Below are 288,358 nucleotides of genomic sequence, written 5' to 3' on the forward strand. Positions count from 1 at the left end.
CAGTGAGTATCTGTAGCCCTATATACAGCACAGTGAGCATCTGTAGCCCTATATACAGCACAGTGAGCATCTGTAGCCCTATATACAGGCACAGTGAGTATCTGTAGCCCTATATACAGGCACAGTGAGTATCTGTAGCCTTATATACAGCACAGTGAGTATCTGTAGCCCTATATACAGCACAGTGAGTATCTGTAGCCCTATATACAGGCACAGTGAGTATCTGTAGCCCTATATACAGCACAGTGAGCATCTGTAGCCCTATATACAGGCACAGTGAGTATCAGTAGTCCTATATACAGGCACAGTGAGTATCTGTAGCCCTATATACAGCACAGTGAGTATCAGTAGTCCTATATACAGGCACAGTGAGTATCTGTAGCTCTATATACAGCACAGTGAGTATCAGTAGTCCTATATACAGGCACAGTGAGTATCTGTAGCTCTATATACAGCACAGTGAGTATCAGTAGTCCTATATACAGGCACAGTGAGTATCTGTAGCTCTATATACAGCACAGTGAGTATCAGTAGCTCTATATACAGGCACAGTGAGTATCTGTAGCCCTATATACAGCACAGTGAGTATCTGTAGCCCTATATACAGCACAGTGAGTATCTGTAGTCCTATATACAGCACAGTGAGTATCTGTAGTCCTATATACAGCACAGTGAGTATCTGTAGTCCTATATACAGGCACAGTGAGTATCTGTAGTCCTATATACAGCACAGTGAGTATCTGTAGTCCTATATACAGCACAGTGAGTATCAGTAGTCCTATATACAGGCACAGTGAGTATCTGTAGCTCTATATACAGCACAGTGAGTATCAGTAGCTCTATATACAGGCACAGTGAGTATCTGTAGCCCTATATACAGCACAGTGAGTATCTGTAGCCCTATATACAGCACAGTGAGTATCTGTAGTCCTATATACAGCACAGTGAGTATCTGTAGTCCTATATACAGCACAGTGAGTATCTGTAGTCCTATATACAGCACAGTGAGTATCTGTAGTCCTATATACAGCACAGTGAGTATCTGTAGTCCTATATACAGGCACAGTGAGTATCTGTAGCTCTATATACAGGCACAGTGAGTATCTGTAGTCCTATATACAGCACAGTGAGTATCTGTAGTCCTATATACAGGCACAGTGAGTATCTGTAGCCCTATATACAGGCACAGTGAGTATCTGTAGCTCTATATACAGCACAGTGAGTATCTGTAGCTCTATATACAGGCACAGTGAATATCTGTAGCCCTATATACAGCACAGTGAGTATCTGTGGCCCTATATACAGGCACAGTGAGTATCTGTAGCTCTATATACAGGCACAGTGAGTATCTGTAGCTCTATATACAGGCACAGTGAGTATCTGTAGCCCTATATACAGGCACAGTGAGTATCTGTAGCTCTATATACAGCACAGTGAGTATCTGTAGCCCTATATACAGCACAGTGAGTATCTGTAGCTCTATATACAGCACAGTGAGTATCTGTAGCTCTATATACAGCACAGTGAGTATCTGTAGCTCTTTATACAGCACAGTGAGTATCTGTAGCTCTATATACAGGCACAGTGAGTATCTGTAGTCCTATATACAGGCACAGTGAGTATCTGTAGCTCTATATACAGGCACAGTGAGTATCTGTAGCTCTATATACAGCACAGTGAGTATCTGTAGCTCTATATACAGCACAGTGAGTATCTGTAGCCCTATATACAGCACAGTGAGTATCTGTAGCTCTATATACAGCACAGTGAGTATCTGTAGCCCTATATACAGCACAGTGAGTATCTGTAGTCCTATATACAGACACAGTGAGTATCTGTAGCCCTATATACAGGCACAGTGAGTATCTGTAGCCCTATATACAGCACAGTGAGTATCTGTAGCCCTATATACAGGCACAGTGAGTATCTGTAGCCCTATATACAGGCACAGTGAGTATCTGTAGCCCTATATACAGCACAGTGAGTATCTGTAGCTCTATATACAGCACAGTGAGTATCTGTAGCCCTATATACAGCACAGTGAGTATCTGTAGCCCTATATACAGCACAGTGAGTATCTATAGCCCTATATACAGCACAGTGAGTATCTGTAGCCCTATATACAGCACAGTGAGTATCTGTAGCCCTATATACAGCACAGTGAGTATCTGTAGCTCTATATACAGCACAGTGAGTATCTGTAGCTCTATATACAGCACAGTGAGTATCTGTAGCCCTATATACAGCACAGTGAGTATCTGTAGCCCTATATACAGCACAGTGAGTATCTGTAGCCCTATATACAGGCACAGTGAGTAGCTGTAGTCCTATATACAGCACAGTGAGTATCTGTAGTCCTATATACAGCACAGTGAGTATCTGTAGCCCTATATACAGCACAGTGAGTATCTGTAGCTCTATATACAGGCACAGTGAGTATCTGTAGCTCTATATACAGCACAGTGAGTATCTGTAGCCCTATATACAGCACAGTGAGTATCTGTAGCCCTATATACAGGCACAGTGAGTAGCTGTAGTCCTATATACAGCACAGTGAGTATCTGTAGTGCTATATACAGCACAGTGAGTATCTGTAGCCCTATATACAGGCACAGTGAGTATCTGTAGCCCTATATACAGGCACAGTGAGTATCTGTAGCCCTATATACAGCACAGTGAGCATCTGTAGCCCTATATACAGCACAGTGAGCATCTGTAGCCCTATATACAGGCACAGTGAGTATCTGTAGCCCTATATACAGCACAGTGAGCATCTGTAGCCCTATATACAGGCACAGTGAGTATCTGTAGCCCTATATACAGCACAGTGAGTATCTGTAGCCTTATATACAGCACAGTGAGTATCTGTAACCCTATATACAGGCACAGTGAGTATCTGTAGCCTTATATACAGCACAGTGAGTATCTGTAGCCCTATATACAGCACAGTGAGTATCTGTAGCCCTATATACAGCACAGTGAGCATCTGTAGCCCTATATACAGGCACAGTGAGTATCTGTAGCCCTATATACAGCACAGTGAGCATCTGTAGCCCTATATACAGGCACAGTGAGTATCTGTAGCCCTATATACAGCACAGTGAGTATCTGTAGCCTTATATACAGCACAGTGAGTATCTGTAACCCTATATACAGGCACAGTGAGTATCTGTAGCCTTATATACAGCACAGTGAGTATCTGTAGCCCTATATACAGCACAGTGAGTATCTGTAGTCCTATATACAGGCACAGTGAGTATCTGTAGTCCTATATACAGGCACAGTGAGTATCTGTAGCCTTATATACAGCACAGTGAGTATCTGTAGCCTTATATACAGCACAGTGAGTATCTGTAGCCCTATATACAGCACAGTGAGTATCTGTAGCCCTATATACAGCACAGTGAGCATCTGTAGCCCTATATACAGGCACAGTGAGTATCTGTAGCCCTATATACAGCACAGTGAGTATCTGTAGCCCTATATACAGCACAGTGAGTATCTGTAGCCCTATATACAGGCACAGTGAGTATCTGTAGCTCTATATACAGCACATTGAGTATCTTTAGCTCTATATACAGCACAGTGAGTATCTGTAGCCCTATATACAGGCACAGTGAGTATCTGTAGCTCTATATACAGCACAGTGAGTATCTGTAGCCCTATATACAGCACAGTGAGTATCTGTAGCCCTATATACAGCACAGTGAGTATCTGTAGCTCTATATACAGCACAGTGAGTATCTGTAGCCCTATATACAGCACAGTGAGTATCTGTAGCCCTATATACAGGCACAGTGAGTATCTGTAGCTCTATATACAGCACAGTGAGTATCTGTAGCTCTATATACAGCACAGTGAGTATCTGTAGCTCTATATACAGGCACAGTGAGTATCTGTAGCTCTATATACAGCACAGTGAGTATCTGTAGCTCTATATACAAGAACAGTGAGTATCTGTAGTCCTATATACAGCACAGTGAGTATCTGTAGCTCTATATACAGCACAGTGAGTATCTGTAGCTCTATATACAGGCACAGTGAGTATCTGTAGCCCTATATACAAGAACAGTGAGTATCTGTAGCTCTATATACAGCTCAGTGAGTATCTGTAGCCCTATATACAGCACAGTGAGTATCTGTAGCTCTATATACAGGCACAGTGAGTATCTGTAGCCCTATATACAGGCACAGTGAGTATCTGTAGCCCTATATACAGGCACAGTGAGTATCTGTAGCTCTATATACAGCACAGTGAGTATCTGTAGCCCTATATACAGGCACAGTGAGTATCTGTAGCTCTATATACAGCACATTGAGTATCTGTAGCCCTATATACAACACAGTGAGTATCTGTAGCCCTATATACAGCACAGTGAGTATCTGTAGCCCTATATACAGGCACAGTGAGTATCTGTAGCTCTATATGCAGCACAGTGAGTATCTGTAGCTCTATATACAGGCACAGTGAGTATCTGTAGCTCTATATACAGGCACAGTGAGTATCTGTAGCTCTATATACAGGCACAGTGAGTATCTGTAGCTCTATATACAGCACAGTGAGTATCTGTAGCCCTATATACAGCACAGTGAGTATCTGTAGCTCTATATACAGCACAGTGAGTATCTGTAGCTCTATATACAAGAACAGTGAGTATCTGTAGTCCTATATACAGCACAGTGAGTATCTGTAGCTCTATATACAGCACAGTGAGTATCTGTAGCTCTATATACAAGAACAGTGAGTATCTGTAGTCCTATATACAGCACAGTGAGTATCTGTAGCTCTATATACAGCGCAGTGAGTATCTGTAGCTCTATATACAGCGCAGTGAGTATCTGTAGCTCTATATACAGGCACAGTGAGTATCTGTAGCCCTATATACAAGAACAGTGAGTATCTGTAGCTCTATATACAGCTCAGTGAGTATCTGTAGCCCTATATACAGCACAGTGAGTATCTGTAGCTCTATATACAGGCACAGTGAGTATCTGTAGCCCTATATACAGGCACAGTGAGTATCTGTAGCCCTATATACAGGCACAGTGAGTATCTGTAGCTCTATATACAGCACAGTGAGTATCTGTAGCCCTATATACAGCACAGTGAGTATCTGTAGCCCTATATACAGGCACAGTGAGTATCTGTAGCTCTATATACAGCACATTGAGTATCTGTAGCCCTATATACAACACAGTGAGTATCTGTAGCCCTATATACAGGCACAGTGAGTATCTGTAGCTCTATATACAGCACAGTGAGTATCTGTAGCTCTATATACAGCACAGTGAGTATCTGTAGCTCTATATACAGCACAGTGAGTATCTGTAGCTCTATATACAGCACAGTGAGTATCTGTAGCCCTATATACAGGCACAGTGAGTATCTGTAGCTCTATATACAGCACAGTGAGTATCTGTAGCTCTATATACAGGCACAGTGAGTATCTGTAGCTCTATATACAGACACAGTGAGTATCTGTAGCTCTATATACAGGCACAGTGAGTATCTGTAGCTCTATATACAGCACAGTGAGTATCTGTAGCTCTATATACAAGAACAGTGAGTATCTGTAGTCCTATATACAGCACAGTGAGTATCTCTAGCTCTATATACAGCACAGTGAGTATCTGTAGCTCTATATACAGCACAGTGAATATCTGTAGCTCTATATACAGGCACAGTGAGTATCTGTAGCTCTATATACAGCTCAGTGAGTATCTGTAGCCCTATATACAGCACAGTGAGTATCTGTAGCTCTATATACAGCACAGTGAGTATCTGTAGCTCTATATACAGCACAGTGAGTATCTGTAGCCCTATATACAGGCACAGTGAGTATCTGTAGCCCTATATACAGGCACAGTGAGTATCTGTAGCCCTATATACAGGCACAGTGAGTATCTGTAGCCCTATATACAGCACAGTGAGTATCTGTAGCTCTATATACAGGCACAGTGAGTATCTGTAGCTCTATATACAGGCACAGTGAGTATCTGTAGCCCTATATACAGCACAGTGAGTATCTGTAGCTCTATATACAGGCACAGTGAGTATCTGTAGACCTATATACAGGCACAGTGAGTATCTGTAACCCTATATACAGGCACAGTGAGTATCTGTAGCTCTATATACAGGCACAGTGAGTATCTGTAGCCCTATATACAGCACAGTGAGTATCTGTAGCCCTATATACAGCACAGTGAGTATCTGTAGCTCTATATACAGGCACAGTGAGTATCTGTAGCCCTATATACAGGCACAGTGAGTATCTGTAGCTCTATATACAGGCACAGTGAGTATCTGTAGCCCTATATACAGCACAGTGAGTATCTGTAGCTCTATATACAGGCACAGTGAGTATTTGTAGCCCTATATACAGGCACAGTGAGTATCTGTAGCCCTATATACAGCACAGTGAGTATCTGTAGCTCTATATACAGGCACAGTGAGTATCTGTAGCCCTATATACAGGCACAGTGAGTATCTGTAGCTCTATATACAGGCACAGTGAGTATCTGTAGCCCTATATACAGGCACAGTGAGTATCTGTAACCCTATATACAGGCACAGTGAGTATCTGTAGCTCTATATACAGGCACAGTGAGTATTTGTAGCCCTATATACAGGCACAGTGAGTATCTGTAGCCCTATATACAGCACAGTGAGTATCTGTAGCTCTATATACAGGCACAGTGAGTATCTGTAGCCCTATATACAGGCACAGTGAGTATCTGTAGCTCTATATACAGGCACAGTGAGTATCTGTAGCCCTATATACAGCACAGTGAGTATCTGTAGCTCTATATACAGCACAGTGAGTATCTGTAGCCCTATATACAGCACAGTGAGTATCTGTAGCTCTATATACAGGCACAGTGAGTATCTGTAGCCCTATATACAGGCACAGTGAGTATCTGTAGTCCTATATACAGCACAGTGAGTATCTGTAGCTCTATATACAGGCACAGTGAGTATCTGTAGCCCTATATACAGGCACAGTGAGTATCTGTAGTCCTATATACAGCACAGTGAGTATCTGTAGCTCTATATACAGCACAGTGAGTATCTGTAGCTCTATATACAGCACAGTGAGTATCTGTAGCTCTATATACAGCACAGTGAGTATCTGTAGCTCTATATACAGGCACAGTGAGTATCTGTAGCCCTATATACAGGCACAGTGAGTATCTGTAGCCCTATATACAGCACAGTGAGTATCTGTAGCCCTATATACAGCACAGTGAGTATCTGTAGCTCTATATACAGGCACAGTGAGTATCTGTAGTCCTATATACAGGCACAGTGAGTATCTGTAGCTCTATATACAGCACAGTGAGTATCTGTAGCCCTATATACAGGCACAGTGAGTATCTGTAGCTCTATATACAGCACAGTGAGTATCTGTAGCTCTATATACAGGCACAGTGAGTATCTGTAGCCCTATATACAGCACAGTGAGTATCTGTAGCTCTATATACAGCACAGTGAGTATCTGTAGCCCTATATACAGCACAGTGAGTATCTGTAGCCCTATATACAGCACAGTGAGTATCTGTAGCCCTATATACAGCACAGTGAGTATCTGTAGCTCTATATACAGCACAGTGAGTATCTGTAGCTCTATATACAGCACAGTGAGTATCTGTAGCCCTATATACAGGCACAGTGAGTATCTGTAGCTCTATATACAGCACAGTGAGTATCTGTAGCCCTATATACAGCACAGTGATTATCTGTAGCCCTATATACAGCACAGTGAGTATCTGTAGCCCTATATACAGCACAGTGAGTATCTGTAGCTCTATATACAGCACAGTGAGTATCTGTAGCTCTATATACAGCACAGTGATTATCTGTAGCCCTATATACAGCACAGTGAGTATCTGTAGCCCTATATACAGCACAGTGAGTATCTGTAGCCCTATATACAGCACAGTGAGTATCTGTAGCTCTATATACAGCACAGTGAGTATCTGTAGCTCTATATACAGCACAGTGAGTATCTGTAGCTCTATATACAGCACAGTGAGTATCTGTAGCCCTATATACAGGCACAGTGAGTATCTGTAGCTCTATATACAGCACAGTGATTATCTGTAGCCCTATATACAGCACAGTGAGTATCTCTAGCTCTATATACAGGCACAGTGAGTATCTGTAGCTCTATATACAGCACAGTGAGTATCTGTAGCTCTATATACAGCACAGTGAGTATCTGTAGCTCTATATACAGCACAGTGAGTATCTGTAGCTCTATATACAGCACAGTGATTATCTGTAGCCCTATATACAGCACAGTGAGTATCTGTAGCTCTATATACAGCACAGTGAGTATCTGTAGCTCTATATACAGCACAGTGAGTATCTGTAGCTCTATATACAGGCACAGTGAGTATCTGTAGCTCTATATACAGGCACAGTGAGTATCTGTAGTCCTATATACAGGCACAGTGAGTATCTGTAGCTCTATATACAGCACAGTGAGTATCTGTAGCTCTATATACAGCACAGTGAGTATCTGTAGCCCTATATACAGGCACAGTGGGTATCTGTAGCTCTATATACAGCACAGTGAGTATCTGTAGTCCTATATACAGGCACAGTGAGTATCTGTAGCTCTATATACAGGCACAGTGAGTATCTGTAGCTCTATATACAGCACAGTGAGTATCTGTAGCCCTATATACAGCACAGTGAGTATCTGTAGCCCTATATACAGGCACAGTGAGTATCTGTAGCTCTATATACAGCACAGTGAGTATCTGTAGCTCTATATACAGGCACAGTGAGTATCTGTAGCTCTATATACAGGCACAGTGAGTATCTGTAGCTCTATATACAGGCACAGTGAGTATCTGTAGCTCTATATACAGGCACAGTGAGTATCTGTAGCTCTATATACAGGCACAGTGAGTATCTGTAGCTCTATATACAGGCACAGTGAGTATCTGTAGCTCTATATACAGGCACAGTGATTATCTGTAGCTCTATATACAGCACAGTGATTATCTGTAGCTCTATATACAGCACAGTGAGTATCTGTAGCCCTATATACAGGCACAGTGAGTATCTGTAGCTCTATATACAGCATAGTGAGTATCTGTAGCTCTATATACAGCACAGTGATTATCTGTAGCTCTATATACAGCACAGTGAGTATCTGTAGCCCTATATACAGGCACAGTGAGTATCTGTAGCTCTATATACAGCACAGTGAGTATCTGTAGCTCTATATACAGCACAGTGAGTATCTGTAGCTCTATATACAGGCACAGTGAGTATCTGTAGCTCTATATACAGCACAGTGAGTATCTGTAGCCCTATATACAGCACAGTGAGTATCTGTAGCTCTATATACAGGCACAGTGAGTATCTGTAGCTCTATATACAGCACAGTGAGTATCTGTAGCTCTATATACAGGCACAGTGAGTATCTGTAGCTCTATATACAGGCACAGTGAGTATCTGTAGCCCTATATACAGGCACAGTGAGTATCTGTAGCTCTATATACAGCACAGTGATTATCTGTAGCTCTATATACAGCACAGTGACTATCTGTAGCCCTATATACAGCACAGTGAGTATCTGTAGCTCTATATACAGGCACAGTGAGTATCTGTAGCTCTATATACAGGCACAGTGAGTATCTGTAGCCCTATATACAGGCACAGTGAGTATCTGTAGTCCTGTATACAGCACAGTGAGTATCTGTAGCCCTATATACAGCACAGTGAGTATCTGTAGCCCTATATACAGCACAGTGAGTATCTGTAGCTCTATATACAGGCACAGTGAGTATCTGTAGCTCTATATACAGGCACAGTGAGTATCTGTAGCTCTATATACAGCACAGTGAGTATCTGTAGCTCTATATACAGGCACAGTGAGTATCTGTAGCTCTATATACAGCACAGTGAGTATCTGTAGCTCTATATACAGCACAGTGAGTATCTGTAGCTCTATATACAGCACAGTGAGTATCTGTAGCTCTATATACAGGCACAGTGAGTATCTGTAGCTCTATATACAGGCACAGTGAGTATCTGTAGCCCTATATACAGGCACAGTGAGTATCTGTAGTCCTATATACAGCACAGTGAGTATCTGTAGCCCTATATACAGCACAGTGAGTATCTGTAGCCCTATATACAGCACAGTGAGTATCTGTAGCTCTATATACAGCACAGTGAGTATCTGTAGCTCTATATACAGCACAGTGAGTATCTGTAGCCCTATATACAGGCACAGTGAGTATATGTAGCCCTATATACAGCACAGTGAGTATCTGTAGCTCTATATACAGCACAGTGAGTATCTGTAGCTCTATATACAGCACAGTGAGTATCTGTAGCCCTATATACAGGCACAGTGAGTATCTGTAGCTCTATATACAGCACAGTGAGTATCTGTAGCTCTATATACAGGCACAGTGAGTATCTGTAGCTCTATATACAGCACAGTGAGTATCTGTAGTCCTATATACAGGCACAGTGAGTATCTGTAGCCCTATATACAGCACAGTGAGTATCTGTAGCCCTATATACAGCACAGTGAGTATCTGTAGCCCTATATACAGCACAGTGAGTATCTGTAGCTCTATATACAGCACAGTGAGTATCTGTAGCTCTATATACAGCACAGTGAGTATCTGTAGCTCTATATACAGCACAGTGAGTATCTGTAGCCCTATATACAGCACAGTGAGTATCTGTAGCCCTATATACAGCACAGTGAGTATCTGTAGCCCTATATACAGCACAGTGAGTATCTGTAGCTCTATATACAGGCACAGTGAGTATCTGTAGCCCTATATACAGCACAGTGAGTATCTGTAGCTCTATATACAGGCACAGTGAGTATCTGTAGTCCTATATACAGCACAGTGAGTATCTGTAGCCCTATATACAGCACAGTGAGTATCTGTAGCCCTATATACAGCACAGTGAGTATCTGTAGCCCTATATACAGCACAGTGAGTATCTGTAGTCCTATATACAGGCACAGTGAGTATCTATAGTCCTATATACAGCACAGTGAGTATCTATAGTCCTATATACAGCACAGTGAGTATCTGTAGCTCTATATACAGCACAGTGAGTATCTGTAGCTCTATATACAGCACAGTGAGTATCTGTAGCTCTATATACAGCACAGTGAGTATCTGTAGCTCTATATACAGCACAGTCTGTAGCTCTATATACAGGCACAGTGAGTATCTGTAGCTCTATATACAGCACAGTGAGTATCTGTAGCTCTATATACAGCACAGTGAGTATCTGTAGCCCTATATACAGCACAGTGAGTATCTGTAGCCCTATATACAGGCACAGTGAGTATCTGTAGCCCTATATACAGGCACAGTGAGTATCTGTAGCCCTATATACAGGCACAGTGAGTATCTGTAGCCCTATATACAGCACAGTGAGTATCTGTAGCCCTATATACAGCACAGTGAGTATCTGTAGCTCTATATACAGGCCACTGACTGATTACAAGATTGTAGACACCTGTGATGATAATTAGTGGGCACAACTTGATTTAACATGTCCCTTTTGTCACATTATTTTCAGGGGTCCCATCATTTCTGTCCAGGCCGATTTCATGAGATTAATTTTTTTTAATTCTTTGGAAGCAGAAAAGCAATTTCTGACTTTCTTTTGTTCATTTTCATAGATTTATTATTACTTTTGTCAGATTCAACTTATTTCTGTGACCATTGTGGGTTTTTCTTTCATTAAACGAGGGGTACCAACAATTTTTAACCACGTGTGTACAATGACACACATAGATACATGGATACACACACCTACTTACTGTAGTGTTATATAGGGGGGCCTCGTAGCAGTGATGCCTTGTATGACCCTCACAGTGCCATTAATAAATTGGGTATATTCATTTCTGCACCGTCGGGCCCCTGGGGTGTTGGGCCCCACAACCAATAGAGATGTGCAGTTCAAGCGATAAGTGACTGATTAGTGGGGCTAAAACACTTGGACCCCAGACCATTACAACAACGGGGATCGTGAATCCCCCAATCAGATGGCACTGTGATTGTGCGTGTGTGGTGCCTCTCCACTCCAGTCTAGGGCATTGATGGATCTGGCTGACGTATCTCTATCAGTCCCATAGAGTATGAATAGAGAGGTAATATACAGAAGTAAGAACTGAGATTTATTGCAAAAAAATTGCAAAAAATTATTATTATTTTTTCTTTAGTACTGGAAATGTTCTGTTTTATTCAATTCTACGTATAAAATTTTTTTGCAATTTTTTTTTTATCCAAAAATGGCTGGATATCCCTATCTTTCTCAGAATGCTTCATTCCTGCCTTCAGAAAAAAAAACAACAAACAAACAGATTGCTGCCCCTTTAAGAAGAGCCGCATTCATTGTGTCTGATTATCATACAGGGGAATTCACATGACCTACATTTTAAAATATGGCTCAGGACTAACGACCCTGCTCATGGAGTAATTCCTTCCTCTGGGTGATGGGGTATCATGGATTGAGGGCACAGTAGATGACTCTCACCGATATAGCTCATTACCATTTTTTTTTACTTTTTTTTTCTCTTTTTTGCTTTTTATCACATTTCTCCAACATTAGATGGCAAAAATGGAAGCCTGAGCCTCAACGTGGAGGAGAAATTCTCTGAATCAGCTGCTGGAGTCCTTCATTCTCTTCTTCAGACTGGTATGTTAGATGTGCAGTCGGCTGCTCGGAGACTAAGATCTGGTGGAGAAAACTCATTCATAGACCTTAAATCCTCGAGAGAATCCAAAAAATCCCCAAAAAAGCCACCAGCTCCATCAAGTCAGAAGACTTCAGAGGGTCCTGCTGGCCAAGTCAAGGAGGTCTCCTCTACAGCAGGTCCGTTGGCTCACCGATCTGCTGAAGTGCAGGAGCAGAACGAGTCGCTGATTCATGAAGAAACCTTCAATGAGAAACCTCCGTCCCGGTCATTACTGTCTGAGGGTGACCTTGACAATGTGGAGCCGGTGACCAGCCTGGTGTGGCCTCTGGGACAAGCAACCATTGACTTGGACTTTAGAAAAAGTTTGGTCAAAGGACATCGACCATCTGCGACCGAAAGCCAAGAAGATTCTGGAAGTGGTCAAGTCACACGTTCTGGATCTGACTTCATGGACTTGGAAACTTCCACTTCGTCCCAGACATCAACGACCGGCAACATCACCCCCCTCGTCCTGTCTACGGAAAAAGCCATCAGCCCGGACTCTGCTGAGATTGATCATCTCCTTCAAGTCTCCAAAGAGATGGCCATTCAACCTCCATCTTTTTCAGGTTCTGATCCTCGTAGCCCCAACATGTCCAGTAAAGAGGTCACTTTCGAGGCTGGGAGATCTCAAGGATCTGGGACATCCAGGCAGTCATCCTCCCAGGGAGCCCAAGGTGGCACAGATAAGACTCTGCTCAATGAAAAATCGCAAGAAGAGTTTTCTCCTACTAGCATCCCCCATAATGAACATTTGAGACCCTCCGAGACCCCGTCTGACCAACTAGACATAGATTATAATGAACGCTCTGACATAGAGGACCACTGGCGACTTCCTCATTTTCCTGGCTCGCCCGCTGCTGGAGGTGACTCTACCAAGTCCAACCATGATAAACTTTCTCCATGGCACAAAGCGGTCCATTACGATGACTTCCCGCCTTTTGATGAGACATTCTTTTACCCCACGCCTTCCTTTTATGCAGATGGGTATGAAGAAGTGGGCATCGAGGATGACGATGAAGATGAAGATCTAGAGGAAGTGGATGACGACGATGAGATCACCGCGAGGGGAGTTGGGGACATCTCTAAGGTTGCAACCTTAACTCCAAAGATACAGACTCCGGTGGTCGATACAAAGCTGACTGGGAGACAAGATGTTTTCTACCACGGAGAGCTGTCACCCAAGTCCAGTCCTGACAGTAACCGACACCAAACCCAAGAAAACAGTACGGAGTGCCGGAGCGGCTACGTGAGACGCAACAACTCGTGCAAGTCCGTGTGTGACATCTACCCGACCTACTGCTACAATGGCGGCCAGTGCTACATCGTGGAGAACACCGGCGCCTTCTGCAGGTAACACGCTATTACTAATGTACTGTAATGTCAGCTGTAACTGTAATAAGACGTGACTGATATCAGCCGCTCCTCAGGTACGACTGCTGTGTGGTACTGTGCAGTGTATATATACAGGACAGGAGGAGTGGTACTGTGCAGTGTATATATACAGGACAGGAGGAGTGGTACTGTGCCGTGTATATATACAGGACAGGAGGAGTGGTACTGAGCAGTGTATATATACAGGACAGGAGGAGTGGTACTGTGCAGTGTATATATACAGCACAGGAGGAGTGGTACTGTGCAGTGTATATATACAGGACAGGAGGAGTGGTACTGTGCAGTGTATATATACAGGACAGGAGGAGTGGTACTGTGCAGTGTATATATACAGCACAGGAGGAGTGGTACTGAGCAGTGTATATATACAGGACAGGAGGAGTGGTACTGAGCAGTGTATATATACAGGACAGGAGGAGTGGTACTGTGCAGTGTATATATATAGGACAGGAGGAGTGGTACTGTGCAGTGTATATATACAGGACAGGAGGAGAGGTACTGTGCAGTGTATATATACAGGAGGAGTGGTGCTGTGCAGTGTATATATACAGGACAAGAGGAGTGGTACTGTGCAGTGTATATATACAGGACAGGAGGAGTGGTACTGTGCAGTGTATATATACAGGACAGGAGGAGTGGTACTGTGCAGTGTATATATACAGGACAGGAGGAGTGGTACTGTGCAGTGTATATATACAGGACAGGAGGAGTGGTACTGTGCAGTGTATATATACAGGACAGGAGGAGTGGTACTGTGCAGTGTATATATACAGGACAGGAGGAGTGGTACTGTGCAATGTATATATACAGGATAGGAGGAGTGGTACTGTGCAGTGTATATATACAGGACAGGAGGAGTGGTACTGTGCAGTGTATATATACAGGACAGGAGGAGTGGTACTGTGCAGTGTATATATACAGGACAGGAGGAGTGGTACTGTGCAGTGTATATATACAGGACAGGAGGAGTGGTGCTGTGCAGTGTATATATACAGGACAGGAGGAGTGGTGCTGTGCAGTATATATATACAGGACAGGAGGAGTGGTACTGTGCAGTATATATATACAGGACAGGAGGAGTGGTACTGTGCAGTATATGTATACAGGACAGGAGGAGAGGTACTGTGCAGTGTATATATACAGGACAGGAGGAGTGGTACTGTGCAGTGTATATATACAGGACAGGAGGAGTGGTACTGAGCAGTGTATATATACAGGACAGGAGGAGTGGTACTGTGCAGTGTATATATACAGGACAGGAGAAGTGGTACTGTGCAGTATATATACAGGACAGGAGGAGTGGTACTGTGCAGTATATATACAGGACAGGAGGAGTGGTACTGTACAGTGTATATATACAGGACAGGAGGAGTGGTACTGTGCAGTGTATATATACAGGACAGGAGGAGTGGTACTGTGCAGTGTATATATACAGGACTGGAGGAGTGGTACTGTGCAGTGTATATATACAGGACAGGAGGAGTGGTACTGTGCAGTGTATATATACAGGACAGGAGGAGTGGTACTGTGCAGTGTATATATACAGGACTGGAGGAGTGGTACTGTGCAGTGTATATATACAGGACAGGAGGAGTGGTACTGTGCAGTGTATATATACAGGACTGGAGGAGTGATACTGTGCAGTGTATATATACAGGACAGGAGGAGTGGTACTGTGCAGTGTATATATACAGGACAGGAGGAGTGGTACTGTGCAGTGTATATATACAGGACTGGAGGAGAGGTACTGTGCAGTGTATATATACAGGACAGGAGGAGTGGTACTGTGCAGTGTATATATACAGGACAGGAGGAGTGGTACTGTGCAGTATATATACAGGACAGGAGGAGTGGCACTGTACAGTGTATATATACAGGACAGGAGGAGTGGTACTGTGCAGTGTATATATACAGGACAGGAGGAGTGGTACTGTGCAGTGTATATATACAGGACAGGAGGAGTGGTACTGTGCAGTGTATATATACAGGACTGGAGGAGTGGTACTGTGCAGTGTATATATACAGGACAGGAGGAGTGGTACTGTGCAGTGTATATATACAGGACAGGAGGAGTGGTACTGTGCAGTGTATATATACAGGACTGGAGGAGTGGTACTGTGCAGTGTATATATACAGGAGAAGAGGAGTGGTACTGTGCAGTGTATATATACAGGACAGGAGGAGTGGTACTGTGCAGTGTATATATACAGGACAGGAGGAGTGGTACTGTGCAGTGTATATATACAGGAGAGGAGGAGTGGTACTGTGCAGTGTATATATACAGGACAGGAGGAGTGGTACTGTGCAGTGTATATATACAGGACATATATACACAGTATATCACAAAGGTGAGTACACCCCTGACATTTTCTTCTATCTTGTCATGGGACAGCACAGAAGATCAGACACATTGATACAATGTACAGTAGTCAGTGTGCAGCTTGTATAACAGTGTCAATTTATTGCCTTCTAAATAACTCACTGCCATTAATGTCTAAACTGCTGGCTACAAAAGTGAGTACACCCCTAAGTGGAAATGATCAAATTGTGTCTAATTAACCAGTTTCCCTCCCTGGTGTCATGTGACTCATTAGTGTTACAGGGTCTCAGGTGTGAATGGGGGGCAGGGTGTTATTTTCGGTGTTATATCTGGTGTTATGACTCTCACAGTCTCTAAGGCTGTGTGCCCACTATGCGTTTTTCAAGCGTTTTTGCCGCGGAATTTCCGTAGCGAAAACGCTTAAAAAGCGCTTGGTAATACGTGCCCCATGGTCCCCAATGATAATCCGCTTCTGCTGTGCACATGCTGCGGATTATCATTGCGGAAAAATATGCAGCACTACCAATTATTTTACAGACACGCAGCGTAATTGCCGCCATTGACTTGCATTGAAACGCTTAATATCCGCATAACTGCATCTGCACATGCGGATATCACACGGTTCAATGTGCGGATGGTACCCGGGTCTGGAGAAGGGGAGACTCTCATCAGGACCCGGGTACCATGGTATCTGTTAAAAAAAGAATTGAAAATAAAAAATAAAGATTATACTCCCCTTCCGATGTCCTCCCGGTGTTTTCTCCGCTCCGTCTGGTCTGCTGTATGGTTCGCGCTGAAAAAAAGACTTGCTGCTCCACATAAAGATGGCCGAGGCTATAAGAAGATCGCTGACACCCAGACACTGATCTGCAGCACGGAGCCAAGACCAGACCTCGGCGTAACGAGACTGGGTCCGCTCAGCGCAGGCCTCGCCATGGCCGACCACAGAAGGGAGTGCCCGTGCTCCGCGTCATATCCAGAGCGATGGACAAGGGGCGCGCTCAGCAAATTTGTGGGTGCTGGCTGGACTGGAAAATTCCAAAAAAGAAACTGAGGGTAATGGTGCTGGACCGGCCAAGAGCGTCTCCAGACATAAACCCTATGGAGCGTCTATGGGGTCTCCTCAAACAGAAGGAGAAACAGCCCCGTGATGTCGTCATGGAGGAGGGAAGAGGATTCCAGGGGACACCGGTGACGCTCTGGTGACCTCCATGCCCAAGTAAGGCAGAAAACAACCACAGAAAATATTCAATCTTTGGTTATTCTCACTTAGGGGTGTACTCACTTTTGTAGCCAGCAGTTTAGACATTAATGGCTGTGAGTTATTTAGAAGGCAATAAATTGACACTGTTATACAAGCTGCACACCGACTACTGTACATTGTATCAATGTGTCTGATCTTCTGTGCTGTCCCATGACAAGATAGAAGAAAATATTTACAAGAGTAAGGGGTGTACTCACTTGTGTAGCGGTGTATATATGCTATGATGTAATAGGAATAGTCAGGATATTAATTTCTCACATTCGCCAGATCTGATACATATTTGATTTGGTCAATAAAAGCCTAACAGTTTAACCAATCCACTCCTGACATACTCTGTGCTGCTGCTGAATCTGGATGTCTCTTTGTCGGTTGCATTGTGTAGAAGAACTTGCGGAGCCAAATACGTTTCCATCTTTCTCTGCTGAATTCCCTGCGGGAGATTTCTCTACTTCACATGGAAAGAATTTCTTCTGCTCTGACATCTCCTGGCAGCGGACGCCGGCTTTACACTCATGAACCTGACGATCGAAGGAAAACGGGAACATCTGGAGTGGAACTTACTACAAAGAGACACATACGATGGATAGGCGGCATTCTCAATGATGTCACCGCTGATCTCTAGTGATGGATAGGAGGCATTCTCAGTGATGTCACCGCTGATCTCTAGTGATGGATAGGAGGCATTCTCAGTGATGTCACCGCTGATCTCTGGTGATGGATAGGAGGCATTCTCAATGATGTCACCGCTGATCTCTAGTGATGGATAGGAGGCATTCTCAGTGATGTCACCGCTGATCTCTAGTGATGGATAGGAGGAATTCTCAGTGATGTCACCGCTGATCTCTAGTGATGGATAGGCGGCATTCTCAGTGATGTCACCGCTGATCTCTAGTGATGGATAGGAGGCATTCTCAGTGATGTCACCGCTGATCTCTAGTGATGGATAGGAGGCATTCTCAGTGATGTCACCGCTGATCTCTGGTGATGGATAGGCGGCATTCTCAGTGATGTCACCGCTGATCTCTGGTGATGGATAGGCGGCATTCTCAGTGATGTCACCACTGATCTCTGGTGATGGATAGGCGGCATTCTCAGTGATGTCACCGCTGATCTCTAGTGATGGATAGGAGGCATTCTCAGTGATGTCACCGCTGATCTCTGGTGATGGATAGGAGGCATTCTCAGTGATGTCACCGCTGATCTCTAGTGATGGATAGGCGGCATTCTCAGTGATGTCACCACTGATCTCTGGTGATGGATAGGCGGCATTCTCAGTGATGTCACCGCTGATCTCTAGTGATGGATAGGAGGCATTCTCAGTGATGTCACCGCTGATCTCTGGTGATGGATAGGCTGCATTCTCAGTGATGTCACCGCTGATCTCTGGTGATGGATAGGAGGCATTCTCAGTGATGTCACCGCTGATCTCTAGTGATGGATAGGAGGCATTCTCAGTGATGTCACCGCTGATCTCTGGTGATGGATAGGCGGCATTCTCAGTGATGTCACCGCTGATCTCTAGTGATGGATAGGCGGCATTCTCAGTGATGTCACCGCTGATCTCTGGTGATGGATAGGAGGCATTCTCAGTGATGTCACTGCTGATCTCTAGTGATGGATAGGAGGCATTCTCAGTGATGTCACCGCTGATCTCTGGTGATGGATAGGAGGCATTCTCAGTGATGTCACCGCTGATCTCTAGTGATGGATAGGCGGCATTCTCAGTGATGTCACCGCTGATCTCTAGTGATGGATAGGCGGCATTCTCAGTGATGTCACCGCTGATCTCTGGTGATGGATAGGCGGCATTCTCAGTGATGTCACCGCTGATCTCTGGTGATGGATAGGAGGCATTCTCAGTGATGTCACTGCTGATCTCTAGTGATGGATAGGAGGCATTCTCAGTGATGTCACCGCTGATCTCTGGTGATGGATAGACGGCATTCTCAGTGATGTCACCGCTGATCTCTAGTGATGGATAGGCGGCATTCTCAGTGATGTCACCGCTGATCTCTAGTGATGGATAGGCGGCATTCTCAGTGATGTCACCGCTGATCTCTGGTGATGGATAGGAGGCATTCTCAGTGATGTCACCGCTGATCTCTAGTGATGGATAGGAGGCATTCTCAGTGACGTCACCGCTGATCTCTGGTGATGGATAGGCGGCATTCTCAGTGACGTCACCGCTGATCTCTGGTGATGGATAGGAGGCATTCTCAGTGATGTCACCGCTGATCTCTGGTGATGGATAGGCGGCATTCTCAGTGATGTCACCTCTGATCTCTAGTGATGGATAGGAGGCATTCTCAGTGATGTCACCGCTGATCTCTGGTGATGGATAGGAGGCATTCTCAGTGATGTCACCTCTGATCTCTAGTGATGGATAGGAGGCATTCTCAGTGATGTCACCGCTGATCTCTGGTGATGGATAGGAGGCATTCTCAGTGATGTCACCGCTGATCTCTGGTGATGGATAGGAGGCATTCTCAGTGATGTCACCTCTGATCTCTGGTGATGGATAGGAGGCATTCTCAGTGATGTCACCTCTGATCTCTAGTGATGGATAGGTGGCATTCTCAGTGATGTCACCTCTGATCTCTGGTGATGGATAGGAGGCATTCTCAGTGATGTCACCGCTGATCTCTAGTGATGGATAGGAGGCATTCTCAGTGATGTCACCGCTGATCTCTGGTGATGGATAGGAGGCATTCTCAGTGATGTCACCGCTGATCTCTAGTGATGGATAGGCAGCAGTCTCAGTGATGTCACCGCTGATCTCTAGTGATGGATAGGAGGCATTCTCAGTGATGTCACCGCTGATCTCTGGTGATGGATAGGAGGCATTCTCAGTGATGTCACCTCTGATCTCTGGTGATGGATAGGAGGCATTCTCAGTGATGTCACCGCTGATCTCTGGTGATGGATAGGAGGCATTCTCAGTGATGTCACCTCTGATCTCTGGTGATGGATAGGAGGCATTCTCAGTGATGTCACCTCTGATCTCTAGTGATGGATAGGAGGCATTCTCAGTGATGTCACCGCTGATCTCTGGTGATGGATAGGCGGCATTCTCAGTGATGTCACCTCTGATCTCTGGTGATGGATAGGCGGCATTCTCAGTGATGTCACCTCTGATCTCTGGTGATGGATAGGCGGCATTCTCAGTGATGTCACCTCTGATCTCTGGTGATGGATAGGAGGCATTCTCAGTGATGTCACCGCTGATCTCTGGTAATGGATAGGCGGCATTCTCAGTGATGTCACCTCTGATCTCTGGTGATGGATAGGCGGCATTCTCAGTGATGTCACCTCTGATCTCTGGTGATGGATAGGAGGCATTCTCAGTGATGTCACCGCTGATCTCTGGTGATGGATAGGCGGCATTCTCAGTGATGTCACCGCTGATCTCTGGTGATGGATAGGAGGCATTCTCAGTGATGTCACCGCTGATCTCTAGTGATGGATAGGAGGCATTCTCAGTGATGTCACCGCTGATCTCTGGTAATGGATAGGCGGCATTCTCAGTGATGTCACCTCTGATCTCTGGTGATGGATAGGCGGCATTCTCAGTGATGTCACCTCTGATCTCTGGTGATGGATAGGAGGCATTCTCAGTGATGTCACCGCTGATCTCTGGTGATGGATAGGCGGCATTCTCAGTGATGTCACCGCTGATCTCTGGTGATGGATAGGAGGCATTCTCAGTGATGTCACCGCTGATCTCTGGTGATGGATAGGCGGCATTCTCAGTGATGTCACCGCTGATCTCTGGTGATGGATAGGAGGCATTCTCAGTGATGTCACCGCTGATCTCTGGTGATGGATAGGCGGCATTCTCAGTGATGTCACCGCTGATCTCTGGTGATGGATAGGCGGCATTCTCAGTGATGTCACTGCTGATCTCTGGTGATGGATAGGAGGCATTCTCAGTGATGTCACCGCTGATCTCTGGTGATGGATAGGCGGCATTCTCAGTGATGTCACCGCTGATCTCTGGTGATGGATAGGAGGCATTCTCAGTGATGTCACCGCTGATCTCTGGTGATGGATAGGCGGCATTCTCAGTGATGTCACCGCTGATCTCTGGTGATGGATAGGCGGCATTCTCAGTGATGTCACTGCTGATCTCTGGTGATGGATAGGAGGCATTCTCAGTGATGTCACCGCTGATCTCTGGTGATGGATAGGCGGCATTCTCAGTGATGTCACTGCTGATCTCTGGTGATGGATAGGCGGCATTCTCAGTGATGTCACCGCTGATCTCTGGTGATGGATAGGAGGCATTCTCAGTGATGTCACCGCTGATCTCTGGTGATGGATAGGCGGCATTCTCAGTGATGTCACCGCTGATCTCTGGTGATGGATAGGCGGCATTCTCAGTGATGTCACCGCTGATCTCTAGTGATGGATAGGCGGCATTCTCAGTGATATCACCGCTGATCTCTAGTGATGGATAGGCGGCATTCTCAGTGATGTCACCGCTGATCTCTAGTGATGGATAGGCGGCATTCTCAGTGATGTCACTGCTGATCTCTGGTGATGGATAGGAGGCATTTTCAGTGATGTCACCGCTGATCTCTGGTGATGGATAGGCGGCATTCTCAGTGATGTCACCGCTGATCTCTAGTGATGGATAGGAGGCATTCTCAGTGATGTCACCGCTGATCTCTGGTGATGGATAGGAGGCATTCTCAGTGATGTCACTGCTGATCTCTGGTGATGGATAGGCGGCATTCTCAGTGATGTCACCGCTGATCTCTGGTGATGGATAGGAGGCATTCTCAGTGATGTCACCTCTGATCTCTGGTGATGGATAGGCGGCATTCTCAGTGATGTCACCGCTGATCTCTGGTGATGGATAGGCGGCATTCTCAGTGATGTCACCGCTGATCTCTGGTGATGGATAGGCGGCATTATCAGTGATGTCTCCGCTGATCTCTGGTGATGGATAGGCGGCATTCTCAGTGATGTCACCGCTGATCTCTGGTGATGGATAGGCGGCATTCTCAGTGATGTCACCGCTGATCTCTAGTGATGGATAGGCGGCATTCTCAGTGATGTCACCGCTGATCTCTAGTGATGGATAGGCGGCATTCTCAGTGATGTCACCGCTGATCTCTGGTGATGGATAGGCGGCATTCTCAGTGACGTCACCGCTGATCTCTGGTGATGGATAGGAGGCATTCTCAGTGATGTCACCGCTGATCTCTAGTGGTGGATAGGCGGCATTCTCAGTGATGTCACCGCTGATCTCTGGTGATGGATAGGCGGCATTCTCAGTGATGTCACCGCTGATCTCTGGTGATGGGTGTCATTCTCTCAATCACTGTATATATTGGGGTCTGGCTCGGGCACAGATGACCCCGTGTATCTGCTGCTCTGTCGTCATGTGTTATATATTATATCTCCCGGATGTGCAGTCGGCGGAGACTTTCCGTGGTCACATTTGTTTTCTGGCTGCACGTTTTATCCTCCGTCCTCTGTCAGCGATTAGAAGCAGATTTCCTTCCGCCTCTCCTGTCACTTCTGAGCCGCGCAGTTTCTAAGATGTCAGATTGTGTCTCTCCACCAGCGCCAGGACCTCCTGGAGGTCCGCAGCTGCCCAACCGGCCAGCAGCCCCTTAGTCACAGCCCTACTGTCCTTACATACTCCACAGTCCCTACTGTCGTTACAGACCCCACAGTCCCTACTGTCCTTACAGACCCCACAGTCCCTACTGTCCTTACAGACCCCACAGTCCCTACTGTCCTTACAGACCCCACAGTCTCTACTGTCCTTACAGACCCCACAGTCTCTACTGTCCTTACAGACCCCACAGTCCCTACTGTCCTTACAGACCCCACAGTCTCTACTGTCCTTACAGACCCCACAGTCTCTACTGTCCTTACAGACCCCACAGTCTCTACTGTCCCTACGGACCCCACAGTCTCTACTGTCCCTACGGACCCCACAGTCCCTACTGTCCCTACGGACCCCACAGTCCCTACTGTCCCTACGGACCCCACAGTCCCTACTGTCCTTACGGACCCCACAGTCCCTACTGCCCTTACGGACCCCACAGTCCCTACTGCCCTTACGGACCCCACAGCCCCTACTGTCCTTACAGACCCCACAGTCTCTACTGTCCTTACAGACCCCACAGTCCCTACTGTCCTTACAGACCCCAAAGTCCCTACTGTCCTTACAGACCCCACAGTCCCTACTGTCCTTACAGACCCCACAGTCCCTACTGTCCTTACAGACCCCACAGTCCCTACTGTCCTTACAGACCCCACAGTCCCTACTGTCCTTACAGACCCCACAGCCCCTACAGTCCTTACTGTCCCTGTGCTGTGTTTTAATCCAGGTCATAAATTTCTATCAATTGACCCATCCAGTGCCCAGAGCAGTGACGCCGTACAATGGCCAGAACCACGGTGCCATGTAGTGCCCAGCGGAAAAGTGTTACACAGTGCTGAGACCGTTGTATGATACAGTGCCAAAATAGCGCCATACAATGGTCAGTACAATACTGCCATATAGCACCCAGATCAGTACAGTGCGAGCACACGGCCTCCCCCGCTGTACAGTGCAAGAGAAACTGCTGTGTTCACCTATCACTGAGTGCACTAGATGGAGAAGGTGTAGAGCACCGTGCCCCATAATAGTGCCATCCACAGTGCCCGTAATAGTGCCATCCACAGTGCCCATAATAGTGCCATCCACAGTGCCCATAATAGTGCCATCCACAGTGCCCATAATAGTGCCATCCACACTGCCCCATAATAGTGCCATCCATAGTGCCCATAATAGTGCCATCCACAGTGCCCCATAACAGTGCCATCCACAGTGCCCATAATAGTGCCATCCACAGTGCCCATAATAGTGTCATCCACAGTGCCCCATAACAGTGCCATCCATAGTGCCCATAATAGTGCCATCCACAGTGCCCATAATAGTGCCATCCACAGTGCCCATAAGTGTCATCCACACTGCCCCATAATAGTGCCATCCACAGTGCCCATAATAGTGCCATCCACAGTGCCCATAATAGTGCCATCCACAGTGCCCCATAACAGTGCCATCCACAGTGCCCCATAACAGTGCCATCCACAGTGCCCATAATAGTGCCATCCACAGTGCCCCATAATAGTGCCATCCACAGTGCCCATAATAGTGCCATCCACAGTGCCCCATAACAGTGCCATCCACAGTGCCCATAATAGTGTCATCCACAGTGCCCCATAACAGTGCCATCCACAGTGCCCATAATAGTGCCATCCACAGTGCCCATAATAGTGCCATCCACAGTGCCCCATAATAGTGCCATCCACAGTGCCCCATAATAGTGCCATCCACAGTGCCCAAAATAGTGCCATCCACAGTGCCCATAATAGTGTCATCCACAGTGCCCCATAGCAGTGCCATCCACAGTGCCCATAATAGTGTCATCCACACTGCCCCATAATACTGCCATCCATAGTGCCCATAATAGTGCCATCCACAGTGCCCATAATAGTGTCATCCACAGTGCCCATAATAGTGCCATCCACAGTGTCCCATAATAGTACCATCTACAGTGCCCATAATAGTGCCATCCACAGTGCCCATACTAGTGTCATCCACAGTGCCCCATAATAGTGTTATCCACAGTGCCCCATAATAGTGCCATCCACAGTGCCCCATAGTCGTGCCAGTCTCAGACCCTATAACCAGTACCAGACACAATGTTCTCCCCTGCGGTGCTTGACATTTTGAGCGGCATATACCCCATAAGTGTCAATGATAAATGTCTCCATCACCAGCCCAGGGCGTTTGAGGTCGGCCCCGCAGCCGGTGAGTCCTGGGGCCACTGACTCCTGTAGGACAGCCGGGCAGTGCGTATTCAGTGCCGCATCTCATCTCTGCCCGGTATAAGTACATGACTCCTCCTCATCCTCCTCTCATCCGGTCACTTCTCCGGTTATTTTTCATCCCCTGATTTTTGGTTGAAGCCTTTTCTCCCCGGTGATGACTCGGGGGTCGCTGTGGATGTTCTGACTACACGGGGGCCGCGCAATGAAAGGGGTCTCAGCGGCATTGTACCGAGACAGAGCGGCATTGTGGGGGTGACGCCTCGGAGGCAGCTAATCACCGCAGATTTCAGCTGACCCCCGAGCGCTCACCATCACCGCTGCCAACATACTAATCGCATTTGGCAGGATCCCGCCGCGCCAGCTCAGCCCTCCCCATGTAACAGGAGCGGCCACGAAACAGAGGGGGCAACCGAGCTCCGACTACAAGGGGCTTTGTGATGGAAACCACCACCCCTCCCCCATTATAGAAGAGTCACATCTGAATCACGGAAAAACAGGAAAGTTCCTGGAATAGAAAGCTGCATAGCGGCAATGGTGCAGGATGGTGGGAGGAATGAGGAATTCAACGTGTGGGAACTACTAATCCCAGCATGGACAGCACCATGAATATTAAAGGAGTTTTCCACGAACAAAAGTTAATTTGAATCAATAGATCTTGGAATGATAATAATTTCCACAATTGGATGTGTTTAAATAAAATGTTCCTGTGCTGAGATAATCTTATACATGCGCCCCTGCTGTGTACTGTGTAATGGCCGTGTCTGACCGTACAGGAACATGGTCTGATCATACCACATCTCCTGGACGGGGGAGGACACAGAAGAGCATACAGACAGGACAGCAGGGGAGGACGCAGGAGAGTATACAGACAGGACAGCAGGGAAGGACGCAGGAGAGTATACAGACAGGACAGCAGGGGAGGACGCAGGAGAGTATACAGACAGGACAGCAGGGGAGGACGCAGGAGAGTATACAGACAGGACAGCAGGGGAGGAGGCAGGAGAGTATACAGTCGGGACAGCAGGGGAGGAGGCAGGAGAGAATACAGACAGGACAGCAGGGGAGGAGGCAGGAGAGTATACAGACAGGACAGCAGGGGAGGAGGCAGGAGAGTATACAGACAGGACAGCAGGGGAGGAGGCAGGAGAGTATACAGACAGGACAGCAGGGGAGGAGGCAGGAGAGTATACAGACAGGACAGCAGGGGAGGAGGCAGGAGAGTATACAGACAGGACAGCAGGGGAGGAGGCAGGAGAGTATACAGACAGGACAGCAGGGGAGGAGGCAGGAGAGTATACAGACAGGACAGCAGGGGAGGACGCAGAAGAGTATACAGACAGGACAGCAGGGGAGGACGCAGGAGAGTATACAGACAGGACAGCAGGGGAGGACGCAGAAGAGTATACAGACAGGACAGCAGGGGAGGACGCAGGAGAGTATACAGACAGGACAGCAGGGGAGGACGCAGGAGAGTCTACAGACAGGACAGCAGGGGAGGACGCAGGAGAGTCTACAGACAGGACAGCAGGGGAGGACACAGAAGAGTATACAGACAGGACAGCAGGGGAGGACACAGAAGAGTATACAGACAGGACAGCAGGGGAGGACGCAGGACAGTATACAGACAGGACAGCAGGGGAGGACACAGAAGAGTATACAGACAGGACAGCAGGGGAGGACGCAGGAGAGTATACAGACAGGACAGCCGGGGAGGAAGCAGGAGAGTATACAGACAGGACAGCAGAGGAGGACGCAGGAGAGTATACAGACAGGACAGCAGGGGAGGACGCAGGAGAGTATACCAACAGGACAGCAGGGGAGGACGCAGGAGAGTATACAGACAGGACAGCAGGGGAGGACGCAGGAAAGTATACAGACAGGACAGCCGGGGAGGACGCAGGAAAGTATACAGACAGGACAGCCGGGGAGGACGTAGGAGAGTATACAGACAGGACAGCCGCGGAGGACGCAGGAGAGTATACAGACAGGACAGCAGGGGAGGACGTAGGAGAGTATACAGACAGGACAGCAGGGGAGGACGCAGGAGAGTATACAGACAGGACAGCAGGGGAGGACGCAGGAGAGTATACAGACAGGACAGCCGGGGAGGACGCAGGAGAGTATACAGACAGGACAGCAGGGGAGGACGTAGAAGAGTATACAGACAGGACAGCAGGGGAGGACGTAGAAGAGTATACAGACAGGACAGCAGGGGAGGATGCAGGAGAGTATACAGACAGGATAGCAGGGGAGGACGCAGGAGAGTATACAGACAGGACGGCCGGGGAGGACGCAGGAGAGTCTACAGACAGGACAGCAGGGGAGGACGCAGGAGAGTATACAGACAGGACAGCAGGGGAGGACGCAGGAGAGTATACCGACAGGACAGCAGGGGAGGACGCAGGAGAGTATACCGACAGGACAGCAGGGGAGGACGCAGGAGAGTATACAGACAGGACAGCAGGGGAGGACGCAGGAGAGTATACCAACAGGACAGCAGGGGAGGACGCAGGAGAGTATACAGACAGGACAGCAGGGGAGGACGCAGGAGAGTATACAGACAGGACAGCAGGGGAGGACGCAGGAGAGTATACAGACAGGACAGAAGGGGAGGACGCAGGAGAGTATACTGACAGGACGGCAGGGGAGGACGCAGGAGAGTATACAGACAGGACGGCAGGGGAGGACGCAGGAGAGTATACAGACAGGACAGCCGGGGAGGACGCAGGAGAGTATACAGACAGGACAGCAGGGGAGGACGCAGGAGAGTATACAGACAGGACAGCAGGGGAGGACGCAGGAGAGTATACCGACAGGACAGCAGGGGAGGACGCAGGAGAGTATACCGACAGGACAGCAGGGGATCACAGATGATTCTTTTTGTGAGCTAAAACATTGTTTAAAAACAGGAGGTGAAATGTTTTACCTCACAGAAAGAATCAGCTGTGACCCCCTGCTGTCCTGTCTGTATACTCTCCTGCGTCCTCCCCTGCTGTCCTGTCTGTATACTCTCCTGCGTCCTCCCCTGCTGTCCTGTCTGTATACTCTCCTGCGTCCTCCCCTGCTGTCCTGTCTGTATACTCTCCTGCGTCCTCCCCTGCTGTCCTGTCTGTATACTCTCCTGTGTCCTCCCCTGCTGTCCTGTCTGTATGCTCTTCTGTGTCCTCCCCCGTCCAGGAGCTGTGGTATGATCAGACCATGTTCCTGTACGGTCAGACACGGCCATTACACAGTACACAGCAGGGGAACATGTATAAGATTATCTCAGCACAGGAACATTTTATTTAAACACATCCAATTGTGGAAATTATTATTATTCCAAAATGTTTTAATTAAAATGTATAGAATAAACTTTTGTTTCTGGGAAAACCCTTTTTAAGGAGACAAAAGTGCTGTCACTATTAGTACTAACTGTAATGCACACGCCCGGGCTGAGCGGCGTGTGATTGTAGTGATTCCACTGGACCGTGCCGGAGAGTGAATGCCTGGAGGGGCGTAACTAGGTATTCACCCGATCCGACCAGGGTGCACGACGGCATACGACGCCAGTGCACCAAGGAGGAACCGAGCAGAGGGACCAGGTGCTACTCCAGGACAGACCCCGGACACGGCTGTTGACCCACACAGGGGAATACAGGAACAGGCTGGTAGGCTGGCACACAGACTGGTGGGTATAGGCAGGCACGACTGGTATGCAGGCGGGTATGCAGGCAGGGGGGTACAGGCAAGCACAGCTAGAGTGCAGACAGGGAGGCACTAGCAGGTAGGAACACAGGCGGGATAGGACCCAGTACACAATGGGACTCAGGAACAATACAGGCAGAGGGGTACAGGCAAGCACAGCTAGAGTGCAGACAGGGAGGCACTAGCAGGTAGGGACACTGGCGGGATAGAACCCAGTACACACTGGGACTCAGGAACAGAACCACAGATGTGGCGGACAAACACAGCAGAGTGAGGCCGCCCAGAGAGGTGAGCGAGAACAGGGCAGGACAAGGCCGCCTGGAGCGGTGAGCAAGAGTAGAGCAGGACAAGGCCGCCAGGAGCGGTGAACAAAGGATCAGAGCTGAGCGAGACTGCCGGAGCAGTGAGCAAGAGTAAAGCAGGACGAGGCCGCCTGGAGCGGTGAGCAAGAGTGGAGCGAGACTGCCGGAGCAGCGAGCAAAGGAGTCAGAGCGGAGCAAGGCTGCCGGAGCAGCGAGCAAAGGAGTCAGAGCGGAGCAAGGCTGCCGGAGCAGCGAGCAAAGGAGTCAGAGCAGGCTAGAACCGCCGGAGCGGTAAGCAAAGGAGTCAGAGCAGACTAGAACCGCCGGAGCGGTGAGCAAAGGAGTCAGAGCAGGCTAGAACCGCCGGAGCGGTGAGCAAAGGAGTCAGAGCAGGCAAGGCTGAGTAGGGGGGACAGGGCTCTGTTCACACGGAACAGACAGGAAGGGAAAGGCAGAGCCAGACACCCACAGGGTACTTGCAGTGAAGTAGCGAGTGGACCACAAACTCACAAACGGGAGTACAGAGACAACAAACAGGAGTTAGGTACAAGTTCAGACTCTGCAGAAAAAGGAAAGGAACGGACATAGAGAAAAGACAGATGAAAGATAGGAGAGAGTACAGACTGGAACTGAGTGTACGGACGAGACCGACACTGCAGCGGGACACAGGAGCGGGTCTGGGAATACGGCCCCCAGAGAGGCGGGACGAACAGGCAAGGAGCGTGTTCAGACAGGACAGACAAGATACAGGAGCAGGTCTGGGTAATCGGCCCCCAGAGAGGCGGGACGAACAGGCAAGGAGCGTGCTCAGACAGGACAGACAAGATACAGGAACGGATCTAGGTAATCGGCCCCTAGAAGGCGGGAGGAACAGGCTAGGAGCGTGTCCAGACAGGCCTGGAAATACAGCCTCCAGGAAAGGCAGCAGGCAAGAGTACACAGACAGGACTCAGTTCAGACACGGGAACTGATACCGCAAGGCAGGAGACAAAGACAGGACTCAGCTCAGACACGGGAACTGATACCGCAAGGCAGGAGACAAAGACAGGACTCAGCTCAGACACGGGAACTGATACCGCAAGGCAGGAGACAAAGACAGGACTCAGCTCAGACACGGGAACTGATACCGCAAGGCAGGAGACATAGACAGGACTCAGTTCAGACACGGGAACTGATACCGCAAGACAGGAGACAAAGAACGGGACCTGGCACCTTCAGAGTGAAAGCAGACACTGAATGAAACACTATGCTCAGGCAGGGATAGATGGGAGCAGCTGAGCTATATACCAGGTGACAGACAGCAATAGGCTGAGGACGCACAAGGGGTGTGACCCACAGCAGGTACAAAAAGCAGGAAGTGATCGGGCGCCGCCCTTAAGCAGCAGAAACAGACACAAACAGACAGCATGGAGGGAAGCCAGAGAGACACCCTGGACTGGAGATCAAGTGCGCGCTCTTGCACAGTGGGAGATGGACCACCATGCAAGGACGCCGCCAGCTATGTTACACTAACATGCATGTCACAGACACAGGGATGCGGAGATACTGCCCCCTATGTAGAAGAATATAACTACTATAATACTGCCCCTATGTACAAGAATATAACTACTATAATACTGCTCCTATGTACAAGAATATAACTACTATAATACTGCTCCTATGTACAAGAATATAACTACTATAATACTGCTCCTATGTACAAGAATATATCTACTATAATACTGCCCCTATGTAGAAGAATATAACTACTATAATACTGCCCCCTATGTACAAGAATATAACTACTATAATACTGCTCCCTATGTACAAGAATATAACTACTATAATACTGCTCCCTATGTAAAAGAATATAACTACTATAATACTGCTCCCTATGTAAAAGAATATAACTACTATATTACTGCTCCTATGTACAATAATATAACTACTATAATACTGCTCCCTATGTACAAGAATATAACTACTATAATACTGCCTCCCTATGTACAAGAATATAACTACTATAATACTGCTCCCTGTGTACAAGAATATAACTACTATAATACTGCCCCTATGTACAAGAATATAACTACTATAATACTGCCCCCTATGTACAATAATATACAGTTATATGAAAAAGTTTGGGCACCCCTATTAATCTTAAGCTTAATGTTTTATAAAAATTGGTGTTTTTGCAACAGCTATTTCAGTTTGATATATGTAATAACTGTTGGACACAGTAATGTTTCTGCCTTGAAATGAGGTTTATTGTACTAACAGAAAATGTGCAATCTGCATTCAAACAAAATTTGACAGGTGCATAAGTATGGGCAGCCTTATCATTTTCTTGTTTTAAATACTCATACCTACTTTTTACTGACTTACTAAAGCACTTTTTTTTGTTTTGTAACCTCATTGAGCTTTGAACTTCATAGCCCGGTGTATGCAATCATGAGAAAAGCTACTTAAAGTGACCACTTGCAAGTTGTTCTCCTGTTTGAATCTCCTCTGAAGAGTGGCATCATGGGCTCCTCAAAACAACTGTCAAATGATCTGAAAACAAAGATTATTCAACATAGTTGTTCAGGGGAAGGATACAAAAAGCTGTCTCAGAGATTTAACCTGTCAGTTTCCACTGTGAGGAACATAGTAAGGAAATGGAAGAACACAGGGACAGTTCTTGTTAAGGCCAGAAGTGGCAGGCCAAGAAAAACATCAGAAAGGCAGAGAAGAAGAATGGTGAGATCAGTCAAGGACAATCCTCAGACCACCTCCAGAGAGCTGCAGCATCAACTTGCTGCAGATGGTGTCACTGTGCATCGGTCAACTATACAACGCACTTTGCACAAGGAGAAGCTGTATGGGAGAGTGATGCGAGAGAAGCCGTTTCTGCAAGCACGCCACAAACAGAGTCGGCTGAGGTATGCAAAAGCACATTTGGAGAAGCCAATTTCTTTGTGGAAGAAGGTCCTGTGGACTGATGAAACCAAGATTGAGTTGTTTGGTCATACAAAAAGACGTTATGCATGGCGGCAAAAAAACACACCATTCCAAGAAAAACACTTGCTACCCACAGTAAAATTTGGTGGAGGTTCCATCATGCTTTGGGGCTGTGTGGCCAATGCCAGCACCGGGAATCTTGTTAAAGTTGAGGGACGCATGGATTCCACTCAGTATCAGCAGATTCTTGACAATAATATTCAAGAATCAGTGATAAAGTTGATGTTACGCAGGGGATGGATCTTTCAGCAATACAATGATCCAAAACACTGCTCCAAATCTACTCAGGCATTCATGCAGAGGAACAACTACAATGTTCTGGAATGGCCATCCCATCCCCAGACCTGAAGATCATTGAACATCTGTGGGATCATTTGAAGAGGGCTGTCCATGCTCGGCGACCATCAAACTTAACTGAACTGGAATTGTTTTGTAAAGAGGAATGGTCAAAAATACCTTCATCCAGGATCCAGGAACTCATTAAAAGCTACAGGAAGCGACTAGAGGCAAAAGGAGGATCTACTAAATATTAATGTCACTTTTCTGGTGAGGTGCCCATACTTATGCACCTGTCACATTTTGTTTGAATGCAGATTGCACATTTTCTGTTAGTACAATAAACCTCATTTCAAGGCAGAAACATTACTGTGTCCAACAGTTATTACATATATCAAACTGAAAGAGCTGCTGCAAAAACACCAATTTTTATAAAACATTAAGCTTAAGATTAATAGGGGTGCCCAAACTTTTTCATATAACTGTAACTACTATAATACTGCTCCCTATGTACAAGAATATAACTACTATAATACTGCCCCTATGTACAAGAATATAACTACTATAATACTGCCCCCTATGTACAAGAATATAACTACTATAATACTGCCCCCAATGTTCAAGAATATAACTACTATAATACTGCTCCTATGTACAAGAATATAACTACTATAATACTGCTCCTATGTACAAGAATATAACTACTATAATACTGCCCCCCTATGTACAAGAATATAACTACTATAATACTGCCCCCTTTGTACAAGAATATAACTACTATAATACTGCCCCCTATGTACAAGAATATAACTACTCTAATACTGCCCCCTATATACAAGAATATAACTACTATAATACTGCCCCTATGTACAAGAATATAACTACTATAATACTGCTCCTATGTACAAGAATATAACTATTATAATACTGCTCCTATGTACTAGAATATAACTACTATAATACTGCTCCCTATGTACAAGAATATAACTACTATAATACTGCCCCCTATATACAAGAATATAACTACTATAATACTGCCCCTATGTACAAGAATATAACTATTATAATACTGCTCCTATGTACAAGAATATAACTACTATAATGCTTCCCCTATATACAAGAATATAACTACTATAATACTGCCCCTATGTACAAGAATATAACTATTATAATACTGACCCCTATGTACAAGAATATAACTACTATAATACTGCACCCTATGTACAAGAATATAACTACTATAATACTGCTCCCTATGTACGAGAATATAACTACTATAATACTGCTCCTATGTACAAGAATATAACTACTATAATACTGCTCCTATGTACAAGAATATAACTACTATAATACTGCCCCTTATATACAAGAATATAACTACTATAATACTGCTTTCTATGTGCAAGAATATAACTACTATAATACTGCTCCTATGTGCAAGAATATAACTACTATAATACTGCCCCTATGTACAAAAATATAACTACTATAATACTGCTCCTATATACAAGAATATAACTACTATAATACTGCTCCTATGTACAAGAATATAACTATTATAATACTGACCCCTATGTACAAGAATATAACTACTATAATACTGATCCTATGTACAAGAATATAACTACTATAATACTGCTCCCTATGTACAAGAATATAACTACTATAATACTGCCCCCTATATACAAGAATATAACTATTATAATACTGCTCCTATGTACAAGAATATAACTACTATAATGCCTCCCCTATATACAAGAATATAACTACTATAATACTGCCCCTATGTACAAGAATATAACTATTATAATACTGACCCCTATGTACAAGAATATAACTACTATAATACTGCCCCCTATGTACAAGAATATAACTACTATAATACTGCTCCCTATGTACGAGAATATAACTACGATAATACTGCTCTTTATGTACGAGAATATAACTACTATAATACTGCTCCCTATGTACAAGAATATAACTACTATAATACTGCCCCCTATATACAAGAATATAACAACTATAATACTGCCCCTATGTACAAGAATATAACTATTATAATACTGCTCCTATGTACAAGAATATAACTACTATAATACTGCTCCTTTGTACAAGAATATAACTACAATATAACTACTATAATACTGCCCCTTATATACAAGAATATAACTGCTATAATACTGCTCTCTATGTACAAGAATATAACTACTATAATACTGCTCCTATGTACAAAAATATAACTACTATAATACTGCTACTATGTACAAGAATATAACTACTATAATACTGCTGCTATGTACAAGAATATAACTATTATAATACTGACCCCTATGTACAAGAATATAACTACTATAATACTGCCCCTATGTACAAGAATATAACTACTATAATACTGCCCTTATGTACGTGAATATAACTACTATAATACTACCCCTATGTACAAGAATATAACTACTATAATACTGCCCCCCTATGTACAAGAATATAACTACTATAATACTGCCCCCTATGTACAAGAATATAACTACTATAATACTGCTCCTATGTACAAGAATATAACTATTATAATACTGCTCCTATGTACTAGAATATAACTACTATAATACTGCCTCCTATGTACAAGAATATAACTACTATAATACTGCTCCTATGTACAAGAATATAACTACTATAATACTGCTCCTATGTACAAGAATATAACTACTATAATACTGCTCCCTATGTACAAGAATATAACTACTATAATACTGCCCCCTATATACAAGAATATAACAACTATAATACTGCCCCTATGTACAAGAATATAACTATTATAATACTGCTCCTATGTACAAGAATATAACTACTATAATGCTTCCCCTATATACAAGAATATAACTACTATAATACTGCTCCTATGTACAAGAATATAACTACTATAATACTGCCCCCTATATACAAGAATATAACTATTATAATACTGCTCCTATGTACAAGAATATAACTACTATAATACTGTTCCCTATGTACGAGAATATAACTACTATAATACTGCTCCTATGTACAAGAATATAACTACTATAATACTGCTCCTATGTACAAGAATATAACTACTATAATACTGCCCCTTATATACAAGAATATAACTACTATAATACTGCTTTCTATGTGCAAGAATATAACTACTATAATACTGCTCCTATGTGCAAGAATATAACTACTATAATACTGCCCCTATGTACAAAAATATAACTACTATAATACTGCTCCTATATACAAGAATATAACTACTATAATACTGCTCCTATGTACAAGAATATAACTACTCTAATACTGCTCCTATGTACAAGAATATAACTATTATAATACTGACCCCTATGTACAAGAATATAACTACTATAATACTGCTCCTATGTACAAGAATATAACTACTATAATACTGCTCCCTATGTACAAGAATATAACTACTATAATACTGCCCCCTATATACAACAATATAACTACTATAATTCTGCCCCTATGTACAAGAATATAACTATTATAATACTGCTCCTATGTACAAGAATATAACTACTATAATGCTTCCCCTATATACAAGAATATAACTACTATAATACTGCTTTCTATGTGCAAGAATATAACTACTATAATACTGCGCCTATGTGCAAGAATATAACTACTATAATACTGCCCCTATGTACAAAAATATAACTACTATAATACTGCTCCTATATACAAGAATATAACTACTATAATACTGCTCCTATGTACAAGAATATAACTACTATAATACTGCTCCTTTGTACAAGAATATAACTATTATAATACTGACCCCTATGTACAAGAATATAACTACTATAATACTGCTCCTATGTACAAGAATATAACTACTATAATACTGCTCCCTATGTACGAGAATATAACTACTATAATACTGCCCCTATATACAAGAATATAACTACTATAATACTGCCTCTATGTACAAGAATATAACTATTATAATACTGCTCCTATGTACAAGAATATAACTACTATAATGCTTCCCCTATATACAAGAATATAACTACTATAATACTGCCCCTATGTACAAGAATATAACTATTATAATACTGACCCCTATGTACAAGAATCTAACTACTATAATACTGCCCCCTATGTACAAGAATATAACTACTATAATACTGCTCCCTATGTACGAGAATATAATTACTATACTACTGCTCTTTATGTACGAGAATATAACTACTATAATACTGCTCCTATGTACAAGAATATAACTACTATAATACTGCTCCTTTGTACAAGAATATAACTACAATATAACTACTATAATACTGCCCCTTATATACAAGAATATAACTACTATAATACTGCTCTCTATGTACAAGAATATAACTACTATAATACTGCTCCTATGTACAAGAATATAACTACTATAATACTGCCCCTATGTACAAAAATATAACTACTATAATACTGCTCCTATATACAAGAATATAACTACTATAATACTGCTCCTATGTACAAGAATATAACTACTATAATACTGCTGCTATGTACAAGAATATAACTATTATAATACTGCCCTTATGTACAAGAATATAACTACTATAATACTGCCCTTATGTACGTGAATATAACTACTATAATACTGACCCCTATGTACAAGAATATAACTACTATAATGCTGCCCCTATGTACAAGAATATAACTGCTATAATACTGCTCATATGTACAAGAATATAACTACTATAATACTGCCCCTATGTACAAGAATATAACTACTATAATACTGCTCCTATGTACAAGAATATAACTACTATAATACTGCCCCTTATATACAAGAATATAACTAGTATAATAATGCCCCTTATATACAAGAATATAACTACTATAATACTGCCCCTTATATACAAGAATATAACTACTATAATACTGCCCCTATGTACAAGAATATAACTACTATAATACTGCTCCTATGTACAAGAATATAACTACTATAATACTGCTCCTATGTACAAGAATATAACTACTATAATACTGCCCCTTATATACAAGAATATAACTACTATAATACTGCCCCTATGTACAAGAATATAACTACTATAATACTGCCCCCTATGTACAAGAATATAACTACTATAATACTGCTCCTATGTACAAGAATATAACTACTATAATACTGCTCCTATGTACAAGAATGTAACTACTATAATACTGCCCCCTATGTACAAGAATATAACTACTATAATACTGCCCCTATGTACAAGAATATTACTACTATAATACTGCCCCCTATGTACAAGAATATAACTACTATAATACTGCCCCTATGTACAACAATATAACTAATATAATTCTGCCCCTATGTACAAGAATATAACTACTATAATACTGCCCCCTATGTACAAGAATATAACTACTATAATACTGCCCCTATGTACAAGAATATAACTACTATAATACTGCCCCCTATGTACAAGAATATAACTACTATAATACTGCTCCTATGTACAAGAATATAAGTACTATAATACTGCCCCCTATGTACAAGAATATAACTACTATAATACTGCCCCTATGTACAAGAATATAACTACTATAATACTGCTCATATGTACAAGAATATAACTACTATAATACTGCCTCTATGTACAAGAATGTAAGTACTATAATACTGCTCCTATGTACAAGAATATAACTACTATAATACTGCCCCTCATATACCAGAATATAACTGCTATAATACTGCTCTCTATGTACAAGAATATAACTACTATAATACTGCCCCTATGTACAAGAATATAAGTACTATAATACTGCTCCTATGTACAAGAATATAAGTTCTATAATACTGCCCCTTATATACAAGAATATAACTACTATAATACTGCTCCTATGTACAAGAATGTAACTACTATAATACTGCCCCTATGTACAAGAATATAAGTACTATAATACTGCTCCTATGTACAAGAATATAAGTTCTATAATACTGCCCCTTATATACAAGAATATAACTACTATAATACTGCTCCTATGTACAAGAATGTAACTACTATAATACTGCCCCTATGTACAAGAATATAACTACTATAATACTGCTCCTATGTACAAGAATATAACTACTATAATACTGCCCCTATGTACAAGAATATAACTACTATAATACTGCTCATATGTACAACAATATAACTACTATAATACTGCCCCTTTGTACAAGAATATAACTACTATAATGCTGCTCCTATGTACAAGAATATAACTACTATAATACTGCCCCTTATATACAAGAATATAACTACTATAATACTGCTCATATGTACAAGAATATAACTACTATAATACTGCCCATATGTACAAGAATATAAGTACTATAATACTGCTCCTATGTACAAGAATATAACTACTATAATACTGCCCCTATGTACAAGAATATAACTACTATAATACTGCTCCTATGTACAAGAATATAACTATTATAATACTGACCCCTATGTACAAGAATATAACTACTATAATACTGCACCTATGTACAAGAATATAACTACTATAATACTGCCCCTTATATACAAGAATATAACTACTATAATACTGCCCCCTATGTACAATAATATAACTACTATAATACTGCCCCCTATGTACAAGAATATAAGTACTATAATACTGCTCCTATGTACAAGAATATAACTACTATAATACTGCCTCTATGTACAAGAATATAACTACTATAATGCTGCCCCTATGTACAAGAATATAACTACTATAATACTGCCGCTATGTACAAGAATATAACTACTATAATACTGCTTCCTATGTACAAGAAAATAACTACTATAATACTGCCCCCTATGTACAAGAATATAACTACTATAATACTGCCCCCTATGTACAAGAATGTAACTACTATAATACTGCTCCTATGTACAAGAATATAACTACTATAATACTGCCCCCTATGTACAAGAATATAACTACTATAATACTGCCCCATATGTACAAGAATATAACTACTATAATACTGCTCCTATGTACAAGAATGTAACTACTATAATACTGCCCCTATGTACAAGAATATAAGTACAATAATACTGCCCCCTATGTACAAGAATATAACTACTATAATACTGCTCCTATGTACAAGAATATAACTACTACAGTACTGCCCCTATATACAAGAATATAACTACTATAATACTGCTCCTATGTACAAGAATATAACTACTATAATACTTCCCCTATATACAAGAATATAACTACTATAATAATGCCCCTATATACAAGAATATAACTACTATAATACTGCCCCTGTGTACAAGAATATAACTACTATAATACTGCCTCCTATGTACAAGAATATAACTACTACAATACTGCCCCTATATACAATAATATAACTACTATAATACTGCTCCTATGTACAAGAATATAACTGCTGCAATACTGCCCCTATATACAAGAATATAACTACTATAATACTGCTCCTATGTACAAGAATATAACTACTATAATACTTCCCCTATGTACAAGAATATAATTACTATAATACTGTTCCTATGTACAAGAATATAACTACTATAATACTGCTCCTATGTACAAGAATATAACTACTATAATACTTCCCCTATGTACAAGAATATAACTACTATAATAATGCCCCTATATACAAGAATATAACTACTATAATACTGCCCCTGTGTACAAGAATATAACTACTATAATACTGCCTCCTATGTACAAGAATATAACTACTACAATACTGCCCCTATATACAAGAATATATCTTCTATAATACTTCCCTTATGTACAAGAATATAACTACTATAATACTGCTCCTATGTACAAGAATATAACTACTACAATACTGCCCCTATATACAATAATATAACTACTATAATACTGCTCCTATGTACAAGAATATAACTGCTGCAATACTGCCCCTATATACAAGAATATAACTACTATAATACTGCTCCTATGTACAAGAATATAACTACTATAATACTTCCCCTATGTACAAGAATATAATTACTATAATACTGTTCCTATGTACAAGAATATAACTACTATAATACTGCTCCTATGTACAAGAATATAACTACTATAATACTTCCCCTATGTACAAGAATATATCTACTATAATACTGCCCCCTATGTACAAGAATATAACTACTATAATACTGCCCGCTATATACAAGAATATAACTACTATAATACTGCCCCCTATGTACAGGAATATAACTACTATAATACTGCCCCCTATGTACAAGAATATAACTACTATAATACTGCTCCTATGTACAAGAATGTAACTACTATAATACTGCCCCTATGTACAAGAATATAAGTACTATAATACTGCTCCTATGTACAAGAATATAACTACTATAATACTGCCCCTATGTACAAGAATATAACTACTATAATACTGCTCATATGTACAAGAATATAACTACTATAATGCTGCTCCTATGTACAAGAATATAACTACTATAATGCTGCCCCTTATATACAAGAATATAACTACTATAATACTGCTCCTATGTACAATAATATAACTACTATAATACTGCCCCCTATGTACAAGAATATAAGTACTATAATACTGCTCCTATGTACAAGAATATAACTACTATAATACTGCCTCTATGTACAAGAATATAACTACTATAATGCTGCCCCTATGTACAAGAATATAACTACTATAATACTGCCGCTATGTACAAGAATATAACTACTATAATACTGCTTCCTATGTACAAGAAAATAACTACTATAATACTGCCCCCTATGTACAAGAATATAACTACTATAATACTGCCCCCTATGTACAAGAATGTAACTACTATAATACTGCTCCTATGTACAAGAATATAACTACTATAATACTGCCCCCTATGTACAAGAATATAACTACTATAATACTGCCCCATATGTACAAGAATATAACTACTATAATACTGCTCCTATGTACAAGAATGTAACTACTATAATACTGCCCCTATGTACAAGAATATAAGTACAATAATACTGCCCCCTATGTACAAGAATATAACTACTATAATACTGCTCCTATGTACAAGAATATAACTACTACAGTACTGCCCCTATATACAAGAATATAACTACTATAATACTGCTCCTATGTACAAGAATATAACTACTATAATACTTCCCCTATGTACAAGAATATAACTACTATAATAATGCCCCTATATACAAGAATATAACTACTATAATACTGCCCCTGTGTACAAGAATATAACTACTATAATACTGCCTCCTATGTACAAGAATATAACTACTACAATACTGCCCCTATATACAAGAATATATCTTCTATAATACTTCCCTTATGTACAAGAATATAACTACTATAATACTGCTCCTATGTACAAGAATATAACTACTACAATACTGCCCCTATATACAATAATATAACTACTATAATACTGCTCCTATGTACAAGAATATAACTGCTGCAATACTGCCCCTATATACAAGAATATAACTACTATAATACTGCTCCTATGTACAAGAATATAACTACTATAATACTTCCCCTATGTACAAGAATATAATTACTATAATACTGCTCCTATGTACAAGAATATAACTACTATAATACTGCTCCTATGTACAAGAATATAACTACTATAATACTTCCCCTATGTACAAGAATATATCTACTATAATACTGCCCCCTATGTACAAGAATATAACTACTATAATACTGCCCGCTATATACAAGAATATAACTACTATAATACTGCCCCCTATGTACAGGAATATAACTACTATAATACTGCGCCCTATGTACAAGAATATAACTACTATAATACTGCTCCTATGTACAAGAATGTAACTACTATAATACTGCCCCTATGTACAAGAATATAAGTACTATAATACTGCTCCTATGTACAAGAATATAACTACTATAATACTGCCCCTATGTACAAGAATATAACTACTATAATACTGCTCATATGTACAAGAATATAACTACTATAATGCTGCTCCTATGTAAAAGAATATAACTACTATAATGCTGCCCCTTATATACAAGAATATAACTACTATAATACTGCTCCTATGTACAAGAATATAACTACTATAATACTGCCCCTATGTACAAGAATATAACTACTATAATACTGCTCCTATGTACAAGAATATAACTACTATAATACTGCCCCTATGTACAAGAATATAACTACTATAATACTGCCCCTATGTACAAGAATATAACTACTATAATACTGCCCCTATGTACAAGAATATAACTATTATAATACTGCTCTCTATGTACAAGAATGTAACTACTATAATACTGCACCTATGTAAAAGAATATAACTACTATAATACTGCCCCTTATATACAAGAATATAACTACTATAATACTGCCCCCTATGTACAATAATATAACTACTATAATACTGCCCCCTATGTACAAGAATATAAGTACTATAATACTGCTCCTACGTACAAGAATATAACTACTATAATACTGCCCCTATGTACAAGAATATAACTACTATAATACTGCTCATATGTACAAGAATATAACTACTATAATGCTGCCCCTATGTACAAGAATATAACTACTATAATACTGCCCCTATGTACAAGAATATAACTACTATAATACTGCTTCCTATGTACAAGAATATAACTACTATAATACTGCCCCCTATGTACAAGAATGTAACTACTATAATACTGCCCCCTATGTACAAGAATATAACTACTATAATACTGCTCCTATGTACAAGAATATAACTACTATAATACTGCCCCCTATGTACAAGAATATAACTACTATAATACTGCCCCCTATGTACAAGAATATAAGTACTATAATACTGCTCCTACGTACAAGAATATAACTACTATAATACTGCTCCTATGTACAAGAATGTAACTACTATAATACTGCCCCTATGTATAAGAATATAAGTACAATAATACTGCCCCCTATGTACAAGAATATAACTACTATAATACTGCTCCTATGTACAAGAATATAACTACTACAATACTGCCCCTATATACAAGAATATAACTACTATAATACTGCTCCTATGTACAAGAATATAACTACTATAATACTTCCCCTATGTACAAGAATATAACTACTATAATACTGCCCCTATATACAAGAATATAACTACTATAATACTGCCCCTGTGTACAAGAATATAACTACTATAATACTGCCTCCTATATACAAGAATATAACTACTACAATACTGCCCCTATATACAAGAATATATCTTCTATAATACTTCCCTTATGTACAAGAATATAACTACTATAATACTGCTCCTATGTACAAGAATATAACTACTACAATACTGCCCCTATATACAAGAATATAACTACTATAATACTGCTCCTATGTACAAGAATATAACTACTACAATACTGCCCCTATATACAAGAATATAACTACTATAATACTGCTCCTATGTACAAGAATATAACTACTATAATACTTCCCCTATGTACAAGAATATAATTACTATAATACTGCTCCTATGTACAAGAATATAACTACTATAATACTGCTCCTATGTACAAGAATATAACTACTATAATACTTCCCCTATGTACAAGAATATATCTACTATAATACTGCCCCCTATGTACAAGAATATAACTACTATAATACTGCCCCCTATATACAAGAATATAACTACTATAATACTGCCCCCTATGTACAGGAATATAACTACTATAATACTGCCCCCTATGTACAAGAATATAACTACTATAATACTGCTCCTATGTACAAGAATATAACTACTATAATAATTTTCCCTATGTACAAGAATATAACTACTATAATACTGCTCCTATGTACAAGAATATAACTACTATAATACTGCCCCCTATGTACAAGAATATAACTACTATAATACTTCCCCTATGTACAAGAATATATCTACTATAATACTGCCCCCTATGTACAAGAATATAACTACTATAATACTGCTCCTATGTACAAGAATATAACTACTATAATACTGCCCCTATGTACAAGAATATAACTACTATAATACTGCTCCTATGTACAAGAATATAACTACTGTAATACTGCTCCTATGTACAAGAATATAGCTACTATAATACTGCCCCTATGTACAAGAATATAACTACTATAATACTGCTCCTATGTACAAGAATATAACTACTATAATACTGCTCCTATGTACTAGAATATAACTACTATAATACTGCTCCTATGTACTAGAATATAACTACTATAATACTGCCCCTATGTACAAGAATATAACTACTATAATACTGCTCCCTATGTACAAGAATATAACTACTATAATACTGCCCCCTATGTACAAGAATATAACTACTATAATACTGCTCCCTATGTACAAGAATATAACTACTATAATACTGCCCCCTATGTACAAGAATATAACTACTATAATACTGCTCCTATGTACAAGAATATAACTACTATAATACTGCTCCTATGTACAAGAATATAACTACTATAATACTGCTCCCTATGTACAAGAATATAACTACTATAATACTGCCCCTATGTACAAGAATATAACTACTATAATGCTACTCCTATGTACAAGAATATAACTACTATAATACTGCTCCTATGTACAAGAATATAACTACTATAATACTGCTCCCTATGTACAAGAATATAACTACTATAATACTGCCCCTATGTACAAGAATATAACTACTATAATACTGCTCCCTATGTACAAGAATATAACTACTATAATTCTGCTCCTATGTACAAGAATATAACTACTATAATACTGCTCCTATGTACAAGAATATAACTACTATAATACTGCTTCTATGTACAAGAATATAACTACTATAATACTGCTCCTATGTACAAGAATATAACTACTATAATACTGCTCCCTATGTACAAGAATATAACTACTATAATACTACCCCTATGTACAAGAATATACTATAATACTGCCCCTATGTACAAGAATATAACTATTATAATACTGCTCTCTATGTACAAGAATGTAACTACTATAATACTGCACCTATGTACAAGAATATAACTACTATAATACTGCCCCTTATATACAAGAATATAACTACTATAATACTGCCCCCTATATATAATAATATAACTACTATAATACTGCCCCCTATGTACAAGAATATAAGTACTATAATACTACTCCTATGTACAAGAATATAACTACTATAATACTGCTGATATGTACAAGAATATAACTACTATAATACTGCCCCTATGTACAAGAATATAACTACTATAATACTGCCCCTATGTACAAGAATATAACTACTATAATACTGCTTCCTATGTACAAGAATATAACTACTATAATACTGCCCCTTATATACAAGAATATAACTACTATAATACTGCCCCCTATATATAATAATATAACTACTATAATACTGCCCCCTATGTACAAGAATATAAGTACTATAATACTGCTCCTATGTACAAGAATATAACTACTATAATACTGCCCCCTATGTACAAGAATGTAACTACTATAATACTGCTCCTATGTACAAGAATATAACTACTATAATACTGCCCCCTATGTACAAGAATATAACTACTATAATACTGCCCCATATGTACAAGAATATAACTACTATAATACTGCCCCCTATGTACAAGAATGTAACTACTATAATACTGCCCCTATGTACAAGAATATAAGTACTATAATACTGCCCCCTATGTACAAGAATATAACTACTATAATACTGCTCCTATGTACAAGAATATAACTACTATAATACTGCCCCTATATACAAGAATATAACTACTATAATACTGCTCCTATGTACAAGAATATAACTACTATAATACTTCCCCTATGTACAAGAATATAACTACTATAATACTGCCCCTGTGTACAAGAATATAACTACTATAATACTGCCTCCTATATACAAGAATATAACTATTACAATACTGCCCCTATATACAAGAATATATCTACTATAATACTTCCCCTATGTACAAGAATATAACTACTATAATACTGCTCCTATGTACAAGAATATAACTACTATAATACTGCTCCTATGTACAAGAATATAACTACTATAATACTTCCCCTATGTACAATAATATAACTACTATAATACTGCTCCTATGTACAAGAATATAACTACTATAATACTGCTCCTATGTACAAGAATATAACTACTATAATACTTCCCCTATGTACAAGAATATATCTACTATAATACTGCCCCCTATGTACAAGAATATAACTACTATAATGCTGCCCCCTATATACGAGAATATAACTACTATAATACTGCCCCCTATGTACAGGAATATAACTACTATAATACTGCCCCCTATGTACAAGAATATAACTACTATAATACTGCTCCTATGTACAAGAATATAACTACTATAATACTGCCCCCTATGTACAAGAATATAACTACTATAATACTTCCCCTATGTACAAGAATATATCTACTATAATACTGCCCCCTATGTACAAGAATATAACTACTATAATACTGCTCCTATGTACAGGAATATAACTACTATAATACTGCTCCTATGTACAGGAATATAACTACTATAATACTGCTCCTATGTACAAGAATATAACTACTATAATACTGCTCCTATGTACAAGAATATAACTACTATAATACTGCTCCTATGTACAAGAATATAGCTACTATAATACTGCCCCTATGTACAAGAATATAACTACTATAATACTGCTCCTATGTACAAGAATATAACTACTATAATACTGCCTCCTATGTACAAGAATATAACTACTATAATACTGCTCCTATGTACAAGAATATAACTACTATATTACTGCTCCTATGTACAAGAATATAACTACTATAATACTGCTCTTATGTACAAGAATATAACTACTATAATACTGCCCCCTATGTACAAGAATACAACTACTATAATACTGCCCCCTATGTACAAGAATATAACTACTATAATACTGCTCCCTATGTACAAGAATATAACTACTATAATACTGCTCCCTATGTACAAGAATATAACTACTATAATACTGCTCCTATGTACAAGAATATAACTACTATAATACTGCCCCCTATGTACAAGAATATAACTACTATAATACTGCCCCTATGTACAAGAATACAACTACTATAATACTGCTCCTATGTACAAGAATACAACTACTATAATACTGCCCCCTATGTACAAGAATATAACTACTATAATACTGCTCCTATGTACAAGAATATAACTACTATAATACTGTCCCCTATGTACAAGAATATAACTACTATAATACTGCCCCTATGTACAAGAATATAACTACTATAATACTGCTCCTATGTACAAGAATATAACTACTATAGTACTACTCCTATGTACAAGAATATAACTACTATAATACTGCTCCTATGTACAAGAATATAACTACTATAATACTGCCCCCTATGTACAAGAATATAACTACTATAATACTGCCCCTATGTACAAGAATATAACTACTATAATGCTGCCCCCTATATACGAGAATATAACTACTATAATACTGCCCCCTATGTACAGGAATATAACTACTATAATGCTGCCCCCTATATACGAGAATATAACTACTATAATACTGCCCCCTATGTACAAGAATATAACTACTATAATACTACCCCCTATGTACAAGAATATAACTACTATAATACTGCTCCTATGTACAAGAATATAACTACTATAATACTGCCCCCTATGTACAAGAATATAACTACTATAATGCTGCCCCCTATATACGAGAATATAACTACTATAATACTGCCCCCTATGTACAGGAATATAACTACTATAATACTGCCCCCTATGTACAAGAATATAACTACTATAATACTGCTCCTATGTACAAGAATATAACTACTATAATACTGCCCCCTATGTACAAGAATATAACTACTATAATACTTCCCCTATGTACAAGAATATATCTACTATAATACTGCCCCCTATGTACAAGAATATAACTACTATAATACTGCTCCTATGTACAGGAATATAACTACTATAATACTGCTCCTATGTACAAGAATATAACTACTATAATACTGCTCCTATGTACAAGAATATAACTACTATAATACTGCTCCTATGTACAAGAATATAGCTACTATAATACTGCCCCTATGTACAAGAATATAACTACTATAATACTGCTCCTATGTACAAGAATATAACTACTATATTACTGCTCCTATGTACAAGAATATAACTACTATAATACTGCTCTTATGTACAAGAATATAACTACTATAATACTGCCCCCTATGTACAAGAATACAACTACTATAATACTGCCCCCTATGTACAAGAATATAACTACTATAATACTGCTCCCTATGTACAAGAATATAACTACTATAATACTGCTCCCTATGTACAAGAATATAACTACTATAATACTGCTCCTATGTACAAGAATATAACTACTATAATACTGCCCCCTATGTACAAGAATATAACTACTATAATACTGCCCCTATGTACAAGAATATAACTACTATAATACTGCTCCTATGTACAAGAATACAACTACTATAATACTGCCCCCTATGTACAAGAATATAACTACTATAATACTGCTCCTATGTACAAGAATATAACTACTATAATACTGTCCCCTATGTACAAGAATATAACTACTATAATACTGCCCCTATGTACAAGAATATAACTACTATAATACTGCTCCTATGTACAAGAATATAACTACTATAGTACTACTCCTATGTACAAGAATATAACTACTATAATACTGCTCCTATGTACAAGAATATAACTACTATAATACTGCCCCCTATGTACAAGAATATAACTACTATAATACTGCTCCCTATGTACAAGAATATAACTACTATAATACTGCTCCTATGTACAAGAATATAACTACTATAATACTGCCCCCTATGTACAAGAATATAACTACTATAATACTGCCCCTATGTACAAGAATATAACTACTATAATACTGCTCCTATGTACAAGAATATAACTACTATAGTACTACTCCTATGTACAAGAATATAACTACTATAATACTGCTCCTATGTACAAGAATATAACTACTATAATACTGTCCCCTATGTACAAGAATATAACTACTATAATACTGCCCCTATGTACAAGAATATAACTACTATAATACTGCTCCTATGTACAAGAATATAACTACTATAGTACTGCTCCTATGTACAAGAATATAACTACTATAATACTGCTCCTATGTACAAGAATATAACTACTATAATACTGCCCCCTATGTACAAGAATATAACTACTATAATACTGCCCCCTATGTACAAGAATATAACTACTACAATAGTGCCCATATATACAAGAATATAACTACTATAATACTGCTCCTATGTACAAGAATATAACTACTATAATACTTCCCCTATGTACAAGAATATAACTACTATAATACTGCTCCTATGTACAAGAATATAACTACTATAATACTGCTCCTATGTACAAGAATATAACTACTATAATACTGCTCCTATGTACAAGAATATAACTACTATAATACTGCCCCCTATGTACAAGAATATAACTACTATAATACTGCCCCCTATATACAAGAATATAACTACTATAATACTGCCCCCTATGTACAGGAATATAACTACTATAATACTGCTCCTATGTACAAGAATATAACTACTATAATACTGCTCCTATGTACAAGAATATAACTACTATAATACTGCTCCTATGTACAAGAATATAGCTACTATAATACTGCCCCTATGTACAAGAATATAACTACTATAATACTGCTCCTATGTACAAGAATATAACTACTATAATACTGCCTCCTATGTACAAGAATATAACTACTATAATACTGCTCCTATGTACAAGAATATAACTACTATATTACTGCTCCTATGTACAAGAATATAACTACTATAATACTGCTCTTATGTACAAGAATATAACTACTATAATACTGCCCCCTATGTACAAGAATACAACTACTATAATACTGCCCCCTATGTACAAGAATATAACTACTATAATACTACCCCATATGTACAAGAATATAACTACTATAATACTGCTCCCTATGTGCAAGAATATAACTACTATAATACTGCTCCTATGTACAAGAATATAACTACTATAATACTGCCCCCTATGTACAAGAATATAACTACTATAATACTGCCCCTATGTACAAGAATATAACTACTATAATACTGCTCCTATGTACAAGAATATAACTACTATAATACTGCCCCTATGTACAAGAATATAACTACTATAATACTGCCCCTATGTACAAGAATATAACTACTATAATACTGCTCCTATGTACAAGAATATAACTACTATAATACTGCCCCTATGTACAAGAATATAACTACTATAATACTGCCCCTATGTACAAGAATATAACTACTATAATACTGCCCCTATGTACAAGAATATAACTATTATAATACTGCTCTCTATGTACAAGAATGTAACTACTATAATACTGCACCTATGTACAAGAATATAACTACTATAATACTGCCCCTTATATACAAGCATATAACTACTATAATACTGCCCCCTATGTACAATAATATAACTACTATAATACTGCCCCCTATGTACAAGAATATAAGTACTATAATACTGCTCCTATGTACAAGAATATAACTACTATAATACTGCCCCTATGTACAAGAATATAACTACTATAATACTGCTCATATGTACAAGAATATAACTACTATAATGCTGCCCCTATGTACAAGAATATAACTACTATAATACTGCCCCTATGTACAAGAATATAACTACTATAATACTGCTTCCTATGTACAAGAATATAACTACTATAATACTGCCCCCTATGTACAAGAATATAACTACTATAATACTGCCCCCTATGTACAAGAATGTAACTACTATAATACTGCCCCTATGTACAAGAATATAAGTACTATAATACTGCCCCCTATGTACAAGAATATAACTACTATAATACTGCTCCTATGTACAAGAATATAACTACTACAATACTGCCCCTATATACAAGAATATAACTACTATAATACTGCTCCTATGTACAAGAATATAACTACTATAATACTTCCCCTATGTACAAGAATATAACTACTATAATACTGCCCCTGTGTACAAGAATATAACTACTATAATACTGCCTCCTATATACAAGAATATAACTATTACAATACTGCCCCTATATACAAGAATATATCTACTATAATACTTCCCCTATGTACAAGAATATAACTACTATAATACTGCTCCTATGTACAAGAATATAACTACTATAATACTGCTCCTATGTACAAGAATATAACTACTATAATACTTCCCCTATGTACAAGAATATAACTACTATAATACTGCTCCTATGTACAAGAATATAACTACTATAATACTGCTCCTATGTACAAGAATATAACTACTATAATACTTCCCCTATGTACAAGAATATATCTACTATAATACTGCCCCCTATGTACAAGAATATAACTACTATAATGCTGCCCCCTATATACGAGAATATAACTACTATAATACTGCCCCCTATGTACAGGAATATAACTACTATAATACTGCCCCCTATGTACAAGAATATAACTACTATAATACTGCTCCTATGTACAAGAATATAACTACTATAATACTGCCCCCTATGTACAAGAATATAACTACTATAATACTTCCCCTATGTACAAGAATATATCTACTATAATACTGCCCCCTATGTACAAGAATATAACTACTATAATACTGCTCCTATGTACAGGAATATAACTACTATAATACTGCTCCTATGTACAAGAATATAACTACTATAATACTGCTCCTATGTACAAGAATATAACTACTATAATACTGCTCCTATGTACAAGAATATAGCTACTATAATACTGCCCCTATGTACAAGAATATAACTACTATAATACTGCTCCTATGTACAAGAATATAACTACTATAATACTGCCTCCTATGTACAAGAATATAACTACTATAATACTGCTCCTATGTACAAGAATATAACTACTATATTACTGCTCCTATGTACAAGAATATAACTACTATAATACTGCTCTTATGTACAAGAATATAACTACTATAATACTGCCCCCTATGTACAAGAATACAACTACTATAATACTGCCCCCTATGTACAAGAATATAACTACTATAATACTGCTCCCTATGTACAAGAATATAACTACTATAATACTGCTCCCTATGTACAAGAATATAACTACTATAATACTGCTCCTATGTACAAGAATATAACTACTATAATACTGCCCCCTATGTACAAGAATATAACTACTATAATACTGCCCCTATGTACAAGAATACAACTACTATAATACTGCTCCTATGTACAAGAATACAACTACTATAATACTGCCCCCTATGTACAAGAATATAACTACTATAATACTGCTCCTATGTACAAGAATATAACTACTATAATACTGTCCCCTATGTACAAGAATATAACTACTATAATACTGCCCCTATGTACAAGAATATAACTACTATAATACTGCTCCTATGTACAAGAATATAACTACTATAGTACTACTCCTATGTACAAGAATATAACTACTATAATACTGCTCCTATGTACAAGAATATAACTACTATAATACTGCCCCCTATGTACAAGAATATAACTACTATAATACTGCCCCTATGTACAAGAATATAACTACTATAATGCTGCCCCCTATATACGAGAATATAACTACTATAATACTGCCCCCTATGTACAGGAATATAACTACTATAATGCTGCCCCCTATATACGAGAATATAACTACTATAATACTGCCCCCTATGTACAAGAATATAACTACTATAATACTACCCCCTATGTACAAGAATATAACTACTATAATACTGCTCCTATGTACAAGAATATAACTACTATAATACTGCCCCCTATGTACAAGAATATAACTACTATAATGCTGCCCCCTATATACGAGAATATAACTACTATAATACTGCCCCCTATGTACAGGAATATAACTACTATAATACTGCCCCCTATGTACAAGAATATAACTACTATAATACTGCTCCTATGTACAAGAATATAACTACTATAATACTGCCCCCTATGTACAAGAATATAACTACTATAATACTTCCCCTATGTACAAGAATATATCTACTATAATACTGCCCCCTATGTACAAGAATATAACTACTATAATACTGCTCCTATGTACAGGAATATAACTACTATAATACTGCTCCTATGTACAAGAATATAACTACTATAATACTGCTCCTATGTACAAGAATATAACTACTATAATACTGCTCCTATGTACAAGAATATAGCTACTATAATACTGCCCCTATGTACAAGAATATAACTACTATAATACTGCTCCTATGTACAAGAATATAACTACTATATTACTGCTCCTATGTACAAGAATATAACTACTATAATACTGCTCTTATGTACAAGAATATAACTACTATAATACTGCCCCCTATGTACAAGAATACAACTACTATAATACTGCTCCCTATGTACAAGAATATAACTACTATAATACTGCTCCCTATGTACAAGAATATAACTACTATAATACTGCTCCTATGTACAAGAATATAACTACTATAATACTGCCCCCTATGTACAAGAATATAACTACTATAATACTGCCCCTATGTACAAGAATATAACTACTATAATACTGCTCCTATGTACAAGAATACAACTACTATAATACTGCCCCCTATGTACAAGAATATAACTACTATAATACTGCTCCTATGTACAAGAATATAACTACTATAATACTGTCCCCTATGTACAAGAATATAACTACTATAATACTGCCCCTATGTACAAGAATATAACTACTATAATACTGCTCCTATGTACAAGAATATAACTACTATAGTACTACTCCTATGTACAAGAATATAACTACTATAATACTGCTCCTATGTACAAGAATATAACTACTATAATACTGCCCCCTATGTACAAGAATATAACTACTATAATACTGCTCCCTATGTACAAGAATATAACTACTATAATACTGCTCCTATGTACAAGAATATAACTACTATAATACTGCCCCCTATGTACAAGAATATAACTACTATAATACTGCCCCTATGTACAAGAATATAACTACTATAATACTGCTCCTATGTACAAGAATATAACTACTATAGTACTACTCCTATGTACAAGAATATAACTACTATAATACTGCTCCTATGTACAAGAATATAACTACTATAATACTGTCCCCTATGTACAAGAATATAACTACTATAATACTGCCCCTATGTACAAGAATATAACTACTATAATACTGCTCCTATGTACAAGAATATAACTACTATAGTACTGCTCCTATGTACAAGAATATAACTACTATAATACTGCTCCTATGTACAAGAATATAACTACTATAATACTGCTCCTATGTACAAGAATATAACTACTATAATACTGCCCCCTATGTACAAGAATATAACTACTATAATACTGCCCCCTATGTACAAGAATATAACTACTACAATAGTGCCCATATATACAAGAATATAACTACTATAATACTGCTCCTATGTACAAGAATATAACTACTATAATACTTCCCCTATGTACAAGAATATAACTACTATAATACTGCTCCTATGTACAAGAATATAACTACTATAATACTGCTCCTATGTACAAGAATATAACTACTATAATACTGCTCCTATGTACAAGAATATAACTACTATAATACTGCCCCCTATGTACAAGAATATAACTACTATAATACTGCCCCCTATATACAAGAATATAACTACTATAATACTGCCCCCTATGTACAGGAATATAACTACTATAATACTGCTCCTATGTACAAGAATATAACTACTATAATACTGCTCCTATGTACAAGAATATAACTACTATAATACTGCTCCTATGTACAAGAATATAGCTACTATAATACTGCCCCTATGTACAAGAATATAACTACTATAATACTGCTCCTATGTACAAGAATATAACTACTATAATACTGCCTCCTATGTACAAGAATATAACTACTATAATACTGCTCCTATGTACAAGAATATAACTACTATATTACTGCTCCTATGTACAAGAATATAACTACTATAATACTGCTCTTATGTACAAGAATATAACTACTATAATACTGCCCCCTATGTACAAGAATACAACTACTATAATACTGCCCCCTATGTACAAGAATATAACTACTATAATACTACCCCATATGTACAAGAATATAACTACTATAATACTGCTCCCTATGTGCAAGAATATAACTACTATAATACTGCTCCTATGTACAAGAATATAACTACTATAATACTGCCCCCTATGTACAAGAATATAACTACTATAATACTGCCCCTATGTACAAGAATATAACTACTATAATACTGCTCCTATGTACAAGAATATAACTACTATAATACTGCCCCTATGTACAAGAATATAACTACTATAATACTGCCCCTATGTACAAGAATATAACTACTATAATACTGCTCCTATGTACAAGAATATAACTACTATAATACTGCCCCTATGTACAAGAATATAACTACTATAATACTGCCCCTATGTACAAGAATATAACTACTATAATACTGCCCCTATGTACAAGAATATAACTATTATAATACTGCTCTCTATGTACAAGAATGTAACTACTATAATACTGCACCTATGTACAAGAATATAACTACTATAATACTGCCCCTTATATACAAGAATATAACTACTATAATACTGCCCCCTATGTACAATAATATAACTACTATAATACTGCCCCCTATGTACAAGAATATAAGTACTATAATACTGCTCCTATGTACAAGAATATAACTACTATAATACTGCCCCTATGTACAAGAATATAACTACTATAATACTGCTCATATGTACAAGAATATAACTACTATAATGCTGCCCCTATGTACAAGAATATAACTACTATAATACTGCCCCTATGTACAAGAATATAACTACTATAATACTGCTTCCTATGTACAAGAATATAACTACTATAATACTGCCCCCTATGTACAAGAATATAACTACTATAATACTCCCCCCTATGTACAAGAATGTAACTACTATAATACTGCTCCTATGTACAAGAATATAACTACTATAATACTGCCCCCTATGTACAAGAATATAACTACTATAATACTGCCCCATATGTACAAGAATATAACTACTATAATACTGCTCCTATGTACAAGAATGTAACTACTATAATACTGCCCCTATGTACAAGAATATAAGTACAATAATACTGCCCCCTATGTACAAGAATATAACTACTATAATACTGCTCCTATGTACAAGAATATAACTACTACAATACTGCCCCTATATACAAGAATATAACTACTATAATACTGCTCCTATGTACAAGAATATAACTACTATAATACTTCCCCTATGTACAAGAATATAACTACTATAATACTGCCCCTATATACAAGAATATAACTACTATAATACTGCCCCTGTGTACAAGAATATAACTACTATAATACTGCCTCCTATATACAAGAATATAACTACTACAATACTGCCCCTATATACAAGAATATATCTTCTATAATACTTCCCTTATGTACAAGAATATAACTACTATAATACTGCTCCTATGTACAAGAATATAACTACTACAATACTGCCCCTATATACAAGAATATAACTACTATAATACTGCTCCTATGTACAAGAATATAACTACTACAATACTGCCCCTATATACAAGAATATAACTACTATAATACTGCTCCTATGTACAAGAATATAACTACTATAATACTTCCCCTATGTACAAGAATATAATTACTATAATACTGCTCCTATGTACAAGAATATAACTACTATAATACTGCTCCTATGTACAAGAATATAACTACTATAATACTTCCCCTATGTACAAGAATATATCTACTATAATACTGCCCCCTATGTACAAGAATATAACTACTATAATACTGCCCCCTATATACAAGAATATAACTACTATAATACTGCCCCCTATGTACAGGAATATAACTACTATAATACTGCCCCCTATGTACAAGAATATAACTACTATAATACTGCCCCTATGTACAAGAATATAACTACTATAATACTGCTCCTATGTACAAGAATATAACTACTATAATACTGCCCCTATGTACAAGAATATAACTACTATAATACTGCTCCTATGTACAAGAATATAACTACTATAATACTGCCCCTATGTACAAGAATATAACTACTATAATACTGCCCCTATGTACAAGAATATAACTACTATAATACTGCCCCTATGTACAAGAATATAACTATTATAATACTGCTCTCTATGTACAAGAATGTAACTACTATAATACTGCACCTATGTACAAGAATATAACTACTATAATACTGCCCCTTATATACAAGAATATAACTACTATAATACTGCCCCCTATGTACAATAATATAACTACTATAATACTGCCCCCTATGTACAAGAATATAAGTACTATAATACTGCTCCTATGTACAAGAATATAACTACTATAATACTGCCCCTATGTACAAGAATATAACTACTATAATGCTGCCCCTATGTACAAGAATATAACTACTATAATACTGCCCCTATGTACAAGAATATAACTACTATAATACTGCTTCCTATGTACAAGAATATAACTACTATAATACTGCCCCCTATGTACAAGAATATAACTACTATAATACTCCCCCCTATGTACAAGAATGTAACTACTATAATACTGCTCCTATGTACAAGAATATAACTACTATAATACTGCCCCCTATGTACAAGAATATAACTACTATAATACTGCCCCATATGTACAAGAATATAACTACTATAATACTGCTCCTATGTACAAGAATGTAACTACTATAATACTGCCCCTATGTACAAGAATATAAGTACAATAATACTGCCCCCTATGTACAAGAATATAACTACTATAATACTGCTCCTATGTACAAGAATATAACTACTACAATACTGCCCCTATATACAAGAATATAACTACTATAATACTGCTCCTATGTACAAGAATATAACTACTATAATACTTCCCCTATGTACAAGAATATAACTACTATAATACTGCCCCTATATACAAGAATATAACTACTATAATACTGCCCCTGTGTACAAGAATATAACTACTATAATACTGCCTCCTATATACAAGAATATAACTACTACAATACTGCCCCTATATACAAGAATATATCTTCTATAATACTTCCCTTATGTACAAGAATATAACTACTATAATACTGCTCCTATGTACAAGAATATAACTACTACAATACTGCCCCTATATACAAGAATATAACTACTATAATACTGCTCCTATGTACAAGAATATAACTACTACAATACTGCCCCTATATACAAGAATATAACTACTATAATACTGCTCCTATGTACAAGAATATAACTACTATAATACTTCCCCTATGTACAAGAATATAATTACTATAATACTGCTCCTATGTACAAGAATATAACTACTATAATACTGCTCCTATGTACAAGAATATAACTACTATAATACTTCCCCTATGTACAAGAATATATCTACTATAATACTGCCCCCTATGTACAAGAATATAACTACTATAATACTGCCCCCTATATACAAGAATATAACTACTATAATACTGCCCCCTATGTACAGGAATATAACTACTATAATACTGCCCCCTATGTACAAGAATATAACTACTATAATACTGCCCCTATGTACAAGAATATAACTACTATAATACTGCTCCTATGTACAAGAATATAACTACTATAATACTGCCCCTATGTACAAGAATATAACTACTATAATACTGCTCCTATGTACAAGAATATAACTACTATAATACTGCCCCTATGTACAAGAATATAACTACTATAATACTGCCCCTATGTACAAGAATATAACTACTATAATACTGCCCCTATGTACAAGAATATAACTATTATAATACTGCTCTCTATGTACAAGAATGTAACTACTATAATACTGCACCTATGTACAAGAATATAACTACTATAATACTGCCCCTTATATACAAGAATATAACTACTATAATACTGCCCCCTATGTACAATAATATAACTACTATAATACTGCCCCCTATGTACAAGAATATAAGTACTATAATACTGCTCCTATGTACAAGAATATAACTACTATAATACTGCCCCTATGTACAAGAATATAACTACTATAATACTGCTCATATGTACAAGAATATAACTACTATAATGCTGCCCCTATGTACAAGAATATAACTACTATAATACTGCCCCTATGTACAAGAATATAACTACTATAATACTGCTTCCTATGTACAAGAATATAACTACTATAATACTGCCCCCTGTGTACAAGAATATAACTACTATAATACTGCCCCCTATGTACAAGAATGTAACTACTATAATACTGCTCCTATGTACAAGAATATAACTACTATAATACTGCCCCCTATGTACAAGAATATAACTACTATAATACTGCCCCATATGTACAAGAATATAACTACTATAATACTGCTCCTATGTACAAGAATGTAACTACTATAATACTGCCCCTATGTACAAGAATATAAGTACAATAATACTGCCCCCTATGTACAAGAATATAACTACTATAATACTGCTCCTATGTACAAGAATATAACTACTACAATACTGCCCCTATATACAAGAATATAACTACTATAATACTGCTCCTATGTACAAGAATATAACTACTATAATACTTCCCCTATGTACAAGAATATAACTACTATAATACTGCCCCTATATACAAGAATATAACTACTATAATACTGCCCCTGTGTACAAGAATATAACTACTATAATACTGCCTCCTATATACAAGAATATAACTACTACAATACTGCCCCTATATACAACAATATATCTTCTATAATACTTCCCTTATGTACAAGAATATAACTACTATAATACTGCTCCTATGTACAAGAATATAACTACTACAATACTGCCCCTATATACAAGAATATAACTACTATAATACTGCTCCTATGTACAAGAATATAACTACTACAATACTGCCCCTATATACAAGAATATAACTACTATAATACTGCTCCTATGTACAAGAATATAACTACTATAATACTTCCCCTATGTACAAGAATATAATTACTATAATACTGCTCCTATGTACAAGAATATAACTACTATAATACTGCTCCTATGTACAAGAATATAACTACTATAATACTTCCCCTATGTACAAGAATATATCTACTATAATACTGCCCCCTATGTACAAGAATATAACTACTATAATACTGCCCCCTATATACAAGAATATAACTACTATAATACTGCCCCCTATGTACAGGAATATAACTACTATAATACTGCCCCCTATGTACAAGAATATAACTACTATAATACTGCTCCTATGTACAAGAATATAACTACTATAATAATTTTCCCTATGTACAAGAATATAACTACTATAATACTGCTCCTATGTACAAGAATATAACTACTATAATACTGCCCCCTATGTACAAGAATATAACTACTATAATACTTCCCCTATGTACAAGAATATATCTACTATAATACTGCCCCCTATGTACAAGAATATAACTACTATAATACTGCTCCTATGTACAAGAATATAACTACTATAATACTGCCCCTATGTACAAGAATATAACTACTATAATACTGCTCCTATGTACAAGAATATAACTACTGTAATACTGCTCCTATGTACAAGAATATAGCTACTATAATACTGCCCCTATGTACAAGAATATAACTACTATAATACTGCTCCTATGTACAAGAATATAACTACTATAATACTGCTCCTATGTACTAGAATATAACTACTATAATACTGCTCCTATGTACAAGAATATAACTACTATAATACTGCCCCTATGTACAAGAATATAACTACTATAATACTGCTCCTATGTACAAGAATATAACTACTATAATACTGCCCCTATATACAAGAATATAACTACTATAATACTTCCCCTATGTACAAGAATACATCTACTATAATACTGCCCCTGTGTACAAGAATATAACTACTATAATACTGCCCGCTATGTACAAGAATATAACTACTATAATACTGCTCCCTATGTACAAGAATATAACTACTATAATACTGCCCCCTATGTACAAGAATATAACTACTATAATACTGCTCCCTATGTACAAGAATATAACTACTATAATACTGCCCCCTATGTACAAGAATATAACTACTATAATACTGCTCCTATGTACAAGAATATAACTACTATAATACTGCTCCTATGTACAAGAATATAACTACTATAATACTGCTCCCTATGTACAAGAATATAACTACTATAATACTGCCCCTATGTACAAGAATATAACTACTATAATGCTACTCCTATGTACAAGAATATAACTACTATTATACTGCTCCTATGTACAAGAATATAACTACTATAATACTGCTCCCTATGTACAAGAATATAACTACTATAATACTGCCCCTATGTACAAGAATATAACTACTATAATACTGCTCCCTATGTACAAGAATATAACTACTATAATTCTGCTCCTATGTACAAGAATATAACTACTATAATACTGCTCCTATGTACAAGAATATAACTACTATAATACTGCTCCTATGTACAAGAATATAACTACTATAATACTACCCCTATGTACAAGAATATAACTACTATAATACTGCCCCTATGTACAAGAATATAACTATTATAATACTGCTCTCTATGTACAAGAATGTAACTACTATAATACTGCACCTATGTACAAGAATATAACTACTATAATACTGCCCCTTATATACAAGAATATAACTACTATAATACTGCCCCCTATATATAATAATATAACTACTATAATACTGCCCCCTATGTACAAGAATATAAGTACTATAATACTGCTCCTATGTACAAGAATATAACTACTATAATACTGCTGATATGTACAAGAATATAACTACTATAATACTGCCCCTATGTACAAGAATATAACTACTATAATACTGCCCCTATGTACAAGAATATAACTACTATAATACTGCTTCCTATGTACAAGAATATAACTACTATAATACTGCCCCTTATATACAAGAATATAACTACTATAATACTGCCCCCTATATATAATAATATAACTACTATAATACTGCCCCCTATGTACAAGAAAATAAGTACTATAATACTGCTCCTATGTACAAGAATATAACTACTATAATACTGCCCCCTATGTACAAGAATGTAACTACTATAATACTGCTCCTATGTACAAGAATATAACTACTATAATACTGCCCCCTATGTACAAGAATGTAACTACTATAATACTGCTCCTATGTACAAGAATATAACTACTATAATACTGCCCCCTATGTACAAGAATATAACTACTATAATACTGCCCCATATGTACAAGAATATAACTACTATAATACTGCCCCCTATGTACAAGAATGTAACTACTATAATACTGCCCCTATGTACAAGAATATAAGTACTATAATACTGCCCCCTATGTACAAGAATATAACTACTATAATACTGCTCCTATGTACAAGAATATAACTACTACAATACTGCCCCTATATACAAGAATATAACTACTATAATACTGCTCCTATGTACAAGAATATAACTACTATAATACTTCCCCTATGTACAAGAATATAACTACTATAATACTGCCCCTGTGTACAAGAATATAACTACTATAATACTGCCTCCTATATACAAGAATATAACTACTACAATACTGCCCCTATATACAAGAATATATCTACTATAATACTTCCCCTATGTACAAGAATATAACTACTATAATACTGCTCCTATGTACAAGAATATAACTACTATAATACTGCTCCTATGTACAAGAATATAACTACTATAATACTTCCCCTATGTACAAGAATATAACTACTATAATACTGCTCCTATGTACAAGAATATAACTACTGTTATGTTCTGCTACCAAAGCTAAGGAAAGAGAGGAGATCTGTCCCTACTATAAGACTCAGCTGAATCCCTACGATGTAACAGGGAACCTGATCCTGCGATCAGACCTGCTAAAGTCCTAATCTAGTCTGTACGGAGACCTATAGATTTGGGGAGGGAATCCCTACAAGTACTAAGGACTGGGAGGAATATGGGACACCTCCTAACAGAAATAGTAGCAGACAGACGAACAAACAAAATAGATAGAACATAGAGGTCCGTAGACCAAGCAAACTAACAGAGTTAGATACAGAGCACAGGCTAGCTAGAAAGTAGATATACAATGAAGTCCAGCAAAGCCAGAAGGGCGGAGCAGGATTAAATAGGCCAACAAGGTCATGTGACCAGCAAAGGAAAAAAAACCTAACAGCAAGGTTCTAACAGTACCCCCCCTTCTAAGAGGATCCTCCGGATCCCCTAGGACCAGGCTTATCAGGAAATCTCCTGTGAAACGCTCTGATAAGTCTGGACGCGGAAACATCATCCGACCTCACCCAAGAGTTATCCTCGGGTCCGAAACCTTTCCAGGCCACAAGATACTGCAAACTACCTCTATACCGTCTAGAGTCAAGGATGCGAGAAATTTCATATTCCCCGTCCTCCACCACCGGAGGAACAGAGGCAGAGGCGTCACCATCCGACACAACAGCTTTTTTTAACAGAGAGACATGAAAGACCGGATTAATTCTCCAGGAGGTAGGAACCTCCAACCTAACAGCAGATTGGTTGACAACCTGAAGCACCTTAAAGGGCCCTACAAACTTGGGACCCAATTTCTTAGAAGGAATCCTCAACCGCAGATTCCTAGAGGACAACCAAACCATGTCACCAACAGCGAACAAAACCTCCTGTCGTTTCCTATCAAAGTAGTCTTTAGATTTTCTGTTGGCCTCCTGAAGATTACCACGCACATCCGTCCAAACTCTTTCCAAATCACCGGAAAAATTCTCCTCCTCAGGCACGGCAGATCCCAACTTGGAGAACGACCCAAACGACGGATGTCTCCCAGAACAACAAAAAAAAGGCGAACAACCAGCAGAAGAAGATGTATGATTGTTCAGAGCAAATTCGGCAAGTGGCAGAAACTCAGACCACCCCTCTTGATTGTCTGTCACAAAACAACGCAAGAACTGCTCAACATCCTGGTTTTTCCTTTCTGTCTGGCCATTAGATTCAGGATGATATCCGGACGAAAACGACAAATGAATTCCCAACCTGTCACAAAAGGCACGCCAAAAACGAGCCACGAACTGAGGACCCCTATCAGAAACAATGTCAGTAGGAACGCCATGAAGTCTGACAATTTCCTTGACAAAGGCCTTAGCGAGAGTTTTAGCGCAGGGCAGTTTGACGAAGGGAACCAAGTGACACATCTTGCTAAAACGGTCCACGACCACCCAGATGACAGTAAAACCCTCAGAGGGGGGAAGGTCAGTTATAAAGTCCATAGCCAAATGTGTCCAAGGAGCACTGGGGACCTCCAAAGGACAAAGCAACCCCGCAGCAGGAGTATGTGAGGACTTAGATCTAGCACATATAGTACATTGGCGCACCCACTTAATGACTTCCTTCTGCCATCCAGGCCACCAAAAACTGCGACCCACCAGTCTCTTGGTCTCAGAGATTCCGGGATGACCTGCCAACCGAGATTCGTGACACTCAACAAACAAATCTCTCCTAAAGGTCCCAGGCACAAACAACCTCCCATGAGGAGTGTTAGATGGGGCATTCTCCTGTGCTTTAAGAATCTCATCTTCCAAAACGGAGTCTAAAGCAGCTATCACAACACCTTCTTGTAAAATGTTTTCCTCTTTCTCAGCACCGACTATGGGAGAAAAACTGCGAGACAAGGCATCCGCCTTAACATTCTTAGTACCAGGGATGTAAGTAACGGAGAAATTAAACCGCGAGAAAAACAGTGCCCACCTAGCCTGACGGGCATTCAGGCGCTTGGCAGCGTCAAGATATATCAGATTTTTATGATCCGTAAGAACCTGAACGGGAAATTCCGCACCTTCCAAGAAGTGGCGCCAGTGTTCAAATGCGAGTTTAATAGCCAATAATTCCCGATTACCAATATCGTAATTCAATTCAGTCTCCGAAAATTTTTTTGAAAAAAATGCACAGGGATGTAATCCATCCCCGTTATCCTGAGACAATACTGCGCCAACCCCCACAGAGGAAGCATCAACATCAACCAAAAACGGCCTAGTAACATCAGGCTGCATAAGGATGGGAGCAGAGGTGAACCTCTCCTTGAGATACACAAAAGCTTCAATGGCCTCAGAAGACCACTGAACCGCATCAGCACCTTTCCTGGTGAGATCAGTCAGAGGTTTGACAATACTAGAAAAATTTTTTATGAATTTTCTATAGTAATTGGCGAAACCCAAAAACCTCTGTATCGATTTCAAACCAATAGGCCTAGGCCATTCCTGCACAGCCTGAACCTTAACCGGATCCATCTCAAAACCTTTGCTGGAGATAATGTAGCCCAAAAAACTAATTCTCTGTACAGCGAACTCACATTTCTCCAGCTTAGCAAAAAGCGAATTGTCCATTAATAACTGTAATACCTCACGCACGCTCCGCCAATGAGACTCCAGATCTGGCGAATAAATCAAAATGTCATCCAAATACACAACCACATTTTTACCGATCAAAGGTCTAAGGATGTCATTAATCAGATTCTGAAAAAATGCAGGAGCATTAGTAAGACCAAAAGGCATAACCAGATTCTCAAAATGACCCACAGGAGTGTTAAAAGCAGTCTTCCATTCATCACCCTCCTTCATGCGCAACAGATTGTATGCCCCCTTAAGGTCAATTTTAGAGAACCACTTGGCCCCCAATAACTGGTTAAACAGATCAGGAATCAATGGCAGTGGGTAAGGATTGCGTACCGTAATTTTGTTAATCTCACGAAAATCCAGACAAGGACGTAAACCGCCGTCCTTTTTTTTTACAAAAAAAAATCCAACCGCCACAGGAGACTTAGAGGGCCTAATGTGACCGGCGGCCAAACTTGTCTGTATGTATTCCTCCAAAGCCTTCCTCTCAGGAATAGTAAGGTTAAATAAACGACTTTTAGGAAGAGTCGCTCCAGGGACAAATTCAATAGAACAATCATAGTCTCTATGGGGAGGCAAAACCTGCGATTCTTTCTCAGAAAAAACTCTCCAAAAATCCTGAATAGGAACAGGCTATTCTCCCCTATCCAAAGCTGCAATACGCCCGTTACAACACTTGTCATAACATTTATGGCTCCAGGATTTAATTTCACTGGTAGACCAATCCAGTACAGGATTGTGAAATTTTAACCAGGGCAAACCCAATATTACTGGAGAAGGCAAGTTATTCAAAACTACCAAATCCAATTTCTCATGGTGAACACCATTAATAGTGAGAGGAAATTCACAGACCTTGAGAGTAATATCTTTCAAAGGGGAGCCATCCACAGAAACCACAGCAATGGGGAATGATAAAGGTTCAGGTTTTAAATTGAGTTTTTCCACGAATCCCCCATCAATAACATTCAGTGTAGACCCGCAATCAACAAACACCCGAAATTCCATTAATTTTTCCTGAGCAATCGTGGAAGCAGCTAAAAATATACCCTTGGAATTTAAACAGGCAATACGGGCGTGACTGACCATTTTTTTTTTCTTTCTTCATACGAAGCTCACAGCCTTTAATCAAATGACCAGATTTCCCGCAATAGAAACACAAGCCTTCTGAAAAACGACGGTGTTTTTCTTGAGAGCGAGGTGCCACCGATCCAATCTCCATCGGTTCACCACTGTTAGTACACACATTATCATAACCAGAAACTGACATAGCAGAGGATTTGCTCTCATTAACCCTTGCACGCAGTCTTCTATCCACCCGTATAGCTAATTGCATAGCCTGTTGCAAATCCTCAGGTGTAGGATAAGCAATTAGCAGGTCTTTAACCTTTTCACTGAGCCCAGCAAGAAATAGACTTTTCAGAGCAGAATCGTTCCACCCTGTTTGAGTGGACCAACGACGAAAATGTGTACAATATTTTTCCATATTACCTGATCCTTGTTTTAAACGTCTCAACTCAGTCTCAGCTGATGCCACACGGTCAGGATCATCATATAATAGTCCTAAAGCAGAAAAAAAACTATCCACTGATCTGAAGCATGTATCACTAGGTTGCAAAGAAAAGGCCCACTCCTGAGGCTCTTTGCGCAAAAGTGACATAATGAACCCTACGCGCTGGGATTCATCCCCAGAGGACTTGGGTCTCAAACGAAAATACAATAAGCAAGCATTTTTAAATGAAAAAAATTCTCGATGTTCACCAAAAAATAAATCCGGCAAACATACCTTAGGCTCCAAGAAATATGCTCCAGGACAGTTACTCACGTGCTGACGGAGCTCGGCCACTTCCAGAGAGAGTCCCTGCAGGTGTTTAGCCAAATCCTGAACCGACACCATGATGGAACAAAAAAAAAAAAAAATCTTTCCTTAGAGAATTTACAGGCTGGACTTACTGTTATGTTCTGCTACCAAAGCTAAGGAAAGAGAGGAGATCTGTCCCTACTATAAGACTCAGCTGAATCCCTACGATGTAACAGGGAACCTGATCCTGCGATCAGACCTGCTAAAGTCCTAATCTAGTCTGTACGGAGACCTATAGATTTGGGGAGGGAATCCCTACAAGTACTAAGGACTGGGAGGAATATGGGACACCTCCTAACAGAAATAGTAGCAGACAGACGAACAAACAAAATAGATAGAACATAGAGGTCCGTAGACCAAGCAAACTAACAGAGTTAGATACAGAGCACAGGCTAGCTAGAAAGTAGATATACAATGAAGTCCAGCAAAGCCAGAAGGGCGGAGCAGGATTAAATAGGCCAACAAGGTCATGTGACCAGCAAAGGAAAAAAAACCTAACAGCAAGGTTCTAACAACTACTATAATACTGCTCCTATGTACAAGAATATAACTACTATAATACTTCCCCTATGTACAAGAATATATCTACTATAATACTGCCCCCTATGTACAAGAATATAACTACTATAATGCTGCCCCCTATATACGAGAATATAACTACTATAATACTGCCCCCTATGTACAGGAATATAACTACTATAATACTGCCCCCTATGTACAAGAATATAACTACTATAATACTGCTCCTATGTACAAGAATATAACTACTATAATACTGCCCCCTATGTACAAGAATATAACTACTATAATACTGCTCCTATGTACAAGAATATAACTACTATAATACTGCTCCTATGTACAAGAATATAACTACTATAATACTGCTCCTATGTACAAGAATATAACTACTATAATACTGCCCCCTATGTACAAGAATATAACTACTATAATACTGCTCCTATGTACAGGAATATAACTACTATAATACTGCTCCTATGTACAGGAATATAACTACTATAATACTGCTCCTATGTACAAGAATATAACTACTATAATACTGCTCCTATGTACAGGAATATAACTACTATAATACTGCTCCTATGTACAAGAATATAACTACTATAATACTGCTCCCTATGTACAAGAATATAACTACTATAATACTGCTCCTATGTACAAGAATATAACTACTATAATACTGCCCCCTATGTACAAGAATATAACTACTATAATACTGCCCCTATGTACAAGAATATAACTACTATAATACTGCCCCTATGTACAAGAATATAACTACTATAATACTGCTCCTATGTACAAGAATACAACTACTATAATACTGCCCCCTATGTACAAGAATATAACTACTATAATACTGCTCCTATGTACAAGAATATAACTACTATAATACTGTCCCCTATGTACAAGAATATAACTACTATAATACTGCCCCTATGTACAAGAATATAACTACTATAATACTGCTCCTATGTACAAGAATATAACTACTATAGTACTACTCCTATGTACAAGAATATAACTACTATAATACTGCTCCTATGTACAAGAATATAACTACTATAATACTGCCCCCTATGTACAAGAATATAACTACTATAATACTGCTCCCTATGTACAAGAATATAACTACTATAATACTGCTCCTATGTACAAGAATATAACTACTATAATACTGCCCCCTATGTACAAGAATATAACTACTATAATACTGCCCCTATGTACAAGAATATAACTACTATAATACTGCTCCTATGTACAAGAATATAACTACTATAGTACTACTCCTATGTACAAGAATATAACTACTATAATACTGCTCCTATGTACAAGAATATAACTACTATAATACTGTCCCCTATGTACAAGAATATAACTACTATAATACTGCCCCTATGTACAAGAATATAACTACTATAATACTGCTCCTATGTACAAGAATATAACTACTATAGTACTGCTCCTATGTACAAGAATATAACTACTATAATACTGCTCCTATGTACAAGAATATAACTACTATAATACTGCCCCCTATGTACAAGAATATAACTACTATAATACTGCCCCCTATGTACAAGAATATAACTACTACAATAGTGCCCATATATACAAGAATATAACTACTATAATACTGCTCCTATGTACAAGAATATAACTACTATAATACTTCCCCTATGTACAAGAATATAACTACTATAATACTGCTCCTATGTACAAGAATATAACTACTATAATACTGCTCCTATGTACAAGAATATAACTACTATAATACTGCTCCTATGTACAAGAATATAACTACTATAATACTGCCCCCTATGTACAAGAATATAACTACTATAATACTGCCCCCTATATACAAGAATATAACTACTATAATACTGCCCCCTATGTACAGGAATATAACTGCTATAATAATGCCCCCTATGTACTAGAATATAACTACTATAATACTGCGCCTATGTACAAGAATATAACTACTATAATACTTCCCCTATGTACAAGAATATAACTACTATAATACTGCTCCTATGTACAAGAATATAACTACTATAATACTGCTCCTATGTACAAGAATATAACTACTATAATACTGCTCCTATGTACAAGAATATAACTACTATAATACTTCCTCTATGTACAAGAATATATCTACTATAATACTGCCCCCTATGTACAAGAATATAACTACTATAATACTTCCCCTATGTACAAGAATATATCTACTATAATACTGCTCCTATGTACAAGAATATATCTACTATAATACTGCCCCTATGTACAAGAATATAACTGCTATAATACTGCCCCTATGTACAAGAATATAACTACTATAATACTGCTCCTATGTACAAGAATATAACTACTATAATACTGCTTCTATGTACAAAAATATAACTACTATAATACTGCTCCTATGTACAAGAATATAACTACTATAATACTGCCCCTATGTACAAGAATATAACTACTATAATACTGCTCCTATGTACAAGAATATAACTACTATAATACTGCCTCCTATGTAGAAGAATATAACTACTATAATACTGCTCCTATGTACAAGAATATAACTACTATATTACTGCTCCTATGTACAAGAATATAATTACTATAATACTGCTCCTATGTACAAGAATATAACTACTATAATACTGCTCCCTATGTACAAGAATACAACTACTATAATACTGCCCCTAATTGCAAGAATATAACTACTATAATACTGCTTCCTATGTACAAGAATATAACTACTATAATACTGCCCCCTATGTACAAGAATATAACTACTATAATACTGCCCCCTATGTACAAGAATGTAACTACTATAATACTGCTCCTATGTACAAGAATATAACTACTATAATACTGCTCCTATGTACAAGAATATAACTACTACAATACTGCCCCTATATACAAGAATATAACTACTATAATACTGCTCCTATGTACAAGAAAATAACTACTATAATACTTCCCCTATGTACAAGAATATATCTACTATAATACTGCCCCCTATGTACAAGAATATAACTACTATAATACTGCCACCTATATACAAGAATATAACTACTATAATACTGCCCCCTATGTACAGGAATATAACTACTATAATAATGTTCCCTATGTACAAGAATATAACTACTATAATACTGCTCCTATGTACAAGAATATAACTACTATAATACTGCCCCCTATGTACAAGAATATAACTACTATAATACTGCCCCTTATGTACAAGAATATAACTACTATAATACTTCCCCTATGTACAAGAATATAACTACTATAATACTGCTCCTATGTACAAGAATATAACTACTATATTACTGCTCCTATGTACAAGAATATAACTACTATAATACTGCTCCTATGTACAAGAATATAACTACTATAATACTGCTCCTATGTACAAGAATATAACTACTATAATACTGCCCCTATGTACAAGAATATAACTACTATAATACTGCTCCTATGTACAAGAATATAACTACTATAATACTGCTCCATGTACAATAATATAACTACTATAATACTGCTCCTATGTACAAGAATATAACTACCATAATGCTGCCCCCTTTGTTCAAGAATATAACTACTACAATACTGCTCCTATGTACAACAATATAACTACAATAATACTGCCCCCTATGTACAAGAATATAACTACTATAATACTGCCCCTTATGTACAAGAATATAACTACTATAATACTGCTCCTATGTACAAGAATATAACTACTATAATACTACCCCTATGTACAAGAATATAACTACTATAATACTGCCCTCTATGTACAAGAATATAACTACTATAATACTGCCCCCTATATACAAGAATATAACTACTATAATACTGCCCCTTATGTACAAGAATATAACTACTATAATACTGCTCCCTATGTACAAGAATATAACTACCATAATACTGCTCCTATGTACAAGAATATAACTACTATATTACTGCTCCTATGTACAAGAATATAACTACTATAATACTGCTCCTATGTACAAGAATATAACTACTATAATACTGCCCCCTATGTACAAGAATACAACTACTATATTACTGCCCCTATGTACAAGAATATAACTACTATAATACTGCTTCCTATGTACAAGAATATAACTATTATAATACTGCCACCCTATGTACAAGAATATAACTACTATAATACTGCTCCTATGTACAAGAATATAACTACTATAATACTGTCCCCTATGTACAAGAATATAACTAGTATAATACTGCCCCTACGTAGAAGAATATAACTACTATAATACTGCTCCTATGTACAAGAATATAACTACTATAATACTGCTCCTATGTACATGAATATAACTACTATAATACTGCTCCTATGTACAAGAATATAACTACTATAATACTGCCCCCTATGTACAAGAATATAACTACTATAATACTGCTCCTATGTACAGGAATAAAACGAGTATAATACTGCCCCCTATGTACAAGAATATTACTACTATAATACTGCCCCTATGTACAAGAATATAACTACTATAATACTGCCCGCTATGTACAATAAGATTACTACTATAATACTGCTCCAATGTACAGGAATAAAACGACTATAATACTGCCCCCTATGTACAAGAATATTGCTACTATAATACTGCCCCTATGTACAAGAATATAACTACTATAATATTGCCCCCTATGTACAAGAATATTACTACTATAATACTGCTCCTATGTACAGGAATAAAACGACTATAATACTGCCCCCTATGTACAAGAATATAACTACTATAATACTTTCCCCTATGTAGTAGAATATAACTAGTATAATACTGCCCCTATGTACAAGAATATAACTACTTTAATACTGCCCCCTATGTACAAGAATATAACTACTATAATACTGCCCCCTATGTAGTAGAATATAACTAGTATAATACTGCCCCCTATGTAGTAGAATATAACTAGTATAATACTGCCCCTATGTACAAGAATATAACTACTATAATACTGCTCCTATGTACAAGAATATAACTACTATAATACTGCCCCCTATGTACAAGAATATAACTACTATAATACTGCTCCTATGTACAAGAATATAACTACTATAATACTGCTCCTATGTACAAGAATATAACTACTATAATACTGCTCCTATGTACAAGAATATAACTACTATAATACTGCCCCCTATGTACAAGAATATAACTACTATAATACTGCTCCTATGCACAAGAATATAACTACTATAATACTGCTCATACATACAAGAATATAACTACTATAATACTTCCCCACTATGTAGTAGAATATAACTAATATAATACTGCCCCTATGTACAAGAATATAACTACTATAATACTGCCCCCTATGTACAAGAATATAACTACTATAATACTGCCCCCTATGTACAAGAATATAACTACTATAATACTGCTCCTATGTAGAAGAATATAACTACTATAATACTGCTCCTATGTACAAGAATATAACTACTATAATACTGCCCCCTATGTAGAAGAATATAACTACTATAATACTGCCCCCTATGTAGAAAAATATAACTACTATAATACTGCCCCTATGTACAAGAATATAACTACTATAATACTGCCCCCTATGTACAAGAATATAACTACTATAATACTGCCCCCTATGTACAAGAATATAACTACTATAATACTGCTCCTATGTACAAGAATATAACTACTATAATACTGCCCCCTATGTAGTAGAATATAACTACTATAATACTGCCCCTATGTACAAGAATATAACTACTATAATACTGCCCCTATGTACAAGAATATAACTACTATAATACTGCCCCTATGTACAAGAATATAACTACTATAATACTGCCCCCTATGTACAAGAATATAACTACTATAATACTGCCCCCTATGTACAAGAATATAACTACTATAATACTGCCCCCTATGTACAAGAATATAACTACTATAATACTGCTCCTATGTACAAGAATATAACTACTATAATACTGCTCCCTATGTACAAGAATATAACTACTATAATACTGCCCCTATGTACAAGAATATAACTACTATAATGCTACTCCTATGTACAAGAATATAACTACTATAATACTGCTCCTATGTACAAGAATATAACTACTATAATACTGCTCCCTATGTACCAAGAATATAACTACTATAATACTGCCCCTATGTACAAGAATATAACTACTATAATACTGCTCCCTATGTACAAGAATATAACTACTATAATTCTGCTCCTATGTACAAGAATATAACTACTATAATACTGCTCCTATGTACAAGAATATAACTACTATAATACTGCTTCTATGTACAAGAATATAACTACTATAATACTGCTCCTATGTACAAGAATATAACTACTATAATACTGCTCCCTATGTACAAGAATATAACTACTATAATACTACCCCTATGTACAAGAATATAACTACTATAATACTGCCCCTATGTACAAGAATATAACTATTATAATACTGCTCTCTATGTACAAGAATGTAACAACTATAGTACTGCACCTATGTACAAGAATATAACTACTATAATACTGCCCCCTATGTACAAGAATATAACTACTATAATACTGCTCCTATGTACAAGAATATAACTACTGTAATACTGCTCCCTATGTACAAGAATATAACTACTATAATACTGCCCCTATGTACAAGAATATAACTACTATAATGCTACTCCTATGTACAAGAATATAACTACTATAATACTGCTCCTATGTACAAGAATATAACTACTATAATACTGCTCCCTATGTACAAGAATATAACTACTATAATACTGTCCCCTATGTACAAGAATATAACTAGTATAATACTGCCCCTACGTAGAAGAATATAACTACTATAATACTGCTCCTATGTACAAGAATATAACTACTATAATACTGCTCCTATGTACATGAATATAACTACTATAATACTGCTCCTATGTACAAGAATATAACTACTATAATACTGCCCCCTATGTACAAGAATATAACTACTATAATACTGCTCCTATGTACAGGAATAAAACGAGTATAATACTGCCCCCTATGTACAAGAATATTACTACTATAATACTGCCCCTATGTACAAGAATATAACTACTATAATACTGCCCGCTATGTACAATAAGATTACTACTATAATACTGCTCCTATGTGCAGGAATAAAACGACTATAATACTGCCCCCTATGTACAAGAATATTGCTACTATAATACTGCCCCTATGTACAAGAATATAACTACTATAATATTGCCCCCTATGTACAAGAATATTACTACTATAATACTGCTCCTATGTACAGGAATAAAACGACTATAATACTGCCCCCTATGTACAAGAATATAACTACTATAATACTGCCCCCTATGTAGTAGAATATAACTAGTATAATACTGCCCCTATGTACAAGAATATAACTACTTTAATACTGCCCCCTATGTACAAGAATATAACTACTATAATACTGCCCCCTATGTAGTAGAATATAACTAGTATAATACTGCCCCCTATGTAGTAGAATATAACTAGTATAATACTGCCCCTATGTACAAGAATATAACTACTATAATACTGCTCCTATGTACAAGAATATAACTACTATAATACTGCCCCCTATGTACAAGAATATAACTACTATAATACTGCTCCTATGTACAAGAATATAACTACTATAATACTGCTCCTATGTACAAGAATATAACTACTATAATACTGCTCCTATGTACAAGAATATAACTACTATAATACTGCCCCCTATGTACAAGAATATAACTACTATAATACTGCTCCTATGTACAAGAATATAACTACTATAATACTGCTCATACATACAAGAATATAACTACTATAATACTGCCCCCTATGTAGTAGAATATAACTACTATAATACTGCCCCTATGTACAAGAATATAACTACTATAATACTGCCCCCTATGTACAAGAATATAACTACTATAATACTGCCCCCTATGTACAAGAATATAACTACTATAATACTGCTCCTATGTACAAGAATATAACTACTATAATACTGCTACTATGTACAAGAATATAACTACTATAATACTGCCCCCTATGTAGAAGAATATAACTACTATAATACTGCCCCCTATGTAGAAAAATATATCTACTATAATACTGCCCCCTATGTACAAGAATATAACTACTATAATACTGCCCCCTATGTACAAGAATATAACTACTATAATACTGCCCCCTATGTACAAGAATATAACTACTATAATACTGCTCCTATGTACAAGAATATAACTACTATAATACTGCTCCTATATACAAGAATATAACTACTATAATACTGCCCCCTATGTAGTAGAATATAACTACTATAATACTGCCCCTATGTACAAGAATATAACTACTATAATACTGCCCCTATGTACAAGAATATAACTACTATAATACTGCCCCTATGTACAAGAATATAACTACTATAATACTGCCCCCTATGTACAAGAATATAACTACTATAATACTGCCCCCTATGTACAAGAATATAACTACTATAATACTGCCCCCTATGTACAAGAATATAACTACTATAATACTGCTCCTATGTACAAGAATATAACTACTATAATACTGCTCCCTATGTACAAGAATATAACTACTATAATACTGCCCCTATGTACAAGAATATAACTACTATAATGCTACTCCTATGTACAAGAATATAACTACTATAATACTGCTCCTATGTACAAGAATATAACTACTATAATACTGCTCCCTATGTACAAGAATATAACTACTATAATACTGCCCCTATGTACAAGAATATAACTACTATAATACTGCTCCCTATGTACAAGAATATAACTACTATAATTCTGCTCCTATGTACAAGAATATAACTACTATAATACTGCTCCTATGTACAAGAATATAACTACTATAATACTGCTTCTATGTACAAAAATATAACTACTATAATACTGCTCCTATGTACAAGAATATAACTACTATAATACTGCTCCCTATGTACAAGAATATAACTACTATAATACTACCCCTATGTACAAGAATATAACTACTATAATACTGCCCCTATGTACAAGAATATAACTATTATAATACTGCTCTCTATGTACAAGAATGTAACAGCTATAATACTGCACCTATGTACAAGAATATAACTACTATAATACTGCCCCCTATGTACAAGAATATAACTACTATAATACTGCTCCTATGTACAAGAATATAACTACTATAATACTGCTCCCTATGTACAAGAATATAACTACTATAATACTGCCCCTATGTACAAGAATATAACTACTATAATGCTACTCCTATGTACAAGAATATAACTACTATAATACTGCTCCTATGTACAAGAATATAACTACTATAATACTGCTCCCTATGTACAAGAATATAACTACTATAATACTGCCCCTATGTACAAGAATATAACTACTATAATACTGCTCCCTATGTACAAGAATATAACTACTATAATTCTGCTCCTATGTACAAGAATATAACTACTATAATACTGCTCCTATGTACAAGAATATAACTACTATAATACTGCTTCTATGTACAAGAATATAACTACTATAATACTGCTCCTATGTACAAGAATATAACTACTATAATACTGCTCCCTATGTACAAGAATATAACTACTATAATACTACCCCTATGTACAAGAATATAACTACTATAATACTGCCCCTATGTACAAGAATATAACTATTATAATACTGCTCTCTATGTACAAGAATGTAACTACTATAATACTGCACCTATGTACAAGAATATAACTACTATAATACTGCCCCTTATATACAAGAATATAACTACTATAATACTGCCCCCTATGTATAATAATATAACTACTATAATACTGCACCCTATGTATAAGAATATAAGTACTATAATACTGCTCCTATGTACAAGAATATAACTACTATAATACTGCTGATATGTACAATAATATAACTGCTATAATACTGCTGATATGTACAAGAATATAACTACTATAATACTGCCCCTATGTACAAGAATATAACTACTATAATAGTGCCCCTATGTACAAGAATATAACTACTATAATACTGCTTCCTATGTACAAGAATATAACTACTATAATACTGCCCCCTATGTACAAGAATATAACTACTATAATACTGCCCCCTATGTACAAGAATGTAACTACTATAATACTGCTCCTATGTACAAGAATATAACTACTATAATACTGCCCCCTATGTACAAGAATATAACTACTATAATACTGCCCCATATGTACAAGAATATAACTACTATAATACTGCCCCCTATGTACAAGAATATAACTACTATAATACTGCTCCCTATGTACAAGAATATAACTACTATAATACTGCCCCTATGTACAAGAATATAACTACTATAATACTGCTCCCTATGTACAAGAATATAACTACTATAATTCTGCTCCTATGTACAAGAATATAACTACTATAATACTGCTCCTATGTACAAGAATATAACTACTATAATACTGCTTCTATGTACAAGAATATAACTACTATAATACTGCTCCTATGTACAAGAATATAACTACTATAATACTGCTCCCTATGTACAAGAATATAACTACTATAATACTACCCCTATGTACAAGAATATAACTACTATAATACTGCCCCTATGTACAAGAATATAACTATTATAATACTGCTCTCTATGTACAAGAATGTAACAACTATAATACTGCACCTATGTACAAGAATATAACTACTATAATACTGCCCCCTATGTACAAGAATATAACTACTATAATACTGCTCCTATGTACAAGAATATAACTACTATAATACTGCTCCCTATGTACAAGAATATAACTACTATAATACTGCCCCTATGTACAAGAATATAACTACTATAATGCTACTCCTATGTACAAGAATATAACTACTATAATACTGCTCCTATGTACAAGAATATAACTACTATAATACTGCTCCCTATGTACAAGAATATAACTACTATAATACTGTCCCCTATGTACAAGAATATAACTAGTATAATACTGCCCCTACGTAGAAGAATATAACTACTATAATACTGCTCCTATGTACAAGAATATAACTACTATAATACTGCTCCTATGTACATGAATATAACTACTATAATACTGCTCCTATGTACAAGAATATAACTACTATAATACTGCCCCCTATGTACAAGAATATAACTACTATAATACTGCTCCTATGTACAGGAATAAAACGAGTATAATACTGCCCCCTATGTACAAGAATATTACTACTATAATACTGCCCCTATGTACAAGAATATAACTACTATAATACTGCTCCTATGTACAAGAATATAACTACTATAATACTGCCCCCTATGTACAAGAATATAACTACTATAATACTGCTCCTATGTACAAGAATATAACTACTATAATACTGCTCCTATGTACAAGAATATAACTACTATAATACTGCTCCTATGTACAAGAATATAACTACTATAATACTGCCCCCTATGTACAAGAATATAACTACTATAATACTGCTCCTATGTACAAGAATATAACTACTATAATACTGCTCATACATACAAGAATATAACTACTATAATACTGCCCCCTATGTAGTAGAATATAACTACTATAATACTGCCCCTATGTACAAGAATATAACTACTATAATACTGCCCCCTATGTACAAGAATATAACTACTATAATACTGCCCCCTATGTACAAGAATATAACTACTATAATACTGCTCCTATGTACAAGAATATAACTACTATAATACTGCTACTATGTACAAGAATATAACTACTATAATACTGCCCCCTATGTAGAAGAATATAACTACTATAATACTGCCCCCTATGTAGAAAAATATAACTACTATAATACTGCCCCCTATGTACAAGAATATAACTACTATAATACTGCCCCCTATGTACAAGAATATAACTACTATAATACTGCCCCCTATGTACAAGAATATAACTACTATAATACTGCTCCTATGTACAAGAATATAACTACTATAATACTGCTCCTATATACAAGAATATAACTACTATAATACTGCCCCCTATGTAGTAGAATATAACTACTATAATACTGCCCCTATGTACAAGAATATAACTACTATAATACTGCCCCTATGTACAAGAATATAACTACTATAATACTGCCCCTATGTACAAGAATATAACTACTATAATACTGCCCCCTATGTACAAGAATATAACTACTATAATACTGCCCCCTATGTACAAGAATATAACTACTATAATACTGCCCCCTATGTACAAGAATATAACTACTATAATACTGCTCCTATGTACAAGAATATAACTACTATAATACTGCTCCCTATGTACAAGAATATAACTACTATAATACTGCCCCTATGTACAAGAATATAACTACTATAATGCTACTCCTATGTACAAGAATATAACTACTATAATACTGCTCCTATGTGCAAGAATATAACTACTATAATACTGCTCCCTATGTACAAGAATATAACTACTATAATACTGCCCCTATGTACAAGAATATAACTACTATAATACTGCTCCCTATGTACAAGAATATAACTACTATAATTCTGCTCCTATGTACAAGAATATAACTACTATAATACTGCTCCTATGTACAAGAATATAACTACTATAATACTGCTTCTATGTACAAGAATATAGCTACTATAATACTGCTCCTATGTACAAGAATATAACTACTATAATACTGCTCCCTATGTACAAGAATATAACTACTATAATACTACCCCTATGTACAAGAATATAACTACTATAATACTGCCCCTATGTACAAGAATATAACTATTATAATACTGCTCTCTATGTACAAGAATGTAACAACTATAATACTGCACCTATGTACAAGAATATAACTACTATAATACTGCCCCCTATGTACAAGAATATAACTACTATAATACTGCTCCTATGTACAAGAATATAACTACTATAATACTGCTCCCTATGTACAAGAATATAACTACTATAATACTGCCCCTATGTACAAGAATATAACTACTATAATGCTACTCCTATGTACAAGAATATAACTACTATAATACTGCTCCTATGTACAAGAATATAACTACTATAATACTGCTCCCTATGTACAAGAATATAACTACTATAATACTGCCCCTATGTACAAGAATATAACTACTATAATACTGCTCCCTATGTACAAGAATATAACTACTATAATTCTGCTCCTATGTACAAGAATATAACTACTATAATACTGCTCCTATGTACAAGAATATAACTACTATAATACTGCTTCTATGTACAAGAATATAACTACTATAATACTGCTCCTATGTACAAGAATATAACTACTATAATACTGCTCCCTATGTACAAGAATATAACTACTATAATACTACCCCTATGTACAAGAATATAACTACTATAATACTGCCCCTATGTACAAGAATATAACTATTATAATACTGCTCTCTATGTACAAGAATGTAACTACTATAATACTGCACCTATGTACAAGAATATAACTACTATAATACTGCCCCTTATATACAAGAATATAACTACTATAATACTGCCCCCTATGTATAATAATATAACTACTATAATACTGCCCCCTATGTACAAGAATATAAGTACTATAATACTGCTCCTATGTACAAGAATATAACTACTATAATACTGCTGATATGTACAAGAATATAACTGCTATAATACTGCTGATATGTACAAGAATATAACTACTATAATACTGCCCCTATGTACAAGAATATAACTACTATAATACTGCCCCTATGTACAAGAATATAACTACTATAATACTGCTTCCTATGTACAAGAATATAACTACTATAATACTGCCCCCTATGTACAAGAATATAACTACTATAATACTGCCCCCTATGTACAAGAATGTAACTACTATAATACTGCTCCTATGTACAAGAATATAACTACTATAATACTGCCCCCTATGTACAAGAATATAACTACTATAATACTGCCCCATATGTACAAGAATATAACTACTATAATACTGCCCCCTATGTACAAGAATGTAACTACTATAATACTGCCCCTATGTACAAGAATATAAGTACTATAATACTGCCCCCTATGTACAAGAATATAACTACTATAATACTGCTCCTATGTACAAGAATATAACTACTACAATACTGCCCCTATATACAAGAATATAACTACTATAATACTGCTCCTATGTACAAGAATATAACTACTATAATACTGCTCCTATGTACAAGAATATAACTACTATAATACTTCCCCTATGTACAAGAATATATCTACTATAATACTGCCCCCTATGTACAAGAATATAACTACTATAATACTGCTCCTATGTACAAGAATATAACTACTATAATACTGCTCCTATGTACAAGAATATAACTACTATAATACTGCTCCTATGTACAAGAATATAGCTACTATAATACTGCCCCTATGTACAAGATTATAACTACTATAATACTGCTCCTATGTACAAGAATATAACTACTATAATACTGCCTCCTATGTACAAGAATATAACTACTATAATACTGCTCCTATGTACAAGAATATAACTACTATATTACTGCTCCTATGTACAAGAATATAACTACTATAATACTGCTCTTATGTACAAGAATATAACTACTATAATACTGCCCCCTATGTACAAGAATACAACTACAATAATACTGCCCGCTATGTACAAGAATATAACTACTATAATACTGCTCCTATGTACAAGAATATAACTACTATAATACTGTCCCCTATGTACAAGAATATAACTACTATAATACTGCCCCTATGTACTAGAATATAACTACTATAATACTGCTCCTATGTACAAGAATATAACTACTATAGTACTACTCCAATGAACAAGAATATAACTACTATAATACTGCTCCTATGTACAAGAATATAACTACTATAATACTTCCCCTATGTACAAGAATATAACTACTATAATACTGCTCCTATGTACAAGAATATAACTACTATAATACTGCTCCTATGTACAAGAATATAACTACTATAATACTGCTCCTATGTACAAGAATATAACTACTATAATACTTCCCCTATGTACAAGAATATATCTACTATAATACTGCCCCCTATGTACAAGAATATAACTACTATAATACTGCCCCTATGTACAAGAATATATCTACTATAATACTGCTCCTATGTACAAGAATATATCTACTATAATACTGCCCCTATGTACAAGAATATAACTACTATAATACTGCCCCTATGTATAAGAATATAACTACTATAATACTGCTCCTATGTACAAGAATATAACTACTATAATACTGCTTCTATGTACAAAAATATAACTACTATAATACTGCTCCTATGTACAAGAATATAACTACTATAATACTGCCCCTATGTACAAGAATATAACTACTATAATACTGCTCCTATGTACAAGAATATAACTACTATAATACTGCCTCCTATGTAGAAGAATATAACTACTATAATACTGCTCCTATGTACAAGAATATAACTACTATATTACTGCTCCTATGTACAAGAATATAACTACTATAATACTGCTCCTATGTACAAGAATATAACTACTATAATACTGCCCCCTATGTACAAGAATACAACTACTATAATACTGCCCCTAATTGCAAGAATATAACTACTATAATACTGCTTCCTATGTACAAGAATATAACTACTATAATACTGCCCCCTATGTACAAGAATATAACTACTATAATACTGCCCCCTATGTACAAGAATGTAACTACTATAATACTGCTCCTATGTACAAGAATATAACTACTATAATACTGCTCCTATGTACAAGAATATAACTACTACAATACTGCCCCTATATACAAGAATATAACTACTATAATACTGCTCCTATGTACAAGAAAATAACTACTATAATACTTCCCCTATGTACAAGAATATATCTACTATAATACTGCCCCCTATGTACAAGAATATAACTACTATAATACTGCCACCTATATACAAGAATATAACTACTATAATACTGCCCCCTATGTACAGGAATATAACTACTATAATAATGTTCCCTATGTACAAGAATATAACTACTATAATAATGCTCCTATGTACAAGAATATAACTACTATAATACTGCCCCCTATGTACAAGAATATAACTACTATAATACTGCCCCTTATGTACAAGAATATAACTACTATAATACTTCCCCTATGTACAAGAATATAACTACTATAATACTGCTCCTATGTACAAGAATATAACTACTATATTACTGCTCCTATGTACAAGAATATAACTACTATAATACTGCTCCTATGTACAAAAATATAACTACTATAATACTGCTCCTATGTACAAGAATATAACTACTATAATACTGCCCCTATGTACAAGAATATAACTACTATAATACTGCTCCATGTACAATAATATAACTACTATAAAACTTCCCCTATGTACAAGAATATAACTACTATAATACTGCCCCTGTGTACAAGAATATAACTACTATAATACTGCCTCCTATATATAAGAATATAACTACTACAATACTGCCCCTATATACAAGAATATATCTACTATAATACTTCCCCTATGTACAAGAATATAACTACTATAATACTGCTCCTATGTACAAGAATATAACTACTATAATACTGCTCCTATGTACAAGAATATAACTACTATAATACTTCCCCTATGTACAAGAATATAACTACTATAATACTGCTCCTATGTACAAGAATATAACTACTATAATACTGCTCCTATGTACAAGAATATAACTACTATAATACTTCCCCTATGTACAAGAATATATCTACTATAATACTGCCCCCTATGTACAAGAATATAACTACTATAATACTGCTCCTATGTACAAGAATATAACTACTATAATACTGCTCCTATGTACAAGAATATAACTACTATAATACTGCTCCTATGTACAAGAATATAGCTACTATAATACTGCCCCTATGTACAAGATTATAACTACTATAATACTGCTCCTATGTACAAGAATATAACTACTATAATACTGCCTCCTATGTACAAGAATATAACTACTATAATACTGCTCCTATGTACAAGAATATAACTACTATATTACTGCTCCTATGTACAAGAATATAACTACTATAATACTGCTCTTATGTACAAGAATATAACTACTATAATACTGCCCCCTATGTACAAGAATACAACTACAATAATACTGCCCCCTATGTACAAGAATATAACTACTATAATACTGCTCCTATGTACAAGAATATAACTACTATAATACTGTCCCCTATGTACAAGAATATAACTACTATAATACTGCCCCTATGTACTAGAATATAACTACTATAATACTGCTCCTATGTACAAGAATATAACTACTATAGTACTACTCCAATGAACAAGAATATAACTACTATAATACTGCTCCTATGTACAAGAATATAACTACTATAATACTGCCCCCTATGTACAAGAATATAACTACTATAATACTGCCCCTATGTACAAGAATATAACTACTACAATAGTGCCCATATATACAAGAATATAACTACTATAATACTGCTCCTATGTACAAGAATATAACTACTATAATACTTCCCCTATGTACAAGAATATAACTACTATAATACTGCTCCTATGTACAAGAATATAACTACTATAATACTGCTCCTATGTACAAGAATATAACTACTATAATACTGCTCCTATGTACAAGAATATAACTACTATAATACTTCCCCTATGTACAAGAATATATCTACTATAATACTGCCCCCTATGTACAAGAATATAACTACTATAATACTGCCCCTATGTACAAGAATATATCTACTATAATACTGCTCCTATGTACAAGAATATATCTACTATAATACTGCCCCTATGGACAAGAATATAACTACTATAATACTGCCCCTATGTATAAGAATATAACTACTATAATACTGCTCCTATGTACAAGAATATAACTACTATAATACTGCTTCTATGTACAAAAATATAACTACTATAATACTGCTCCTATGTACAAGAATATAACTACTATAATACTGCCCCTATGTACAAGAATATAACTACTATAATACTGCTCCTATGTACAAGAATATAACTACTATAATACTGCCTCCTATGTAGAAGAATATAACTACTATAATACTGCTCCTATGTACAAGAATATAACTACTATATTACTGCTCCTATGTACAAGAATATAACTACTATAATACTGCTCCTATGTACAAGAATATAACTACTATAATACTGCCCCCTATGTACAAGAATACAACTACTATCATACTGCCCCTAATTGCAAGAATATAACTACTATAATACTGCTTCCTATGTACAAGAATATAACTACTATAATACTGCCCCCTATGTACAAGAATATAACTACTATAATACTGCCCCCTATGTACAAGAATGTAACTACTATAATACTGCTCCTATGTACAAGAATATAACTACTATAATACTGCTCCTATGTACAAGAATATAACTACTACAATACTGCCCCTATATACAAGAATATAACTAATATAATACTGCTCCTATGTACAAGAAAATAACTACTATAATACTTCCCCTATGTACAAGAATATATCTACTATAATACTGCCCCCTATGTACAAGAATATAACTACTATAATACTGCCACCTATATACAAGAATATAACTACTATAATACTGCCCCCTATGTACAGGAATATAACTACTATAATAATGTTCCCTATGTACAAGAATATAACTACTATAATAATGCTCCTATGTACAAGAATATAACTACTATAATACTGCCCCCTATGTACAAGAATATAACTACTATAATACTGCCCCTTATGTACAAGAATATAACTACTATAATACTTCCCCTATGTACAAGAATATAACTACTATAATACTGCTCCTATGTACAAGAATATAACTACTATATTACTGCTCCTATGTACAAGAATATAACTACTATAATACTGCTCCTATGTACAAAAATATAACTACTATAATACTGCTCCTATGTACAAGAATATAACTACTATAATACTGCCCCTATGTACAAGAATATAACCACTATAATACTGCTCCATGTACAATAATATAACTACTATAATACTGCTCCTATGTACAAGAATATAACTACCATAATGCTGCCCCCTTTGTTCAAGAATATAACTACTACAATACTGCTCCTATGTACAACAATATAACTACAATAATACTGCCCCCTAGGTACAAGAATATAACTACTATAATACTGCTCCTATGTACAAGAATATAACTACTATAATACTGCTCCTATGTACAAGAATATAACTACTATAATACTTCCCCTATGTACAAGAATATATCTACTATAATACTGCCCCCTATGTAGAAGAATATAACTACTATAATACTGCCCCCTATGTAGAAAAATATAACTACTATAATACTGCCCCTATGTACAAGAATATAACTACTATAATACTGCCCCCTATGTACAAGAATATAACTACTATAATACTGCCCCCTATGTACAAGAATATAACTACTATAATACTGCTCCTATGTACAAGAATATAACTACTATAATACTGCCCCCTATGTAGTAGAATATAACTACTATAATACTGCCCCTATGTACAAGAATATAACTACTATAATACTGCCCCTATGTACAAGAATATAACTACTATAATACTGCCCCTATGTACAAGAATATAACTACTATAATACTGCCCCCTATGTACAAGAATATAACTACTATAATACTGCCCCCTATGTACAAGAATATAACTACTATAATACTGCCCCCTATGTACAAGAATATAACTACTATAATACTGCTCCTATGTACAAGAATATAACTACTATAATACTGCTCCCTATGTACAAGAATATAACTACTATAATACTGCCCCTATGTACAAGAATATAACTACTATAATGCTACTCCTATGTACAAGAATATAACTACTATAATACTGCTCCTATGTACAAGAATATAACTACTATAATACTGCTCCCTATGTACCAAGAATATAACTACTATAATACTGCCCCTATGTACAAGAATATAACTACTATAATACTGCTCCCTATGTACAAGAATATAACTACTATAATTCTGCTCCTATGTACAAGAATATAACTACTATAATACTGCTCCTATGTACAAGAATATAACTACTATAATACTGCTTCTATGTACAAGAATATAACTACTATAATACTGCTCCCTATGTACAAGAATATAACTACTATAATACTACCCCTATGTACAAGAATATAACTACTATAATACTGCCCCTATGTACAAGAATATAACTATTATAATACTGCTCTCTATGTACAAGAATGTAACAACTATAGTACTGCACCTATGTACAAGAATATAACTACTATAATACTGCCCCCTATGTACAAGAATATAACTACTATAATACTGCTCCTATGTACAAGAATATAACTACTGTAATACTGCTCCCTATGTACAAGAATATAACTACTATAATACTGCCCCTATGTACAAGAATATAACTACTATAATGCTACTCCTATGTACAAGAATATAACTACTATAATACTGCTCCTATGTACAAGAATATAACTACTATAATACTGCTCCCTATGTACAAGAATATAACTACTATAATACTGTCCCCTATGTACAAGAATATAACTAGTATAATACTGCCCCTACGTAGAAGAATATAACTACTATAATACTGCTCCTATGTACAAGAATATAACTACTATAATACTGCTCCTATGTACATGAATATAACTACTATAATACTGCTCCTATGTACAAGAATATAACTACTATAATACTGCCCCCTATGTACAAGAATATAACTACTATAATACTGCTCCTATGTACAGGAATAAAACGAGTATAATACTGCCCCCTATGTACAAGAATATTACTACTATAATACTGCCCCTATGTACAAGAATATAACTACTATAATACTGCCCGCTATGTACAATAAGATTACTACTATAATACTGCTCCTATGTGCAGGAATAAAACGACTATAATACTGCCCCCTATGTACAAGAATATTGCTACTATAATACTGCCCCTATGTACAAGAATATAACTACTATAATATTGCCCCCTATGTACAAGAATATTACTACTATAATACTGCTCCTATGTACAGGAATAAAACGACTATAATACTGCCCCCTATGTACAAGAATATAACTACTATAATACTGCCCCCTATGTAGTAGAATATAACTAGTATAATACTGCCCCTATGTACAAGAATATAACTACTTTAATACTGCCCCCTATGTACAAGAATATAACTACTATAATACTGCCCCCTATGTAGTAGAATATAACTAGTATAATACTGCCCCCTATGTAGTAGAATATAACTAGTATAATACTGCCCCTATGTACAAGAATATAACTACTATAATACTGCTCCTATGTACAAGAATATAACTACTATAATACTGCCCCCTATGTACAAGAATATAACTACTATAATACTGCTCCTATGTACAAGAATATAACTACTATAATACTGCTCCTATGTACAAGAATATAACTACTATAATACTGCTCCTATGTACAAGAATATAACTACTATAATACTGCCCCCTATGTACAAGAATATAACTACTATAATACTGCTCCTATGTACAAGAATATAACTACTATAATACTGCTCATACATACAAGAATATAACTACTATAATACTGCCCCCTATGTAGTAGAATATAACTACTATAATACTGCCCCTATGTACAAGAATATAACTACTATAATACTGCCCCCTATGTACAAGAATATAACTACTATAATACTGCCCCCTATGTACAAGAATATAACTACTATAATACTGCTCCTATGTACAAGAATATAACTACTATAATACTGCTACTATGTACAAGAATATAACTACTATAATACTGCCCCCTATGTAGAAGAATATAACTACTATAATACTGCCCCCTATGTAGAAAAATATAACTACTATAATACTGCCCCCTATGTACAAGAATATAACTACTATAATACTGCCCCCTATGTACAAGAATATAACTACTATAATACTGCCCCCTATGTACAAGAATATAACTACTATAATACTGCTCCTATGTACAAGAATATAACTACTATAATACTGCTCCTATATACAAGAATATAACTACTATAATACTGCCCCCTATGTAGTAGAATATAACTACTATAATACTGCCCCTATGTACAAGAATATAACTACTATAATACTGCCCCTATGTACAAGAATATAACTACTATAATACTGCCCCTATGTACAAGAATATAACTACTATAATACTGCCCCCTATGTACAAGAATATAACTACTATAATACTGCCCCCTATGTACAAGAATATAACTACTATAATTCTGCTCCTATGTACAAGAATATAACTACTATAATACTGCTCCTATGTACAAGAATATAACTACTATAATACTGCTTCTATGTACAAAAATATAACTACTATAATACTGCTCCTATGTACAAGAATATAACTACTATAATACTGCTCCCTATGTACAAGAATATAACTACTATAATACTACCCCTATGTACAAGAATATAACTACTATAATACTGCCCCTATGTACAAGAATATAACGATTATAATACTGCTCTCTATGTACAAGAATGTAACAGCTATAATACTGCACCTATGTACAAGAATATAACTACTATAATACTGCCCCCTATGTACAAGAATATAACTACTATAATACTGCTCCTATGTACAAGAATATAACTACTATAATACTGCTCCCTATGTACAAGAATATAACTACTATAATACTGCCCCTATGTACAAGAATATAACTACTATAATGCTACTCCTATGTACAAGAATATAACTACTATAATACTGCTCCTATGTACAAGAATATAACTACTATAATACTGCTCCCTATGTACAAGAATATAACTACTATAATACTGCCCCTATGTACAAGAATATAACTACTATAATACTGCTCCCTATGTACAAGAATATAACTACTATAATTCTGCTCCTATGTACAAGAATATAACTACTATAATACTGCTCCTATGTACAAGAATATAACTACTATAATACTGCTTCTATGTACAAGAATATAACTACTATAATACTGCTCCTATGTACAAGAATATAACTACTATAATACTGCTCCCTATGTACAAGAATATAACTACTATAATACTACCCCTATGTACAAGAATATAACTACTATAATACTGCCCCTATGTACAAGAATATAACTATTATAATACTGCTCTCTATGTACAAGAATGTAACTACTATAATACTGCACCTATGTACAAGAATATAACTACTATAATACTGCCCCTTATATACAAGAATATAACTACTATAATACTGCCCCCTATGTATAATAATATAACTACTATAATACTGCCCCCTATGTATAAGAATATAAGTACTATAATACTGCTCCTATGTACAAGAATATAACTACTATAATACTGCCCCATATGTAGTAGAATATAACTAGTATAATACTGCCCCTATGTACAAGAATATAACTACTATAATACTGCCCCATATGTACAAGAATATAACTACTATAATACTGCCCCCTATGTACAAGAATATAACTACTATAATACTGCTCCCTATGTACAAGAATATAACTACTATAATACTGCCCCTATGTACAAGAATATAACTACTATAATACTGCTCCCTATGTACAAGAATATAACTACTATAATTCTGCTCCTATGTACAAGAATATAACTACTATAATACTGCTCCTATGTACAAGAATATAACTACTATAATACTGCTTCTATGTACAAGAATATAACTACTATAATACTGCTCCTATGTACAAGAATATAACTACTATAATACTGCTCCCTATGTACAAGAATATAACTACTATAATACTACCCCTATGTACAAGAATATAACTACTATAATACTGCCCCTATGTACAAGAATATAACTATTATAATACTGCTCTCTATGTACAAGAATGTAACAACTATAATACTGCACCTATGTACAAGAATATAACTACTATAATACTGCCCCCTATGTACAAGAATATAACTACTATAATACTGCTCCTATGTACAAGAATATAACTACTATAATACTGCTCCCTATGTACAAGAATATAACTACTATAATACTGCCCCTATGTACAAGAATATAACTACTATAATGCTACTCCTATGTACAAGAATATAACTACTATAATACTGCTCCTATGTACAAGAATATAACTACTATAATACTGCTCCCTATGTACAAGAATATAACTACTATAATACTGTCCCCTATGTACAAGAATATAACTAGTATAATACTGCCCCTACGTAGAAGAATATAACTACTATAATACTGCTCCTATGTACAAGAATATAACTACTATAATACTGCTCCTATGTACATGAATATAACTACTATAATACTGCTCCTATGTACAAGAATATAACTACTATAATACTGCCCCCTATGTACAAGAATATAACTACTATAATACTGCTCCTATGTACAGGAATAAAACGAGTATAATACTGCCCCCTATGTACAAGAATATTACTACTATAATACTGCCCCTATGTACAAGAATATAACTACTATAATACTGCTCCTATGTACAAGAATATAACTACTATAATACTGCCCCCTATGTACAAGAATATAACTACTATAATACTGCTCCTATGTACAAGAATATAACTACTATAATACTGCTCCTATGTACAGGAATATAACTACCATAATGCTGCCCCCTTTGTTCAAGAATATAACTACTACAATACTGCTCCTATGTACAACAATATAACTACAATAATACTGCCCCCTATGTACAAGAATATAACTACTATAATACTGCCCCTTATGTACAAGAATATAACTACTATAATACTGCTCCTATGTACAAGAATATAACTACTATAATACTACCCCTATGTACAAGAATATAACTACTATAATACTGCCCTCTATGTACAAGAATATAACTACTATAATACTGCCCCCTATATACAAGAATATAACTACTATAATACTGCCCCTTATGTACAAGAATATAACTACTATAATACTGCTCCCTATGTACAAGAATATAACTACCATAATACTGCTCCTATGTACAAGAATATAACTACTATATTACTGCTCCTATGTACAAGAATATAACTACTATAATACTGCTCCTATGTACAAGAATATAACTACTATAATACTGCCCCCTATGTACAAGAATACAACTACTATATTACTGCCCCTATGTACAAGAATATAACTACTATAATACTGCTTCCTATGTACAAGAATATAACTATTATAATACTGCCACCCTATGTACAAGAATATAACTACTATAATACTGCTCCTATGTACAAGAATATAACTACTATAATACTGTCCCCTATGTACAAGAATATAACTAGTATAATACTGCCCCTACGTAGAAGAATATAACTACTATAATACTGCTCCTATGTACAAGAATATAACTACTATAATACTGCTCCTATGTACATGAATATAACTACTATAATACTGCTCCTATGTACAAGAATATAACTACTATAATACTGCCCCCTATGTACAAGAATATAACTACTATAATACTGCTCCTATGTACAGGAATAAAACGAGTATAATACTGCCCCCTATGTACAAGAATATTACTACTATAATACTGCCCCTATGTACAAGAATATAACTACTATAATACTGCCCGCTATGTACAATAAGATTACTACTATAATACTGCTCCTATGTACAGGAATAAAACGACTATAATACTGCCCCCTATGTACAAGAATATTGCTACTATAATACTGCCCCTATGTACAAGAATATAACTACTATAATATTGCCCCCTATGTACAAGAATATTACTACTATAATACTGCTCCTATGTACAGGAATAAAACGACTATAATACTGCCCCCTATGTACAAGAATATAACTACTATAATACTTTCCCCTATGTAGTAGAATATAACTAGTATAATACTGCCCCTATGTATAAGAATATAACTACTTTAATACTGCCCCCTATGTACAAGAATATAACTACTATAATACTGCCCCCTATGTAGTAGAATATAACTAGTATAATACTGCCCCCTATGTAGTAGAATATAACTAGTATAATACTGCCCCTATGTACAAGAATATAACTACTATAATACTGCTCCTATGTACAAGAATATAACTACTATAATACTGCCCCCTATGTACAAGAATATAACTACTATAATACTGCTCCTATGTACAAGAATATAACTACTATAATACTGCTCCTATGTACAAGAATATAACTACTATAATACTGCTCCTATGTACAAGAATATAACTACTATAATACTGCCCCCTATGTACAAGAATATAACTACTATAATACTGCTCCTATGTACAAGAATATAACTACTATAATACTGCTCATACATACAAGAATATAACTACTATAATACTTCCCCACTATGTAGTAGAATATAACTAATATAATACTGCCCCTATGTACAAGAATATAACTACTATAATACTGCCCCCTATGTACAAGAATATAACTACTATAATACTGCCCCCTATGTACAAGAATATAACTACTATAATACTGCTCCTATGTAGAAGAATATAACTACTATAATACTGCTCCTATGTACAAGAATATAACTACTATAATACTGCCCCCTATGTAGAAGAATATAACTACTATAATACTGCCCCCTATGTAGAAAAATATAACTACTATAATACTGCCCCTATGTACAAGAATATAACTACTATAATACTGCCCCCTATGTACAAGAATATAACTACTATAATACTGCCCCCTATGTACAAGAATATAACTACTATAATACTGCTCCTATGTACAAGAATATAACTACTATAATACTGCCCCCTATGTAGTAGAATATAACTACTATAATACTGCCCCTATGTACAAGAATATAACTACTATAATACTGCCCCTATGTACAAGAATATAACTACTATAATACTGCCCCTATGTACAAGAATATAACTACTATAATACTGCCCCCTATGTACAAGAATATAACTACTATAATACTGCCCCCTATGTACAAGAATATAACTACTATAATACTGCCCCCTATGTACAAGAATATAACTACTATAATACTGCTCCTATGTACAAGAATATAACTACTATAATACTGCTCCCTATGTACAAGAATATAACTACTATAATACTGCCCCTATATACAAGAATATAACTACTATAATGCTACTCCTATGTACAAGAATATAACTACTATAATACTGCTCCTATGTACAAGAATATAACTACTATAATACTGCTCCCTATGTACCAAGAATATAACTACTATAATACTGCCCCTATGTACAAGAATATAACTACTATAATACTGCTCCCTATGTACAAGAATATAACTACTATAATTCTGCTCCTATGTACAAGAATATAACTACTATAATACTGCTCCTATGTACAAGAATATAACTACTATAATACTGCTTCTATGTACAAGAATATAACTACTATAATACTGCTCCTATGTACAAGAATATAACTACTATAATACTGCTCCCTATGTACAAGAATATAACTACTATAATACTACCCCTATGTACAAGAATATAACTACTATAATACTGCCCCTATGTACAAGAATATAACTATTATAATACTGCTCTCTATGTACAAGAATGTAACAACTATAATACTGCACCTATGTACAAGAATATAACTACTATAATACTGCCCCCTATGTACAAGAATATAACTACTATAATACTGCTCCTATGTACAAGAATATAACTACTGTAATACTGCTCCCTATGTACAAGAATATAACTACTACAATACTGCCCCTATGTACAAGAATATAACTACTATAATGCTACTCCTATGTACAAGAATATAACTACTATAATACTGCTCCTATGTACAAGAATATAACTACTATAATACTGCTCCCTATGTACAAGAATATAACTACTATAATACTGTCCCCTATGTACAAGAATATAACTAGTATAATACTGCCCCTACGTAGAAGAATATAACTACTATAATACTGCTCCTATGTACAAGAATATAACTACTATAATACTGCTCCTATGTACATGAATATAACTACTATAATACTGCTCCTATGTACAAGAATATAACTACTATAATACTGCCCCCTATGTACAAGAATATAACTACTATAATACTGCTCCTATGTACAGGAATAAAACGAGTATAATACTGCCCCCTATGTACAAGAATATTACTACTATAATACTGCCCCTATGTACAAGAATATAACTACTATAATACTGCCCGCTATGTACAATAAGATTACTACTATAATACTGCTCCTATGTGCAGGAATAAAACGACTATAATACTGCCCCCTATGTACAAGAATATTGCTACTATAATACTGCCCCTATGTACAAGAATATAACTACTATAATATTGCCCCCTATGTACAAGAATATTACTACTATAATACTGCTCCTATGTACAGGAATAAAACGACTATAATACTGCCCCCTATGTACAAGAATATAACTACTATAATACTGCCCCCTATGTAGTAGAATATAACTAGTATAATACTGCCCCTATGTACAAGAATATAACTACTTTAATACTGCCCCCTATGTACAAGAATATAACTACTATAATACTGCCCCCTATGTAGTAGAATATAACTAGTATAATACTGCCCCCTATGTAGTAGAATATAACTAGTATAATACTGCCCCTATGTACAAGAATATAACTACTATAATACTGCTCCTATGTACAAGAATATAACTACTATAATACTGCCCCCTATGTACAACAATATAACTACTATAATACTGCTCCTATGTACAAGAATATAACTACTATAATACTGCTCCTATGTACAAGAATATAACTACTATAATACTGCTCCTATGTACAAGAATATAACTACTATAATACTGCCCCCTATGTACAAGAATATAACTACTATAATACTGCTCCTATGTACAAGAATATAACTACTATAATACTGCTCATACATACAAGAATATAACTACTATAATACTGCCCCCTATGTAGTAGAATATAACTACTATAATACTGCCCCTATGTACAAGAATATAACTACTATAATACTGCCCCCTATGTACAAGAATATAACTACTATAATACTGCCCCCTATGTACAAGAATATAACTACTATAATACTGCTCCTATGTACAAGAATATAACTACTATAATACTGCTACTATGTACAAGAATATAACTACTATAATACTGCCCCCTATGTAGAAGAATATAACTACTATAATACTGCCCCCTATGTAGAAAAATATATCTACTATAATACTGCCCCCTATGTACAAGAATATAACTACTATAATACTGCCCCCTATGTACAAGAATATAACTACTATAATACTGTCCCCTATGTACAAGAATATAACTACTATAATACTGCTCCTATGTACAAGAATATAACTACTATAATACTGCTCCTATATACAAGAATATAACTACTATAATACTGCCCCCTATGTAGTAGAATATAACTACTATAATACTGCCCCTATGTACAAGAATATAACTACTATAATACTGCCCCTATGTACAAGAATATAACTACTATAATACTGCCCCTATGTACAAGAATATAACTACTATAATACTGCCCCCTATGTACAAGAATACAACTACTATAATACTGCCCCCTATGTACAAGAATATAACTACTATAATACTGCCCCCTATGTACAAGAATATAACTACTATAATACTGCTCCTATGTACAAGAATATAACTACTATAATACTGCTCCCTATGTACAAGAATATAACTACTATAATACTGCCCCTATGTACAAGAATATAACTACTATAATGCTACTCCTATGTACAAGAATATAACTACTATAATACTGCTCCTATGTACAAGAATATAACTACTATAATACTGCTCCCTATGTACAAGAATATAACTACTATAATACTGCCCCTATGTACAAGAATATAACTACTATAATACTGCTCCCTATGTACAAGAATATAACTACTATAATTCTGCTCCTATGTACAAGAATATAACTACTATAATACTGCTCCTATGTACAAGAATATAACTACTATAATACTGCTTCTATGTACAAAAATATAACTACTATAATACTGCTCCTATGTACAAGAATATAACTACTATAATACTGCTCCCTATGTACAAGAATATAACTACTATAATACTACCCCTATGTACAAGAATATAACTACTATAATACTGCCCCTATGTACAAGAATATAACTATTATAATACTGCTCTCTATGTACAAGAATGTAACAGCTATAATACTGCACCTATGTACAAGAATATAACTACTATAATACTGCCCCCTATGTACAAGAATATAACTACTATAATACTGCTCCTATGTACAAGAATATAACTACTATAATACTGCTCCCTATGTACAAGAATATAACTACTATAATACTGCCCCTATGTACAAGAATATAACTACTATAATGCTACTCCTATGTACAAGAATATAACTACTATAATACTGCTCCTATGTACAAGAATATAACTACTATAATACTGCTCCCTATGTACAAGAATATAACTACTATAATACTGCCCCTATGTACAAGAATATAACTACTATAATACTGCTCCCTATGTACAAGAATATAACTACTATAATTCTGCTCCTATGTACAAGAATATAACTACTATAATACTGCTCCTATGTACAAGAATATAACTACTATAATACTGCTTCTATGTACAAGAATATAACTACTATAATACTGCTCCTATGTACAAGAATATAACTACTATAATACTGCTCCCTATGTACAAGAATATAACTACTATAATACTACCCCTATGTACAAGAATATAACTACTATAATACTGCCCCTATGTACAAGAATATAACTATTATAATACTGCTCTCTATGTACAAGAATGTAACTACTATAATACTGCACCTATGTACAAGAATATAACTACTATAATACTGCCCCTTATATACAAGAATATAACTACTATAATACTGCCCCCTATGTATAATAATATAACTACTATAATACTGCACCCTATGTATAAGAATATAAGTACTATAATACTGCTCCTATGTACAAGAATATAACTACTATAATACTGCTGATATGTACAATAATATAACTGCTATAATACTGCTGATATGTACAAGAATATAACTACTATAATACTGCCCCTATGTACAAGAATATAACTACTATAATAGTGCCCCTATGTACAAGAATATAACTACTATAATACTGCTTCCTATGTACAAGAATATAACTACTATAATACTGCCCCCTATGTACAAGAATATAACTACTATAATACTGCCCCCTATGTACAAGAATGTAACTACTATAATACTGCTCCTATGTACAAGAATATAACTACTATAATACTGCCCCCTATGTACAAGAATATAACTACTATAATACTGCCCCATATGTACAAGAATATAACTACTATAATACTGCCCCCTATGTACAAGAATATAACTACTATAATACTGCTCCCTATGTACAAGAATATAACTACTATAATACTGCCCCTATGTACAAGAATATAACTACTATAATACTGCTCCCTATGTACAAGAATATAACTACTATAATTCTGCTCCTATGTACAAGAATATAACTACTATAATACTGCTCCTATGTACAAGAATATAACTACTATAATACTGCTTCTATGTACAAGAATATAACTACTATAATACTGCTCCTATGTACAAGAATATAACTACTATAATACTGCTCCCTATGTACAAGAATATAACTACTATAATACTACCCCTATGTACAAGAATATAACTACTATAATACTGCCCCTATGTACAAGAATATAACTATTATAATACTGCTCTCTATGTACAAGAATGTAACAACTATAATACTGCACCTATGTACAAGAATATAACTACTATAATACTGCCCCCTATGTACAAGAATATAACTACTATAATACTGCTCCTATGTACAAGAATATAACTACTATAATACTGCTCCCTATGTACAAGAATATAACTACTATAATACTGCCCCTATGTACAAGAATATAACTACTATAATGCTACTCCTATGTACAAGAATATAACTACTATAATACTGCTCCTATGTACAAGAATATAACTACTATAATACTGCTCCCTATGTACAAGAATATAACTACTATAATACTGTCCCCTATGTACAAGAATATAACTAGTATAATACTGCCCCTACGTAGAAGAATATAACTACTATAATACTGCTCCTATGTACAAGAATATAACTACTATAATACTGCTCCTATGTACATGAATATAACTACTATAATACTGCTCCTATGTACAAGAATATAACTACTATAATACTGCCCCCTATGTACAAGAATATAACTACTATAATACTGCTCCTATGTACAGGAATAAAACGAGTATAATACTGCCCCCTATGTACAAGAATATTACTACTATAATACTGCCCCTATGTACAAGAATATAACTACTATAATACTGCTCCTATGTACAAGAATATAACTACTATAATACTGCCCCCTATGTACAAGAATATAACTACTATAATACTGCTCCTATGTACAAGAATATAACTACTATAATACTGCTCCTATGTACAAGAATATAACTACTATAATACTGCTCCTATGTACAAGAATATAACTACTATAATACTGCCCCCTATGTACAAGAATATAACTACTATAATACTGCTCCTATGTACAAGAATATAACTACTATAATACTGCTCATACATACAAGAATATAACTACTATAATACTGCCCCCTATGTAGTAGAATATAACTACTATAATACTGCCCCTATGTACAAGAATATAACTACTATAATACTGCCCCCTATGTACAAGAATATAACTACTATAATACTGCCCCCTATGTACAAGAATATAACTACTATAATACTGCTCCTATGTACAAGAATATAACTACTATAATACTGCTACTATGTACAAGAATATAACTACTATAATACTGCCCCCTATGTAGAAGAATATAACTACTATAATACTGCCCCCTATGTAGAAAAATATAACTACTATAATACTGCCCCCTATGTACAAGAATATAACTACTATAATACTGCCCCCTATGTACAAGAATATAACTACTATAATACTGCCCCCTATGTACAAGAATATAACTACTATAATACTGCTCCTATGTACAAGAATATAACTACTATAATACTGCTCCTATATACAAGAATATAACTACTATAATACTGCCCCCTATGTAGTAGAATATAACTACTATAATACTGCCCCTATGTACAAGAATATAACTACTATAATACTGCCCCTATGTACAAGAATATAACTACTATAATACTGCCCCTATGTACAAGAATATAACTACTATAATACTGCCCCCTATGTACAAGAATATAACTACTATAATACTGCCCCCTATGTACAAGAATATAACTACTATAATACTGCCCCCTATGTACAAGAATATAACTACTATAATACTGCTCCTATGTACAAGAATATAACTACTATAATACTGCTCCCTATGTACAAGAATATAACTACTATAATACTGCCCCTATGTACAAGAATATAACTACTATAATGCTACTCCTATGTACAAGAATATAACTACTATAATACTGCTCCTATGTGCAAGAATATAACTACTATAATACTGCTCCCTATGTACAAGAATATAACTACTATAATACTGCCCCTATGTACAAGAATATAACTACTATAATACTGCTCCCTATGTACAAGAATATAACTACTATAATTCTGCTCCTATGTACAAGAATATAACTACTATAATACTGCTCCTATGTACAAGAATATAACTACTATAATACTGCTTCTATGTACAAGAATATAACTACTATAATACTGCTCCTATGTACAAGAATATAACTACTATAATACTGCTCCCTATGTACAAGAATATAACTACTATAATACTACCCCTATGTACAAGAATATAACTACTATAATACTGCCCCTATGTACAAGAATATAACTATTATAATACTGCTCTCTATGTACAAGAATGTAACAACTATAATACTGCACCTATGTACAAGAATATAACTACTATAATACTGCCCCCTATGTACAAGAATATAACTACTATAATACTGCTCCTATGTACAAGAATATAACTACTATAATACTGCTCCCTATGTACAAGAATATAACTACTATAATACTGCCCCTATGTACAAGAATATAACTACTATAATGCTACTCCTATGTACAAGAATATAACTACTATAATACTGCTCCTATGTACAAGAATATAACTACTATAATACTGCTCCCTATGTACAAGAATATAACTACTATAATACTGCCCCTATGTACAAGAATATAACTACTATAATACTGCTCCCTATGTACAAGAATATAACTACTATAATTCTGCTCCTATGTACAAGAATATAACTACTATAATACTGCTCCTATGTACAAGAATATAACTACTATAATACTGCTTCTATGTACAAGAATATAACTACTATAATACTGCTCCTATGTACAAGAATATAACTACTATAATACTGCTCCCTATGTACAAGAATATAACTACTATAATACTACCCCTATGTACAAGAATATAACTACTATAATACTGCCCCTATGTACAAGAATATAACTATTATAATACTGCTCTCTATGTACAAGAATGTAACTACTATAATACTGCACCTATGTACAAGAATATAACTACTATAATACTGCCCCTTATATACAAGAATATAACTACTATAATACTGCCCCCTATGTATAATAATATAACTACTATAATACTGCCCCCTATGTACAAGAATATAAGTACTATAATACTGCTCCTATGTACAAGAATATAACTACTATAATACTGCTGATATGTACAAGAATATAACTGCTATAATACTGCTGATATGTACAAGAATATAACTACTATAATACTGCCCCTATGTACAAGAATATAACTACTATAATACTGCCCCTATGTACAAGAATATAACTACTATAATACTGCTTCCTATGTACAAGAATATAACTACTATAATACTGCCCCCTATGTACAAGAATATAACTACTATAATACTGCCCCCTATGTACAAGAATGTAACTACTATAATACTGCTCCTATGTACAAGAATATAACTACTATAATACTGCCCCCTATGTACAAGAATATAACTACTATAATACTGCCCCATATGTACAAGAATATAACTACTATAATACTGCCCCCTATGTACAAGAATGTAACTACTATAATACTGCCCCTATGTACAAGAATATAAGTACTATAATACTGCCCCCTATGTACAAGAATATAACTACTATAATACTGCTCCTATGTACAAGAATATAACTACTACAATACTGCCCCTATATACAAGAATATAACTACTATAATACTGCTCCTATGTACAAGAATATAACTACTATAATACTGCTCCTATGTACAAGAATATAACTACTATAATACTTCCCCTATGTACAAGAATATATCTACTATAATACTGCCCCCTATGTACAAGAATATAACTACTATAATACTGCTCCTATGTACAAGAATATAACTACTATAATACTGCTCCTATGTACAAGAATATAACTACTATAATACTGCTCCTATGTACAAGAATATAGCTACTATAATACTGCCCCTATGTACAAGATTATAACTACTATAATACTGCTCCTATGTACAAGAATATAACTACTATAATACTGCCTCCTATGTACAAGAATATAACTACTATAATACTGCTCCTATGTACAAGAATATAACTACTATATTACTGCTCCTATGTACAAGAATATAACTACTATAATACTGCTCTTATGTACAAGAATATAACTACTATAATACTGCCCCCTATGTACAAGAATACAACTACAATAATACTGCCCGCTATGTACAAGAATATAACTACTATAATACTGCTCCTATGTACAAGAATATAACTACTATAATACTGTCCCCTATGTACAAGAATATAACTACTATAATACTGCCCCTATGTACTAGAATATAACTACTATAATACTGCTCCTATGTACAAGAATATAACTACTATAGTACTACTCCAATGAACAAGAATATAACTACTATAATACTGCTCCTATGTACAAGAATATAACTACTATAATACTGCCCCCTATGTACAAGAATATAACTACTATAATACTGCCCCTATGTACAAGAATATAACTACTACAATAGTGCCCATATATACAAGAATATAACTACTATAATACTGCTCCTATGTACAAGAATATAACTACTATAATACTTCCCCTATGTACAAGAATATAACTACTATAATACTGCTCCTATGTACAAGAATATAACTACTATAATACTGCTCCTATGTACAAGAATATAACTACTATAATACTGCTCCTATGTACAAGAATATAACTACTATAATACTTCCCCTATGTACAAGAATATATCTACTATAATACTGCCCCCTATGTACAAGAATATAACTACTATAATACTGCCCCTATGTACAAGAATATATCTACTATAATACTGCTCCTATGTACAAGAATATATCTACTATAATACTGCCCCTATGTACAAGAATATAACTACTATAATACTGCCCCTATGTATAAGAATATAACTACTATAATACTGCTCCTATGTACAAGAATATAACTACTATAATACTGCTTCTATGTACAAAAATATAACTACTATAATACTGCTCCTATGTACAAGAATATAACTACTATAATACTGCCCCTATGTACAAGAATATAACTACTATAATACTGCTCCTATGTACAAGAATATAACTACTATAATACTGCCTCCTATGTAGAAGAATATAACTACTATAATACTGCTCCTATGTACAAGAATATAACTACTATATTACTGCTCCTATGTACAAGAATATAACTACTATAATACTGCTCCTATGTACAAGAATATAACTACTATAATACTGCCCCCTATGTACAAGAATACAACTACTATAATACTGCCCCTAATTGCAAGAATATAACTACTATAATACTGCTTCCTATGTACAAGAATATAACTACTATAATACTGCCCCCTATGTACAAGAATATAACTACTATAATACTGCCCCCTATGTACAAGAATGTAACTACTATAATACTGCTCCTATGTACAAGAATATAACTACTATAATACTGCTCCTATGTACAAGAATATAACTACTACAATACTGCCCCTATATACAAGAATATAACTACTATAATACTGCTCCTATGTACAAGAAAATAACTACTATAATACTTCCCCTATGTACAAGAATATATCTACTATAATACTGCCCCCTATGTACAAGAATATAACTACTATAATACTGCCACCTATATACAAGAATATAACTACTATAATACTGCCCCCTATGTACAGGAATATAACTACTATAATAATGTTCCCTATGTACAAGAATATAACTACTATAATAATGCTCCTATGTACAAGAATATAACTACTATAATACTGCCCCCTATGTACAAGAATATAACTACTATAATACTGCCCCTTATGTACAAGAATATAACTACTATAATACTTCCCCTATGTACAAGAATATAACTACTATAATACTGCTCCTATGTACAAGAATATAACTACTATATTACTGCTCCTATGTACAAGAATATAACTACTATAATACTGCTCCTATGTACAAAAATATAACTACTATAATACTGCTCCTATGTACAAGAATATAACTACTATAATACTGCCCCTATGTACAAGAATATAACTACTATAATACTGCTCCATGTACAATAATATAACTACTATAAAACTTCCCCTATGTACAAGAATATAACTACTATAATACTGCCCCTGTGTACAAGAATATAACTACTATAATACTGCCTCCTATATATAAGAATATAACTACTACAATACTGCCCCTATATACAAGAATATATCTACTATAATACTTCCCCTATGTACAAGAATATAACTACTATAATACTGCTCCTATGTACAAGAATATAACTACTATAATACTGCTCCTATGTACAATAATATAACTACTATAATACTTCCCCTATGTACAAGAATATAACTACTATAATACTGCTCCTATGTACAAGAATATAACTACTATAATACTGCTCCTATGTACAAGAATATAACTACTATAATACTTCCCCTATGTACAAGAATATATCTACTATAATACTGCCCCCTATGTACAAGAATATAACTACTATAATACTGCTCCTATGTACAAGAATATAACTACTATAATACTGCTCCTATGTACAAGAATATAGCTACTATAATACTGCTCCTATGTACAAGAATATAACTACTATAATACTGCCCCCTATGTACAAGAATATAACTACTATAATACTGCTCCTATGTACAACAATATAACTACTATAATACTGCCCCCTATGTACAAGAATATAACTACTATAATACTGCCCCTTATGTACAAGAATATAACTACTATAATACTGCTCCTATGTACAAGAATATAACTACTATAATACTGCCCCCTATGTACAAGAATATAACTACTATAATACTGCCCCTATGTACAAGATTATAACTACTATAATACTGCTCCTATGTACAAGAATATAACTACTATAATACTGCCTCCTATGTACAAGAATATAACTACTATAATACTGCTCCTATGTACAAGAATATAACTACTATATTACTGCTCCTATGTACAAGAATATAACTACTATAATACTGCTCTTATGTACAAGAATATAACTACTATAATACTGCCCCCTATGTACAAGAATACAACTACAATAATACTGCCCCCTATGTACAAGAATATAACTACTATAATACTGCTCCTATGTACAAGAATATAACTACTATAATACTGTCCCCTATGTACAAGAATATAACTACTATAATACTGCCCCTATGTACTAGAATATAACTACTATAATACTGCTCCTATGTACAAGAATATAACTACTATAGTACTACTCCAATGAACAAGAATATAACTACTATAATACTGCTCCTATGTACAAGAATATAACTACTATAATACTGCCCCCTATGTACAAGAATATAACTACTATAATACTGCCCCTATGTACAAGAATATAACTACTACAATAGTGCCCATATATACAAGAATATAACTACTATAATACTGCTCCTATGTACAAGAATATAACTACTATAATACTTCCCCTATGTACAAGAATATAACTACTATAATACTGCTCCTATGTACAAGAATATAACTACTATAATACTGCTCCTATGTACAAGAATATAACTACTATAATACTGCTCCTATGTACAAGAATATAACTACTATAATACTTCCCCTATGTACAAGAATATATCTACTATAATACTGCCCCCTATGTACAAGAATATAACTACTATAATACTGCCCCTATGTACAAGAATATATCTACTATAATATTGCTCCTATGTACAAGAATATATCTACTATAATACTGCCCCTATGGACAAGAATATAACTACTATAATACTGCCCCTATGTATAAGAATATAACTACTATAATACTGCTCCTATGTACAAGAATATAACTACTATAATACTGCTTCTATGTACAAAAATATAACTACTATAATACTGCTCCTATGTACAAGAATATAACTACTATAATACTGCCCCTATGTACAAGAATATAACTACTATAATACTGCTCCTATGTACAAGAATATAACTACTATAATACTGCCTCCTATGTAGAAGAATATAACTACTATAATACTGCTCCTATGTACAAGAATATAACTACTATATTACTGCTCCTATGTACAAGAATATAACTACTATAATACTGCTCCTATGTACAAGAATATAACTACTATAATACTGCCCCCTATGTACAAGAATACAACTACTATCATACTGCCCCTAATTGCAAGAATATAACTACTATAATACTGCTTCCTATGTACAAGAATATAACTACTATAATACTGCCCCCTATGTACAAGAATATAACTACTATAATACTGCCCCCTATGTACAAGAATGTAACTACTATAATACTGCTCCTATGTACAAGAATATAACTACTATAATACTGCTCCTATGTACAAGAATATAACTACTACAATACTGCCCCTATATACAAGAATATAACTAATATAATACTGCTCCTATGTACAAGAAAATAACTACTATAATACTTCCCCTATGTACAAGAATATATCTACTATAATACTGCCCCCTATGTACAAGAATATAACTACTATAATACTGCCACCTATATACAAGAATATAACTACTATAATACTGCCCCCTATGTACAGGGATATAACTACTATAATAATGTTCCCTATGTACAAGAATATAACTACTATAATAATGCTCCTATGTACAAGAATATAACTACTATAATACTGCCCCCTATGTACAAGAATATAACTACTATAATACTGCCCCTTATGTACAAGAATATAACTACTATAATACTTCCCCTATGTACAAGAATATAACTACTATAATACTGCTCCTATGTACAAGAATATAACTACTATATTACTGCTCCTATGTACAAGAATATAACTACTATAATACTGCTCCTATGTACAAAAATATAACTACTATAATACTGCTCCTATGTACAAGAATATAACTACTATAATACTGCCCCTATGTACAAGAATATAACCACTATAATACTGCTCCATGTACAATAATATAACTACTATAATACTGCTCCTATGTACAAGAATATAACTACCATAATGCTGCCCCCTTTGTTCAAGAATATAACTACTACAATACTGCTCCTATGTACAACAATATAACTACAATAATACTGCCCCCTATGTACAAGAATATAACTACTATAATACTGCTCCTATGTACAAGAATATAACTACTATAATACTGCTCCTATGTACAAGAATATAACTACTATAATACTTCCCCTATGTACAAGAATATATCTACTATAATACTGCCCCCTATGTACAAGAATATAACTACTATAATACTGCTCCTATGTACAAGAATATAACTACTATAATACTGCTCCTATGTACAAGAATATAACTACTATAGTACTGCTCCTATGTACAAGAATATAGCTACTATAATACTGCCCCTATGTACAAGATTATAACTACTATAATACTGCTCCTATGTACAAGAATATAACTACTATAATACTGCCTCCTATGTACAAGAATATAACTACTATAATACTGCTCCTATGTACAAGAATATAACTACTATATTACTGCTCCTATGTACAAGAATATAACTACTATAATACTGCTCTTATGTACAAGAATATAACTACTATAATACTGCCCCCTATGTACAAGAATACAACTACAATAATACTGCCCCCTATGTACAAGAATATAACTACTATAATACTGCTCCTATGTACAAGAATATAACTACTATAATACTGTCCCCTATGTACAAGAATATAACTACTATAATACTGCCCCTATGTACTAGAATATAACTACTATATTACTGCTCCTATGTACAAGAATATAACTACTATAGTACTACTCCAATGAACAAGAATATAACTACTATAATACTGCTCCTATGTACAAGAATATAACTACTATAATACTGCCCCCTATGTACAAGAATATAACTACTATAATACTGCCCCTATGTACAAGAATATAACTACTACAATAGTGCCCATATATACAAGAATATAACTACTATAATACTGCTCCTATGTACAAGAATATAACTACTATAATACTTCCCCTATGTACAAGAATATAACTACTATAATACTGCTCCTATGTACAAGAATATAACTACTATAATACTGCTCCTATGTACAAGAATATAACTACTATAATACTGCTCCTATGTACAAGAATATAACTACTATAATACTTCCCCTATGTACAAGAATATATCTACTATAATACTGCCCCCTATGTACAAGAATATAACTACTATAATACTGCCCCTATGTACAAGAATATATCTACTATAATACTGCTCCTATGTACAAGAATATATCTACTATAATACTGCCCCTATGTACAAGAATATAACTACTATAATACTGCCCCTATGTATAAGAATATAACTACTATAATACTGCTCCTATGTACAAGAATATAACTACTATAATACTGCTTCTATGTACAAGAATATAACTACTATAATACTGCTCCTATGTACAAGAATATAACTACTATAATACTGCCTCCTATGTAGACGAATATAACTACTATAATACTGCTCCTATGTACAAGAATATAACTACTATATTACTGCTCCTATGTACAAGAATATAACTACTATAATACTGCTCCTATGTACAAGAATATAACTACTATAATACTGCCCCCTATGTACAAGAATACAACTACTATAATACTGCCCCTAATTGCAAGAATATAACTACTATAATACTGCTTCCTATGTACAAGAATATAACTACTATAATACTGCCCCCTATGTACAAGAATATAACTACTATAATACTGCCCCCTATGTACAAGAATGTAACTACTATAATACTGCTCCTATGTACAAGAATATAACTACTACAATACTGCCCCTATATACAAGAATATAACTACTATAATACTGCTCCTATGTACAAGAAAATAACTACTATAATACTTCCCCTATGTACAAGAATATATCTACTATAATACTGCCCCCTATGTACAAGAATATAACTACTATAATACTGCCACCTATATACAAGAATATAACTACTATAATACTGCCCCCTATGTACAGGAATATAACTACTATAATAATGTTCCCTATGTACAAGAATATAACTACTATAATAATGCTCCTATGTACAAGAATATAACTACTATAATACTGCCCCCTATGTACAAGAATATAACTTCTATAATACTGCCCCTTATGTACAAGAATATAACTACTATAATACTTCCCCTATGTACAAGAATATAACTACTATAATACTGCTCCTATGTACAAGAATATAACTACTATATTACTGCTCCTATGTACAAGAATATAACTACTATAATACTGCTCCTATGTACAAAAATATAACTACTATAATACTGCTCCTATGTACAAGAATATAACTACTATAATACTGCCCCTATGTACAAGAATATAACTACTATAATACTGCTCCATGTACAATAATATAACTACTATAATACTGCTCCTATGTACAAGAATATAACTACCATAATGCTGCCCCCTTTGTTCAAGAATATAACTACTACAATACTGCTCCTATGTACAACAATATAACTACAATAATACTGCCCCCTATGTACAAGAATATAACTACTATAATACTGCCCCTTATGTACAAGAATATAACTACTATAATACTGCTCCTATGTACAAGAATATAACTACTATAATACTACCCCTATGTACAAGAATATAACTACTATAATACTGCCCTCTATGTACAAGAATATAACTATTATAATACTGCCCCCTATATACAAGAATATAACTACTATAATACTGCCCCTTATGTACAAGAATATAACTACTATAATACTGCTCCCTATGTACAAGAATATAACTACCATAATACTGCTCCTATGTACAAGAATATAACTACTATATTACTGCTCCTATGTACAAGAATATAACTACTATAGTACTTCTCCTATGTACAAGAATATAACTACTATAATACTGCCCCCTATGTACAAGAATACAACTACTATATTACTGCCCCTATGTACAAGAATATAACTACTATAATACTGCTTCCTATGTACAAGAATATAACTACTATAATACTGCCACCCTATGTACAAGAATATAACTACTATAATACTGCTCCTATGTACAAGAATATAACTACTATAATACTGCTCCTATGTACAAGAATACAACTACTATATTACTGCTCCTATGTACAAGAATATAACTAATATAATACTGCTCCTATGTATCAGAATATAACTACTATATTACTGTCCCCTATGTACAAGAATATAACTAGTATAATACTGCCCCTATGTAGAAGAATATAACTACTATAATACTGCTCCTATGTAGAAGAATATAACTACTATAATACTGCTCCAATGTACATGAATATAACTACTATAATACTGCTCCTATGTACAAGAATATAACTACTATAATACTGCCCCCTATGTACAAGAATATAACTACTATAATACTGCTCCTATGTACAGGAATAAAACGAGTATAATACTGCCTCCTATGTACAAGAATATTACTACTATAATACTGCCCCTATGTACAAGAATATAACTACTATAATACTGCCCGCTATGTACAAGAAGATTACTACTATAATACTGCTCCTATGTACAGGAATAAAACGACTATAATACTGCCCCCTATGTACAAGAATATTACTACTATAATACTGCCCCTATGTACAAGAATATAACTACTATAATACTGCTCCTATGTACAAGAATATAACTACTATAATACTGCCCCCTATGTACAAGAATATAACTACTATAATACTGCTCCTATGTACAAGAATATAACTACTATAATACTGCTCATACATACAAGAATATAACTACTATAATACTGCCCCCTATGTAGTAGAATATAACTACTATAAATTGCGCCTATGTACAAGAATATAACTACTATAATACTGCCCCCTATGTACAAGAATATAACTACTATAATACTGCCCCCTATGTACAAGAATATAACTACTATAATACTGCCCCCTATGTGCAAGAATATAACTACTATAATACTGCTCCCATGTACAAGAATATAACTACTATAATACTGCCCCCTATGTAGAAGAATATAACTACTATAATACTGCCCCCTATGTACAAGAATATAACTACTATAATACTGCCCCCTATGTACAAGAATATAACTACTATAATACTGCCCCCTATGTACAAGAATATAACTACTATAATACTGCTCCTATGTACAAGAATATAACTACTATAATACTGCTACTATGTACAAGAATATAACTACTATAATACTGCTCCTATATACAAGAATATAACTACTATAATACTGCCCCCTATGTAGTAGAATATAACTACTATAATACTGCCCCTATGTACAAGAATATAACTACTATAATATTGCCCCTATGTACAAGAATATAACTGATATAATACTGCCCCTATGTACAAGAATATATCTACTATAATACTGCTCCTATATACAAGAATATAACTACTATAGTACTGCTTTCTATGTACAAGAATATAACTACTATAATACTGCCCCTATGTACAAGAATATAAGTACTATAATACTGCCCCTATGTACAAGAATATAACTACTATAATATTGCCCCTATGTACAAGAATATAACTACTATAATACTGCCCCTATGTACAAGAATATAAGTACTATAATACTACTCCTATGTACAAGAATATAACTACTATAATACTGCTCCTATGTACAAGAATATAACTACTATAATACTGCTCATATGTACAACAATATAACTACTATAATACTGCCCCTTTGTACAAGAATATAACTACTATAATGCTGCTCCTATGTACAAGAATATACCTACTATAATACTGCCCCTTATATACAAGAATATAACTACTATAATACTGCTCCTATGTACAAGAATATAACTACTATAATACTGCCCATATGTACAAGAATATAAGTACTATAATACTGCTCCTATGTACAAGAATATAACTACTATAATACTGCCCCTATGTACAAGAATATAACTACTATAATACTGCTCCTATGTACAAGAATATAAGTACTATAATACTGCTCCTATGTACAAGAATATAACTACTATAATACTGCCCATATGTACAAGAATATAACTACTATAATACTGCCCCTATGTACAAGAATATAACTATTATAATACTGCTCTCTATGTACAATAATGTAACTACTATAATACTGCACCTATGTACAATAATATAACTACTATAATACTGCCCCCTATGTACAAGAATATAAGTACTATAATACTGCTCCTATGTACAAGAATATAACTACTATAATACTGCCCCTATGTACAAGAATATAACTACTATAATACTGCTCATATGTACAAGAATATAACTACTATAATACTGCCCCTATGTACAAGAATATAACTACTATAATACTGCCCCTATGTACAAGAATATAACTACTGTAATACTGCTTCCTATGTACAAGAATATAACTACTATAATACTGCCCCCTATGTACAAGAATATAACTACTATAATACTGCCACATATGTACAAGAATGGAACTACTATAATACTGCTCCTATGTACAAGAATATAACTACTATAATACTGCCCCCTATGTACAAGAATATAACTACTATAATACTGCCCCATATGTACAAGAATATAACTACTATAATACTGCTCCTATGTACAAGAATGTAACTACTATAATACTGCCCCTATGTACAAGAATATAAGTACTATAATACTGCCCCCTATGTACAAGAATATAACTACTATAATACTGCTCCTATGTACAAGAATATAACTACTACAATACTGCCCCTATATACAAGAATATAACTACTATAATACTGCTCCTATGTACAAGAATATAACTACTATAATACTTCCCCTATGTACAAGAATATAACTACTATAATACTGCCCCTGTGTACAAGAATATAACTACTACAATACTGCCTCCTATATACAAGAATATAACTACTACAATACTGCCCCTATATACAAGAATATATCTACTATAATACTTACCCTATGTACAATAATATAACTACTATAATACTGCTCCTATGTACAAGAATATAACTACTACAATGCTGCCCCTATATACAAGAATATAACTACTATAATACTGCTCCTATGTACAAGAATATAACTACTACAATACTGCCCCTATATACAAGAATATAACTACTATAATACTGCTCCTATGTACAAGAATATAACTACTATAATACTTCCCCTATGTACAAGAATATAACTACTATAATACTGCTCCTATGTACAAGAATATAACTACTATAATACTGCTCCTATGTACAAGAATATAACTACTATAATACTTCCCCTATGTACAAGAATATATCTACTATAATACTGCCCCCTATGTACAAGAATATAACTACTATAATACTGCCCCCTATATACAAGAATATAACTACTATAATACTGCCCCCTATGTACAGGAATATAACTACTATAATACTGCCCCCTATGTACAAGAATATAACTACTATAATACTGCTCCTATGTACAAGAATATAACTACTATAATAATTTTCCCTATGTACAAGAATATAACTACTATAATACTGCTCCTATGTACAAGAATATAACTACTATAATACTGCCCCCTATGTACAAGAATATAACTACTATAATACTTTCCCTATGTACAAGAATATATCTACTATAATACTGCCCCCTATGTGCAAGAATATAACTACTATAATACTGCTCCTATGTACAAGAATATAACTACTATAATACTGCCCCTATGTACAAGAATATAACTACTATAATACTGCCCCTATGTACAAGAATATAACTACTATAATACTGCCCCTATGTACAAGAATATAACTACTATAATACTGCTCCTATGTACAAGAATATAACTACTATAATACTGCTCCTATGTACTAGAATATAACTACTATAATACTGCTCCTATGTACAAGAATATAACTACCATAATACTGCCCCTATGTACAAGAATATAACTACTATAATACTGCTCCTATGTACAAGAATATAACTACTATAATACTGCCCCTATATACAAGAATATAACTACTATAATACTTCCCCTATGTACAAGAATATATCTACTATAATGCTGCCCCTGTGTACAAGAATATAACTACTATAATACTGCCCCCTATGTACAAGAATATAACTACTATAATACTGCTCCCTATGTACAGGAATATAACTACTATAATACTGCCCCCTATGTACAAGAATATAACTACTATAATACTGCCCCTATGTACAAGAATATAAGTACTATAATACTACTCCTATGTACAAGAATATAACTACTATAATACTGCTCCTATGTACAAGAATATAACTACTATAATACTACTCATATGTACAACAATATAACTACTATAATACTGCCCCTTTGTACAAGAATATAACTACTATAATGCTGCTCCTATGTACAAGAATATACCTACTATAATACTGCCCCTTATATACAAGAATATAACTACTATAATACTGCTCCTATGTACAAGAATATAACTACTATAATACTGCCCATATGTACAAGAATATAAGTACTATAATACTGCTCCTATGTACAAGAATATAACTACTATAATACTGCCCCTATGTACAAGAATATAACTACTATAATACTGCTCCTATGTACAAGAATATAAGTACTATAATACTGCTCCTATGTACAAGAATATAACTACTATAATACTGCCCATATGTACAAGAATATAACTACTATAATACTGCCCCTATGTACAAAAATATAACTATTATAATACTGCTCTCTATGTACAAGAATGTAACTACTATAATACTGCACCTATGTACAATAATATAACTACTATAATACTGCCCCCTATGTACAAGAATATAAGTACTATAATACTGCTCCTATGTACAAGAATATAACTACTATAATACTGCCCCTATGTACAAGAATATAACTACTATAATACTGCTCATATGTACAAGAATATAACTACTATAATACTGCCCCTATGTACAAGAATATAACTACTATAATACTGCCCCTATGTACAAGAATATAACTACTGTAATACTGCTTCCTATGTACAAGAATATAACTACTATAATACTGCCCCCTATGTACAAGAATATAACTACTATAATACTGCCACATATGTACAAGAATGGAACTACTATAATACTGCTCCTATGTACAAGAATATAACTACTATAATACTGCCCCCTATGTACAAGAATATAACTACTATAATACTGCCCCATATGTACAAGAATATAACTACTATAATACTGCTCCTATGTACAAGAATGTAACTACTATAATACTGCCCCTATGTACAAGAATATAAGTACTATAATACTGCCCCCTATGTACAAGAATATAACTACTATAATACTGCTCCTATGTACAAGAATATAACTACTACAATACTGCCCCTATATACAAGAATATAACTACTATAATACTGCTCCTATGTACAAGAATATAACTACTATAATACTTCCCCTATGTACAAGAATATAACTACTATAATACTGCCCCTGTGTACAAGAATATAACTACTACAATACTGCCTCCTATATACAAGAATATAACTACTACAATACTGCCCCTATATACAAGAATATATCTACTATAATACTTACCCTATGTACAATAATATAACTACTATAATACTGCTCCTATGTACAAGAATATAACTACTACAATGCTGCCCCTATATACAAGAATATAACTACTATAATACTGCTCCTATGTACAAGAATATAACTACTACAATACTGCCCCTATATACAAGAATATAACTACTATAATACTGCTCCTATGTACAAGAATATAACTACTATAATACTTCCCCTATGTACAAGAATATAGCTACTATAATACTGCTCCTATGTACAAGAATATAACTACTATAATACTGCTCCTATTTACAAGAATATAACTACTATAATACTTCCCCTATGTACAAGAATATATCTACTATAATACTGCCCCCTATGTACAAGAATATAACTACTATAATACTGCCCCCTATATGCAAGAATATAACTACTATAATACTGCCCCCTATGTACAGGAATATAACTACTATAATACTGCCCCCTATGTACAAGAATATAACTACTATAATACTGCTCCTATGTACAAGAATATAACTACTATAATAATTTTCCCTATGTACAAGAATATAACTACTATAATACTGCTCCTATGTACAAGAATATAACTACTATAATACTGCCCCCTATGTACAAGAATATAACTACTATAATACTTTCCCTATGTACAAGAATATATCTACTATAATACTGCCCCCTATGTGCAAGAATATAACTACTATAATACTGCTCCTATGTACAAGAATATAACTACTATAATACTGCCCCTATGTACAAGAATATAACTACTATAATACTGTTCCTATGTACAAGAATATAACTACTATAATACTGCTCCTATGTACAAGAATATAGCTACTATAATACTGCCCCTATGTACAAGAATATAACTACTATAATACTGCTCCTATGTACAAGAATATAACTACTATAATACTGCTCCTATGTACTAGAATATAACTACTATAATACTGCTCCTATGTACAAGAATATAACTACCATAATACTGCCCCTATGTACAAGAATATAACTACTATAATACTGCTCCTATGTACAAGAATATAACTACTATAATACTGCCCCTATATACAAGAATATAACTACTATAATACTTCCCCTATGTACAAGAATATATCTACTATAATACTGCCCCTGTGTACAAGAATATAACTACTATAATACTGCCCCCTATGTACAAGAATATAACTACTATAATACTGCTCCCTATGTACAGGAATATAACTACTATAATACTGCCCCCTATGTACAAGAATATAACTACTATAATACTGCTCCCTATGTACAAGAATATAACTACTATAATACTGCCCCCTATGTACAAGAATATAACTACTATAATACTGCTCCTATGTACAAGAATATAACTACTATAATACTGCCCCCTATGTACAAGAATATAACTATTATAATACTGCCCCTATGTACAAGAATATAACTACTATAATACTACTCCTATGTACAAGAATATAACTACTATAATACTACTCCTATGTACAAGAATATAACTACTATAATACTGCTCCCTATGTACAAGAATATAACTACTATAATACTGCCCCTATGTACAAGAATATAACTACTATAATACTGCTCCCTATGTACAAGAATATAACTACTATAATTCTGCTCCTATGTACAAGAATATAAGTACTATAATACTGCTCCTATGTACAAGAATATAACTACTATAATACTGCTCCTATGTACAAGAATATAACTACTATAATACTGCTCCTATGTACAAGAATATAACTACTATAATACTGCTCCCTATGTACAAGAATATAACTACTATAATACTACCCCTATGTACAAGAATATAACTACTATAATACTGCCCCTATGTACAAGAATATAACTATTATAATACTGCTCTCTATGTACAAGAATGTAACTACTATAATACTGCACCTATGTACAAGAATATAACTACTATAATACTGCCCCTTATATACAAGAATATAACTACTATAATACTGCCCCCTATGTACAATAATATAACTACTATAATACTGCCCCCTATGTACAAGAATATAAGTACTATAATACTGCTCCTATGTACAAGAATATAACTACTATAATACTGCCGCTATGTACAAGAATATAACTACTATAATACTGCTCATATGTACAAGAATATAACTACTATAATACTGCCCCTATGTACAAGAATATAACTACTATAATACTGCTCATATGTACAAGAATATATCTACTATAATACTGCCCCCTATGTACAAGAATATAACTACTATAATACTGCCCCCTATATACAAGAATATAACTACTATAATACTGCTCCTATGTACAAGAATATAACTACTACAATACTGCCCCTATATACAAGAATATAACTACTATAATACTGCTCCTATGTACAAGAATATAACTACTATAATACTGCCCCTATGTACAAGAATATAACTACTATAATACTGCTTCCTATGTACAAGAATATAACTACTATAATACTGCCCCCTATGTACAAGAATATAACTACTATAATACTGCCCCCTATGTACAAGAATGTAACTACTATAATACTGCTCCTATGTACAAGAATATAACTACTATAATACTGCCCCCTATGTACAAGAATATAACTACTATAATACTGCCCCATATGTACAAGAATATAACTACTATAATACTGCTCCTATGTACAAGAATGTAACTACTATAATACTGCCCCTATGTACAAGAATATAAGTACTATAATACTGCCCCCTATGTACAAGAATATAACTACTATAATACTGCTCCTATGTACAAGAATATAACTACTACAATACTGCCCCTATATACAAGAATATAACTACTATAATACTGCTCCTATGTACAAGAATATAACTACTATAATACTTCCCCTATGTACAAGAATATAACTACTATAATACTGCCCCTGTGTACAAGAATATAACTACTATAATACTGCCTCCTATATACAAGAATATAACTACTACAATACTGCCCCTATATACAAGAATATATCTACTATAATACTTCCCCTATGTACAAGAATATAACTACTATAATACTGCTCCTATGTACAAGAATATAACTACTATAATACTGCTCCTATGTACAAGAATATAACTACTACAATACTGCCCCTATATACAAGAATATAACTACTATAATACTGCTCCTATGTACAAGAATATAACTACTACAATTCTGCCCCTATATACAAGAATATAACTACTATAATACTGCTCCTATGTACAAGAATATAACTACTATAATACTTCCCCTATGTACAAGAATATAACTACTATAATACTGCTCCTATGTACAAGAATATAACTACTATAATACTGCTCCTATGTACAAGAATATCACTACTATAATACTTCCCCTATGTACAAGAATATATCTACTATAATACTGCCCCCTATGTACAAGAATATAACTACTATAATACTGCCCCCTATATACAAGAATATAACTACTATAATACTGCCCCCTATGTACAGGAATATAACTACTATAATACTGCCCCCTATGTACAAGAATATAACTACTATAATACTGCTCCTATGTACAAGAATATAACTACTATACTAATTTTCCCTATGTACAAGAATATAACTACTATAATAATTTTCCCTATGTACAAGAATATATCTACTATAATACTGCTCCTATGTACAAGAATATAACTACTATAATACTGCCCCCTATGTACAAGAATATAACTACTATAATACTTCCCCTATGTACAAGAATATATCTACTATAATACTGCCCCCTATGTACAAGAATATAACTACTATAATACTGCTCCTATGTACAAGAATATAGCTACTATAATACTGCCCCTATGTACAAGAATATATCTACTATAATACTGCCCCCTATGTACAAGAATATAACTACTATAATACTGCTCCTATGTACAAGAATATAGCTACTATAATACTGCCTCCTATGTACAAGAATATAACTACTATAATACTGCTCCTATGTACAAGAATATAACTACTATAATACTGCTCCTATGTACAAGAATATAACTACTATAATACTGCTCCTATGTACAAGAATATAACTACTATAATACTGCCCCTATGTACAAGAATATAACTACTATAATACTGCTCCTATGTACAAGAATATAACTACTATAATACTGCCTCCTATGTACAAGAATATAACTACTATAATACTGCTCCTATGTACAAGAATATAAGTACTATATTACTGCTCCTATGTACAAGAATATAACTACTATAATACTGCTCCTATGTACAAGAATATAACTACTATAATACTGCCCCCTATGTACAAGAAGACAACTACTATAATACTGCCCCCTATGTACAAGAATATAACTACTATAATACTGCTCCTATGTACAAGAATATAACTACTATAATACTGTCCCCTATGTACAAGAATATAACTACTATAATACTGCCCCTATGTACAAGAATATAACTACTATAATACTGCTCCTATGTACAAGAATATAACTACTATAATACTGCTCCTATGTACAAGAATATAACTACTATAATACTGCCCCCTATGTACAAGAATATAACTACTATAATACTGCCCCTATGTACAAGAATATAACTACTATAATACTGCCCCTATGTACAAGAATATAACTACTATAATACTGCCCCCTATGTACAAGAATATAACTACTATAATCTTGCTCCTATGTACAAGAATATAAGTACTATAACACTGCCCCTATGTACAAGAATATAACTACTATAATACTGCTCCTATGTACAAGAATATAACTACTACAATACTGCCCCTATATACAAGAATATAACTACTATAATACTGCTCCTATGTACAAGAATATAACTACTATAATACTTCCCCTATGTACAAGAATATAACTACTATAATACTGCTCCTATGTACAAGAATATAACTACTATAATACTGCTCCTATGTACAAGAATATAACTACTATAATACTTCCCCTATGTACAAGAATATATCTACTATAATACTGCCCCCTATGTACAAGAATATAACTACTATAATACTGCCCCCTATATACAAGAATATAACTACTATAATACTGCCCCCTATGTACAGGAATATAACTACTATAATACTGCCCCCTATGTACAAGAATATAACTACTATAATACTGCTCCTATGTACAAGAATATAACTACTATAATAATTTTCCCTATGTACAAGAATATAACTACTATAATACTGCCCCCTATGTACAGGAATATAACTACTATAATACTGCCCCCTATGTACAAGAATATAACTACTATAATACTGCTCCTATGTACAAGAATATATCTACTATAATACTGCCCCCTATGTACAAGAATATAACTACTATAATACTGCTCCTATGTACAAGAATATAGCTACTATAATACTGCCCCTATGTACAAGAATATATCTACTATAATACTGCCCCCTATGTACAAGAATATAACTACTATAATACTGCTCCTATGTACAAGAATATAGCTACTATAATACTGCCCCTATGTACAAGAATATAACTACTATAATACTGCCCCCTATGTACAAGAATATAACTACTATAATACTGCCCCCTATGTACAAGAATATATCTACTATAATACTGCCCCTGTGTACAAGAATATAACTACTATAATACTGCCCCCTATGTACAAGAATATAACTACTATAATACTGCTCCCTATGTACAGGAATATAACTACTATAATACTGCCCCCTATGTACAAGAATATAACTACTATAATACTGCCCCTATGTACAAGAATATAAGTACTATAATACTACTCCTATGTACAAGAATATAACTACTATAATACTGCTCCTATGTACAAGAATATAACTACTATAATACTGCTCATATGTACAACAATATAACTACTATAATACTGCCCCTTTGTACAAGAATATAACTACTATAATGCTGCTCCTATGTACAAGAATATACCTACTATAATACTGCCCCTTATATACAAGAATATAACTACTATAATACTGCTCCTATGTACAAGAATATAACTACTATAATACTGCCCATATGTACAAGAATATAAGTACTATAATACTGCTCCTATGTACAAGAATATAACTACTATAATACTGCCCCTATGTACAAGAATATAACTACTATAATACTGCTCCTATGTACAAGAATATAACTACTATAATACTGCCCATATGTACAAGAATATAACTACTATAATACTGCCCCTATGTACAAGAATATAACTATTATAATACTGCTCTCTATGTACAAGAATGTAACTACTATAATACTGCACCTATGTACAATAATATAACTACTATAATACTGCCCCCTATGTACAAGAATATAAGTACTATAATACTGCTCCTATGTACAAGAATATAACTACTATAATACTGCCCCTATGTACAAGAATATAACTACTATAATACTGCTCATATGTACAAGAATATAACTACTATAATACTGCCCCTATGTACAAGAATATAACTACTATAATACTGCCCCTATGTACAAGAATATAACTACTGTAATACTGCTTCCTATGTACAAGAATATAACTACTATAATACTGCCCCCTATGTACAAGAATATAACTACTATAATACTGCCACATATGTACAAGAATGGAACTACTATAATACTGCTCCTATGTACAAGAATATAACTACTATAATACTGCCCCCTATGTACAAGAATATAACTACTATAATACTGCCCCATATGTACAAGAATATAACTACTATAATACTGCTCCTATGTACAAGAATGTAACTACTATAATACTGCCCCTATGTACAAGAATATAAGTACTATAATACTGCCCCCTATGTACAAGAATATAACTACTATAATACTGCTCCTATGTACAAGAATATAACTACTACAATACTGCCCCTATATACAAGAATATAACTACTATAATACTGCTCCTATGTACAAGAATATAACTACTATAATACTTCCCCTATGTACAAGAATATAACTACTATAATACTGCCCCTGTGTACAAGAATATAACTACTACAATACTGCCTCCTATATACAAGAATATAACTACTACAATACTGCCCCTATATACAAGAATATATCTACTATAATACTTACCCTATGTACAATAATATAACTACTATAATACTGCTCCTATGTACAAGAATATAACTACTACAATGCTGCCCCTATATACAAGAATATAACTACTATAATACTGCTCCTATGTACAAGAATATAACTACTACAATACTGCCCCTATATACAAGAATATAACTACTATAATACTGCTCCTATGTACAAGAATATATCTACTATAATACTTCCCCTATGTACAAGAATATAACTACTATAATACTGCTCCTATGTACAAGAATATAACTACTATAATACTGCTCCTATTTACAAGAATATAACTACTATAATACTTCCCCTATGTACAAGAATATATCTACTATAATACTGCCTCCTATGTACAAGAATATAACTACTATAATACTGCCCCCTATATGCAAGAATATAACTACTATAATACTGCCCCCTATGTACAGGAATATAACTACTATAATACTGCCCCCTATGTACAAGAATATAACTACTATAATACTGCTCCTATGTACAAGAATATAACTACTATAATAATTTTCCCTATGTACAAGAATATAACTACTATAATACTGCTCCTATGTACAAGAATATAACTACTATAATACTGCCCCCTATGTACAAGAATATAACTACTATAATACTTTCCCTATGTACAAGAATATATCTACTATAATACTGCCCCCTATGTGCAAGAATATAACTACTATAATACTGCTCCTATGTACAAGAATATAACTACTATAATACTGCCCCTATGTACAAGAATATAACTACTATAATACTGCTCCTATGTACAAGAATATAACTACTATAATACTGCTCCTATGTACAAGAATATAGCTACTATAATACTGCCCCTATGTACAAGAATATAACTACTATAATACTGCTCCTATGTACAAGAATATAACTACTATAATACTGCTCCTATGTACTAGAATATAACTACTATAATACTGCTCCTATGTACAAGAATATAACTACCATAATACTGCCCCCTATGTACAAGAATATAACTATTATAATACTGCCCCTATGTACAAGAATATAACTACTATAATACTACTCCTATGTACAAGAATATAACTACTATAATACTACTCCTATGTACAAGAATATAACTACTATAATACTGCCCCTATGTACAAGAATATAACTACTATAATACTGCTCCTATGCACAAGAATATAACTACTATAATACTGCCCCCTATGTACAAGAATATAACTACTATAATACTGCTCCCTATGTACAAGAATATAACTACTATAATACTGCCCCTATGTACAAGAATATAACTACTATAATACTGCTCCCTATGTACAAGAATATAACTACTATAATTCTGCTCCTATGTACAAGAATATAACTACTATAATACTGCCCCTATGTACAAGAATATAACTATTATAATACTGCTCTCTATGTACAAGAATGTAACTACTATAATACTGCACCTATGTACAAGAATATAACTACTATAATACTGCCCCTTATATACAAGAATATAACTACTATAATACTGCCCCATATGTACAAGAATATAACTACTATAATACTGCCCCATATGTACAATAATATAACTACTATAATACTGCTCCTATGTACAAGAATATAGCTACTATAATACTGCCCCTATGTACAAGAATATAACTACTATAATACTGCTCCTATGTACAAGAATATAACTACTATAATACTGCTCCTATGTACTAGAATATAACTACTATAATACTGCTCCTATGTACAAGAATATAACTACCATAATACTGCCCCCTATGTACAAGAATATAACTATTATAATACTGCCCCTATGTACAAGAATATAACTACTATAATACTACTCCTATGTACAAGAATATAACTACTATAATACTACTCCTATGTACAAGAATATAACTACTATAATACTGCTCCCTATGTACAAGAATATAACTACTATAATACTGCCCCTATGTACAAGAATATAACTACTATAATACTGCTCCCTATGTACAAGAATATAACTACTATAATTCTGCTCCTATGTACAAGAATATAACTACTATAATACTGCCCCTATGTACAAGAATATAACTATTATAATACTGCTCTCTATGTACAAGAATGTAACTACTATAATACTGCACCTATGTACAAGAATATAACTACTATAATACTGCCCCTTATATACAAGAATATAACTACTATAATACTGCCCCATATGTACAATAATATAACTACTATAATACTGCCCCCTATGTACAAGAATATAAGTACTATAATACTGCTCCTATGTACAAGAATATAACTACTATAATACTGCCCCTATGTACAAGAATATAACTACTATAATACTGCTCATATGTACAAGAATATAACTACTACAATACTGCCCCTATATACAAGAATATAACTACTATAATACTGCTCCTATGTACAAGAATATAACTACTATAATACTTCCCCTATGTACAAGAATATAACTACTATAATACTGCCCCTGTGTACAAGAATATAACTACTATAATACTGCCTCCTATATACAAGAATATAACTACTACAATACTGCCCCTATATACAAGAATATATCTACTATAATACTTCCCCTATGTACAAGAATATAACTACTATAATACTGCTCCTATGTACAAGAATATAACTACTATAATACTGCTCCTATGTGCAAGAATATAACTACTACAATACTGCCCCTATATACAAGAATATAACTACTATAATACTGCTCCTATGTACAAGAATATAACTACTACAATTCTGCCCCTATATACAAGAATATAACTACTATAATACTGCTCCTATGTACAAGAATATAACTACTATAATACTTCCCCTATGTACAAGAATATAACTACTATAATACTGCTCCTATGTACAAGAATATAACCACTATAATACTGCTCCTATGTACAAGAATATAACTACTATAATACTTCCCCTATGTACAAGAATATATCTACTATAATACTGCCCCTATGTACAAGAATATAACTACTATAATACTGCCCCCTATATACAAGAATATAACTACTATAATACTGCCCCCTATGTACAGGAATATAACTACTATAATACTGCCCCCTATGTACAAGAATATAACTACTATAATACTGCTCCTATGTACAAGAATATAACTACTATACTAATTTTCCCTATGTACAAGAATATAACTACTATAATAATTTTCCCTATGTACAAGAATATAACTACTATAATACTGCTCCTATGTACAAGAATATAACTACTATAATACTGCCCCCTATGTACAAGAATATAACTACTATAATACTTCCCCTATGTACAAGAATATATCTACTATAATACTGCCCCCTATGTACAAGAATATAACTACTATAATACTGCTCCTATGTACAAGAATATAGCTACTATAATACTGCCCCTATGTACAAGAATATATCTACTATAATACTGCCCCCTATGTACAAGAATATAGCTACTATAACACTGCTCCTATGTACAAGAATATATCTACTATAATACTGCCCCCTATGTACAAGAATATAACTACTATAATACTGCTCCTATGTACAAGAATATAGCTACTATAATACTGCCCCTATGTACAAGAATATATCTACTATAATACTGCTCCTATGTACAAGAATATAGCTACTATAACACTGCCCCTATGTACAAGAATATAACTACTATAATACTGCCCCCTATGTACAAGAATATAACTACTATAATACTGCCTCCTATGTACAAGAATATAACTACTATAATACTGCTCATATGTACAAGAATATAACTACTATAATACTGCTCCTATGTACAAGAATATAACTACTATAATACTGCTCCTATGTACAAGAATATAACTACTATAATACTGCCCCTATGTACAAGAATATAACTACTATAATACTGCTCCTATGTACAAGAATATAACTACTATAATACTGCCTCCTATGTACAAGAATATAACTACTATAATACTGCTCCTATGTACAAGAATATAAGTACTATATTACTGCTCCTATGTACAAGAATATAACTACTATAATACTGCTCCTATGTACAAAAATATAACTACTATAATACTGCCCCCTATGTACAAGAAGACAACTACTATAATACTGCCCCCTATGTACAAGAATATAACTACTATAATACTGCTCCTATGTACAAGAATATAACTACTATAATACTGTCCCCTATGTACAAGAATATAACTACTATAATACTGCCCCTATGTACAAGAATATAACTACTATAATACTGCTCCTATGTACAAGAATATATCTACTATAATACTGCTCCTATGTACAAGAATATAACTACTATAATACTGCCCCCTATGTACAAGAATATAACTACTATAATCTTGCTCCTATGTACAAGAATATAAGTACTATAACACTGCCCCTATGTACAAGAATATAACTACTATAATACTGCTCCTATGTACAAGAATATAACTACTACAATACTGCCCCTATATACAAGAATATAACTACTATAATACTGCTCCTATGTACAAGAATATAACTACTATAATACTTCCCCTATGTACAAGAATATAACTACTATAATACTGCTCCTATGTACAAGAATATAACTACTATAATACTGCTCCTATGTACAAGAATATAACTACTATAATACTTCCCCTATGTACAAGAATATATCTACTATAATACTGCCCCCTATGTACAAGAATATAACTACTATAATACTGCCCCCTATATACAAGAATATAACTACTATAATACTGCCCCCTATGTACAGGAATATAACTACTATAATACTGCCCCCTATGTACAAGAATATAACTACTATAATACTGCTCCTATGTACAAGAATATAACTACTATAATAATTTTCCCTATGTACAAGAATATAACTACTATAATAATTTTCCCTATGTACAAGAATATAACTACTATAATACTGCTCCTATGTACAAGAATATAACTACTATAATACTGCCCCCTATGTACAAGAATATAACTACTATAATACTTACCCTATGTACAAGAATATATCTACTATAATACTGCCCCCTATGTACAAGAATATAACTACTATAATACTGCTCCTATGTACAAGAATATAGCTACTATAATACTGCCCCTATGTACAAGAATATATCTACTATAATACTGCCCCCTATGTACAAGAATATAACTACTATAATACTGCTCCTATGTACAAGAATATAGCTACTATAATACTGCCCCTATGTACAAGAATATAACTACTATAATACTGCCCCTTATGTACAAGAATATAACTACTATAATACTGCCCCCTATGTACAAGAATATAACTACTATAATACTGCTCCTATGTACAAGAATATAACTACTATAATACTGCTGCTATGTACAAGAATATAACTACTATAATACTGCTCCTATGTACAAGAATATAACTACTATAATACTGCCTCTATGTACAAGAATATAACTACTATAATACTGCTCCTATGTACAAGAATATAACTACTATAATACTGCCTCCTATGTACAAGAATATAACTACTATAATACTGCTCCTATGTACAAGAATATAAGTACTATATTACTGCTCCTATGTACAAGAATATAACTACTATAATACTGCTCCTATGTACAAGAATATAACTACTATAATACTGCCCCCTATGTACAAGAATACAACTACTATAATACTGCCCCCTATGTACAAGAATATAACTACTATAATACTGCTCCTATGTACAAGAATATAACTACTATAATACTGTCCCCTATGTACAAGAATATAACTACTATAATACTGCCCCTATGTACAAGAATATAACTACTATAATACTGCTCCTATGTACAAGAATATAACTACTATAATACTGCTCCTATGTACAAGAATATAACTACTATAATACTGCCCCCTATGTACAAGAATATAACTACTATAATACTGCCCCTATGTACAAGAATATAACTACTATAATACTGCCCCTATGTACAAGAATATAACTACTATAATACTGCCCCTATGTACAAGAATATAACTACTATAATACTGCCCCCTATGTACAAGAATATAACTACTATAATACTGCTCCTATGTACAAGAATATAAGTACTATAGTACTGCTCCTATGTACAAGAATGTAACTACTATAATACTGCCCCCTATGTACAAGAATATAACTACTATAATACTGCCCCCTATGTACAAGAATATAACTACTATAATACTGCTCCTATGTACAAGAATATAACTACTATAATACTGCCCCTATGTACAAGAATATAACTACTATAATACTGCCCCCTATGTACAAGAATATAACTACTATAATACTGCCCCTATGTACAAGAATATAAGTACTATAGTACTGCTCCTATGTACAAGAATGTAACTACTATAATACTGCCCCTTATATACCAGAATATAACTACTATAATACTGCTCATATGTACAAGAATATAACTACTATAATACTGCCCCTATGTACAAGAATATAAGTACTATAATACTGCTCCCTATGTACAAGAATATAACTACTATAATTCTGCTCCTATGTACAAGAATATAACTACTATAATACTGCTCCTATGTACAAGAATATAACTACTATAATACTGCTCCTATGTACAAGAATATAACTACTATAATACTGCTCCTATGTACAAGAATATAACTACTATAATACTGCTCCCTATGTACAAGAATATAACTACTATAATACTACCCCTATGTACAAGAATATAACTACTATAATACTGCCCCTATGTACAAGAATATAACTATTATAATACTGCTCTCTATGTACAAGAATGTAACTACTATAATACTGCACCTATGTACAAGAATATAACTACTATAATACTGCCCCTTATATACAAGAATATAACTACTATAATACTGCCCCCTATGTACAATAATATAACTACTATAATACTGCTCCTATGTACAAGTATATAACTACTATAATAATTTTCCCTATGTACAAGAATATAACTACTATAATAATTTTCCCTATGTACAAGAATATAACTACTATAATACTGCTCCTATGTACAAGAATATAACTACTATAATACTGCCCCCTATGTACAAGAATATAACTACTATAATACTTACCCTATGTACAAGAATATATCTACTATAATACTGCCCCCTATGTACAAGAATATAACTACTATAATACTGCTCCTATGTACAAGAATATAGCTACTATAATACTGCCCCTATGTACAAGAATATATCTACTATAATACTGCCCCCTATGTACAAGAATATAACTCCTATAATACTGCTCCTATGTACAAGAATATAGCTACTATAATACTGCCCCTATGTACAAGAATATATCTACTATAATACTGCTCCTATGTACAAGAATATAGCTACTATAATACTGCCCCTATGTACAAGAATATAACTACTATAATACTGCCCCCTATGTACAAGAATATAACTACTATAATACTGCCCCCTATGTACAAGAATATAACTACTATAATACTGCTCCTATGTACAAGAATATAACTACTATAATACTGCTGCTATGTACAAGAATATAACTACTATAATACTGCTCCTATGTACAAGAATATAACTACTATAATACTGCCCCTATGTACAAGAATATAACTACTATAATACTGCTCCTATGTACAAGAATATAACTACTATAATACTGCCTCCTATGTACAAGAATATAACTACTATAATACTGCTCCTATGTACAAGAATATAAGTACTATATTACTGCTCCTATGTACAAGAATATAACTACTATAATACTGCTCCTATGTACAAGAATATAACTACTATAATACTGCTCCTATGTACAAGAATATAGCTACTATAATACTGCCCCTATGTACAAGAATATATCTACTATAATACTGCTCCTATGTACAAGAATATAGCTACTATAATACTGCCCCTATGTACAAGAATATATCTACTATAATACTGCTCCTATGTACAAGAATATAGCTACTATAATACTGCCCCTATGTACAAGAATATAACTACTATAATACTGCCCCCTATGTACAAGAATATAACTACTATAATACTGCCCCCTATGTACAAGAATATAACTACTATAATACTGCTCCTATGTACAAGAATATAACTACTATAATACTGCTGCTATGTACAAGAATATAACTACTATAATCCTGCTCCTATGTACAAGAATATAACTACTATAATACTGCCCCTATGTACAAGAATATAACTACTATAATACTGCTCCTATGTACAAGAATATAACTACTATAATACTGCCTCCTATGTACAAGAATATAACTACTATAATACTGCTCCTATGTACAAGAATATAAGTACTATATTACTGCTCGTATGTACAAGAATATAACTACTATAATACTGCTCCTATGTACAAGAATATAACTACTATAATACTGCCCCCTATGTACAAGAATACAACTACTATAATACTGCCCCTATGTACAAGAATATAACTACTATAATACTGCTCCTATGTACAAGAATATAACTACTATAATACTGCTCCTATGTACAAGAATATAACTACTATAATACTGCCCCCTATGTACAAGAATATAACTACTATAATACTGCCCCTATGTACAAGAATATAACTACTATAATACTGCCCCTATGTACAAGAATATAACTACTATAATACTGCCCCTATGTACAAGAATATAACTACTATAATACTGCCCCCTATGTACAAGAATATAACTACTATAATACTGCTCCTATGTACAAGAATATAAGTACTATAATACTGCCCCTATGTACAAGAATATAACTACTATAATACTGCTCCTATGTACAAGAATATAACTACTATAATACTGCCCCTATGTACAAGAATATAAGTACTATAGTACTGCTCCTATGTACAAGAATGTAACTACTATAATACTGCCCCTTATATACCAGAATATAACTACTATAATACTGCTCATATGTACAAGAATATAACTACTATAATACTGCCCCTATGTACAAGAATATAAGTACTATAATACTGCTCCCTATGTACAAGAATATAACTACTATAATTCTGCTCCTATGTACAAGAATATAACTACTATAATACTGCTCCTATGTACAAGAATATAACTACTATAATACTGCTCCTATGTACAAGAATATAACTACTATAATACTGCTCCTATGTACAAGAATATAACTACTATAATACTGCTCCCTATGTACAAGAATATAACTACTATAATACTACCCCTATGTACAAGAATATAACTACTATAATACTGCCCCTATGTACAAGAATATAACTATTATAATACTGCTCTCTATGTACAAGAATGTAACTACTATAATACTGCACCTATGTACAAGAATATAACTACTATAATACTGCCCCTTATATACAAGAATATAACTACTATAATACTGCCCCCTATGTACAATAATATATCTACTATAATACTGCCCCCTATGTACAAGAATATAAGTACTATAATACTGCTCCTATGTACAAGAATATAACTACTATAATACTGCCCCTATGTACAAGAATATAACTACTATAATACTGCTCATATGTACAAGAATATAACTACTATAATACTGCCCCTATGTACAAGAATATAACTACTATAATACTGCCCCTATGTACAAGAATATAACTACTATAATACTGCTTCCTATGTACAAGAATATAACTACTATAATACTGCCCCCTATGTACAAGAATATAACTACTATAATACTGCCCCCGATGTACAAGAATGTAACTACTATAATACTGCCCCTATGTACAAGAATATAACTACTATAATACTGCCCCTATGTACAAGAATATAACTATTATAATACTGCTCTCTATGTACAAGAATGTAGCTACTATAATACTGCCCCTGTGTACAAGAATATAAGTACTATAATACTGCTCCTATGTACAAGAATATAACTACTATAATACTGCCCCTTTATACAAGAATATAACTACTATAATACTTCCCCTATGTACAAGAATATATCTACTATAATACTGCCCCCGTGTACAAGAATATAACTACTATAATACTGCCTCCTATATACAAGAATATAACTACTACAATACTGCCCCTATATACAAGAATATAACTACTATAATACTTCCCCTATGTACAAGAATATAACTACTATAATACTGCTCCTATGTACAAGAATATAACTACTATAATACTGCTCCTATGTACAAGAATATAACTACTACAATACTGCCCCTATATACAAGAATATAACTACTATAATACTGCTCCTATGTACAAGAATATAACTACTACAATACTGCCCCTATATACAAGAATATAACTACTATAATACTGCTCCTATGTACAAGAATATAACTACAATAATACTTCCCCTATGTACAAGAATATAACTACTATAATACTGCTCCTATGTACAAGAATATAACTACTATAATACTGCTCCTATGTACAAGAATATAACTACTATAATACTTCCCCTATGTACAAGAATATATCTACTATAATACTGCCCCCTATGTACAAGAATATAACTGCTATAATACTGCCCCCTATATACAAGAATATAACTACTATAATACTGCCCCCTATGTACAGGAATATAACTACTATAATAATGCCCCCTATGTACAAGAATATAACTACTATAATACTGCTCCTATGTACAAGAATATAACTACTATAATACTTCCCCTATGTACAAGAATATAACTACTATAATACTGCTCCTATGTACAAGAATATAACTACTATAATACTGCTCCTATGTACAAGAATATAACTACTATAATAGTGCCCCCTATGTACAAGAATATAACTACTATAATACTGCTCCTATGTACAAGAATATAAGTACTATAATACTGCCCCTATGTACAAGAATATAACTACTATAATACTGCCCCTATGTACAAGAATATAACTACCATAATACTGCTCATATGTACAAGAATATAACTACTATAATACTGCCCCTATGTACAAGAATATAAGTACTATAGTACTGCTCCTATGTACAAGAATATAACTACTATAATACTGCCCCTTATATACCAGAATATAACTACTATAATACTGCTGTCTATGTACAAGAATATAACTACTATAATACTGCTCCTATGTACAAGAATGTAACTACTATAATACTGCTCATATGTACAAGAATATAACTACTATAATACTGCCCTGTAACATACCTGGCGGCGTCCTTGCATAGTGGTCCATCTCCCACTGTGCAAGAGCGCGCACTTGATCTCCAGTCCAGGGTGTCTCTCTGGCTTCCCTCCATGCTGTCTGTTTGCTTCTGTGTCTGCTGCTTATGGGCGGCGCCCGATCACTTCCTGCTTTTTGTACCTGCTGCAGGCACACCCTTTGTGCGTCCTCAGCCTATTGCTGTCTGTCACCTGGTATTTAAACCAGCTGCCCCATTAACCCATGCCTGAGCATCTTGCCCTGTCAGTTGGCTTTTGTCTCTGATATGCCAGGTCCTGTCTGTTACCTGTCTTGCAGTATCTGTTCCCATGTCTGTACTGTGTTCTATCTGTGTACCTTAACCTGCAGTCTGTACTCGTTCCTTGCCTGTTCGTTCCGCCTTCCTGGAGGCTGTATTTCCAGGCCAGTCTGAACACGCTCCTTGCCTGTTCGTCCCGCCTCTCTGGGGGCCGTATTCCCAGACCCGCTCCTGTATCCCGCTGCAGTGTCGGTCTCCTCCGTACACTCAGTTCCAGTCTGAACTCTCTCCTATCTTTTACCTGTTTTTTCTCTATGTCCGTTCCTTTCCTTTTTCTGCAGAGTCTGAACTCGTACCTACTCCTGCTCGTTGTCACTGTACTTCCGTTTGTGAGTTTGTGGTCCACTCGCTACTTCTCTGCAAGTACCCTGTGGGTATCTGGTTCTGCCTTTCCCTTCTAGTCTGTTCCGTGTGAACAGAGGCCTGTTCCTTCCGCGTCTGCGGTTTTTGCTTTGCTCTGCTCTGTCCACCGCGTCTGCGGTTTTCGCTTTGCTCAGCTCTGTCCGCCGCGTCTGCGGTTTTCGCTTTGCTCAGCTCTGTCCGCCGCGTCTGCGGTTTTCGCTTTGCTCAGCTCTGTTCGCCGCGTCTGCGGTTTTCGCTTTGCTCAGCTCTGTCCGCCGCGTCTGCGGTTTTCGCTTTGCTCAGCTCTGTCCGCCGCGTTTGCGGTTTTCGCTTTGCTTAGCTCTGTCCGCCGCGTCTGCGGTTTTCGCTTTGCTCAGCTCTGTCCACCGCGTCTGCGGTTTTCGCTTTGCTCAGCTCTGTCCACCGCGTCTGCGGTTTTCGCTTTGCTCAGCTCTGTCCACCGCGTCTGCGGTTTTCGCTTTGCTCAGCTCTGTCCACCGCGTCTGCGGTTTTCGCTTTGCTCAGCTCTGTCCACCGCGTCTGCGGTTTTCGCTTTGCTCAGCTCTGTCCACCGCGTCTGCGGTTTTCGCTTTGCTCAGCTCTGTCCACCGCGTCTGCGGTTTTCGCTTTGCTCAGCTCTGTCCACCGCGTCTGCGGTTTTCGCTTTGCTCAGCTCTGTCCACCGCGTCTGCGGTTTTCGCTTTGCTCAGCTCTGTCCACCGCGTCTGCGGTTTTCGCTTTGCTCAGCTCTGTCCACCGCGTCTGCGGTTTTCGCTTTGCTCAGCTCTGTCTACCGCGTCTGCGGTTTTCGCTTTGCTCAGCTCTGTCCACCGCGTCTGCGGTTTCGAATTTGTCTCCCAGTCTGTACTGGACCCTACCCAGCTTGTGCTCTAGTCTGCCTGTTCCTGTATTCCCCGGTGTGGGTCAACAGCCGTGTCCGGAGTCTGACCTGGAGTAGACCCTGGTTCCTCTGCTCGGTTCCTCCCTGGTGCACTGGCGTCGTATGCCGTCGTGCGACCTTGGTCGGATCGGGCAGATACTTAGTTACGCCCCTCCATGCACTCTCCGGTTCATGGCACAGTGGAATCACTACATAAACACGCACACGCCAGTCAGTCCGGGCGTGTGCATTACAGTATGCTCAGGCCATGGTTCCCGTTGAGCCCCACGGCCTTCGCTCTCTGAGAAGTTTTCCAGCGAATACATGCATTAAAATAAATAAATAAAAAAATGTTTTTTTCCCTTTAGCTGAGTTCCAGGCGAATTACGCACCCGTCCAGATGGATCTATCTGCTCTCGTTCCTACGGATTCGCTACGTTATTATGGGGATCCAAGACAAAGTCGTGCATTTGTGGAGCAATGCATGCTACACTTCAAGTTCTACCCTCTATGTTTTCCCACCGATCGGGTTAAGGTAGCATTCATTATGTCTTACCTGGCGGGTGATGCCTTGGAATGGATCAACCCCCTATATGAAACACAGGATCCGATCCTCCTGGACCTAATGGCCTTCCTGGTGGCCTTTCTAATGGTCTTTGATGATCCTAACCCGGAGGCTCCTGCTGAAGCTTCACTTCCCAATATCCCGGAGCAGCCCCAATGGGTAATGTGTGTGGGTAGCGCAATAGTCCTCCAGCCCAATGAGACTACTGCCCACCCAGAATCCTCACAGGGTGACTACGCTTTCCGGAATACTTCTCCCAACCTCAAGAGGCAGTCCAGACGTGCTAGGCGTAGAGGCAAGCCGTCACGCCAGGGTCTGTCCTCCCTGAGACCTCCTGACCCCAACCTTGAAGTCCCTACTGAAGCTTCATCTCCCTGTATCCCGGAGAAGCCCCAACGGGTAATGTGCGTGGGTAGTGCACCAGTTCTCCTGCCCGAAGAGACTTCTGCCCATCCAGACTCCACACAGGAGAACTTCCTGCACCCGGCATCAGATGCTTCACCCACTTTAACCGGTGTGCATGTCCAAGGATGCTCCAAAGCTGTGGTTACCTCAGAGTCTGTGCACCTCTACTACCTGGCGGAGGACCCCCTGTTGCCTCCTGAATCCTCCGGGATACCACTCGATGACAAATGGAGAGAGACTTCTCTACACCCAGTACTCGATACTTTGTCCGCTTCGTCCTGTGAGCCTGACAATGGGTACCCCAAAGTGGTAGTTACCTCCGAGTCTCTACACCCCTCCGACCAGGCGGAGGACCTCCAGTTGTCTCCAGAACCCTTCGGGGTGCTACCTGGTAGCGAAAGGACAGAGACTCTCCTATACTCTGTACCTGATACCTCGCTCGCTTCGTCCAGTGAGTCCAACCTAGTGTACTCCGAAGCAGAGGTTACTCCCGAGTCTCTACACCCCTCCGACCAGGCGGAGGACCTCCAGTTGTCTCCAGAACCCTTCGGGGTGCCACCTGGTGGTGAATGGATAGAGACTTTCCTATATCCTGGATCTGATACCTCGCTTGCTTCGTCCAGTGAGTCCGACCTAGTGTACTCTGAAGCAGAGGTTACCCATGAGTCTCTACACCCCTCTGACCAGGCGGAGGACCTCCAGTTTTCTCCAGAACCCTTCGGGGTGCCACCTGGTGGTGAATGGACAGAGACTTTCCAATACTCGGTACCCGATACCTCACCTGCTTCGTCCAGTGAGTCCGACCTAGTGTACTCTGAAGCAGATGTTTTCCCCGAGCCTCTGCACTCTTCTGACCCGGCAGAGGACCTCCAGTTGTTTCCTGACTCCTCCGGGGTACCACCAGATAACAAAGAGACACTGACTTTTTTTCACCCTGTACCTGATAACCTGTCTATTTCTTCCTGTGAATTTGACAAGATGTACCTCGAAGCAGAGGTTATCCCAGAGTCTCTACACCCCTCCGACCAGGCGGAGGACCTCCAGTTGTCTCCTGAACCCTTCGGGGTGCTACCTGATAACGAATGGACAGGTACTCTTCTATATTCGGTACCTGATACCTCGCCCGCTTCATCCAGCGAGTCCGACCTAGTGTACTCCGAAGCAGAGGTTACCCCCGAGTCTCTGCACTATTCCGACCCGGCGGAGGACTCCCAGTTGTTTTCTGAATCCTCCTGGGTACCACCAGATAACAAGGTAACAGGGACTTTTCTACACCTTGTACCTGATACCTCGCCCATTTCATCCTGTGAGTTTGACAAGATGTACCCCGAAGCAGAGGTTACCCCCGAGTCTCTGCACTCCTTCAACCCGGCGGAGGACTTCCAGTTGTCTCCTGAACCCTCTGGGGTGCTACCTGATAATAAGTGGAGAGAGACTTCCCTGTGTGCTGTTCCTGGTACTCCACCTGTTTCGTCTGTTGCTGAGGATGGCTGGATAGGAGGTAGCATCCTAGCTACCCAGATGAGACCAGTTTCTCCAGTGGACAGTGGAAGTGATCTACTTGAAGTAAAGGATTGGCCCTCGAATTCCCTGCGGAACATTCTGGCAGGCCTGAAGAAGAGGGGGCGTAAGGGGGGGGTACTGTAACATACCTGGCGGCGTCCTTGCATAGTGGTCCATCTCCCACTGTGCAAGAGCGCGCACTTGATCTCCAGTCCAGGGTGTCTCTCTGGCTTCCCTCCATGCTGTCTGTTTGCTTCTGTGTCTGCTGCTTATGGGCGGCGCCCGATCACTTCCTGCTTTTTGTACCTGCTGCAGGCACACCCTTTGTGCGTCCTCAGCCTATTGCTGTCTGTCACCTGGTATTTAAACCAGCTGCCCCATTAACCCATGCCTGAGCATCTTGCCCTGTCAGTTGGCTTTTGTCTCTGATATGCCAGGTCCTGTCTGTTACCTGTCTTGCAGTATCTGTTCCCATGTCTGTACTGTGTTCTATCTGTGTACCTTAACCTGCAGTCTGTACTCGTTCCTTGCCTGTTCGTTCCGCCTTCCTGGAGGCTGTATTTCCAGGCCAGTCTGAACACGCTCCTTGCCTGTTCGTCCCGCCTCTCTGGGGGCCGTATTCCCAGACCCGCTCCTGTATCCCGCTGCAGTGTCGGTCTCCTCCGTACACTCAGTTCCAGTCTGAACTCTCTCCTATCTTTTACCTGTTTTTTCTCTATGTCCGTTCCTTTCCTTTTTCTGCAGAGTCTGAACTCGTACCTACTCCTGCTCGTTGTCACTGTACTTCCGTTTGTGAGTTTGTGGTCCACTCGCTACTTCTCTGCAAGTACCCTGTGGGTATCTGGTTCTGCCTTTCCCTTCTAGTCTGTTCCGTGTGAACAGAGGCCTGTTCCTTCCGCGTCTGCGGTTTTTGCTTTGCTCTGCTCTGTCCACCGCGTCTGCGGTTTTCGCTTTGCTCAGCTCTGTCCGCCGCGTCTGCGGTTTTCGCTTTGCTCAGCTCTGTTCGCCGCGTCTGCGGTTTTCGCTTTGCTCAGCTCTGTCCGCCGCGTTTGCGGTTTTCGCTTTGCTCAGCTCTGTCCACCGCGTCTGCGGTTTTCGCTTTGCTCAGCTCTGTCCACCGCGTCTGCGGTTTTCGCTTTGCTCAGCTCTGTCCGCCGCGTCTGCGGTTTTCGCTTTGCTCAGCTCTGTTCGCCGCGTCTGCGGTTTTCGCTTTGCTCAGCTCTGTCCGCCGCGTTTGCGGTTTTCGCTTTGCTCAGCTCTGTCCACCGCGTCTGCGGTTTTCGCTTTGCTCAGCTCTGTCCACCGCGTCTGCGGTTTTCGCTTTGCTCAGCTCTGTCCACCGCGTCTGCGGTTTTCGCTTTGCTCAGCTCTGTCCACCGCGTCTGCGGTTTTCGCTTTGCTCAGCTCTGTCCACCGAGTCTGCGGTTTTCGCTTTGCTCAGCTCTGTCCACCGCGTCTGCGGTTTTCGCTTTGCTCAGCTCTGTCCACAGCGTCTGCGGTTTTCGCTTTGCTCAGCTCTGTCCACCGCGTCTGCGGTTTTCGCTTTGCTCAGCTCTGTCCACCGCGTCTGCGGTTTTCGCTTTGCTCAGCTCTGTCCACCGCGTCTGCGGTTTCGAATTTGTCTCCCAGTCTGTACTGGACCCTACCCAGCTTGTGCTCTAGTCTGCCTGTTCCTGTATTCCCCGGTGTGGGTCAACAGCCGTGTCCGGAGTCTGACCTGGAGTAGACCCTGGTTCCTCTGCTCGGTTCCTCCCTGGTACACTGGCGTCGTATGCCGTCGTGCGACCTTGGTCGGATCGGGCAGATACTTAGTTACGCCCCTCCAGGCACTCCGGTTCATGGCACAGTGGAATCACTACATAAACACGCACACGCCAGTCAGTCCGGGCGTGTGCATTACATGCCCCTATGTACAAGAATATAAGTACTATAATACTGCTCCTATGTACAAGAATATATGTACTATAATACTGCCCTTTATATACAAGAATATAACTACTATAATACTGCCCCTATGTACAAGAATATAACTACTATGATACTGCTCCTATGTACAAGAATATAACTACTATGATACTGCTCCTATGTACAAGAATATAACTACTATAATACTGCTCCTATGTACAAGAATATAACTACTATAATACTGCCCCCTATGTACAAGAATATAACTACTATAATACTTCCCCTATGTACAAGAATATATCTACTATAATACTGCCCCCTATGTACAAGAATATAACTACTATAATACTTCCCCTATGTACAAGAATATATCTACTATAATACTGCCCCCTATGTACAAGAATATAACTACTATAATACTGCCCCTATGTACAAGAATATAACTACTATAATACTGCTCCTATGTACAAGAATATATCTACTATAATACTGCCCCCTATGTACAAGATTATAACTACTATAATACTGCCCCTATGTACAAGAATATAACTACTATAATACTGCTCCTATGTACAAGAATATAACTACTATAATACTGCTTCTATGTACAAGAATATAACTACTATAATACTGCTCCTATGTACAAGAATATAACTACTATAATACTGCTCCTATGTACAAGAATATATCTACTATAATACTGCCCCCTATGTACAAGAATATAACTACTATAATACTTCCCCTATGTACAAGAATATATCTACTATAATACTGCCCCCTATGTACAAGAATATAACTACTATAATACTGCCCCTATGTACAAGAATATAACTACTATAATACTGCTCCTATGTACAAGAATATATCTACTATAATACTGCCCCCTATGTACAAGAATATAACTACTATAATACTGCCCCTATGTACAAGAATATAACTACTATAATACTGCTTCTATGTACAAGAATATAACTACTATAATACAGCTCCTATGTACAAGAATATAACTACTATAATACTGCCCCTATGTACAAGAATATAACTACTATAATACTGCTCCTATGTACAAGAATATAACTACTATAATACTGCCTCCTATGTACAAGAATATAACTACTATAATACTGCTCCTATGTACAAGAGTATAACTACTATATTACTGCTCCTATGTACAAGAATATAACTACTATAATACTGCTCCTATGTACAAGAATATAACTACTATAATACTGCCCCCTATGTACAAGAATACAACTACTATAATACTGCCCCTAAGTACAAGAATATAACTACTATAATACTGCTTCCTATGTACAAGAATATAACTACTATAATACTGCCCCCTATGTACAAGAATATAACTACTATAATACTGCCCCCTATGTACAAGAATGTAACTACTTTAATACTGCTCCTATGTACAAGAATATAACTACTATAATACTGCTCCTATGTACAAGAATATAACTACTACAATACTGCCCCTATATACAAGAATATAACTACTATAATACTGCTCCTATGTACAAGAAAATAACTACTATAATACTTCCCCTATGTACAAGAATATATCTACTATAATACTGCCCCCTATGTACAAGAATATAACTACTATAATACTGCCCCCTATATACAAGAATATAACTACTATAATACTGCCCCCTATGTACAGGAATATAACTACTATAATAATTTTCCCTATGTACAAGAATATAACTACTATAATACTGCTCCTATGTACAAGAATATATCTACTATAATAATGCTCCTTTGTACAAGAATATAACTACTATAATACTGCCTCCTATGTACAAGAATATAACTACTATAATACTGCTCCTATGTACAAGAATATAACTACTATATTACTGCTCCTATGTACAAGAATATAACTACTATAATACTGCTCCTATGTACAAGAATATAACTACTATAATACTGCCCCCTATGTACAAGAATACAACTACTATAATACTGCCCCTAAGTACAAGAATATAACTACTATAATACTGCTTCCTATGTACAAGAATATAACTACTATAATACTGCCCCCTATGTACAAGAATATAACTACTATAATACTGCCCCCTATGTACAAGAATGTAACTACTATAATACTGCTCCTATGTACAAGAATATAACTACTATAATACTGCTCCTATGTACAAGAATATAACTACTATAATACTGCCCCCTATGTACAAGAATACAACTACTATAATACTGCCCCTATGTACAAGAATATAACTACTATAATACTGCTTCCTATGTACAAGAATATAACTACTATAATACTGCCACCCTATGTACAAGAATATAACTACTATAATACTGCTCCTATGTACAAGAATATAACTACTATAATACTGTCCCCTATGTACAAGAATATAACTACTATAATACTGCCCCCTATGTACAAGAATATAACTACTATAATACTGTCCCCTATGTACAAGAATATAACTACTATAATACTGCTCCTATGTACAAGAATATAACTACTATAATACTGCTCCTATGTACAAGAATATAACTACTATAATACTGCTCCTATGTACAATAATATAACTACTATAATACTGCTCTTATGTACACGAATATAACTACTATAATACTGCCCCCTATGTACCAGAATATAACTACTATAATACTCCTATGTACAGGAATAAAACGAGTATAATACTGCCCCCTATGTACAAGAATATTACTACTATAATACTGCCCCTATGTACAAGAATATAACTACTATAAAACTGCCCCCTATGTACAAGAATATTACTACTATAATACTGCTCCTATGTACAGGAATAAAACGACTATAATACTGCCCCCTATGTACAAGAATATAACTACTATAATACTGCCCCCTTTGTAGTAGAATATAACTACTATAATACTGCCCCTATGTACAAGAATATAACTACTATAATACTGCCCCCTATGTACAGTAATATAACTACTATAATACTGCTCCTATGTACAGGAATAAAACAAGTATAATACTTCCCCCTATGTACAAGAATATTACTACTATAATACTGCCCCTATGTACAAGAATATAACTACTATAAAACTGCCCCCTATGTACAAGAATATTACTACTATAATACTGCTCCTATGTACAGGAATAAAACGACTATAATACTGCCCCCTATGTACAAGAATATAACTACTATAATACTGCCCCCTTTGTAGTAGAATATAACTACTATAATACTGCTGTTATGTACAAGAATATAACTACTATAATACTGCCTCCTATGTACAAGAATATAACTACTATAATACTGCTCCTATGTACAAGAATATAACTACTATAATACTGCTCATACATACAAGCATATAACTACTATAATACTGCTCCTATGTACAAGAATATAACTACTTTAATACTGCCCCCTATGTACAAGAATATAACTACTATAATACTGCTCCTATGTACAAGAATATAACTACTATAATACTGCTCCTATGTACAAGAATATAACTACTATAATACTGCTCCTATGTACAAGAATATAACTACTATAATACTGCCCCCTATGTACAAGAATATAACTACTATAATACTGCTCCTTTGTACAAGAATATAACTACTATAATACTGCTCATACATACAAGAATATAACTACTATAATACTGCCCCCTATGTACAAGAATATAACTACTATAATACTGCCCCTATGTACAAGAATATAACTACTATAATACTGCCCCTATGTACAAGAATATAACTACTATAATATTGCCCCTATGTACAAGAATATAACTACTATAATACTGCCCCTATGTACAAGAATATATCTACTATAATACTGCTCCCTATGTACAAGAATATAACTACTATAATACTGCTCCTATGTACAAGAATATAACTACTATAATACTGCTCCTATGTACAAGAATATAACTACTATAATACTGCCCCCTATATACAAGAATATAACTACTATAATACTGCTCTTATGTACAAGAATATAACTACTATAATACTGCTCCTATGTACAAGAATATAACTACTATAATACTGCCCCTATGTACAAGAATATAACTACTATAATACTGCCTCCTATGTACAAGAATATAACTACTATAATACTGCTCCTATGTACAAGAATATAACTACTATAATACTGCCCCCTATATACAAGAATATAACTACTATAATACTGCTCTTATGTACAAGAATATAACTACTATAATACTGCTCCTATGTACAAGAATATAACTACTATAATACTGCCCCTATGTACAAGAATATAACTACTATAATACTGCCTCCTATGTACAAGAATATAACTACTATAATACTGCTCCTATGTACAAGAATATAACTACTATAATACTGCCCCTATGTACAAGAATATAACTACTATAATACTGCCTCCTATGTACAAGAATATAACTACTATAATACTGCCTCCTATGTACAAGAATATAACTACTATAATACTGCTCCTATGTACAAGAATATAACTACTATAATACTGCCCCCTATATACAAGAATATAACTACTATAATACTGCTCTTATGTACAAGAATATAACTACTATAATACTGCTCCTATGTACAAGAATATAACTACTATAATACTGCCCCTATGTACAAGAATATAACTACTATAATACTGCCCCTATGTACAAGAATATAACTACTATAATACTGCCTCCTATGTACAAGAATATAACTACTATAATACTGCCTCCTATGTACAAGAATATAACTACTATAATACTGCCCCTATGTACAAGAATATAACTACTATAATACTGCCCCTATGTACAATAATATAACTACTATAATATTGCCCCTATGTACAAGAATATAACTACTATAATACTGCCCCTATGTACAAGAATATATCTACTATAATACTGCTCCCTATGTACAAGAATATAACTACTATAATACTGCTCCTATGTACAAGAATATAACTACTATAATACTGCTCCTATGTACAAGAATATAACTACTATAATACTGCCCCCTATATACAAGAATATAACTACTATAATACTGCTCTTATGTACAAGAATATAACTACTATAATACTGCTCCTATGTACAAGAATATAACTACTATAATACTGCTCCTATGTACAAGAATATAACTACTATAATACTGCTCCTATGTACAAGAATATAACTACTATAATACTGCTCCTATGTACAAGAATATAACTACTATAATACTGCTCCTATGTAGTAGAATAATGCATCTTCCCCTTTCATTCTCCCTGGCAGCCTCCTGGCATTGTGTATCACTATTTCATTCACCTATTGTTACTTTTTATTCCCTTGACATTGTTTCTTCCTCTGTATCTGTGTATTAGGGAACATGCAGAGATCTCTGTAATTATGGGGGGTGATCTCTGAGGGTCACACGGGGACATTACAAGGACGCAGTATTGGTTTTGGTAAGGATGAAGCCGGACCCCCTCCTGTCTTTCTCCTGCTCTTCTCTTTTCATCTTCTTCCTTCCCTCCCTGGATAAATCAGTTTGTTTTCTCTTTGCAATCACCTTGAGGGTCTTCAGAATCTCTTTGGAGTCTCCTCTCTTCCTCGGCTTCCTGTATGATCGTGGCCATAAATATTCATGATGCAAAACACAACTCTTTCAGTTGTGATCTTTACTGCAAAGGAAGCAAATTCTTTTTATAGAAAGCGTTTTCCTTGGCAGAGCCGCAATCTGGGCGAGTAGGGTCCCGGCTCTGCCACGTGCGGTGCGGCTCTGCCATGTGCGGTGCGGCTCTGCCACGTGCGGTGCGGCTCTATCTGCATGGATTCTGAGGAGCTTTTATTACTTGTTGGGTGATTTATAATTTGCCAGGTATAACCCTACCCAAATCACTGGTGGTCTTGCTGTTATGGCCCCCTCTTACCGTCATTATTTTTTATGTCTAATCAAAGCAGATATGTCTGTCTATTGAGTCCATCGCTTAGGCTTGGACTGCCTATACCTGCAGCAGTAATACATCCTCTTCTTGCTGTGATTTTCTGTTAATTTGCAGTAGTCTGTACTCCGCACCTTCTCCCTGTATATTGGCCATGTCTGTATTACAGCGTGGTCCTCAGCAGAATTATTTAGGCTGTGACTACTTGCACCTGTAGTATATTACTTTGCTGGTGCTGCACTGATTTTCTAGGCATTGCAGTAGCCTGTACTCTGCACCCTCTTCCTGTATATTAGCCATGTCTGCATTATGAGGCCAGAATTTGGTCCTTTATGTAAGCACTTAGGCTGGGACTGCCTCCATCTGCAGTCATGCTCTCTGCTGTTGCTGCACTGAAGTGTTAGGCACTTACAGTAGCCTGAACTCTGAATCCTGTCCCTGTATATTGCCCTTTTCTGCATTTCTTAGTGGTCTACAACAGGAGCGCTTAGGATTAGACTGTCTGCATTTGCAGCAGCCTGCACTCTGTGCTCCTTAGAGTAGACTCAGCAGAATTGCTTATCCTGGATCTGCTGGATCCTGCAGGAGAATCCTCTGATACTGCACTGATTTTGTTGCCGTTTGCAGCAGCCTGTACTCTGAGCCCAGTCCCTGTATAATGGCCATGCCTTCCTTCCGAGACTGGAAAGTGGTTCTCTATAAAAAGAACTTTGTCAGGGACTGCCTGCACCCCACTCCTGCAGCAGTGTCCTCCACTGGGATAGCAGTCATCTGGGGGTCCCTCACTCTGGACCCTGACCCTGTGTAGTGGGGTCCTTGGCTGTATTTGTGGGTACATAGCGCCGCACTCCACATTCATGTGTTTCCAGTCTCTGAGCTTGGACTCATCTTGTTCATATTTAATGGTCATTGCTGCTTCGTGCTATCCCATGGTATGCATTACTGAGGCCCGGGAGGTGGTCCGAGACGAACAGCTGAGGATGGCGTACCCCAGAAAAGGCAGAGGGCGCCGCACTGGAGACGCAGGCGCTTCCCCTGATACTAAAAGCTTTTGGGAGACATCAGGCAGCAATTAACCGGCAGATCTGGAAGTTGTGGGGTGTTCCCGGTATGCGGCAGGTCTTGTGGGGTGTCCCAGGTATACAGCAGGTCTTGTGGGGTGTCCCCGGTATACGGTAGGTCTTGTGGGGTGTTCCCGGTATGCGGCAAGTCTTGTGGGGTGTTCCCCGGTATACGGCAGGTCTTGTGGGGTGTTCCCCGGTATGCGGCAAGTCTTGTGGGGTGTCCCCGGTATACGGCGGGTCTTGTGGGGTGTCCCCGGTATACGGCAGGTCTTGTGGGGTGTTCCCCAGTATACAGCGGGTCTTGTGGGGTGTCCCCGGTAAACAGGAGGTCTTGTGGGGTGTTCCCGGTATACGGCGAGTCTTGTGGGGTGTTCCCGGTATACGGAAGGTCTTGTGGGGTGTTCCCGGTATACGGCGGGTCTTGTGGGGTGTCCCCGGTATACAGCAGGTCTTGTGGGGTGTTCCCCGGTATACGACAGGTCTTGTGGGGTGTTCCCCGGTATACGGCGGGTCTTGTGGGGTGTTCCCAGTATACGGCAGGTCTTGTGAGGTGTTCCCGGTATACGGCAGGTCTTGTGGGGTGTTCCCGGTATACGGCAGGTCTTGTGTGGTGTTCTCCATATACAGCAGGTCTTGTGGGGTGTCCCCGGTTTACGACAGGTCTTGTGGGGTGTTCCCGGTATACGGCAGGTCTTGTGGGGTGTTCCCGGTATACGGCAGGTCTTGTGGGGTGTTCCCGGTATACGACAGGTCTTGTGGGGTGTTCCCCGGTATACGGCGGGTCTTGTGGGGTGTTCCCGGTATACGGCAGGTCTTGTGGGGTGTTCCCGGTATACGGCAGGTCTTGTGGGGTGTTCCCGGTATACAGCAGGTCTTGTGTGGTGTTCTCCATATACAGCAGGTCTTGTGGGGTGTTCCCGGTATACGGCAGGTCTTGTGGGGTGTTCCCGGTATACGGAAGGTCTTGTGAGGTGTTCTCCATATACAGCAGGTCTTGTGGGGTGTTCCCAGTACACAGCAGGTCTTGTGGGGTGTTCCCGGTATACGGCAGGTCTTGTGGGGTGTCCCCGGTATACGGCAGGTCTTGTGGGGTGTTCCCGGTATGCGGCAGGTCTTGTGGGGTGTCCCCGGTATACGGCGGGTCTTGTGGGGTGTCCCCGGTATATAGCAGGTCTTGTGGGGTGTCCCCGGTATACGGCGGGTCTTGTGGGGTGTCCCCGGTATACGGCGGGTCTTGTGGGGTGTCCCCGGTATACGGTGGGTCTTGTGGGGTGTCCCCGGTATACGGCGGGTCTTGTGGGGTGTCCCCGGTATACGGCAGGTCTTGTGGGGTGTTTCCGGTATACGGTAGGTCTTGTGGGGTGGCCCCGGTATACGGCAGGTCTTGTGGGGTGGTCCCGGTATACGGCAGGTCTCGTGGGGTGGTCCCGGTATACGGCAGGTCTTGTGGGGTGTCTCCGGTATACAGCAAGTCTTGTGGGGTGTCTCTGGTATACGGCAGGTCTTGTGGGGTGTCTCCGGTATACAGCAGGTCTTGAGAGGTGTTCCCGGTATACGGCAGGTCTTGTGGGGTGTCCCCGGTATACGGCAGGTCTTGTGGGATGTCTCCGGTATATGGCAGATCTTGTGGGGTCTTCCCGGTGTACGGGTTGAGGAGTATATATGAGTATACAGCAGACTGCAGGATGAGGCCGCTTCTCTTCATCTTGTTCATATTTCATGGTCGCTGCTGGTGTTCCGTGCGAGCTCGCCGCCTGTCTGTCACATGCATGACTGCGCGGCCTCCAGAGAGCGGCCTCCATCTTGCTCTCCTTATGTGAAGGAATGATTTATTCAGGAGGCACAAACTTCTGAAGAGCAGGAATCTCCCACCGGCCGGGAGAAGGGACGGCGGATTCTCCGCAGGGATTTCTTACTGATCCTGAACCAAGAGAAGAAATCCGTGCAGAAAGTCGCAGGATGTCGTCCATTGATCTCCTGAGTCTGCTGCCTTCTTGAGAAACCTCACATGACCCATAGTATTAGATTCACAGCAGCACAAAGTATTTCAGCTCCAGAAAGGCCAAAGTTATACTGCAGGTAGCCACAGTCTGTATGGGAACCTCTGCCTCGCCTGCTGTAACCGCTGTATACAGGACCTCTCTGTATCCACCTTGTATCCCCCATGCTCAGCAGTGACAGTATATATATATATATACCCAGTGACAGCGCAGTATTAACCCTCCGTGTGCTGCTCGCCGACTGTCCGGCTCACGTGTCTTGTCTTTGCAGGTGTAACACGCAGGACTACATCTGGCACAAGGGTCTGCGCTGTGAGTCCATCATCACCGACTTCCAGGTCATGTGTGTGGCGGTCGGCACCGCCGCGCTCGTCGTCCTCCTCCTCTTCATGATGACCGTCTTCTTCGCCAAAAAACTCTATCTGCTCAAAACCGAGAACTACAAACTGCGCAAAAGAAAGTAAGTGACCCCCGCAAGATCAATGTCTGTCCTACATAGCCAGTGTACCTAAGCCTGACGTGTGATACTGTCTGCTGAGCTGTGTATCTAAGCCTGACATGTGATACTGCCTGCTGAGCTGTGTATCTAATCTTTTCATGTGTGATACTGTCTGCTGAGCTGTGTATCTAATCCTATCCTGTGTGATACTGTCTGCTGAGCTGTGTATCTAATCCTCTCCTGTGTGATACTGTCTGCTGAGCTGTATATCTAATATTTTCATGTGTGATACTGTCTGCTGAGCCGTGTATCTAATCCTATCCTGTGTGATACTGTCTGCTGAGCTGTGTATCTAATCCTATCCTGTGTGATACTGTCTGCTGAGCTGTATATCTAATATTTTCATGTGTGATACTGTCTGCTGAGCCGTGTATCTAATCCTATCCTGTGTGATACTGTCTGCTGAGCTGTGTATCTAATCCTATCCTGTGTGATACTGTCTGCTGAGCTGTGTATCTAATCCTATCCTGTGTGATACCGTCTGCTGAGCCGCTGTATCTAATCCTGTCCTGTGTGATACCGTCTGCTGAGCCGTGTATCTAATCCTATCCGGTGTGATACTGTCTGCTGAGCTGTGTATCTAATCCTATCCTGTGTGATACTGTCTGCTGAGCCGTGTATCTAATCCTATCCTGTGTGATACTGTCTGCTGAGCTGTGTATCTAATCCTATCCTGTGTGATACTGTCTGCTGAGCCGTGTATCTAATCCTATCCTGTGTGATACTGTCTGCTGAGCCGCTGTATCTAATCCTCTCCTGTATGATACTGTCTGCTGAGCTGTGTATCTAATCCTCTCCTGTGTGATACTGTCTGCTGAGCCGTGTATCTAATCCTATCCTGTGTGATACAGTCTGCTGAGCTGTGTATCTAATCCTATCCTGTGTGATACTGTCTGCTGAGCCGTGTATCTAATCCTATCCTGTGTGATACAGTCTGTTGAGCTGTGTATCTAATCCTATCCTGTGTGATACTGTCTGCTGAGCCGTGTATCTAATCCTATCCTGTGTGATACTGTCTGCTGAGCCGTGTATCTAATCCTATCCTGTGTGATACAGTCTGCTGAGCTGTGTATCTAATCCTATCCTGTGTGATACAGTCTGCTGAGCTGTGTATCTAATCCCATCCTGTGTGATACTGTCTGCTGAGCTGTGTATCTAATCCTATCCTGTGTGATACTGTCTGCTGAGCCGTGTATCTAATCCTATCCTGTGTGATACAGTCTGCTGAGCTGTGTATCTAATCCCATCCTGTGTGATACTATCTGCTGAGCTGTGTATTTAATCCTATCCTGTGTGATACTGTCTGCTGAGCCGTGTATCTAATCCTATCCTGTGTGATACCGTCTGCTGAGCCGTGTATCTAATCCTATCCTGTGTGATACTGTCTGCTGAGCCGTGTATCTAATCCTATCCTGTGTGATACCGTCTGCTGAGCAGTGTATCTAATCCTCTCCTGTGTGATACTGTCTGCTGAGCTGTGTATCCAATCCTATCCTGTGTGATACCGTCTGCTGAGCCGTGTATCTAATCCTCTCCTGTGTGATACTGTCTGCTGAGCTGTGTATCTAATCCTATCCTGTGTGATATTGTCTGCTGAGCTGTGTATCTAATCCCATCCTGTGTGATACTGGCTGCTGAGCTGTGTATCTAATCCTATCCTGTGTGATACTGTCTGCTGAGCTGTGTATCTAATCCTATCCTGTGTGATACTGTCTGCTGAGCTGTGTATCTAATCCTATCCTGTGTGATACTATCTGCTGAGCTGTGTATCTAATCCTATCCTGTGTGATACTGTCTGCTGAGCCGTGTATCTAATCCTATCCTGTGTGATACTGTCTGCTGAGCTGTGTATCTAATCCTATCCTGTGTGATACTGTCTGCTGAGCTGTGTATCTAATCCTATCCTGTGTGATACTGTCTGCTGAGCTGTGTATCTAATCCTCTCCTGTGTGATACTGTCTGCTGAGCCATGTATCTAATCCTATCCTGTGTGATACTGTCTGCTGAGCCGTGTATCTAATCCTATCCTGTGTGATACTGTCTGCTGAGCCGTGTATCTAATCCTCTCCTGTGTGATACTGTCTGCTGAGCTGTGTATCTAATCCTATCCTGTGTGATACTGTCTGCTGAGCTGTGTATCTAATCCTATCCTGTGTGATACTGTCTGCTGAGCTGTGTATCTAATCCTCTCCTGTGTGATACTGTCTGCTGAGCCGTGTATCTAATCCTATCCTGTGTGATACTGTCTGCTGAGCTGTGTATCTAATCCTCTCCTGTGTGATACTGTCTGCTGAGCTGTGTATCTAATCCTCTCCTGTGTGATACTGTCTGCTGAGCCGTGTATCTAATCCTATCCTGTGTGATACTGTCTGCTGAACCGTGTATCTAATCCTATCCTGTGTGATACTGTCTGCTGAGCTGTGTATCTAATCCTGTCCTGTGTGATACTGTCTGCTGAGCTGTGTATCTAATCCTATCCTGTGTGATACTGTCTGCTGAGCCGTGTATCTAATCCTATCCTGTGTGATACTGTCTGCTGAGCCGTGTATCTAATCCTATCCTGTGTGATACTGTCTGCTGAGCTGTGTATCTAATCCTCTCCTGTGTGATACTGTCTGCTGAGCTGTGTATCTAATCCTATCCTGTGTGATACTGTCTGCTGAGCCGTGTATCTAATCCTATCCTGTGTGATACTGTCTGCTGAGCGGTGTATCTAATCCTATCCTGTGTGATACTGTCTGCTGAGCTGTGTATCTAATCCTCTCCTGTGTGATACTGTCTGCTGAGCTGTGTATCTAATCCTATCCTGTGTGATACTGTCTGCTGAGCGGTGTATCTAATCCTATCCTGTGTGATACTATCTGCTGAGCTGTGTATCTAATCCTATCCTGTGTGATACTGTCTGCTGAGCTGTGTATCTAATCCTATCCTGTGTGATACTGTCTGCTGAGCCGTGTATCTAATCCTATCCTGTGTGATACTGTCTGCTGAGCCGTGTATCTAATCCTATCCTGTGTGATACCGTCTGCTGAGCTGTGTATCTAATCCTATCCTGTGTGATACCGTCTGCTGAGCTGTGTATCTAATCCTATCCTGTGTGATACTGTCTGCTGAGCCGTGTATCTAATCCTATCCTGTGTGATACTGTCTGCTGAGCCGTGTATCTAATCCTATCCTGTGTGATACTGTCTGCTGAGCTGTGTATCTAATCCTATCCTGTGTGATACTGTCTGCTGAGCCGTGTATCTAATCCTATCCTGTGTGATACTGTCTGCTGAGCTGTGTATCTAATCCTATCCTGTGTGATACCGTCTGCTGAGCTGCCATATGTCCTCCAGCCTCAGGCAGCACAGCGCCCCCTTCCTGTAGAGTTACATTGTTGCTTGTGGGTGGTGCGGGTGGAGTTTTCCCGGTGGGTGAGCCTTTCGGTCTTTGTGGTGCGTTGTCCGCTGCTTCTTGCTCTGACTTTTTCATGGCAGCTCCGGACAAAGCCCCATCTGTCGGCCCCAAGAATAAGGAGCCCCCCGCTGGGCAGCAGCTGTCCGCGGGCTTCACAGATCTGGGCGAGGGTGGGGGTCCACGCTTGTATTGTGGGTGATCTGCCAGGCGGAGGTAACCGATGTGCGGGTGGTGGGGGCTGCATCTGCATTTTACCACAAGCTTCACAGACCTGATGACCTGGTGCCAACCCAACCTGCATCGGAATGATGTGCCCTGCTGGTCTCTTAAAGAGCCCCCGCACCATTGTTTCTGCACAGTGTGGAGGTTCTTCATGGAGAGGTCCACAGGTCCATCCAGGTGGTGAGGCCCAAGGACCAGTCTGGGATTTGTCATGTCCTCCTAGCTCTGGCCGATAACAGAGATTACATGTCTGTGTAGTGATGATATAAATCCCTGTGTCCTCGCCATGCCTATCACAGATAGCATTAATCTGTGGCCTCTTCTCTCGCAGCAGGTACCGGACTCCGTCTGAGCTCCACAACGATAATTTCTCGCTCTCCACCATTGCGGAAGGCTCACACCCAAATGTAAGGAAACTATGCGACACGCCGTCTAAACTCTCCCCCCATGTCCGTGCAATGGCTTACTATGATAACGTTATCTGTCAGGTAACTCCTCTGTTTCATGTCTACCCTTCTGCATGCTGCAAGCTTCCCGCACTGAGCAGGGAGGGTTCAGAGAGCAGGGACAGGTTCACGACACCCCTCGGTATGCTGGGACCCCAATATCCCCTACTGCATGACTCCACCTGTGCAATCACCAGATACACTGATAGTCGAGGGAACAAAGCTGGAGTAAAGGTCTCCCTGCCTGCAATGGAGCTCCGAATGCTGCATGATGACTGCTAAACTGCAAGAACAAGGCTTCCCTATCCATTCTATCTTCTCATCTCCATGTATCTCATCTCCATCTCTTGTGTCTCCTCGTCTCTTGTATCTTGTCTCCATCTCGTGTCTCTTCGTCTCCATCTCTTGTGTCTCCTCGTCTCCATCTCTTGTGTCTCTTCGTCTCCATCTCTTGTGTCTCCTCGTCTCCATCTCGTATCTCCTTGTCTCCATCTCTTGTGTCTCCTCGTCTCCATCTCTTGTGTCTCCTCTTCTCCATCTCTTGTGTCTCCTCGTCTCCATCTCTTGTGTCTCCTCGTCTCCATCTCTTGTGTCTCCTCGTCTCCATCTCTTGTGTCTCCTCGTCTCCATCTCTTGTGTCTCCTCGTCTCCATCTCTTGTGTCTCCTCGTCTCCATCTCTTGTGTCTCCTCGTCTCCATCTCTTTTGTCTCCTCGTCTCCATCTCTTGTGTCTCGTCGTCTCAATCTCTTGTGTCTCCTCATCTACATCTCTTGTCTCCTTTTCTCCATCTCTTTTGTTTCCTTGTCTCCATCTCTTGCATCTTGTCTCCATCTCTTGTGTCTCCTCGTCCCCATCCTTTGCATCTTATGTCCATGTCTTTGGTCTCATCGCCTCCATTGTCTCTTTGTCTCCATCTCTTGTGTCTCCTCGTCTCCATCTCTTGTGTCTCCTCGTCTCCATCTCTTGTGTCTCCTCGTCTCCATCTCTTGTGTCTCCTCGTCTCCATCTGTTTTGTTTCCTTGTCTCCATCTCTTGCATCTTGTCTCCATCTCTTGTGTCTCCTTGTCTCCATCCTTTGCATCTTGTGTCCATGTCTTTGGTCTCATCGTCTCCATTGTCTCTTCGTCTCCATCTCTTGTGTCTCCCCTTCTCCATCTCTTGTGTCTCCTCGTCTCCATCTCTTGTGTCTCCTCATCTTCGTCTCTTGTCTTCATCTCTTGTCTCCATCTCTTGTGTCTCCTCGTCTCCATCTCTTGTGTCTCCTCGTCTCCATCTCTTGTGTCTCCTCGTCTCCATAACTTTTGTTTTCTTGTCTCCATCTCTTGCATCTTGTCTCCATCTCTTGTGTCTCCTCATCTCCATCCTTTGCATCTTGTGTCCATGTCTTTGGTCTCATCGTCTCCATTGTCTCTTCGTCTCCATCTCTTGTGTCTCCCCTTCTCCATCTCTTGTGTCTCCTCGTCTCCATCTCTTGTGTCTCCTCATCTTCGTCTCTTGTCTTCATCTCTTGTCTCCATCTCTTGTGTCTCCTCGTCTCCATCTCTTGTGTCTCCTCGTCTCCATAACTTTTGTTTTCTTGTCTCCATCTCTTGCATCTTGTCTCCATCTCTTGTGTCTCCTCATCTCCATCCTTTGCATCTTGTGTCCATGTCTTTGGTCTCATCGTCTCCATTGTCTCTTCGTCTCCATCTCCTGTGTCTCCTTGTCTCCATCTCTTGTGTCTCCATCTCTTTTGTGTCTCCTCGTCTCTATCTCTTGTGTCTCCTCATCTCCATCTCTTGTGTCTCCTTGTCTCCATCTCTTGTGTCTCCTCGTCTCCATCTCTTGTGTCTCCTCATCTCCGTCTCTTGTCTTCATCTCCTGTCTCCTCGTCTCCATCTCTTGTGTCTCCTTGTCTCCATCTCTTGCATCTTGTCTCCATCTCTTGTGTCTCCTCATCTCCATCCTTTGCATCTTGTGTCCATGTCTTTGGTCTCATCGTCTCCATTGCCTCTTCGTCTCCATCTCTTGTGGCTCCTTATCTCCTCCATTTCTTGCATCTTGTCTCCATCTCTTTGGTCTCCTTGTCTTCATCTTGTGTCTCTTCGTCTACATCTCTTGCAACTTGTTTCCATCTCTTGTATCTCCTCGTCTCCATCACTTTGGTCTCATCTTCTCCATTGTCTCTTTCTCTCCATCTCATGTCACCTTTCTCTTCTCCATTTCTTGTATTTCATTGTCTCTATTTCTTGTGCCTCCTCGTCTCCATTCTTCTATTTCCTTGTCTCCATCTCTTGTATTTCTTCACCTTCATCTTTTGTGTCTCCTCTTCTTCATCTTTTGTTTCCTCGTCTCCATCTCTTGTATCTCCTCGTTTCCATCTCGTGCATCTTATCTCCATCTCTTGTGTTCTCGTCTCCGTTTTTCGCATCTCAGCCGCTTTGTCTGCATAATGTTTGCTATTGTTTTCCTCTGCTATATTAAGTCTGCACTATTATGAACGCTGAACATTTGTGTCCCATCTGTTATACATCACACTGCACTTTTAACGACCTCCGACCCTTACTCCTTCACTGCAGCCTCCTCCTCGCACCTTTTTTGCTCTTGATGTTCCCTGGATGTGCAGAACTACAGACAGGTTTCTACAGGATCCTGTGAGGGTCATTGCACAAGTTGTTATTTATCCACAGACACAAGTCTGTAACAGTTATTGATTGAATCCATCATGTCACATATATACGGGAGTGGATCGCGGAGTATACATCATTATATACAGAACACTCTGAATCCCCCCTCCGACAGTGATGTCCCAGCTAGACCGCTCTCTGCTTGATGTTCTCTCTATGTCCCACAACCCTCCTGTCACCCTTCATGGTCAATACCAGGTGTCCCATCATCACCGTGTATGTCAGACTGTATGGAATAATCGTTACTACCGGTAATACACGGCCAGCAGCAATACAGACAGGAGAACATGCACCAGCAGAATAGTGAATGCAGCTCTGGAGTATAATACAGGAGGTAACTCGGGATCAGTAATGTAATGTATGTACACAGTGACTGCACCAGCAGAGTAGTGAGTGCAGCTCTGGAGTATAATACAGGATGTAACTCAGGATCAGTAATGTAATGTATGTACACAGTGACTGCACCAGCAGAATAGTGAGTGCAGCTCTAGAGTATAATACAGGAGGTAACTCAGGATCAGTAATGTAATGTATGTACACAGTGACTGCACCAGCAGAATAGTGAGTGCAGCTCTAGAGTATAATACAGGAGGTAACTCAGGATCAGTAATGTAATGTATGTACATAGTGACTGCACCAGCAGAATAGTGAGTGCAGCTCTGGAGTATAATACAGGAGGTAACTCAGGATCAGTAATGTAATGTATGTACACAGTGACTGCACCAGCAGAATAGTGAGTGCAGCTCTAGAGTATAATACAGGATGTAACTCAGGATCAGTAATGTAATGTATGTACACAGTGACTACACCAGCAGAATAGTGAGTGCAGCTCTGGGGTATAATACAGGATGTAACTCAGGATCAGTAATGTAATGTATGTACACAGCGACTGCACCAGCAGAATAGTGAGTGCAGCTCTAGAGTATAATACAGGATGTAACTCAGGATCAGTAATGTAATGTATGTACACAGTGACTACACCAGCAGAATAGTGAGTGCAGCTCTGGGGTATAATACAGGATGTAACTCAGGATCAGTAATGTAATGTATGTACATAGTGACTGCACCAGCAGAATAGTGAGTGCAGCTCTGGGGTATAATACAGGATGTAACTCAGGATCAGTAATGTAATGTATGTACACAGTGACTGCACCAGCAGAATAGTGAGTGCAGCTCTGGAGTATAATACAGGAGGTAACTCAGGATCAGTAATGTAATGTATGTACATAGTGACTGCACCAGCAGAATAGTGAGTGCAGCTCTAGAGTATAATACAGGATGTAACTCAGGATCAGTAATGTAATGTATGTACACAGTGACTACACCAGCAGAATAGTGAGTGCAGCTCTGGGGTATAATACAGGATGTAACTCAGGATCAGTAATGTAATGTATGTACATAGTGACTGCACCAGCAGAATAGTGAGTGCAGCTCTGGGGTATAATACAGGATGTAACTCAGGATCAGTAATGTAATGTATGTACACAGTGACTGCACCAGCAGAATAGTGAGTGCAGCTCTAGAGTATAATACAGGATGTAACTCAGGATCAGTAATGTAATGTATGTACACAGTGACTGCACCAGCAGAATAGTGAGTGCAGCTCTGGGGTATAATACAAGATGTAACTCAGGATCAGTAATGTAATGTATGTACACAGTGACTGCACCAGCAGAATAGTGAGTGCGGCTCTGGAGTATAATACAGGATGTAACTCTGGATCAGTAATGTAATGTATGTACACAGTGACTGCACCAGCAGAATAGTGAGTGCAGCTCTGGGGTATAATACAGGATGTAACTCCGGATCAGTAATGTAATGTATGTACACAGTGACTGCACCAGCAGAATAGTGAGTGCAGCTCTGGAGTATAATACAGGATGTAACTCCGGATCAGTAATGTAATGTATGTACACAGTGACTGCACCAGCAGAATAGTGAGTGCAGCTCTGGAGTATAATACAGGATATAACTCCGGATCAGTAATGTAATGTATGTACACAGTGACTGCACCAGCAGAATAGTGAGTGCAGCTCTGGAGTATAATACAGGATGTAACTCAGGATCAGTAATGTAATGTATGTACATAGTGACTGCACCAGCAGAATAGTGAGTGCAGCTCTAGAGTATAATACAGGATGTAACTCAGGATCAGTAATGTAATGTATGTACACAGTGACTGCACCAGCAGAATAGTGAGTGCAGCTCTGGAGTATAATACTGGATGTAACTCAGGATCAGTAATGTAATATATGTACACAGTGACTGCACCAGCAGAATAGTGAGTGCAGCTCTGGAGTATAATACAGGATGTAACTCAGGATCAGTAATGTAATGTATGTACATAGTGACTGCACCAGCAGAATAGTGAGTGCAGCTCTAGAGTATAATACAGGATGTAACTCAGGATCAGTAATGTAATGTATGTACACAGTGACTGCACCAGCAGAATAGTGAGTGCTGCTCTGGAGTATAATACAGGATGTAACTCTGGATCAGTAATGTAATGTACGTACACAGTGACTGCACCAGCAGAATAGTGAGTGCTGCTCTGGGGTATAATACAGGATGTAACTCAGGATCAGTAATGTAATGTATGTACACAGTGACTGCACCAGCAGAATAGTGAGTGCGGCTCTGGAGTATAATACAGGATGTAACTCTGGATCAGTAATGTAATGTATGTACACAGTGACTGCACCAGCAGAATAGTGAGTGCAGCTCTGGGGTATAATACAGGATGTAACTCCGGATCAGTAATGTAATGTATGTACACAGTGACTGCACCAGCAGAATAGTGAGTGCAGCTCTGGAGAATAATACATGATGTAACTCAGGATCAGTAATGTAATGTATGTACACAGTGACTGCACCAGCAGAATAGTGAGTGCAGCTCTGGAGTATAATACAGGATATAACTCCGGATCAGTAATGTAATGTATGTACACAGTGACTGCACCAGCAGAATAGTGAGTGCAGCTCTGGAGTATAATACAGGATGTAACTCAGGATCAGTAATGTAATGTATGTACACAGTGACTGCACCAGCAGAATAGTGAGTGCAGCTCTGGAGTATAATACTGGATGTAACTCAGGATCAGTAATGTAATGTATGTACACAGTGACTGCACCAGCAGAATAGTGAGTGCAGCTCTAGAGTATAATACAGGATGTAACTCAGGATCAGTAATGTAATGTATGTACACAGTGACTGCACCAGCAGAATAGTGAGTGCAGCTCTGGAGTATAATACTGGATGTAACTCAGGATCAGTAATGTAATATATGTACACAGTGACTGCACCAGCAGAATAGTGAGTGCAGCTCTGGAGTATAATACAGGATGTAACTCAGGATCAGTAATGTAATGTATGTACATAGTGACTGCACCAGCAGAATAGTGAGTGCAGCTCTAGAGTATAATACAGGATGTAACTCAGGATCAGTAATGTAATGTATGTACACAGTGACTGCACCAGCAGAATAGTGAGTGCTGCTCTGGAGTATAATACAGGATGTAACTCTGGATCAGTAATGTAATGTACGTACACAGTGACTGCACCAGCAGAATAGTGAGTGCTGCTCTGGAGTATAATACAGGATGTAACTCAGGATCAGTAATGTAATGTATGTACACAGTGACTGCACCAGCAGAATAGTGAGTGCAGCTCTGGAGTATAATACTGGATGTAACTCAGGATCAGTAATGTAATGTATGTACATAGTGACTGCACCAGCAGAATAGTGAGTGCAGCTCTAGAGTATAATACAGGATGTAACTCAGGATCAGTAATGTAATGTATGTACACAGTGACTACACCAGCAGAATAGTGAGTGCAGCTCTAGAGTATAATACAGGATGTAACTCAGGATCAGTAATGTAATGTATGTACACAGTGACTGCACCAGCAGAATAGTGAGTGCAGCTCTGGAGTATAATACAGGAGGTAACTCCGGATCAGTAATGTAATGTATGTACACAGTGACTGCACCAGCAGAATAGTGAGTGCAGCTCTGGAGGATAATACAGGATGTAACTCAGGATCAGTAATGTAATGTATGTACACAGTGACTGCACCAGCAGAATAGTGAGTGCAGCTCTGGAGTATAATACAGGATGTAACTCCGGATCAGTAATGTAATGTATGTACACAGTGACTGCACCAGCAGAATAGTGAGTGCAGCTCTGGAGTATAATACAGGATGTAACTCAGGATCAGTAATGTAATGTATGTACACAGTGACTACACCAGCAGAATAGTGAGTGCAGCTCTGGAGTATAATACAGGAGGCAACTCAGGATCAGTAATGTAATGTATGTACACAGTGACTGCACCAGCAGAATAGTGAGTGCAGCTCTGGAGGATAATACAGGATGTAACTCAGGATCAGTAATGTAATGTATGTACACAGTGACTGCACCAGCAGAATAGTGAGTGCAGCTCTGGAGTATAATACAGGATGTAACTCAGAATTAGTACAGGATCAGTAAAGTAATGTATGTACACAGTGACTGCACCAGCAGAATAGTGAGTGCAGCTCTGGAGTATAATACAGGATGTAACTCAGGATCAGTAATGTAATGTATGTACACAGTGACTGCACCAGCAGAATAATGAGTGCAGCTCTGGAGTATAATACAGGATGTAACTCAGGATCAGTAATGTAATGTAATGTATGTACACAGTGACTGCACCAGCAGAATAGTGAGTGCAGCTCTGGAGTATAATACAGGATGTAACTCAGGATCAGTAATGTAATGTATGTACACAGTGACTGCACCAGCAGAATAGTGAGTGCAGCTCTGGAGTATAATACAGGATGTAACTCAGGATCAGTAATGTATGTACACAGTGACTGCACCAGCAGAATAGTGAGTGCAGCTCTGGAGTATAATGCAGGATGTAACTCAGGATCAGTAATGTAATGTAATGTATGTACACAGTGACTGCACCAGCAGAATAGTGAGTGCAGCTCTGGAGTATAATACAGGATGTAACTCAGGATCAGTAATGTAATGTATGTACACAGTGACTGCACCAGCAGAATAGTGAGTGCAGCTCTGGAGTATAATACAGGATGTAACTCAGGATCAGTAATGTAATGTATGTACACAGTGACTGCACCAGCAGAATAGTGAGTGCAGCTCTGGAGTATAATACAGGATGTAACTCAGGATCAGTAATGTAATGTATGTACACAGTGACTGCACCAGCAGAATAGTGAGTGCAGCTCTGGAGTATAATACAGGATGTAACTCAGGATCAGTAATGTAATGTATGTACACAGTGACTGCACCAGCAGAATAGTGAGTGCAGCTCTGGAGTATAATACAGGAGGTAACTCAGGATCAGTAATGTAATGTATGTACACAGTGACTGCACCAGCAGAATAGTGAGTGCAGCTCTGAAGTATAATACAGGATGTAACTCAGGATCAGTAATGTAATGTATGTACACAGTGACTGCACCAGCAGAATAGTGAGTGCAGCTCTGGGGTATAATACAGGATGTAACTCAGGATCAGTAATGTAATGTATGTACACAGTGACTGGACCAGCAGAATAGTGAGTGCAGCTCCGGAGTATAATACAGGATGTAAGTCAGGATCAGTAATGTAATGTATGTACACAGTGACTGCACCAGCAGAATAGTGAGTGCAGCTCTGGAGTATAATACAGGATGTAACTCCGGATCAGTAATGTAATGTATGTACACAGTGACTGCACCAGCAGAATAGTGAGTGCAGCTCTGGAGTATAATACAGGATGTAACTCAGGATCAGTAATGTAATGTATGTACACAGTGACTACACCAGCAGAATAGTGAGTGCAGCTCTGGAGTATAATACAGGAGGCAACTCAGGATCAGTAATGTAATGTATGTACACAGTGACTGCACCAGCAGAATAGTGAGTGCAGCTCTGGAGGATAATACAGGATGTAACTCAGGATCAGTAATGTAATGTATGTACACAGTGACTGCACCAGCAGAATAGTGAGTGCAGCTCTGGGGTATAATACAGGATGTAACTCCGGATCAGTAATGTAATGTATGTACACAGTGACTGCACCAGCAGAATAGTGAGTGCAGCTCTGGAGAATAATACATGATGTAACTCAGGATCAGTAATGTAATGTATGTACACAGTGACTGCACCAGCAGAATAGTGAGTGCAGCTCTGGAGTATAATACAGGATATAACTCCGGATCAGTAATGTAATGTATGTACACAGTGACTGCACCAGCAGAATAGTGAGTGCAGCTCTGGAGTATAATACAGGATGTAACTCAGGATCAGTAATGTAATGTATGTACACAGTGACTGCACCAGCAGAATAGTGAGTGCAGCTCTGGAGTATAATACTGGATGTAACTCAGGATCAGTAATGTAATGTATGTACACAGTGACTGCACCAGCAGAATAGTGAGTGCAGCTCTGGAGTATAATACAGGATGTAACTCAGGATCAGTAATGTAATGTATGTACACAGTGACTGCACCAGCAGAATAGTGAGTGCAGCTCTGGAGTATAATACTGGATGTAACTCAGGATCAGTAATGTAATATATGTACACAGTGACTGCACCAGCAGAATAGTGAGTGCAGCTCTGGAGTATAATACAGGATGTAACTCAGGATCAGTAATGTAATGTATGTACATAGTGACTGCACCAGCAGAATAGTGAGTGCAGCTCTAGAGTATAATACAGGATGTAACTCGGGATCAGTAATGTAATGTATGTACACAGTGACTGCACCAGCAGAATAGTGAGTGCTGCTCTGGAGTATAATACAGGATGTAACTCTGGATCAGTAATGTAATGTACGTACACAGTGACTGCACCAGCAGAATAGTGAGTGCTGCTCTGGAGTATAATACAGGATGTAACTCAGGATCAGTAATGTAATGTATGTACACAGTGACTGCACCAGCAGAATAGTGAGTGCAGCTCTGGAGTATAATACTGGATGTAACTCAGGATCAGTAATGTAATGTATGTACATAGTGACTGCACCAGCAGAATAGTGAGTGCAGCTCTAGAGTATAATACAGGATGTAACTCAGGATCAGTAATGTAATGTATGTACACAGTGACTACACCAGCAGAATAGTGAGTGCAGCTCTAGAGTATAATACAGGATGTAACTCAGGATCAGTAATGTAATGTATGTACACAGTGACTGCACCAGCAGAATAGTGAGTGCAGCTCTGGAGTATAATACAGGAGGTAACTCCGGATCAGTAATGTAATGTATGTACACAGTGACTGCACCAGCAGAATAGTGAGTGCAGCTCTGGAGGATAATACAGGATGTAACTCAGGATCAGTAATGTAATGTATGTACACAGTGACTGCACCAGCAGAATAGTGAGTGCAGCTCTGGAGTATAATACAGGATGTAACTCCGGATCAGTAATGTAATGTATGTACACAGTGACTGCACCAGCAGAATAGTGAGTGCAGCTCTGGAGTATAATACAGGATGTAACTCAGGATCAGTAATGTAATGTATGTACACAGTGACTACACCAGCAGAATAGTGAGTGCAGCTCTGGAGTATAATACAGGAGGCAACTCAGGATCAGTAATGTAATGTATGTACACAGTGACTGCACCAGCAGAATAGTGAGTGCAGCTCTGGAGGATAATACAGGATGTAACTCAGGATCAGTAATGTAATGTATGTACACAGTGACTGCACCAGCAGAATAGTGAGTGCAGCTCTGGAGTATAATACAGGATGTAACTCAGAATTAGTACAGGATCAGTAAAGTAATGTATGTACACAGTGACTGCACCAGCAGAATAGTGAGTGCAGCTCTGGAGTATAATACAGGATGTAACTCAGGATCAGTAATGTAATGTATGTACACAGTGACTGCACCAGCAGAATAATGAGTGCAGCTCTGGAGTATAATACAGGATGTAACTCAGGATCAGTAATGTAATGTAATGTATGTACACAGTGACTGCACCAGCAGAATAGTGAGTGCAGCTCTGGAGTATAATGCAGGATGTAACTCCGGATCAGTAATGTAATGTAATGTATGTACACAGTGACTGCACCAGCAGAATAGTGAGTGCAGCTCTGTGGTATAATACAGGATGTAACTCAGGATCAGTAATGTAATGTATGTACACAGTGACTGCACCAGCAGAATAGTGAGTGCAGCTCTGGAGTATAATACAGGATGTAACTCAGGATCAGTAATGTAATGTATGTACACAGTGACTGCACCAGCAGAATAGTGAGTGCAGCTCTGGAGTATAATACAGGATGTAACTCAGGATCAGTAATGTAATGTATGTACACAGTGACTGCACCAGCAGAATAGTGAGTGCAGCTCTGGAGTATAATACAGGATGTAACTCAGGATCAGTAATGTAATGTATGTACACAGTGACTGCACCAGCAGAATAGTGAGTGCAGCTCTGGAGTATAATACAGGATGTAACTCAGGATCAGTAATGTAATGTATGTACACAGTGACTGCACCAGCAGAATAGTGAGTGCAGCTCTGGAGTATAATACAGGAGGTAACTCAGGATCAGTAATGTAATGTATGTACACAGTGACTGCACCAGCAGAATAGTGAGTGCAGCTCTGAAGTATAATACAGGATGTAACTCAGGATCAGTAATGTAATGTATGTACACAGTGACTGCACCAGCAGAATAGTGAGTGCAGCTCTGGGGTATAATACAGGATGTAACTCAGGATCAGTAATGTAATGTATGTACACAGTGACTGGACCAGCAGAATAGTGAGTGCAGCTCCGGAGTATAATACAGGATGTAAGTCAGGATCAGTAATGTAATGTATGTACACAGTGACTGCACCAGCAGAATAGTGAGTGCAGCTCTGGAGTATAATACAGGATGTAACTCCGGATCAGTAATGTAATGTATGTACACAGTGACTGCACCAGCAGAATAGTGAGTGCAGCTCTGGAGTATAATACAGGATGTAACTCAGGATCAGTAATGTAATGTATGTACACAGTGACTACACCAGCAGAATAGTGAGTGCAGCTCTGGAGTATAATACAGGAGGCAACTCAGGATCAGTAATGTAATGTATGTACACAGTGACTGCACCAGCAGAATAGTGAGTGCAGCTCTGGAGGATAATACAGGATGTAACTCAGGATCAGTAATGTAATGTATGTACACAGTGACTGCACCAGCAGAATAGTGAGTGCAGCTCTGGAGTATAATACAGGAGGTAACTCAGGATCAGTAATGTAATGTATGTACACAGTGACTGCACCAGCAGAATAGTGAGTGCAGCTCTGAAGTATAATACAGGATGTAACTCAGGATCAGTAATGTAATGTATGTACACAGTGACTGCACCAGCAGAATAGTGAGTGCAGCTCTGGGGTATAATACAGGATGTAACTCAGGATCAGTAATGTAATGTATGTACACAGTGACTGGACCAGCAGAATAGTGAGTGCAGCTCCGGAGTATAATACAGGATGTAAGTCAGGATCAGTAATGTAATGTATGTACACAGTGACTGCACCAGCAGAATAGTGAGTGCAGCTCTGGAGTATAATACAGGATGTAACTCCGGATCAGTAATGTAATGTATGTACACAGTGACTGCACCAGCAGAATAGTGAGTGCAGCTCTGGAGTATAATACAGGATGTAACTCAGGATCAGTAATGTAATGTATGTACACAGTGACTACACCAGCAGAATAGTGAGTGCAGCTCTGGAGTATAATACAGGAGGCAACTCAGGATCAGTAATGTAATGTATGTACACAGTGACTGCACCAGCAGAATAGTGAGTGCAGCTCTGGAGGATAATACAGGATGTAACTCAGGATCAGTAATGTAATGTATGTACACAGTGACTGCACCAGCAGAATAGTGAGTGCAGCTCTGGAGTATAATACAGGATGTAACTCAGAATTAGTACAGGATCAGTAAAGTAATGTATGTACACAGTGACTGCACCAGCAGAATAGTGAGTGCAGCTCTGGAGTATAATACAGGATGTAACTCAGGATCAGTAATGTAATGTATGTACACAGTGACTGCACCAGCAGAATAATGAGTGCAGCTCTGGAGTATAATACAGGATGTAACTCAGGATCAGTAATGTAATGTAATGTATGTACACAGTGACTGCACCAGCAGAATAGTGAGTGCAGCTCTGGAGTATAATGCAGGATGTAACTCAGGATCAGTAATGTAATGTAATGTATGTACACAGTGACTGCACCAGCAGAATAGTGAGTGCAGCTCTGTGGTATAATACAGGATGTAACTCAGGATCAGTAATGTAATGTACGTACACAGTGACTGCACCAGCAGAATAGTGAGTGCTGCTCTGGAGTATAATACAGGATGTAACTCAGGATCAGTAATGTAATGTATGTACACAGTGACTGCACCAGCAGAATAGTGAGTGCAGCTCTGGAGTATAATACTGGATGTAACTCAGGATCAGTAATGTAATGTATGTACATAGTGACTGCACCAGCAGAATAGTGAGTGCAGCTCTAGAGTATAATACAGGATGTAACTCAGGATCAGTAATGTAATGTATGTACACAGTGACTACACCAGCAGAATAGTGAGTGCAGCTCTAGAGTATAATACAGGATGTAACTCAGGATCAGTAATGTAATGTATGTACACAGTGACTGCACCAGCAGAATAGTGAGTGCAGCTCTGGAGTATAATACAGGAGGTAACTCCGGATCAGTAATGTAATGTATGTACACAGTGACTGCACCAGCAGAATAGTGAGTGCAGCTCTGGAGGATAATACAGGATGTAACTCAGGATCAGTAATGTAATGTATGTACACAGTGACTGCACCAGCAGAATAGTGAGTGCAGCTCTGGAGTATAATACAGGATGTAACTCCGGATCAGTAATGTAATGTATGTACACAGTGACTGCACCAGCAGAATAGTGAGTGCAGCTCTGGAGTATAATACAGGATGTAACTCAGGATCAGTAATGTAATGTATGTACACAGTGACTACACCAGCAGAATAGTGAGTGCAGCTCTGGAGTATAATACAGGAGGCAACTCAGGATCAGTAATGTAATGTATGTACACAGTGACTGCACCAGCAGAATAGTGAGTGCAGCTCTGGAGGATAATACAGGATGTAACTCAGGATCAGTAATGTAATGTATGTACACAGTGACTGCACCAGCAGAATAGTGAGTGCAGCTCTGGAGTATAATACAGGATGTAACTCAGAATTAGTACAGGATCAGTAAAGTAATGTATGTACACAGTGACTGCACCAGCAGAATAGTGAGTGCAGCTCTGGAGTATAATACAGGATGTAACTCAGGATCAGTAATGTAATGTATGTACACAGTGACTGCACCAGCAGAATAATGAGTGCAGCTCTGGAGTATAATACAGGATGTAACTCAGGATCAGTAATGTAATGTAATGTATGTACACAGTGACTGCACCAGCAGAATAGTGAGTGCAGCTCTGGAGTATAATACAGGATGTAACTCAGGATCAGTAATGTAATGTATGTACACAGTGACTGCACCAGCAGAATAGTGAGTGCAGCTCTGGAGTATAATACAGGATGTAACTCAGGATCAGTAATGTATGTACACAGTGACTGCACCAGCAGAATAGTGAGTGCAGCTCTGGAGTATAATGCAGGATGTAACTCAGGATCAGTAATGTAATGTAATGTATGTACACAGTGACTGCACCAGCAGAATAGTGAGTGCAGCTCTGGAGTATAATACAGGATGTAACTCAGGATCAGTAATGTAATGTATGTACACAGTGACTGCACCAGCAGAATAGTGAGTGCAGCTCTGGAGTATAATACAGGATGTAACTCAGGATCAGTAATGTAATGTATGTACACAGTGACTGCACCAGCAGAATAGTGAGTGCAGCTCTGGAGTATAATACAGGATGTAACTCAGGATCAGTAATGTAATGTATGTACACAGTGACTGCACCAGCAGAATAGTGAGTGCAGCTCTGGAGTATAATACAGGATGTAACTCAGGATCAGTAATGTAATGTATGTACACAGTGACTGCACCAGCAGAATAGTGAGTGCAGCTCTGGAGTATAATACAGGAGGTAACTCAGGATCAGTAATGTAATGTATGTACACAGTGACTGCACCAGCAGAATAGTGAGTGCAGCTCTGAAGTATAATACAGGATGTAACTCAGGATCAGTAATGTAATGTATGTACACAGTGACTGCACCAGCAGAATAGTGAGTGCAGCTCTGGGGTATAATACAGGATGTAACTCAGGATCAGTAATGTAATGTATGTACACAGTGACTGGACCAGCAGAATAGTGAGTGCAGCTCCGGAGTATAATACAGGATGTAAGTCAGGATCAGTAATGTAATGTATGTACACAGTGACTGCACCAGCAGAATAGTGAGTGCAGCTCTGGAGTATAATACAGGATGTAACTCCGGATCAGTAATGTAATGTATGTACACAGTGACTGCACCAGCAGAATAGTGAGTGCAGCTCTGGAGTATAATACAGGATGTAACTCAGGATCAGTAATGTAATGTATGTACACAGTGACTACACCAGCAGAATAGTGAGTGCAGCTCTGGAGTATAATACAGGAGGCAACTCAGGATCAGTAATGTAATGTATGTACACAGTGACTGCACCAGCAGAATAGTGAGTGCAGCTCTGGAGGATAATACAGGATGTAACTCAGGATCAGTAATGTAATGTATGTACACAGTGACTGCACCAGCAGAATAGTGAGTGCAGCTCTGGGGTATAATACAGGATGTAACTCCGGATCAGTAATGTAATGTATGTACACAGTGACTGCACCAGCAGAATAGTGAGTGCAGCTCTGGAGAATAATACATGATGTAACTCAGGATCAGTAATGTAATGTATGTACACAGTGACTGCACCAGCAGAATAGTGAGTGCAGCTCTGGAGTATAATACAGGATATAACTCCGGATCAGTAATGTAATGTATGTACACAGTGACTGCACCAGCAGAATAGTGAGTGCAGCTCTGGAGTATAATACAGGATGTAACTCAGGATCAGTAATGTAATGTATGTACACAGTGACTGCACCAGCAGAATAGTGAGTGCAGCTCTGGAGTATAATACTGGATGTAACTCAGGATCAGTAATGTAATGTATGTACACAGTGACTGCACCAGCAGAATAGTGAGTGCAGCTCTGGAGTATAATACAGGATGTAACTCAGGATCAGTAATGTAATGTATGTACACAGTGACTGCACCAGCAGAATAGTGAGTGCAGCTCTGGAGTATAATACTGGATGTAACTCAGGATCAGTAATGTAATATATGTACACAGTGACTGCACCAGCAGAATAGTGAGTGCAGCTCTGGAGTATAATACAGGATGTAACTCAGGATCAGTAATGTAATGTATGTACATAGTGACTGCACCAGCAGAATAGTGAGTGCAGCTCTAGAGTATAATACAGGATGTAACTCGGGATCAGTAATGTAATGTATGTACACAGTGACTGCACCAGCAGAATAGTGAGTGCTGCTCTGGAGTATAATACAGGATGTAACTCTGGATCAGTAATGTAATGTACGTACACAGTGACTGCACCAGCAGAATAGTGAGTGCTGCTCTGGAGTATAATACAGGATGTAACTCAGGATCAGTAATGTAATGTATGTACACAGTGACTGCACCAGCAGAATAGTGAGTGCAGCTCTGGAGTATAATACTGGATGTAACTCAGGATCAGTAATGTAATGTATGTACATAGTGACTGCACCAGCAGAATAGTGAGTGCAGCTCTAGAGTATAATACAGGATGTAACTCAGGATCAGTAATGTAATGTATGTACACAGTGACTACACCAGCAGAATAGTGAGTGCAGCTCTAGAGTATAATACAGGATGTAACTCAGGATCAGTAATGTAATGTATGTACACAGTGACTGCACCAGCAGAATAGTGAGTGCAGCTCTGGAGTATAATACAGGAGGTAACTCCGGATCAGTAATGTAATGTATGTACACAGTGACTGCACCAGCAGAATAGTGAGTGCAGCTCTGGAGGATAATACAGGATGTAACTCAGGATCAGTAATGTAATGTATGTACACAGTGACTGCACCAGCAGAATAGTGAGTGCAGCTCTGGAGTATAATACAGGATGTAACTCCGGATCAGTAATGTAATGTATGTACACAGTGACTGCACCAGCAGAATAGTGAGTGCAGCTCTGGAGTATAATACAGGATGTAACTCAGGATCAGTAATGTAATGTATGTACACAGTGACTACACCAGCAGAATAGTGAGTGCAGCTCTGGAGTATAATACAGGATGTAACTCAGGATCAGTAATGTAATGTATGTACACAGTGACTACACCAGCAGAATAGTGAGTGCAGCTCTGGAGTATAATACAGGAGGCAACTCAGGATCAGTAATGTAATGTATGTACACAGTGACTGCACCAGCAGAATAGTGAGTGCAGCTCTGGAGGATAATACAGGATGTAACTCAGGATCAGTAATGTAATGTATGTACACAGTGACTGCACCAGCAGAATAGTGAGTGCAGCTCTGGAGTATAATACAGGATGTAACTCAGAATTAGTACAGGATCAGTAAAGTAATGTATGTACACAGTGACTGCACCAGCAGAATAGTGAGTGCAGCTCTGGAGTATAATACAGGATGTAACTCAGGATCAGTAATGTAATGTATGTACACAGTGACTGCACCAGCAGAATAATGAGTGCAGCTCTGGAGTATAATACAGGATGTAACTCAGGATCAGTAATGTAATGTAATGTATGTACACAGTGACTGCACCAGCAGAATAGTGAGTGCAGCTCTGGAGTATAATGCAGGATGTAACTCCGGATCAGTAATGTAATGTAATGTATGTACACAGTGACTGCACCAGCAGAATAGTGAGTGCAGCTCTGTGGTATAATACAGGATGTAACTCAGGATCAGTAATGTAATGTATGTACACAGTGACTGCACCAGCAGAATAGTGAGTGCAGCTCTGGAGTATAATACAGGATGTAACTCAGGATCAGTAATGTAATGTATGTACACAGTGACTGCACCAGCAGAATAGTGAGTGCAGCTCTGGAGTATAATACAGGATGTAACTCAGGATCAGTAATGTAATGTATGTACACAGTGACTGCACCAGCAGAATAGTGAGTGCAGCTCTGGAGTATAATACAGGATGTAACTCAGGATCAGTAATGTAATGTATGTACACAGTGACTGCACCAGCAGAATAGTGAGTGCAGCTCTGGAGTATAATACAGGATGTAACTCAGGATCAGTAATGTAATGTATGTACACAGTGACTGCACCAGCAGAATAGTGAGTGCAGCTCTGGAGTATAATACAGGAGGTAACTCAGGATCAGTAATGTAATGTATGTACACAGTGACTGCACCAGCAGAATAGTGAGTGCAGCTCTGAAGTATAATACAGGATGTAACTCAGGATCAGTAATGTAATGTATGTACACAGTGACTGCACCAGCAGAATAGTGAGTGCAGCTCTGGGGTATAATACAGGATGTAACTCAGGATCAGTAATGTAATGTATGTACACAGTGACTGGACCAGCAGAATAGTGAGTGCAGCTCCGGAGTATAATACAGGATGTAAGTCAGGATCAGTAATGTAATGTATGTACACAGTGACTGCACCAGCAGAATAGTGAGTGCAGCTCTGGAGTATAATACAGGATGTAACTCCGGATCAGTAATGTAATGTATGTACACAGTGACTGCACCAGCAGAATAGTGAGTGCAGCTCTGGAGTATAATACAGGATGTAACTCAGGATCAGTAATGTAATGTATGTACACAGTGACTACACCAGCAGAATAGTGAGTGCAGCTCTGGAGTATAATACAGGAGGCAACTCAGGATCAGTAATGTAATGTATGTACACAGTGACTGCACCAGCAGAATAGTGAGTGCAGCTCTGGAGGATAATACAGGATGTAACTCAGGATCAGTAATGTAATGTATGTACACAGTGACTGCACCAGCAGAATAGTGAGTGCAGCTCTGGAGTATAATACAGGAGGTAACTCAGGATCAGTAATGTAATGTATGTACACAGTGACTGCACCAGCAGAATAGTGAGTGCAGCTCTGAAGTATAATACAGGATGTAACTCAGGATCAGTAATGTAATGTATGTACACAGTGACTGCACCAGCAGAATAGTGAGTGCAGCTCTGGGGTATAATACAGGATGTAACTCAGGATCAGTAATGTAATGTATGTACACAGTGACTGGACCAGCAGAATAGTGAGTGCAGCTCCGGAGTATAATACAGGATGTAAGTCAGGATCAGTAATGTAATGTATGTACACAGTGACTGCACCAGCAGAATAGTGAGTGCAGCTCTGGAGTATAATACAGGATGTAACTCCGGATCAGTAATGTAATGTATGTACACAGTGACTGCACCAGCAGAATAGTGAGTGCAGCTCTGGAGTATAATACAGGATGTAACTCAGGATCAGTAATGTAATGTATGTACACAGTGACTACACCAGCAGAATAGTGAGTGCAGCTCTGGAGTATAATAGAGGAGGCAACTCAGGATCAGTAATGTAATGTATGTACACAGTGACTGCACCAGCAGAATAGTGAGTGCAGCTCTGGAGGATAATACAGGATGTAACTCAGGATCAGTAATGTAATGTATGTACACAGTGACTGCACCAGCAGAATAGTGAGTGCAGCTCTGGAGTATAATACAGGATGTAACTCAGAATTAGTACAGGATCAGTAAAGTAATGTATGTACACAGTGACTGCACCAGCAGAATAGTGAGTGCAGCTCTGGAGTATAATACAGGATGTAACTCAGGATCAGTAATGTAATGTATGTACACAGTGACTGCACCAGCAGAATAATGAGTGCAGCTCTGGAGTATAATACAGGATGTAACTCAGGATCAGTAATGTAATGTAATGTATGTACACAGTGACTGCACCAGCAGAATAGTGAGTGCAGCTCTGGAGTATAATGCAGGATGTAACTCAGGATCAGTAATGTAATGTAATGTATGTACACAGTGACTGCACCAGCAGAATAGTGAGTGCAGCTCTGTGGTATAATACAGGATGTAACTCAGGATCAGTAATGTAATGTATGTACACAGTGACTGCACCAGCAGAATAGTGAGTGCAGCTCTGGAGTATAATACAGGATGTAACTCAGGATCAGTAATGTAATGTATGTACACAGTGACTGCACCAGCAGAATAGTGAGTGCAGCTCTGGAGTATAATACAGGATGTAACTCAGGATCAGTAATGTAATGTATGTACACAGTGACTGCACCAGCAGAATAGTGAGTGCAGCTCTGGAGTATAATACAGGATGTAACTCAGGATCAGTAATGTAATGTATGTACACAGTGACTGCACCAGCAGAATAGTGAGTGCAGCTCTGGAGTATAATACAGGATGTAACTCAGGATCAGTAATGTAATGTATGTACACAGTGACTGCACCAGCAGAATAGTGAGTGCAGCTCTGGAGTATAATACAGGAGGTAACTCAGGATCAGTAATGTAATGTATGTACACAGTGACTGCACCAGCAGAATAGTGAGTGCAGCTCTGAAGTATAATACAGGATGTAACTCAGGATCAGTAATGTAATGTATGTACACAGTGACTGCACCAGCAGAATAGTGAGTGCAGCTCTGGGGTATAATACAGGATGTAACTCAGGATCAGTAATGTAATGTATGTACACAGTGACTGGACCAGCAGAATAGTGAGTGCAGCTCCGGAGTATAATACAGGATGTAAGTCAGGATCAGTAATGTAATGTATGTACACAGTGACTGGACCAGCAGAATAGTGAGTGCAGCTCCGGAGTATAATACAGGATGTAAGTCAGGATCAGTAATGTAATGTATGTACACAGTGACTGCACCAGCAGAATAGTGAGTGCAGCTCTGGAGTATAATACAGGATGTAACTCAGGATCAGTAATGTAATGTATGTACACAGTGACTGCACCAGCAGAATAGTGAGTGCAGCTCTGGAGTATAATACAGGATGTAACTCAGGATCAGTAATGTAATGTATGTACACAGTGACTGGACCAGCAGAATAGTGAGTGCAGCTCTGGAGTATAATACAGGATGTAACTCAGGATCAGTAATGTAATGTATGTACACAGTGATTGCACCAGCAGAATAGCGAGTGCAGCTCTGGAGTATAATACAGGAGGTAACTCAGGATCAGTAATGTAATGTATGTACTCAGTGACTGCACCAACAGAATAGTGAGTGCAGCTCTGGAGTCTAATACAGGAGGTAACTCAGGATCAGTAATGTATGTACACAGTGACTGCACCAGCAGAATAGTGAGTGCAGCTCTGCAGTATAATACAGGATGTAACTCAGGATCAGTAATGTAATGTATGTACACAGTGACTGCACCAGCAGAATAGTGAGTGCAGCTCTGGAGTATAATACAGGATGTAACTCAGGATCAGTAATGTAATGTATGTACACAGTGACTGCACCAGCAGAATAGTGAGTGCAGCTCTGGAGTATAATACAGGAGGTAACTCCGGATCAGTAATGTATGTACACAGTGACTGCACCAGCAGAATAGTGAGTGCAGCTCTGCAGTATAATACAGGATATAACTCAGGATCAGTAATGTAATGTATGTACACAGTGACTGCACCAGCAGAATAGTGAGTGCAGCTCTGGAGTATAATACAGGATGTAACTCAGGATCAGTAATGTAATGTATGTACACAGTGACTGGACCAGCAGAATAGTGAGTGCAGCTCTGGAGTATAATACAGGATGTAACTCAGGATCAGTAATGTAATGTATGTACACAGTGATTGCACCAGCAGAATAGCGAGTGCAGCTCTGGAGTATAATACAGGAGGTAACTCAGGATCAGTAATGTAATGTATGTACTCAGTGACTGCACCAACAGAATAGTGAGTGCAGCTCTGGAGTCTAATACAGGAGGTAACTCAGGATCAGTAATGTATGTACACAGTGACTGCACCAGCAGAATAGTGAGTGCAGCTCTGCAGTATAATACAGGATGTAACTCAGGATCAGTAATGTAATGTATGTACACAGTGACTGCACCAGCAGAATAGTGAGTGCAGCTCTGGAGTATAATACAGGATGTAACTCAGGATCAGTAATGTAATGTATGTACACAGTGACTGCACCAGCAGAATAGTGAGTGCAGCTCTGGAGTATAATACAGGAGGTAACTCCGGATCAGTAATGTATGTACACAGTGACTGCACCAGCAGAATAGTGAGTGCAGCTCTGCAGTATAATACAGGATATAACTCAGGATCAGTAATGTAATGTATGTACACAGTGACTGCACCAGCAGAATAGTGAGTGCAGCTCTGGAGTATAATACAGGATGTAACTCAGGATCAGTAATGTAATGTATGTACACAGTGACTGCACCAGCAGAATAGTGAGTGCAGCTCTGGAGTATAATACAGGATGTAACTCAGGATCAGTAATGTAATGTATGTACACAGTGACTGCACCAGCAGGATAGTGAGTGCAGCTCTGGAGTATAATACAGGAGGTAACTCCGGATCAGTAATGTATGTACACAGTGACTGCACCAGCAGAATAGTGAGTGCAGCTCTGCAGTATAATACAGGATGTAACTCAGGATCAGTAATGTAATGTATGTACACAGTGACTGCACCAGCAGAATAGTGAGTGCAGCTCTGGAGTATAATACAGGATGTAACTCAGGATCAGTAATGTAATGTATGTACACAGTGACTGCACCAGCAGGATAGTGAGTGCAGCTCTGGAGTATAATACAGGAGGTAACTCCGGATCAGTAATGTATGTACACAGTGACTGCACCAGCAGAATAGTGAGTGCAGCTCTGCAGTATGCCTGTATGGAGGATGTAACTCTGGAATCTATTGTTGGTTATAGTGATTACATGATCAGTTTTTCTCGATTGTCCTTTCTTGGAGTTTATCGCTGATTACGATCTTTGGTCTCTATGTGACAAATTGTTTATTTATGTGGTGGGGACAATTTGATAGTGAGAAGTATTTTCGGTTTAGGATTTAGGTGGCATTTATGGGAACAGGCTGTTTAGTGACTTGTCCAGACTTTATCAAGATGTCCCATATGTAGTCTCGAAAACCGCAGACATTGATGCTCCTCCACTTATAAAGAACCATCCCTCTTATTGAGGCCCCTCCCCTTATTGAGACCCCTCCCCCTTTGAGGCTCCTCCCCCATTATTTTGCTGCAGTTTCCTGTTTTCTGCTTTCACATTGGAGCTCTTGTTGTCGTGTATAATATTCTGTATCTGCACATATGGAATACACAACCAATCTGAATAATCGGTGCTGCAGTGTAAAGCATGGGAGGCAGAAAAGATATGGATTTCAGACTACCTATTGTTCTCTAATTTTGATCTTTTTAACGGATTCTGCTGCATGAATGCAAATGGCGGAAAAACGTGAAGGGTTAAGACTCCAGCCCTGTGTGCAGCAATATGGCGACAGTGGAAAAGACGGCGGCCGCGGCGTGCTGCCAAGTTTGCGCTTAAATCCGACATTTATCCCTTCACGCGACTGGAAGCATGTGGGCGCCCGCGGCCGGCGTCACGGTCCGGACAATCCTGGAATAACCCGGTCCGAGGTGACGACATTACTCACCGCGAGGATCGGCGCCGCCGCAGAGGGAGCAGCATTGTGTGTCACAATACACAGAAGTGACAAGAGAGGATTGTCCGCACTGATACATTGTAACAAACCCTCAGCAGCGTGAGCACCTCCCGCCCTAGAGGTCCTCCTATAGACGTGCAGCACACCCCTGCCCTGACCTGCTCACACCGCTGAGGCCTCGTTACAGTGTATCAGGACAGGAGGGTGGTTTGGATATCCCTCCATGGCGGTGACTCCGGGGGGGCTCGCGCTGTGTGAGCGATGCTCACTGGACCGTTGTGTGCCGAGACGACAGTTGCTAGGCAACCAGATCCGGACTCCAGGCGGGAAAAAGGCCCAGGGACAACAATTACCGTCTGAGTGAAGCGGCCGCGATTAATCCGCCGCCGAGGCTCTGACACAATTTCACATCATTTCTGCAATTTTTCCTTTTAGACTTTCTGACGAGCGGAAATCCAGATTATGGATTATGTTTTATCAATTATTTTATACATTTCCCTTACACTCCCCCACCCTCCCCCCATCAGTGACTGAAGTGGTACGTTCCATGGCGCTTCTTTCATCTGTCACATGTGCAGGTCTGAGCAGCCAATCAGGAGTTTTGTATAAACTTTTTAATATACCTTTTTCGGATATTGCAAGGATCAGACTTCCCTTTTCTGTGATCCGTGCAGGTTTTATTAGAGAAGCTGGTTACAATGTATCACAGCCCCTGATTGTGGATCTATACATTGATGCTAGTCATTACGTGAACTTCCCCTTTAAATCCTCCATACTTTGCGGATGAGCTGCAGGTCCCGCGCTCCAGTCTGGATCGTACAATGGCTTTACTATTGATATTCTGCAGCGAGCGCCGCGGTGCGTGATGTTCTCATCTATTGACCGCCCTGATAATAGACTAATGCGATGGTCTGTACGGGGAGGGGGTATTTATTGAGGTGGCAGCCCCCCGACTGTGTCTCTGATTAGGAGTGGTGCCAACGTCTCTGCTTCTTTCTCCTCTGCTGCTCGCGCTGTAGTCTGAATTATCTAGGTGGCAGCTCCCCTCCCCCGCCAGCTTCCCCGCCAGTGACGCTGTACTATATGCTCACAAACTGTTTTTCTTATTGACTGCAGTAAATTTTCATATCCGGTGAGAAAAATAAAAAAAAAATCTATTGGAAAGTAAGTACAAACCGCTATACTGCATGATAAAGATAAGCAGCGTTATGCGTGTGATTGCCCTTTAAAGGGAACCTGTCAGCAGGATGGTAAACTGCAGGCAGTGTCATGTTGGGCCTGCTGCACTGATTAAAATGATACCTGCGGTGAAGAAATCCGTCCTGTGGTTCTTGTGTAATCAGTGTTTGTCGTTCTGTGTTAATGAGATGCTCGTGCTCCGGGGCGGCCTGTGGTCCTGGTGCTCTAGGCCCGATCAGCAAGAAGAGACCACAGGCCACCCCGGAGCCCAAGCATGTCCTCATCATAGAGACAGATCAACCACTCATACCTACACAGCCCCCTCTAGAGACACTGCCACAGCAGCACAGAGTAAGTCAGCGACTCCACCACAGCAGCACAGAGTATGTCAGCGACTCCACCACAGCAGCACAGAGTATGTCAGCGAATCCGCCACAGCAGCACAGAGTATGTCAGCAACTCCACCACAGCAGCCCAGAGTATGTCAGCTACTCCATGTCTGAGACAGAGAGAGAGACACAGAGACAGATACACATAGAGAGATACACAGACAGACAAAGAGAGACAGAGATGCTGTGGCGGAGTCGCTGACATAGTCTGTGCTGCTGTTGCGGGGTCGCTGACATACTCTGTGCTGCTGTGGTGGAGTCTTCACTCCTCACTAGTCACTACCAAACCTAAACTCCATAGACTGCCCTTGGGGGCTCTCTGCCTCCTAATTCTACGGCCAGATTGTGGTCAATCCGAGGGTCCTTGGCTGAAGAAGAAGTTGCAGAATGAACTATTCCTGTCTGATCCATCCGGTAAATTTAAAGATAAGTGGCTCAACTATCTGGCAGCTGCTTATCTCCCCTTTATTAAAACAGCACGTGAATTCTGCCCATGGTAAATGGAGGTGTCAAAACTTTTAACTATCGGACTTGTGATAGGTTTGGATCCGTGATTGGCTTTTCTGAAATATTTATATAAATATCATATGGCGCCATTTCTATTAATCATACATTTACACCGCCCTTTAGATTTAATGAAGAGAAAGTCAATTACCCTTCTATGAACTCTACTTTTACTGGTTACACTAGATTACTGTTGGACCATTAGTGTCAGTGATAAAATCCCCAGTTTCTTGTATATCGGGCAACACGTGATACATTATATATTAGATACCACGTTATCTTATATCTCACATATCACAAGACACATTGTGTATCAGATATCACATTGTAGATTTACTTAGATTTCCAGGTGTAAGTGAAATGTAACATTGTTTTGGGGTGACTTTATATCACGTCCAGCACATGAGAATATTTGATTTGTGGGGAACCGCCATGGGTTCAGCTCCAACCCCACCTCATCCAATACTTCAGCTTACATAATGTATCTGTTTTACAGGAGGATCCCAATGCTCCTCAGAAGGTGCAGGATCTGCCCAAGGCTTGCCTGAAGGACGAGGAACCTTTCAACATACAGAACTCTCTATCGCCCAAACACGAGAGTGGTAAAGGAGATCCAGATATTGTGGATGTCAACTGTGTCCTTAACAACTTAACATGAGGAAAGTCGAATGGAGAGAGATGACCTAGAAGATGCATGAGCCATCTTCTCTGAACTTCTCCAGTGCTGAAGGAGCTGGTGAAAGAAGCCGATCACTGTCTCCTCCAGCACTGACAGGGGTTAAATGATTCATTACCACGCCGCCCCTCTAATGTGCCCCCATTCCCTTGGCATGCTTTGGTGTATTTTGTACAGAGATATGCAAAAAAAAAAAAAAAAGATGGAACTGTGATTTTTAAGGAACGATCCCAGTGTGTGATGAACGGATGTAGACTGGAGAAATCATACTACACAAGAAGGAAACTGATGTAGGTTCAGGTGCATCCCCCCCCATGGACGCCGCCATTGTCTCTAAGATCCGGTGACATCACTAATACACTAAATGTGAAAGTAGAACCAATACAAGACTGTAGTCTGTGATGTCACTGTCCCCAATGACATCACAGCCGCAGATTATGTATCTGATCACATGCACTAACCCCATCATCTCTTCGTCCGGTGACTTATGGTGCAGCTGCAAAGTTTGCCTTTTAGGTAATTGGAGTTTACAGTGGAATCTCAGCGAGTCTGAGCCCAGTTTTTCCTTTTCATCAGCCCCCAGGTGCGACGCTATAGGGAGTACAGAGGTTGCACTGCCCTTGTGCCTACCATCCCCGGACCTTGGGGTCGGGTTCCTCTTGGCCTTCCTAACCCCTTTCCATCTTTTCCAGTACATAAGGGAGTTTGGGCTGACCCGAGCCTTCCCCTTTTATGGGCCCCAGGTGCATTGCTATAGGAGCTGTAAGGGTCGCAATTGGACCCAAAAGCTACTTTACTCCTGTGCCCCCCATCCCGGGACAGCAGGGTCCAGTTCCTGGCCTTCCTAACCACGTTTAGAGAGGGGAGTTAGGACGACCATTAGCCTTTAGGTTTTTTATGTTCTTTAGAGGCAAAGTTATAGGATGTGCAGGGGCTGCAATCCGGCCCACGGGCTACCCTACCCTTGTGCCTACCATCCCAGGACAGCAGGGTTCGGCTTCTTGGCCTCCCCAACCTCCTCTGCTTTTCATGGGCCCCCAGGAGCAATGAGGAGGTTCTCAGTGGCTTATGATTGCAGGGGCCCAGTGGTACAAATTATGCATTAAGGCCAAGGAGTACCATGTTATGTCACTGGGGGCCCCATAGAAGCTGCATGTGGGCCCCAAGAGCTTTACCGTATGCGGTTCATACTTCTACTAGTCTATAGCAGTGCTTTGCAACCTGTGGCTCTGCAGCTGTAGAACCACAACTCCCAGCATGCTCTGACTGCCTGCGTTCATAGGTCGGAGACCACAGTTCTACAGGAAAGCAGTTTATAGCCCTCACAAGATATGTCTGACTGGTGGAGAGGAGGATAAGCCGTAATCTGCAGCCGGGACCAGGGGTCTTGAGGTGACCGCTCTTATCTCCGTCTAATCCTCTTTTCTGGATTGGGACAGATAAGAGGGGTCAGTCTGTTCCTCTCCTAGAGACTTGTAAGCTGGGAGTCTGCGCTCGGTCGGGTATTTCATGGCCTTATGTCCAGTACAGCCTTATACAGGGATCGCTCGCTATCAGGATTCGGGAAGTGAGCGGCTGCCGGACTGGAGGAGACTCGGATGGTGACGGAGGCTGCGAGGAAGTCAATAGTCATGATGGGCAGTGATTAGTGGGGACTATGTGAGGTCGACTAGTGATCAGCGATTGACATGAAGATGGTAGTGACCATCATCAGTGATCGGCTCGTTCACTTTGAGAACATTCAAGGTTAATAATTGGCCAGTGGGCATTGGTCAAGATGGCAACTGAACAGTTATTAGGTATTAATTGGTGCTGAGGACAATGGTAGTGATCACTGATGGTGATTGGCTGTTGGGCGGGACACTGTGTAGTGATCACTGATGGTGATTGGCTGTTGGGCAGGACACTGTTTAGTGATCACTGATGGTGATTGGCTGTTGGGCAGGATATTGAGTAGTGATCACTGATGGTGATTGGCTGTTGGGCAGGACATTGAGTAGTGATCACTGATGGTGATTGGCTGTTGGGCAGGACATTGAGTAGTGATCACTGATGGTGATTGGCTGTTGGGCAGGACACTGCGTAGTGATCACTGATGGTGATTGGCTGTTGGGCAGGACACTGTTTAGTGATCACTGATGGTGATTGGCTGTTGGGCAGGACACTGTTTAGTGATCACTGATGGTGATTGGCTGTTGGGCAGGACATTGAGTAGTGATCACTGATGGTGATTGGCTGTTGGGCAGGACATTGAGTAGTGATCACTGATGGTGATTGGCTGTTGGGCAGGACACTGCGTAGTGATCACTGATGGCGATTGGCTGTTGGGTGAGACACTTTAGTGATCACTGATGGTGATTGGCTGTTGGGCAGGACATTGTGTAGTGATCACTGATGGTGATTGGCTGTTGGGCAGGACATTGTGTAGTGATCACTGATGGTGATTGGCTGTTGGGCAGGACACTGTTTAGTGATCACTGATGGTGATTGGCTGTTGGGCAGGACACTGTTTAGTGATCACTGATGGTGATTGGCTGTTGGGCAGGACATTGAGTAGTGATCACTGATGGTGATTGGCTGTTGGGCAGGACATTGAGTAGTGATCACTGATGGTGATTGGCTGTTGGGCAGGACACTGCGTAGTGATCACTGATGGCGATTGGCTGTTGGGTGAGACACTTTAGTGATCACTGATGGTGATTGGCTGTTGGGCAGGACATTGTGTAGTGATCACTGATGGTGATTGGCTGTTGGGCAGGACATTGTGTAGTGATCACTGATGGTGATTGGCTGTTGGGCAGGACATTGTGTAGTGATCACTGATGGCGATTGGCTGTTGGGCAGGACACTGTTTAGTGATCACTGATGGTGATTGGCTGTTGGGCAGGACACTGCATAGTGATCACTGATGGCGATTGGCTGTTGGGTGGGACACTGTGTAGTGATCACTGATGGTGATTGGCTGTTGGGCAGGACATTGAGTAGTGATCACTGACGGTGATTGGCTGTTGGGCAGGACACTGCGTAGTGATCACTGATGGCGATTGGCTGTTGGGTGAGACACTTTAGTGATCACTGATGGTGATTGGCTGTTGGGCAGGACATTGTGTAGTGATCACTGATGGTGATTGGCTGTTGGGCAGGACACTGTTTAGTGATCACTGATGGTGATTGGCTGTTGGGCAGGACACTGTTTAGTGATCACTGATGGTGATTGGCTGTTGGGCAGGACACTGTTTAGTGATCACTGATGGTGATTGGCTGTTGGGCAGGACATTGAGTAGTGATCACTGATGGTGATTGGCTGTTGGGCAGGACACTGCGTAGTGATCACTGATGGCGATTGGCTGTTGGGTGAGACACTTTAGTGATCACTGATGGTGATTGGCTGTTGGGCAGGACACTGCGTAGTGATCACTGATGGCGATTGGCTGTTGGGTGAGACACTTTAGTGATCACTGATGGCGATTGGCTGTTGGGTGAGACACTTTAGTGATCACTGATGGTGATTGGCTGTTGGGCAGGACATTGTGTAGTGATCACTGATGGTGATTGGCTGTTGGGCAGGACACTGTTTAGTGATCACTGATGGTGATTGGCTGTTGGGCAGGACACTGCATAGTGATCACTGATGGCGATTGGCTGTTGGGTGGGACACTGTGTAGTGATCACTGATGGTGATTGGCTGTTGGGCAGGACATTGAGTAGTGATCACTGATGGTGATTGGCTGTTGGGCAGGACACTGCATAGTGATCACTGATGGCGATTGGCTGTTGGGTGGGACACTGTGTAGTGATCACTGATGGTGATTGGCTGTTGGGCAGGACACTGGGTAGTGATTGATTCTGGTTGTTGGCAACTTTGATTATTTTGAAGCCTTGGCTGGTGATTATCAACGAATCTTCCCCTCAGAGATGACACAGGGCAGGAGAGAACCATGGACTGTTCATCCCAGAATGCCCCATAGTAAAACGTTTCCTCTTATTACCCTTTGTGACGGGGATCCGGATAGGACAGAGCTATTGGAGTGGCTGGACCCCAGGCACGGCCCATCACCCCGCACCTCAGAGACGTAGACCGGCATTGGACATGTGATGCGTGTTGTCTGGCGTGTGCGTGTGCCCTGCGTGTCCCGTTTTTCCGCTTGAGTCGGCCCTTGTACTACTGCCATGTGTGATTTCTAAACTGATAAAACAATGAAACCTTCGCTGTGCGCAGCCAAATTTTTTTGTACTTTCACCCAACTTTTTTTGGAAATACTGTAAAATAAAAAGAATAAAAGGAAAATTCAACTGAAATAAAATGTTTTTAAAGTTCTGACTCCCTGCAATCACTAAAATCACCGGATGATGATTACGGTACAACGGAGTGACTGTGTACGGGGACAGTGTGTGCGGTGCCAACATGTGCGGGGTCAGTGTGTGCGGGGCCAACATGTGCGGAGTCAGTGTGTGCGGTGCCAACATGTGCGGAGTCAGTGTGTGCGGTGCCAACATGTGCGGGGTCAGTGTGTACGGGGCCAACATGTGCAGGGTCAGTGTGTACGGGGCCAACATGTGCGGGGTCAGTGTGTGTGTGGCTAACGTGTGCGGTGCCAACATGTGCGGGGTCAGTGTGTACGGGGCCAACATGTGCGGGGTCAGTGTGTACGGGGCCAACATGTGCAGGGTCAGTGTGTACGGGGCCAACATGTGCGGGGTCAGTGTGTGTGCGTGGCCAATATGTGTGGAGTCAGTGTGTGTGGGGCCAACGTGTGCGGTGCCAACATGTGCAGGGTCAGTGTGTACGGGGCCAACATGTGCGGGGTCAGTGTGTGTGTGGCTAACGTGTGCGGTGCCAACATGTGCGGGGTCAGTGTGTGTGTTGCTAACGTGTGCGGTGCCAACATGTGCGGGGTCAGTGTGTACGGGGCCAACATGTGCGGGGTCAGTGTGTGTGCGTGGCCAACATGTGCGGAGTCAGTGTGTGCGGTGCCAACATGTGCGGAGTCAGTGTGTGCGGTGCCAACATGTGCGGGGTCAGTGTGTGCGGTGCCAACATGTGCAGGGTCAGTGTGTACGGGGCCAACATGTGCGGGGTCAGTGTGTGTGCGTGGCCAATATGTGCGGAGTCAGTGTGTGTGGGGCCAACGTGTGCGGTGCCAACATGTGCGGGGTCAGTGTGTGTGGGGCCAACGTGTGCGGTGCCAACATGTGCGGGGTCAGTGTGTACGGGGCCAACATGTGCGGGGTCAGTGTGTACGGGGCCAACATATGCAGGGTCAGTGTGCGTGGGGCCAATATGGGCGGGCTCAGTGTGTATGGGGCCAACATGTGCAGGGGTCAGTGTGTATGGGGCCAATACATACGTGGTCAAAATTGTTGGTACCCCTCGTTTAATGAAAGAAAAACCCACAATGGTCACAGAAATAACTTGAAACTGACAAAAGTAATAATAAATTAAAAATCTATGAAAATGAACAAATGAAAGTCAGACATTGCTTTTCTGCTTCCACAGAATTAAAAAAAAAAAAAATTAAACGCATGAAATCGGCCTGGAGAGAAATGATGGTTCTTCTTCTTCTTAACTTAATATTTTGTTGAACCTTTTGAGGCGATCACTGCAATCCGACGATTCCTGTAACGGTCAATGAGACTTCTGCGCCTCTCGACAGGTATTTTGGCCGCTCCTCATGAGTAAACTGCTCCAGTTGTCTCGTGTGTGAAGGTTGCCTTTTCCAGACGGCATGTTTCAGCTCTTTCCAAAGATGCTCAATAGGATTGAGGTCAGGGCTCATAGAAGCCACTTCAGAATAGTCCAATGTTTTCCTCTTAGCCATTCTTGGGTGTTTTTAGCTGTGTGTTTTGGGTCATTATCCTGTTACAACAAAGAAAATGACGGCACTTCCACTACAAAAACTAGGTGTGAACAGGTGCTTACTAAGAGCAGCTACCTCCATATATAATGAACAAATAAAGTAGCACACTGTAACACTGAGTATATAGATATGAAATATGAATAGCATTACTGCTGTAAAAAATAGAAATAAATGAAAAAATTTTTTTAAAAATTTTTTTTTAGCGCATGAAGTATGGAAAATGAATAGCATTACTGCTGCCAATTTATGCGCTAAGATTTCTCATTTATTTACAGCAGTAATGCTATTCATATTTCATATCTATATACTCAGTGTTACAGTGTGCTACTTTATTTGTTCATTATCCTGTTACAAGACCCATGACCTGGGACTGAGACCAAGCTTTCTGACACTGGGCAGCACATTTTTCTCTAGAATCCCTTGATAGTCTTGAGATTTCATTGTACCCTGCACAGATTCAAGACACCCTGTGCCAGACGCAGCAAAGCAGCCCCAGAACATAACAGAGCCTCCACCATGTTTCACAGTAGGGACAGTGTTCTTTTCTTGATATGCTTCATTTTTCAGAAGCGAAGCTGCAGGTGCGGTGGACAAGCAGAGCAGAGCGAAACCGCAGGTGCGGTGGACAAGCAGAGCAAAGAAGAACCGCAGGTGCAGTGGACAAGCAGAGCAGAGAAAAACCACAGGGGCGATGGACAAGCGAGGCAGAACAGAGCAGAGCGAAACTGCAGAGCAGAAGGTGCGGGCAGACAGGACAGGGCTCTGTTCACATGGAACAGACTGGGAAACACAGGAAGATAGAACACAGGAGGTAGATACGGAGGCAGGGAAACGGGACAAGCAGAACCAGATACCCACAAGGTACTTACAATGAAGTAGCGAGTGGACACAAAACTCACAAACTGAAGTAAAGAGACGAGTTGGAGTTAGGTGCAGGTTCAGACACTGCAGGAAAAGGGCAGGTACGGACATAGAGACAAACAGGTAACGGGTTAGGACACAGTTCAGACAGGAACTGAACCCGGAACAAGATACTGGAACGAGCCTGGGAACTCAGCCCCCAGAGTGGCGGAAACAGACTAGAAGTCACAGATACAGGTAACGGGCCTGGGTATACAGTCCCCAGGTTGGCGGAACAGACTAGAAGTCATAGATACAGTTAACAGGCCTGGGTATACAGCCCCCAGGGTGGCGGAAACAGACAAGATACAGGACAGGACCTGGCAACTCAGTTGCACAGAACACACTGAAAGAAAGTATTGCTCAGGCACCCCCTACTGGGTGGAGGGGGTTTAAGTATCCAGTGACTCACAGCAATAGGCTGGGGAGGCATTAGGACTACGCACACTGTAACTTTAAGAATCAGGCAGTAACCGCGCCGCCGCCCTAAGCAATCAAACAAGAGACATGTACACAGCAAGTACTGGAGCAAAGTGTACAGCATGGACTGATAGGTAAGTTGGCGGTCTTGCATGGTGGGAGGTGGTAAGCCATGCCAGCACGCCGCCAGGGATGTTACAAAAAAGTTGATTGGAGAGGATAAAACATAAAGAAGTGCAGACAATGATCGGCTTTTCAGCTAAAATGATCTCCAATGCTTTAAAATGGAAAGCAAAACCAGAGAGAGGTGGAAGAAAACAGAACATTACCATCCGATGGAAGAATAGCCAGAATGGCAAAGGCTCAGCCAATGATCAGCTCCAGGATGATCACAGACAGTCTCCAGTTACCTGTGAAGACTGTGACAGTTAGAAGACGCCTGTGTGAAGCTAATCTCTTAGCAAGAAGTCCCCGCAAAGTCCCACTGTTAAAAAAAGACATGTACTGAAGCGGTTATAATTTACCAAAGAACACATCAAGTGGCCTAAAGAGAAACGGAGAAACATTTTGTGGACTGATGGAAGTAAAATTGATCTTTTTGGGTCCAAGGGCCACAGACAGTTTGTCAGACGACCCCCAAACTCTGCATTCAGCCACAGTACAGTCTGAAGACAGTGAAGCATGGTGGAAGCGTCATGATATGAGCATGTTTCTCTTACTAAGGTGCCGAACCTATTTACCGCATACCAGGGATCATGGACCAGTTTGCATATATTATAATACTTGAAGAGGTCATGTTGCCTTACGCCGAAGAGGATATGTCCTTGAAATGGGTGTTTCAACAAGACAACGACCCTAAACACACCAGTAAACGAGCAAAATCTTGGTTCCAGTCCAACAAAATTGAGGTTCTGGAGTGGCTGGTCCAATCCCCGGACCTTAATCTGATAGAACACTTGTGGGGTGTCATCAAAAATGCTGTTTCTGAGGAAAAGCCAACAAATGCCAAACAATTACGGGATGTAATCAAAGCATCCTGGGCTGGAATAACAGCTGACAGGTGGCAGAAGTTGGTTAACTCTATGCAACATAGATGTGAAGCAGTTCTAAAAAACTGTGGGTAACAACTAAATATTAGGTTAGTGATTCACAGGAATGCTAAATCCTCAAAAAAAAAAAACAAATGCAGACACTGCTATTTTTTAGGACGGCCCAATGTTCACTTTCTCTGAATTAGTTAAAATTATCTACATTTCTCTCCATGTTTTGAATTAGAAAACAGTGTGCAATGTCCCCAACGCTGGAAATAACAACTAGGAGAAAGATTTTGTCCTTATCTCATGTCTTTGAACACACTACTATTATTTTGAAAACCACTGTATGTACGGTATCATGGTGCGCGGCTCTATATGTGCGGGGTCAGTATATGCGGCTCGTAGTGTGGGGTCTGGGTGTGCGGGGTCAGGTTGTGCAGGGGGTGGGTGTATGGGGTGAATGTTTTCGGGGTCTTCCTGGGTTTCCAGCTTCATCCTTTGCTCAGGGTTCCGGCCGCTGTTTGAATTAATGGGGCCGTTTCAAGGTCGGACACACGCCATGTTTCCATGGCAACAGGCCGCTCGGTGGACGGGCCGCAGCTGGAGGTGGTGGCGACTTCGTGTTTTCTTGTGTCAAGATCAGAGGATGGTATAATGGGGACCCTCAGACTGCGGCGGCCCCCCCACTCAGGCGCTCGCTGCCCGACATACCCGTAATTAGTGGGAATCTAATGAGCGAGGACAAGACCCTGAGAAAGCAAGAAAAACTGTTCAGGTATCAGCTGTGACCCCCGGAGATGACACTCTACAGGACAAGCACAGAGTGTGCCCCATACACTGCTCACACCAGGCGGACTACAGGTACCAGCATGCTGTGGTCTCAGTGCTTGTTCCTGAACCACTGGACACCAGGGACAGGGGAACTAAATCACTGGACACCAGGGACTGGGGAACTAAACGACCGCACACCAGGGACTGGGGAACTAAACTACTCGACACCAAGGAGTGGTGCACTAAATAATCGGACACAAGGGACTGGGGAACTAAACCACTGAACACCAGGGACTAGGGAACTAAACCACCGCACACCAGGGACTGGGAAACTAAACCACCGCACACCAGGGACTGGGAAACTAAACCACCGGACACCAGGGACTGGGAAACTAAACCACCGGACACCAGGGACTGGGAAACTAAACCATCGGACACCAGGGACTGGGGAACTAAACCACTGGACACAAGGGACTGGGGAACTAAACCACTGGACACCAGGGACTGGGAAACTAAACCACCGGACACAAGGGACTGGGGAACTAAACCACCGGACACAAGGGACTGGGGAACTAAACCACTGGACACAAGGGACTGGGGAACTAAACCACTGGACACAAGGGACTGGGGAACTAAACCACCGCACACCAGGGACTGAGGAACTAAACCACCGGATACCAGGGACTGGGGAACTAAACCACCGGACATAAGGGACTGGGGAACTAAACCACTGGACACCAGGGACTGGTGCACTAAATAATCGGACACAAGGGACTGGGGAACTAAACCACTGAACACCAGGGACTGGGGAACTAAACCACTGCACACCAGGGACTAGGGAACTAAACCACCGGACACAAGGGACTGGGGAACTAAACCACCGGACACAAGGGACTGGGGAACTAAACCACTGGACACCAGGGACTAGGGAACTAAACCACCGGACACCAGGGACTGGGGAACTAAACCACCGGACATCAGGGACTGGCTGGGGAACTAAACCACTGGACACCAGGGACTGGTGCACTAAATAATTGGAAACAAGGGACTGGGGAACTAAACCACTGAACACCAGGGACTGGGGAACTAAACCACTGGACACCAGGGACTGTGGCACTAAATAATCGGACACAAGGGACTGGGGAACTAAACCACTGCACACCAGGGACTGGGGAACTAAACCAGTGGACACCAGGGACTGGGGCACTAAATAATAGGACACAAGGGACTGGGGCACTAAACCACTGAACAAAAGGGACTGGTGAACTAAACCACTGGACACAAGGGACTGGGAAACTAAACCACCGGACACAAGGGACAGGGTAAATAAATCACTAGACACTAGAGATTGGGGAAGTAAACCACCGGACACCAGGGACTGGGGCACTAAATAATGGGACACAAGGGACTGGGGAACTAAACCACTGGACACCAGGGACTGGGGAACAAAACCACCAGATACTAGGGACTGGGGAACTAAACCACCGGACACAAGGGACTGGGGAACTAAACCACCGGACACAAGGGACTGGGGAACTAAACCACTGGACACCAGGGACTGGGGAACTAAACCACTGGACACAAGGGGCTGAGGAACTAAACCACAGGACACCAGGGACTGTGGAACTAAACCACCAGACAACAGAGACGGGGGAACTAAACCACTGGACACTAGAGACTGGGGAACTAAACCACTGGACACCAGAGACTGGGGAACTAAACCACCAGACACCAGGGAATGAGGAACTAAACCACCGGACACCAGGGAATGAGGAACTAAATCACCGGACACCAGGGACTGGGGAACTAAACCACCGGACACAAGGGGCCGGGGAACTAAACCACCGCACACCAGGGAATGAGGAACTAAACCACCGGACACCAGAGAATGAGGAACTAAATCCACGGACACCAGAGACTGGGGAACTAAACCACCGGACACCAGGGACTGGGGAACTAAACCACAGAACACTAGGGACTGAGGAACTAAACCACTGGACATGGGGGACTGGGAAACTAAACCACTGGACACCGGGTACTGGGGAACTAAATCACAGGACATCAGGGACTGGGGAGCTAAACTACCAGACACAAGGGGCTGAGGAAATAAACAACCGGACACTAGAGACTGGGGAACTAAACCACTGGACACCAGAGACTGGGGAACTAAACCACCAGACACCAGGGAATGAGGAACTAAACCACCGGACACCAGGGAATGAGGAACTAAATCACCGGACACCAGGGACTGGGGAACTAAACCACCGGACACAAGGGGCCGGGGAACTAAACCACCGCACACCAGGGAATGAGGAACTAAACCACCGGACACCAGAGAATGAGGAACTAAATCCACGGACACCAGAGACTGGGGAACTAAACCACCGGACACCAGGGACTGGGGAACTAAACCACAGAACACTAGGGACTGAGGAACTAAACCACTGGACATGGGGGACTGGGAAACTAAACCACTGGACACCGGGTACTGGGGAACTAAATCACAGGACATCAGGGACTGGGGAGCTAAACTACCAGACACAAGGGGCTGAGGAAATAAACAACCGGACACCAGGGACTGGGGAACTAAACCACTGGACACAAGGGGCTGGGGTACTCAACCCCCGGACACAAGGAACTGGAGAACTAAATCACCACACACCAGGGACTGGGAAAATAAACCACTGGACACAAGGGACAGGGTAAATAAACCACCAGACACTAGAGAATGGGGAACTAAACCACCGGACACCAGGAACTAGGGCACTAAATAATGTGACACAAGGGACTGGAGAACTAAACCACTGGACACCAGGGACTGGGGATCTAAACCACCAGATACTAGGGACTGGGGAACTAAACCACCGGACATCAGGGACTGGGGAACTAAGCCACCGAACACCAGGGACTGAGGAAATAAACAACCGGACACCAGGGACTGGTGAACTAAACCATTGGACACAAGGGGCTGGGGAACTCAACCCCCGGACACAAGGGGCTGGGAAACTAAACCCCTGGACACAAGGGGCTGGGGAACTAAACTACCGCACACCAGGGACTGAGGAAATAAACCACCGGACACCAGGGACTGGGAAACTAAACCACCGGACACCAGAGAATGAGGATGCATACACTGCTCACATCAGGCGGACTACAGGTACCAGCATGCTGTGGTCTCAGTGCTTGTTCCTGAACCACCGGACACCAGGAACAGGGGAACTAAATCACTGGACACCAGGGACAGGGGAACTAAACCACCGGACACCAGGGACTGGGGAACTAAATCATCGGACATCAGGGACTGGGTAACTAAACCCCGGACACCAGGGACTGGGGAACTAAACCACCGGACATCAGGGACTGGGGAACTAAACCACTGGACACCAGGGACTGGGGAACTAAACCACCGGACATCAGGGACAGGGGAGCTAAACCACTGGACACCAGGGACTGGTGCACTAAATAATGTGACACAAGGGACTGGGGAACTAAACAACCGGACACCAGGGAATGGGGAACTAAACCACTGGACACAAGGGGCTGGGGTACTCAACCCCCGGACACAAGGGGCTGGGAAACTAAACCCCCGGACACAAGGGGCTGGGGAACTAAACTATCGCACGCCAGGGACTGAGGAACTAAACCACCGGACACCAGGGACTGGGAACTAAGCAACCGGACACCAGTGACTGGGGAACTAAACCACCGAACACCATGGACTGAGGAAATAAACAACCGGACACCAGGGACTGGGGAACTAAACCACTGGACACAAGGGGCTGGAGTACTCAACCCCCGGACACAAGGGGCTGGGAAACTAAACCCCCGGACACAAGGGGCTGGGGAACTAAACTATCGCACACCAGGGACTGAGGAACTAAACCACCGGACACAAGGGGTCTGGGGAAATAAACCACCGCACACCAGGGACTGAGGAACTAAACCACTGGACACCAGGGACTGGGAAACTAAACCACCGGTCACTAGGGACTGGGGAACTAAACCACCAAACACTAGGGACTGGGGAACTAAACCACTGGACATGGGGGACTGGGGAACTAAACCACTGGACACTGGGTACTGGGGAACTAAATCACAGGACATCAGGGACTCGGGAGCTAAACAACCAGACACAAGGGGCTGGGGAACTAAACCACCGGACAATAGGGACTGGGAAACTAAACCACCGGACACCAGTGACTGGGGAACTAAACCACCGAACACAAGAGACTGAGGAACTAAACCACCGGACACCAGGGACTGGGGAACTAAACCACTGGACACAAGGGGCCGGGGGACTCAACCCCCGGACACAAGGGGCTGGGAAACTAAACCCCCGGACACAAGGGGCTGGGGAACTAAACTACTGCACACCAGGGACTGAGGAACTAAACCACCGGACACCAGGGACTGGAAAACTAAACCACCGAACACCAGAGAATGAGGATGCATACACTGCTCACATCAGGCGGACGACAGGTACAAGCATGCTGTGGTCTCAGTGCTTGTTCCTGAACCACCGGACACCAGGGACAGGGGAACTAAATCACTGGACACCAGGGACTGGGGAACTAAACCACCGGACACCAGGGACTGGGGCACTAAACCACTGGACATCAGGGACTGGGTAACTAAACCACTAGACACCAGGGACTGGTGCACTAAATAATCGGACACAAGGGACTGGGGAACTAAACCAATGAACTCCAAGGACTGGGGAACTATACCACTGGACACCAGGGACTGGGGAACTAAATAATCGGACACAAGGGACTGGATGTAACGGGTCTGGGAGGTGGAACCTCTGAGCAACTTTACAAGGGGGCGGTCCTTCTAAGGAAGCATGTGGCTCCCAGGGAAGACGGGCAGGTAGTCACGGCAAGTGACAGGGACAGTCTCTGGGTAGAAGGGCAGGTAGTCACGGCAAGTGACAGGGACAGTCTCTGGGTAGAAGGGCAGGTAGTCACGGCAAGTGACAGGGACAGTCTCTGGGTAGAAGGACAGCAGGCAGGTGGCTGGTGAGCGCTCCCAGGTGAGCGGGCGAGAGTCTCTGGACAGGCAGGTGGTCACGGCAAGTGACGACAGAACCTCCAGGTAGACTAGCAGACAGGTAGCAGGTGGATGCTCCCAGGTGAGCGGGCAAGAGTCTCTGGACAGGCAGGTGGTCACGGCAAGTGACGGCAGAGCCTCCAGGTAGACTAGCAGACAGGTAGCAGGTGGATGCTCCCAGGTGAGCGGGCAAGAGTCTCTGGACAGGCAGGTGGTCACGGCAAGTGACGGCAGAGCCTCCAGGTAGACTAGCAGACAGGTAGCAGGTGAGCGCTCCCAGGTGAGCGGGCAGGCTGGTCCATAGACAGACTGACAGGTGTCGGAAGGCAGACCATCGGACCGCAGGCTTGCAAGCAGGTAAGCGGATATCAGGCAGGTATCAAGCAGGAATCTGGCAGGTGACTGGCAGGTAACAGGCAGGAATCCGGCAGGTGACTGGCAGGTAACAAGCAGGAATCTGGCAGGTGACTGGCAGGTAACTGGTAACGGGACCTGAGGGCTGAAGCAGAGTGAAGGCTTTGCAACAACATTGCTCGGGCACCTCCATTTTGGAGGAGGTGCCTTATATACTTATATATGGTGAAGTCCTCCGGCCATTGGCCGGGGACTCCTTAGGACGGCGCGCGCGGCCCCTTTAAGAGAGGGGGAGCGCGCGCGCGCCCTAAGCACCATGGCCGGGAAGCAGCGCGCGCTGCCAGCAGAGCGGGAGGAACACGCCGGACACGGGGTGGAGAGGTGAGGGGAACAGCGTCGTTGCCTAAGGAACTAAAACACCGGACACCAGGGACGGGGGAACTAAACCAAAGGACAACAGAGACTGGGGAACTAAACCACCGGACACCAGGGACTGGGGAACTAAACCACCAGACACCAGGGACTGGGGAACTAAACCACCGGACACCAGGGACTGGGGAACTAAACACCCAGAAACACGAGGAAATGAGGAACTAAACCACCATACACCAGGAACTGGGGAGCTAAACCAAAGGACACAAGGGACTGGGGAGCTAAACCACCGGACACAAGGGGTCTGGGGAAATAAACCACCGCACACCAGGGACTGAGGAACTAAACCACTGGACACCAGGGACTGGGAAACTAAACCACCGGTCACCAGGTACTAGGGAAATAAACCACCGGACACCAGGTGCTAGGGAACTAAACCACCAGACGCTAGGGACTGGGGAACTAAACCACCGGACACAAGGGACTGGGGAACTAAACCACCGGACACAAGGGACTGGGGAACTAAACCAACGGACACAAGGGACTGGGGAACTAAACCACTGGACACCAGGGACTGGGGAACTAAACCACCGGACACAAGCTGGGGAACTAAACCACCAGACACCAAGGACTGAGGAACTAAACAACCGAACACAAGGGAATGGGGAACTAAACCACTGGACACAAGGGGCTGGGGATCTAAACCAACGGACAACAGGAACTAGGAAACTAAACTACATTACACCAGGGACTGAGGAACTAAACCCCCAGACAACAGGGAATGAGGAACTAAACCACCGGACACCATGGAATGAGGAACTAAACCAATGGACACCAGGGACTGGGGAACTAAACCAATGGACACCAGGGACTGGGGAACTAAACCACTGAACACCAGAGACTGGGGAACTAAACCACTGGACACCAGGGACTGGGGAACTAAACCATCGGACACAAGGGGCTGGTGAACTAAACCACCGGACACCAGGGACTGAGGAACTAAACCACCGGACACCATGGAATGAGGAACTAAACCAATGGACACCAGGGACTGGCGAACTAAACCACTGAACACCAGAGACTGGGGAACTAAACCACCGGACACCAGGGACTGGGGAACTAAACCATCGGACACAAGGGGCTGGTGAACTAAACCACCGGACACCAGGGACTGAGGAACTAAACCACCGGAAACCAGGGACTGGGGCCCTAAATAATCGAACACAAGGGACTGGGGAACTAAACCACTGGATACAAGGGACTGGGGATCTAAACCACCGTAAACACGAGGAATTGAGGAACTAAACCCCCGGACACTAGGGACTGGGGAGCTATACCACCAGACACAAGGGACTGGGGAGCTAAACCACCAGACACTAGGTACTGGAGAACTAAACCACCAGACACCAGGAACTGGGGAGTTAAACCACCAGACAATAGAGACTGGGGAACTAAACCAAAGGACACCAGGGACTGGGGAACTAAACCCCCGGACACCAAGAACTGGGAAACTAAACCACCGGACACCAGAGAATGAGGATCTAAACCCCCGGACACCATAGACTGGGGAACTAAACCACCTAACACAAGGGAATGGGGAACAAAACCACTAGACACAAGGGGCTGGGAAACTAAACCACCGGACACCAGGAACTGAGAAACTAAACCACCAAACATCAGACAATGGGGAACTAAACCCTCAGACACCAGGGACTGGGGAAATAAACCCCCAGACACTAGGGACTGGGGAAATAAACCCCCGGACACCAGGGAGTAAGGAACTAAACCACCAGGGACTGGGGAACTAAACCACCAGACACAAGGGACTGGGGAACTAAACACCGGACACAAGGGACCGGGGAACTAAACCACTGGATTCCAGGGAATGAGGTACTAAACCATCAGGGACTGGGGAACTAAACTACCAGACCCCAGGGACTGGGGAAATAAACCCCCGGACACCAGACACTGGGGAACTAAACCACTGAACACCAGGGACTGAGGAACTAAACCACTGGACACCAGGGACTGGGGAACTAAACCACCGGAATCCGGGTACTGAGGAACTAAACCACTGGACACCAGGGACTGGGGATCTAAACCACCGGACACTGGTGACTGGGGAACTAAACCACCGGACAAAAGGGACTGGGGAACTAAACCACTGGACACCAGGGACTGGGGAACTAAACCACCGGACACAAGGGGCTGGGGAACTAGACCACCGGACACAAGGGACTGAGGAACTAAACTACCAGACACTAGGGACTGGGGAACTAAACCCCCGGACACCAGGGAATGAAGAACTAAACAACCGGACACCAGGGACTGGGGCACTAAATAATGGGACACAAGGGACTGGAGAACTAAACCACTGGACACCAGGGACTGGGGAGCTAAATTCCCGGACACCAGGGAATGAGGAACTAAACCACAGGACACCAGGGACTAAGAAACAAAACCACCAGAAACTAGGGACTGGGGAACTAAACCACCGGACACCAGGGACTGGGGCACTAAATAATGGGACACTAGGGGCTGGGGAACTAAACCACTAGACACCAGGGACTGGGGAACTAAACCACCGGACACCGGGGACTGAGGAACTAAACCACCGGACACCAGGGACTGAGGAACTAAACCACCGGACACCAGGGACTGGGTAACTAAACTACCAGACACCAGAGACGGGGGAACTAAACCAAAGGACAACAGAGACTGGGGAACTAAATGAACGGACACAATGGACTGGGGAACTAAACCACCAGACACCAGGGACTGGGGAACTAAACCCCCAGACACCAGGGAATGAGGAACTAAACCACCGGACACCAGGAAATGAGGAACTAAACCACCGGACACCAGGGACTGGGTGTAGCATACCTGGCGGCGTTCTTGCATGGTGTTCCATCTCTCATCATGCAAGATCGCAAACTTCATCTCCCGCCCAGCTTCCTGGTCTGGCTTCTTTCCTTGTGCTCTGCTCTGCTCCACTTTGGCTGCATAGGGCGACGCCCGCTGTACTTCCTGTTTCTTTTACCTGCTGCGGACACGCCCCTGTTGCACCTTCAGCCTATTGCTGTCCATCTTTGGGTATTTATACCACCTTCTTCCTCAAGATGGCGCCTGAGCATTGTTTCTTGTCAGTTGGCTTCTTGTCGCTGACATGCCAGGTCCTATCCTGTTTTCCTGCCTGTTTTCCAGTTCTGTGTCTGAACTGTGGTCTGTTCTTGTGAACACGCTTCTTGCCTGTTCTTTCGCCTTCTAGGGGCCGTATTCCTAGATCTGCCTGTCTGTGCCTTGCGGTATCTGTTCCCGTCTGAACAGAGTCCTGTTTGTGTCTCTGCCTTGCGGTATCTGTTCCCGTCTGAACAGAGTCCTGTTTGTGTCCCTGCCTTGTGGTATCTGTTCCCGTCTGAACAGAGTCCTGTTTGTGTCCCTGCCTTGTGGTATCTGTTCCCGTCTGAACAGAGTCCTGTTTGTGTTCCTGCCTTGCGGTATCTGTTCCCGTCTGAACAGAGTCCTGTTTGTGTTCCTGCCTTGCTGTCTCTATTCCCGTTCCTCTGTTCCCTGTTGTCTGTGCCTCGTTTCTACTTTAACCTTGTCTCCCTTTTCCCTCTATGTCTGTTTTCTGCGTCTTTCTGCAGAGTCTGAACCCGCTCCTAAATTTCTTCTCGTCGTCTCTGTACCTCTGTTGTGAATTTAGTGTACGCTCGCTACTTCTATGTAAGTACTGTGCGTGCTTCTGGTTCTGCCTTTCCTTCTCCGTCTGTTCTTTGTGAACAGAGTCCTATCCCCTTGCCTTGTTTACCGCTCTGCTCCTGCTTAGCTTGCCGCTCTTGCGGTTTCTGCTCTGCTCCTGCCTTGTTTACCGCTCTGCGGTGTCCGCTCTGCTCCTGCTTAGCTTGCCGCTCTTGCGGTTTCTGCTCTGCTCCTGCCTTGTTTACCGCTCTGCGGTGTCCGCTCTGCTCCTGCTTAGCTTGCCGCTCTTGCGGTTTCTGCTCTGCTCCTGCCTTGTTTACCGCTCTGCGGTGTCCGCTCTGCTCCTGCTTAGCTTGCCGCTCTTGCGGTTTCTGCTCTGCTCCTGCCTTGTTTACCGCTCTGCGGTGTCCGCTCTGCTCCTGCTTAGCTTGCCGCTCTTGCGGTTTCTGCTCTGCTCCTGCCTTGTTTACCGCTCTGTGGTGTCCGCTCTGCTCCTGCTTAGCTTGCCGCTCTTGCGGTTTCTGCTCTGCTCCTGCCTTGTTTACCGCTCTGCGGTGTCCGCTCTGCTCCTGCTTAGCTTGCCGCTCTTGCGGTTTCTGCTCTGCTCCTGCCTTGTTTACCGCTCTGCGGTGTCCGCTCTGCTCCTGCTTAGCTTGCCGCTCTTGCGGTTTCTGCTCTGCTCCTGCCTTGTTTACCGCTCTGCGGTGTCCGCTCTGCTCCTGCTTAGCTTGCCGCTCTTGCGGTTTCTACTCTGCTCCTGCCTTGTTTACCGCTCTGCGGTGTCCGCTCTGCTCCTGCTTAGCTTGCCGCTCTTGCGGTTTCTGCTCTGCTCCTGCCTTGTTTACCGCTCTGCGGTGTCCGCTCTGCTCCTGCTTAGCTTGCCACTCTTGCGGTTTCTACTCTGCTCCTGCCTTGTTTACCGCTCTGCGGTGTCCGCTCTGCTCCTGCTTAGCTTGCCGCTCTTGCGGTTTCTGCTCTGCTCCTGCCTTGTTTACCGCTCTGCTCCTGCTTAGCTTGCCATCTCTTGCGGTTTCTGCTCTGCTCCTGCCTTGTTTACCGCTCTGCGGTGTCCGCTCTGCTCCTGCTTAGCTTGCCGCTCTTGCGGTTTCTACTCTGCTCCTGCCTTGTTTACCGCTCTGCGGTGTCCGCTCTGCTCCTGCTTAGCTTGCCGCTCTTGCGGTTTCTGCTCTGCTCCTGCCTTGTTTACCGCTCTGCGGTGTCCGCTCTGCTCCTGCTTAGCTTGCCACTCTTGCGGTTTCTACTCTGCTCCTGCCTTGTTTACCGCTCTGCGGTGTCCGCTCTGCTCCTGCTTAGCTTGCCGCTCTTGCGGTTTCTGCTCTGCTCCTGCCTTGTTTACCGCTCTGCGGTGTTCGCTCTGCTCCTGCTTAGCTTGCCGCTCTTGCGGTTTCTGCTCTGCTTCTGCCTTGTTTACCGCTCTGCGGTGTCCGCTCTGCTCCTGCTTAGCTTGCCGCTCTTGCGGTTTCTACTCTGCTCCTGCCTTGTTTACCGCTCTGCGGTGTCCGCTCTGCTCCTGCTTAGCTTGCCGCTCTTGCGGTTTCTGCTCTGCTGCTGCCTTGTTTACCGCTCTGCGGTGTCCGCTCTGCTCCTGCTTAGCTTGCCGCTCTTGCGGTTTTCACTCTGCTCTTGCCTTGCTTGCCGCTCCTGCGGTTTCTGCTCTACTCTTATCTTGCTTACTGCTTCTGCGGTTTCCGCCCTGCCCTGCTTCTGCCCACTGCTCCGGCAGTCCTGTCCTGCCCTGCTTGTGCTCGCTGCTCCTGCAGCCCCGTCCTGCTCTGTTCTTGCCCACCGCTTCGGGCGTTCCCTCTCTGCTGTGGTTGTCTACCGCATCTGCGGTTCTGTGACCCAGTCTGTACTGGGTCTTAACCTCTCTGTGCTCCAGCCCGTCCTTTCGGCCAGTACCTCCCTGCCTGCATACTCGCCTGTATCCACCCATCTGCATACCTGCCGTGTTTGCTTACATCCACCAGTCTGTGCCAGCCTAACCTGCCTGTTCCAGTAATCCCAGTGTGGGTCAACCCCCGTGTCCGGAGTTTGACCTGGAGTAGCACCTGGTCCCTCTGCCCGGTTTCTCCCTGGTGCACTGGCGTCGTATGCTGTCTTGCCACCTTGGTCGGATCAGCCAGATACTTAGTCACGCCCCTCCAGGCACTCTCCGGTCTATGGTCCAGTGGAACCACAACACCCGCACACGCCAGTCAGTCCGGGCGTGTGCATAACACTGGGGAACTAAACACCCAGAAACACGAGGAAATGAGGAACTAAACCACCATACACAGGAACTGGGGAGCTACACCAAAGGACACAAGGGACTGGGGAGCTAAACCACCGGACACCAGGGACTGGGGAACTAAACCACCGGACACAAGGGGCTGGGGAACTAAACCACCGGACACCAGGGACTGAGGAACTAAACCACTGGACACAAGGAACTGGGAAACTAAACCACCGGACACCAGAGAATGAGGAACTAAATCCCCGGACACCAGATATCGGGGGAACTAAACCACCGGACACCAGGGACTGGGGAATTAAACCACCGAATACTAGGGACTGAGGAACTAAACCACTGGACATGGGGGACTGGGGAATTAAACCACTGGACACCGGGTACTGGGGAACTAAATCACCGGACATCAGGGACTGGGGAGCTAAACCACCAGACACAAGGGGCTGGGAAACTAAACCAACGGACATCAGTGACTGTGGAACTAAACCACCGAACACCAGGTACTGAGGAAATAAACAACCGGACACCAGAGACTGGGGAACTAAACCACTGGACACAAGGGGCTGGGAAACTAAACCCCCAGAAACACGAGGAAATTAGGAACTAAACCACTATACAACAGGGACTGGGGAGCTAAACCAAAGGACACAAGGGACTGGGGAGCTAAACCACCGGACACCAGGGACTGGGGAACTAAACCACCGGACACAAGGGGATGGGAAACTAAACCACCGGACTCCAGAGAATGAGGAACTATACCCCCGGACACCAGAGACTGGGGAACTAAACCCCTGTACACCAGGGAATGAGGAACTAAACCACCGGACACCAGGGACCGGGGAGCAAAACAACAGGACACCAGTGAATGAGGAACTAAACCACAGGACACCAGGGACTAGGGAACTAAACCACCAGACACTAGGAACTGGGGAACTGAACAACCGGACACCAGGGACTGGGTCACTAAATAATGGGACACAAGGGACTGGGGAACTAAACCACTGGACACCAGGGACTGGGGAGCTAAACTCCCGGACACCAGGGAATGAGGAACTAAACCACCGGACACCAAGGACTGGGGAACTAAGCCACCAGACACAAGGGGCTGGGGAGCTAAGCCACCAGACACTAGGGACTGGTGAACTAAACCACTGGACACAAGGGACTGGGGAGTTAAACCACCAGACACAAGAGACTAGGGAAATAATCCACTGGACATCAGGGACTGGGGAACAAAACCAACGGACATCAGGGACTGGGGAACTAAACCACTGGATACCAGAGACAGGGGAACTAAACCCCCGGACACCAGGGACTGAGGAACTAAACCACCGCGCACCAGGGACAGAGGAACTAAACTGTCGGACACCAGGGACAGGGGAACTAAACCACCGAACACCAGGGACTGGTGAACTAAACAACTGGACACCAGGGACTAGGGAACTAAACAACCAGACACAAGGGGCAGGGGAACTAAACCACCGGACACCAGGGACTGAGGAACTAAACCACCGGACACCAGGGACTGACGAACTAAACAACTGAACACTAGGGACAGGGGAACTAATCCCGTGGACACAAGGGGCTGGGGAACTAGACCAACGGACTCCAAGAACTGGGAAACTAAACCACCGGACACCAGGGACTGAGGAACTAAACCCCCAGACACCAGGGAATGAGGAACTAAACCACCGGACACCAGGGACTGGGGAGCTAAACCCACGGAAACATTAGGAAATGAGGAACTAAACCACCGGACACCAGGGACTGGGGAGCTAAACCACCAGACACAAGGGACTGGGGAGCTAAACTACCAGACACTAGGGATTGGAAAACTAAACCACCGGACACAAGGGACTGGGGAGTTAAACCTCCAGACACAAGAGACTGGGGAAATAAACCACTGGACATCAGGGACTGGGGAACACAACCAACGGACACCAGGGACTGGGGAACTAAACCACTGGATACCACAGACAGGGGAACTAAACCCCCGGACACCAGGGACTGAGGAACTAAACCAACAGGCACCAGGGATGGAGGAACTAAACTAGCAGACACCAGGGACTGGGGAACTAAACCACCGGACACCAGGGACTGGGGAACTAAACCACTGGACACCAGGGACTGGGGAATTAAACCACCGGACACCAGGGACTGGGGAACTAAACCACTGGACACCAGGGACTGGGGAACTAAACCACCAGACACCAGGGACTGGGGCACTAAATAATCGGACACAAGGGACTGGTGAACTAAACTACCGGAAAAAAGAGGCTGGAGAACTAAACCACCGAGCAACAAGGACTGGGGAAATAAACCACCAGACAACAGGGACTGGGGAACTAAACCCGCGGACACAAGGGGCTGGGGAACTAAACCACCGGACAACAGTGACTGAGAAACTAAACCAAAGTACACCAGGGACTGAAGAAGTAAACCACCGGACATCAGGGACTGGGGGACTAAACCACTGAACACCAGGGACTGGGGAACTAAACCACCGGACACCACGGACTGAGTAATTAAACCACCGGACACCAGGGACCGGGTGACTAAACCACCAAACACCAGGGACTGGGGAACTAAGCCACCAGACACAAGGGGCTGGGGAGCTAAGCCACCAGACACTAGGGTCTGGGGAACTAAATTACTGGACACCAGTGACTGAGGAACTAAACCACAGGACACCAGGGACTGGGGAACTAAACCTCTGGACATCAGGTATTGGGGAACTAAACCACCAGACACCAGAGACTGGGGAACTAAACCTCCAGACACAAGTGGATGGGGATATAAACCACTGGACACCAGGGACTGGGGAACTAAACCCGCGGACACCAGGGGCTGGGGAACTAAACCACCAGACACCAGTGACTGGAGAACTAAACCATTGGACACCGGGGACTGGGGAACTAAACCACCGGACACCAGGGGCTGGGGAGCTGAACCACCAGACACTAGGGACTGGAGAACTAAACCATTGGACAACGGGGACTGGGGAACTAAACCACTGGACACAAGGGACTAGGGAACTAAACCACCGGACACCAGGGACTGAGGAACTAAACCACCTGACAACAGGGACTGAAGAACTAAACAACCGGACAACAGGGACTGAGGAACTAAATCACCTGACACCAGGTACTGAGGAACTAAACACCCGGACACCAGGGACTGGGGAACTAAACCCCCAGAAACCAGGGACTGGAGAACTAAACCACCGGACACAAGGGACTGGGGAACTAAACTACCAGACACCAGGGACTGAGGAACTAAACCACCAGACACCAAGGACTGGAGTACTAAACCACTGGACATTAAGGACTGGGGAACTAAACCACTGGATACCAGAGACCGGGGAACTAAACCCCCAGACACCAGGGAATGAGGAACTAAACCACCGGACACCAGGGACTGGGGAACTAAACCACCGGACACCAGGGACTGGGGCACTAAATAATCGGACACAAGGGACTGGGGAACTAAACCTCTGGACACCAGGGACTGGGGAACTAAACCACCGGATACCAGGGACTGGTGAACTAAACTACCGGACAAAAGCGGCTGGGGAACTAAACCACCGAACACCAAGGACTGGGGAAATAAACCAACAGACACCAGGGACTGGGGAACTAAACCACCGGACACCAGTGACTGGGAAACTAAACCACCGAACACCAGAGACTGAAGAAGTAAACCACAGTATATCACGGACTGGGGGACTAAACCACTGAACACCAGGGACTGGGGAACTAAACTACCGGACACCAGGGACTGAGGAATTAAACCACCGGACACCAGGGACTGGGTGAGTAAACCATCAAACACCAGGGACTGGGGAACTAAACCACCGGACATCGGGGACGAGGGAACTAAACAACCAGACACCAGGGACTGAGGAACTATACAACCACACACCAGGGACTGGGGAACTAAACCACCGCACACCAGGGACTGAGGAACTAAACAACCACACACCAGGGACTGGGGAACTAAACCACCGGACACTAGGGACTGGGGAACTAAACCACCGGACACCAGGGACTGGGGAACTAAACCACCGGACATCGGGGACTGGAGAACTAAACAACTGGACATCAGGGATTGGGGAACAAAACCACTGGACACAGGGGACTGGCGAATTAAATCACCGGACACCAGGTACTGGGGAACTAAACCACCGGACACCAGAGACTGGGGAACTAAACCACCAGACACAAGTGGTGGGGAAATAAGCCACTGGACACCAGGGACTGGGGAACTAAACCCGCAGACACCAGGGGCTGGGGAACTAAACCACCAGACACCAGGGACTGGAGAACAAAACCACTGGACACCGGGGACTGGGGAACTAAACCATTGGACACCGGGGACTGGGGAACTAAACCACCAGACACAAGGGACTGGGGAACTAAACCACCGGACACCAGGGACTGAGGAACTAAACCACCGGACACCAGGGACTGAGGAACTAAACCACCGGACACCAGGGACTGAGGAACTAAACCACCGGACACCAGGGACTGGAGAACTAAACCACTGGACACCAGGGACTGAGGAACTAAACACCCAGACACCAGGGACTGGGGAACTAAACCACGGACACAAGGCATGGGGGAACTAAACCAGCGGACACCAGGGACTGAGTAACTAAACCACCGGACACCAGGGACTGAGGAACTAAACCACCGGACACCAGGGACTGGGGAACTAAACCACCAGATACCAGGGGCAGAGGAACTAAACCACCAGATACCAGGGCCTGGGAAACTAAACCACTGGACACCAAGGACTGGGGAACTAAACCACCGGACACCAGGGACTGAGGAACTAAACCACCAGACACCAGATGCTGGGGAACTAAACCTCCAGGCACAAGTGGATGGGGAAATAAACCACTGGACACCAGGGACTGGGGAACTAACCCCGCGGACACCAGCGGCTGGGGAGCTAAACCACCATACACCAGGGACTGGAGAACTAAACCATTGGACACCGGGGACTAGGGAACTAAACCACCGGACACCAGAGGCTGGGGAGCTAAACCACCAGAAACTAGGTACTGGAGAACTAAACCATTGGACACCGCGGACTGGGGAACTAAACCACCGGACACAAGGGACTGGGGAACTAAACCACCGGACACCAGGGACTGAGGAACTAAACCACCGGACACCAGGGACTGAGGAACTAAACCACCGTACACCAGGGACTGGGGAACTAAAACACTGGACACCAGGGACTGAGGAACTAAACACCAGGACACCAGGGACTGGGGAACTAAACCCCGTAAATCAGGGACTGGGGAACTAAACCACCGGACACTAGGGACTGGGGAACTAAACCACCAGACACCAGGGACTTAGGAACTAAACCACCAGACACCAGGGACTGAGGAACTAAACCACCGGACACCAGAGACTGGGGAACTAAACCTCCAGGCACAAGTCGATGGGGAAATAAACCACTGGACACCAGGGACTGGGGAACTAAACCCGTGGACACCAGGGGCTGGGGAACTAAACCACAAGACACCAGGGACTGGAGAACTAAACCATTGGACACCGAGGACTGGGGAACTAAACCACCGGACACCAGGGGCTGGGGAGCTAAACCACCAGACACTAGGGACTGGAGAATTAACCATTGGACACCGGGGACTGGGGAACTAAACCACCAGACACAAGGGACTAGGGAACTAAACCACCGGACACCAGGGACTGAGGAACTAAACCACCGGACACCAGGGACTGAGGAACTAAACCACCGGACACCAGGGACTGGGGAACTAAACCACTGGACACCAGGGACTGAGGAACTAAACACCCGGACACCAGGGACTGGGGAACTAAATCCCCGGAAATCAGGGACTGGGGAACTAAACCACCGGACACCAGGGACTGAGGAACTAAACCACCAGACACCAGGGACTAAGGAACTAAACCACCGGACACCAGGGACTGGGGAACTAAACCACTGGACACCAGGGACTGAGGAACTAAACACCCGGACACCAGGGACTGGGGAACTAAATCCCCGGAAATCAGGGACTGGGGAACTAAACCACCGGACACCAGGGACTGGGGAACTAAACCACCAGACACCAGGGACTGAGGAACTAAACCACCAGACACCAGGGACTGGAGAACTAAACCACTGGACACCAAGGACTGGGGAACTAAACCACTGGATACCAGAGACAGGGGAACTAAACCCCCGGACACCAGGGAATGAGGAACTAAACAACCGGACACCAGGGACTGGGGAACTAAACCAATGGACATCAGGGACTGGGGGACTAAACCACGGAACACCAGGTACTGGGGAACTAAACTACCGGACACCAGGGACTGAGGAATTAAACCACCGGTCACCAGGGACTGGGTGAGTAAACCATAAAACACCAGGGACTGGGGAACTAAACCACCGGACACCAGGGACTGGGGAACTAAACCACTGGACACCAGGGACTGTGGAACTAAACCACTGGACACCAGGGACTGGGGCACTAAATAATCGGATACAAGGGACTGGGTAACTAAACCACTGGACACCAGGGACTGGGGAACTAAACCACCGAACACCAGGGACTGGTGAACTAAACTACCGGAAAAAAGCAGCTGGGGAACTAAACCACCGAACACCAAGGACTGGGGAAATAAACCACCAGACAACAGGGACTGGGGAACTAAACCCGAGGACACAAGGGGCTGGGGAACTAAACCACCCGACACCAGTGACTGGGAAACTAAACCACCGAACACCAGGGACTGAAGAAGTCAACCACCGGACATCAGGGACTGGGGGACTAAACCACTGGACACCAGGGACTGGGGAACTAAACTACCGGACACCAGGGACTGAGTAATTAAACCACCGGACACCAGGGACTGGGTGACTAAACCACCAAACACCAGGGACTGGGGAACTAAGCCACCAGACACAAGGGGCTGGGGAGCTAAGCCACCAGACACTAGGGTCTAGGGAACTAAGTCACTGGACACCAGGGACTGAGGAACTAAACCACCGGACACCAGGGATTGGGGAACTAAACCACTGGACATCAGGTATTGAGGAACTAAACCACCAGACACCAGAGACTGGGGAACTAAACCTCCAGACACAAGTGGATGGGGATATAAACCACTGGACACCAGGGACTGGGGAACAAACCGGCGGACACCAGGGGCTGGGGAACTAAACCACCAGACACCAGGGACTGGAGAACTAAACCATTTGACACCGGGGACTGGGGAACTAAACCACCGGACATCAGGGGCTGGGGAGCTAAACCACCAGACACTAGGGACTGGAGAACTAAACCATTGGACACTGGGGACTGGGGAACTAAACCGCCGGACACAAGGGTCTAGGGAACTAAACCACCGGACACCAGGGACTGAGGAACTAAACCACCGGACACCAGGGACTGAAGAACTAAACAACCGGACAAAAGGGACTGGGGAACTAAACCACTGGACACCAGGGACTGAGGAACTAAACACCCGGACACCAGGGACTGGGGAACTAAACCACAGGACACCAGGGACTGGGGAACTAAACTACCAGACACCAGGGACTGAGGAACTAAACCACCAGACACCAGGGACTGGGGAACTAAACCACTGGACATTAAGGACTGGGGAAATAAACCACTGGATACCAGAGACAGGGGAACTAAACCCCCGGACACCAGGTAATGAGGAACTAAACCACAGGACACCAGGGACTGGGGAACTAAACCACCGGACACCAGGGACTGGGGCACTAAATAATCGGACACAAGGGACTGGGGAACTAAACCACTGGACACCAGGGACTGGGGAACTAAACTACCAGACACCAGGGACTGAGGAACTAAACACCCGGACACCAGGGACTGGGGAACTAAACCCCCAGAAATCAGGGAATGGAGAACTAAACCACAGGACACCAGGGACTGGGGAACTAAACTACCAGACACCAGGGACTGAGCAACTAAACCACCAGACACCAGGGACTGGGGAACTAAACCACTGGACATTAAGGACTGGGGAACTAAACCACTGGATACCAGAGACAGGGGAACTAAACCCTCGGACACCAGGTAATGAGGAACTAAACCACCGGACACCAGGGACTGGGGAACTAAACCACCGGACACCAGGGACTGGGGCACTAAATAATTGGACACAAGGGACTGGGGAACTAAACCACTGGACACCAGGGACTGGGAAACTAAACCACCGGACACCAGGGACTGGTGAACTAAACTACTGGACAAAAGCGGCTGGGGAACTAATCCACCGAACACCAAGGACTGGGGAAATAAACCAACAGACACCAGGGACTGGGGAACTAAACCACCGGACACCAGTGACTGGGAAACTAAACAACCGAACACCAGGGACTGAAGAAGTAAACCACCGGACATCAGGGACAGGGGGACTAAACCACTGAACACCAGGGACTGGGGAACTAAACTACCGGACACCAGGGACTGAGGAATTAAACCACCGGACACCAGGGACTGGGTGAGTAAACCATCAAACACCAGGGACTGGGGAACTAAACCACCGGACATCGGGGACGAGGGAACTAAACCACCGGACACCAGGGACTGAGGAACTATACAACCACACACCAGGGACTGGGGAACTAAACCACCGCACACCAGGGACTGAGGAACTAAACAACCACACACCAGGGACTGGGGAACTAAACCACCAGACACCAGGGACTGGGGAACTAAACCACCGGAAACCAGGGACTGGGGAACTAAACCACCGGACATCGGGGACAGGATAACTAAACCACTGGACATCAGGGATTGGGGAACAAAACCACTGGACACAGGGGACTGGGGAACTAAAGCACCAGACACCAGGGGCTGGGGAACTAAACCACCAGACACCAGGGACTGGAGAACTAAACCATTGGACACCGGGGACTGGGGAACTAAACCACCGGACACAAGGGACTGGGGATCTAAACCACCGGACTCCAGGGACTGAGGAACTAAACCACCAAACACCAGGGACTGAGGAACTAAACCACCGGACACCAGGGACTGGGGAACTAAACCACTGGACACCAGGGACTGAGGAACTAAACACCCGGACAACAGGGACTGGGGAACTAAACCCCCGGAAATCAGGGACTGGAGAACTAAACCACCGGACACCAGGGACTGGGGAACTAAACCACCAGATACCAGGGACTGGGGAAGTAAACCACCAGATACCAGGGACTGGGGAACTAAACCACTGGACACCAAGGACTGGGGAACTAAACCACTGGACACCAAGGACTGGGGAACTAAACCACCGAACACCAGGGACTGAGGAACTAAACCACTGGACACCAGATACTGGGGAACTAAACCTCCAGGCACAAGTGGATGGGGAAATAAACCACTGGACACCAGGGACTGGGGAACTAAATCCGCAGACACTAGGGGCTGGGGAGCTAAACCACCAGACACCAGGGACTGGAGAACTAAACCATTGGACACCGGGGACTGGGGAACTAAACCACCCGACACCAGGGGCTGGGGAGCTAAACCACCAGACACTAGGTACTGGAGAACTAAACCATTGGACACCGTGGACTGGAGAACTAAACCACCGGACACAAGGGACTGGGGAACTAAACCACCGGACACCAGGGACTGAGGAACTAAACCACCGGACACCAGGGACTGGGGAACTAAACCACTGGACACCAGGGACTGAGGAACTAAACACCCAGACACCAGGAACTGGGGAACTAAACCCCCGGAATTCAGGGACTGGGGAACTAAACCACCGGACACCAGGTACTGGGGAACTAAACCACCAGACACCAGGGATTAGGAACTAAACCACCAGACACCAGGGACTGAGGAACTAAACCACCGGACACCAGAGACTGGGGAACTAAACCTCCAGGCGCAAGTGGATGGGGAAATAAACCACTGGACACCAGGGACTGGGGAACTAAACCCATGGACACCAGGGGCTGTGGAACCAAACCACCAGACACCAGGGACTGGAGAACTAAACCATTGGACACCGGGGACTGGGGAACTAAACCACCGGACACCAGGGGCTGGGGAGCTAAACCACCAGACACTAGGGACTGGAGAACTAAACCACTGGACACCAGGGACTGAGGAACTAAACACCCGGACACCAGGGACTGGGGAACTAAACCCCCGGAAATCAGGGACTGGGGAACTAAACCACCGGACACCAGGTACTGGGGAACTAAACCACCAGACACCAGGGACTTAGAAACTAAACCACCAGACCCAGGGACTGAGGAACTAAACCACCGGACACTAGAGTCTGGGGAACTAAACCTCCAGGCACAAGTGGATGGGGAAATAAACCACTGGACACCAGGGACTGGGGAACTAAACCCGTGGACACCAGGGGTTGGGGAACTAAACCACCAGACACCAGGGACTGGAGAACTAAACCATTGGACACCGGGGACTGGGGAACTAAACCACCGGACACCAGGGGCTGGGGAGCTAAACCACCAGACACTAGGGACTGGAGAACTAAACCATTGGACACCGGGGACTGGGGAACTAAACCACCAGACACAAGGGACTAGGGAACTAAACCACCGGACACTAGGAACTGAGGAACTAAACCACCGGACACCAGGGACTGAGGAACTAAACCACCGGACATGAGGGACTGGGGAACTAAACCACTGGACACCAGGGACTGGGGAACTAAATCCCCGGAAATCAGGGACTGGGGAACTAAGCCACCGGACACCAGGGACTGGGGAACTAAACCACCAGACACCAGGGACTGAGGAACTAAACCACCAGACACCAGGGACTGGGGAACTAAACCACTGGACACCAAGGACTGGGGAACTAAACCACTGGATACCAGAGACAGGGGAACTAAACCCCCGGACACCAGGGAATGAGGAACTAAATAACCGGACACCAGGAACTGGGGAACTAAACCACCGGACACCAGGGACTGGGGCACTAAATAATCGGACACAAGGAACTGGGGAACTAAACCACTGGACACCAGGGACTGGGGAACTAAACCAACGGACACCAGTGACTGGTGAACTAAACTACCGGACCAAAGCGGCTGGGAAACTAAACCACCGAACACCAAGGACTGGGGAAATAAACCACCGGACACCAGTGACTGGGAATCTAAACCACCGAACACCAGGGACTGAAGAAGTAAACCACCGGACATCAGGGACTGGGGGACAAAACCACTGAACACCAGGGACTGGGGAACTAAGCTAGCGGACACCATGGACTGAGGAATTAAACCACCGGACACCAGGGACTGGGTGAGTAAACCATCAAACACCAGGGACTAGGGAACTAATCCACCAGACACCAGGGACTGAGGAACTAAACAACCACACACCAGGGACTGGCGAACTAAACCACCGGACACCAGGGACTGGGGAACTAAACCACCGGACACCAGGGACTGAGGAACTAAACCACCAGACATCGGGGACTGGAGAGCTAAACCACTGCACATCAGGGATTGGGGAACAAAACCACTGGACACAGGGGACTGGGGAACTAAATCACTGGACACCAGGTACTGAGGAACTAAACCACCGGACACCAGTGACTGGGCAACTAAACCACTGGACAACAGGGATTGGGGAACTAAACCACCGGACACCAGAGACTGGGGAACTAAACCACCAGACACCAGAGACTGGGGAACTAAACCAACAGACACAAGTGGATGGGAAAATAAACCACTGGACTCCAGGGACTGGGGAACTAAACCCGCAGACACCAGGGGCTGGGGAACTAAACCACCTGACACCAGGGACAGGAGAACTAAACCATTGGACACCGGGGACTGGGGAACTAAAGCACCGGATACCAGGGGCTGGGGAACTAAACAACCGAACACCAAGGACTGGGGAAATAAACCACCAGACACCAGGGACTGGGGAACTAAACCCGCGGATACAAGGGGCTGGGGAACTAAACCACCGGACACCAGTGACTGGGAAACTAAACCACTGAACACCAGGGACTGAAGAAGTAAACCACCGGACATAAGGGACTGGAGGACTAAACCACTGAACACCAGGGACTGGGGAACTAAAGCACCGGACACCAGGGGCTGGGGAACTAAACCACCAGACACCAGGGACTGGAGAACTAAACCATTGGACACCGGGGACTGGGGAACTAAACCGCCGGACACCAGGGACTGGGGAACTAAACAACCAGACACCAGGGACTGAGGAACTAAACCACCAGAACCAGGGACTGGGGAACTAAACCACTGGACACCAGGGACTGGGGAACTAAACCCGCAGACACCAGGGGCTGGGGAACTAAACCACCTGACACCAGGGACAGGAGAACTAAACCATTGGACACCGGGGACTGGGGAACTAAAGCACCGGATACCAGGGCTGGGGAACTAAACAACCGAACACCAAGGACTGGGGAAATAAACCACCAGACACCAGGGACTGGGGAAATAAACCCGCGGATACAAGGGGCTGGGGAACTAAACCACCGGACACCAGTGACTGGGAAACTAAACCACCGAACACCAGGGACTGAAGAAGTAAACCACCGGACATAAGGGACTGGGGGACTAAACCACTGAACACCAGGGACTGGGGAACTAAAGCACCGGACACCAGGGGCTGGGGAACTAAACCACCAGACACCAGGGACTGGAGAACTAAACCATTGGACACCGGGGACTGGGGAACTAAACCGCCGGACACCAGGGACTGGGGAACTAAACAACCAGACACCAGGGACTGAGGAACTAAACCACCAGAACCAGGGACTGGGGAACTAAACCACTGGACACCAAGGACTGGGGAACTAAACCACCGAACACCAGGGACTGAGGAACTAAACCACCGGACACCAGGGACTGGGGAACTAAACCAAGGAACACCAGGGACAGGGGACTTAAACCACGGAACACCAGGGACTGGGGAACTAAACCACCGAACACCAGGGACTGGGGAACTAAACCACCGGACACCAGGGACTGAGGAACTAAACCACCGGACACCAGGGACTGAGGAACTAAACCACCGGACACCAGGGACTGGGGAACTAAACCACAGAACACCAGGGACTGGGGAACTAAACCACCGGACACCAGGGACTGAGGAACTAAACCACCAGACACCAGGGAATGAGGAACTAAACCACCGGACACCAGGGACTGGGGAACTAAACCACCAGCAAGGCACAACCAAAGCTGTACATAATGGTGGCACTATGAGCGCGGTTGGTTACAGATATGACACAGCCAGGACCTGGAATCAGTTTGATTCATGTGGACCCCCTAAGCTCAGCTCTCGCATTGGGGGCCACGCTTTATCCATTGCCGTGTTATAATGTAGTAATAGAACGTCTCGGCTCCCGGCCCTACAGACACCGCGCGGGGCCATGGTTCGCTCTGGGTCACTATACTGGAGTCACATCTGGTTCCCAGTCACCTCCATCACCAGTGAGTGGAGCGGCAGCCGCTGGCACCACATCACTGCGCTCCATTAGGTCTCAGATTTACAGATGGAGACGAGAATTAAAGGGGAAGTCTCTGTCCTGTATATACTCGGGGTAGAGAAGACAAATAGCCCCTAATACAGAGGGATATATAATATACACCCAGGATTGACAGAAGGGGCCCCTGGGCAGAAACAGTATAGGGGCCCTTATCAGCCCAATAATGCACAATACCACCTGCTGCGGAGCTGGATGTGGCCCCCTGATCTCTTGGGACACTGTACCGCGGCAAAGATTGCACCAACGGTAGGTCGCCCCAAAATACCCCCTTTCCAAAAATATCAACCTCGCTCGCCATATCGTGAGGATCTTGTGGTCACTGTTCACATGTGTCCTTCTTTTCAGTAAAAAAATCAACGACTACAAAAATCTAATAATTGTGCACAGTATGAGGCACAGCGGACGTCACTGTTATTATGGGAGCACTGTGGATTTCACTGTTATTATGGGAGCACTGTGGATATCACTGTTATTATGGGAGCACTGTGGATATCACTGTTATTATGGAGCACTGTGGATATCACTGTTATTATGGGAGCACTGTGGATGTCACTGTTATTATGGGGGCACTGTGGATGTCGCTGTTATTATGGGATCACCGTGGATATCACTGTTATTATGGGAGCACTGTGGATATCACTGTTATTATGGGGCACTGTGGATATCACTGTTATTATGGGAACACTGTGGATGTCACTGTTATTATGGGAGCACTGTGGATGTCACTGTTATTATGGGAGCACTGTGGATATCGCTGTTATTATGGGGCACTGTGGATATCACTGTTATTGTGGGAGCACTGTGGATATCACTGTTATTATGGGAGCACTGTGGATATCACTGTTATTATGGGAGCACTGTGGATATCGCTGTTATTATGGGAGCACTGTGGATATCACTGTTATTATGGGAGCACTGTGGATATCACTGTTATTATGGGAGCACTGTGGATATCGCTGTTATTATGGGGCACTGTGGATATCACTGTTATTATGGGAGCACTGTGGATGTCGCTGTTATTATGGGGGCACTGTGGATATCACTGTTATTATGGGAGCACTGTGGATGTCACTGTTATTATGGGGGCACTGTGGATGTCACTGTTATTATGGGAGCACTGTGGATATCACTGTTATTATGGGAGCACTGTGGATGTCACTGTTATTATGGGAGCACTGTGGATGTCACTGTTATTATGGGAGCACTGTGGATGTCACTGTTATTATGGAAGCACTGTGGATGTCACTGTTATTATGGGGGCACTGTGGATGTCACTGTTATTATGGGAGCATTGTGGATATCACTGTTATTATGGGGGCACTGTGGATATCACTGTTATTATGGGAGCACTGTGGATATCACTGTTATTATGGAAGCACTGTGGATGTCACTGTTATTATGGGGGCACTGTGGTTGTCACTGTTATTATGGGAGCATTGTGGATATCACTGTTATTATGGGGGCACTGTGGATATCGCTGTTATTATGGGAGCACTGTGGATATCACTGTTATTATGGAAGCACTGTGGATGTCACTGTTATTATGGGGGCACTGTGGATGTCACTGTTATTATGGGAGCATTGTGGATATCACTGTTATTATGGGGGCACTGTGGATATCGCTGTTATTATGGGAGCACTGTGGATATCACTGTTATTATGGGGGCACTGTGGATATCACTGTTATTATGGGAGCACTGTGGATGTCACTGTTATTATGGGAGCACTGTGGATATCACTGTTATTATGGGAGCACTGTGGATGTCACTGTTATTATGGGGGCACTGTGGATATCGCTGTTATTATGGGAGCACTGTGGATATCACTGTTATTATGGGGGCACTGTGGATATCACTGTTATTATGGGAGCACTGTGGATGTCACTGTTATTATGGGAGCACTGTGGATATCACTGTTATTATGGGAGCACTGTGGATGTCACTGTTATTATGGGGGCACTGTGGATATCACTGTTATTATGGGGGCACTGTGGATGTCGCTGTTATTATGGGAGCACTGTGGATGTCACTGTTATTATGGGGGCACTGTGGATGTCACTGTTATTATGGGAGCACTGTGGATGTCACTGTTATTATGGGAGCACTGTGGATATCACTGTTATTATGGGAGCACTGTGGATATCACTGTTATTATGGGAGCACTGTGGATATCACTGTTATTATGGGGGCACTGTGGATATCACTGTTATTATGGGAGCACTGTGGATGTCACTGTTATTATGGGATCACTGTGGATATCACTGTTATTATGGGAGCACTGTGGATATCACTGTTATTATGGGAGCACTGTGGATATCACTGTTATTATGGGATCACTGTGGATATCACTGTTATTATGGGAGCACTGTGGATGTCACTGTTATTATGGGAGCACTGTGGATATCACTGTTATTATGGGAGCACTGTGGATGTCACTGTTATTATGGGAGCACTGTGGATGTCACTGTTATTATGGGGGCACTGTGGATGTCATTGTTATTATGGGGGCACTGTGGATATCACTGTTATTATGGGAGCACTGTGGATATCACTGTTATTATGGGAGCACTGTGGATATCACTGTTATTATGGGAGCACTGTGGATATCACTGTTATTATGGGGCACTGTGGATGTCACTGTTATTATGGGAGCACTGTGGATATCACTGTTATTATGGGGGCACTGTGGATGTCACTGTTATTATGGGAGCACTGTGGATATCACTGTTATTATGGGAGCACTGTGGATATCACTGTTATTATGGGAGCACTGTGGATATCACTGTTATTATGGGGCACTGTGGATATCACTGTTATTATGGGAGCACTGTGGATATCACTGTTATTATGGGAGCACTGTGGATATCACTGTTATTATGGGGGCACCGTGGATGTCACTGTTATTATGGGAGCACTGTGGATATCACTGTTATTATGGAGGCACTGTGGATATCACTGTTATTATGGGAGCACTGTGGATGTCACTGTTATTATGGGAGCACTGTGGATGTCACTGTTATTATGGGAGCACTGTGGATGTCACTGTTATTATGGGAGCACTGTGGATGTCACTGTTATTATGGGGGCACTGTGGATATCACTGTTATAATGGGGGCTCTGTGGATGTCACTGTTATTATGGGGGCACTGTGGATGTCACTGTTATTATGGGAGCACTGTGGATGTCACTGTTATTATGGGAGCACTGTGGATGTCACTGTTATTATGGGAGCACTGTGGATGTCACTGTTATTATGGGGGCACTGTGGATATCACTGTTATTATGGGAGCACTGTGGATATCACTGTTATTATGGGAGCACTGTGGATATCACTGTTATTATGGGAGCACTGTGGATGTCACTGTTATTATGGGGACACTGTGGATATCACTGTTATTATGGGAGCACTGAGGATGTCACTGTTATTATGGGAGCACTGTGGATGTCACTGTTATTATGGGAGCACTGTGGATATCACTGTTATTATGGGAGCACTGAGGATGTCACTGTTATTATGGGAGCACTGTGGATGTCACTGTTATTATGGGGGCACTGTGGATGTCGCTGTTATTATGGGGGCACTGTGGATGTCACTGTTATTATGGGGAGCACTGTGGATATCACTGTTATTATGGGAGCACTGTGGATGTCACTGTTATTATGGGGAGCACTGTGGATATCACTGTTATTATGGGAGCACTGTGGATATCACTGTTATTATGGGAGCACTGTGGATGTCGCTGTTATTATGGGAGCACTGTGGATGTCACTGTTATTATGGGGGCACTGTGGATGTCGCTGTTATTATGGGGGCACTGTGGATGTCACTGTTATTATGGGGAGCACTGTGGATATCACTGTTATTATGGGAGCACTGTGGATATCACTGTTATTATGGGAGCACTGTGGATGTCGCTGTTATTATGGGGGCACTGTGGATGTCACTGTTATTATGGGGAGCACTGTGGATATCACTGTTATTATGGGAGCACTGTGGATATCACTGTTATTATGGGAGCACTGTGGATGTCGCTGTTATTATGGGAGCACTGTGGATGTCACTGTTATTATGGGGGCACTGTGGATGTCGCTGTTATTATGGGGAGCACTGTGGATGTCACTGTTATTATGGGGAGCACTGTGGATATCACTGTTATTATGGGAGCACTGTGGATATCACTGTTATTATGGGAGCACTGTGGATGTCACTGTTATTATGGGAGCACTGTGGATATCACTGTTATTATGGGAGCACTGTGGATATCACTGTTATTATGGGGGCACCGTGGATGTCACTGTTATTATGGGAGCACTGTGGATATCACTGTTATTATGGTAGCACTGTCGATATCACTGTTATTATGGGAGCACTGTGGATATCACTGTTATTATGGGAGCACTGTGGATATCACTGTTATTATGGGAGCACTGTGGATATCACTGTTATTATGGGAGCACTGTGGATGTCACTGTTATTATGGGAGCACTGTGGATGTCACTGTTATTATGGGGGCACTGTGGATGTCACTGTTATTATGGGGGCACTGTGGATATCACTGTTATTATGGGAGCACTGTGGATATCACTGTTATTATGGGAGCACTGTGGATGTCACTGTTATTATGGGAGCACTGTGGATGTCACTGTTATTATGGGGGCACTGTGGATGTCACTGTTATTATGGGGGCACTGTGGATATCACTGTTATTATGGGAGCACTGTGGATATCACTGTTATTATGGGAGCACTGTGGATGTCGCTGTTATTATGGGAGCACTGTGGATGTCACTGTTATTATGGGAGCACTGTGGATATCACTGTTATTATGGGAGCACTGTGGATATCACTGTTATTATGGGAGCACTGTGGATATCACTGTTATTATGGGGGCACCGTGGATGTCACTGTTATTATGGGAGCACTGTGGATATCACTGTTATTATGGGAGCACTGTGGATATCACTGTTATTATGGGGGCACTGTGGATATCACTGTTATTATGGGAGCACTGTGGATGTCACTGTTATTATGGGAGCACTGTGGATATCACTGTTATTATGGGAGCACTGTGGATATCACTGTTATTATGGGAGCACTGTGGATGTCACTGTTATTATGGGAGCACTGTGGATATCACTGTTATTATGGGAGCACTGTGGATGTCACTGTTATTATGGGGGCACTGTGGATATCACTGTTATTATGGGGGCACTGTGGATGTCGCTGTTATTATGGGAGCACTGTGGATGTCACTGTTATTATGGGAGCACTGTGGATATCACTGTTATTATGGGAGCACTGTGGATGTCACTGTTATTATGGGGGCACTGTGGATGTCGCTGTTATTATGGGAGCACTGTGGATGTCACTGTTATTATGGGAGCACTGTGGATATCACTGTTATTATGGGGGCACTGTGGATGTCACTGTTATTATGGGAGCACTGTGGATGTCACTGTTATTATGGGAGCACTGTGGATATCACTGTTATTATGGGAGCACTGTGGATATCACTGCTATTATGGGAGCACTGTGGATATCACTGTTATTATGGGAGCACTGTGGATATCACTGTTATTATGGGAGCACTGTGGATATCACTGCTATTATGGGAGCACTGTGGATGTCACTGTTATTATGGGAGCACTGTGGATATCACTGTTATTGTGGGAGCACTGTGGATATCACTGCTATTATGGGAGCACTGTGGATATCACTGTTATTGTGGGAGCACTGTGGATATCACTGCTATTATGGGAGCACTGTGGATGTCACTGTTATTATGGGAGCACTGTGGATATCACTGTTATTATGGGAGCACTGTGGATGTCACTGTTATTATGGGAGCACTGTGGCTATCACTGTTATTATGGGAGCACTGTGGATATCACTGTTATTATGGGGGCACTGTGGATGTCACTGTTATTATGGGAGCACTGTGGATATCACTGTTATTATGGGAGCACTGTGGATATCACTGTTATTATGGGGGCACCGTGGATGTCACTGTTATTATGGGAGCACTGTGGATATCACTGTTATTATGGAGGCACTGTGGATATCACTGTTATTATGGGAGCACTGTGGATGTCACTGTTATTATGGGAGCACTGTGGATATCACTGTTATTATGGAGACACTGTGGATGTCACTGTTATTATGGGGGCACCGTGGATGTCACTGTTATTATGGGAGCACTGTGGATATCACTGTTATTATGGGAGCACTGTGGATGTCACTGTTATTATGGGGGCACTGTGGATATCACTGTTATTATGGGGGCACTGTGGATGTCGCTGTTATTATGGGAGCACTGTGGATGTCACTGTTATTATGGGGGCACTGTGGATGTCACTGTTATTATGGGAGCACTGTGGATATCACTGTTATTATGGGGGCTCTGTGGATGTCACTGTTATTATGGGGGCACTGTGGATGTCACTGTTATTATGGGAGCACTGTGGATATCACTGTTATTATGGGGAGCACTGTGGATGTCACTGTTATTATGGGAGCACTGTGGATATCACTGTTATTATGGGGGCACTGTGGATGTCACTGTTATTATGGGAGCACTGTGGATGTCACTGTTATTATGGGGGCACTGTGGATATCACTGTTATTATGGGAGCACTGTGGATATCACTGTTATTATGGGAGCACTGTGGATGTCACTGTTATTATGGGAGCACTGTGGATGTCACTGTTATTATGGGAGCACTGAGGATGTCACTGTTATTATGGGAGCACTGTGGATGTCACTGTTATTATGGGAGCACTGTGGATATCACTGTTATTATGGGAGCACTGTGGATATCACTGTTATTATGGGAGCACTGTGGATGTCACTGTTATTATGGGAGCACTGTGGATGTCACTGTTATTATGGGAGCACTGTGGATGTCACTGTTATTATGGGAGCACTGTGGATGTCACTGTTATTATGGGAGCACTGTGGATGTCGCTGTTATTATGGGAGCACTGTGGATGTCACTGTTATTATGGGAGCACTGTGGATATCACTGTTATTATGGGAGCACTGTGGATATCACTGTTATTATGGAGCACTGTGGATATCACTGTTATTATGGGGGCACTGTGGATGTCGCTGTTATTATGGGGGCACTGTGGATGTCACTGTTATTATGGGGAGCACTGTGGATATCACTGTTATTATGGGAGCACTGTGGATATCACTGTTATTATGGAGCACTGTGGATATCACTGTTATTATGGGGGCACTGTGGATGTCGCTGTTATTATGGGGGCACTGTGGATGTCACTGTTATTATGGGGAGCACTGTGGATATCACTGTTATTATGGGAGCACTGTGGATGTCACTGTTATTATGGGAGCACTGTGGATGTCACTGTTATTATGGGAGCACTGTGGATATCACTGTTATTATGGGGGCACCGTGGATGTCACTGTTATTATGGGAGCACTGTGGATATCACTGTTATTATGGGAGCACTGTGGATATCACTGTTATTATGGGAGCACTGTGGATATCACTGTTATTATGGGAGCACTGTGGATATCAATGTTATTATGGGGGCACTGTGGATGTCACTGTTATTATGGAAGCACTGTGGATATCACTGTTATTATGGGAGCACTGTGGATATCGCTGTTATTATGGGAGCACTGTGGATATCACTGTTATTATGGGGGCACTGTGGATATCACTGTTATTATGGGGGCACTGTGGATATCACTGTTATTATGGAGGCACTGTGGATGTCGCTGTTATTATGGGAGCACTGTGGATATCACTGTTATTATGGGAGCACTGTGGATGTCACTGTTATTATGGGGGCACTGTGGATATCACTGTTATTATGGGGTCACTGTGGATGTCACTGTTATTATGGGGGCACTGTGGATGTCACTGTTATTATGGGGGCACTGTGGATGTCACTGTTATTATGGGAGCACTGTGGATATCACTGTTATCATGGGAGCACTGTGGATGTCACTGTTATTATGGGGGCACTGTGGATGTCACTGTTATTATGGGAGCACTGTGGATATCACTGTTATCATGGGAGCACTGTGGATGTCACTGTTATTATGGGGGCACTGTGGATGTCACTGTTATTATGGGGGCACTGTGGATGTCACTGTTATTATGGGAGCACTGTGGATATCACTGTTATCATGGGAGCACTGTGGATGTCACTGTTATTATGGGGGCACTGTGGATGTCACTGTTATTATGGGAGCACTGTGGATATCACTGTTATTATGGGAGCACTGTGGATGTCACTGTTATTATGGGAGCACTGTGGATGTCACTGTTATTATGGGAGCACTGTGGATATCACTGTTATTATGGGATCACTGTGGATATCACTGTTATTATGGGAGCACTGTGGATGTCACTGTTATTATGGGAGCACTGTGGATGTCACTGTTATTATGGGAGCACTGTGGATGTCGCTGTTATTATGGGAGCACTGTGGATGTCACTGTTATTATGGGGGCACTGTGGATATCACTGTTATTATGGGAGCACTGTGGATATCACTGTTATTATGGGGGCACTGTGGATATCACTGTTATTATGGGAGCACTGTGGATATCACTGTTATTATGGGAGCACTGTGGATATCACTGTTATTATGGGAGCACTGTGGATGTCACTGTTATTATGGGAGCACTGTGGATATCACTGTTATTATGGGAGCACTGTGGATATCACTGTTATTATGGGAGCACTGTGGATATCACTGTTATTATGGGAGCACTGTGGATATCACTGTTATTATGGGGCACTGTGGATATCACTGTTATTATGGGAGCACTGTGGATATCACTGTTATTATGGGAGCACTGTGGATATCACTGTTATTATGGGAGCACTGTGGATATCACTGTTATTATGGGAGCACTGTGGATATCACTGTTATTATGGGGCACTGTGGTTGTCGCTGTTATTATGGGGCACTGTGGATATCGCTGTTATTATGGGAGCACTGTGGATATCACTGTTATTATGGGGCACTGTGGATGTCACTGTTATTATGGGAGCACTGTGGATATCACTGTTATTATGGGAGCACTGTGGATATCACTGTTATTATGGGAGCACTGTGGATATCGCTGTTATTATGGGAGCACTGTGGATATCGCTGTTATTATGGGAGCACTGTGGATGTCACTGTTATTATGGAGCACTGTGGATGTCACTGTTATTATGGGAGCACTGTGGATGTCACTGTTATTATGGGGCACTGTGGATATCACTGTTATTATGGGAGCACTGTGGATATCACTGTTATTATGGGAGCACTGTGGATATCGCTGTTATTATGGGAGCACTGTGGATATCGCTGTTATTATGGGAGCACTGTGGATGTCACTGTTATTATGGAGCACTGTGGATGTCACTGTTATTATGGGAGCACTGTGGATGTCACTGTTATTATGGAGCACTGTGGATGTCACTGTTATTATGGGAGCACTGTGGATATCACTGTTATTATGGGATCACTGTGGATATCACTGTTATTATGGGATCACTGTGGATGTCACTGTTATTATGGGAGCACTGTGGATATCACTGTTATTATGGGGGCACTGTGGATGTCACTGTTATTATGGGAGCACTGTGGATATCACTGTTATTATGGGAGCACTGTGGATATCGCTGTTATTATGGGAGCACTGTGGATATCGCTGTTATTATGGGAGCACTGTGGATGTCACTGTTATTATGGAGCACTGTGGATGTCACTGTTATTATGGGAGCACTGTGGATGTCACTGTTATTATGGAGCACTGTGGATGTCACTGTTATTATGGGAGCACTGTGGATATCGCTGTTATTATGGGAGCACTGTGGATATCGCTGTTATTATGGGAGCACTGTGGATGTCACTGTTATTATGGAGCACTGTGGATGTCACTGTTATTATGGGAGCACTGTGGATGTCACTGTTATTATGGGGCACTGTGGATATCACTGTTATTATGGGAGCACTGTGGATATCACTGTTATTATGGGAGCACTGTGGATATCGCTGTTATTATGGGAGCACTGTGGATATCGCTGTTATTATGGGAGCACTGTGGATGTCACTGTTATTATGGAGCACTGTGGATGTCACTGTTATTATGGGAGCACTGTGGATGTCACTGTTATTATGGAGCACTGTGGATGTCACTGTTATTATGGGAGCACTGTGGATATCACTGTTATTATGGGATCACTGTGGATATCACTGTTATTATGGGATCACTGTGGATGTCACTGTTATTATGGGAGCACTGTGGATATCACTGTTATTATGGGGGCACTGTGGATGTCACTGTTATTATGGGAGCACTGTGGATATCACTGTTATTATGGGAGCACTGTGGATATCGCTGTTATTATGGGAGCACTGTGGATGTCACTGTTATTATGGAGCACTGTGGATGTCACGGTTATTATGGGAGCACTGTGGATATCACTGTTATTATGGGGGCACTGTGGATATCACTGTTATTATGGGGGCACTGTGGATATCACTGTTATTATGGGAGCACTGTTGATATCACTGTTATTATGGGAGCACTGTGGATGTCACTGCTATTATGGGAGCACTGTGGATGTCACTGTTATTATGGGGGCACTGTGGATGTCACGGTTATTATGGGAGCACTGTGGATGTCACTGTTATTATGGAGCACTGTGGATGTCACGGTTATTATGGGAGCACTGTGGATGTCACTGTTATTATGGAGCACTGTGGATGTCACTGTTATTATGGGAGCACTGTGGATATCACTGTTATTATGGGGGCACTGTGGATATCACTGTTATTATGGGGGCACTGTGGATATCACTGTTATTATGGGAGCACTGTTGATATCACTGTTATTATGGGAGCACTGTGGATGTCACTGCTATTATGGGAGCACTGTGGATGTCACTGTTATTATGGGGGCACTGTGGATGTCACTGTTATTATGGGGGCACTGTGGATGTCACTGTTATTATGGGAGCACTGTGGATATCAGTGTTATTATGGGAGCACTGTGGATGTCACTGTTATTATGGGAGCACTGTGGATATCACTCTTATTATGGGAGCACTGTGGATATCACTATTATTATGGGATCACTGTGGATATCACTGTTATTATGGGAGCACTGTGGATGTCACTGTTATTATGGGGGCACTGTGGATGTCACTGTTATTATGGGGGCACTGTGGATATCACTGTTATTATGGGAGCACTGTGGATATCACTGTTATTATGGGAGCACTGTGGATATCACTGTTATTATGGGGGCACTGTGGATGTCACTGTTATTATGGGAGCACTGTGGATGTCACTGTTATTATGGGAGCACTGTGGATATCACTGTTATTATGGGAGCACTGTGGATGTCACTGTTATTATGGGGGCACTGTGGATATCACTGTTATTATGGGGGCACTGTGGATGTCACTGTTATTATGGGAGCACTGTGGATATCACTGTTATTATGGAGCACTGTGTATATCACTGTTATTATGGGAGCACTGTGGATGTCGCTGTTATTATGGGAGCACTGTGGATGTCACTGTTATTATGGGGGCACTGTGGATATCACTGTTATTATGGGAGCACTGTGGATGTCACTGTTATTATGGGAGCACTGTGGATATCACTGTTATTATGGGAGCACTGTGGATATCACTGTTATTATGGGAGCACTGTGGATGTCACTGTTATTATGGGAGCACTGTGGATGTCGCTGTTATTATGGGAGCACTGTGGATGTCACTGTTATTATGGGGGCACTGTGGATATCACTGTTATTATGGGAGCACTGTGGATGTCACTGTTATTATGGGAGCACTGTGGATATCACTGTTATTATGGGAGCACTGTGGATATCACTGTTATTATGGGAGCACTGTGGATGTCACTGTTATTATGGGAGCACTGTGGATGTCACTGTTATTATGGGGGCACTGTGGATGTCACTGTTATTATGGGAGCATTGTGGATATCACTGTTATTATGGGGGCACTGTGGATATCGCTGTTATTATGGGAGCACTGTGGATATCACTGTTATTATGGGGGCACTGTGGATATCACTGTTATTATGGGAGCATTGTGGATATCACTGTTATTATGGGGGCACTGTGGATATCACTGTTATTATGGGGGCACTGTGGATATCACTGTTATTATGGGAGCACTGTTGATATCACTGTTATTATGGGAGCACTGTGGATGTCACTGCTATTATGGGAGCACTGTGGATGTCACTGTTATTATGGGGGCACTGTGGATGTCACTGTTATTATGGGGGCACTGTGGATGTCACTGTTATTATGGGAGCACTGTGGATATCAGTGTTATTATGGGAGCACTGTGGATATCACTGTTATTATGGGAGCACTGTGGATATCACTCTTATTATGGGAGCACTGTGGATATCACTATTATTATGGGATCACTGTGGATATCACTGTTATTATGGGAGCACTGTGGATGTCACTGTTATTATGGGGGCACTGTGGATGTCACTGTTATTATGGGGGCACTGTGGATATCACTGTTATTATGGGAGCACTGTGGATATCACTGTTATTATGGGAGCACTGTGGATATCACTGTTATTATGGGAGCACTGTGGATATCACTGTTATTATGGGGGCACTGTGGATGTCACTGTTATTATGGGGGCACTGTGGATGTCACTGTTATTATGGGGGCACTGTGGATGTCACTGTTATTATGGGAGCACTGTGGATATCACTGTTATTATGGGAGCACTGTGGATGTCACTGTTATTATGGGAGCACTGTGGATATCACTGTTATTATGGGAGCACTGTGGATATCACTGTTATTATGGGAGCACTGTGGATATCACTGTTATTATGGGAGCACTGTGGATGTCACTGTTATTATGGGAGCACTGTGGATATCACTGTTATTATGGGAGCACTGTGGATATCACTGTTATTATGGGAGCACTGTGGATATCACTGTTATTATGGGAGCACTGTGGATATCACTGTTATTATGGGGCACTGTGGATATCACTGTTATTATGGGAGCACTGTGGATATCACTGTTATTATGGGAGCACTGTGGATATCACTGTTATTATGGGAGCACTGTGGATATCACTGTTATTATGGGAGCACTGTGGATATCACTGTTATTATGGGGCACTGTGGTTGTCGCTGTTATTATGGGGCACTGTGGATATCGCTGTTATTATGGGAGCACTGTGGATATCACTGTTATTATGGGAGCACTGTGGATATCAGTGTTATTATGGGAGCACTGTGGATATCACTGTTATTATGGGAGCACTGTGGATATCACTCTTATTATGGGAGCACTGTGGATGTCACTGTTATTATGGGGCACTGTGGATGTCACTGTTATTATGGGGGCACTGTGGATGTCACTGTTATTATGGGAGCACTGTGGATATCAGTGTTATTATGGGAGCACTGTGGATATCACTGTTATTATGGGAGCACTGTGGATATCACTCTTATTATGGGAGCACTGTGGATGTCACTGTTATTATGGGGCACTGTGGATATCACTGTTATTATGGGAGCACTGTGGATATCACTGTTATTATGGGAGCACTGTGGATATCGCTGTTATTATGGGAGCACTGTGGATATCGCTGTTATTATGGGAGCACTGTGGATATCGCTGTTATTATGGGAGCACTGTGGATATCGCTGTTATTATGGGAGCACTGTGGATGTCACTGTTATTATGGAGCACTGTGGATGTCACTGTTATTATGGGAGCACTGTGGATGTCACTGTTATTATGGAGCACTGTGGATGTCACTGTTATTATGGGAGCACTGTGGATATCACTGTTATTATGGGATCACTGTGGATATCACTGTTATTATGGGAGCACTGTGGATGTCACTGTTATTATGGGGGGCACTGTGGATGTCACTGTTATTATGGGAGCACTGTGGATATCACTGTTATTATGGGGGCACTGTGGATGTCACTGTTATTATGGGAGCACTGTGGATATCACTGTTATTATGGGAGCACTGTGGATATCGCTGTTATTATGGGAGCACTGTGGATGTCACTGTTATTATGGAGCACTGTGGATGTCACGGTTATTATGGGAGCACTGTGGATATCACTGTTATTATGGGGGCACTGTGGATATCACTGTTATTATGGGGGCACTGTGGATATCACTGTTATTATGGGAGCACTGTTGATATCACTGTTATTATGGGAGCACTGTGGATGTCACTGCTATTATGGGAGCACTGTGGATGTCACTGTTATTATGGGGGCACTGTGGATGTCACGGTTATTATGGGAGCACTGTGGATGTCACTGTTATTATGGAGCACTGTGGATGTCACGGTTATTATGGGAGCACTGTGGATGTCACTGTTATTATGGAGCACTGTGGATGTCACTGTTATTATGGGAGCACTGTGGATATCACTGTTATTATGGGGGCACTGTGGATATCACTGTTATTATGGGGGCACTGTGGATATCACTGTTATTATGGGAGCACTGTTGATATCACTGTTATTATGGGAGCACTGTGGATGTCACTGCTATTATGGGAGCACTGTGGATGTCACTGTTATTATGGGGGCACTGTGGATGTCACTGTTATTATGGGGGCACTGTGGATGTCACTGTTATTATGGGAGCACTGTGGATATCAGTGTTATTATGGGAGCACTGTGGATGTCACTGTTATTATGGGAGCACTGTGGATATCACTCTTATTATGGGAGCACTGTGGATATCACTATTATTATGGGATCACTGTGGATATCACTGTTATTATGGGAGCACTGTGGATGTCACTGTTATTATGGGGGCACTGTGGATGTCACTGTTATTATGGGGGCACTGTGGATATCACTGTTATTATGGGAGCACTGTGGATATCACTGTTATTATGGGAGCACTGTGGATATCACTGTTATTATGGGGGCACTGTGGATGTCACTGTTATTATGGGGGCACTGTGGATGTCACTGTTATTATGGGGGCACTGTGGATATCACTGTTATTATGGGAGCACTGTGGATATCACTGTTATTATGGGAGCACTGTGGATGTCACTGTTATTATGGGAGCACTGTGGATATCACTGTTATTATGGGAGCACTGTGAATGTCACTGTTATTATGGGAGCACTGTGGATATCACTGTTATTATGGGAGCACTGTGGATATCACTGTTATTATGGGAGCACTGTGGATATCACTGTTATTATGGGAGCACTGTGGATATCACTGTTATTATGGGGCACTGTGGATATCACTGTTATTATGGGAGCACTGTGGATATCACTGTTATTATGGGAGCACTGTGGATATCACTGTTATTATGGGAGCACTGTGGATATCACTGTTATTATGGGAGCACTGTGGATATCACTGTTATTATGGGGCACTGTGGTTGTCGCTGTTATTATGGGGCACTGTGGATATCGCTGTTATTATGGGAGCACTGTGGATATCACTGTTATTATGGGGCACTGTGGATGTCACTGTTATTATGGGAGCACTGTGGATATCACTGTTATTATGGGAGCACTGTGGATATCACTGTTATTATGGGAGCACTGTGGATATCGCTGTTATTATGGGAGCACTGTGGATATCGCTGTTATTATGGGAGCACTGTGGATGTCACTGTTATTATGGAGCACTGTGGATGTCACTGTTATTATGGGAGCACTGTGGATGTCACTGTTATTATGGGGCACTGTGGATATCACTGTTATTATGGGAGCACTGTGGATATCACTGTTATTATGGGAGCACTGTGGATATCGCTGTTATTATGGGAGCACTGTGGATATCGCTGTTATTATGGGGCACTGTGGATGTCACTGTTATTATGGGAGCACTGTGGATATCGCTGTTATTATGGGAGCACTGTGGATGTCACTGTTACTATGGAGCACTGTGGATGTCACTGTTATTATGGGAGCACTGTGGATGTCACTGTTATTATGGGAGCACTGTGGATATCGCTGTTATTATGGGAGCACTGTGGATGTCACTGTTATTATGGGAGCACTGTGGATGTCGCTGTTATTATGGGAGCACTGTGGATGTCACTGTTATTATGGAGCACTGTGGATGTCACTGTTATTATGGGAGCACTGTGGATATCACTGTTATTATGGGATCACTGTGGATATCACTGTTATTATGGGAGCACGGTGGATGTCACTGTTATTATGGGGGGCACTGTGGATGTCACTGTTATTATGGGAGCACTGTGGATGTCGCTGTTATTATGGGAGCACTGTGGATATCACTGTTATTATGGGGGCACTGTGGATGTCACTGTTATTATGGGAGCACTGTGGATATCACTGTTATTATGGGAGCACTGTGGATATCACTGTTATTATGGGAGCACTGTGGATATCGCTGTTATTATGGGAGCACTGTGGATGTCACTGTTATTATGGAGCACTGTGGATGTCACGGTTATTATGGGAGCACTGTGGATGTCACTGTTATTATGGGAGCACTGTGGATATCGCTGTTATTATGGGAGCACTGTGGATGTCACTGTTATTATGGAGCACTGTGGATGTCACTGTTATTATGGGAGCACTGTGGATGTCACTGTTATTATGGGAGCACTGTGGATGTCACTGTTATTATGGGAGCACTGTGGATATCGCTGTTATTATGGGAGCACTGTGGATGTCACTGTTATTATGGAGCACTGTGGATATCACTGTTATTATGGGATCACTGTGGATATCACTGTTATTATGGGAGCACTGTGGATGTCACTGTTATTATGGGGGCACTGTGGATGTCACTGTTATTATGGAGCACTGTGGATCTCACTGTTATTATGGGAGCACTGTGGATATCACTGTTATTATGGGAGCACTGTGGATATCGCTGTTATTATGGGAGCACTGTGGATATCACTGTTATTATGGGAGCACTGTGGATGTCACTGTTATTATGGGAGCACTGTGGATGTCACTGTTATTATGGGAGCACTGTGGATATCGCTGTTATTATGGGAGCACTGTGGATGTCACTGTTATTATGGGAGCACTGTGGATATCACTGTTATTATGGGATCACTGTGGATATCACTGTTATTATGGGAGCACTGTGGATGTCACTGTTATTATGGGGGCACTGTGGATGTCACTGTTATTATGGGAGCACTGTGGATATCACTGTTATTATGGGAGCACTGTGGATATCACTGTTATTATGGGAGCACTGTGGATATCACTGTTATTATGGGGGCACTGTGGATGTCACTGTTATTATGGGGGCACTGTGGATATCACTGTTATTATGGGAGCACTGTGGATATCACTGTTATTATGGGAGCACTGTGGATATCACTGTTATTATGGGAGCACTGTGGATATCACTGTTATTATGGGAGCACTGTGGATGTCACTGTTATTATGGGGGCACTGTGGATGTCACTGTTATTATGGGGGCACTGTGGATGTCACTGTTATTATGGGGGCACAGTGGATGTCACTGTTATTATGGGGGCACTGTGGATGTCACTGTTATTATGGGAGCACTGTGGATATCACTGTTATTATGGGAGCACTGTGGATATCACTGTTATTATGGGAGCACTGTGGATATCACTGTTATTATGGGATCACTGTGGATATCACTGTTATTATGGGAGCACTGTGGATGTCACTGTTATTATGGGGGCACTGTGGATGTCACTGTTATTATGGGGGCACTGTGGATATCACTGTTATTATGGGAGCACTGTGGATATCACTGTTATTATGGGAGCACTGTGGATATCACTGTTATTATGGGAGCACTGTGGATATCACTGTTATTATGGGGCACTGTGGATGTCACTGTTATTATGGGAGCACTGTGGATGTCACTGTTATTATGGGAGCACTGTGGATGTCACTTATTATGGGAGCACTGTGGATATCACTGTTATTACGGGAGCACTGTGGATATCACTGTTATTATGGGGGCACTGTGGATATCACTGTTATTATGGGGCACTGTGGATATCACTGTTATTATGGGAGCACTGTGGATGTCACTGTTATTATGGGAGCACTGTGGATGTCACTGTTATTATGGGAGCACTGTGGATGTCACTTATTATGGGAGCACTGTGGATATCACTGTTATTATGGGGGCGCTGTGGATATCACTGTTATTATGGGAGCACTGTGGATATCACTGTTATTATGGGAGCACTGTGGATATCACTGTTATTATGGGAGCACTGTGGATATCACTGTTATTATGGGGCACTGTGGATGTCACTGTTATTATGGGAGCACTGTGGATGTCACTGTTATTATGGGGGCACTGTGGATATCACTGTTATTATGGGAGCACTGTGGATATCACTGTTATTATGGGAGCACTGTGGATATCACTGTTATTATGGGAGCACTGTGGATATCACTGTTATTATGGGGCACTGTGGATGTCACTGTTATTATGGGAGCACTGTGGATGTCACTGTTATTATGGGAGCACTGTGGATGTCACTTATTATGGGAGCACTGTGGATATCACTGTTATTACGGGAGCACTGTGGATATCACTGTTATTATGGGGGCACTGTGGATATCACTGTTATTATGGGGCACTGTGGATATCACTGTTATTATGGGAGCACTGTGGATGTCACTGTTATTATGGGAGCACTGTGGATGTCACTGTTATTATGGGAGCACTGTGGATGTCACTTATTATGGGAGCACTGTGGATATCACTGTTATTATGGGGGCGCTGTGGATATCACTGTTATTATGGGAGCACTGTGGATATCACTGTTATTATGGGAGCACTGTGGATATCACTGTTATTATGGGGGCACTGTGGATGTCACTGTTATTATGGGGGCACTGTGGATATCACTGTTATTATGGGAGCACTGTGGATGTCACTGTTATTATGGGAGCACTGTGGATATCACTGTTATTATGGAAGCACTGTGGATATCACTGTTATTATGGGAGCACTGTGGATATCACTGTTATTATGGGAGCACTGTGGATATCACTGTTATTATGGGAGCACTGTGGATATCACTGTTATTATGGGAGCACTGTGGATATCACTGTTATTATGGGGGCACTGTGGATGTCACTGTTATTATGGGGGCACTGTGGATATCACTGTTATTATGGGAGCACTGTGGATATCACTGTTATTATGGGAGCACTGTGGATATCACTGTTATTATGGGAGCACTGTGGATGTCACTGTTATTATGGGATCACTGTGGATATCACTGTTATTATGGGAGCACTGTGGATGTCACTGTTATTATGGGGGCACTGTGGATGTCACTGTTATTATGGGGGCACTGTGGATGTCACTGTTATTATGGGGGCACTGTGGATGCCACTGTTATTATGGGGGCACTGTGGATGTCACTGTTATTATGGGAGCACTGTGGATATCACTGTTATTATGGGAGCACTGTGGATATCACTGTTATTATGGGAGCACTGTGGATATCACTGTTATTATGGGATCACTGTGGATATCACTGTTATTATGGGAGCACTGTGGATGTCACTGTTATTATGGGGGCACTGTGGATGTCACTGTTATTATGGGGGCACTGTGGATATCACTGTTATTATGGGAGCACTGTGGATATCACTGTTATTATGGGAGCACTGTGGATATCACTGTTATTATGGGAGCACTGTGGATATCACTGTTATTATGGGGCACTGTGGATGTCACTGTTATTATGGGAGCACTGTGGATGTCACTGTTATTATGGGAGCACTGTGGATGTCACTTATTATGGGAGCACTGTGGATATCACTGTTATTACGGGAGCACTGTGGATATCACTGTTATTATGGGGGCACTGTGGATATCACTGTTATTATGGGGCACTGTGGATATCACTGTTATTATGGGAGCACTGTGGATGTCACTGTTATTATGGGAGCACTGTGGATGTCACTGTTATTATGGGAGCACTGTGGATGTCACTTATTATGGGAGCACTGTGGATATCACTGTTATTATGGGGGCGCTGTGGATATCACTGTTATTATGGGAGCACTGTGGATATCACTGTTATTATGGGGGCACTGTGGATATCACTGTTATTATGGGAGCACTGTGGATGTCACTGTTATTATGGGAGCACTGTGTATGTCACTGTTATTATGGGGGCACTGTGCATGTCACTGTTATTATGGGGGCACTGTGCATGTCACTGTTATTATGGGAGCACTGTGGATGTCACTGTTATTATGGGAGCACTGTGGATATCACTGTTATTATGGGAGCACTGTGGATGTCACTGTTATTATGGGGGCACCGTGGATATCACTGTTATTATGGGAGCACTGTGGATATCAATGTTATTATGGGAGCACTGTGGATATCACTGTTATTATGGGGGCACCGTGGATGTCACTGTTATTATGGAGGCACTGTGGATATCACTGTTATTATGGGAGCACTGTGGATATCAATGTTATTATGGGAGCACTGTGGATGTCACTGTTATTAATGGGGCACTGTGGATATCACTGTTATTATGGGAGCACTGTGGATATCACTGTTATTATGGGAGCACTGTGGATGTCGCTGTTATTATTGGGGCACTGTGGATATCGCTGTTATTATGGGGGCACTGTGGATATCACTGTTATTATGGGAGCACTGTGGATATCACTGTTATTATGGGAGCACTGTGGATATCACTGTTATTATGGGAGCACTGTGGATATCACTGTTATTATGGGAGCACTGTGGATATCACTGTTATTATGGGGGCACTGTGGATGTCACTGTTATTATGGAGGCACTGTGGATGTCACTGTTATTATGGAGGCACTGTGGATGTCACTGTTATTATGGGGGCACTGTGGATATCACTGTTATTATGGGGGCACTGTGGATATCACTGTTATTATGGGGGCACTGTGGATATCACTGTTATTATGGGAGCACTGTGGATATCACTGTTATTATGGGGGCACTGTGGATGTCACTGTTATTATGGGAGCACTGTGGATGTCACTGTTATTATGGAGGCACTGTGGATGTCACTGTTATTATGGGGGCACTGTGGATATCACTGTTATTATGGGGGCACTGTGGATATCACTGTTATTATGGGAGCACTGTGGATATCACTGTTATTATGGGAGCACTGTGGTATCACTGTTATTATGGGAGCACTGTGGATATCACTGTTATTATGGGGGCACTGTGGATGTCACTGTTATTATGGGAGCACTGTGGATGTCACTGTTATTATGGAGGCACTGTGGATGTCACTGTTATTATGGGGGCACTGTGGATATCACTGTTATTATGGGGGCACTGTGGATATCACTGTTATTATGGGAGCACTGTGGATATCACTATTATTATGGGAGCACTGTGGATATCACTGTTATTATGGGAGCACTGTGGATATCACTGTTATTATGGGAGCACTGTGGATGTCACTGTTATTATGTGAGCACTGTGGATATCACTGTTATTATGGGAGCACTGTGGATGTCACTGTTATTATGGGAGCACTGTGGATGTCGCTGTTATTATGGGAGCACTGTGGATGTCACTGTTATTATGGGAGCACTGTGGATGTCACTGTTATTATGGGGGCACTGTGGATATCACTGTTATTATGGGGGCACTGTGGATGTCACTGTTATTATGGGGGCACTGTGGATATCACTGTTATTATGGGAGCACTGTGGATATCACTGTTATTATGGGAGCACTGTGGATATCACTGTTATTATGGGAGCACTGTGGATATCACTGTTATTATGGGAGCACTGTGGATATCACTGTTATTATGGGAGCACTGTGGATATCACTGTTATTATGGGGCACTGTGGATATCGCTGTTATTATGGGAGCACTGTGGATATCACTGTTATTATGGGAGCACTGTGGATATCACTGTTATTATGGGAGCACTGTGGATATCACTGTTATTATGGGAGCACTGTGGATATCGCTGTTATTATGGGAGCACTGTGGATATCGCTGTTATTATGGGAGCACTGTGGATGTCACTGTTATTATGGGGCACTGTGGATGTCACTGTTATTATGGGAGCACTGTGGATATCACTGTTATTATGGGGCACTGTGGTTGTCGCTGTTATTATGGGGCACTGTGAATATCGCTGTTATTATGGGAGCACTGTGGATATCGCTGTTATTATGGGGCACTGTGGATGTCACTGTTATTATGGGAGCACTGTGGATATCACTGTTATTATGGGAGCACTGTGGATATCACTGTTATTATGGGAGCACTGTGGATATCGCTGTTATTATGGGAGCACTGTGGATATCACTGTTATTATGGGAGCACTGTGGATATCACTGTTATTATGGGGCACTGTGGTTGTCGCTGTTATTATGGGGCACTGTGGATATCACTGTTATTATGGGGGCACTGTGGATATCACTGTTATTATGGGAGCACTGTGGATGTCACTGTTATTATGGGAGCACTGTGGATGTCACTGTTATTATGGAGCACTGTGGATGTCACTGTTATTATGGGAGCACTGTGGATGTCACTGTTATTATGGGGCACTGTGGATATCACTGTTATTATGGGAGCACTGTGGATATCACTGTTATTATGGGAGCACTGTGGATATCGCTGTTATTATGGGAGCACTGTGGATATCGCTGTTATTATGGGGCACTGTGGATGTCACTGTTATTATGGGAGCACTGTGGATATCGCTGTTATTATGGGAGCACTGTGGATGTCACTGTTATTATGGAGCACTGTGGATGTCACTGTTATTATGGGAGCACTGTGGATGTCACTGTTATTATGGAGCACTGTGGATATCACTGTTATTATGGGATCACTGTGGATATCACTGTTATTATGGGAGCACTGTGGATGTCACTGTTATTATGGGGGGCACTGTGGATGTCACTGTTATTATGGGAGCACTGTGGATATCACTGTTATTATGGGATCACTGTGGATATCACTGTTATTATGGGAGCACTGTGGATGTCACTGTTATTATGGGGGGCACTGTGGATGTCACTGTTATTATGGGAGCACTGTGGATATCACTGTTATTATGGGATCACTGTGGATATCACTGTTATTATGGGAGCACTGTGGATGTCACTGTTATTATGGGGGGCACTGTGGATGTCACTGTTATTATGGGAGCACTGTGGATATCACTGTTATTATGGGGGCACTGTGGATGTCACTGTTATTATGGGAGCACTGTGGATATCACTGTTATTATGGGAGCACTGTGGATATCACTGTTATTATGGGAGCACTGTGGATATCGCTGTTATTATGGGAGCACTGTGGATGTCACTGTTATTATGGAGCACTGTGGATGTCACGGTTATTATGGGAGCACTGTGGATGTCACTGTTATTATGGGAGCACTGTGGATATCGCTGTTATTATGGGAGCACTGTGGATGTCACTGTTATTATGGAGCACTGTGGATGTCACTGTTATTATGGGAGCACTGTGGATATCACTGTTATTATGGGGGCACTGTGGATATCACTGTTATTATGGGGGCACTGTGGATATCACTGTTATTATGGGAGCACTGTTGATATCACTGTTATTATGGGAGCACTGTGGATGTCACTGCTATTATGGGAGCACTGTGGATGTCACTGTTATTATGGGGGCACTGTGGATGTCACTGTTATTATGGGGGCACTGTGGATGTCACTGTTATTATGGGAGCACTGTGGATATCAGTGTTATTATGGGAGCACTGTGGATGTCACTGTTATTATGGGAGCACTGTGGATATCACTCTTATTATGGGAGCACTGTGGATATCACTATTATTATGGGATCACTGTGGATATCACTGTTATTATGGGAGCACTGTGGATGTCACTGTTATTATGGGGGCACTGTGGATGTCACTGTTATTATGGGGGCACTGTGGATATCACTGTTATTATGGGAGCACTGTGGATATCACTGTTATTATGGGAGCACTGTGGATATCACTGTTATTATGGGAGCACTGTGGATATCACTGTTATTATGGGGGCACTGTGGATGTCACTGTTATTATGGGGGCACTGTGGATGTCACTGTTATTATGGGGGCACTGTGGATATCACTGTTATTATGGGAGCACTGTGGATATCACTGTTATTATGGGAGCACTGTGGATGTCACTGTTATTATGGGAGCACTGTGGATATCACTGTTATTATGGGAGCACTGTGGATATCACTGTTATTATGGGAGCACTGTGGATATCACTGTTATTATGGGAGCACTGTGGATGTCACTGTTATTATGGGAGCACTGTGGATATCACTGTTATTATGGGAGCACTGTGGATATCACTGTTATTATGGGAGCACTGTGGATATCACTGTTATTATGGGAGCACTGTGGATATCACTGTTATTATGGGGCACTGTGGATATCACTGTTATTATGGGAGCACTGTGGATATCACTGTTATTATGGGAGCACTGTGGATATCACTGTTATTATGGGAGCACTGTGGATATCACTGTTATTATGGGAGCACTGTGGATATCACTGTTATTATGGGGCACTGTGGTTGTCGCTGTTATTATGGGGCACTGTGGATATCGCTGTTATTATGGGAGCACTGTGGATATCACTGTTATTATGGGGCACTGTGGATGTCACTGTTATTATGGGAGCACTGTGGATATCACTGTTATTATGGGAGCACTGTGGATATCACTGTTATTATGGGAGCACTGTGGATATCGCTGTTATTATGGGAGCACTGTGGATATCGCTGTTATTATGGGAGCACTGTGGATGTCACTGTTATTATGGAGCACTGTGGATGTCACTGTTATTATGGGAGCACTGTGGATGTCACTGTTATTATGGGAGCACTGTGGATATCACTGTTATTATGGGAGCACTGTGGATATCGCTGTTATTATGGGAGCACTGTGGATATCGCTGTTATTATGGGGCACTGTGGATGTCACTGTTATTATGGGAGCACTGTGGATATCGCTGTTATTATGGGAGCACTGTGGATGTCACTGTTATTATGGAGCACTGTGGATGTCACTGTTATTATGGGAGCACTGTGGATGTCACTGTTATTATGGAGCACTGTGGATGTCACTGTTATTATGGGAGCACTGTGGATGTCACTGTTATTATGGGAGCACTGTGGATGTCACTGTTATTATGGGAGCACTGTGGATATCACTGTTATTATGGGATCACTGTGGATATCACTGTTATTATGGGAGCACTGTGGATGTCACTGTTATTATGGGGGGCACTGTGGATGTCACTGTTATTATGGGAGCACTGTGGATATCACTGTTATTATGGGAGCACTGTGGATATCACTGTTATTATGGGAGCACTGTGGATATCGCTGTTATTATGGGAGCACTGTGGATGTCACTGTTATTATGGAGCACTGTGGATGTCACGGTTATTATGGGAGCACTGTGGATATCACTGTTATTATGGGAGCACTGTGGATATCACTGTTATTATGGGAGCACTGTGGATATCGCTGTTATTATGGGAGCACTGTGGATGTCACTGTTATTATGGGAGCACTGTGGATATCGCTGTTATTATGGGAGCACTGTGGATGTCACTGTTATTATGGAGCACTGTGGATGTCACTGTTATTATGGGAGCACTGTGGATATCACTGTTATTATGGGATCACTGTGGATATCACTGTTATTATGGGAGCACTGTGGATGTCACTGTTATTATGGGGGCACTGTGGATGTCACTGTTATTATGGAGCACTGTGGATCTCACTGTTATTATGGGAGCACTGTGGATATCACTGTTATTATGGGAGCACTGTGGATATCGCTGTTATTATGGGAGCACTGTGGATGTCACTGTTATTATGGGAGCACTTTGGATGTCACTGTTATTATGGGAGCACTGTGGATGTCACTGTTATTATGGAGCACTGTGGATGTCACTGTTATTATGGGAGCACTTTGGATGTCACTGTTATTATGGGAGCACTGTGGATATCGCTGTTATTATGGGAGCACTGTGGATGTCACTGTTATTATGGAGCACTGTGGATGTCACTGTTATTATGGGAGCACTGTGGATATCACTGTTATTATGGGATCACTGTGGATATCACTGTTATTATGGGAGCACTGTGGATGTCACTGTTATTATGGGGGCACTGTGGATGTCACTGTTATTATGGGAGCACTGTGGATATCACTGTTATTATGGGAGCACTGTGGATATCACTGTTATTATGGGAGCACTGTGGATATCGCTGTTATTATGGGAGCACTGTGGATGTCACTGTTATTATGGAGCACTGTGGATGTCACGGTTATTATGGGAGCACTGTGGATATCACTGTTATTATGGGAGCACTGTGGATATCACTGTTATTATGGGAGCACTGTGGATATCGCTGTTATTATGGGAGCACTGTGGATGTCACTGTTATTATGGGAGCACTGTGGATATCGCTGTTATTATGGGAGCACTGTGGATGTCACTGTTATTATGGAGCACTGTGGATGTCACTGTTATTATGGGAGCACTGTGGATATCACTGTTATTATGGGATCACTGTGGATATCACTGTTATTATGGGAGCACTGTGGATGTCAGTGTTATTATGGGGGCACTGTGGATGTCACTGTTATTATGGAGCACTGTGGATCTCACTGTTATTATGGGAGCACTGTGGATATCACTGTTATTATGGGAGCACTGTGGATATCGCTGTTATTATGGGAGCACTGTGGATGTCACTGTTATTATGGAGCACTGTGGATGTCACTGTTATTATGGGAGCACTTTGGATGTCACTGTTATTATGGGAGCACTGTGGATATCGCTGTTATTATGGGAGCACTGTGGATGTCACTGTTATTATGGAGCACTGTGGATGTCACTGTTATTATGGGAGCACTGTGGATATCACTGTTATTATGGGATCACTGTGGATATCACTGTTATTATGGGAGCACTGTGGATGTCACTGTTATTATGGGGGCACTGTGGATGTCACTGTTATTATGGGAGCACTGTGGATATCACTGTTATTATGGGAGCACTGTGGATATCACTGTTATTATGGGAGCACTGTGGATATCACTGTTATTATGGGGGCACTGTGGATGTCACTGTTATTATGGGGGCACTGTGGATATCACTGTTATTATGGGAGCACTGTGGATATCACTGTTATTATGGGAGCACTGTGGATATCACTGTTATTATGGGAGCACTGTGGATGTCACTGTTATTATGGGATCACTGTGGATATCACTGTTATTATGGGAGCACTGTGGATGTCACTGTTATTATGGGGGCACTGTGGATGTCACTGTTATTATGGGGGCACTGTGGATGTCACTGTTATTATGGGGGCACTGTGGATGTCACTGTTATTATGGGGGCACTGTGGATGTCACTGTTATTATGGGAGCACTGTGGATATCACTGTTATTATGGGAGCACTGTGGATATCACTGTTATTATGGGAGCACTGTGGATATCACTGTTATTATGGGATCACTGTGGATATCACTGTTATTATGGGAGCACTGTGGATGTCACTGTTATTATGGGGGCACTGTGGATGTCACTGTTATTATGGGGGCACTGTGGATATCACTGTTATTATGGGAGCACTGTGGATATCACTGTTATTATGGGAGCACTGTGGATATCACTGTTATTATGGGAGCACTGTGGATATCACTGTTATTATGGGGCACTGTGGATGTCACTGTTATTATGGGAGCACTGTGGATGTCACTGTTATTATGGGAGCACTGTGGATGTCACTTATTATGGGAGCACTGTGGATATCACTGTTATTACGGGAGCACTGTGGATATCACTGTTATTATGGGAGCACTGTGGATGTCACTGTTATTATGGGAGCACTGTGGATGTCACTGTTATTATGGGAGCACTGTGGATATCACTGTTATTATGGGAGCACTGTGGATATCACTGTTATTATGGGGCACTGTGGATATCACTGTTATTATGGGAGCACTGTGGATGTCACTGTTATTATGGGAGCACTGTGGATGTCACTGTTATTATGGGAGCACTGTGGATGTCACTTATTATGGGAGCACTGTGGATATCACTGTTATTATGGGGGCGCTGTGGATATCACTGTTATTATGGGAGCACTGTGGATATCACTGTTATTATGGGGGCACTGTGGATATCACTGTTATTATGGGAGCACTGTGGATGTCACTGTTATTATGGGAGCACTGTGTATGTCACTGTTATTATGGGGGCACTGTGCATGTCACTGTTATTATGGGGGCACTGTGCATGTCACTGTTATTATGGGAGCACTGTGGATGTCACTGTTATTATGGGAGCACTGTGGATATCACTGTTATTATGGGAGCACCGTGGATGTCACTGTTATTATGGAGGCACTGTGGATATCACTGTTATTATGGGAGCACTGTGGATATCAATGTTATTATGGGAGCACTGTGGATATCACTGTTATTATGGGGGCACCGTGGATGTCACTGTTATTATGGAGGCACTGTGGATATCACTGTTATTATGGGAGCACTGTGGATATCAATGTTATTATGGGAGCACTGTGGATGTCACTGTTATTAATGGGGCACTGTGGATATCACTGTTATTATGGGAGCACTGTGGATATCACTGTTATTATGGGAGCACTGTGGATGTCGCTGTTATTATGGGGGCACTGTGGATATCGCTGTTATTATGGGGGCACTGTGGATATCACTGTTATTATGGGAGCACTGTGGATATCACTGTTATTATGGGAGCACTGTGGATATCACTGTTATTATGGGAGCACTGTGGATATCACTGTTATTATGGGAGCACTGTGGATATCACTGTTATTATGGGGGCACTGTGGATGTCACTGTTATTATGGAGGCACTGTGGATGTCACTGTTATTATGGAGGCACTGTGGATGTCACTGTTATTATGGGGGCACTGTGGATATCACTGTTATTATGGGGGCACTGTGGATATCACTGTTATTATGGGGGCACTGTGGATATCACTGTTATTATGGGAGCACTGTGGATATCACTGTTATTATGGGGGCACTGTGGATGTCACTGTTATTATGGGAGCACTGTGGATGTCACTGTTATTATGGAGGCACTGTGGATGTCACTGTTATTATGGGGGCACTGTGGATATCACTGTTATTATGGGGGCACTGTGGATATCACTGTTATTATGGGAGCACTGTGGATATCACTGTTATTATGGGAGCACTGTGGTATCACTGTTATTATGGGAGCACTGTGGATATCACTGTTATTATGGGGGCACTGTGGATGTCACTGTTATTATGGGAGCACTGTGGATGTCACTGTTATTATGGAGGCACTGTGGATGTCACTGTTATTATGGGGGCACTGTGGATATCACTGTTATTATGGGGGCACTGTGGATATCACTGTTATTATGGGAGCACTGTGGATATCACTGTTATTATGGGAGCACTGTGGATATCACTGTTATTATGGGAGCACTGTGGATATCACTGTTATTATGGGAGCACTGTGGATGTCACTGTTATTATGTGAGCACTGTGGATATCACTGTTATTATGGGAGCACTGTGGATGTCACTGTTATTATGGGAGCACTGTGGATGTCACTGTTATTATGGGAGCACTGTGGATGTCGCTGTTATTATGGGAGCACTGTGGATGTCACTGTTATTATGGGAGCACTGTGAATGTCACTGTTATTATGGGAGCACTGTGGATGTCACTGTTATTATGGGGGCACTGTGGATATCACTGTTATTATGGGGGCACTGTGGATGTCACTGTTATTATGGGGGCACTGTGGATATCACTGTTATTATGGGAGCACTGTGGATATCACTGTTATTATGGGAGCACTGTGGATGTCACTGTTATTATGGGGGCACTGTGGATATCACTGTTATTATGGGGGCACTGTGGATGTCACTGTTATTATGGGAGCACTGTGGATATCACTGTTATTATGGGAGCACTGTGGATATCACTGTTATTATGGGAGCACTGTGGATGTCACTGTTATTATGGGGGCACTGTGGATATCACTGTTATTATGGGGGCACTGTGGATGTCACTGTTATTATGGGGGCACTGTGGATGTCACTGTTATTATGGGATCACTGTGGATGTCACTGTTATTATGGAGGCACTGTGGATATCACTGTTATTATGGGAGCACTGTGGATGTCACTGTTATTATGGGAGCACTGTGGATATTGCTGTTATTATGGGGGCACTGTGGATGTCACTGTTATTATGGGAGCACTGTGGATGTCACTGTTATTATGGGAGCACTGTGGATATCACTGTTATTATGGGAGCACTGTGGATATCACTGTTATTATGGGAGCACTGTGGATGTCACTGTTATTATGGGAGCACTGTGGATGTCACTGTTATTATGGGGGCACTGTGGATATCACTGTTATTATGGGGGCACTGTGGATGTCTCTGTTATTATGGGGCACTGTGGATGTCACTGTTATTATGGGAGCACTGTGGATGTCACTGTTATTATGGGAGCACTGTGGATATCACTGTTATTATGGGAGTACTGTGGATGTCACTGTTATTATGGGAGCACTGTGGATATCACTGTTATTATGGGGGCACTGTGGATATCACTGTTATTATGGGAGCACTGTGGATATCACTGTTATTATGGGGGCACTGTGGATGTCACTGTTATTATGGGAGCACTGTGGATATCACTGTTATTATGGGAGCACTGTGGATGTCACTGTTATTATGGGAGCACTGTGGATATCACTGTTATTATGGGAGTACTGTGGATGTCACTGTTATTATGGGAGCACTGTGGATATCACTGTTATTATGGAGCACTGTGGATATCACTGTTATTATGGGAGCACTGTGGATATCACTGTTATTATGGGGAGCACTGTGGATGTCACTGTTATTACGGGAGCACTGTGGATATCACTGTTATTATGGGAGTACTGTGGATGTCACTGTTATTATGGGGGCACTGTGGATGTCACTGTTATTATGGGAGCACTGTGGATATCACTGTTATTATGGGAGCACTGTGGATGTCACTGTTATTATGGGAGCACTGTGGATGTCACTGTTATTACGGGAGCACTGTGGATATCACTGTTATTATGGGGGCACTGTGGATGTCGCTGTTATTATGGGGGCACTGTGGATGTCGCTGTTATTATGGGAGCACTGTGGATATCACTGTTATTATGGGAGCACTGTGGATATCACTGTTATTATGGGAGCACTGTGGATGTCACTGTTATTATGGGAGCACTGTGGATATCACTGTTATTATGGGAGCACTGTGGATGTCACTGTTATTATGGGAGCACTGTGGATATCACTGTTATTATGGGGGCACTGTGGATGTCACTGTTATTATGGGAGCACTGTGGATATCACTGTTATTATGGGAGCACTGTGGATATCACTGTTATTATGGGAGCACTGTGGATATCACTGTTATTATGGGGAGCACTGTGGATGTCACTGTTATTACGGGAGCACTGTGGATATCACTGTTATTATGGGGGCACTGTGGATGTCACTGTTATTATGGGGGCACTGTGGATGTCACTGTTATTATGGGAGCACTGTGGATGTCACTGTTATTATGGGAGCACTGTGGATGTCACTGTTATTATGGGAGCACTGTGGATATCACTGTTATTATGGGAGCACTGTGGATATCACTGTTATTATGGGAGCACTGTGGATGTCACTGTTATTACGGGAGCACTGTGGATATCACTGTTATTATGGGGGCACTGTGGATGTCACTGTTATTATGGGGGCACTGTGGATGTCACTGTTATTATGGGAGCACTGTGGATGTCACTGTTATTATGGGAGCACTGTGGATGTCACTGTTATTATGGGAGCACTGTGGATATCACTGTTATTATGGGAGCACTGTGGATATCACTGTTATTATGGGAGCACTGTGGATGTCACTGTTATTATGGGAGCACTGTGGATGTCACTGTTATTATGGGAGCACTGTGGATATCACTGTTATTATGGGAGCACTGTGGATGTCACTGTTATTATGGGAGCACTGTGGATATCACTGTTATTATGGGAGCACTGTGGATATCACTGTTATTATGGGAGCACTGTGGATATCACTGTTATTATGGGGAGCACTGTGGATGTCACTGTTATTACGGGAGCACTGTGGATATCACTGTTATTATGGGGGCACTGTGGATGTCGCTGTTATTATGGGGGCACTGTGGATGTCGCTGTTATTATGGGAGCACTGTGGATATCACTGTTATTATGGGAGCACTGTGGATGTCACTGTTATTATGGGAGCATTGTGGATGTCACTGTTATTATGGGAGCACTGTGGATGTCACTGTTATTATGGGAGCACTGTGGATATCACTGTTATTATGGGAGCACTGTGGATATCACTGTTATTATGGGAGCACTGTGGATGTCACTGTTATTATGGGAGCACTGTGGATGTCACTGTTATTATGGGAGCATTGTGGATGTCACTGTTATTATGGGAGCACTGTGGATATCACTGTTATTATGGGAGCACTGTGGATGTCACTGTTATTATGGGAGCACTGTGGATGTCACTGTTATTATGGGGGCACTGTGGATGTCACTGTTATTATGGGGGCACTGTGGATGTCACTGTTATTATGGGAGCACTGTGGATATCAATGTTATTATGTGAGCACTGTGGATGTCACTGTTATTATGGGAGCACTGTGGATATCACTGTTATTATGGGGGCACTGTGGATATCACTGTTATTATGGGGGCACTGTGGATGTCACTGTTATTATGGGGGCACCGTGGATGTCACTGTTATTATGGGAGCACTGTGGATATCACTGTTATTATGGAGGCACTGTGGATATCACTGTTATTATGGGAGCACTGTGGATATCAATGTTATTATGGGAGCACTGTGGATGTCACTGTTATTATGGGGGCACCGTGGATGTCACTGTTATTATGGGAGCACTGTGGATATCACTGTTATTATGGAGGCACTGTGGATATCACTGTTATTATGGGAGCACTGTGGATATCAATGTTATTATGGGAGCACTGTGGATGTCACTGTTATTATGGGAGCACTGTGGATATCACTGTTATTATGGGAGCACTGTGGATATCACTGTTATTATGGAGGCACTGTGGATATCACTGTTATTATGGGAGCACTGTGGATATCAATGTTATTATGGGAGCACTGTGGATATCACTGTTATTATGGGAGCACTGTGGATGTCACTGTTATTATGGGAGCACTGTGGATATCACTGTTATTATGGAGCACTGTGGATATCAATGTTATTATGGGAGCACTGTGGATGTCACTGTTATTATGGGAGCACTGTGGATGTCACTGTTATTATGGGAGCACTGTGGATATCACTGTTATTATGGGAGCACTGTGGATATCACTGTTATTATGGGAGCACTGTGGATATCACTGTTATTATGGGAGCACTGTGGATATCACTGTTATTATGGAGGCACTGTGGATATCACTGTTATTATGGGAGCACTGTGGATATCAATGTTATTATGGGAGCACTGTGGATATCACTGTTATTATAGGAGCACTGTGGATGTCACTGTTATTATGGGAGCACTGTGGATATCACTGTTATTATGGAGCACTGTGGATATCAATGTTATTATGGGAGCACTGTGGATGTCACTGTTATTATGGGAGCACTGTGGATGTCACTGTTATTATGGGAGCACTGTGGATATCACTGTTATTATGGGAGCAATGTGGATATCACTGTTATTATGGGAGCACTGTGGATATCACTGTTATTATGGGAGCACTGTGGATATCACTGTTATTATGGGAGCACTGTGGATGTCACTGTTATTATGGGAGCACTGTGGATATCACTGTTATTATGGAGGCACTGTGGATATCACTGTTATTATGGGAGCACTGTGGATATCAATGTTATTATGGGAGCACTGTGGATGTCACTGTTATTATGGGGGCACCGTGGATGTCACTGTTATTATGGGAGCACTGTGGATATCACTGTTATTATGGGGGCACTGTGGATATCACTGTTATTATGGGAGCACTGTGGATATCACTGTTATTATGGGAGCACTGTGGATATCACTGTTATTATGGGAGCACTGTGGATTTCGCTGTTATTATGGGAGCACTGTGGATGTCGCTGTTATTATGTGAGCACTGTGGATGTCACTGTTATTATGGGAGCACTGTGGATATCACTGTTATTATGGGAGCACTGTGGATATCACTGTTATTATGGGAGCACTGTGGATGTCACTGTTATTATGGGGGCACCGTGGATGTCACTGTTATTATGGGAGCACTGTGGATATCACTGTTATTATGGAGGCACTGTGGATATCACTGTTATTATGGGAGCACTGTGGATATCAATGTTATTATGGGAGCACTGTGGATGTCACTGTTATTATGGGAGCACTGTGGATATCACTGTTATTATGGGGGCACTGTGGATATCACTGTTATTATGGAGGCACTGTGGATATCACTGTTATTATGGAGCACTGTGGATATCACTGTTATTATGGGAGCACTGTGGATATCACTGTTATTATGGGGGCACTGTGGATATCACTGTTATTATGGAGGCACTGTGGATATCACTGTTATTATGGAGCACTGTGGATATCACTGTTATTATGGGAGCACTGTGGATATCACTGTTATTATGGGAGCTCTGTGGATATCACTGTTATTATGGGGGCACTGTGGATATCACTGTTATTATGGAGGCACTGTGGATATCACTGTTATTATGGGAGCACTGTGGATATCACTGTTATTATGGGAGCACTGTGGATATCACTGTTATTATGGGGGCACTGTGGATATCACTGTTATTATGGAGGCACTGTGGATATCACTGTTATTATGGAGCACTGTGGATATCACTGTTATTATGGGAGCACTGTGGATTTCGCTGTTATTATGGGAGCACTGTGGATGTCGCTGTTATTATGTGAGCACTGTGGATGTCACTGTTATTATGGGAGCACTGTGGATATCACTGTTATTATGGGAGCACTGTGGATGTCACTGTTATTATGGGGGCACTGTGGATGTCACTGTTATTATGGGAGCACTGTGGATATCACTGTTATTATGGGGGCACTGTGGATATCACTGTTATTATGGGAGCACTGTGGATGTCACTGTTATTATGGGGGCACCGTGGATGTCACTGTTATTATGGGAGCACTGTGGATATCAATGTTATTATGGGAGCACTGTGGATGTCACTGTTATTAATAGGGCACTGTGGATATCACTGTTATTATGGGAGCACTGTGGATATCACTGTTATTATGGGAGCACTGTGGATGTCGCTGTTATTATGGGGGCACTGTGGATATCGCTGTTATTATGGGGGCACTGTGGATGTCACTGTTATTATGGGAGCACTGTGGATGTCACTGTTATTATGGAGGCACTGTGGATGTCACTGTTATTATGGGGGCACTGTGGATATCACTGTTATTATGGGGGCACTGTGGATATCACTGTTATTATGGGAGCACTGTGGATATCACTGTTATTATGGGAGCACTGTGGATGTCACTGTTATTATGGGGACACTGTGGATATCACTGTTATTATGGGAGCACTGTGGATGTCACTGTTATTATGGGGGCACTGTGGATATCACTGTTATTATGGGAGCACTGTGGATATCTCTGTTATTATGGGAGCACTGTGGATGTCACTGTTATTATGGGGGCACTGTGGATATCACTGTTATTATGGGGCACTGTGGATATCACTGTTATTATGGGAGCACTGTGGATGTCGCTGTTATTATGGGAGCACTGTGGATATCACTGTTATTATGGGAGCACTGTGGATGTCACTGTTATTATGGGAGCACTGTGGATATCACTGTTATTATGGGGGCACTGTGGATGTCACTGTTATTATGGGAGCACTGTGGATATCACTGTTATTATGGGAGCACTGTGGATATCACTGTTATTATGGGAGCACTGTGGATATCACTGTTATTATGGGGAGCACTGTGGATGTCACTGTTATTACGGGAGCACTGTGGATATCACTGTTATTATGGGGGCACTGTGGATGTCACTGTTATTATGGGAGCACTGTGGATATCACTGTTATTATGGGAGCACTGTGGATATCACTGTTATTATGGGAGCACTGTGGATATCACTGTTATTATGGGGAGCACTGTGGATGTCACTGTTATTACGGGAGCACTGTGGATATCACTGTTATTATGGGGGCACTGTGGATGTCGCTGTTATTATGGGGGCACTGTGGATGTCGCTGTTATTATGGGAGCACTGTGGATATCACTGTTATTATGGGAGCATTGTGGATGTCACTGTTATTATGGGAGCACTGTGGATGTCACTGTTATTATGGGAGCACTGTGGATATCACTGTTATTATGAGAGCACTGTGGATATCACTGTTATTATGGGAGCACTGTGGATGTCACTGTTATTATGGGAGCACTGTGGATGTCACTGTTATTATGGGAGCATTGTGGATGTCACTGTTATTATGGGAGCACTGTGGATATCACTGTTATTATGGGAGCACTGTGGATGTCACTGTTATTATGGGAGCACTGTGGATGTCACTGTTATTATGGGGGCACTGTGGATGTCACTGTTATTATGGGGGCACTGTGGATGTCACTGTTATTATGGGAGCACTGTGGATATCAATGTTATTATGTGAGCACTGTGGATGTCACTGTTATTATGGGAGCACTGTGGATATCACTGTTATTATGGGGGCACTGTGGATATCACTGTTATTATGGGGGCACTGTGGATGTCACTGTTATTATGGGGGCACCGTGGATGTCACTGTTATTATGGGAGCACTGTGGATATCACTGTTATTATGGAGGCACTGTGGATATCACTGTTATTATGGGAGCACTGTGGATATCAATGTTATTATGGGAGCACTGTGGATGTCACTGTTATTATGGGGGCACCGTGGATGTCACTGTTATTATGGGAGCACTGTGGATATCACTGTTATTATGGAGGCACTGTGGATATCACTGTTATTATGGGAGCACTGTGGATATCAATGTTATTATGGGAGCACTGTGGATGTCACTGTTATTATGGGAGCACTGTGGATATCACTGTTATTATGGGAGCACTGTGGATATCACTGTTATTATGGAGGCACTGTGGATATCACTGTTATTATGGGAGCACTGTGGATATCAATGTTATTATGGGAGCACTGTGGATATCACTGTTATTATGGGAGCACTGTGGATGTCACTGTTATTATGGGAGCACTGTGGATATCACTGTTATTATGGAGCACTGTGGATATCAATGTTATTATGGGAGCACTGTGGATGTCACTGTTATTATGGGAGCACTGTGGATGTCACTGTTATTATGGGAGCACTGTGGATATCACTGTTATTATGGGAGCACTGTGGATATCACTGTTATTATGGGAGCACTGTGGATATCACTGTTATTATGGGAGCACTGTGGATATCACTGTTATTATGGAGGCACTGTGGATATCACTGTTATTATGGGAGCACTGTGGATATCAATGTTATTATGGGAGCACTGTGGATATCACTGTTATTATGGGAGCACTGTGGATGTCACTGTTATTATGGGAGCACTGTGGATATCACTGTTATTATGGAGCACTGTGGATATCAATGTTATTATGGGAACACTGTGGATGTCACTGTTATTATGGGAGCACTGTGGATGTCACTGTTATTATGGGAGCACTGTGGATATCACTGTTATTATGGGAGCACTGTGGATATCACTGTTATTATGGGAGCACTGTGGATATCACTGTTATTATGGGAGCACTGTGGATATCACTGTTATTATGGGAGCACTGTGGATGTCACTGTTATTATGGGAGCACTGTGGATATCACTGTTATTATGGAGGCACTGTGGATATCACTGTTATTATGGGAGCACTGTGGATATCAGTGTTATTATGGGAGCACTGTGGATGTCACTGTTATTATGGGGGCACCGTGGATGTCACTGTTATTATGGGAGCACTGTGGATATCACTGTTATTATGGGGGCACTGTGGATATCACTGTTATTATGGGAGCACTGTGCATATCACTGTTATTATGGGAGCACTGTGGATATCACTGTTATTATGGGAGCACTGTGGATTTCGCTGTTATTATGGGAGCACTGTGGATGTCGCTGTTATTATGTGAGCACTGTGGATGTCACTGTTATTATGGGAGCACTGTGGATATCACTGTTATTATGGGAGCACTGTGGATATCACTGTTATTATGGGAGCACTGTGGATGTCACTGTTATTATGGGGGCACCGTGGATGTCACTGTTATTATGGGAGCACTGTGGATATCACTGTTATTATGGAGGCACTGTGGATATCACTGTTATTATGGGAGCACTGTGGATATCAATGTTATTATGGGAGCACTGTGGATGTCACTGTTATTAATGGGGGCACTGTGGATATCACTGTTATTATGGAGGCACTGTGGATATCACTGTTATTATGGAGCACTGTGGATATCACTGTTATTATGGGAGCACTGTGGATTTCGCTGTTATTATGGGAGCACTGTGGATGTCGCTGTTATTATGTGAGCACTGTGGATGTCACTGTTATTATGGGAGCACTGTGGATATCACTGTTATTATGGGAGCACTGTGGATGTCACTGTTATTATGGGGGCACTGTGGATGTCACTGTTATTATGGGAGCACTGTGGATATCACTGTTATTATGGGGGCACTGTGGATATCACTGTTATTATGGGAGCACTGTGGATGTCACTGTTATTATGGGGGCACCGTGGATGTCACTGTTATTATGGGAGCACTGTGGATATCAATGTTATTATGGGAGCACTGTGGATGTCACTGTTATTAATGGGGCACTGTGGATATCACTGTTATTATGGGAGCACTGTGGATATCACTGTTATTATGGGAGCACTGTGGATGTCGCTGTTATTATGGGGGCACTGTGGATATCGCTGTTATTATGGGGGCACTGTGGATGTCACTGTTATTATGGGAGCACTGTGGATGTCACTGTTATTATGGAGGCACTGTGGATGTCACTGTTATTATGGGGGCACTGTGGATATCACTGTTATTATGGGGGCACTGTGGATATCACTGTTATTATGGGAGCACTGTGGATATCACTGTTATTATGGGAGCACTGTGGATGTCACTGTTATTATGGGGACACTGTGGATATCACTGTTATTATGGGAGCACTGTGGATGTCACTGTTATTATGGGGGCACTGTGGATATCACTGTTATTATGGGAGCACTGTGGATATCTCTGTTATTATGGGAGCACTGTGGATGTCACTGTTATTATGGGGGCACTGTGGATATCACTGTTATTATGGGGCACTGTGGATATCACTGTTATTATGGGAGCACTGTGGATGTCGCTGTTATTATGGGAGCACTGTGGATGTCGCTGTTATTATGGGAGCACTGTGGATGTCACTGTTATTATGGGAGCACTGTGGATGTCGCTGTTATTATGGGAGCACTGTGGATGTCGCTGTTATTATGGGAGCACTGTGGATGTCGCTGTTATTATGGGAGCACTGTGGATGTCACTGTTATTATGGGAGCACTGTGGATGTCACTGTTATTATGGGAGCACTGTGGATGTCACTGTTATTATGGGGGCACTGTGGATATCACTGTTATTATGGGAGCACTGTGGATGTCACTGTTATTATGGGGGCACTGTGGATGTCACTGTTATTATGGGAGCACTGTGGATATCACTGTTATTATGGGAGCACTGTGGATATCACTGTTATTATGGGGCACTGTGGATATCACTGTTATTATGGGAGCACTGTGGATGTCACTGTTATTATGGGAGCACTGTGGATGTCACTGTTATTATGGGGACACTGTGGATATCACTGTTATTATGGGAGCACTGTGGATATCACTGTTATTATGGGAGCACTGTGGATTTCACTGTTATTATGGAGCACTGTGGATGTCACTGTTATTATGGGGACACTGTGGATATCACTGTTATTATGGTAGCACTGTGGATATCACTGTTATTATGGGGGCACTGTGGATATCACTGTTATTATGGGAGCACTGTGGATGTCACTGTTATTATGGGAGCACTGTGGATATCGCTGTTATTATGGGAGCACTGTGGATGTCACTGTTATTATGGAGCACTGTGGATATCACTGTTATTATGGGAGCACTGTGGATATCACTGTTATTATGGGAGCACTGTGGATATCACTGTTATTATGGGAGCACTGTGGATATCACTGTTATTATGGGGGCACTGTGGATATCACTGTTATTATGGGAGCACTGTGGATATCGCTGTTATTATGGGAGCACTGTGGATGTCACTGTTATTATGGGAGCACTGTGGATGTCACTGTTATTATGGGAGCACTGTGGATATCGCTGTTATTATGGGAGCACTGTGGATGTCACTGTTATTATGGGAGCACTGTGGATATCACTGTTATTATGGGAGCACTGTGGATATCACTGTTATTATGGGAGCACTGTGGATGTCACTGTTATTATGGGAGCACTGTGGATGTCACTGTTATTATGGGAGCACTGTGGATATCGCTGTTATTATGGGGGCACTGTGGATGTCACTGTTATTATGGGAGCACTGTGGATGTCACTGTTATTATGGGAGCACTGTGGATGTCACTGTTATTATGGAGCACTGTGGATATCACTGTTATTATGGGAGCACTGTGGATATTACTGTTATTATGGGAGCACTGTGGATATCACTGTTATTATGGGAGCACTGTGGATATCACTGTTATTATGGGAGCACTGTGGATGTCACTGTTATTATGGGGGCACTGTGGATGTCACTGTTATTATGGAGCACTGTGGATATCACTGTTATTATGGGGGCACTGTGGATATCACTGTTATTATGGGAGCACTGTGGATGTCACTGTTATTATGGGAGCACTGTGGATGTCACTGTTATTATGGAGCACTGTGGATATCACTGTTATTATGGGGGCACTGTGGATATCACTGTTATTATGGGGGCACTGTGGATATCACTGTTATTATGGGAGCACTGTGGATATCACTGTTATTATGGGAGCACTGTGGATGTCACTGTTATTATGGAGCACTGTGGATATCACTGTTATTATGGGGGCACTGTGGATATCACTGTTATTATGGGGGCACTGTGGATATCACTGTTATTATGGGAGCACTGTGGATGTCACTGTTATTATGGGAGCACTGTGGATGTCACTGTTATTATGGGGACACTGTGGATATCACTGTTATTATGGGGGCACTGTGGATATCACTGTTATTATGGGAGCACTGTGGATGTCACTGTTATTATGGGAGCACTGTGGATGTCACTGTTATTATGGGGGCACTGTGGATATCACTGTTATTATGGGGGCACTGTGGATGTCACTGTTATTATGGGAGCACTGTGGATGTCGCTGTTATTATGGGAGCACTGTGGATGTCACTGTTATTATGGGGACACTGTGGATATCACTGTTATTATGGGGGCACTGTGGATATCACTGTTATTATGGGAGCACTGTGGATGTCACTGTTATTATGGGAGCACTGTGGATATCACTGTTATTATGGGGGCACTGTGGATGTCACTGTTATTATGGGAGCACTGTGGATATCACTGTTATTATGGGAGCACTGTGGATGTCACTGTTATTATGGGAGCACTGTGGATATCACTGTTATTATGGGAGCACTGTGGATGTCGCTGTTATTATGGGAGCACTGTGGATGTCACTGTTATTATGGGGACACTGTGGATATCACTGTTATTATGGGGGCACTGTGGATATCACTGTTATTATGGGAGCACTGTGGATGTCACTGTTATTATGGGAGCACTGTGGATGTCACTGTTATTATGGGAGCACTGTGGATATCACTGTTATTATGGGGGCACTGTGGATGTCACTGTTATTATGGGGGCACTGTGGATGTCACTGTTATTATGGGAGCACTGTGGATATCACTGTTATTATGGGAGCACTGTGGATATCACTGTTATTATGGGAGCACTGTGGATATCACTGTTATTATGGGAGCACTGTGGATATCACTGTTATTATGGGAGCACTGTGGATGTCACTGTTATTATGGGAGCACTGTGGATGTCACTGTTATTATGGGAGCACTGTGGATATTACTGTTATTATGGGAGCACTGTGGATATCACTGTTATTATGGGAGCACTGTGGATATCACTGTTATTATGGGGGCACTGTGGATATCACTGTTATTATGGGAGCACTGTGGATATCACTGTTATTATGGGGGCACTGTGGATGTCACTGTTATTATGGGAGCACTGTGGATATCACTGTTATTATGGGAGCACTGTGGATATCACTGTTATTATGGGGGCACTGTGGATGTCACTGTTATTATGGGAGCACTGTGGATATCACTGTTATTATGGGGCACTGTGGATGTCACTGTTATTATGGGAGCACTGTGGATGTCGCTGTTATTATGGGAGCACTGTGGATATCACTGTTATTATGGGGGCACTGTGGATGTCACTGTTATTATGGGAGCACTGTGGATATCACTGTTATTATGGGGGCACTGTGGATGTCACTGTTATTATGGGAGCACTGTGGATATCACTGTTATTATGGGGGCACTGTGGATGTCACTGTTATTATGGGAGCACTGTGGATGTCACTGTTATTATGGGAGCACTGTGGATGTCACTGTTATTATGGGAGCACTGTGGATATCACTGTTATTATGGGGGCGCTGTGGATGTCGCTGTTATTATGGGAGCACTGTGGATATCACTGTTATTATGGGGGCGCTGTGGATGTCGCTGTTATTATGGGAGCACTGTGGATATCACTGTTATTATGGGAGCACTGTGGATATCACTGTTATTATGGGGGCGCTGTGGATGTCGCTGTTATTATGGGAGCACTGTGGATATCACTGTTATTATGGGGGCACTGTGGATGTCACTGTTATTATGGAGCACTGTGGATATCACTGTTATTATGGGAGCACTGTGGATGTCACTGTTATTATGGGAGCACTGTGGATATCACTGTTATTATGGGGGCACTGTGGATGTCGCTGTTATTATGGGGGCACTGTGGATGTCGCTGTTATTATGGGAGCACTGTAGATATCACTGTTATTATGGGGGCACTGTGGATGTCACTGTTATTATGGGAGCACTGTGGATATCACTGTTATTATGGGAGCACTGTGGATGTCACTGTTATTATGGGAGCACTGTGGATATCACTGTTATTATGGGAGCACTGTGGATGTCGCTGTTATTATGGGAGCACTGTGGATGTCGCTGTTATTCTGGGAGCACTGTGGATATCGCTGTTATTATGGGAGCACTGTGGATATCACTGTTATTATGGGAGCACTGTGGATATCACTGTTATTATGGGAACACTGTGGATGTCGCTGTTATTATGGGAGCACTGTGGATATCACTGTTATTATGGGGGCACTGTGGATGTCGCTGTTATTATGGGAGCACTGTGGATGTCACTGTTATTATGGGAGCACTGTGGATGTCACTGTTATTATGGGAGCACTGTGGATGTCACTGTTATTATGGGAGCACTGTGGATGTCACTGTTATTATGGGAGCACTGTGGATATCACTGTTATTATGGGGGCACTGTGGATGTCGCTGTTATTATGGGAGCACTGTGGATGTCACTGTTATTATGGGAGCACTGTGGATGTCGCTGTTATTATGGGAGCACTGTGGATGTCACTGTTATTATGGGAGCACTGTGGATGTCACTGTTATTCTGGGAGCACTGTGGATATCGCTGTTATTATGGGAGCACTGTGGATATCACTGTTATTATGGGAGCACTGTGGATATCACTGTTATTATGGGAACACTGTGGATGTCGCTGTTATTATGGGAGCACTGTGGATATCACTGTTATTATGGGGGCACTGTGGATGTCGCTGTTATTATGGGAGCACTGTGGATGTCACTGTTATTATGGGAGCACTGTGGATGTCGCTGTTATTCTGGGAGCACTGTGGATATCGCTGTTATTATGGGAGCACTGTGGATATCACTGTTATTATGGGAGCACTGTGGATGTCACTGTTATTATGGGAACACTGTGGATGTCACTGTTATTATGGGAGCACTGTGGATGTCACTGTTATTATGGGAGCACTGTGGATATCACTGTTATTATGGGGGCACTGTGGATGTCGCTGTTATTATGGGAGCACTGTGGATGTCGCTGTTATTATGGGAGCACTGTGGATGTCGCTGTTATTCTGGGAGCACTGTGGATATCGCTGTTATTATGGGAGCACTGTGGATATCACTGTTATTATGGGAGCACTGTGGATATCACTGTTATTATGGGAACACTGTGGATGTCGCTGTTATTATGGGAGCACTGTGGATATCGCTGTTATTATGGGGGCACTGTGGATGTCGCTGTTATTATGGGAGCACTGTGGATGTCACTGTTATTATGGGAGCACTGTGGATGTCACTGTTATTATGGGAGCACTGTGGATGTCACTGTTATTATGGGAGCACTGTGGATGTCACTGTTATTATGGGAGCACTGTGGATATCACTGTTATTATGGGAACACTGTGGATGTCGCTGTTATTATGGGAGCACTGTGGATATCACTGTTATTATGGGAGCACTGTGGATGTCACTGTTATTATGGGAGCACTGTGGATGTCACTGTTATTATGGGAGCACTGTGGATATCACTGTTATTATGGGAGCACTGTGGATGTCACTGTTATTATGGGAGCACTGTGGATGTCACTGTTATTATGGGAGCACTGTGGATGTCACTGTTATTATGGGAGCACTGTGGATAACACTGTTATTATGGGAACACTGTGGATGTCGCTGTTATTATGGGAGCACTGTGGATATCACTGTTATTATGGGAGCACTGTGGATATCACTGTTATTATGGGAACACTGTGGATGTCGCTGTTATTATGGGAGCACTGTGGATATCACTGTTATTATGGGGGCACTGTTGATGTCACTGTTATTATGGGAGCACTGTGGATATCGCTGTTATTATGGGAGCACTGTGGATGTCACTGTTATTATGGGAGCACTGTGGATGTCGCTGTTATTATGGGAGCACTGTGGATATCACTGTTATTATGGGAGCACTGTGGATATCACTGTTATTATGGGAGCACTGTGGATATCACTGTTATTATGGGAGCACTGTGGATATCACTGTTATTATGGGAGCACTGTGGATGTCGCTGTTATTATGGGAGCACTGTGGATGTCGCTGTTATTATGGGAGCACTGTGGATGTCGCTGTTATTATGGGAGCACTGTGGATGTCGCTGTTATTATGGGAGCACTGTGGATGTCGCTGTTATTATGGGAGCACTGTGGATATCACTGTTATTATGGGAGCACTGTGGATGTCACTGTTATTATGGGGGCACTGTGGATGTCACTGTTATTATGGGAGCACTGTGGATGTCACTGTTATTATGGGGGCACTGTGGATGTCACTGTTATTATGGGAGCACTGTGGATGTCACTGTTATTATGGGAGCACTGTGGATGTCACTGTTATTATGGGAGCACTGTGGATGTCGCTGTTATTATGGGAGCACTGTGGATGTCGCTGTTATTATGGGAGCACTGTGGATGTCGCTGTTATTATGGGAGCACTGTGGATATCACTGTTATTATGGGAACACTGTGGATGTCGCTGTTATTATGGGAGCACTGTGGATATCACTGTTATTATGGGAGCACTGTGGATGTCGCTGTTATTATGGGAGCACTGTGGATATCACTGTTATTATGGGAGCACTGTGGATGTCACTGTTATTATGGGAGCACTGTGGATGTCGCTGTTATTATGGGAGCACTGTGGATATCACTGTTATTATGGGAACACTGTGGATGTCGCTGTTATTATGGGAGCACTGTGGATATCACTGTTATTATGGGAGCACTGTGGATGTCACTGTTATTATGGGAGCACTGTGGATGTCGCTGTTATTATGGGAGCACTGTGGATATCACTGTTATTATGGGAGCACTGTGGATGTCACTGTTATTATGGGAGCACTGTGGATGTCGCTGTTATTATGGGAGCACTGTGGATGTCGCTGTTATTATGGGAGCACTGTGGATGTCGCTGTTATTATGGGAGCACTGTGGATATCACTGTTATTATGGGAACACTGTGGATGTCGCTGTTATTATGGGAGCACTGTGGATATCACTGTTATTATGGGAACACTGTGGATGTCGCTGTTATTATGGGAGCACTGTGGATATCACTGTTATTATGGGAGCACTGTGGATTTCACTGTTATTATGTGAGCACTGTGGATGTCACTGTTATTATGGGAGCACTGTGGATATCCACTGTTATTATGGGGGCACTGTGGATATCACTGTTATTATGGGAGCACTGTGGATGTCACTGTTATTATGGGAGCACTGTGGATATCCACTGTTATTATGGGAGCACTGTGGATGTCACTGTTATTATGGGAGCACTGTGGATGTCACTGTTATTATGGGAGCACTGTGGATATCACTGTTATTATGGGAACACTGTGGATGTCGCTGTTATTATGGGAGCACTGTGGATATCACTGTTATTATGGGAGCACTGTGGATTTCACTGTTATTATGTGAGCACTGTGGATGTCACTGTTATTATGGGAGCACTGTGGATATCACTGTTATTATGGGAGCACTGTGGATGTCACTGTTATTATGGGAGCACTGTGGATATCACTGTTATTATGGGAGCACTGTGGATTTCACTGTTATTATGTGAGCACTGTGGATGTCGCTGTTATTATGGGAGCACTGTGGATGTCACTGTTATTATGGGGGCACTGTGGATATCACTGTTATTATGGGGGCACTGTGGATGTCACTGTTATTATGGGAGCACTGTGGATGTCACTGTTATTATGGGAGCACTGTGGATGTCACTGTTATTATGGGAGCACTGTGGATGTCACTGTTATTATGGGAGCACTGTGGATGTCACTGTTATTATGGGAGCACTGTGGATGTCACTGTTATTATGGGAGCACTGTGGATATCACTGTTATTATGGGAGCACTGTGGATGTCACTGTTATTATGGGAGCACTGTGGATGTCACTGTTATTATGGGAACACTGTGGATGTCACTGTTATTATGGGAGCACTGTGGATGTCACTGTTATTATGGGAGCACTGTGGATATCACTGTTATTATGGGAGCACTGTGGATGTCACTGTTATTATGGGAGCACTGTGGATATCACTGTTATTATGGGAGCACTGTGGATGTCGCTGTTATTATGGGGGCACTGTGGATGTCACTGTTATTATGGGAGCACTGTGGATATCACTGTTATTATGGGAGCACTGTGGATATCACTGTTATTATGGGAGCACTGTGGATGTCACTTATTATGGGAGCACTGTGGATATCACTGTTATTATGGGAGCACTGTGGATGTCGCTGTTATTATGGGGGCACTGTGGATGTCACTGTTATTATGGGAGCACTGTGGATGTCACTGTTATTATGGGAGCACTGTGGATATCACTGTTATTATGGGAGCACTGTGGATGTCGCTGTTATTATGGGGGCACTGTGGATGTCACTGTTATTATGGGAGCACTGTGGATGTCACTGTTATTATGGGAGCACTGTGGATGTCACTGTTATTATGGGAGCACTGTGGATATCCACTGTTATTATGGGAGCACTGTGGATGTCGCTGTTATTATGGGGGCACTGTGGATGTCACTGTTATTATGGGGGCACTGTGGATATCACTGTTATTATGGGGGCACTGTGGATATCACTGTTATTATGGGAGCACTGTGGATGTCACTGTTATTATGGGAGCACTGTGGATGTCACTGTTATTATGGGAGCACTGTGGATATCGCTGTTATTATGGGAGCACTGTGGATGTCACTGTTATTATGGGGACACTGTGGATGTCGCTGTTATTATGGGAGCACTGTGGATGTCACTGTTATTATGGGGACACTGTGGATATCACTGTTATTATGGGGGCACTGTGGATATCACTGTTATTATGGGAGCACTGTGGATGTCACTGTTATTATGGGAGCACTGTGGATGTCACTGTTATTATGGGAGCACTGTGGATGTCACTGTTATTATGGGAGCACTGTGGATATCACTGTTATTATGGGGGCACTGTGGATGTCACTGTTATTATGGGAGCACTGTGGATATCACTGTTATTATGGGAGCACTGTGGATATCACTGTTATTATGGAGCACTGTGGATATCACTGTTATTATGGGAGCACTGTGGATATCACTGTTATTATGGGAGCACTGTGGATATCACTGTTATTATGGGAGCACTGTGGATGTCACTGTTATTATGGGAGCACTGTGGATGTCACTGTTATTATGGGAGCACTGTGGATATCACTGTTATTATGGGAGCACTGTGGATATCACTGTTATTATGGGAGCACTGTGGATATCACTGTTATTATGGGAGCACTGTGGATATCACTGTTATTATGGGAGCACTGTGGATATCACTGTTATTATGGGAGCACTGTGGATATCACTGTTATTATGGGAGCACTGTGGATGTCACTGTTATTATGGGAGCACTGTGGATGTCACTGTTATTATGGAGCACTGTGGATATTACTGTTATTATGGGAGCACTGTGGATATCACTGTTATTATGGGAGCACTGTGGATATCACTGTTATTATGGGAGCACTGTGGATGTCGCTGTTATTATGGGAGCACTGTGGATATCACTGTTATTATGGGGGCACTGTGGATATCACTGTTATTATGGGAGCACTGTGGATATCACTGTTATTATGGGGGCACTGTGGATGTCACTGTTATTATGGGAGCACTGTGGATATCACTGTTATTATGGGAGCACTGTGGATATCACTGTTATTATGGGGGCACTGTGGATGTCACTGTTATTATGGGAGCACTGTGGATATCACTGTTATTATGGGAGCACTGTGGATATCACTGTTATTATGGGAGCACTGTGGATGTCACTGTTATTATGGGAGCACTGTGGATATCACTGTTATTATGGGAGCACTGTGGATATCACTGTTATTATGGGAGCACTGTGGATATCACTGTTATTATGGAGCACTGTGGATATCACTGTTATTATGGGAGCACTGTGGATATCACTGTTATTATGGGAGCACTGTGGATATCACTGTTATTATGGGAGCACTGTGGATATCACTGTTATTATGGGAGCACTGTGGATATCACTGTTATTATGGGGGCACTGTGGATGTCACTGTTATTATGGGAGCACTGTGGATATCACTGTTATTATGGGGGCACTGTGGATGTCACTGTTATTATGGGAGCACTGTGGATATCACTGTTATTATGGGGGCACTGTGGATGTCACTGTTATTATGGAGCACTGTGGATATCACTGTTATTATGGGGGCACTGTGGATGTCGCTGTTATTATGGGAGCACTGTGGATGTCACTGTTATTATGGGGACACTGTGGATATCACTGTTATTATGGGGGCACTGTGGATATCACTGTTATTATGGGAGCACTGTGGATGTCACTGTTATTATGGGAGCACTGTGGATGTCACTGTTATTATGGGAGCACTGTGGATATCGCTGTTATTATGGGAGCACTGTGGATGTCACTGTTATTATGGGAGCACTGTGGATATCGCTGTTATTATGGGAGCACTGTGGATGTCACTGTTATTATGGGGACACTGTGGATGTCGCTGTTATTATGGGAGCACTGTGGATGTCACTGTTATTATGGGGACACTGTGGATATCACTGTTATTATGGGGGCACTGTGGATATCACTGTTATTATGGGAGCACTGTGGATATCACTGTTATTATGGGAGCACTGTGGATGTCACTGTTATTATGGGAGCACTGTGGATGTCACTGTTATTATGGGAGCACTGTGGATGTCACTGTTATTATGGGAGCACTGTGGATATCACTGTTATTATGGGGGCACTGTGGATGTCACTGTTATTATGGGAGCACTGTGGATATCACTGTTATTATGGGAGCACTGTGGATATCACTGTTATTATGGAGCACTGTGGATATCACTGTTATTATGGGAGCACTGTGGATATCACTGTTATTATGGGAGCACTGTGGATATCACTGTTATTATGGGAGCACTGTGGATATCACTGTTATTATGGGAGCACTGTGGATATCACTGTTATTATGGGAGCACTGTGGATGTCACTGTTATTATGGGAGCACTGTGGATGTCACTGTTATTATGGAGCACTGTGGATATTACTGTTATTATGGGAGCACTGTGGATATCACTGTTATTATGGGAGCACTGTGGATATCACTGTTATTATGGGAGCACTGTGGATGTCGCTGTTATTATGGGAGCACTGTGGATATCGCTGTTATTATGGGGGCACTGTGGATATCACTGTTATTATGGGAGCACTGTGGATATCACTGTTATTATGGGAGCACTGTGGATGTCACTGTTATTATGGGAGCACTGTGGATATCACTGTTATTATGGGAGCACTGTGGATATCACTGTTATTATGGGGGCACTGTGGATGTCACTGTTATTATGGGAGCACTGTGGATATCACTGTTATTATGGGAGCACTGTGGATATCACTGTTATTATGGGAGCACTGTGGATGTCACTGTTATTATGGGAGCACTGTGGATATCACTGTTATTATGGGAGCACTGTGGATATCACTGTTATTATGGGAGCACTGTGGATATCACTGTTATTATGGGGGCACTGTGGATGTCACTGTTATTATGGGAGCACTGTGGATATCACTGTTATTATGGGGGCACTGTGGATGTCACTGTTATTATGGGAGCACTGTGGATATCACTGTTATTATGGGGGCACTGTGGATGTCACTGTTATTATGGAGCACTGTGGATATCACTGTTATTATGGGGGCACTGTGGATGTCGCTGTTATTATGGGAGCACTGTGGATGTCACTGTTATTATGGGGACACTGTGGATATCACTGTTATTATGGGGGCACTGTGGATATCACTGTTATTATGGGAGCACTGTGGATGTCACTGTTATTATGGGAGCACTGTGGATGTCACTGTTATTATGGGAGCACTGTGGATATCGCTGTTATTATGGGAGCACTGTGGATGTCACTGTTATTATGGGAGCACTGTGGATATCACTGTTATTATGGGAGCACTGTGGATATCACTGTTATTATGGAGCACTGTGGATATCACTTTTATTATGGGAGCACTGTGGATATCACTGTTATTATGGGAGCACTGTGGATATCACTGTTATTATGGGAGCACTGTGGATATCACTGTTATTATGGGAGCACTGTGGATATCACTGTTATTATGGGAGCACTGTGGATGTCACTGTTATTATGGAGCACTGTGGATATTACTGTTATTATGGGAGCACTGTGGATATCACTGTTATTATGGGAGCACTGTGGATATCACTGTTATTATGGGGGCACTGTGGATGTCACTGTTATTATGGAGCACTGTGGATATTACTGTTATTATGGGAGCACTGTGGATATCACTGTTATTATGGGAGCACTGTGGATATCACTGTTATTATGGGGGCACTGTGGATATCACTGTTATTATGGGGGCACTGTGGATGTCACTGTTATTATGGGAGCACTGTGGATATCACTGTTATTATGGGGGCACTGTGGATGTCACTGTTATTATGGGAGCACTGTGGATATCACTGTTATTATGGGAGCACTGTGGATATCACTGTTATTATGGGGGCACTGTGGATGTCACTGTTATTATGGGAGCACTGTGGATATCACTGTTATTATGGGAGCACTGTGGATATCACTGTTATTATGGAGGCACTGTGGATATCACTGTTATTATGGGAGCACTGTGGATATCACTGTTATTATGGGAGCACTGTGGATATCACTGTTATTATGGGAGCACTGTGGATATCACTGTTATTATGGGGGCACTGTGGATGTCACTGTTATTATGGGAGCACTGTGGATATCACTGTTATTATGGGAGCACTGTGGATATCACTGTTATTATGGAGGCACTGTGGATATCACTGTTATTATGGGAGCACTGTGGATATCACTGTTATTATGGGAGCACTGTGGATGTCGCTGTTATTATGGGAGCACTGTGGATATCACTGTTATTATGGGAGCACTGTGGATATCACTGTTATTATGGAGGCACTGTGGATATCACTGTTATTATGGGAGCACTGTGGATATCACTGTTATTATGGGAGCACTGTGGATGTCACTGTTATTATGGGAGCACTGTGGATATCGCTGTTATTATGGGAGCACTGTGGATATCACTGTTATTATGGAGGCACTGTGGATATCACTGTTATTACGGGAGCACTGTGGATATCACTGTTATTATGGGAGCACTGTGGATATCACTGTTATTATGGGAGCACTGTGGATATCACTGTTATTATGGGAGCACTGTGGATATCACTGTTATTATGGGAGCACTGTGGATGTCGCTGTTATTATGGGGGCACTGTGGATATCGCTGTTATTATGGGAGCACTGTGGATATCACTGTTATTATGGAGGCACTGTGGATATCACTGTTATTATGGGAGCACTGTGGATATCACTGTTATTATGGGAGCACTGTGGATATCACTGTTATTATGGGAGCACTGTGGATATCACTGTTATTATGGGAGCACTGTGGATGTCGCTGTTATTATGGGGGCACTGTGGATATCACTGTTATTATGGGAGCACTGTGGATGTCACTGTTATTATGGGAGCACTGTGGATATCACTGTTATTATGGGAGCACTGTGGATGTCACTGTTATTATGGGGGCACTGTGGATATCACTGTTATTATGGGAGCACTGTGGATGTCACTGTTATTATGGGAGCACTGTGGATATCACTGTTATTATGGGAGCACTGTGGATGTCACTGTTATTATGGGGGCACTGTGGACGTCGCTGTTATTATGGGAGCACTGTGGATATCGCTGTTATTATGGGGAGCACTGTGGATATCACTGTTATTATGGGAGCACTGTGGATATCACTGTTATTATGGGAGCACTGTGGATATCACTGTTATTATGGGAGCACTGTGGATATCACTGTTATTATGGGAGCACTGTGGATGTCACTGTCATTATGGGAGCACTGTGGATATCACTGTTATTATGGGGGCACTGTGGATGTCACTGTTATTATGGAGCACTGTGGATATCACTGTTATTATGGGAGCACTGTGGATATCACTGTTATTATGGGAGCACTGTGGATATCACTGTTATTATGGGAGCACTGTGGATGTCACTGTTATTATGGGAGCACTGTGGATATCACTGTTATTATGGGAGCACTGTGGATGTCACTGTTATTATGGGAGCACTGTGGATATCACTGTTATTATGGGAGCACTGTGGATATCGCTGTTATTATGGGAGCACTGTGGATATCACTGTTATTATGGGGCACTGTGGATATCACTGTTATTATGGGGGCACTGTGGATGTCACTGTTATTATGGAGCACTGTGGATATCACTGTTATTATGGGAGCACTGTGGATATCACTGTTATTATGGGGGCACTGTGGATGTCACTGTTATTATGGGAGCACTGTGGATATCGCTGTTATTATGGGAGCACTGTGGATATCACTGTTATTATGGGGCACTGTGGATATCACTGTTATTATGGGAGCACTGTGGATGTCACTGTTATTATGGGAGCACTGTGGATGTCACTGTTATTATGGCGGCACTGTGGATATCACTGTTATTATGGGGGCACTGTAGATATCACTGTTATTATGGGAGCACTGTGGATGTCACTGTTATTATGGGGGCACTGTGGATGTCACTGTTATTATGGGAGCACTGTGGATATCACTGTTATTATGGGGGCACTGTGGATATCACTGTTATTATGGGAGCACTGTGGATGTCACTGTTATTATGGGGGCACTGTGGATATCACTGTTATTATGGGGGCACTGTAGATATCACTGTTATTATGGGAGCACTGTGGATGTCACTGTTATTATGGGGGCACTGTAGATATCACTGTTATTATGGGAGCACTGTAGATATCACTGTTATTATGGGGGCACTGTGGATGTCACTGTTATTATGGAGCACTGTGGATATCACTGTTATTATGGGAGCACTGTGGATATCACTGTTATTATGGGGGCACTGTAGATATCACTGTTATTATGGGGGCACTGTGGATGTCACTGTTATTATGGAGCACTGTGGATATCACTGTTATTATGGGAGCACTGTGGATATCACTGTTATTATGGGGGCACTGTAGATATCACTGTTATTATGGAGCACTGTGGATATCACTGTTATTATGGGAGCACTGTGGATATCACTGTTATTATGGGAGCACTGTGGATATCACTGTTATTATGGGGGCACTGTAGATATCACTGTTATTATGGGGGCACTGTGGATGTCACTGTTATTATGGGAGCACTGTGGATATCACTGTTATTATGGGGGCACTGTGGATGTCGCTGTTATTATGGGGGCACTGTGGATGTCGCTGTTATTATGGGAGCACTGTGGATATCACTGTTATTATGGGGGCACTGTGGATGTCACTGTTATTATGGGAGCACTGTGGATGTCACTGTTATTATGGGAGCACTGTGGATGTCACTGTTATTATGGGAGCACTGTGGATATCACTGTTATTATGGGAACACTGTGGATGTCGCTGTTATTATGGGAGCACTGTGGATATCACTGTTATTATGTGAGCACTGTGGATGTCACTGTTATTATGGGAGCACTGTTGATGTCACTGTTATTATGGGGGCACTGTGGATGTCACTGTTATTATGGGAGCAATGTGGATGTCACTGTTATTATGGGAGCACTGTTGATGTCACTGTTATTATGGGGGCACTGTGGATGTCACTGTTATTATGGGAGCACTGTGGATATCACTGTTATTATGTGAGCACTGTGGATGTCACTGTTATTATGGGAGCACTGTGGATATCCACTGTTATTATGGGGGCACTGTGGATATCACTGTTATTATGGGGGCACTGTGGATGTCACTGTTATTATGGGAGCACTGTGGATATCACTGTTATTATGGGGGCACTGTGGATGTCACTGTTATTATGGGGGCACTGTGGATATCACTGTTATTATGGGGGCACTGTGGATATCACTGTTATTATGGGAGCACTGTGGATATCACTGTTATTATGGGAGCACTGTGGATATCACTGTTATTATGGGAGCACTGTGGATATCACTGTTATTATGGGAGCACTGTGGATGTCACTGTTATTATGGGAGCACTGTGGATATCGCTGTTATTATGGGAGCACTGTGGATATCACTGTTATTATGGGGCACTGTGGATATCACTGTTATTATGGGGGCACTGTGGATGTCACTGTTATTATGGGGGCACTGTGGATGTCACTGTTATTATGGAGCACTGTGGATATCACTGTTATTATGGGAGCACTGTGGATATCACTGTTATTATGGGAGCACTGTGGATGTCACTGTTATTATGGGAGCACTGTGGATATCGCTGTTATTATGGGAGCACTGTGGATATCACTGTTATTATGGGGCACTGTGGATATCACTGTTATTATGGGAGCACTGTGGATGTCACTGTTATTATGGGAGCACTGTGGATGTCACTGTTATTATGGCGGCACTGTGGATATCACTGTTATTATGGGGGCACTGTAGATATCACTGTTATTATGGGAGCACTGTGGATGTCACTGTTATTATGGGGGCACTGTGGATGTCACTGTTATTATGGGAGCACTGTGGATATCACTGTTATTATGGGGGCACTGTGGATATCACTGTTATTATGGGAGCACTGTGGATGTCACTGTTATTATGGGGGCACTGTGGATATCACTGTTATTATGGGGGCACTGTAGATATCACTGTTATTATGGGAGCACTGTGGATGTCACTGTTATTATGGGGGCACTGTAGATATCACTGTTATTATGGGAGCACTGTAGATATCACTGTTATTATGGAGCACTGTGGATATCACTGTTATTATGGGAGCACTGTGGATATCACTGTTATTATGGGGGCACTGTAGATATCACTGTTATTATGGGGGCACTGTGGATGTCACTGTTATTATGGAGCACTGTGGATATCACTGTTATTATGGGGGCACTGTAGATATCACTGTTATTATGGAGCACTGTGGATATCACTGTTATTATGGGAGCACTGTGGATATCACTGTTATTATGGGAGCACTGTGGATATCACTGTTATTATGGGGGCACTGTAGATATCACTGTTATTATGGGGGCACTGTGGATGTCACTGTTATTATGGGAGCACTGTGGATATCACTGTTATTATGGGGGCACTGTGGATGTCGCTGTTATTATGGGGGCACTGTGGATGTCGCTGTTATTATGGGAGCACTGTGGATATCACTGTTATTATGGGGGCACTGTGGATGTCACTGTTATTATGGGAGCACTGTGGATGTCACTGTTATTATGGGAGCACTGTGGATGTCACTGTTATTATGGGAGCACTGTGGATATCACTGTTATTATGGGAACACTGTGGATGTCGCTGTTATTATGGGAGCACTGTGGATATCACTGTTATTATGTGAGCACTGTGGATGTCACTGTTATTATGGGGGCACTGTGGATGTCACTGTTATTATGGGAGCACTGTTGATGTCACTGTTATTATGGGGGCACTGTGGATGTCACAGTTATTATGGGAGCACTGTGGATATCACTGTTATTATGTGAGCACTGTGGATGTCACTGTTATTATGGGAGCACTGTGGATATCCACTGTTATTATGGGGGCACTGTGGATATCACTGTTATTATGGGGGCACTGTGGATGTCACTGTTATTATGGGAGCACTGTGGATATCACTGTTATTATGGGGGCACTGTGGATGTCACTGTTATTATGGGGGCACTGTGGATATCACTGTTATTATGGGGGCACTGTGGATATCACTGTTATTATGGGAGCACTGTGGATATCACTGTTATTATGGGAGCACTGTGGATGTCACTGTTATTATGGGAGCACTGTGAATGTCACTGTTATTATGGAGGCACTGTGGATGTCACTGTTATTATGGGGGCACTGTGGATATCACTGTTATTATGGGAGCACTGTGGATATCACTGTTATTATGGAGCACTGTGGATATCACTGTTATTATGGGAGCACTGTGGATATCACTGTTATTATGGGGGCACTGTGGATATCACTGTTATTATGGGAGCACTGTGGATATCACTGTTATTATGGGGGCACTGTGGATGTCGCTGTTATTATGGGGGCACTGTGGATATCGCTGTTATTATGGGAGCACTGTGGATATCACTGTTATTATGGAGGCACTGTGGATATCACTGTTATTATGGGAGCACTGTGGATATCACTGTTATTATGGGAGCACTGTGGATATCACTGTTATTATGGGAGCACTGTGGATATCACTGTTATTATGGAGGCACTGTGGATATCACTGTTATTATGGGAGCACTGTGGATATCACTGTTATTATGGGAGCACTGTGGATGTCACTGTTATTATGGGAGCACTGTGGATATCGCTGTTATTATGGGAGCACTGTGGATATCACTGTTATTATGGAGGCACTGTGGATATCACTGTTATTATGGGAGCACTGTGGATATCACTGTTATTATGGGAGCACTGTGGATATCACTGTTATTATGGGAGCACTGTGGATATCACTGTTATTATGGGAGCACTGTGGATATCACTGTTATTATGGGAGCACTGTGGATGTCGCTGTTATTATGGGGGCACTGTGGATATCGCTGTTATTATGGGAGCACTGTGGATATCACTGTTATTATGGAGGCACTGTGGATATCACTGTTATTATGGGAGCACTGTGGATATCACTGTTATTATGGGAGCACTGTGGATATCACTGTTATTATGGGAGCACAGTGGATATCACTGTTATTATGGGAGCACTGTGGATGTCGCTGTTATTATGGGGGCACTGTGGATATCACTGTTATTATGGGAGCACTGTGGATGTCACTGTTATTATGGGAGCACTGTGGATATCACTGTTATTATGGGAGCACTGTGGATGTCACTGTTATTATGGGAGCACTGTGGATATCACTGTTATTATGGGAGCACTGTGGATGTCACTGTTATTATGGGGGCACTGTGGACGTCGCTGTTATTATGGGAGCACTGTGGATATCGCTGTTATTATGGGGAGCACTGTGGATATCACTGTTATTATGGGAGCACTGTGGATATCACTGTTATTATGGGAGCACTGTGGATATCACTGTTATTATGGGAGCACTGTGGATATCACTGTTATTATGGGAGCACTGTGGATGTCACTGTCATTATGGGAGCACTGTGGATATCACTGTTATTATGGGGGCACTGTGGATGTCACTGTTATTATGGAGCACTGTGGATATCACTGTTATTATGGGAGCACTGTGGATATCACTGTTATTATGGGAGCACTGTGGATATCACTGTTATTATGGGAGCACTGTGGATATCACTGTTATTATGGGAGCACTGTGGATGTCACTGTTATTATGGGAGCACTGTGGATGTCACTGTTATTATGGGGGCACTGTGGATATCGCTGTTATTATGGGAGCACTGTGGATATCGCTGTTATTATGGGAGCACTGTGGATATCGCTGTTATTATGGGAGCACTGTGGATATCACTGTTATTATGGGGCACTGTGGATATCACTGTTATTATGGGGGCACTGTGGATGTCACTGTTATTATGGGGGCACTGTGGATGTCACTGTTATTATGGAGCACTGTGGATATCACTGTTATTATGGGAGCACTGTGGATATCACTGTTATTATGGGAGCACTGTGGATATCGCTGTTATTATGGGAGCACTGTGGATATCACTGTTATTATGGGGCACTGTGGATATCACTGTTATTATGGGAGCACTGTGGATGTCACTGTTATTATGGGAGCACTGTGGATGTCACTGTTATTATGGGGGCACTGTGGATATCACTGTTATTATGGGGGCACTGTAGATATCACTGTTATTATGGGAGCACTGTGGATGTCACTGTTATTATGGGGGCACTGTGGATGTCACTGTTATTATGGGAGCACTGTGGATATCACTGTTATTATGGGGGCACTGTGGATATCACTGTTATTATGGGAGCACTGTGGATGTCACTGTTATTATGGGGGCACTGTGGATATCACTGTTATTATGGGGGCACTGTAGATATCACTGTTATTATGGGAGCACTGTGGATGTCACTGTTATTATGGGGGCACTGTAGATATCACTGTTATTATGGGAGCACTGTAGATATCACTGTTATTATGGGGGCACTGTGGATGTCACTGTTATTATGGAGCACTGTGGATATCACTGTTATTATGGGAGCACTGTGGATATCACTGTTATTATGGGGGCACTGTAGATATCACTGTTATTATGGGGGCACTGTGGATATCACTGTTATTATGGAGCACTGTGGATATCACTGTTATTATGGGAGCACTGTGGATATCACTGTTATTATGGGGGCACTGTAGATATCACTGTTATTATGGAGCACTGTGGATATCACTGTTATTATGGGAGCACTGTGGATATCACTGTTATTATGGGAGCACTGTGGATATCACTGTTATTATGGGGGCACTGTAGATATCACTGTTATTATGGGGGCACTGTGGATGTCACTGTTATTATGGAGCACTGTGGATATCACTGTTATTATGGGGGCACTGTGGATGTCACTGTTATTATGGAGCACTGTGGATGTCACTGTTATTATGGGGGCACTGTAGATATCACTGTTATTATGGGGGCACTGTGGATGTCACTGTTATTATGGAGCACTGTGGATATCACTGTTATTATGGGAGCACTGTGGATATCACTGTTATTATGGGGGCACTGTGGATGTCACTGTTATTATGGGGGCAATGTGGATGTCACTGTTATTATGGAGCACTGTGGATATCACTGTTATTATGGGAGCACTGTGGATATCACTGTTATTATGGGGGCACTGTGGATATCACTGTTATTATGGGAGCACTGTGGATATCACTGTTATTATGGGAGCAATATGGATATCACTGTTATTATGGGAGCACTGTGGATGTCACTGTTATTATGGGAGCACTGTGGATGTCACTGTTATTATGGGGGCACTGTAGATATCACTGTTATTATGGGAGCACTGTGGATGTCACTGTTATTATGGGAGCACTGTGGATATCACTGTTATTATGGGAGCACTGTGGATGTCACTGTTATTATGGGAGCACTGTGGATGTCACTGTTATTATGGGAGCACTGTGGATATCACTGTTATTATGGGGGCACTGTGGATGTCACTGTTATTATGGGAGCACTGTGGATATCACTGTTATTATGGGAGCACTGTGGATATCACTGTTATTATGGGAGCAATGTGGATATCACTGTTATTATGGAGCACTGTGGATATCACTGTTATTATGGGAGCACTGTGGATATCACTGTTATTATGGGGGCACTGTGGATATCACTGTTATTATGGGAGCACTGTGGATATCACTGTTATTATGGGAGCAATGTGGATATCACTGTTATTATGGGAGCACTGTGGATGTCACTGTTATTATGGGAGCACTGTGGATGTCACTGTTATTATGGGGGCACTGTAGATATCACTGTTATTATGGGAGCACTGTGGATGTCACTGTTATTATGGGAGCACTGTGGATGTCACTGTTATTATGGGAGCACTGTGGATATCACTGTTATTATGGGAGCACTGTGGATATCACTGTTATTATGGGAGCACTGTGGATGTCACTGTTATTATGGGAGCACTGTGGATGTCACTGTTATTATGGGAGCACTGTGGATGTCACTGTTATTATGGGGGCACTGTAGATATCACTGTTATTATGGGAGCACTGTGGATGTCACTGTTATTATGGGAGCACTGTGGATATCACTGTTATTATGGGAGCACTGTGGATATCACTGTTATTATGGGAGCACTGTGGATATCACTGTTATTATGGGAGCACTGTGGATATCACTGTTATTATGGAGGCACTGTGGATATCACTGTTATTATGGGGGCACTGTGGATATCACTGTTATTATGGGAGCACTGTGGATATCACTGTTATTATGGGGGCACTGTGGATGTCACTGTTATTATGGGAGCACTGTGGATATCACTGTTATTATGGGAGCACTGTGGATATCACTGTTATTATGGGAGCACTGTGGATGTCGCTGTTTTTTATGGGAGCACTGTGGATATCACTGTTATTATGGGAGCACTGTGGATATCACTGTTATTATGGGAGCACTGTGGATATCACTGTTATTATGGGAGCACTGTGGATGTCACTGTTATTATGGGAGCACTGTGGATATCACTGTTATTATGGGAGCACTGTGGATATCACTGTTATTATGGGGAGCACTGTGGATATCACTGTTATTATGGGAGCACTGTGGATATCACTGTTATTATGGGAGCACTGTGGATGTCGCTGTTATTATGGGGGCACTGTGGATGTCGCTGTTATTATGGGAGCACTGTGGATGTCACTGTTATTATGGGAGCACTGTGGATATCACTGTTATTATGGGAGCACTGTAGATATCACTGTTATTATGGGAGCACTGTGGATGTCACTGTTATTATGGGAGCACTGTGGATATCACTGTTATTATGGGAGCACTGTAGATATCACTGTTATTATGGGAGCACTGTGGATATCACTGTTATTATGGGAGCACTGTGGATGTCACTGTTATTATGGGAGCACTGTGGATATCACTGTTATTATGGGAGCACTGTGGATATCACTGTAATTATGGGAGCACTGTGGATGTCACTGTTATTATGGGAGCACTGTGGATGTCACTGTTATTATGGGAGCACTGTGGATATCACTGTTATTATGGGGGCACTGTGGATGTCACTGTTATTATGGGAGCATTGTGGATATCACTGTTATTATGGGAGCACTGTGGATATCGCTGTTATTATGGGAGCACTGTGGATGTCACTGTTATTATGGGAGCATTGTGGATATCACTGTTATTATGGGAGCACTGTGGATATCGCTGTTATTATGGGAGCACTGTGGATGTCACTGTTATTATGGGAGCACTGTGGATGTCACTGTTATTATGGGAGCACTGTGGATATCACTGTTATTATGGGAGCACTGTGGATGTCACTGTTATTATGGGAGCACTGTGGATGTCACTGTTATTATGGGAGCACTGTGGATATCACTGTTATTATGGGAGCACTGTGGATATCACTGTTATTATGGGAGCACTGTGGATGTCACTGTTATTATGGGAGCACTGTGGATATCGCTGTTATTATGGGAGCACTGTGGATATCACTATTATTATGGGAGCACTGTGGATGTCACTGTTATTATGGGGGCACTGTGGATGTCACTGTTATTATGGGAGCACTGTGGATATCACTGTTATTATGGGAGCACTGTGGATGTCACTGTTATTATGGGAGCACTGTGGATATCCACTGTTATTATGGGGGCACTGTGGATATCACTGTTATTATGGGGGCACTGTGGATGTCACTGTTATTATGGGAGCACTGTGGATATCACTGTTATTATGGGGGCACTGTGGATGTCACTGTTATTATGGGGGCACTGTGGATATCACTGTTATTATGGGGGCACTGTGGATATCACTGTTATTATGGGAGCACTGTGGATATCACTGTTATTATGGGAGCACTGTGGATGTCACTGTTATTATGGGAGCACTGTGAATGTCACTGTTATTATGGAGGCACTGTGGATGTCGCTGTTATTATGGGGGCACTGTGGATGTCACTGTTATTATGGGAGCACTGTGGATATCGCTGTTATTATGGGAGCACTGTGGATGTCGCTGTTATTATGGGAGCACTGTGGATATCACTGTTATTATGGGAGCACTGTGGATGTCACTGTTATTATGGGGGCACTGTGGATGTCACTGTTATTATGGGAGCACTGTGGATGTCACTGTTATTATGGGGGCACTGTGGATATCACTGTTATTATGGAGGCACTGTGGATATCACTGTTATTATGGGAGCACTGTGGATGTCACTGTTATTATGGGAGCACTGTGGATATCACTGTTATTATGGGAGCACTGTGGATATCGCTGTTATTATGGGAGCACTGTGGATATCACTGTTATTATGGGGGCACTGTGGATGTCGCTGTTATAATGGGAGCACTGTGGATGTCGCTGTTATTATGGGAGCACTGTGGATATCGCTGTTATTATGGGAGCACTGTGGATATCACTGTTATTATGGGAGCACTGTGGATATCACTGTTATTATGGGAGCACTGTGGATATCACTGTTATTATGGGAGCACTGTGGATGTCGCTGTTATTATGGGAGCACTGTGGATATCACTGTTATTATGGGAGCACTGTGGATGTCACTGTTATTATGGGAGCACTGTGGATATCGCTGTTATTATGGGAGCACTGTGGATATCGCTGTTATTATGGGAGCACTGTGGATGTCACTGTTATTATGGGAGCACTGTGGATGTCACTGTTATTATGGGAGCACTGTGGATATCACTGTTATTATGGGAGCACTGTGGATGTCACTGTTATTATGGGAGCACTGTGGATATCGCTGTTATTATGGGAGCACTGTGGATATCGCTGTTATTATGGGAGCACTGTGGATGTCGCTGTTATTATGGGAGCACTGTGGATGTCACTGTTATTATGGGAGCACTGTGGATATCACTGTTATTATGGGAGCACTGTGGATGTCACTGTTATTATGGAGGCACTGTGGATGTCACTGTTATTATGGGAGCACTGTGGATATCACTGTTATTATGGGAGCACTGTGGATATCACTGTTATTATGGGAGCACTGTGGATATCGCTGTTATTATGGGAGCACTGTGGATATCACTGTTATTATGGGAGCACTGTGGATATCACTGTTATTATGGGAGCACTGTGGATATCGCTGTTATTATGGGAGCACTGTGGATATCACTGTTATTATGGGAGCACTGTGGATATCACTGTTATTATGGGAGCACTGTGGATATCGCTGTTATTATGGGAGCACTGTGGATATCACTGTTATTATGGGAGCACTGTGGATATCGCTGTTATTATGGGAGCACTGTGGATATCGCTGTTATTATGGGAGCACTGTGGATATCGCTGTTATTATGGGAGCACTGTGGATGTCACTGTTATTATGGAGGCACTGTGGATGTCACTGTTATTATGGGGGCACTGTGGATATCACTGTTATTATGGGAGCACTGTGGATATCACTGTTATTATGGGAGCACTGTGGATATCGCTGTTATTATGGGAGCACTGTGGATATCACTGTTATTATGGGAGCACTGTGGATGTCACTGTTATTATGGGAGCACTGTGGATATCACTGTTATTATGGGGGCACTGTGGATATCACTGTTATTATGGGAGCACTGTGGATGTCACTGTTATTATGGGGGCACTGTGGATATCACTGTTATTATGGGAGCACTGTGGATGTCACTGTTATTATGGGAGCACTGTGGATGTCACTGTTATTATGGGGGCACTGTGGATATCACTGTTATTATGGGGGCACTGTGGATGTCGCTGTTATTATGGGGACACTGTGGATGTCTCTGTTATTATGGGAGCACTGTGGATATCGCTGTTATTATGGGGGCACTGTGGATATCACTGTTATTATGGGAGCACTGTGGATATCACTGTTATTATGGGAGCACTGTGGATGTCACTGTTATTATGGGAGCACTGTGGATGTCACTGTTATTATGGGGGCACTGTGGATGTCACTGTTATTATGGAGCACTGTGGATGTCACTGTTATTATGGGAGCACTGTGGATGTCACTGTTATTATGGGGGCACTGTGGATATCACTGTTATTATGGGGGCACTGTGGATGTCGCTGTTATTATGGGGACACTGTGGATGTCTCTGTTATTATGGGAGCACTGTGGATATCGCTGTTATTATGGGGGCACTGTGGATATCGCTGTTATTATGGGAGCACTGTGGATATCACTGTTATTATGGGAGCACTGTGGATGTCACTGTTATTATGGGAGCACTGTGGATGTCACTGTTATTATGGGGGCACTGTGGATGTCACTGTTATTATGGAGCACTGTGGATGTCACTGTTATTATGGGAGCACTGTGGATGTCACTGTTATTATGGGAGCACTGTGGATGTCACTGTTATTATGGGAGCACTGTGGATGTCACTGTTATTATGGGAGCACTGTGGATGTCACTGTTATTATGGGAGCACTGTGGATATCGCTGTTATTATGGGAGCACTGTGGATGTCACTGTTATTATGGGGCACTGTGGATATCACTGTTATTATGGGAGCACTGTGGATGTCACTGTTATTATGGGGCACTGTGGATATCACTGTTATTATGGGAGCACTGTGGATATCACTGTTATTATGGGAGCACTGTGGATATCACTGTTATTATGGGAGCACTGTGGATGTCACTGTTATTATGGGGGCACTGTGGATGTCACTGTTATTATGGGGGCACTGTGGATGTCACTGTTATTATGGGGGCACTGTGGATATCGCTGTTATTATGGGAGCACTGTGGATGTCACTGTTATTATGGGGGCACTGTGGATGTCACTGTTATTATGGAGCACTGTGGATGTCACTGTTATTATGGGAGCACTGTGGATGTCACTGTTATTATGGGAGCACTGTGGATGTCACTGTTATTATGGGAGCACTGTGGATATCACTGTTATTATGGGAGCCCTGTGGATGTCACTGTTATTATGGGAGCACTGTGGATATCGCTGTTATTATGGGAGCACTGTGGATGTCACTGTTATTATGGGGCACTGTGGATATCACTGTTATTATGGGAGCACTGTGGATGTCATTGTTATTATGGGAGCACTGTGGATATCGCTGTTATTATGGGAGCACTGTGGATGTCACTGTTATTATGGGGCACTGTGGATATCACTGTTATTATGGGAGCACTGTGGATGTCACTGTTATTATGGGAGCACTGTGGATGTCACTGTTATTATGGGAGCACTGTGGATATCGCTGTTATTATGGGAGCACTGTGGATGTCACTGTTATTATGGGAGCACTGTGGATGTCACTGTTATTATGGGAGCACTGTGGATGTCACTGTTATTATGGGGGCACTGTGGATATCGCTGTTATTATGGGAGCACTGTGGATGTCACTGTTATTATGGGAGCACTGTGGATGTCACTGTTATTATGGGAGCACTGTGGATATCACTGTTATTATGGGAGCACTGTGGATGTCACTGTTATTATGGGAGCACTGTGGATATCGCTGTTATTATGGGAGCACTGTGGATGTCACTGTTATTATGGGAGCACTGTGGATGTCACTGTTATTATGGGAGCACTGTGGATATCGCTGTTATTATGGGAGCACTGTGGATGTCACTGTTATTATGGGAGCACTGTGGATGTCACTGTTATTATGGGAGCACTGTGGATGTCACTGTTATTATGGGAGCACTGTGGATGTCGCTGTTATTATGGGAGCACTGTGGATATCGCTGTTATTATGGGAGCACTGTGGATGTCACTGTTATTATGGGAGCACTGTGGATGTCGCTGTTATTATGGGAGCACTGTGGATATCACTGTTATTATGGGGGCACTGTGGATATCGCTGTTATTATGGGAGCACTGTGGATGTCACTGTTATTATGGGAGCACTGTGGATGTCGCTGTTATTATGGGAGCACTGTGGATATCGCTGTTATTATGGGAGCACTGTGGATGTCACTGTTATTATGGGAGCACTGTGGATGTCACTGTTATTATGGGAGCACTGTGGATATCGCTGTTATTATGGGAGCACTGTGGATGTCACTGTTATTATGGGAGCACTGTGGATATCGCTGTTATTATGGGAGCACTGTGGATGTCACTGTTATTATGGGAGCACTGTGGATATCGCTGTTATTATGGGAGCACTGTGGATGTCACTGTTATTATGGGAGCACTGTGGATATCGCTGTTATTATGGGAGCACTGTGGATGTCACTGTTATTATGGGAGCACTGTGGATGTCGCTGTTATTATGGGAGCACTGTGGATATCGCTGTTATTATGGGAGCACTGTGGATATCGCTGTTATTATGGGAGCACTGTGGATGTCACTGTTATTATGGGAGCACTGTGGATGTCACTGTTATTATGGGAGCACTGTGGATATCGCTGTTATTATGGGAGCACTGTGGATGTCACTGTTATTATGGGAGCACTGTGGATGTCATTGTTATTATGGGAGCACTGTGGATATCGCTGTTATTATGGGAGCACTGTGGATGTCACTGTTATTATGGGGCACTGTGGATATCACTGTTATTATGGGAGCACTGTGGATGTCACTGTTATTATGGGAGCACTGTGGATGTCATTGTTATTATGGGAGCACTGTGGATATCACTGTTATTATGGGAGCACTGTGGATGTCACTGTTATTATGGGAGCACTGTGGATGTCACTGTTATTATGGGAGCACTGTGGATGTCACTGTTATTATGGGAGCACTGTGGATGTCACTGTTATTATGGGGGCACTGTGGATATCGCTGTTATTATGGGAGCACTGTGGATGTCACTGTTATTATGGGAGCACTGTGGATGTCACTGTTATTATGGGAGCACTGTGGATATCGCTGTTATTATGGGAGCACTGTGGATGTCACTGTTATTATGGGAGCACTGTGGATGTCACTGTTATTATGGGAGCACTGTGGATATCGCTGTTATTATGGGAGCACTGTGGATGTCACTGTTATTATGGGAGCACTGTGGATGTCACTGTTATTATGGGGGCACTGTGGATATCGCTGTTATTATGGGAGCACTGTGGATGTCACTGTTATTATGGGAGCACTGTGGATGTCGCTGTTATTATGGGAGCACTGTGGATATCGCTGTTATTATGGGAGCACTGTGGATGTCACTGTTATTATGGGAGCACTGTGGATGTCACTGTTATTATGGGAGCACTGTGGATATCGCTGTTATTATGGGAGCACTGTGGATGTCACTGTTATTATGGGAGCACTGTGGATATCGCTGTTATTATGGGAGCACTGTGGATGTCACTGTTATTATGGGAGCACTGTGGATGTCGCTGTTATTATGGGAGCACTGTGGATATCGCTGTTATTATGGGAGCACTGTGGATATCGCTGTTATTATGGGAGCACTGTGGATGTCACTGTTATTATGGGAGCACTGTGGATGTCACTGTTATTATGGGAGCACTGTGGATATCGCTGTTATTATGGGAGCACTGTGGATGTCACTGTTATTATGGGAGCACTGTGGATGTCGCTGTTATTATGGGAGCACTGTGGATATCGCTGTTATTATGGGAGCACTGTGGATATCGCTGTTATTATGGGAGCACTGTGGATATCGCTGTTATTATGGGAGCACTGTGGATATCGCTGTTATTATGGGAGCACTGTGGATGTCACTGTTATTATGGGAGCACTGTGGATATCGCTGTTATTATGGGAGCACTGTGGATGTCACTGTTATTATGGGAGCACTGTGGATGTCGCTGTTATTATGGGAGCACTGTGGATATCGCTGTTATTATGGGAGCACTGTGGATATCGCTGTTATTATGGGAGCACTGTGGATATCGCTGTTATTATGGGAGCACTGTGGATGTCACTGTTATTATGGGAGCACTGTGGATATCGCTGTTATTATGGGAGCACTGTGGATGTCACTGTTATTATGGGAGCACTGTGGATATCGCTGTTATTATGGGAGCACTGTGGATATCACTGTTATTATGGGGGCACTGTGGATATCGCTGTTATTATGGGAGCACTGTGGATGTCACTGTTATTATGGGGGCACTGTGGATATCGCTGTTATTATGGGAGCACTGTGGATGTCACTGTTATTATGGGAGCACTGTGGATGTCACTGTTATTATGGGGGCACTGTGGATATCGCTGTTATTATGGGGGCACTGTGGATATCGCTGTTATTATGGGAGCACTGTGGATGTCACTGTTATTATGGGAGCACTGTGGATGTCACTGTTATTATGGGAGCACTGTGGATATCGCTGTTATTATGGGAGCACTGTGGATGTCACTGTTATTATGGGAGCACTGTGGATATCACTGTTATTATGGGGGCACTGTGGATATCGCTGTTATTATGGGAGCACTGTGGATGTCACTGTTATTATGGGAGCACTGTGGATGTCACTGTTATTATGGGAGCACTGTGGATATCGCTGTTATTATGGGAGCACTGTGGATGTCACTGTTATTATGGGAGCACTGTGGATATCACTGTTATTATGGGAGCACTGTGGATATCACTGTTATTATGGGGGCACTGTGGATGTCACTGTTATTATGGGAGCACTGTGGATATCACTGTTATTATGGGAGCACTGTGGATATCGCTGTTATTATGGGAGCACTGTGGATATCGCTGTTATTATGGGAGCACTGTGGATATCGCTGTTATTATGGGAGCACTGTGGATGTCACTGTTATTATGGGAGCACTGTGGATATCGCTGTTATTATGGGAGCACTGTGGATATCACTGTTATTATGGGGGCACTGTGGATATCGCTGTTATTATGGGAGCACTGTGGATGTCACTGTTATTATGGGAGCACTGTGGATATCACTGTTATTATGGGAGCACTGTGGATATCACTGTTATTATGGGAGCACTGTGGATGTCACTGTTATTATGGGAGCACTGTGGATGTCGCTGTTATTATGGGAGCACTGTGGATGTCACTGTTATTATGGGAGCACTGTGGATATCACTGTTATTATGGGAGCACTGTGGATATCACTGTTATTATGGGAGCACTGTGGATGTCACTGTTATTATGGGAGCACTGTGGATGTCACTGTTATTATGGGAGCACTGTGGATGTCACTGTTATTATGGGAGCACTGTGGATGTCACTGTTATTATGGGAGCACTGTGGATATCACTGTTATTATGGGGCCACTGTGGATGTCACTGTTATTATGGGGCACTGTGGATATCACTGTTATTATGGGAGCACTGTGGATGTCGCTGTTATTATGGGGCACTGTGGATATCACTGTTATTATGGGAGCACTGTGGATATCGCTGTTATTATGGGGGCACTGTGGATGTCACTGTTATTATGGGGCACTGTGGATATCACTGTTATTATGGGAGCACTGTGGATGTCACTGTTATTATGGGGGCACTGTGGATGTCACTGTTATTATAGGAGCACTGTGGATATCACTGTTATTATGGGGCCACTGTGGATGTCACTGTTATTATGGGGCACTGTGGATATCACTGTTATTATGGGAGCACTGTGGATGTCGCTGTTATTATGGGAGCACTGTGGATATCACTGTTATTATGGGAGCACTGTGGATGTCACTGTTATTATGGGGGCACTGTGGATATCACTGTTATTATGGGGGCACTGTGGATGTCACTGTTATTATGGGGCACTGTGGATATCACTGTTATTATGGGAGCACTGTGGATATCGCTGTTATTATGGGGGCACTGTGGATGTCACTGTTATTATGGGGCACTGTGGATATCACTGTTATTATGGGAGCACTGTGGATGTCACTGTTATTATGGGGGCACTGTGGATGTCACTGTTATTATAGGAGCACTGTGGATATCACTGTTATTATGGGGCCACTGTGGATGTCACTGTTATTATGGGGCACTGTGGATATCACTGTTATTATGGGAGCACTGTGGATGTCGCTGTTATTATGGGAGCACTGTGGATATCACTGTTATTATGGGAGCACTGTGGATGTCACTGTTATTATGGGGGCACTGTGGATATCACTGTTATTATGGGGGCACTGTGGATATCACTGTTATTATGGGAGCACTGTGGATGTCACTGTTATTATGGGGGCACTGTGGATATCACTGTTATTATGGGGGCACTGTAGATATCACTGTTATTATGGGAGCACTGTGGATGTCACTGTTATTATGGGGGCACTGTAGATATCACTGTTATTATGGGAGCACTGTGGATGTCACTGTTATTATGGGGGCACTGTGGATGTCACTGTTATTATGGAGCACTGTGGATATCACTGTTATTATGGGAGCACTGTGGATATCACTGTTATTATGGGGGCACTGTGGATGTCACTGTTATTATGGGGGCACTGTGGATGTCACTGTTATTATGGGAGCACTGTGGATATCACTGTTATTATGGGGGCACTGTGGATGTCACTGTTATTATGGAGCACTGTGGATATCACTGTTATTGTGGGGGCACTGTAGATATCACTGTTATTATGGGAGCACTGTGGATGTCACTGTTATTATGGGGGCACTGTGGATGTCACTGTTATTATGGAGCACTGTGGATATCACTGTTATTATGGGAGCACTGTGGATATCACTGTTATTATGGGGGCACTGTGGATATCACTGTTATTATGGGAGCACTGTGGATATCACTGTTATTATGGGAGCACTGTGGATATCACTGTTATTATGGGAGCACTGTGGATGTCACTGTTATTATGGGAGCACTGTGGATGTCGCTGTTATTATGGGAGCAATGTGGATATCACTGTTATTATGGGAGCACTGTGGATGTCACTGTTATTATGGGAGCACTGTGGATGTCACTGTTATTATGGGAGCACTGTGGATGTCACTGTTATTATGGGAGCACTGTGGATGTCACTGTTATTATGGGGGCACTGTAGATA

At 40.8% G+C, this 288,358-nt stretch overlaps 1 protein-coding gene across 1 annotated transcript; it reads left to right on the top strand.

Annotated features, from left to right (window-relative positions):
- Window positions 1-12,609: 12,609 nt before the first annotated feature.
- Window positions 12,610-186,324, top strand: CSPG5 (chondroitin sulfate proteoglycan 5). The gene is made up of 4 exons (XM_073677084.1): window positions 12,610-14,090; window positions 151,575-151,763; window positions 155,755-155,911; window positions 181,827-186,324. Exons 1-4 carry the CDS (start codon window positions 12,700-12,702, stop codon window positions 181,986-181,988), a joined length of 1,899 nt encoding a protein of 632 aa, XP_073533185.1. The 5' UTR covers window positions 12,610-12,699; the 3' UTR covers window positions 181,989-186,324.
- Window positions 186,325-288,358: the final 102,034 nt, after the last annotated feature.

This window comes from Phyllobates terribilis, unplaced genomic scaffold (genome assembly GCF_046119375.1).
Source record: "Phyllobates terribilis strain yellow unplaced genomic scaffold, ASM4611937v1 Scaffold_4__5_contigs__length_816908805, whole genome shotgun sequence".
Classification (NCBI taxonomy): Eukaryota; Metazoa; Chordata; class Amphibia; order Anura; family Dendrobatidae; genus Phyllobates; species Phyllobates terribilis.

Excerpts from the sequence above, each read along its gene's own strand:
- CSPG5 (XM_073677084.1), top strand. The coding sequence starts at position 12,700 with ATGTTAGATGTGCAGTCGGCTGCTCGGAGACTAAGATCTGGTGGAGAA. Across the intron at positions 151,764-155,754 it reads TACAAACTGCGCAAAAGAAA|CAGGTACCGGACTCCGTCTG; the intron begins GTAAGTGACCCC and ends CTTCTCTCGCAG. Across the intron at positions 155,912-181,826 it reads ATGATAACGTTATCTGTCAG|GAGGATCCCAATGCTCCTCA; the intron begins GTAACTCCTCTG and ends TCTGTTTTACAG.